Consider the following 288,358-nt stretch of genomic DNA (forward strand, 5'->3'; position numbering starts at 1 on the left):
GTGGTACTGGCATCAAGATAGACAAATGGGTCAGTGAAACAACATAGTACAAAATTTGACCCACACATATATGACCTATATATATATATATAAAAAAACGTACAAAGGCAATTTGGTGCAGAAAGTATAGTTTTTCAACAAATGGTGTTTAAACCATTGGATAAATGTCCAAAAAAAAAAAAAAAAAAAGAACTTTGGAACTTTGATCAATACCTTGTATCACATATAAAAATCAACTCAAAATGAGCCATAGTCCAAAATGTAAAACCTAAAACTAAAACTTACAGAGAAAACAAATTAGAAGATATTTATAACCTTGGGTTATACAAAGATTTCACAGATACACCACCTAGAGCACAATTCATAAGAAAAACATGATAAATTTGAATTCATCAAAGTTAAAAACTGCTCTTTGAATGAGAATGAAATGACAAGTCCAATAATGGAATTGTGTCTAGACTATCTAGAGAACTCTCAAAAATAAAATAAAATAAAATAACTCTCAAAGCTCAGTAAGAAAAACCAAATAAAAGCAGGGAAAAGCTTTTAGTAGGTACAAATGGCAAATAATAAGCACATGAAAAGATGCTCCACATCATTAGCCATTATAGAAATACAAATCAGAACCACAAGAGATACACACCTATTAGAATGGCTAAAATTAAAAATACAGGCAATGCCAAGTGTTCCCAAAGATGCGAAGTAACTGAACTCTCATACGTTGCTGGTGGGAATTTAAAACAATACAACCACTTAGGCAGTTTCTTAGAGTTAAACATTTTTACCATATAATTCTGCTATCCTTCCCACTCCTAGCTATTTACTCACGGGAAGCATATGTTTACACAAAGACTTTTATATGCATGTTCATAGCAACTTCATTTGTATTAGCTCCAAACTGGAAATAGCCCAAATATCTACCAGCAGTGAATGTATAAACCATATGTGGTAAATCCACACAACAGAGTAACACTCAGCTATAAAAAGGAATGAGCCATTGATATATGCAACATGGACCTCAAAATAATTACGCTGAGTGAAAGAAGTCCAACAAGAATACTTATTAGATGAATCCTTTTACATACAACACTGGAAAATGCAAATTAAGTGACAAAGATCACTGGTTGCTGGGAAACATGTGGGATGGATGGGTGAGAGGGATTACCAAGGGGCATGACAAAATTTTGGAGGGTGAATGACAGTAGGTTCATTATCTTGATGTGGTGACAGTTTTATATATACATATATACTTATTAAATTGTCTACTTTAGATGTTTATTATATGTTGATTATATCTGTATAAAACTGTTTTTAAAAACGTAACCAGCGAGGGGAGGGTATAGCTCAGTGGTAGAGTGTGTGCTTAGCATGCACAATGTCCTGGGTTCAATCCCTAGTACCTCCACTAGAAAAATAAATCAAATTACCTTCCCCTCCAAAAAAAAATCCCCCCTGCAAAAGTTTAAAAAACTTACTTAAAAAAAAAAGTAACTAGCTATATTTTTCAAATTTGACTAGCAAGCAAGGCTTCACTTGTAATTATTATTCTTATATAAGCAAAATCCAAACTATAACAGTAAGAAATAGACTCTGTATGACATTATAAAATACATAATAGTATTATCTTATTTTGATCAGTTTAATTTAGCTGATAAGTATCTTCCATTTATTTATCTGTTCTACAGCATAAGAATTGTAGATATTGATCAAATTTTACATATTACTAGAATGACCAATTTACAGTATGTGTAAACGTATGGTTTATTGTACTGAAACAAAATTGCAGCTATCAAATTTTCAAATATGTATATATTTTCTATTTTTCATAGATTTCAATAAGTATAATGTAACTATAATTAGAGAAAGATAATAGGAGAAAAAAGGTTTCCTCTAATTTCCAAATACAATGAAGACACAAAACTATCATTGTCTGCAGATGATATAATTATCCACATAAAAAGTAGGGGAATCTACAAATTTTAAAATTACCAAGAGATTTAAGATTGCCTTGTATAAAATCAATAATAAAATTCAGCAGAAGTCCTGTACACCAACAATAAAAGTTACAATTTAGAATATAACGTAAGTGTTGTTATATACAATAGTAACAAAGGCTACAAGACACAAATGTAACTCTAAATCTTTACACAGAAAATTACAACCTTATTGGATATAAAAGACATACATGCATAGATATATTCTTCATAAATACAAAGCCTCAGTATTATAAATACGACAACTCCCAAATTGATCTATAAATTCAATGGAATTTTCAACTGAAACCCCACGTTTTTAGGAACTTGACTAGCAGATCCTAAAATGTATACACAAGGGTACAGGGCTCAAGAAGACAAGATAACTGTGAATAACAGTAATGATGGTGCTCCAGCCATTATCCTCTCAGATGGTAATTCTGACTGTAAAGGTACATATAATTAAAGGGTGACAAGGCTAGATATGGTATGGTATAGAACATAAGAAATAGCCACAAGTAGTATGGAAACAATATATGACAGAGGGGACTAAAAGATGAACTTTTAAATAAAGGGTACTATGAAAATTAGGAACATTTCAATGAGTATTGAAAATTATAAAAATTAAGATCCCTACCTCAAACTATATGTATAAATATACTGCCAGTGGCTTCAAGATCTAGAAATGAAAAACAAAACATATTCAGAAGAAAATGGGGGTGAATATCTTTATGATGTTGAGGACTTCTGAAGACACAAAAGGCACAGAGAGTTAAATCATAGTATTAAGATAAACTTTTGTATGACAAAATCACAAAGTGAAAATACAAGCCATGGTCAGGAATAAGACATCTGCAATCTATGTGAATGTCAAAGGATTAGTATCCAGAATAAAGAGCACCTCCGATCAATAGGAAAAAGATAAACAGCAGAAAAACTGGCAAAGGATATGAATGGGCAACCTAAGTGGCCAATAAACACAGAAAAAGATCACCAACCTCAACAGCAATCTGAGAAATACAAAGTTAAAAACTTCAAAGACACTACCTCAAACCCATTAGATTGGCAACAGTCCAGTAACATCAAGTATTGGCTAGAATACAGGGCAACAGGGACTCTTACATATAGTGGGTGGGAGACTAAACTGATACAAGCACCTTAGTGAAGAATTCTGTAAGACCTAAGTTACAACTGAAAATGTGAATCTCTCACATTCCAACAGTTCTACTTCTAGTGATATGTCCTAGAGAAACCTTCACACGTTTCACAAAAATACTTGTTTCAGTGCTAACTGTAATAGTGAAAAGTGAGAAAAAATCTACTTCAGTAAGGAAAAGGTTGTATTTGTAATGTTTTATTTCCTTAAAAAGACAAAACAAAATCTGACCCAAATATAACAAAATGTTAATATCTGTTCTTTAGTGGTGGAAACTTGGTTATATGTTATCTCTTATACGTATCTATCTTAAATACTACATAATTAAAATTTTAAAATTAAGTGTGAAAAAAGTACATAACAAGCAATATTGCCCTTAACATTCACAGCAGGTTAAAAATTAAGTATCTTTATCCAAGTGACTCCAATTCACAAAAACATCAGTAATAATACCACTTATGTAAAATTTTTTTCCAACCTATCACCTAACAAGTTAAAGCTTTCATGCTTCTGTCCTGGAAATTATCCTATAAATTGCTTACTACTGAAATGTTGACTCAAAATCAGAGAGCGAAAAGGCAACAGAATGCACCCCTTCCTAGATCTACCGTAATCTCAAATGAACTTTTAATGTCAATAATTTTACATACATTTAACACCAACAGAAAAATAAATACCAAAACATCCAGGACTCTGAGGAATATAAAGGGAGACCCATGTAATCCTGAAGCTTATCCTGCCTCTGCCCAAGACCACCACCCTTCCCCCTCCAGCCCCATGGACTCAGGTTAAGAATCTCTGTTAGACGCTATCAGAAGATAGTACTCATACGCAACATTTATAAAGTACCTACTATACGTTAAACAGTGTTCTAAGGATTTTACATTTATTACCTCACTTCATCGTCATAAATTCTTTGAGGTCAGCATTCTTATTCTCATTTTTCAGATAAGCAAACTGAGGCATACAGAGGGTAAGCAATTTGCCTGAAGTTAACTAGCTAGTAAGTGGTGAAACTAAAATTCAAATTCAGGCAGTTGGCTCCAGAGCATGCACTTTTCCCCCCCTAAACAGAGATACTGGGGATTGAACCCAGGACCTCACACATGCTAAGCACATACTTTACCACTGAGCTATACCCACCTCCCTGAACATACACTCTTAATAAAGAATCTTTGCTGCTAATTGGGCAGTCAATTAAAAAAGATTTAAGTAAAACTTAACCTGAAAGTTACAAATAATCATTTTAAAAAATGAGATTGAAAGAAAAAAGGATAGAACCAGAGTCTCCAAAGCACTTTTTCTCTTTTATTCCTTACCAAACATAAAAAAACAAAAACAAAAAAAATTGTGATATTCTATTTTCTGCTTTGGGAATCAATTCTACTTTCATTGAGCATGCCATTAAGATTAAGGTTTCTTTGTAATATAATAATCAGTGCACTCTTTCTTTTAACTTCTTTATTAAGGTGGTTGCATAAAAGATATACATTCTCATATTAACAAATCTTGTCATGAACAAAAGCAACAAAAATAAGGCAATAGTAAGATGTGCTTCACATATAAACAATCATGTGGTAATAGGAAATCAGCCCTGCACAACAAAAAGATTAGGAAGCAAAATGTGAATAAGCCCTACATTCAGAATATACCCTATTGTGTGTGCAAAGACAGTGCATGCATAATATAGCTCACTTAGGTTCCTTGTTTATGACGCATAATTCCTTATTTATCCATTTGTGAAATAAGAAAAAACATTAAGAAACATGAAATAATCGCATTCATTTTCACAATATCAATGCCAAACTCAAAATAGCAACTTCATTGAATCTAAATGTTAAATGTTTCCAAAGTAAAAGGCAATCTTAATTTTTTTTAACCCTATGAATGGAGACTCCAAAAAAAAAGGTAGATTATTTTACTCTACTCGCCAGGAGCTAGATCTCAGCCTGTACTGAAGTAGTGTGAGCAACAAAGGACAGCAAACAAATCTCACCAAGAGTAATGCCCGTACATATCAAAATATCTAGCTGAACCATGTTCTACTTATATGGCAAATCTATTAAATAACCAGCATAATGGAAGCTTACACCTAATGCAAGAGAATTACTAAATTAACTATACATCTATTAGAAATTTCTAAACTCCACTCCCAAAACAATTTTAGTACACCTATCAAGTACTGTAGCTCATTCAGAAAAACAAATAAAACATACATGCAGTCTTTGTAATTAAAAATTTTTCATAACATATAAACAATGTTCAGATATAAACTGTGAACTAAATGTTTTTTCTAAATATGATTTATGTAATCAAGGCTTTCTTAAACAAAAAGAGGTCTTAGGAATATGATCTGTACAAACTTACAGTAGTGTATATTCCAATAGAGATTTTCTTCCTATTATGATATGACAATATAACTCTTTTCTGAGTGAAGATATATGTTAAGGCTTAAGGTGTAAACACTTTGGAAGGCAAACAACTTATTGAAGAAATCACTATTCATTAAGAAATGTGTGTATCATCTCATAATAGGCCCTGAATTTTCAAATTCACATGTGAGAACACATTTACATCTTAAATTTTTAGGAAAGACACAGGCTTTATGTAAAAAAGCAGCAAAATTTTAAACCCATCAATTTATTGAAAAAAGCCATTACTTTTATTAGAAATGAAAAATGCTTCTCAAGATGTTGGCAACAGGTCATAGTATAGATATCTATTTTATACAGTGTACTTCTCCCTTCAATTACATTACAGATGGAGGAGAAACAACTCCTTGGCTATGGGAAGTAGAAGTATTTGATGGACTGTGTAAGCTGGTCTCCTTGTATACAAACCATGCATTTCCTCCCCAAAGTATCATGTTCAGAAAGCCAAAGATCTAAGAAAGAGAAAAATAAATAAGAAAATCTAGTATCTTTTTAAAATTTCATACCTACCTTAGTTTTCCTATAAATAGTTAATATTTCCAGGCAATATACCCATTGTTTCATATAAAGTTTAAACTGTATATAAAGTGGAATAAAAAAGGGAAGACTTCACATTTCAATGCCAGATTTGGATATATAATGACTTATTCCCAATGGAAACTAAATCTGTACCATATAAAATCATGACTAATAAATCTTATTTTTGCACGCTCATTACTACCAAAAAAATGGCATTAAATTTGAGGAAAGTAACTAAAACCTTCCTTTTATTACTTTGTACTTAGACTTCAGTGCTTCCAGGTGAAGAGGAACATCAGGAGTCCACGATTCCTTCTTTGGGGAGGGCTTTCACTTTTCTCCCACTCAAATGGTTATAAATGTCCTCTGTGTATCTTCTCCCGTTTCCCCACTTTATCCCCCAACTACCATCTCCCTTCCTCCCACAGCTGCAACCAGAGGAGAAAAGGAGCCACAGAAGAACTTTACCTCACATCCTGCATTAGTCAACCTAAAAAAAATTAGTCTTCCTAGGTATAAATCTGACAAGATGAAAAGCCTCAGAGATGAATAAACTGAAGCTACCGTATTTTCACAGTTTTTTTTAATAAATATAAGAATAACAGTGACTTATGAGGTAAGAATGAGATTAAAAAGCTTGAGAGTACTATCACATTACTGATGACCAACAGCTTTCTTTTTGTACATTTGGCTATAAAAACAACATTTCTGAAACTGTCCATCTCAGATCACTGTCAATATATATGCATAAAAACACTTAAATTACAAAGTTATAAAACAGAAGTTTGGCCAAATTGCTTTATAGGGTAAGACTAAATTTATCCATTGGAAAAACATTTTCTTTTAAAGACATGAGACCCCCTGAAACATAATACCCTCAGTATATTAATAATATATTCAATAATACATATATTAGTATATAATATAATAGTACTTTAGAAAAAAATCAGACAAAATACTACTTAAATTTATATAGACAAAATTTTTAAGATTATTTAAGAAACTATAAAAGTATTACTTCCACAGAGCCAGAATGAGTCAGATTAGAGGAGGGGCTCCAATGTCAGATGTGGTTCAAACCCTGGCTTTGCCAATTCACTAGCTGTGTCATCTTGGACGATTTAACATATGAGCTACACTTTTTCCCAGTTGTAAAATGAAGATAGTAATACCACTTCCCACATTCCTCTTAGGATTATTGGATAACTTAAACAAGCTATGAGTGTAATGACCTTAGCACAAGTCTTAATAAATATTAGTGACTATCGGTAGTGCCTTTCAGGTCAGTCTTGCCTAGTCAATGTTAATGAAAAGAAAAGACTCAACCATGATCTTGTTCAAACCTATCCACAAGTAAAAATTTTCATCACAAAATTTTCTTTGCTGTTATAAAGGTAAAGACTATAATACAACTGGGATTCTGATAAGCTTGATAAAAATAAAACCAATATACTCATCCAGAGATTTATTAAAAACCATTGTTTTCTTAAACTACCAGTAAGGATTTTCTAGTAAGTAAAATAAAGTATTTTATAAACACTGCATATGGGGCGGGGAAGGTGTAGCTCAGTGGTAAAATAAAACCAATATACTCATCCAGAGATTTATTAAAAACCATTGTTTTCTTAAACTACCAGTAAGGATTTTCTAGTAAGTAAAATAAAGTATTTTATAAACACTGCATATGGGGCGGGGAAGGTGTAGCTCAGTGGTAGGTGTAGCTAAGTCCTGGGTTCAATCCCCAGGACCTTCATTTAAATACATAAAAACCTAATTACCTCCCCTTCCCCATCCCCAAAAACCAAAAAACACAGCATACATACCACAGATACATTTAGGGATCCCATACTAGTCACAGAGCCAAAATGACACGTCACTCCATTATTACAAGGCCCAAGTTCCTGGACAATATTGTGACCGGTAGCTATTTTAATATCTGTAAGAGCTTTAGCCCAGGCCGAAGTGCTCACCAACCACAAAAAAGTGGCAATAAGAGTAACAACAAAGTCCTAAAGCAAAAATAAGTATGAGTTAATAATGAACAGTTAAAGATACTATATTTTAAATCCATGTTGAAGGAACCGAGGTCACACTGAAACACATGGCACGAAGAAATGGACTTCATGACATTCTATAAAAAACAGCCACAGTCAACATCGTAAACACTGTTGTTTGCTATTACTAGCCCAGTGCTGAACTGTAATAGTAAACAAGACTGTCATCGCCTTAGGAATCTAAGATTTTCACATGAGAAATCCAAGTTTTACACAGCCCACACCACAATGTTACCTGGGCCACCCCCTCCCAGGATCATATATTAGACTGTTACCACCAATAACTGTATCCCTCCATAATCTGTTTTAATCACACCCTCCCCAATGGCACCTCTTTTTCTAGCTCACTCCTTTTGGTACCCCAGCCTCAAAAATCCCTTTGACCCCACTGAGACCTACAATCTGATCTTCATTTCCTTCTATAGTCTAAGGTCCTTCATTATAATCCCTTGCGTACACTCCCAGCCCCCTTACCCTTCTCCTACTTTTCCATACTGCTCTGGCAAAACTCTAACTTTAGTTAAATCTAATTCTCTGTGATATGAATAGTGAAAAGCACACATCAAGGATGACTTGTCTCTTTTTAAACTTATGACCACAAAATTTTAAGAATGTTCATTATATTAAGAAAAGAATAAAACAAAAAAACTTTCTCAAGACACCCTGTTACGACCAGTTTTCTACTAAAGTCTTTGTTACTTACTACATTTCCTAGAAGAGAACTGAAGTTTTTAATATTATGGATCGTTTCTTATTGAACATTAGATGAAGAAAGAAAAAAATTATTCACCTTAAATCTATTCTTCTGGGGAACTGTCTTTTCTGCTGGTAGAATTTTGTCAACTAGTATTGGCTACAAAGATCTAAATAACACTTTTTTAAAGTATGCGTTTGTATAATATAAAGTATAAGCCCCACTTTGTTTGGTCTTCCTTTAATTAACAACCAAAGTGGAAATATGTAAAATTTTTATCTCTTACTGTTACGTATTCTATGTTCAAGACTGAGTTCTTACATATCTGCAGCAAAAAAATCTCTCCAAGCTCAGAAATGGGTTTTGGAGGTTATCACAGAAGTGTTTTGTTTTTAAAATAAATCCGGTTAGTTTTTAATCACGTTTGCCAATAAGCTTTTAATCATTTACATCAACTAAACACCAGCGACCACTTACGAGATACAGGAACTGTGCTTATATATATCTTGTCCACCTGGTCAAGATGGCATTGTATAAATGACTTGTGTTAGAGAACCAAAACAATGACTAATTTTACAAATATGTTAATACAGTGTATTTACACTTTGCATTTGACCTCTCCACCGCTACTGGTCCTTTAAAAGAAAAAAAAAGGAGATCAAAGAGAAAAGAACAGACATTACAGTTTAATTTTTTTGCCCTGTGGGAATACTCCCTTTTTTGCTGCTGAACTCTGCTGTACTTTATGCTACATTTTCTAAACACTTGTTAGAAATATAGTGCCTTTTGGAGAACTGATAATTAGTATGAAATTATCACAAGCTAAACAAGTTCTCTCTGGGCAAAGTTCATAGCTTTGACCTGCAGATGTCAAATCCTCTCAATTTTCAGGTTTTTTCTTTCTAAATTTCTAATTAAAAAACACACTTTTTTCCCTGATTATGCTCTTTAAGTCCATTTTGTTGATAGCTTTAAGGCATGACATTCTTTTATTTCAAAAGAAGGCACTCTTCTGAAAATGATGCATGATGTAATCTTATGGTGAGGGGAGATGGGAGAAATGTGAGCCTCTGAAGACTCTCTGACTCAGGACTCTAGTTCTATGCGAACGGTACCACGTGGAGTTCTGCAATGCACAAACTGCAGCTGCCTATGGCAGCTCTAGTCCTACCAATAAGTTAGGATGTGATTCATAACAGATCTTTAGGATTTTGGGTACCCTATCTTTGTTCGGTTTTGTTTTATGATAGTGCTGATTTTCCATATGGCCTAGAATCACCTACTACTTAATACAAAAAAATGATACATTTACTTAAAAAGGGAACTAAAATTGATTTTAAAATGTCACAATTAAAAATGCTCCTAGAATTATCTAAGAGAATTGTTAACACTGCTAAAAGAGCATATCCCCATTAACAAATAGCATTAAAAAATTAATGTCATATTTGGCTATAGCTGATATTTAGGTATCCCCAAAACTTTTTTATATTTATATGATTAAATTAAAAATAGATTTCAAAATTTAATTTAAAGGCTGGACTTTGGCAGGCAAAAAGCATCCATTATATATTATACCAACAACAAAAAAAAACACTTAAGGAACTCATTCTAGATTATTTCTCTATATGACTACTAATTGATCACTTTGAGGTGGAAAATTACTTTTGATTTTCTGAATGATACAACTAAATCAGTTTTATAGTTTTATTAGACAGAAAAACCCTCTACAAAAATAGATTTGAATGCTGCTTTAAAAAGTACGCTTTAAAAATATTAGAATTAAAAGGCTCATTGCTAGATTTAACCTAAAAATTTGTTGGGATAATGACAAGATGGCAAGAAATGTCTTCATTTAGAATATAAACTATAAAGAATTTTAATAAAATATAAATATATTATCTATATAATCACCACAGTTCCTTTTTAAAGAAGGCTTGAAAAGTCTACAGAAGTTATAGATTCCTAATACATAATTTCTACTGATTAATCACTGCAAATTAAAATAGTCAATGTCTATCTTTCTGAAAGGCATGTTAACAACCAAGACATATTTTATGAAAATGTCAGGCTTGAGAATTTCTTAATACATGAAATGAAATATATTAGAATGATAAAAGATTGTTTTATTACTTACTTACCATATGCATTCTTACAATCCAGGCAGCAAAAATTAAAGATAAATAAGGAAATAAATAAAACCTGTTATCTTATTCAATAATTTGGCCTTCCCTTTAAAGCAACTTCACAAATAGTAAGCAGACACCAGTGGTCAGTGTTTTCTCAAGATATAAATGATCAGTATCAGGAAAACACCTCTATTGTCCCTTCAAATCAGCAACACTAATACTGGCTTTGTAGTTATTCTTTTGTTGTAAAGGTCCAATTTAAAATCACAGTTTATCTCTCAATTTGCCACTTATAATTCAGGGCAGAGTTTACTAACTAAATCTCAGAGATTATTTTCATTTCTAGCTCAGTAGACTCTGAAGCCAAGAAAGGACTTCAATTCAGATCCTTTGTTGCCATCTCAAAGATTCAAAATTAGCTCAAGAATATCACCAATGCTGAATTCTATAATTTTTTAAAGAATTACCTGAGTCAGATTTTAAACTAAAGCATTTAAGAATATAGACCAGGAGTCAGCAAATTTTTCCTGAAAGGGCCTGAAACATTATTTTTGATCTTTGTCACAACTACTTAACTCTGTCACTACAGCATGAAAGCAACCATAAACAGCATGTAAATAATCAGGTATGGCTCTGTTCCAAAAAAAAAACCTTTATTTAAACAAAACAGAACAAAACCATGAGCCAGATTTGGCCTGTTGGCCCTAGTTTGCTGATTCCTGATTAAGACGACCTTGCAAAGGCATAAAGGGGGTCTTCTCTGAGAAAAGAGAAAAAAGGTAAGAAATAAGAACATAGTTACGAGACGACTAACATGGCCAGCAATTCTCAAATTAAAGGCATTAATTTCTACTTAATTTCTCTGCTACTTGCAATCTAATATGCTCTATCACATGTCTGAGTTCTTTCTAGGTTAAAACAGTTAGAAACAAACAAACCTCTGTAACTCCAGGGAGTACAGACAAAGTGCTGCAAACAGGATAAAAGAATTGGGCTAAACAGGACAAGGACAAGCTCAACTTCATGGAATACACAGGTCAAAATATGCTGAAACTGGTTTATGCCAAAAATCTTTTTCTGGTGTAAGAAAATTCATACTTAAATGCAAATACAACGTATACTTATCTTACATGAATTATTTTTGTAGAAAAAGAATGTGATTACTTACAGCCATGGGAAGTTTTCGACTATCACGATATAGATTCATGTAACCAACATAGAGCAGAAGAGCAGCAATGCAGTACAGGAAGACAAAGACGGCAAAAGTAACGTAGAATTGTGCAGAAGAAGAGTAATCTCCGATAAGGACATGCCTTTTCCAGTCTATCTGACACACATTTACACCTTGAGGTGTCTGAAATGATGCTTCATTCAACCTATTTAAAAAAAAGACTTAAATAAATGTATGAATTACTTGGATTCTCCCAACAGAGACAGAAATACACAGGTAAAATGACATTTCAAAAAAATAGTCCCCAGATACACTAAAAACATTTTCCTTTTGGGAAAAAAAGGAAAATTCAAATATTTGTCAATTAAAATTATCATAAGAAAGATACATAAATTAGAAATTATACCTGCTAATTGGTTTATGACAGATTGAATACAGACAGAATTATATACTTTCACACACACATACTATCTTCCTGTAATAAAAACTTAGTAGATTAAGAGTGCTGGTACAAAATGGTTTACAATTTGAGACATGATATTCCATTCTAGGAGCCAGAGTCTGTGGGAGTAACACCAGAAGAGTCAATTAAAATGATTCATTTTAACTCTGGATTAATTAACTGCTAACCATACAACGTCTTTAATTTTCCCTATCCATAAATCACAAAGGCACTTACCACTAAAAATGCTGTAACAGTTCCTTATACAGGAACTTCGTAAGAGAAGGATCAGGAGATGGAGAGACAATGGTTGATTACAAAGCACTTACTATGTGACATACCTTTAATGTAAGATTTTATTTAATCATCAAAAGAACCTTAAAAGGTTTAAATTTACTGGACAGAAAAATTGAGTGCTAGAGAGGTCAGGTAAGCAGTTGTAAGCAGAAGAAGATTCACCCCCCTCCCCGGCTTCCATACAGGACATATTCAATAAACTTTTCAATGAATACTTAAGTCAAACAGAAGAACTCACAAAGAAAATATTCATTTTAGTTTGAGAGTAAGAAAATAAAGTTTTATGCTAGCGAAAGAAACATAGGAACTCTTCACTTTATATAAATACATGTCTTAAAGCTTATAATGCACATCACATTATTTAGTAATTGCAAACATGGGAAATGTGGATTTTTTGTAAGTTGTATTTGCTCCTGCAACATGACTTCTCAAACTAAGGTAATAGAGCAGTCTTTGTTTTATTTTGAAATATCCAATCCACTGTGAGATGACAAAATAGACGTGTCAAGGCAATGCCGTATAAAAGTTCCTAAATAGTTACTGTTATTTTCTGTATTTATTTCATCACAGACCAGGAAAATAGTTTGCAGACAGGCACTAGTCCACGTACCACACTTTCAGTAGCAAAGATCACTAACTACAAATGAGCATGCAATTAAAAACTTTTTCCCCACCAAGATCAGTAAGTTGTTGGAAGTTAAAAGAGTTGTTAAACCATAAGAACAAACAAATAACTCACCTGAATGGATAACCAAAAGTAGCTGTAACTGTTTTATTGTCAGTACTTGAAGGACAAGTCACCTGAATTTCTGTTTTGCCCTTAAAACCTCCACAGGTGGCAAAAGAAAAGATAGAAGCAATCTTTAAAAAAAAAAAAAAAGAGAGAGAGAGAAAAAAAAGGAAGCATTACTGTACCCAAAACGTAGGTCACTAAAATCTTATATATACTGATTATTAAAAATTGGCTCACTAACATTCTGAAAATTCTTAATTACAAGTTAAGACGGTGAAAAACATTTAAAAACTTATTTGCAACTCTTGACAAATGTGATTTTATTCTCCCTTGAGTATAACATAGAAATTAGTATACCAGCCCATGTAACAATTCATTTGCTCATACTCCAGGAACTAAATACTAGTGAAATTCAGAGGAAGTCTTATTTACTAGTATCAAAATGAAAACAGGGGGAATTGGAGGTATTTTATTTGGAACCAGAGGGTAAATAAAGCCAAGAGATTGCAAGCAATGAGTTATTATTTCATGAGTTTATAAGGTCTCATGTGTGAGTATTTCATGAGTGAGTAGATCTCAAAAAGTAGTTGGAAACTTGTTTTTCTAATCATACATATGCTTAAAAAACATAATGACGCTTTCTCAAATGCTACTCATACAGGAAAAAAAAACTGAAAGCATCCTAAATATTGACAGGGAATCAAATAAACTGTAATTCATTCACACAAGAGATCATTATACAGTCATTAAAATGTTGGGGGAAATCTAATGATAGAGAAAAAGGTTCTTTACATATAGTTTGTTTAAACAATGTATTGTTCATGAGTCTACATCTACGCATACACACACAACAAAAACCAGAAAGGTTATGCATCAAAATTCTAACAGTGGTCATGTCACCTCTGAAGAGATGATAAAAGGTAATTCCTTTTTCTATGTTTATCTTCTAAATTTCTACAAAACAAACAAAAAACAGATACAGTGTAGTGACCAAGAGCTCAATCCTTCAGCAAATGCTGATGGCTCTATTTAAAAAATACATTTGGAATGTGATCACTTTTTATCACCACCATCACAACACCCAGATCTAAACTACCATTTGCTCTTGCCTGAATTACATGCTAACAGCCTTCTAAACTGATCCTCCTGCTTCTGTCCCTACTCCTGCTTCAGTCTACTATCCACACATCAGTCAGGGTCATCTTTTAAAAATATAAGGCAGAAAACTTTATTCTCTGCTCAAAACTGTCTAATGGCTTCTGAGTTTTCTCCAAATAAAAACCAACGACCTTATTAGAGGCTAGGCCTTTCCCTAACTACACTAAGTTAAATTAACAGTGCCCCACCCCCTACACTACCTATTCTCTTTATTTATACTACTCTATTTCTCCTCCATTGTAAGTATCAGTGCCTGACAGTACTTAATTATTTGTCCACTGTTCCCTAGAATGTAAACTCAAAGGGCTCAGGGTCTTTGTTTTGCTCAAGGTCACATACGTCTAGCAAGTAGGTAAAATCCAGTGTGGGTCTAAAAATCATAGCCTCTACTGTTGAATTCTGATATAATGCGTCCCATGGATTAATGCCGGGCTTTGAATCGGGCCATAATCAGGATCACAGCTACCCAGGGATTTTTTTTTTTCCATGAAGAAGAGATATACAAAAAGTAATCTGGTTATAGATATGAAGAGTCTGATACAATGTCACACATAGTTTGGAATCTTCAATTAAGAGTTCATAAAGAAAGAGGAATGGTTACTCTCCCAGCATAAAAGTGCATGAATGCAGAGTGAAAGCAGAAGGCTAGGAAAGGAGTCTTGGACATACACTCACATTTAGGATTAGAAAAACGAAACAGGATACACAAATTGAACCAATGAAACACATTAAAGAGGCCAGAAAGAGACTTGTGGGTAAAGACAAATTATACCTAACAGAGCTGGCATTGTAGGTCACTAAGGAAAGGAGAGTGGTGGTTTTTAAAGATGTCCACAAACTCTTTGATACTCCTCCTCTTATGGGTTAAGATTAATTTTTCTCCCCTTAAGTGTGGACTGGACATAGTGACTTGATCCTAGTGCAGAGAATATATGGAAGGAATGGGATGTCCTTTCTGGGATTAGGTAATAAAGAGACTACAACTTCTTTCTTCCTTTCTCACTCTCTTGAATCACCAGCTCTGAGGGAAGCCATCTGCCATCTTCGGAGGATACTAAGGCAACTTACAGGCTCATGTGGTGAGGAAACAAGGACTGACTAGCAGCAACCCTGTGAGGGACCTTGAAAGTGTATCACCTGAGGCTTGCCAACAGCCATGTTAGTGAACTGGAGAGGGGCTTGAGATGACTGCAACCCAAGCCAATAGCTTGAATGCAACCTCACAGGAGACGCTGAGCTGAACTACTCAGCTAAGCCACTCCCAGATTCCTGACCCACAGAAACTGAGATAATGAAATGTCTGTAGCTTTAAGTGCTAAGCTTAGGGTAATTTGTTATATTGAAATCGATAACTAATACAAGGAAGGATTGTTCAATAAACGGTCCAGATGGACTAAAGACTTAAATGTGAAAAGTGAGTCTTTAAAAAACTTTAAAGACAATATAGAACAAGATTTGTGATCATAGAGAAGGGAAGAATTTCTTATAAGTAAAAAACAGAAACAAAAACAAAAAACCCCGCTTAACCATAAAAGATTACTAAATTCAACTATAGAAAAAGTTTTTTTTAATCAAAAATCAACTTTTGAATGTAAAAGAAGCTATAAACTAGGAGAAAGTATTTGCAATAATGTCACAAAGGACTACTATCTACTAGTATATAGACCTAAGAGAGACTCTTGCTCATTTACACTATAAGACATGCACAAGAAAGTTCATAGAGACATTGTTTATGATACCAAAATATGTGGAGGGGAGAAGCAACAGGAAAATGGATAAAATACAGCAGTATACAATACTTACAATGGGAAGTTAAATAGCAATAAAGATGTACAAACTATAGCTACCCATGTCAACATGGATGAATTGTAGAAACCAATGCTGAGTGAAAATAAAGTTGTGTAAGACTGCACAGGGTATGACGCCATTCTTTTAAAAGCTGTTTACTTGTCTACATCACTCCTGCCACTACCTTTGTTCAGGTCCTCACCATTTTTCCCTGGGACTAAACCAACAGATTCTTCCTTTTCACTTCTGAACTCATTCCCAAGACCATTTTTCTTTTATACTGTGAGCTCTGGAGCTGCAGTGACCAGTAAGGTGCCACAAGCCACACATGGCACTTTAAAAATGGCTAGTCTCAACTGAGATGGCTGTAAGTGTAAAATATACAGTGGATTATGAACATTTAGTATGAAAAAAATGCAAAATAGCTCATCAATAATATGTTACTGTTGGCTTGCATTTGTAGTTTGCACTGTGTTTCTATTAGAGCGATTTAGGTCATATCACACTGATCTGAAATAAAAATCTGGTCATGTCACTCCTCTGTTTGAAGGGATTTCCCCAATGGCTTTCCAGATCTAAATTTAAGAAAACAAATTTTTTTCTAAGCCCAAACTTCTTAATTTGGCACAAGTGGCAGGGCTGAGGTAGCCTCAACTTTATCTTTCTAGATTTATGTACCCTATACTCCCTGCCAGGTCTTGCATGATTGTTACATGTGCTATTTACTGTTCCTGAAAACATACCATGTATTTATGTCTTAGATGTATATTTTTACTCTGCCAGGATTTTCCCCTTCTGCCCCCAACCCAGTTCTCTAACAAGCTCATCCTTTAAGGCCCTGCCCAATTCCCTGCAGTAGAACTATTGTGTCCTGGGCTGCCATAGACTTGGGTTCATTACCTCTATTATAGGTATTTTTCTTATGTATCTTGCCTTACTAAAAAAATCCAAAAAAACAAAAACAATAAAAACCAGTTTCCCACTTCATACAAAAACTAGTAAATAAACAGCATACTGTACTACAGCTTACCGCTTTTAAGACTACTGCCTTTGCCTCTCCCTTGGCAGACTGCTGTATCTTTGCATTTGCTCTTATTCAGTATTTTCAGTGCATACCCAGCAAAAGGCCTGACACACACCAAATGCTCACTAAATAACTGCTTAATTAAAGGAAAAAATTAATTTCCAATCATCTACAAATAAAACCATATTTTGAGCCTTATGTAACCATCATTTCAAGCTTGTCTTTTTGTTATGGGGATAAATAAACATCATGTTTGCCATTCTGGTCTTTATCTTATAGGGAAAAAGCGACAAGGTATAGACTTTTTACTTAATGAAGTACAAACAGTCTGAGGTTAAACTATCCAACCATCTCACCTCTCACTATATTCTACTGGTATTTTGATTTAGATTAGAAGTTATATACCGGCAGCCCCTGGTGAAACTCGGCCTACAGATGTATTTGTGTTCTTCCCAGTATTCATGAAAAATGTGCATTTGTTGTCAAAATTTTGGTATCAGTATGCTGCACAAAAAATTTGGATTTCCTGCTTTTCCTGCGTGTGTGTGGGGAAACTAAAGATATGGCAACATCACACTCCTATTCCCATAAAGCAACAATCACATGGAATTAAGTGACAGATGCCACTTTTACGGTATGTGTTTTCCAGACTACTGCTGCTCTATTGTCTCAACAACCCTCAAGATGCGTGTTCGTTACCAGTAATCAATGAATTTATGCTACTGTTTTTCTCCCCAACAGCTTGTTTCATTCATTTAATTTATGAGGGGTTCCTATGAGCACTTCAGTTTGTACTCCTAGTCTAAAATGAGGTGTACTGGTATGCCGATTTATATTTCCTTGCCACTTGTGAAATGCACCCCCCCCACCTCTAACCCATAAAGAATGACTCAAACTGCTAACATGAACTTCCATTCGTACAGTAACTACTGAGAATCCAGGGACAGGATGACAACAAACTTCTCTTCAGGTCAAAAGGGTTCCATTTTCAATATGGGAGCCTCAAGTTCCACTTACCTCTCTGCCCAGTGGGCCCATAATAGAGACACAAAAGATCTGTCACTAAGTTAGAGATTTGTAATTCTGAACTTAATATTATAGCCTGGTTCTCTAAAACAGTACTTTCTAAAATAGACTTAAGTACTCAATTAACTGGTGTACAAAAAGAAAACACATCATATCTACTTTTAGACTTAAAAACTTTATTAAAATTAATATACCACTGAAACCCATACAGGTGTATGTCAGTCACATGTTGGTACGGTACGTTGTGTATCCTGAAGGTAAGGGAGTCAAGTAACGTGGAAGGACAGACAGTGATACCTTCAGCTATTCTTTCACTTTTAGAGTTCATATATTACAATGTGAGTGTGCCTCGCTAAGTGAGTTTATGGAATTAATTATCTAGTTTTAACCAAATCAACCTTCACAAAATGAACCAGTGGCTTAAAAATGTATTCACAGAAACTGAATGATAATATAAAAACTCATGTCCAAAGGAGAAAACAGAAGCATTAACACCCTATAGGAATTATATTCATTGGCCACATTACAGGCTGAAAAAGGATTCTACTTAATCAGATCATAAGAAGATAGCAAAAAAAAAAAAAAAAAAAAAGTATTAGACAAATATCTGAAATAATGATTTAAAAAATTTGAAATATGAATGAAATTTACCTTGAGTGTATATAATATGCCTTAAAATACTGACATAGTAAAATATGCAACTAAGTTATAATAGATGCACACTGGGGCTTTGTGCATAAAATCTCACACTAATAGAATCAGCCAGAGTACCAGTCCTAGCTCCTCTTCCCACACCTGCTCAGCTCACAGAGGTTCCACTGGGGAACATTGGTACTCATCTAATTTACATGTTTCTAGTTGTACGGTCCTCACTGCTATTTGATTTCATGATTAATCTGATGTCATCTACTTAAATTAATTTCTGTCCCAGGCTTAGCTGAGGAAATGAGATAACTGAAACCTTGCAGAAATAGATCTAAAAGTACAGTGTGTATGAGTGCTTATGTGCAAAATCAAATGCATGCTAAATCAAATGATCATTCAGTACTTAAAATGAACTATCATAGCATGTTTGCCTTTACAATCAGTCAGATTAGATGCCTAAAGCCAAGGTATTTGATTTTTGAGTCAGTCTGATGCATTTATTAAAGATATTCATTTAAAAAAACATTGTTATTGATATTGATATTTCAGTTTATTCCCACTGTGCACTGAGCAGTGAAGTCAAAGTGCTTCAATTTTAGTCTATTATCTCCCTCTGCTTGTAAAGTACAATTGTAGAAAGTTCCAAATAGCCTGCTAGTACAGTTCAATAACCTTCAAGAATTTGGATCATGAAAAGTAAACTTGAGTTCCTTCTCCTAGCTGGAAGTTTTTTTGCTAACTCTTAATTTTTGTATGTTGAAAATATCTTTATCACCTTTATTCTTTTTTTTTTAATAATTTTTTTTAGAATTCTTTTTTTTTTTTTTTTTTTTTTGGTGAAGGAAGGTAATTTTATGGTTGTTTCTATGGGTCCCTCTTAAACCTCTATCCACAAACACCATATTGTACAAGGGGACCCCCGAACTACCAACATAGGAGAGTATTCAAGTTATCACAAATCTAGGCCTTAAGCAAGCAGGCTGATTGATTAAGGTCTTAGTAAGGGGTGTATTTCTCCCCCTCTACATCTTTAAGTACTCTGCTCCATAGAAGCCATAAATCTAGACAACAGGTTGAAGCTTTTGCCCAGATTTATTTCTCACATCCAGGAATAGTCCTCCCACCCATATTTTTGTTCCATTATGGATCCCCAATGATATTTATCCTGTATTAGAAAAGTAATTCTCAATGTGTGGTCTGTGGACCCCTGGGAGCACTCAAGACTCTTTCAGTGAGTCCATGAGGTCAAAAATATTTTCACAATATTATTAAAACATTATTTGCTTTTTACACTGTGCTGACATTTGCACTGATCTGAACAAAAGCACTGGTGGGTAAGAATCAGCAAAAGCATCAAACTGTTATTTTATTGCCATGAATCTGCAGTTCAAAAAAAAAGAAAAGCCCGTTTTACCTAAGAATGTCTTTGATGAAGAAGAAAAATTATTATTTTTATTAAATCCTGACCCTTGAGTCTTTTTAATATTGTGTATGTGATGAAACAGGATGTGGAAATACTTTTACTGTATACCAAAATACAATGGTTGCCTCCAGGGAAAGCATTTAAACAACTGAGTTGTATGCTAAAATAGTCATTTCTTTTGTTGAACACCATTTTTGCTTGAAAGAATAAGTAATAGACAAAATATAGTTACCCAAACTTGGATATTCATCAGATCTTTTTCTTAAAAACAAATAAAATGAGTCTTTTACTTCAAGGAAAACAGCAGCGTTTGCTGCCATTGATGCAATCAAGGTTTCAAGTGATTAACAATTGTTATGTTTAAATAAATGTTTTAAAATGTCTCAGCTTAAATTTTTAGCATGGTAAATATCAGAAAGTACAACCCATGCAAACAAAATCTCTTTGAGGTGCTCAATATTTAGGAGTATAAATGGGTTCTGAGACCAAAGTGTTTGAGAAACATTGCATTAGAGAATTGTTCTGTTATTTTTGTGTTTAACATTTTATCAGAGATTGTTATTTGTACATGTGAGGTGAGTGTGTATGTAATATGTGTTTGTGCCTTCTAAAAGCATGGACAACATATATATGTTATCTATGAAAAAACCACCTAGTCTACCCCAAAGAATGCCTAAGGTAAATACTGAGAAAAGAAACAGAGAGCAAAGGCACAGGGGTGAGTCAATAAGACTATTACAAGCTTTACAAATATAGGAGGTCCCAGGAGGCACAAAATGTCACTTGATATCCTTTTTCCCTTTCCATAATAGGGGGGAAAAGTGAACACAAATGGCAGCGTTAAGAGAAAGGTTAAGTTTTCTAAAAAGTAGTCTGTGTGACAGACTGATAACCTAAAAATGCAAAAATTAAGCAAATGGATGAAACAAACATCAGTCTACGTATACCCCATTCCCCACACTCAAACAACAATTTGTATTTTCTGGGGTGCTCCTCTGTGTTATATTATAAACCACAAAATTAGAATAAAATATGGTACCTGTTTGCAAAAATCTTACAATCCACTTGGGATGACTAAACCTTAAGTATTTTATCTAAACTAGTACATATTTCTTTAAGTTTGTTATTTAAACAAATTGATAGATCTAATGCTCAAATGGTTATGGGTTTGCTTATTCATTGTTTTTCACATCAATTTTCCTGGATACAAATTCACCCCAAAGTGACGTTTTTAAAGGTTCTTTTGAATTTGCTTGTTAGTTATAAGAATGAAATCAGAAAAAAAATTCAAATTTGATAAATGAATCAAGAAAACCCTACTTGTTTTTTAACTCCTAAGATCTTATTATAAATATGCATCTAACAATCAAGAAAAATACTTCGGTTACCTTATGTTTTTGTTTCTTAAGCTTGAAATTTTGGGTAATCTTTTCATTAATTTATTAAAAGACCAATTAGAAATACAAAGGTAAGTTACTGAAAAGACTAAGAACAGACTGCTTGTGTAGTAATCTAGATGTAGTAACCATAATCATGGGATACTGGGTAAAACAATTTCTCTAAGCCTTAGAAACATGGAGATAATAACAGTAACATGTAAAAAGTAGATAACAACCCTCAGAAAATTAAATGAGAAAATACAGGTAAAGCCCTAGCACATATATTGCACTCAATAAATATCTCCTGTAATAATGAGACCAAGTTTGACCAGCACAGACAAAAAATTCAGATGGTTATTAATTCTAAAATTTAATCTAATTAGTCCTTATATACTCCCAAACAGTACCTCTTCCACAATTTTATGTGTGTGTAATTAGAAAAGCATATTACTTAGATTCTTTAAAGGCTAAACATTTGACCACTGCCCACCCTAAGTAGCAACAAAGTCCAAAACACAGAGTTCAATATTAAAACAAGATGATTTTAATGAAAAACTCTGACCTAAATAGTAGTAATTACTGACTACAAAATAAGAACCAAATTAAAGTTTACCAGAGAAATATGAAATTGAAAAAGCAACTTTGATAAAACTGATCCTTGCCCTTACTTCTGTGTTCAATTACTACACACAGGGCATCTATTCTTATGTACACTTTATCCTGTTACCTTGACAGGCTGCTAAAGGCAGGAAAACAGGCAGACAAACGAAAAGCCTACAATATATCATTTCTAAGGTTTAAAATACATAACAGAGAACTCAGTGATCTTGAAGGATTAGGAGATATGTATGTCAGCCACATCGGACTCAAATTTTATCCACTGTCTGGTTCTAGTCTCCCTAGAAACACAGCATTTCAATCCTGAAGAACCTACTAAGAATTGTTCAAGTACATTATCATCATTCAGATATTTACACACTAACTCAATCATCCCAACAGCCTTGTAAAGTATTGCTATTCCCAAATAAGTACAACGAAAATTCAACCTTTACCGAGTACTTATCACACAAAGAGAAGTAAGGCAATGTCACTGCCAGGCACTGTGACTAAGGGCCAGAAGTAGACTAAAAAATTTTTTTAAAATACACACACACACAAATATACATGTGCATGTCTATGCAAAATAAAAAACATGGTGGCTGCAGTTTAGAAGCAAAGTAGAAATGCTGCTGCTTCAATGACTATTTTTATTCTGTCAAAAATAGTTACTGGGCACTTGCCTTCATGTCTATGAGGCCTTCAGATTCATAACGCCTTGAAAGTTACATATTATCAGGTGATGTCTCAATCTAACATCTTCTAGAACCTTACTAAAGATAAGCTGATTTGGGGAATTATTCTTTTAGTTATATGGATAGTAAGCAGTCTTTATCTAGATTTAAGACTTGTTGGTAAACTTATTTATTGACTATTTTTAGAGGTAACCCCATACATCTGAATCAATACCTTACGAAACTTGAACAATTCATTCAAAACACATTTTAAAATTCCTACTATGGGCCTTTCTCCTCTGAACTTTATCATTCATCCACCTTCCACCTGTTTTTAACCTCCAACAATTCTATTCACAAGCCTCTTCTCTATGGTCCACACACATAGTCCTTCCCGTTTTTAAAATGAGTTATCACCCAGTCTCTCCTACCTTCACAGTCAAAAAGTGGTTTCTCTCATTGCCTTCACTTACTTACCATACAGCCTACTACCATCTGGTTTCTAATTTTACTGAAACTTCTCTTAATAAAGCCACCAATAGCCTCTTGATTACCAAAACCAAGAGATGAATTTGACTCCTTATTTTACTTAATCTATCGCACCTGATATTGCTAAGTACTCTTTCCGTGAAATATCTCTAATAGTGATGTCAAGAAGTTATTTCTCTCCATCTTCCTAATCATTCCTTTTTTCCTCTGTTGGCAGGTATCTGCTACATCTCCAGCCCATACTTACTTTTTAAAGTCTAGAACCATATATCTGTCTACAGGATACCTCCACTTACATGGTCTAAAGAGACCACAAACGTAATACATCCAAAACCTTACTGACCTTCCACCAAAAGTTGCTTCTCCGTAGTGATCTGTCTTGGACAGAGGTGCCACTACCGATCCAAGTCAGAAATATGGCAGTCATCTCAGAGCCCTCCCTTTTCTTTGTCCTCCAAATATAGTCTAATTTCTAAACCTCTCTTTTCTAGTCCCATTGCAATTAATTTTAGGCCCTCATAATTTCTCAAGTGACACATCTCTCTTCCTTCAATTATGACCTTTCTTTTCCAATCCATTTCCTACTGCTGACAAAATAAAAATTTCTAAAAGGCAAATCTAATTATATTATTCACTTGTTTATTCTGTACCCACATACACGCATTTTCCTAAGGAAAAGGCCCAAATTATCAAAGGTTAACCCCAAAAGGTTAAGAACTATTGGCCCACAGGATAAACTCCAAACTATTCTGCAAGCCCTTTGAAACCTTTCAGAATCATCTCAAACCACACCCTCCCTCCTAGATATGTTCCAGTCAACCCCAGTTACTTTAAGTTCTCAAATAGGGCTATGCTGCTTCACCCTGTCACACTACTGAACGTAAGATTCTCTTTGCCTCGAAAGCCACTCCCCGGCGATTCCCCAAGTGACCGAGTACTTATCCTTCAAGCGTTCTTTCATCTATGAAACCCTCTGTAGCACCTCCAGGCAACTGATTTCTCCTTCCTTTAACCTACCACACTTTGCCTGTATCTTTATTACAGTATTTGCAATACAGCATATTCATATTTGTTTCCATGTCTTTCTTTCTTAACAGGTCATAAGGAAAAGACCAAGTTTTATTCACATTTGTGTACTAGTGCTTAGCACAGCACTGGTATATAATATATAATCAAAGATTTGTTAAATATTCTCTACACCATTAACAATGAATAGTCTTTTCATAAAAGGTTCTCCCCTGTGTAGTAAGTTGTTCAAGAGGGAAGCAGTATTTCCTTAAGAAGCTTAAAAAGGATATTTTTCAAAATACATCAGATTTATGGTCAGTAATGAACTTATTAATGTTTTAAAATATTAAGGAAAAAAGTCAAGTCTACTTTTTTAAAAACTGACAAATAATAAGCACAAATATAAACTGCCTCTTCATTTAAATGTAATTTTAAATTAATTATAAACTATAATCCTCAATGAGATTAAACTAAAAGATTTAATCTTAAACTTTGTATTTCATTAGCCCAGTTAAATGTGACTTTCCTCGTGCAACTTAAAATTTTATATACTCAAATAATAATTTTCTTTATATTTAAATATGGACCTAGCTTTACAGAACCCTAAATATATACATTTATGTCTTTAAAGTAAATATTTGTGTGAAATTAGCACTATTTCAGTTTTCAGAAAATACCAAGTAAAACTTTGAGGGAAGGTAGGAAACTCTGGGTGAAGGTAGGACGTCACATTGACTATCCATTAGAGAATTTTAGGTTTTGTTTAAAAAACATCCTCAGCAAGTTACTAAAAACAGAAAATCGTTAAGTTCTTACTCTTCGCCAATTTATCACTAAAATACGGGGGGTTGAGAGTTAAGGATGTAAATGTTGCTAGCTATAAAACAACATGCCTGCACCCTGGACCGACGCCAGGCTCATATTAATACGGGCCTGAAAACCAGCACTGGAATACGTACTAGGTAGGCCACGAAGTCTGAAGGCAGTATGCAGTGACGGGTGTATTCACTAACTCCTCTAAAGTGACTGATCATTACCAAGGTGAAGTAATAAATCTCCTTTGATGTTAATGATTGAGAGTGTTCCCAGGAAAAGACTAAAAGCTGACTGCAGGTTGTTGCTGCTAAGTATCTAAAACAAATTTGATGGCGATTCCGAACTTGGGTTTAAGTGGACCGGACTAACAAAGCGTTTTGTTAAAAGCCCTTCTCCGCTACTCTCCCCATCCGCGCCCGCTTCCCTGACCCACAGTTTATCTTCATCCATTTTTAACTTAGAAGCAAATTAAGAACCGAGAGCTCGTCAAATCACTTCGAGAAGGCACACCAGATTTCGACGGCTCGAGCGCGGCCTCAAGTCAGCACCTCTGTGCACCGGGTGGCCCTTTCTACCCGAAGCGCAGAGGCAGCCCCGGCCGGGGCGCGACTCTAGCCCGACGGGTTTCGGTTAGACCGCAACAGGAAGTTTTCTCTTCCCTTGCGGAAAGCAGTAAAGCCAAAGAGAAATTCGAACTCCCACTCCCCGGGGGACACCCGGAGGTGAGCTTCGGTGTTGGGGGGGGGGGCGGCTCCGCCCGGGACCGAGGCAGCCGAGGGACTCGTGATTCGACGCGGACCGCGGCGTCCCCGCCCCGCGCGGGCCCAGGCCGCGGCCTCCCGTTCCCTCCCCGCGCGTCCAGTCCAGTCCCGTCCCGGGGGCGAAGGCGGCTTCTGGGCCCCCCTGCCTCCCAGCCGAGGGCGCCGGCGGGGCTGGAGTGGGAGCTGGAGCCGGAGCGGGAACGGGAGCGTGCGCGGGGGCGCGATTCCCGGCCTCGCGGTGCGGGCTGCACTCACCCACTCGAGGACCTTGATGAAGCCGAGCGGCTCCTTGAGCGGATTCAGGTTGAGCTGGAAGGAGGACATCCTCTGAGGGAAGGAGGGAAAGAGAGTCAGGACGGCGGGGCGGAGGAGGAGGGGGACCGACGAGAACAAGCAGCACGGCCGCGCAGAAGGGCAGGCGGGGCGAGCTCCTGAGGGCGGGCCTGGGAGGCCGCGGGGCGGGGCGGGGTGGGGCGGTGGCGGTTGAGCCGCTCGCCGAGGCGCTGGGGCGGAGACAGAGAGGGGCGGCCGCGGGAGGAGAGGGCGGGCAGGGGCAGGGGCAGGGAAGGGGAGGTGCCTTTCCGGGCCGCACCTGGCCGAGCCGACTGATCCGCTGACGAACCAAGTAGATGTTGGACGCCATGCTGCGTGCGCCGCGCCCCCTTCCCTTCAGTACAGCCCCCGGCGCTCGGGTGCCTCCTGCGCATGCGCGCGCGTCCACCCTCGCGCCTGCGTGGTGGTGGTGGTGGGTCTCTGCCCCGCGCCGAACTCTAGGTTTGTGGTTGGTTTCCTCACACCTTCCGGGACTACAACTCTGTTCCACCGGCCTCCCTTCACAGTTCCCAACTTTTAGACAAATTTTAAAAATATTGACACAGTTGAAGCCGTTTTTCAAGTCTGTTGTTAGGGGCCTTTTATTAAAATGGTGGAAAGTTACTGCAGAACAACGGACTTTGGGCGACCATGCCGTAGGGTATCTCTCTCAGGTGCGTGATTTACCAAACATTCTTACGGAAGTTACATTTATTGTCAAAGTTATCATTGGAGCCAGGGTTGAAGGATGTAGGAGAAAAGTTATACCTAACACAAAAAGGCTTGGCCGGACTAGCTCCTGACCCACTTACCCACCTCTCCGGCCCTGTCAGGTTCTCTACGGGAGGCTCTCTTCATGTCTTGCTACCAGACACTCATTCCTGCTCTCTCTTCAAGTTTCGGCTTCAAGATTCGGCTTAGGCGACACTTCCCTTCTGGCACCCAGTTATCGGAGCCCCGAAGTAGTGATCTTACTGGCTTCCCCAACATCTTCAAAGTTCTTGGAGAGCTGAAATGCTGGCCTATTGGCGTGTATGGTAAGGTGGCTAATACCAGGTTACAGTAAATAAGGAAGAAAGGAATTTAGTGCAAAAGAATCTTCATATACCTACTTCCAAATCCTTGCCTCTACAGACTGATTTTCCAGGCACTTACTTGTGAATTAGCAGGTTCCTTGCCATTGAAGTTACTCAACTGTTATTGGACGTCTTTCTTGGAAGTGAACCCTTTTTCACTGGAGACCTATTTATCTCCTAATTTGCTTCCCAGAGGGTGCAAAGAACTATTTCGGTTTCCTGGTCCACAGAGACAATCTTATTCTTTCTCTCCTGACTTCCATTCCTCAATCCCCAGCACAGTGCCTTATGTTCAGTGGGCACCTAGTGAATGATTGCAGATTCCCCTTACTAAATAAGAAGGCATCAAAGATGCCTCTCGGGGCAGAATCAGTGAAAGGTGATCGTGCTTTGGTACGCAGTGCACCTGAGACCACTGTACTCCAGGTCTTCCTCCCCACTCCCCTCTTCCTTCTTTGTTTCTGCACCTTTTCTCCTGGCACCTAGTTATGAGATCCCCAAGATAGTGATCTCCTAACTGGCTTCCTTGCTCCTCTTTTTGTATTCTCTTTAGTCCAGTGTTCTAAACTTGTACTCCCATTCTGTTGAGGCTTTTGGGTTGACACCTGGGGTGGGTTGTGGATAGTAGTGCTATTTGGCTTAGGCTTTGTATTCACAAAGATTCAAATTAGATTCTCTTGTTATTTCCAAATTAGATGTACAGACACATCAGAACGATGTTCACTTTGCAACTTTATTTAAAATTTTTTGTGGGGGAGGTAATTAGGTTTATTTATTTTTATTTTATTTATTTTTAAAATGGAGGTACTGGGGATTGAATGCAGGACCTCCTGCATGCTAAGCACGCACTCTTATTACTGAGCTATACCCTCCCCCCTAATTTGCAACTTTATTTTTTAACTTAATTGAAAATGTACTGTAATGTAATAACCCAGTTTTGGCATTTCTCCATTCCCCCTCCCCCCCATTTTTTGGAAGGTCTCAGTAACCGGAATTGGCCAGGCACTTTCTCAATTTCTGAGCAGCTTAATTTTCTGTTTCCTTTCTTCTACCTCTTTTGGCTTTCTCTCCTATTTCTGGTTCACATCCACCAGTAGAAGGCATGAATGTTTCTCTTCAGGAAACCATCAGTGCTAGATTATGCCTTGAACGTGAGGAAGTTTTCTCTCTTGGCCATGTGCCACTAGTTTTTCAAAGATAGAGACCACTGAAGGTAGCAGGAGAATAGTATCTAGTCACTTGTCAGAATTCATTTACAGGCTCTGACTGGGCAAAACAAAGGAGGAGTGAGTTACTGCTGTTACCCTCAGTTGTGTATAGCCCTGTGCTTCTGCCAGTCAGCTGAGCTCAGAGGAGCTCCTGCTTTCCTGAGAAGGAGCTGGTAGTGGCTGGCAGAGCAAGTGAGATGTGATTAGGCAACCAGATAGTTGTGAATTTTTTTAATGCTGGAAAAACAAGAGTGTTTAAACAATAGCATCTCACTGAAGGCACAACTGTTCAAAATCTGGGAAGGATATTCAGATGACAGTATCACACTGACTACAGCACTGGTCATTTTCTGATTTGTTCTTCAAATCTGAGGAACAAGCCAGAAGCTTTGGGCACAACGTGTTTCTACCAGGATCGTTATGGAAAATAATACTTGTAATGCAAAATTGCCCTATCTGAGGTAGTATTAGTGAGCCCTATATATGGTAGTATAATTATGGCTAAGTTACTTTCATAGTTTGTTAGTCTCTTTGCTGTTTATAAAACATATGCCAGGTTATGATATTTGGAATTTGAGGATGTGCAGGAAGTCAGGAGGAAGCTGTGTTTAGGCAGATCACATCGTTGGCTAACGATAATATTCTTTTGTGTTTCTCAATGGCAATACAAAGTTCTGGTCATTTTATTGGGAGGATGAGACTTTGTAACCCATTCTCAACCAATAATTGTCTTTTTTTCTGAAAAGATAGTGTATAATGCCAATGAGTTCAAAATTTGAGTTTTGCCCAAAAATCGTATTCTTTTCTTTGCACCAATGAACTCAACAATCATTTACAAAAATCCAAAAATTGCTCTAAATGCATTTAGATTGTACAAAAGACTGACTCCATGGACCCTGTAAGTTAATCTCAAAATAATTAAACTGAGTTCTTTTTAATTTTAAATATAATTTTAGATTTACAGAAAAGTTACAAAATACAAAGAGTTCCTATATATACTTCAGCCAGTTTCCCCTAATGCTAACATCTTCTATAACCACCCATTGCACTAAGTCTAAGTTTCTGGAGAGCAAGGGAACCCTCTCGTTGCTCTGCAGTCCCTTGGAGCTGTGGTACAATTCAGTGGTTAGCAGCAGGACTGTTCTCAGATTCCTGGCCTTAAACCTTGCCACTACTTTGTGGCCTTCAGCAAGGAGTTTAACTTACTTGAGTTTCCACTTCCTCATTCTTTTTTTTTTCTTTTGTATGTTTTTCATTCTTTTTTTGCAGAGAGAAAATGAAACTTGTAGTGAGGTTTAAATTTTAGAATCTTCAGAGGTGGTCTAGAGGAGTGCCTGGTACAAAGTAAGCACTTAGTAAACGTTATCTGTTACAGAAATAGTGGATCTTGGGTGGTTAAGAAACAACAAAGACTCAATGCTAGAGCAAAAGTCATTTAAGGAAATCAAACTTTATTTATTGGCTAGAAGAGAATTAGAATTCTAAGGAAGACTACTCCATTGATGACAGAAATGTGAAACTTGGGAATAGAATTCTACAAAGCAAAGAAAATGCAGTTTTTATCTACTGAAAATCATGTGGGACAAAGGTCATACTAATCCTCTGTATGGGTTCAATTTTAATCTATTTGTAGTTGAAGTGAGCACAGTTCTCATCACCATTTTAAGTTTAGCTCACATTTAAGCAATGAATAAAGAGGAAAAATATTCTACTTTGTAAAAGTTGATTTCATAATAATCATCATAAGCACTGTAATTAGGTTTCTAAAATAAAAGGCTTACTGTATAATAACTTTCATAACCTGTTCTTCATTTTTCAGAGACCATTCCTAGTCATTTTTTCATGTGATCCTTGAGTTAAGAAAGGGTTATAGGAATTAAATCCACATTTTGCTGAGAGGGACCCTCAGAGGGAAGAAAACATATCAGGAAAGGCCTCACAGAGGAAGTAATGTTATCCCTGAAGCTTGAGAGATGTGAAGGGGGTTCCCCAGGTAGATGCAGGAGTTCCCTGAAGAGGTGCAGCCGAGTGTAGGGCATGGTGACAGAGGAAAGGGGAGTTCTCTTGGGGTACCAAATACCTCAGTATGTCTGATACTTTGAGTAAGGGGAGCAGCTTGGAGGCAAGGCTTTATATGCCAGACTAGGAGTTTGGACTTTATTCTCTGGCAGAGAATTGCTTTGTGGCAAATGAGAGAAAAATGATCAGATTTCAGTTTAGGAAGATCACTATGGCAATAGTATAGAAGTTGAACTTGAAAGACCTTTAGCAAGTAGATTCAAGAGAACTGATGTTTTCTAAACCTGTTGGTCTTCAGATCTCAGGTCCCAGATGTAGTGACAATGAGCAAGAGTAGACAGCAGCTTGACACTAGCAACACAATGTTGTCTGCAACAAAAGCACAAGATTTAGGTGCAGAAACCACTGGTCCCTGCCCTGGGTTTGTCAATCTGTAAATTTCCTGGAATGTTACCATTTGATTTCCTTTGGCTAATTTCTGTGTAATGGGACTTTTGCACGGCACCAACTTTACATATGTTGAGCAACATCGATGGAGTACTTCCAGCAACAAATCAGGACTTGGGAATGAAGACAAACGTGAAGATGTCGTAGGCTAGTCCCAGAATCACATCCAGGGGTGGAGGGGTCAGCAGGCTGCCTAAACTATGCAGCACGGTAGATATGGAGATTTCAGAGTCCAATTCTGAGCCATATTTATCATAATTAGTTATTTTTAAAATGTCCATGTTTTATTGTCTCCCAGGAAAGCAGCCCAAAGATTTTTACAGAGATTTCAAGTTCAGTATGGTATTTTACCCAGGGTTCTCTCTTGAAATCAGATGGGAAACAAAAACCAAAATGTCCACTGGTTCTGTGTTTATTCTATTTGCAAGTGCAGAGAACTGACTTCCTGTCAGGGAGAGAACAGGGCGTGATAGGTGTGGAAATGTAAACTGAGCAGATGGGGGGCTTTGTTTTTAGTATGTTGGACAGTCTCGCCTCAGGATTTGAACTTCCTGTCCCTAAAATAGGAAACCTAAAGAAATGCACAGGAGCCCTTCCCTCCTGATTCTGACCCTGTGATTTTGTGTCAGACCACCGTGATCTTCTGAGTGACATCATAGTATTTGTTTAGAGAGAACAGTATCAGTAAAATGACCACTGCCAATATTGACCAGTCACATGCCCAGGAAGTCTGTCATCTGTCATCTTATCAACAACAAAAAACAAAAGGGGAAATAAAGGTCTGAGGAAGGGCTGGCCAGGAAAATTCTGATAATAAGGGCAATGCAAGTTTGTTTATAATTTCTCTAGGAGGCAGAAGAAAGTATTTTATACAGTAGTTTCCTTTCTGGAAAATTAACTGTAAATGTAGTTTTTGCTAATGGAGTTTTACTTTAAATACACTTTAGGAGTTGGCATTTAAAGGATTCTTCTGGGGAACCTCCTTGTGATCATTCTTTATGTTTCATAGAGTTGTATTTTTTAATGCTCTCCACCCATCTCAATTTTTAAAAATCAACAATTACATGTAATTTTCTTACAAGCTAAATAAATTGGTCTTTGCTTTCTGAAACAATTTCTTTGATTGTTGTTATTTTCCTTGAGGGAAAAGCAAGTTTTGTTTGTTTGTTTGTTTTTAGTTGAACTCCTCTGCTTTCTTCTTTGTCTTCATTGTTTTCTTTCTTTCTTTCTTTTTTTCACTTCCTAGAATGACCAAATGATGAAAAGCCTAGGAATTTATTGACTTTAACTTTGTTATCAAGGTATAATTCTGAGAGAATGAGGAAGACCCCACCAACCCACCCTGGAGAATATTGCATTAAATGGTCTCTTTGAACATAACACTTTAATGGAAAATGTCTAACTATTTTTCTCCCAACAGTGAGAAAAATGGGAGTTGTAATGGGAGTGTAGGAAAGGAGGGGTAATCTTGGAATCTGGGGCACCATCCCCGGGGGACAGTCTTAACTAAAGGAAAACTTTCCAGGTTGCCAAGAAGCTGCAAAGGGGATTCTGAATGCCTGGGAAGCGTGGTGGAGAAGCTGCTCAGTGTTGAAGAAAAGGAAAATGGGAAAGCAGAAATAAAGCAAACTTGGATTCCTGCACAATTTAGTTTTGGGAAGACTGAATTTTCTTAGCATATTTAATTTCAGTGGTTGCCAATCATGAGGAGAAAGAGAGGCCTGAATAGAGACCCATTCCATGCAATATTTATTCATCACCTGTACAAACCAGGCACTTTGCTAAGTGCCAGTCATACAAAGCAGAACAAGATATTCTTGTCCTCAAAGAGTTTATGTGCTAAAGGAAAGATAGACCGAAAGAAAACAAATGATAAATGAAAATATATTTTCAAGTTGTGGTATGTGCAGTGAAAACACAAAACCTACACTTTTTATATTTTTTTGTTTTCTGTTCTACAGCTTGACTGCTCTGCAAAATCTGTGGTAAAACAGAGATAAGTCAGCAATGACTGCCATCTTCCTAATTTACATAACCAACTGCTGTTGGCTTAGGTCCTGCGTAAGGTAGGTCTTGTGTAAGAAATCCTGTGTATGGTGTCTAGGGATAACCTGTGACACTCTCAGAACCCTTTGCAATTCTGAAGACTCAACATTCTAAACCGCGAGGGTCTCCTCAGAGCCAAGTCTAATAATTAAGTAGGTGAGGTTGACTGCTGTCTGTAAGGTTTGATTTTAAGACCTGCTTTCTGTATGCCACTCTGAACACTGTGCCCGTCCTTGGCTACATTTCCAGAAATTGCAGGGTTGAGAATTCTAATCGACTAGCCTAAGGAGAGGAAAACAGAGAGAGGTGATTAGTCATAGAACTGCGGGGGACAAGAAAGACAGGAATAGGGAATAGACCCAGAGTCCCAGAGTAAAGCAAACAAGAAAGCTGACTGAAGCTGTTCCGTGTAGGAGAGTGAACTCACAACAGTTCCAGAGCAGTAACTAGGTAAAGAGAAGAGGCAGAGTGGGGAACAGAATTCCTGCTAAACTGAAAGGTAGAGTGGGAAGCCAGTTGAGGTCCCTGTACTATGGCAGGCTGCGGGCACCATCCTAAACTTTCTTTTATGCATGTGATTACTAAAGTCATTAGAAGTAAGAAGTCAGGTAGGTGACTTTTTTTTTTTATATATATACAAAGATAATTGTGCTATAGTTGATAGAATGTTGAGGGGCAATGTAAAATCTCTTAATGCCTTGTTCTCACATACCTACTAGTGAAAGAAGTAATAAGAGTAAATGTACTAGAGCAGTCAAGTGAAATAACTCTCTTCTTGAGCCTTTTAGTAGGCATGCATTTTTACGTCTGTCCACTAGCCTTTTGAAGGAACTCATCCTCCACCCTCGTTCCAGAGTATTCCTGGTCGGGTGTTTTGACCCAGGGATGGGTATGTGAGCCAGGCTCTGTCAGTCAGAGTATTTTATCTTCCTAGTCACCGTGATTGGCTCATGAAAGAGTGCGTAATATAAGTTGTACCCATCAGGAGTCTCTCTGGGTGTTTTACCAGCTATCCAGAAAAATACCCTTTGTTTAGAATCACAGGTTCTAAGAATTCTAGAGGTCTGGGACAGACAGAGTTCTTCTTGCTGCCACATGGAGTCAACTTGAAGGTGAAGCCAAGCACAGGCAAACAATGGATAGGAAATGGGGGAAGAGAGGGCCTAACTGAACTATATCCATTCTGAGAGATCCTTGTGTGAATGAAGCTGAGTAGAAGGGCAGGTTTCTACCAGTCTCTGAGGATGGGGCACTCAGGGCTGTGACTCACTATGGAACCAGTTGTCCTTGTCGGAAGGAGCTAAGCTCTCCCAGGAAATTAATATTGTAAGGGGACTGGTGATAGCAAACAACCAGGATGGGACTGTTTGAAGCTATTTGCCTTTGGGTAACTTCAAGGTTAGTATATACCTGCCTACTGTCCTTGAAGCTTTCCTGTGTCCCCAACTGCCTTATGTCAACCTGAATTACCCTATTTGCCTGGGAAAACTTGTGAAGAAGAAATAAGAAGACCAAGATAGCATCCAAATTCAATATAGTTAGCCTTCTTGTCTTTGTCATGCATCAGAGCTTTAGGATGTTTGAAGACAGGTCCTGTATCTCCCACTAGTGGAACTTCAGGCCTAACACAGCCCCAGAACTCAAGCATTTCAATGAAGCATTGAATGAGTGAGTCTGCTATAGCATATAGAGACGGAGACCCTGAAATATTCATCCTGAGAAATTCATTGCTTTGCATTAAAGCACTGCCTCTCCAAGCTTCCTCTTAAAAATGCAAATGGCCAGAGGAGACATGAGGTATTTCTCTGTCAACCAGCAATTCTTATTTTTGGCAGCTGTAAGAACAAGGGGAACTATAAAAATTGGATTTTAGAGGACACTCCTAGTGTCATAGAAAGGGCACAAATTTATGTAACTCATTTGGAAAATAATTTGGCACTATCTCCTAAAATTGAACATTTACATACTTAGGACCCGACAATTAATTCACCCTGGGGGATGGACCCAAGGGAAACTCAAGCAGATATAAGGCAGGAGACATGCAAAAGAATATTCATAGCTGCACTGATCACAGTGCAGAAACCTGGAAACAACTCAGATGCCCATCAGGAGAGTGGACGGATGAATTGTGATAATAGTTGTACAACTGAATCTTATATGGCAATAAAAACAAATGAACTACACTGATTCATAACAATGTCCATAAACGCTAGCAATATAACAAAACTTTGAAGAAAGTAAATACTCAAAATGTACACAAAACAATATGATATAATTTTATAGAGTTGAGAATAACTAACATAAGAATATACTTTAGAGAAATACCTATCGATTTTAGTAAGTGAAGGATTTCTGGATCATGGCTATATCGTGCGGGGAAAGATGGGGAATGGGATGGGGAACCACATAGTTAGAAGAAGGTGGTGTCAAGGTTGTAGCATTTGTTTTGAACAGTAAGCTTGTAGCTACTTATCACATTATTAAGAATAACAAAATAAATACACAGCTAAATGAAAATAAAACCAGAAAGCCTGGGTTCTATGGGAAACAGCCTGAGGCTGTTTTGTTTGGAAAGTGCAATCTCGAAGCAAGGATGGTGAGAGAAAAGTGAAAGGAAGCAGGGAAGGATGCAAAGCAATGCCAGGGATGCCTCAGCGTTGCTTCACAAACCGCTCTGGAGGCCAGGGCCGGTGAGTTTGCAGGTGTGTCTGTTTAGCTACACGGGAAATCTTCAGATATTCGTTCAGAGAGACTGTGGTTTGGAGCCATCCTTGGGAGGGAGGAGGGAGAGGAAAATTGTCAGACTGGATCTCTCCAATGGGAAGGTAACTTCCCCTGGGCATCCCTCTGGGTTGCTTCTCTGGCCCCTTTTGGTGGGAGGTAGGGAAACCAGATTTCACAGCCTGCATTTTAGTTAAGTCCAGAAGTGGTGGGAGAAGCCAAAATCTCAGGCCATGTGGCTTCTTGGCACAGCTGCCCAACAGCAACATAGGAAAGATCTTGACCCTCTAGGCAAGACTGTGGTTGGTCCAGGTGGAGTAAGTTCCTAGGCTGTGGAGGCAACTAAGCCAGAGTCGGTGGCCAAGGGTCCAGGCCAGAAGGGCACGCAGGGAATCTAAAAGGTGCATGAGACCTGTCTCACGTGGGCAGGGGCTTAAGGGTCAGACTCAGGTTTGAATCCCTGTGTGAATTTGGATACATTCCTTAACTTCCCTTGAACCTCATAGGGAACATGGGAATAGTGAAAACTAACTCCAAGGGTTGTTGTGAGAATGCGAAAGAAACAACGTGTATATGCAACCAGCAGAATCTTTGACACCTAAAAAGTCCTGAAAAGATGGTGTTTGCCTTGGTCCTTGCTCATGCCATGGGGGAGCAGGTCTCGCTTCATTCCTCTTCTCTTCTCCTCATCCCACCCCACCCTCTCCTGACTCTGGGCAGCCCCAGGGCTCTGGGCACCTGTGTTATAGGATGATGGAGAAAAAACAGTTTTTACCCCCTTCCCAATGTCGATAGTCCTGGTGCTGTACTTCTCTGCGCTCTTGGTTTGAAAAGCTGTTGGGTATAAAGAAGCATCCCAAATAATGATGGGTCCTTCAAGCAGGCAAATAATTTGCCACTCCCTTGAAATGATATTTTTCAAATATTTGTCCAGTGTTTACTTTGGTTGGGGGCAGAGCTGGCCCCTGCAGGATAGAGGCGTGCTTCACCATCAGGAGGGAGTGGGCAGGAGTCGAGCATGGGGACCAGTGGCAGATTTCCAGTTCATTTCCAGGATGAATGTCTTTATGACTTGCTACCCTGTCTACCTGTCCACCTGGTCATTCCTTTACGTGTCTAGAACCCCTCAAAGGGTGACTAGGTCAGCCCAATCTCTCAGTAGCGGATCACTTGAATTTAGGGTCCCCTTTGTTTCTGGTCATTTAATATCCATTTCCTGACTTTCCTGTCTTATACAGTGAATTGCGGTGCCTTTCATAACACCTCCATAGGTCCTTGTGTTTGAATACTTGTTAACGACTAAAATAAGCATACAGTGCTCTTTTGCTGGTGAAATGTAGTATTGTGGAAGTGGAGGTTTTAATTTTGTAGGCTTAGATGAGTGACTTAAAATTTTCCTTTCTCTTTCTTGGTTTCCTTTCTAATTTGTGGGTAAAATGAAGTTATGTGGGGGCTGAAAGAAGCTCTCAAAAGGGGCTCTCCTTACCATTAAGGCATATTTTACAGGTGCTCCAACTCTGAGACACTCCTCCTCAGAGCATTTTCGAGGACAGAGAACATTCCTAATAGTTAAGTTGCCTCTCTTTTCTTGGAGTTAACCCTGTGACCTCCACATACATGTAAAAAATTCTGGCGGAATGGCACTCCTGAATGCTCATTGCAAATTTCCTTTGGCCTCTCCCTCCTGGCTCGTGTCCTACGTCCACAAATCCAGTTGACCCCAATTCTGTCTAGTGGGCAGTGGAGATGAGGGTAGGAAGTCATGTAAAGACCTCACACCACTGATCCCAGAATTACTGGAGGGATTATCTTCCGCCTCTTCCTGTAATACCTCCTGGGCCCTCAAGACTGAAGCTTGGAGCTCTGCTATTGGAACTTCTTTCCTCTGGCTGAATTTTGATTATTCCTAGACCAGTGCACTGGTGAACTGCTTTAATAGCAGCCATCAGTGCCTGTTACAGGTGGCAAGATACATTTGGACCTTGAATCCCCCTCTCTTGCTGGCATAGCTGCTCCCTGACTTTAACTTTCAAATTAGAAATGTTTATTTATAGGAGTCATGGAAAATACTGTAGGTTAGCAAAGTCAGCAGAGGTGGGGGGGGAATCAATAAAAAAAAAAATACCAGAAAGTGTCATGCAAAACAAAATATTTTAAAAAAAAGTTAAACATAAAAAACCTGAGAGCCAGGAAAAAAGGCTCCTCAAGAGAAGAAACATACATTATGATATTTTCTGCTCTTTTTTTTTTTTGCCCCATGGTATTAGGCCCTCTTTTATGAAGGTCATTTTTTATGAAAATCAATAACTTTAATGTTAGGATGTCTCCTGAGGCAATGCGAGAGAATATGGAAGGTAAACATTCAGCAGTTGCTGAATCCAAGGAAGAGCTCATTCAGGAATGAAATGAGCCCAGCACAGGGGCCCCTTTTAATCAGTTTCCTCACTCTCTGTGTAGCTCACCCTTTGGCCTGGACTTTATTAAGGTGTGAGAGTTGAGCCTCATTTTCTTCTATTTCTAATCTTAGACAATCCATTTATTCCTTTTGTCAATTGTCAGGAGTAGTCCCAGAAAATGTTAAGAATTGGGTGTGGATAATAATTACTTATATTATATGGTTCCTTATAGTTTGCAAAGCACATTTATATGCATTATTGCATTTAGTCCTTCCAATTACCCTGTGAAGTAGGCATCATTATAATGTTATTATTATGATCACAATTTTGCAGCTGGGAAAACTGAAGCTTAAAGAAGTGATGTGACTTGTCTAAAATCGTAGAGAAAGGAAACGACTCTAAACTCAGGTTTCCTCACCCCGAGTCCTATTGCTCTACAATTCACATTGATTCTGAGGAGATGCTACTTGTCCACCATGCACCCCTCACTCTTACTTTATTAATGATAACAATGGTAAGGGTGGCTGAAATTTGGGGTAGTCACATGATGCCAGGTACATCTCTTTTCATTCTTGTACAATCCCATGATACAGACTTTAAACTCACTTTACAGTGGAGTAAACTGAGCCTCAGAGAGGTTAGTTAGGTATGTTATCCCAGGAAGCAGAGCTAGTTAAGTGATGGAGATAGGCTTTAAACCCAGGCTTGTTTGATTCCCCAGCTCTTAACCACTCCACTCTATGACCCTGCTGTGTCATTTAGTTTCTCTTTCAAGGTCTCCAGCTCCTTCCAAATGTTGGATTCAACAGAGCAGAAGCACACAGGGTGCTTTCAAGGGCAAAGAACTGAAGTCCAGGCTGTGGGAGGATACGGAATGAACAGCCGGTCCTCCAGGGCTTGTTCTGGTGGGAAACATAACTGACCTGTAGAGTGGAGCTACATGTGAATGTGTTAGTCAGAAGAGGCATGGGGCCTGGTGCGGGGACAGGAAAAATGGGGCTGATCAACCCACATGGGATATTGAGTTCCCTACTAAGGGATTTGTTATGGAACAGACTCTACCCTGAGTCATTTGCATTTAACAGGAGGATGGGATGCTTAACACCAAGGCATCCCTCACTAATGACCTATGGCACAGCAGAGGTGCGCCCTCGCCAGCTGGGTGTGAAGGCAGCAGCCCCTTCTGAACAAGTCAGAAACAATTTGTCCAACCTCATGAAAGGAAACCCTTTGCAGATCTGGAGGATGTGGGAACACGCACGTGTCTGTCTTCTTCCACCATTTCCTGGGGGAGCAGTTTTTCCCCGTCATGGCTTGTGGTTCTCAGCCCCAGCTGAACATTGAGATCACCTGAGGAAGGGGGGCTTTTTAACACGACCTGTGCCTGGGACCCACCACCCAGGAATCTCTGGTATTGTAATCCCAGGTATTTGTAATTCTTATAAGCTCCCAGGTGATTGTGAAGCACAGAGGGTATTACTGCTCTAGAATTTGACAATCAGAAACAGAGAACGGACACAAGCGTCCAATTAAACTTTACACCATTGTGGTGAGTTTGAAAGGGAAAGAGGTATTGTAGACCGATTTTTAAGAGGGGAAGAGAGGCACAGAGAAGAGAAGCACTTTGCCAAGGCCAGAGGGCTGGTGAGGGCAGGGATGGGGTAGGAGGCAGCGTCCTTTCCTTTTGGTTCTCCCACATCCTTTTTTATGGCATTGTATTATGGAATCAGGTGTTCTGATGGCTTAGCTTTCTCCATATGTAGACATGAGATTTCCTCTCCTTTACTGGGACAACCTTTCCAATTAGACCTATACTCCTATTTTCATGTGTTTCCTGGTATGGAAACCCAGATCTTTCTTTTGTAATTCTTAGCTCTTTGCCAGCCTGAGAAGTGGGTCATGAGACCCCCGCATCTGCTTAGAAGGATCCAGGGACCACATTTGGTGAATTCTGAATAGAGCAGAACATATGTATGCAATGTGAAAACGCACCAGTGAGGGTGGAATTCAAACCTCACTTGGTCTCGGCTTTCAAGCCTGCTGTAAACCCAGCAGGCCTGCTGCTGGATCTACAGCAGTTAATTCTCTTAGAACACAGAGCTAAAGCCCCGAGGAGGCCTGGCCTGGCCTGGAGAGGCCACCTGAGTTGCTGCCTGCTTAAAGGTGCACTCATGTTTCTTGATTTAACTGGGGCAGTACAGCTGTTTATTTTTGCCTTTTGACTTCAGGGCAGGGCTGGTTTCCGTGTGTTGGCAATTCCCAGTGAGGGCAGGCTCTGAGTGACTGGAGCAGGTGTTCAGGAACCCCAGTGACTGTCATTTCATTTTGTTCCTCCCCCAGCCTCACAGATTATGGATAAGTTGTTATGTGACCAAGTTCTATTTTTAACTGCAAACATGGTTTTTTCTACTGGAATCATATTCTTTAGAAACTGCATTATGCAGACTGGCTCCAAAGTTTGTCAAGAGTGCTAAACTCAACTGTGACAATTCCCAGCCATAGTCACCAAACCCACAACTGTGAAGCAAACAGCATGCTTACTTGCTGCAAGATTAGAGTTGCAGTTGTGTTTAATGACTGTTGCTGCCTGAGGAGGAAGCTATGTCTGGCCACTTGATCAGCTTCTCTCATCTTGTCTCCTGACTAATCCCAGAATAAATCCTGTGGGCCTTGGGGGAGGGCATTAAAAAGGCTTCTGGTGAAGATTACACTTGAAACAAGTTGTAATGAGGCGCAAGCAACGTAATTCATTGTGATGTATCTTCTCAGGCTGTGAGTAGGAGAGAAGATAGCTTTGATGGAGGGCATTCAGTTGAGCAGTTGCTGTAATGTTGTGTTCCTGCTGAGCCATTCACTGTCCTGAAGTGAGCACCTTAGACAAGTCCGCTGGTGGGTTCTCAGGTTTGTCTTTGGGGTGATCACAGAGAAATGTCTTTCAAGAATTGTACAGAGCCAGGATCTTTTCCTCTGACTTCTTCTGGACTTCTACCCAGAGGAGCAGAGCTAGCATTCTCTGAAGGGAGACTGTTAGTATCACTTAGGATTCTTTGGTGGCAAGCAACTGAAACCAAGGCTTTAATAAGCGTTCACCTACTTAAGAAAAAAAGGCCTTGTTAGAAAATTAGTTTCATGAGAGCAGGGGCGAGCTTGTTCACTGCTGTTTCCCCAGTAGGACAGTACCTTAAATATACAGTAGGCATAGAATAGTGAATATAGTAGGTGAGTGTTTGTGGACTAAAATAAGATATAGGGTGGATCAAAGAATTGTTAGGAAGTTTGAGAACCAGTTTCAGAAAAGGATAAGAAAGAGAGCATCTCTGGAGGGATTTAGGCAGCAGGAACTAGGTCCCTGACTGTCCCACCAGGACATCACTGCTGGAAAGAATGCTTTCCAACTATTCTTATGTTTTTGAGTGTCTATACTCATGCATCAGAATCCAGAGAGTGTATTAGCCAGAGTTTTCTAGAGGAAAACAGAACCAATAGGATCTATCTATCTATCTATCTACTTATCCAGTGAGAGAGAGAGATTGGTTTATCATAAGGAATTGGCTCACACGATTATGGAGGCTGGCAACCCCAGTCTGCAGGGTGGAATGGCAGGTTGGAGTTGGAGACCTAGAGAGAGCCAATGTTCCTGCTCAAGGGCTTTGAGGCAAAAGAGCAATGTTGCTGATGAAGCCCAAAGGCAGTCTGCTGGAGAATTTTCTCTTACTTGGGGAGGGTTGGTCTTTTTGTTCTGCTCTATTCTATTCCAGAGGAAGCTTACCCACATACGAAGAGTGATCTGCTTTACTCCAATTGCAATGTTAATGTCACTGAAAAAGACCCTTGCAGAAACACCCAGAATAATCTTTGGCCAAATATCTGGGCACCCCATGGCTCAGTCAAGTTGAAACATAACATTACCTGCCCCAAAGAGGGCCAGGGAGAGCACAACTGGCCCAGCTGGAGTCATGTGACCATTCCTCCATCCAGTACAAGGCAGGGTGTTTTGTTTGGCAATTCCAGAGACTTCTCACAAGGGGCAGAACTTATTTCCCAAAAGGGCGGTGGGAGGTGTTATCAGGAGAAAGGGGAATGGATACTGGGAGCCACAAGACAGCAGCTGGCTCTTCTGTCAGGAGAGTCTTACTTTGTTACCTCCTTCTGTGGGGGTTAACATCAAGGCTCAGCTCTCTGCTTTGACTGCCCCTTCCAAATCCTCTTCTCTGTGTGGAAGGAGAGCAGCCAGGATGAGGAAAGAAATAATTGTGTGCCTTTGGCCCCTCACCTCCAGTCATGAGTAGAGGTGACTGAGGGTGGACCATCGATTCTGCACCTTTACCCTTCGAGGCTTGTGCTCATGATTCAGAACCCAAAAGCTGGCTCACTCTGAAAAGCACCCCCACACTGTAAAGGGTGTTACCAAGATACCTCTGCTTCAGAAAAAATTGAATCTATTGTACTCTGTGTATTTTTCTTCTCCATTCCTTAACCACTAGAGGTGTCATTCACCTGTTGTGGCTGCTGCAGTGCCTTTGTATCATTAAAAAGGCACCTTTCCTCAAGATGCTTTACATCATTGGTCAGAAATTGTCATGATGTACTGACATTGTTAAAACAAGATGCTGCTGTAGACCAGGAAATTGACATAATAAATATGTCTACAATGTTTACAATGTGAATGATGCCTCCTTAGATGCAGCCTCCTTGTGCAGTGTACAATCTGTCCACCTGTACATGGCAGGCCTGACTACCAAGAAAGAAGGGGGCCACCAGAGGCCAGGGAAGCACAACTTGTTCAGTGCTCTTATGAATGGGGTGTGTGTGTGGGTGGGGCAAGGCAGGGATGGCAATGGGTTCCCTTTTTTGGTAATCTGATCAGTAGCTGAGCTGCTGATCAGATTCAAAACAGAACTGTTGAGTCTGAGATTCCTGTAGTATGGCAAGTGCACCATACTCCCCAAAGAAACTGCCTGCAAGGAGTTAGGAACCACAGCTCTCCTCTTGGGTGAATTCCTGGGAGATATGCATAGCTCAGACCAGAGCCGATGGGCTGGTCCTGCCACTCGAGGGCACACTTACTGTGACGTCATCTTCAGAGATTTGTAAGCCTGACTTCTAATTAGCACATTATATAGAAGGACTGACTCACTGCAAATTCCATGGATCCATGATGAAGTAGACAAGATCAATAGTCTATCATGAAAACAGATAAAATAAAAATAAATAGAAACTCTAATGTTTTTTCATATAGCTCAGGGGATCATGTTGTACCCCTCCTGGGGTGGGCACAGTGGATCACTGGTGTAGAGCCAGTTACTCCCCTTTCAGCACCCATACAGACAAGGCTAATTGATTACAACCCTCCTCCTGAACTTAGAGACATCTTTGTACTCCGTACACTGTTGTAACAACACAGTGGTCAGGGGTTGCTAGGTGGAGGCTGGTTGGTATACTATGGCCCCAAGGCCGTATTCTGCCCACTGCCGGTTTTTATGAATAAAGTTTTATTGGGACACAGCCACACTCAATTATGTATTGTCTGTGGCTGCTTTTGTACTCCAACGGCAGATCTGAGTAACTGCCACAGGGACCGTACTGTCCAAAAGCCTGGAATACTTATTACCTGACTCTTTACAGAAATGCAGGAAAGCCAATTCTTGCTAGAGCAAAAATTGATGACTGTGTGTAGCTAATGAAACGTGGACCTTGTGTGTGCTGTCCGTGCTCTGGAGTTAACCTAGAGTTTGGAGAATGGCTCATTGTGCCAATGAGGCCAGGCTTTGCTCTCTTCTGTGGGAACTTTATCTTTGCTATCTTAGAAATCTAACCCCTTGGTCACAAGGACACAGAGAAGCGAGTGAGGAAGCAGCTGGTCACCTAAAGCCCATCTACTACACAGTACGGTCAGCTGGGACTTCTCCACCCTCAGCCCCTCTGCTACTTGCCTCCAAGCCGATGTGCCGATGTGTGTGCCCTTCAGCATCGGTAACACCCACAGCCCCCAGTCCTCCACCGATGCAAAGATTCTGCATGGCACCTAGGGGCCGTGGGAATCTGTGCCGAAGGGTCTGAATTTCTCAAGAGGAAATGTTTTTAAATTCTAGATTTGAGGTGGCAGTTGAGAAAGGAACTGAAATAGTTTCCCCCTCGTCCTGACAGTTTCCAGCTCTCAAAACACTCCCTCACCGCTTCCTCTTTGGCTTCAGCCATTGAAAGTAGGAAAGAGAAAAGGAAGAGAATCAGTAAGAACTGATAATGGAGGTGAAAAGGCAGGCAGAATAAGAGGGATAACTATGTTCTGTAATATTAAAACTGTTTATGTATACTGACATGGTTGAATTTGAACGTAAATAAAGTCCACCCCTGTCAAGTTTGAGCAATTCTCACAAACTATTAGGTACCAGCCTAAGACCTTACACAGAGGCTAAGAAATATGCTGGGAGAGAAACTTCCTTAGGGAAGAGTGCAGCAAATGAGCTCGGCCAGGTGCGACCGCTCAGTCAACGCCGATGGTGGGCCGCTTGGAGCTGAGCAGCAGAGGACTCCGGCCCCAACCCGCCCCTCGGCCCCGCCGCGCCCCTCGGCCCCGCCCCGCCCCTCGGCCCCGCCGAGCTCCTCGGCCCCCCTCCCCTAGGTCCCTCCCTCCACTAGCCCCTCCCTTCCTCAGCCCCGCCCCTCCCCTCGGCCTCGTTTACCCCGCCCCGCCGGCCCCGCCACGCAACCTGCCCGCCTTCAATTTGGAGAGGGCAGAAGGCCAGAGAGCTGGAAGTGGTAAAAATCCGCTCCTTGAAAGCCGCTTGACTCTGGATAGTAAGACTGCTGTTTTTGTCACGTCTAATGGACTGGAACGCACAAAAAAAGGCCGATGACCCTCTTCCCTGGGTGGACACCTGTGGCTTCAGAAGTCACATTCTCAGGAGACTCGGAACCTCAGAGACTTCCCGGGCAGCCGCTCCTCTCTGGCCCCAGGAAGCAGCAGCAAGGCCTTTTCCACAGCTTAGCAGGAGCAAAGGGCTTGGCAGAGGGTTTCCTGAAAAGAGAACCAGGGCAAGAAAAAAGAGCGCTGGACACGCTGTCTCCTGACCGGACTTGATGTGTGCTCACAAGAGTACACTGGTTAGGGTAAGACCCCACTTGCGCTATTTTCAGGCTGGGCCATACAGCTTTTTGTTGCTGTGTTTTCGTACTTGTTTCTCCCTGCACCCCTTCTTGGAAATTGCCACTTTCCTGTTCCACGAGGTTCCAGTGGGCTGTTAATCAGGTGGCTCTGGCTTTCCAGCCACTGGTAGTCTTATAAGATACTGTCTCCTCCTGGGCAAAGAGCAGGCTTTCTTGCTAAAAAGCAGTGGGTTCCCCAAGCTCAGTGTTCCTGGACTGTTGTGCACACAACTGAATGCCTGGTGTCCGCCTGGGTTATGCTATCTGGCTGCTCCGTATGGCTATGGGAGGCCCAGTGCAGAGACGCTAATGTTCACGCTGCCCTCGTGCTGCGTGCTGTGCTGTAATGAAATCCCTTCTCTGATTCATCCCCGTCGTCTTGCAGCACGCAAGAATCAGCAACGCGCTTAGCTTAAAAGTGGGGTAAAATCTAATCATGGAGAGGGTGGACGTTTGGTTTCCAGAACAAAACAGGGCTTCTCTAAAGTCCTTTTTAGGGATTGATGTGGATTTAGGAGAGAAAATATTGTGCACCTCCTCAAGTTTGCCAATTATGTAGACGACGGTCTGGCAGCTATAAATGTCGGGGTTTGATTCATACTTCATAAATGTAGCTGCTGCGCCTGTTACTCAGACCCCTTCCCGCTAGGGCTTTGGCTTTGGTGTGCTGTAAGCTGTAGGTAGGAACGCTGATTCAAATGCATACCGGCTGCGTACTCTCCCTTCCCCACCCATCCCCATCCCCATCTGTACGCAGTGAAAACCACTCCCCTCCTGATTTTTTTCCTGACAAGGGAAACGTGTGTGAATACAGGTGAATTTCCCCTCCTCCGTCTGAAAACAAGCTGACCAAAGTGTTAAAGTGGCTACCTCTATAGAGCTAACGTTTTTGTAACCTGGGGTCTGCATAGCCTGGGGTACAGGTCCACAAGAACTGAAACTGTCATGGCATTGGACTTGTGTCTGGATAGCTCAGCATCTGCCTCTGTGGGGACATTTGCCACATGCCCCTTCTCCCCACACACCCAACTTGGGGGTGAACCCTCTGAGCCCATCTGATGCACTGCCTGGGTTTTGCTAGTAAATGGACCTCTATTTGATTTCCAGCAATCAGTGTGGGCTTGGGGGTGGTAGTCATTTTTACTTCTGAACTCAGGTCCCAGGCTTCATGTAATTCAGATTTCAGTACTGTGTGAAAAACTCCTGAGAGTCATTGGAGATGTGGATGTCCTGACTCCTTTGGTGAGTATGGTAGAGACAGCTATAAAACCAGATTTTGTTGGTGGGGTGTCCATCAGTATATTGTTCACCCAGGGATGGGGTGAGTCCTGCCAAACATCATCTGTTCAGAAGGGCGCCTCTTTTACTTCGCACGAAGACTCCGTGTGTCCTAATGATGGCCCTAAATTGGGGCCACGAGGAAAAGGCAGAGAGAATAGGAGTGGTATCCTGCCCCTCCCCTGCCCCTCACTGAACCTACACCAGTCACCACTTACCCAGGTATTCATGGTTTGATGAAAGAAAGTGAAAACCTCAGCTGGTTCCCTTGGTTTCTATTATTCACAGCTGAATGAAGTTTCATACTGATGAATGGAAACATTAAGGAAAATCTCCAAGTGAACAGAAACAGGAGAGAAGCCTTCCTTCTAGGAGCATGGATGATGCGTCTGGCCTGGGTTTGAGGATCAGATGTTACCTTGCTCTGTGCCCCCGAGCCTGTCACACTACCTTCAGCGCCTGATGTCCAGGTAGGACCACTTTGCTCTGAGGACCCCACCCCCGCCGCAGTGTGGAGATGTCCTCTGTGTTCTGTCTTGGGCTCCAGGCTTTACAGGATGGAGGAATGAGAATTATCTCTCTGGTAGGATGCGAACAATTCCAAAAGAAATGATTTAGTTCATTTCCTGGACGCCAAAGTTCAAAGTTTGGTAACAACTGACCAGTCCCTCTGTACTGAGGCCAGTGGAAATCCAGAAAGTCTTCCTGGGAAGAGCCCTAGAAATCTGTGGTTTCATTTCAAGAGCCATCTCGCCCCAGGCAAGTGTGGTGGAAAGGAGTCCGGCTCGATAACACTGAGGGATTTTAGGCCAGATTTTAATTTTTTCTCCCTTATACATCCCCCTTTGAAAGGTAATCACTGTCCCTCCTTTTCTGGCCATTCTCTTGTTTGCTGTTCTTTCAAATTTGACTGTGTAAATAGACATCTATTGACACTATTTTATTTTTATATCAAGCTATTTAAGTATATAGAAGTGGATCCATTCAGTATGTGTTCTTTGTATCTGGCTTCTTTTACCAACACAGTGTTCTTGAGGGTCCTGCATGTCATTGCACACAGCTGTAGTTAATTCATGGTCCCTCCAGGAGAGTATTCAGTTGTCTGAGTAATCAACAGGTATTTATAAATCCACTTGGTTGTAGATGTTTGCTTGTTACCAACTTGGGGATTTTATGAACACATCGGCTCTGAGCATGCTTGTCCACGTCTCCCTGTACTCAAGTACACACATTAACGTGGGATAGATACCTTGGAGTAGAATTGCCGGGTCATGGGATATATTCCTTCAACTTTACCAGATGATGACAAAGTACTTCCATCAAATTACGCTCCCATCAGCTGTGTGTGGGAGGTCTCAGCGCTCCACATGCTCACTGACACTTGGTAATGCTAGTCTTTGCAAGTTTAGCTTTTCTGTTTGTGTGCATCGGTATATAAGTGTGTGTACATGAGTTTTTTTAACTTATTTTTTTAAAAAAATTTTTGTATATATATTTTATTGAGGTATAATCAGTTTACAATGTGTCAGTTTCTGGTGTACAGCATAATGCTTCAGTCATACATGAACATACATATATTCCTCTCCATATTCTTTTTCACCATAAGTTACTACAAGATACACAATATAGTTCTCTGTGCTGTACAGTATGAACTGGTGTGTGTGTATATATATATATATATATGTATCTGCAAATCTCGAACTCCCAGTTTATCCCTTCACACCCCCTTCCCCCTCTGGTAACCATAAGTTTATTCTCTATGCCTGAGAGTCGGTTTCTATTTTGTAAATAAGTTCATTTGTCTTTTTTTTTTTAGATTCCACATGTAAGTGATATATGGTATTTTTCTTCCTCTTTCTGGCTTGCTTCAGTTAGAATGACAATCTCCATGTCCATCCATGTTGCTGCAAATGGCATTATTTTATTCTTCTTATGGCTGAGTAGTAGTCCATTGTATAAATATACCACAACTTCTTTATCCAGTCATCTGTCGATGGACATTTAGGTTGTTTCCTTGTCTTGGCTGTTGTAAATAGTGCTGCTGTGAACTTTGGGGTGCTTGTATAACCTAATTTTTATGAAAAATTTCAAACGTGCAAAGTACAGTATAGAAAACATCCATATACCTGCCTCTAAGCAAATAATGACATATTTTGGCTTAATAAATAATTTAAATGGTTTGCTCTTTTAGCTATCTATTTTTTGTGGAAGTGAATCATATGAAGACAGTCATGATAACACTCACCCTTAAATACTTCAACATGACCCTCTTAAGAAGAGGAATAGCTTACTGTTTAAATACAATAATGCAGAGAATTAACAATAATTACTCAATATCATACAGTATTTAGTCCCTATTCAGACTTCCCCAATTGATCTGAAAATGTTTTTTTTTATAGCTAGTTTTAAAAAATCAGGATCCAGTAACAGTTCACACTTTGCATTTGCTTATTGCGTCTTTAATCTCTTGTTTTGATAACACTGACTTATAAAAAAAAGACCAGGCCAGTTGTCTTGAAGAAGCATCATATTCTGCATTTGTCTCGTTTCCTCATGGTGTCTTGCCTATTCTTCTCTGGTATTTTCTGTAAAGTGGAAGTTAGGTGTAAGGGCTTGATCAGGCTAGACCCATTGTGGTTTTAATTCATATCTGTTAGATTTCTAATGAAACTGAATACCTTTTCATATATCTGTTGGCCTGTTGGATTTCTTCTCTTGTGGTGAACCTTTTCAAGCCTCTTGCCTATTTTTCTCCTCTGTTGTTTCTCTTTCTTATCGATTTGTAGGGGCTCTTTATTCTAGACATACGTTGTGTTGACTGAAAAAAAAATGCATAACCTAAAAGTTGAGAATTATATTTTATGTGGCAGACATATTATAGACTTCAGCCCAGCAGAACGCCTCTCAGATTGCTCTGAGGGACTGTTCCGAAGAGGTAAGGGAGGAGCCAGAATATGTAGGAGTTTTTGCAACAAAAACCAGAACATCAAAAAAATTACTGTTAATTAAAGAAAAACCAGACATCTCAAGTTAATGAATTTAGCACTTTTCTACATATGGGACGATACAAGAGTCTAGGCTCATTGAAATCATTCCTTTGATATACACCTTAACTGTCTAGGGCCATTATCTGTTTTTTTTCCCCATCCTGAACCCCTTCAGAGTGCACAGTTGGGGGCGGGCTGCAGCGACTGATGGCTTGATGGCCACAGCATCCTTTGTTTACTGATATGACAGGCAACATTTTTTGTCCACAGTTGAAAATATCTTCTCCCATTTCGTGGTTTGCCTTTTTTTTTTTTTTACTTTCGTAGGGACAACTTTTAATGAGCTTAAGTTCTTAACTTTAATGTCCAATTTATCAATATATCTGTGACCTTTTTAAAGAAGTTTCCCTAACCTGGGGTCAAAAGGATATTCTTAAAAGATTTTCTCCTCAATTGCGCTTCATCATTGGATCTAAAGTCCTGCGGGAAGTGTTTTTGCTTGCGGGGTGAGGTCCAGGACAGGTCTCATTTCCTCCCCCGACACTGGGTTTATGAAAAAGATGGTCCTTTCTCAAGTTCTCTACGGAGCTACCTCTGTCATGAGCCAAGAGTCCCTCTGTGTGTGGGCTGGGAGAGCTCCCTTCTGTCCCTTGGTCTATTTTTCTATCCTTGCGCCAACACATTGTCTTAGTTCCTGTAGCTTTATACCAACACTTGATATCCAGCTGTTCCACTTCTCCCTCTATTACTTCAAGAATGACTTGGCTAAGATGTTGACATTTTACACAGAACTGTCTCAAATCTGAACTTTCCCTTTTGGAATAAGGATGATAGGGTTATTAGTTTTTCTGGGCTTTGTTCTCGGAAGTCACTTTCGTAAATTCCCACTTGGTCCTTTCCAGGGACTTTGCCATGCGTGGCTTAAATAAAGATCTGGTTTGAGCCACGCAAGTCCAATGTTTGGAATCCCTGTATTTGTTCTACTACTTGGAACAGAATGAAGTATAGAAATTGAATCTGAAATAGCTGGTGAACTTTTTTAGGACAAATCACCTGGTTTTTTGGAAATGGGTGGTTCCCTCCTCTGGGAGCTGCACCCTGGAGAGAGAATAAGGTCTGGAGTCAGGTTTTTAGGTTCAAATCCCAGGTATACCAACTAGTTGTGTGACCTTGGGTAAGTTAGTTAACTTCCCCAGACTCAATTTCCTCATCAGTAAAATGGGATAGTAATAGTATCTACATCATGGGTATTTGTGAGGATTAAATGAGATAATATATGAAAAGTTCCTGGCATAGGGTAAGTGCTTGGGAAACGTTAGCCATTATTGTTCTTGAGAAGAACTCCTCTTGCCTCCCAGGACTTTGAGACTCACCTAGGAGAATGGCAGATCTACGTTCCTCTTGCATTTCTAGATGGAGAGGCTTTACTTGCCACACACTCTGCAAAGGCATTGGCAGGGTAGTCCTAACTTTATCATCTGCCCCTCACAGTACGGAGGGGAAACAGTTGGTTTGTATCCTTGGCTGAAAAGTACCTAATACACTCAACTCTTTCAATTCTTTCACCTTAATGTTTCTGAGATCATAGAAATTACAAGTGGAGAGAGTCAGGGTCACACCCCAGGGTCCTGTTCAACGGCAGTTTTGGATCAGCCTTTCCTTACTTATTAGTGTAGTGGGATATCTATTGCGTTGGGGAGCTCTCCAGGTCAGGGGTGTGTGCAGGCCCTCAAGGAGGGTCAGGGTTGTTAGGGCTGCTATATGTGACAGGGAGAAACATATTGCTTATGTTTGGTTTATTGGGGAACCAGGATGAAAGAGCCCCGTGGAGTGGAGCAATGGGATTATACCTCTAACAGACTGCAGAGCAACTAGAGAGAAAGGACTCCTGAGCACACTGGAGAGGGTGAGGGCCTGCAGGAGTGGAGGGATGTGATCCTGCAGGAGCTGAGGGACCAGGGTGGGGGAATTGCACGGGTGGTCAGGTGGTTGGTGTCAACCTGAAGAGCCGGCCTGCCCCTCCCCCAAACCACGCCAGTTGCTAACAGTGCAGAGAAGTGGCTTTGGCTGTTTTGGCTTCAGGGGCATCCTCTGAAAGGCAGACTACCTCAGAAGCCCTTCTGGAAACAGGGGGAGGTAGTGGTATGGGAGGGACAGTCCTGGGTCCAATTCCTGGGTGGAGCTGGCCAGGGAAGGCTGTCCTTGTTGGTTTGAAATGGAAAGATGTTTGCGGTACACTGAACAGGGGTTGCAGTTACACACTCACACAGTCACGGTGGCACGATTGTTCCTATGGTGTGATCCTATCTAACAATAACTGCATGAGGGGGTACGATATAGCTCAAGTGGTATGGCACATGCTTAGCATACACAAGATCCTGGGTTCAATCCCCAGTACCTCCTCTAAAAATAAATAAGTAAACCTAGTTACCCACCTTTCCCCAAAATGCGGAGGAGGGTAGAGTTCAAGTGGTAGAGCACATGCTTAGCATGCACAAGGTTCTGGGTTCTATCCCCAGTGCCTCCTCTAAAAATAAATAAATAACTAAGCCTAATTACCCCCTTCAAAAAAAAAAAAAAAAAAAGCATGGATGTGTATCTGTCTTAGAAGATCTGAGTGGTTATTTCCATGGCATTAATAAGCTGGGTGGAGTTATTGGTGCTTTTCATGTCCCTCTGTTTCCCGTATTTATATTATGTACCTGCAGATTTTTCTAGTTAAGTGAGTTTTTGTATTACTTTTGTAGTTAGAATAAAAAAAGAAGTTCCTTATTATGTTTAACTTAACTAGTCAGGGATGGGGAGGGAGGTGAATTCGTGAATTCCCACTGGAAGCAGCATGTGTGAGCGAGCCCCACGCGTATTATACATGTGATAAGTATCATACCCTTACACACCCACAACAGGTTCTCCTCCACATGCTGACCACTTGCCAGCTGCTAAAATGTGAGATTCTCTCCAGTTTTAGTGTGAGGGCCAGAAGATCCCCCTGAACCCCACCCCCTTCTACACACACACAAAGGGTCTGGTTAAAGTTGTTTCCATGGCAATGTAGAAAAAAAAATCAGAAGATTATGTCTGTCTGGATTGGGAAAAGATGAGGGCGCATCTTTCTTTTGTCTAATTTTCTTCAGTGTCTGACAGTGATGTTCGTGTAACATTGGCTAGGGTTGCCTTCTGCAGTTTACAGTGGGGGTTGTCAGTGACCCAAGAAAGTTAAATGTTAATTGTCTCAAGTAACAGGAGGAGGGAAGAGCCCGGGGCTGATATGGTGGGTCCAAAGGTCATCAGTGCCCAGTCTCTGTTTCTGCCCTACCACTGAGCTCACAAGGCCATGGCTGGACCTTCAGCCATTGTGTCCCTGTTTCAGCTGGGGTTGGATAGGGGAAGGGGCAGATGCATCTTCCAAGAAACCTCACACCAGCGTTTGCTGGGGACAGCCAATCTGTACAAGAGGCTTGAGCAGTGAGACCCAGGGACCTCCCAATGGGCAGGAATGAGCTTCTTGTAAAAAGCCCATCTTGTAGGACAAATGCTTAGAGTAGAACTGTCATGGAATTTCTCATTTAAACATGGACTCCTTAAAGCATGGAATAAAATCCGTGCTAATATACATTATCCAGGCCTGAAAATAATGATAGTCTCCTTCAAAACCCGGGGGGGGGGGGGGGGGACAGCCTTTAGCTGGGAAGAACCTGCTGACCAGCATTAGGGGAGGCGCGGTGCGGGTGGGGGGCAGTCCACGGAAGGACACACAAGGCTGCTTCAAGAACTGGCCCCACTCTCAGAGATCACAGGGGAAGCTGCCCCTGGGAGGAATTCCCAGGGAGAGTTGGTGTTCATTGGGAAGGTGATTTTCCAGGAGGCTGGTTTGGGTTTTGAGTCAGGAGGAAGAGGAAACGGAGCCCTCTACGCCACCCCACCCCCATCTTATCCCCCGCAATCTAAACTTTGAATTAAGTACATATCACATCAGAGCTGTGATCGCTTTGAGATCAAAGAGGCTCGTGGAGCATTCTAGCTTTGCTTATTCTCTAAACTTCTGCTTTGAAATGAGAGATTCTTCTGGGTGCATCTCTCGCTCTCAAGTCCATCCAGGCCCTGCAGCAGGCTACTGCCCTTCCCTCGGCCCTCTGCTGCCCTCTGCTGGACTGTTGCTGCCGGCACCACTAGAGTATACCCTTAAAGCTTTCTAGGGCTTTTGGCCAATTCTTGATTTTTCATTTTGGTCTAAAGTAGAGAGGCTGACAGGCAAGTCACAGACTTCTGGACTTATAACTGGATACTAAGTAAAATCAATGCTATACTATAGCAACATCACTGTTAACAAGCAACTGATGAAGACAGTTTTTTAACTGAAGACAGCTTTCTAACTGAATTATCAACCAAGAAAGAAAAGACAGTAAATTTCTTGTACTTAAAAAAAAAAAAAAAGCTTACCAATGAATATATTGTACCAGCTTTTGTGCTCATCCCTAAAGGGACACACAGAATGAGTTATGCAGTTTGCACTGAGGTTATAATTGCATAATCCAGGAGGAGGGGAGGTATTTATAAAACGAGACAGATCAAGGATAAATCCCACAGGAGAGTACCAGGTCGTGATGGGGCTCAGATGAGGGAGCACTCAGATTCAGTTAGTAGGGGGGGGTCTTGGGCTGGCAGGAAACTCAGCTAGGCTGTGAGGCGGTGTGAGTGTTCCAGTGATAATGAAAAACAGGAACAAAGTCTCAGTGGAGGGGAGAACAGGAGAATGGGCTGTGTTTGGAATTGGGGAGTAGTTAAGCATGTCCTGAGAACAGAGTGCGTGTAGGGTGGCAGCGGGAAGCTGGGGAAGGCAGGTAGGAATGTAGTTGTTTTTTCCGCCTTTACTACATATTCTGGTACTGTTTGAAGTTCATGGTTAATAAATTGAATTTACTTACTGTCACTCTAACTCTATGTACATACATATACACACACATATGCACAAATCTGAAAGACTTATATATATCTGTACCCATATGTTTGTAAAAGAGTGGATTGAGGTTTTCCTGGGTTTCTTAAGAGACTAATCCTGAGATCTATCAAATAGTTCATCTGGGATTGGATCAGTAAAGACAATGCAGTGAGATAATATGCCCTACTTTTATCTTTTTATTGTGAAATGAAACCAGGTTCAGAAAACTACAAAAGTATAACTTAATTATTACAAGATAAATATCCACCTTGTGTGAACAAAGATCGAAACACAACTGCTTCCCTCCCCCCTGAAAGTAACAGTTGTTCTTTTACTGTGATTTCTTCCTTGTGTTTCTTTCATTTTTTTTCTAGTTTGTTATCCAGGTGTGTAATTCTAGACACTATAGTTTAGTAGTATCTCACCTTTGAAAATTTATTTGGTCTGTCCTTCAAGTCACTTTTAATCGACAACTTCCCCCTCCATCCCTTTCTTTCTTTCTTTTGGTATATATATACTTTTATTGAAGTATAGTCAGTTTACAATGTTGTGTCAGTTTCTGGTGTACAGCATAATGCTTCAGTCATACATGTACATGCATATATTCCTCTTCATATTCCTTTTCACTTTAAGTTACTATAAGATATTGAATATAGTTCCCTGTGCTATACAGTATGAACTTGTTGTTTATCTATTCTATACATAATAGCTAGTATCTGCAAGTCTCAAACTCCCAATTTATCCCTCCCCACCCCCTACCTGCCCATAACCTTAAGTTTGTTTTCTATGTTTGTGAGTCTGTTTCTGTTTTGTAAATAAGTTAGTTGTCTTATTTAAAATTTAGATTCCACAAATAAATGATATCATGGTATTTTTCTTTCTCTTTGTGGCTAACTTCACTTAGAATGACAATCTCCAGGTGCATCCATGTTACTGCAAATGACATTATTTTATTTTTATGGCTGAGTAGTATTCCATTGTCTAAATATACCACAACTTCTTTATCCAGTCACCTGTCAATGGACATTTAGGTTGCTTCCATGTCTTAGCTATTGTACATAGTGCTGCTGTGAACATTGGGGTGCATGTATCTTTTTGATTAAGGTTCCCTCTGGATATGTGCCCAGGAGTGGGATTGCTGAATCATATGGTAAGTCTAGTTTTAGTCTTTTGAGGAATCTCCATACTATTTTCTATAATGGCTGCACCAAACTACATTCCCACCAGCAGTGTAGGAGGGTTCCCTTTTCTCCACACCCTGTCCAGCATTTATCATTTGTGGACTTTTGAACGATGGCCATTCTAACTGGTGTGAGGTCATACCCCATTGTAGTTTTGATTTGCATTTTTCTGATAAGTAGCGATATTGAGCATTTTTTCATGTGCCTATTGACCGTTTGTCTTCATTGGAGAATTGCTTGTTTAGGTCTTCTGCCCATTTTTGGATTGGATTGTTTTTTTATTAAGTTGTATGAACTGTTTATATGTTCTGGAAATTAAGCCTTTGTCAGTCTCATCTTTTGCAAATATCTTTTTTCCCATTCCATAGGTTGTCTTTTTGTTTTGCTTACAGTTTCCTTTGCTGTGCAAAAGCTTATCACTTTAATTAGGTTCCATTTGTTAATTTTTGGTTTTATTTTTGTTGCCTGGGTAGACTGCCCTAGGAGAACATTGCCTCCATCTCTTTGTTTTCCTTAAAATTTATCGGTTGAAGAGCCTGGGCCCCTTGACATGTAGTTTGGATCCTGTGTGCTCAGGAAGTTGAAACATTCTGTCCTGATATGATTTGGGAGGTTAAGGATATTGATTAACTTTAGTCTTTGTAAAAATATGCATTTAAAACATTTGGCATAATCATTAAAAGAAGACAGAGTGAAAGAAATAAATGGACTGTAATCTAGTTAAAAATACAGAATGTCAGACTGGATTAAAAATAAATAAAAATCGTACTGTTAAATGAGACATAAGAACACAAAAATGTGCAAAGGTGAGTAAAGCTTGTTCCTGTGTAATGATTAAAGATCTACTTCACTGGAAAGTTATCTAAACTTACGTGTTCCTGAGCACACAGCATCGCAATACTTAAAGCAAAATGACACATTTACCAGGAGAAAATGACAAATCCATTATTATAGTGCAAGATTTTAACACATCACTTTCAGTAAGGTTTGGATCAAGCAGTCAAAAATCAGTAAGATATATGAGATTTAACAGCACAATTGGCAAGCATTATATAAAGAACACATTTTTTAAAGAACATATAGAATTTGATAAAATTGCCCACATACTAGATCACAAATCTAGCTTTTACAAATTTCAAAGATTCAGTATCATACAGAATACATTCTCTGACAACAATCCAATTGTGAGCTGGAACGCTAAAAAAAATCTGTATCATTAGGCATTCAGTGATTCGAAAATCTCTATTTCAGACAGAAAAGGAATGAATCCTGGGGATTAGGTGATTACAAAGTTGTCGGGAGGGATGGAGAGGTGAACTTGAGGTGGGACTTCCAGAGAAGATTGCCAGGACAGAAGCCCTGAGCGGATCTGCCTTCACCTCTGTCAAGGCAGTAGGCTGGGAAGCAGCAGCCCATACAGGTGGACCCTGGGTGATGGTACTGGGCTTTTGAGTTGGAGATGGACCCTCCAGGCTGCAAGCCAGGGATCAGAAAGCAGCCACTGCTACTGTCACTACTGTCTCCCCAGGGACTGCACATGAGAACCCTGAGTTCAGTGCTCCCATCTTCAAAATGAACTCTCAACACTCAAAAAGATAGAGACTAGACACTGGAATGCTGCGGAGGAAACACCAAACATTCCGTGAACATGTCAGTAGAATGATGATGTTTACTATTTTTTTTAAATCACCCCCTCAGCTTTAAGATATAATTCACATGTAACAATGTATAAGTTTAAGATGTACAACGTGTGGATTTGTGTCATTTGTGTATTGCAAATGGTTACCACCATAGCTTTAGCTAACACCTGCATCACATCACATAATTACCATTTCTTTTTCATAGTGAGATCATTTAAGATCTACTCTTTTTTAGCAACTTTCCAGTATATAATATTATTAAATATAATCACCATTCTGTACATCATATCCCTAGAAGTTATTCATCTTACAACTGGAAGTTTGTACTCTTTGACCAGCATCTCCCCATTCCCTGCCCCTTACCCAGCCTCTGGGAGCCATCATTCTACTGTTTCTATGAGCTTAGCTTTTTTAGGTTCCACATATAGGTGAGTATTTGTGTTTGCATGACTTCTTTTCACTTAGGATAACACTCTCAAGGTCCATCCATGTTGTTGTAAATGTGGGATTTCTTGCTTTTTTATGGCTGAATAATATTCCATCGTGTCTCTATATACCCACATCTTCTTTATCCATTCAGCCACTGATGGACACTTAGGCTATTTCCATATCTTGGCTATTGTGAATATGACATGATATCAGTTGTAATCATATATAAGTTTAATTTTCTCTTTAATTTATAATTTTGAGCCCCCTCTCTATTTTTCTTGGTTAGTCTAGCTAAACATTTTGTCTGTTTTGTTTATATTTAAAAAACCAAGCTTTTCATTTCACTGATCTTTTCTATTGTCATGTAGTCTCTATTTTGTCTATTTCTGCTTTGATCTTTGCTATTTCCTTTCTTTTACTAACTTTGGGCCTAGTTTGGTTTTTTTCTAGTTTGAGGTGTAAAGTTAGGTTGTTCATCTGAAATACTGCTTGTTTCTTAGTTTAGGTGTTTATCACTATAAACTTCCCTCTTAAAACTGCTTTTGCTGCATCCCATATGTTTTGGTATGTTGTGTTTCCATTTTCATTTGTCTCATGATTTTTTTTGATTTCTTCTTTGACCTGTTGGCTATTCAGGAACATGTTGTTTAATCTCCACCTATTTGTAAATTTTCCGGTTTTCTTCTTCTTAATTGATTTCTAGTTTCATATCTTTGCAGTCAGAAAAAGTGCTTGATATGATTTCAATATCTTCAATTTATTAGGACTTCTTCGAGCCTAACATATTTTCTACCCTGCAGAATATTCCACGTACACTTGACAAGAATATGTATTCTGCTGCTGTTAGAATGGACTATTCTATAAATGTCAAGCACACCTGGTTTAATGTGTTGTTTAAGTCCAGTATTTCCTTACTGAATTTCTGTCTGGATAATCTATTGTTGAAAGTGGGATATTGAGGTCCCCCAGTACTAGTGTACTGATGTCTAGTTCTCCCTTCAGATCTGTAAATATTTGCTTTATACATTCTTTGCTCCTAAATTGGGTGCATAAATATGTATAAATATGATATCCCCTTGATGAATTGAGCCCTTTTATCATTTTGTAATGACCTTCTTTGTCTCTTGTTACAGCTGTTGGGTTAAAGTCTGTTTTGTCTGATACAGGTACTGCTACACTAGGTTTCTTTTGGTTTCCATTTTCAGGAAATATGTTTTACCATCCCTTCACTCTTGGTGGTATGTGTGTTCTTAAAGGTGAAGTGAATCTTTTCTAGGCAGCAGAAATTGGGTCTTTTTTTTTTTTTTTTAAATCCATTCAGCCATTTTATGTCTTTTGATTAGAGAATTCAGTCCGTTTATATTTAAAATAATCATTGATAGTGATGGACTTACTATTGCCATTTTGTTAATTGAATTCTTGTTTTGCAATTCTTCATTTGTTGCACTCTTCTTTTGTTATTTGATGATTTTTCTGTAGTGGTATGCTTAGATTCCTTTCTGTTTATCTCTTGTATGTCTACTATAGGATTTTGCTTTGTAGTTACCATGATGTTTACATAAAATATCTTACATTTATTATAGCCTGTCTTAATCTGATAACAACTTAAGTTTGAAGACGTACAAAAGATCCACATTTTCACTCTCCATCTCCCCTACCTTTTATATTTTTGATGTCATAATTTGCATCTTTTTACTTTGGGTATATTATAATTGTAGTTATTTTTAATACTTTGTCTTCACACTAGAGTTGTAAGTAATTGACTCACCACCACCACTACATTAGAACATTCTGCGTTTAATTATTCATTTACCTTTTCATACTTTGATATGTTTCCCTGTTACCAGTTAGTGTCCTTTGATTTCAGTTTGAAGTCTTCCCTTTAACATTTTTTTTTGTCAGGATAGTCTAGTGGTGATGAACTCCTTCAGCTTTTGCTTGTCTATAAAAATCTTTGTCTCTCCTTCAATTCTGAAGGACAGCTTTGCTGGGCAGAACATTCTTGGTTGGCAGTTTTTTCCTTTCAGCACTTAGAGTGTATCATCCCACTTCCTCTGGCCTGCAACTTTTGTGATGGAAAATCAGCTTATAGTCTTTTGGTGGTTTCCTTGTATGCTACAATTTGTTTTTCTCTTGCTGCTTTTAAGATTCTCTCCTTTAACTTTTGACAATTTAATTATACTGTGTCTCAGGGTGTGTCTCTTTAGATTGATCTTACTGGTACTACTTGGACTTCCTGAATCTGGATGTCTCTTTCTTTCCCTAGGTAAGGCTACTCTTTCAGCCATTATTTCATTGAATAATCTTTCTGCCCCTCTTTCTTTCATTTCTCTTTCTGGGGTCCCTATGATACATATTGATCCTTTTGATGGTGTCCCATAAGCCCCTAAGCTGTCTTCACTCTTTTTCATTTTTTAATTTTGCTCTTATTGGATGGATTCTGCTGCCTTGTCTTTGTTTGCTGACCCTTCTTTCTGTTTAGTCTGTTGTTGAGCCCTTCTGTTAAAATTTTTGGTTCAGTTCTTTTATTCTTTAGCTCTGTGATTTCTGTTTGGTACGTTGAGCATATTTTTTCTTTGTTGAAATTCTCACTTTGTTCATACATTGTTCTGACTTCAGTGAGCATCTTTATGGCTGTTATTTTGAACTCTTTATCAGGTAAATCACTTATCTCCATTTCATTAAGATCGGCTTCAGGACTTTCATCTTGTTCTTTTGTTTGGAACATACTCCTCTGTTTCTTCATTTTCCTGGACTCTTCGTATTGGTTTCTATGTATTAGATGAAATAGCCACCTCTCCCAGTCTTGATAGAGTGGTCTTGTGTAGGAGATAAACCTTGTCAAGCAGCTGGCCTATGCCCCGGTTACCTCTCAGACCTTTGTGATTGTCCGAGTTGCCTTCTTTGTTCCTAGTGGCTCCTGGTAGTTGAGGGTGTGTCAAGACCCATCAGTGTTCTAAAGGGGAGGGTTGCAGCACCTAGATGCTGGCCAGTTGGAAGCTGGACCTTTAGGCAGCAGCTTGGAAAATACGTAGTTTGGCCCCTTGCAGGGAGAAACTGTGAGGCAGGCGTTTTTTGCCAGCTCTCTTTGCTCTGGGCCTGGGTGTACAGCTGTGGGAGGGTGCTTCTGAGCCCATTAAAAATGTCTTGCTTGCTACAGTTCTGAGGGACTCCTGAATTAACCCCCGTTGCTGTCAGAGCCAGGTGATCTAGGGGGCTGTTCCTCAGGCAGCAGCAGTAAAAATTGAGGCAGGTCTGCTAGCTCCTTCCAGAGAGCTACTGGTGACCTGGAGTGGGCTAAAGAGAAAAGGCAGAGGAGATTCCACAGGCATCCCTCATCACTGCAGAGAATCCCAGCCCCCAGATGTGTGCTAAATCAGAAGTCTGACCCTTAGGCAGCAGGTTTTGAAGTATGCACATTAGACCCCTTTCAGGGAAAGACTGGGAGATTGGCATTGCTGCCAGCGTTCTCGGCCCTGAGCCCTGGGGTGATGGCCATGGGGAGTGCTTGTGCCTGTTAATAACTGCTGCTTTGCTTGCTGTAGTCTTGTGGGTCTCATCCATGCAAGCCCTGTTTATATGTGGGTTCCCAACTTGACTCCTCAGGGAGAAGCTGGGAGGGAGTTGGGGGTTCCCGCCAACAGTTATTGCACTGTGCTGGAGCAGGGTTTGCAATGGGAGTGTGTCTCAGCCTTTTGGACCCGTTCTGATGTGGGTATTTTCTTGTTTGCCCAATGTGTAGGAGTTGCTTAGGTAGTATTTGGATTTTTTCAGAGGGAATTGCTTCATGTGTCCCTGGGAGGCAGGGAGGTCAGGGTCTTCCTGTGTCGCCATCTTTAAGGATTGCCCCAATGATGTTTACTTCTTTTCCTTTTTTTTTTCAAATCCTATGTAAGTGCATCCAGGGGAGGAACTTAATTCACATTCAGGGAGTCCAAATATGAAGTCTGGGAGTCTGACATAGGAAGCTTTCTCTTTTCAGGCTCTGAAGGATTGGAAGGCAGTTAGGAGGAGGTTTGGCATGGATGATAAATGCCCGTTTACCAAATCCACTACCACTCATGAGTCAGAGGAAAAAAATCATAATGTAAATTTAAAATGATTCAGAATTGAAGAATAAAACACTGTGTATTCAAACTTGTGAGGGACAGTTTAAATTACACACAGAAATCAATAGCTTAAATGTTTATATCAGAAAAGGATCAACAGTGATGTGCTAAGATTCCGACTTCAAAAATGTAAGAAAAAAACCTCGTATATCATACTCAATGGAAAATAAGTTTAGAAATGATAAGAGCATAATTATTGACACAGCAAATAAAGATACCGTAGAGGAGATATAACCAAGAACTGGTTCACAGCAATAAAATAGACTTCAGGCAAAATGGTCCCATACAAAAAAGATATAAATAATCAATAAGAATGAACAAGGAACTCAAACTGCAAATGTGAAGACATTGTGATAATAGAAGGATATTATGACTTTTTGTCATTACATTTGAAGACCTGGTTTAAAGACCACATTCATAGAAAAATAGAATTTACCTAAACTGACTCACGAATAAATAGAAAAATGAATACTCTTATGATCCTTAAACAAATTAAATAAGTGGTTAATGTCATCCCTCAAAGAAAACACCAAGTTCAGAAGGTTTTATAGGTGCCTTCTGTCAAACTTTCAAAGACTAGATAATTCTGAAGATAAGCAAGCCCTTCCAGGGAACTTACTTCAATAAGAGCTCAATTTTTAATATAACTATCCCTATTTTTAAATGTTGGCAACTACTGAAACATTTTTGTCAGTGCAGGCAAAACAAAATATGTGTGTAGGCTGGTTTCAGCCCATAGTCTGCCAGTTTGCAACCCTTGATCTAAACTTTACAGAGCTGATCCAAGTCATAGTGCAATTAGATCAAACAATTTAGGTCTAACATTAAGGAAACTTGCTGATGGAATTAGGAGACGCTGACAGAATTTTCACTGGTTGTGGTGGAAATAGCCTCCGAAGACTAAAAGGCACAGCTAACTGTAATATTTCTAATAAGACTTGGAGGCAGAGGGATGGACTAGATGGCCTTTCTGGGTTGTCTCATGGGTTTTTTAGCCTTTCTAATAAATTCAGTTTCCTTAATGCTTTCCTTCTGTGTTACTACCTGACCCAGTAATCAACCCAGTGTCAACCCATGTAGACAATCTGGCTTAAGGCAAAAAAGCATTACAATATTTAGGTTTAATTTAGGGCCTAGAATTTTCTACATCATTCAATTATTTGCACTTCTTTTATTAGGGGAGGTAATATAGTGATTAATAGCATGGACTTGAGGGCCATACTATTTTAGTTCAAATTCTCGCTCTACCACTTCATACTGAAGTGACCTCTCTATACCTTGGTTTCCTCACCAGTAAAATGGGAATAAGACAGACAAGCATCCCCATTCTTAGAGCATTCACATTCTAGTTGTGGGAGGCAGTAAAAAAGACTCATTAATCTATGTTTGTATTCCCCATTTCCACATCCTTGAATCTGGACTTGGTCATGTAATTTGACTTGGCTAATGGAATGAGGCAGAAGTGATGGTGCTTCAGTTCCAAGCCTGGGCCTCAAGAGTTTTTGTCTGTTTTCACTAGCCTTCTTGTACTTCTGCTACCTCCATGAAAGAGACATGCCCAGACTGGCTTGCTAATCCCAGGAGGAGGATAAAAAGATAGGGGCATCTGACCTAAATTCAGCCTAAATTATTTAATCCCCAGCTAGCTACAGTGTGTCAGTGAACCCAGCTGAGCCTAGCTGAACTGTCCTGGCAAGCCTGCCCTAAATGAGCCAACTCCCCAGCAGACTGGCAGATAAGTGAGAATTAACAAATTTTTGTTTGTTTGTTTGTTTGTTTTAAGGTACTGTATTTTGGGTGTTTTGTTACATGGCAATAGCTGACAGATAAAAATATTTATCAAGTTCTACTCCAGGGCCTTTTTGTCAAGACTCAATTTAAATGATTTAATTTAAAATGTAATGGAAATTTGATGTAGTGTCATAAATATTAATAAAATCTCATTTTATGTGAAAAATTGGAAGTAAAAATTTCAGTCATCTTTATCTCCTCCACCACGCATCAACCAAATTTTGTTAAGAATTGTGTAACTTCAAGATTGGCTGGTTGAGTGCATTGTAAACTGTGCCAGTTAACCACATCCTTTAAAACCATTGTTCTCAACAAATGTTTCCAGCATACAGAGGGTTAAGCACATTCGATAGATGCAGTAAATCAGGAGACAACAGAAATGCTTGATATTCTTTGGATCAACCTTGAATTATTGAGTCTTCCATAATCTGAGGTCTCTATTGAATCCTCATGCAAAATGGAACTACCCTGGACTATCATTATGTCCATTTAACAAATGAGGAAACTAAGGTGTAGAGAGGCTAAGATCACACAGCGAGGGACTCCTGACTTCTAGGGTGATGAGTAATGCAGGAAGTTAGAGGAATCCTAAGTGCCTAAAATGTTTTTTCTCTACCACAGGACACAGTTGAGGAAAGTAGTCACTACAGGTGGTTGAAGTCAGTTCTTCACTCAGCCTCGGAGGGGCAGCCCGGGTTTACGGGGCATGTGCCCTCTGCTCCCTGTACTCAAAGTTCTGAATTTCTAGTGATTCATGACCTTGGTTTCGCTATTCTCCACTGCCCTAGATATTTTCAACCCTACACTTAACATTTCTAGTAACACGTTGTTCTCTGGTCCCTGCATCCATACCTTTTAAGTGTTTCCTACATTACCAATTTTCTTTGCTGCTTTGGATTAAGCGTTTATAATTCCACAGCTCTGTCTTCATCAGTTCTTCGGAATAAGGCTGTCACCTCTGTTCCTTGGCTCCTATAAACTGGGCCTAAATAGATATTGGGTCATTCCTACCCCCTTCGCTGCTTTCTTGGCTCTGCAATAAATTCCTGGCCCTTTGTTGCCCTCTAGTGGCCTCCTGATTTACTGCATCTATATAATATGCTTAACCCTCTCTGCATGCCATAGCAGTTGTTGAGACCATTGGTTTTAAAGGATGTGGTTAATGATTGCATTTCATCTCTGGCTGGATTCATAATACTAAATTATGTGTTTAAGGAATGCACAGACATTTAAATTAAATATTTGAAGCAAATTAATGAAAATTACTTCAGAGAACCAAAGGAAAGGTCTTCTCTAACGTTTTGACCTCCAGTTGATACCTCTTCTAACAGAGATTTTTCCTCTCAGTGTTGATGAGAAGTCAACGAATAAGTCAGTCAACAAACATTTACTGAACACTTACCAAGTACTGCACACTCTTCTAGAGACTAGGATCTAGCTGGAGGAAAATGTCCTCCACTGTATTTCAAAAACAGTTCTGCTATTATCGTTATTAAAAACAAGACAAACACACCTCCACACAAACAACTCACATGACTTATGTGAGGAGGAAAACTTCGTGTTGCACTTTCTAATCCCTAATGAGTTGATGCTGCCTTTATAAGGCTGGGTTGGTTAATTGTAATTAGATCAAACAAGACTTAGGTAATGGAATAAATAATACAAGACTTCTGGTAAGCCAAATTGTCCATAACAAATGTACAGTGAGTAACTTCAATTTTCTACAGCAAAAAGTAAAACAAGTATCATAGTGGTCTCTAGGTTATAGGTTACATAACAATAAATCATTGCAGATAAAATAGGATTTCATGAAAATGCCTATGGCAAACAACCCAGTTTGATGATTTGGCTTGAAAGTCCTTCCCTCCAGCTTGGCTAAGATTTGTATTTTTTGGTGTCTGCAAGACTAGCTCTGGGCTTGTACCCTCAAAGCATTTGTGATAATAGTATTTTCATCTTCTTTAAGTTCTTTAACCATTTTTGGAACATGGAGCTTCTGATTTCAACTATCATCATAACCAATGTTGAATCAAGGCTCTTAAGTTTATAATTTTCTGTTTTTATGCAAATATTTAACACTGACGGCCAAGGTTGCTGACCTAAAGAAGCTTACGTCCTGGCCTGAAGCTTAAGATTCATTTGATTCATGATCAATACTCCCCTGCCCTTCCCTGTTAAGGAGGAACACTTCCTCAGGCTGGAAAGCTTTTCATCATCTCTTTAATGTGGAAAGCCTTTCTCGCTTCCCTTCTCCTTTAGACCATCTTACATCTGCTCCTTAACTCTGGCAGTGAGCCTCCTCCACCTGTCTACTGACACCACCTTTGCTAAGGCTGACAGCAAACGTGGAATCCCAACAACTCTTTCAGCTCAGTTTCACTGGGCCCCCCAACTGCATTTTTGCATAGTTGTATTTTCCCCCCCAGAAGCAGCTCCTTTGGCCTCTGTGACATAACCTCTGCCCCTCACCATTCTCCAACTGCCTCTCCCACCCCTCTGTCTTCCTCAGTGTGGGCGTTCCTCCAGGTTCCATCCTTTCCCAACTTCTCAGTCTACACACAGCCTGGAGCCATGGCGTCCCCTCCCAACACCTGGCTGAGGCCTACATGCTCAGGCCCCCAAGTCTACACCTTCAGCCTGGACCTTTGTCACCACCCGTTTGTGGCTGATTCACTAGACTGTGGACTTGAGGCAAGGACCATATATTATTCATGTTTGCCTCCCTAGGACCTAGCAGGGGCTTAATATATGTCTGAACAAATGAATAAATTAGTCAGTGCTTACTAATGAGACTGAAGTTACATATTATTAAGTTGGAATGCTCAACCCTGTATGAAGTGCTTTATACAGAGTGGAAAATAAAGCAGTTCCTGCCAAAGTGACTTTCAGTCATCCCATTTAATTATTCATCATAGAAGGGAAGTCCTAAATGTGAGAAAAATGAAGACAAACAAAAAACCCAACAGATCAAAGCTATTTCACATGGAGATCAGAATAAACACTGGAAATTTTCATTAGAAACTCTTTGAAACCACCCTCTGCCATCTTCCATTCTGGGCGATTCTGAAAAAAAATTTTTACTTTAGTGGTTTGATGAATAAAGGCAAAGAAAAGTAGAATTTCTTTAGACGTTTTTTCTGTTCTTTCAGTTAAAGTTGATGACAACTTCAAGTTTTCTTCGACTGACAAATATAAAATTGGATGGCATTTATTTGTTGTGCAACTAATAAACTATTTCATCTGTTTTGAATATATTTTCCCCTTGAAGTCTGAATACATGCCTAGGCTCTGTCTAAACACAAATTGTTTGAACAAAGAGGAAAAAGATCTAATTTAAGAAATCATTGTCTCTGAACGTCACTCAGAGCTAGTTTGTTTGAATTCTTTCTCTTTTTTTTTTTTTTTTTCACTTTTCCCACACAATTGTTTGGTACCATAAAAAACATGGCAACTTAACTGAGTTAATGCAGTATCATTTAGGTAATAAAGTTCTCTTAGGCTGTATAATAAATCAATTAGAATTCTACTCTGCTGCTGCTTTTTTGAGCTTTCTCGGTATTCTAATTCCAATTTTAACTCTTAACTCTTTAAGCAAGAGGTCATGGGGTACTGTAGAAATCCTTCAGTGACTGGAAAATCTGAAATTCTATGAGGAAGTTGGTAGCAGCACGGGCTGCCTTTCTTGGAGGCTAGGGGAAATGTCAGAAGTGAAGAGGGAGGGTGTCAGGTGAACTAGCGATGCCCGAGGGAGAGGAGAAGGCTCTAGAGGCTACAGGAAGGAGCAACGGGCCTGGGAGTTGCTGTGAGAGGAGCAACTTCATTCTGACTTTGAAGCACGGTTCTCAGGCCGTGGGCCCCCCAGCAGCAGTGCCATCTGGAGCTTGCTCCAAATGCATATTCTAGGCCCTTACCGCAGACCAATTTGATCAGAAACCCTGGGGTTGGGGCCCAGCCATCTGGATTTTAACAAGCCACCCAGATGATTCTGAAGCACACTCAGGTTTGACAACCCCCTGATTTAGAGGGAAGTGGAACACCACTGAGCATGTGAAATGTTCCGTTAAAAACATCATGACTGACATTTTTCTTAAAAAAAAAATGTATTTTACACAGATGATATATTTTCTAAAGCAAACCAACTTATCTTTTTTTTCCCATCATGGCTGAGTGTCTGGGAGACAAGTGACATCGTCTACCAGGATTGGGTGCTAAATTGGGTGCTAAGGACGGGGGAGAGGGAAGCTTCTCGTGTCTCAGTATTGTCTACAGCACAGTTGATTAGCCAGGGAAACATGATAGCTTGTCTTTCTGCTGAAATTATGCAAGTCATTATCAAATTTTCACATCACTTGTATATAGATATTATTTTCTTTCAATTGGCACTCAAACAAACAAAAACCCCCAAAGTTTGGGTAGTAATTTTATCGTTTGCCATGAACTGAGCTTAACTTATTTTTATTTTAACTTTCCATTTTTTTCAAGCCTTTCCTTCTGGTTGGAGTGTTAATAGGATGTCAAACTAATTGCACTCCTCATGGTCTAATTCTATTCACTGTCATTTTTGGCAGGGAAGTTCTGAGTTTGGCATGCTCTTGCACTGACACAGGCGTGCTAAATTAGCTGAGCAGAATCTCAGAATGCTAGAATAAATCCAGGCAGAATAAATCCAAAAATATCAAGGAGCATACAGGACATTTAAGGATTCTGGTTGGCTTATGTGTCCACTCCAGGGAAGGCTAGTTTTGTTGATCTCACCCTTGCCACGCTGGTTTTACTGATGATGGTGTTTGCTTTCAGTGTTTTTATTAATGTATTAGTGAAGGACTCCTTGGACTACACATGACATGAGTGAAACCCAACTCAAGCTGATTTCACTAAAGAGAAACTGCATTACCTCTTGTAACTGAAAAGACCAGAAAATATCTGGCTTCAGGCATAGCTGGCTCCAGGGGCTCAAATGGCGTTGTGTCAGGCAGTCTCTAAAGTGGTTCCCAGTGATTCCTGCCTCCTGGTATTTGTGCCCTATGTAATCCCCTTCCCTTGAGTGTAGGTTGGACCTAGAGACTTGCTTCTAACAAATAGAATATGGCAAAGTGATGGGATGACATTTCCAAGATGAGGGCACAGAAGGACTGACTTCTGTCTTGTTTGCCATTGCTCACTTGCGCTTTCCCAGTGCACTCCATCTGGGAGAATCAGGCTGCCATGTTTTGAGTAGCCTCGAGGAGAGGCCCAAGTAGCAAGAAATGGGTGTTTCCAGCCCTCAGCCAGCAAGAACCTGAAGCCGGCCAGTGGCCTTGTGAGTGAGCTTGGAAGCAGGTCCTCTGAGACCTGTGGACAGCCATGTGAGTGTGGCTCTTTCCCCATGGGGCCTGGAGAAGACTGTAGTCCTGGTTAGAGTCTTGACTACAGACCTGTGAGAGGCGCTGAGTTGAAACCAACCAGCTAAATGCCCCTGTGTTCATGACTCACAGCTCCTGTGAGATAATCAAGGTGCATTGGGGTAATTTGTTACACAGCAGTAGGTGACAAGCACAGATATCACTCACTCTGGGATTCCCTTCCAGCCCTCAGCAAGGCTTTCCTCTGTGTGGCCTTTATTACTAGGCAGGCTAGTAGCTCCAGGCTCATAGCCCAGCTCCTCAAGGAGGAAGTGGCTTTCTCCTTTTTAGGGGATAAAGAAAAATTCCTCGGCTTTGGTCTCACGAAACTGATTTGTGTCACTTCTTGCTGGAGTACGAGCATTAATTTTTCTTGTGGGGCTTCCTCTAGTGGTGGAAACATCTGAGTGGTAATTGTAATTGGAGAGTTTAAATCTGCGCTTTGAGCCTCTCTGAGTTCTAGCTTAGGCCAAAGTGATCCTAGAGTTATGTCTGCTTGTTCTTGATCGTAGGCGAACCTTGCCTGAAGTCTAGCTGGTGGGACAGAAAGGGTGCAGATGACTTAGATGAGGCAGTGGTGAGTGTCTGCAAGATGTCAGTTTACTTATTATTTTTTAATGGAGGTACTGATGATTGAACCCAGGACCTCGTGCATGCTTAGCTCTACCTTCCCCCTGGTTTGCGTATTGACTGTGATCTGTGACTAGTCATATGTGACTATTAAAAGGGTCATAGTTTTCATTTTTATTTTCTGTCTTTGTGACCAGCTGTTGATTAGTTTATCGCGGCCTCTTGGGCTGGGTGATTGGTTCAGCACCTGAAATTGTACCATAGAGGCGTGTGCTGCGTGTTGAGCACGTCTGCTGCAGGAGTTATGCTCCCCATGTCCTCACTGCTGGAACGTGTTTCCATATTTATTGACAGTTTGGGCTATGGGTTTCTTTGCCAATCTGTGTTCTTTGATCATTTTTCTGAACTTTGCTTTTTAAAATTTAATAATAAATCTTAGCCCTTTCTATACATGTGTATGTGGAGAGTGTTTGTGATTTGTTTCTTAACAATTGCAGAACGTCCCATTTTATGCATCTAGCATGATTTATTTAACCACATTCTTCTGGTATTTATGTTATTTTCCATTTTTTAATGTCCTAATGTCAACACTGCTTTCCTTGATGTGATTTGGCTAGTATGTTCCGACAAGTCTAGGAGAGAAACTGTGGATAAAAAACGTGTGCATTTTATATTTCAGTGAATATTATTAAACAACTTACCAAAAATGTTGCTCCAGTTTACACTCTTCCCCTAACAAGTCTATCTACCACTGTGCTCAGGAAGATGCCCTCTGTACTCTTTAGCTGACTAGGCCCTTTGTACAACAAGCCAGAGCATTGTCACCACTTCTGTCTCTCCCTTTATCATTACCTGAGTGCTCGCCAGCTGAGATCATCCTTTCATGCCCAGCTTTCCATGTCTAGTTGTTTTTGTTTAGCAAATATTTACTCTCCCTTCATTCCTACCCTCTCCCCACACACACCTTCATGGAAAGAGTGTATTTTCTTATCCCAGTGATGTTGGGTAGGTCATATGACTTGCTTTGGACAATGGAATGTGAGTGAATGAGACATGAACAGAGGTTTTCTTGTTTTCTTTTTCTTTTAGTTTTTTGAAATTGAGTGTAATTGACATACAGCATTGTGTTTAAGGTGTATACATTTATATATTGCAGTATGATTACCAGGTATCTCTAGGTAGCACCTCAATCTCGTGACGTAATTTTCATTTCTTTTTTGTGGTGAGAACAATTAGGATCTAGTCTCTTAGGAGCTCTGAAGTTTATAGTACAGTATTGTTGACTGTAATTCTCGTGCTGTGCATTAGACCTCCAGGACTTATTTAACCTACTAGTTGCAAGTTTGAACCCATAAACAACATCTCTTCTAGTCCCGCCCCCGCCCCCAGCCCCCGGTGACCACCTGTTTTGTGCTGGTCTCAGCCTGTCAGTCATCAAAGGTGTGGCTGGACTTAGCCCCTTGTGGTTCTTATGACTTCAAGATGCCCTTCAGCAATAACCATAAGGAAACAAAACCAAAAAGGTTTTATTACTTACAGGTCCTGGAAATTGCGTACACACCTGGGGCCACAGAGTAGGGTTGTGGGTGGTGAGAGACAGCACACTCACGGGACTGGGGTCCTGCTTTTTTGGAGGTTGAGGGTGGGGACCTAGGGTGTCTCTGGCTCAGTCTTTATTGGTGAATTTAAAATATAAGAATGGCAATTTAGCACGGGGTGAGAAAAAACAAGGGGCCCGAATGGTCAGTTATCAAAATCAACCAAGATCTCTAAACAAAGGAGTCTCAGTGGGAGGAGTGAGGTGGCCAGGCTCTTTCTCTAGTTATGGGGCTAGTAATGTGTTTATTGGAGATAACCCTCTTTGAAGTCCATGTGTCGGCAATCAAAGCTTAAGTCAGGTACTTGCATTACAAAAAAGAAGAAAACACTCTCAGGGCTTATAGCAATCACCACTTTACTCTCTGTTTCTATGAGTTCAGCTTTTTGAGGTTCCACATATAAGTGAGATCATGCAGTATTTGTCTTTGTCTGACTTATTTCACTCAGCTTTCAATGCCCTCCGTCTCTCTCCGTGTTGTTGCAAATGACAGGTTTTCCTTCTTTGTTGTGACTGAATAATATTCCAATATATATGCACACAGATACACACACATATACACACACACACATAACATCTTCTTTGTCCATTTAGCTATTGATGGACCCTTCGGTTGTTTCTCTATCTTGACTATCATGAATAATGTAGTGAACACGGGTGTGCAGCTATCTCTTCAAGACCCTGTTTTCATTTCCTTTGGATAAATACCCACAGTGGGATTTGCTGGATCATATGGTAAGTCTACTTTTAATTTTTTGAGGAACCTCCCTACTGTTTCCCATAGTGGCTGAGCCAATTTACTTTCCCATCAACAGTGTTGCAGGTGTTCCGTTTTCTTCACATCCTTGCTGACATACCTTTATCCCTGGTCTTCTCAGTGACAGCCATGCTAACAGGTGTGAAGTGATGTTTCATTGTGGTTTTGATTTGTCTTTCTCTAATGGTTGGTGCCGTTGAGCACCTTTTCATGGACCTGTTGGCCATTTGTATATATTCTTTGGAAAAATGTCTATTCAATTCCTTTGTCCATTTCTTAATGGGATTGTTTGTTTTTTGTTACTGGCTTATATGAGTTCTTTATATATTTTGAATATTTACCCCTTATATGACATATGATTTCTCCCATTTTGTAGGTTGCATCTTCATTCTGTTGACTGTTTCTTTTGCTGTGCAGAAGCTTTTAATTTGATGTAGTCCTTGTTGGGTTTTCTTGCTTTTATTACTTGTGCTTTTGGTGTCATGTCTAAAAAAATCATTGCCGAGACCAACGTCAAGGAGCCTCTTTCTGATATTTTCTCCTAGGAGTTCTATGCTGTTAGGTCTTATGTTTAAGGCTTTAATCCATTTTGAATAAATTTTTGTGAGTGGTATAAGATAGTGCTCCAATTTAATTTTTCTGCACGTTGTTGTTAAGTTTCTCAAACATCATTTTTTGAAGAGACTGGTAAGCCCCACTGGTTTTCAAACCAGCTAAGGGGATTCATCTTCCTGGTGTGAACCCTAGGGCTGGGGTGCCTAGTACGTTGCTTGAACCACTCACTCCCCCTTCTCTTCTGTGTCCCTTGCTAAGGCTGTGGGTCTTGACCAGATTGCCTCTTACTCTCCTACCAGGCTGTGTGGATCTTTCTTTACAGCCTTGGTTTTTGAAGACCCGTCTTGTTAGTCCCCAGGTCAGTTTCAGCAAGAGTTGCTCTATGTGTCGTTGTAGTTTTGATATGTTTGTAAGGGAAGGTGAGCCCTGTGTCCTCCTCTGCCATCTTGATCTCTCCCTTTAATTCTTCCTTAAATATTTGGTAGACTTTACCAGTGAAGCCATCTGGCCCTGGTTTTTCTGTGTTGGGACATTTTTGATCACTGAATCAATCTCCTTACTCATTATTGGTCTGTTAATATTTTCTAATTCTTCCTGATTCAGTCTAGGAATTTATCCATTTCTTCTAGGTTGTCCAGCTTGTTGGCATATAATTGTGCATGGTCTCTAATGACCTATGTGTTTCTGTTGGATCAGTTGGAATATTTCCTTTTTCATTTCTGATTTTACTTATTTGAGTCTTCTCTCATTTTTTCTTGGTTAGTCTAGCAAAAGGTTTGTCAATTTTATCTTTTCAAAAAACCAGCTCTTAATGGCCATCATTAAAAAGTCTACAAATAACAAATGCCAGATGTGGAGAAAAGGGAACCCGCCTACACTGCTGGTGGGAATGTAAATTGATGCAGCTACTATGGAAAACAGTATGGAGTTTCCTTAAAAAACTAAAAATAGAGTTGCCATGTGATCCAGGAATTTCACTCTTGGGCATATGTCTGGAGGGAACTCTAATTCAAAAAGATACATGCACCCCACTGTGCACAGCAGCACTATCTATGGTAGCCAAGACATGGAAGAAACCTAAATGCCTGTTGACAGTTGATTGGTAAGAAGATGTGGGGTATATATACACAATGAAATACTACTCAGCCCTAAAAAAGAGTGAAATAATGCCATTTCTAGCAACATGGATGGACCTAGAGATTATTATACTAAGTGAAGTAAGTCAAAATGAGAAAGACAAATGCCGTATGGTATTACTTATATGTGGATTGTATAAACTTCCCCATAAAAACTGCTTTTGTGCATTCCATAGGTTTTGGTGTGTTGTGTTTCCATTTTTATTTGTATTTTTTTTTTTTATCTGGTTTGATTTCTTCTTCAATCCATTAGTTGTTCAGGAGATTGTTACTCAGTTCCCACATGCTTGTAGATTTTCTAGCTTTCCTTTTATTGATTTGTAGTTTCATAGCATCATGGTTGGAAAAGAGACTTGGTATTATTTCAGTATTCTTAAGTTTCTTAAGACTTGTTGCCTATCATATGATCTATCCTGGAGAATGTTCTGTATGCACTTGAGAAGAACGTGTATTCTGCTGCTGCTGGATGCAATGTTCTACAAATATCTGTTAGGTCCATTTGGTTTAATGTATGGTTCAAGCCCAGTGTTTCTTTGTTGACTTTCTGTCTCAATGATCTGTCCATTGCTGAAAATGGGGTATTGAAGTCCCCTACTATCGTATTGTAATTGTATTATATCGTATTTCTCCCTGCAGACCTAATAGTATTTGTTTAATGTGGTTATTTCTCGGTATCCATGGTGGGTTGGTTCCAGGAACCCCCATGGATACCAAACTCTGCAGATGCTCAAGTCCCTTAGTCAGCCCTCCATATCCTTGGATTCTACATCCAAGGATTCAACCAACTGTGGATCATAAACATAGTACAAAATCCACAGTTGGTTGAATCTTTAGAGGCAGAACTGTAAAACACAGAGGGTCGACTGTATATTTAGGTGCTCTAATGTTGGGTATGTATGTATTTACAGTTACTATATTTTCTTGGTGAATTGACCCACTTATCATTACATAGTGACCTTCTTTGTTTCTTGTTACCATTTTTTGGCTTAAAGTATACTTTTCTTTATATAAGTTTAGCTACTCCTGCTTTCTTTTGATTTCTATTTGCATGTTTTTCTATGCCTTCACTTTAAGCCTATCTGTTTCCTTAAATCAGAAGTGAGTCTCTTTTTGGCAGCTTATGGTTGGGTCTTGTTTTTCAATTCATCAAGCCACGCTATCTCTTTTGGTTTGTGAATTCAGCCCACTTACATTTTGAGTAAGTGTTGATATATATAGACTTACTAATGCCATCTTAGTAGTTGCTTTTGTAAGTTCTAGTTTTCTTTTTTTCTGTTTCTACCTAGCTTTGTAAACTGGTGATTTTCTGTGATGGTCTTCTGTGTTTCCCCTTTACTTATCTTTTTTGAATCTACTTTAGGTGTTCAATTTGTGTTTACCATGAAGTTTACGAAAGCATCTTATAGATAAAATACTCCATTTTAAGCTTTATTTGCTAACAACTTAACTTCTATTGCATACAAACACTCCTCCCTTTTACTTCCCTCATTTATATTTTCGGTGGCATAATTTGCCTCTTTTTATATTGTGTATTTGTTATCAAATTATAGCAGCTATCATTATTTTTGATACTTTTCCCTTAGCCTTTATACTATAGTTAAGATGGTTAACACACCATCCTACTTAAGAATTAGAGTTTTTAAATCTGACCTTTACCACTGTGTTGTATACTTTCATATGTTTTCATGTCATTATTTAGTGTCTTTTCATTTCAGCTTAAAGAGCTCCTTTTGGTATTTCTTGCAAGGAAAATCTAATGGTGATGAACTCCTTTAGCTTTTGTTTGCCCGTGTAAATCTGTTTCTCCTTCATACCTGAAGGATAACTTCGCTGAATAGAATATTCTTGGCTGGAAATTCTTTTCCTTCAATACACTTAATATATCATTCCACTCTCTCCTGACCTCTAGAGTTTCTGCTGAGAAATCTGCTGATAGCCTAATGGGGGTTCCTTTGTATGTTACAATCTTTTCCTTTGGCTGCTTTCAGGATTCTCTCTTGATCTTTGATTTTGGACAGTTTCATTACAATGTATCTTGGAGATGTCTTTGCATTGAGATGATCGCTTAGCTTCATGAACATGCGTGTCCAAGTGTCTTCTCAGCTTTGGGAAGTTCTCAGCTCTTATTTCTTTAAATAAATTTTCTGCCTCCTATTCCCTCTCTTCTCCTTCTGAGACCTCAGTTATTCTACAATTTCTATGCTTGGTGGAGTCCCATAAGACATGTAGGCTTTTTTCTGTTTGTTTGTTGTTATTTTTCCTTTGTTTTCCTTTAATCGGGTCATTTCAAGGTTCCTATTCTCGAGCTTAATTATCCTATTTCCTTTTTTGTCTGTTCTGCTATAAATGTCCTATGTGGCATTTCTCATTTCATTTATTGAATTCATCAGCTCCAGAATTTATTTTTTTTGATTTCTATTTCTTTGCCAAATTTCTCATTTTGTTCATGTATAGTTTTCCTGATTTTGTTGGAATTGTCTTCCTGTTTTCTTGTAGCTCGTTGAGTTTCCTCAAAACAGCTATTTTGAATTCTTTATCAGTATGATCACAAAATTTCATGGCTTTGAGTTTACTTGTTAGAGGATTATTGGTGTCTTTGGTGATGACACACTTCCTTTATTCTTCATGTTCCTTGCAGTTTTGTGCTGCTGCTTTTGCATTTGAAGTAGCAGACACTTCCTTAAACCTTTGCTGGTTGCCTTCAGGTGGGACATACTATTTGTTGGTACCACTTTATCCGGGGTTTTCTCCTACCTATGGGTACACTTCCTCCACACTTCTTGCTTCCTCTTTTGGCAGAATTCTTAAGTTTACATACCTTCTCTGGGGTTTGGTTTGTTACACAGCATTATTGCAACAATACTTGACTAAACTCTTAACTATTATATTTTAAGAAATTCTGTATACATGAAATTTTACATAAGTGCATAACATAATTATGATATACATTTTTTTACTACTGTCTTTTTTCTTTTCCTTATTAGGTTGGCTACCCCTCTCCCCCCATCCCCCTGAAGCCCCCACTTCCTTCCTAAGTAATTAATATTAACAACCTAGTATGTACCTATCTGTATTTTTCTCCATATTTTTTCTGTACTCAAATGCAATAAATATGACCACATGTATATGAGTGACATTCAAATTATGTACCAATCAGTATGCACAGAATCAGCCACTCAGAATAAACACTAGCTGAAACATCCATGTCAGTGTATGCTGGCCCATTACCAACCCTGCATGCACACACACACAAGATAAGAGTTACTATCATTGTTTATGTTTTACAGAAATGGAACAATATTATAAACATTTTGCCTTTTTACTGTTTCTTATCCAACAACACCTAACCCCTTAAATTCCAGCTATGATATGACTTTTATTCATTCTTAATTGCTATATAAGACATATTAAGTGAGCTGGATGTGTCAACATTCATTCAGCAGCACCCTGTTAGTGGTATTCCCCTTTGTTACCAGTGTTTTTGTTACCATGAGCAGTGCTGCAGTGAACATTCTTGAACACACATCATTATGTACTGGTGATGTTATCTCTAGGGCATCTAGTCCCAGAAATGAAACAGGTGGACTGAATCACGAGTGGTAAACTTTATTAGATGGTTTTAGAGAGCTTTTCAAAGTTCTGTGACAATTTACATTTTTATCAGTAAGATCTGAAGAAATCATTTCTCCTACATCCTACTTAACAATAAGTAAGTGGCTTTTTGATTTTTGCCAAACTCATGAGTTAAAAAGTCTGCATTTCCCAAACCAGCTGCAGTGCGGAAAGTGGACACAGGGGGGCAGTGTGGCCCCATGTGGCTCCAAAGCCTACTCTAATTGAGGCCTGACCGAGGCTGGGAGCCAGGCTCCAGGAAAGCTCTGGCATGTGAAGGGCTGTCCCACTACCCTCCTTCCCTTCCCTTCTTAGTCCCTGTCCTGCAGAACCTGGCTCTCAGATGATTAAAGTTCATACACTGATTGAGCGTGAATTATCTCATGTCGAACAATGTCTGGATTGTTTTATTTAATCTTTATAACAATCCAAGGTAGGCATATTATTTCCATTCTACCAAAGAGGAAGCTGCAGCTTAGGGAAGTTAATTAATTTCCTAGTGGGTGGCAGAGCCAGGATTTAGACTGACGCCTGTCTGACTCCAAGCCAAGTGTTCTTTTCATTCAACAAATGCTAGTTTATACAGGTAACATGTAATGTATTCTGAGCATATTAGTACATGCTAATTCATCAATTGATTTATTCATACATGTTGACTATTTCCTCTTCTTTTCTTCTGTTTTAAACAAAGGGATCAGTAAGAATATCTGAGTTAACTAGGAAATCTTTTAAAGCCCACAGTCTGCATTTTAACAGGAGGCTGAAGAAACAAAGAATGCATGACCTAGTGGTGAACGTTATTTGCTGACATAGTGTTATTTAAAAAGCTAAATTTCAGTTCATCACAGTCCCCATTGTTCCCTTTTCTTTTTCTCTTTTTGTTTTACTCATCCATGCTTCCTGCCTGGCGTCTGCTGATGGCAGCACTGGGCTGATGGCTCCTGGCAGTACCACTGCCTTTTGGCCTTGAACCTCACCCGATTCCATCTCCCTTCTCTTGGTCTGCTTCCCTCAGGTGACATTGTTGTCATCACACTGGCTGTTGTGTGTAGCTGGAGGCTCTCACACCTGTGAAGGCTGCATCCGTGGGTCCACGCTGCTACTTCTAACACCCAGCCCAGCCCGGGGTTTGCCAGGGCTAAATTTAACTGCAGCTGCTTCATCAGGTGCTTGGGTATTTTCAGCTGTAGAGGCATAGGGTGGCCAAGCTGGAAGTCGCTGAGGGCTGCTGGCCAGGGCTCACGCCCCATGTTTGGGATTGAAATTAGCAGCCAGGTTGTTCCAAGGGCTTGGTCCCTCCCCCTTTTTTTCTTAATTGGAGTTGGGGAGAAGGGAGAAGGCAAGGAGCAATAGAAGGTAAGACAGCACAAGGTGGACCCTGGGGACCCTCAGAATTTGCTCCATTTCTCCCTTCTCCATAATCAGTCACCTTTAAGTCACTTGAGTGCTGGCAGATCATGAGCTGGAGACCATGCTCTCCAGCTAAGCCCAGCAAGGGTGACCCACGTGGCCAGTGCCACTCCTGACTGGCGGCTGAGAGGAGGGTATGGTCTGCATTGTGCAAGGAGGGCTGCCTGCTGGCCTGTTCTCTCCTGGCCCGCTGGCCCCTGAGTCACTGTCCAGGGAGCCGCCATCCTTGCTGTAAGCTAAAACGCTCATGTGTCCCCCAGTGTCCTTTCCTGACCTAGGTCTTCGTGGACAGGGCTGTGTTCCCAAAAGCCTTGGCCCGGGGCTGTCTGAAAGTTCCCAGCTGGTGAGAGCTGGGGTTGGTAGTCCCTCTGGCCAAGAGAGCAGGTGTTTGTGCATAATGACAGGTTCTCAGTGGCAGTTACAAATAGAAGAGGGAAATAAAATGGGCCCAGAGACATAGTGGTGGCACCAAAGGGGTGGGGAGGGGAGATGTATAGAGAGGGAGGAGGCAGCCCCTAGGCCCTGTGGGCCCTGATTGGAGGAGGGGCCTGTCTGAACCTCGGAACCACCCCTGGCTCTTCTCAACTGATGCCCTTGGCTGTGAGTGAGAGCTTGTCAAACCTCCTGTGAATCCAAGTGAAACAGAGAGCCTCCTCCCTCTCTCCCCAACTCCCACATGTCCAGGCAGGAGAAATTCTCCTGACTATTCCTGGGTCCACTGTGCCTGGCACTCAGGGTACTCAGTAGGTGCCTACTGGATGCCACCGCCAGCCCACAGCTCTCACACTTGCAGGGACCTTGGGGTTCTCTATTTGGATCTGCTCATGTTCCAGAAGGCAAGCTGCCACTCTGAGGTAGTTAGTTTTATATCTGGGACCCTGACCTCTTCCCTGATGTCCTCAGTACCTTTCTCTTCCTCATGCCAATGTTGACAAAAGTCAGCAATCAGGACTCTGCACTAGGTAAATTTTAAACACTTTGCATGTATTAAGTCATTTAGACCTTATACCGGGCCTGCCTATGAGGTAGGTAGGTAGGCACTGCTATCATCCCCATTTTACAGATAAGGACATGGAGACCCAGAGAGGTTAGGTGACTTGCCCAAGGTCACACAGGATTTGGAGCTGGGTGTTCTGGCCCCAGAGCTCTTAATCACGGGGTAGACTGCCTCTCAAGGTGCTTCATGGGGACTGCCTGTTTCTTGTCCCGCTCCTACACCAGATTGTGAATGACTTGAAAGGGACTGATTGCGTTTTAATCCCCTTTGGACCCCAGGACTTAATCCAGAGCTCAATATAGTAGGAGCTCCAATGTTTGTTGAATGAATGAACGAAAAACCAAAAGCATCACTTAAAGCATTGCTCCTTGCCCTGCATTTCTGAGACCTAATCTGAAGGGTGTGTGAGTACAGGGAGGGAGGGACATTCTGTCCTCTGAGGAACAGGCTGGGAGATCCCAGCCACCCTCACCAGGATAGGAACCCTCCAGGGTTCTCTCCTGTTTCCTACCCAGCCCCACCTCCTCACCCGCCTGCCTGCGTGGTTGTGGACGGCTGGAGCACTGCACGGTCTTTGGGAGACAGGCTGATGAATGCACCAGGCAGCCAGCTCACTCCCCTGGCAGCAGTGGTGGCAGCCTCACCCTTGTGACCAGCCAGAAGCCAGGAAGGCAGTGAAGGCTTCCTTCCTACGTGCCTCGCTGCTGTCTTGGAGGATTATGTGTGTGATCACTATGTTCTTGAGGCCCAGGACGGTGCAGGAGGTCTCTCAGCATCCAGTTTTCGGAGGCTAATTAATGCACGCAGAGATGCCGAACACTCCCCACAGCTGGGGAATGAGGAGCTAGGTCTTAAGGCAGATCTGGGGGAGGCACTGCGGCATGCACTGCCAGACACTTTCACCCCAAAGGTGACAAGAGAAACGGCTAAAGGCTGCAGCTGTAACTGAGAAGGGGAAGTAGGTGAAACAAAGAATGGTCCTCAAAGTGTGGTCTCCCCATCAGCAGCAGCAGCACCTGGGAACTTGTTAGAAACACCCGTTCTCAGCCCCACCCCAGACCTCCCGAGTCAGCCCCTCTGGGGAAGGGGATCAGGAATCCGTTTTAACAAGCCTAGAATGACTCTGGTGCAAGCTGAAGTGTGAGAACCACTGTTCCTTCCAAATGATTGCACTGGCAGGACTGATTAAAGCCTTCAGTGAGTATTTACTGAGTTCTGGTCCTTTGTAGAGGGTCAGTCAAGGCACATCATAGACTGGACACAGTCCTTGTTTCCCTCTTCCCCACCCCGATGGAAACTCTGGACCAAGTTTGAGAACATTAATAAACAACAAAATACAGAGCCAGTCATGACATTGGCCAGAAATACCATTTCCACCAGAAAGGAGAATCAGGAGATATGTTTCTTATCCAAGATTTGTCACATCCATTGGCCACCAATGATCAGCAGATGAATAATACGTTAAACTAGTATCCTCCAGGCTTTTTCCAAATGATAAAATGCTAGTAACTCATTAGTTAAATTGCAAATCATAATTTGCCCCCCATCTCTACCCCAAAGACTCTCAGTACATATAGTTACTTAGAAGTAACAGCTTAGAAACCTCGGGAATGAAAGATTAAAGACCAGTGCAATGTATCATTTAACTGGGTCCTCAAAGCAAGTAGTGTTATTCCAGGAACCTCCAATCAGGACAACATACTTGTGAAAAATTGTTCATTTAGACTGTTAGATTGTTAATTTAAAAATCAACACTGGCCCCTCTCTTGGATCATCATTTATGTAAAATCATGTTAGTAAATATCCCAAATTTTAACTCTTATTTATTCAAGACGAATCATTACTTTGCTAACATTTTAATTATTCTAGGTCAGGGAAGTTTGCACCCAGTAGATTACTTCTGCTTCTTATATACAATATAGAGCTTGATTTGTTTTGAAGCCAGCCTGACAGTCTCTGTCTTTTAGTGGGTTAATTCAGTATTTCCATTTAATGACAATTGATAATGCTTATTTTATTCTGCCAGCTTACATTATGTTTATTGTTTATTTTACTTTTCTGGTTTCTCTTTTCCCTTGTCTTACTTTCACTAGTTTGATCAGGTTAGCATATATTATTTGTTAATTCTTACCAATTCCTTTGAGGTATAATTGACATAAAATAAAAGGCACATTTTAAGGTATACAATTTGATGTGTTGACCTATGTCTATGTCCATGAAACTATCACCAGAAGCAAGATAAGGAACATAACCATCACCCCCCATGGTAATTTCCTAGTCCCCTTGGTAATTTCTTCATCTTCCCCCAACCCCCCATGTTAATTCCCAGGCAACCACTGACCAACTTTCTGTCACTGTGGATTAGTTTGAAGATTAAATTTGAAGAATTTTACAGGAATGGAATCATACAGTTTGTATGTGTTTTTGTTTGATTTCTTTTAGCCAGCATTATTATTTTGAGATTCATCAGTGTTGTGTGTATCAATAGCTCGTTCCTTTTTCTTGCTGTGTAGTATTCCGTTGTATAGATATCTCACAGTTGGTTTATCCGTTTACCTGTTGATGAGCATTTGGGTTATTCCTAGTTTTTGGCTATTACAAACCAAATTGCTGTGAATGTATGTTCAGGTCTTTGTGTGGATGTTTGCCCTCATATCTTGGCTAAATACCTAGCAGTGGAATATGGTCTGGATATGGTCAGAGTATGTATTACATTTTGAGAAACTTTAGTACTGTCTCCTGAAATAGTTGCTTCATTTTATATTCCCACTATCAGTGTATGAGAGTTCCAGTTCCTTCATACCTCTGCAACCTTGCCATGTTTAGTTCTCACACTTTTAGCCTTTTGAACAGGTGTATAATGATATCTCATTGTGACTTATTTTGCATGTCCCTAATGCCTAATGATGTTGAGCATCTTTTAAAAATTGTGCTTATTTGTTGTCTTCATCTTCTTTGGTGAAGTGTTTGTTCAAATTTTTTTTGCCATTTCTATCCTGATTGTTTTCTTGTTACTGAGTTTTGAGAATTCATTATACTCTGGATATAAGTCCTTTATTGGATATATGACTTTTAAATCTGTGGCTTGTCTTTTCAACTCTTTTAAGAGTATCTTTAAAAGGGCAGGAGTTTATTTTTGATGAAGTTGGTTTTATCTGTTTTTTCCATTTATTAGAATTGTATACTTAGTATCATAGCTAAGAAATCTTCGCCTAACACAAGATTTTCACCTAGGTTTCCTTCTACAAGTTTTACAGTTTTAGGTTTACACTTAGGTATATGATCAGTTTTGAGGTTTTTTGTTGTTGTTGTTATCACATTTAAATAATCTGTCTTTTGTGTCTTTTTTTTTTTTTTTTTGGTAGGGAGAGGTAATCAAGTTAGTTAGTTAGTTTGTTTGTTTGTTTAATGGCAGTACTGGGGATTGAACCCAGGACCTCTTGTATGCTAGGCACGTACTCTACCACTAATCTATATACCCTCCCACCTTGGGTTAATTCTTAAATATGATGTGATGTATGGATCAGTCTACTTTTTTGGCATATGGATATAATTGTTTCAGCACCATTTATTGAGAGCATGATCCTTTCTCTTCTGAACTGCTTTTGCACCTTTGTTGACAATCAGTTGTCCATATGTGTGGGTCTATTTTTGGACTCTCTTTGCTGTTCCATTGATCTGTTTGTCTGTCTTTACACTAATACCACTAATGTTGGTATCTGTAGCTTTATAGTAAACACTGAAATCGTTCAACTTTCATTTTCAAAGTTGTCTGCCTATACTGTGTCCTTTGGATTTCCCTATGAGTGCAGTCTTTCTCTGTTAGGTAGGATGTTAGTGATAGGTTTTTCATAGATGCCCTTTACCTGATTTAGAAAGTTCCTTTCTGTTTTGAGTTTGCTCAGTTTTTGTCAGAAAGATGTTGAATCGTGTTAAACATTTTTTTCTGCATCTATCGAGATAATCATGTGGTTTTTCACTTAGTGTGTTAATATGGTGAATTATATTTATAAAACATTGATAGATTCTTGAATGTTGAATCCTTGCATTCTTGAGATTAAACTCCTGTTGGTCATGATGTATTGTTCATTTTAAACAGGCAGTTGTCTTTTAAACAGTTAAATAATGTGAAAAGAAAATGAGACCTAATAGTTATGATTTCCAGTGGCCGTCAGTCTTTGGAGTGGATCCACATTTCCATGCCTTTTCTTCCTCATTCCTCCCTTTCTGAAGGACTTTACTATTTTTTGTAGCATGGAGCTGCTGATGAGATGTTCTTGTCACTTTTTTGTGCCTCAGTGTCTTTATTTCACTTACATTTTTTGAAAGATATTGTCATAGAGTATAGACAATTTTTTTTTCCTTTCAGTACTTTAAAGATGTTGCTTCATTGTTGGCTAACTTACATTATTTCTAACAAAAATCTGCTGTCATGCTTATCTTTGTTCCTCTGCATGTAAAGTCTTTTTTCTCTGTCTTGTTTTAAGAGTTTCTCTTTAACACTGGTTTTCAGAAATTTGATATATCATGTGCCTTGGTATAGTTGTATTCACGTTTCTTGTGCTTGTGCAAGGAGTTTGTTGAACTTCTTGGATCTATTTATAATTTTTATCAAATTTTGAAAAATTACAGCTGTAATTTATTCACATATTTTTCTGTTTTTCTCTCTTTTCTCTTCTTTGAAGACTTCATTTATACATATATTAGGCTGCTTGATGTTTTCCCACAGTTCAGTGATGCTCCATATTTGAGTCTGTCTTCTCCCTGTGTTTTATTCTGGATAACTTCTACTGTCGTCTTTAAATTCACTAATATTTTCCCTGTAATGCTTTTAATCCCATTTAGTTTAATTTTCCTTCACAAATATTGTAATTTTCATTTTTGGAAGTTGGGTCTTTTAAAAAATATCTCCCATACCTCTACGTAACATTTTTAATATTTCCTCCAGCTTTCTGAACATGAGGAATATAATTATAATAACTATTTTAATGTCCTTTTATGCTAATTCTAGCACCTGTATCCATTTTTATTTGGTTTCAATCGATTGGTTTTTCTCCTTAAAATAGATTGTAGTTTTCTGCTTCTTTGCATGGCTAGTGATCTTTGATTGGATGCTAGATATTGTAAACTCTACCCTGTTGGGTACTGGCTATATTAATACTTTTATAAATATTCTTGATCTTTGTTATGGGATACAGTTAATTTAATCTGTTCAGGGCTTGCTTTTACGATTTGTCAGACAGAGCCATACTGTCTTTTTATTTTAGAGCTAATTATTCCTCACTACCGATGCATGACACTTTTGAGTATCTACCACATATTCCATAAATGATAATGTTTTCTAGTCTGGTTGGCAGGAACAGGCACTAATTCTGGGTCTGCATGTGGTCTAGATACTCTTTCCTTTAACCCTGTCAGGTAGTTCCCCTGCACACATACTCTGATCAGTGCTCTGCTGGTTACTCAAGGGGAACACTGCAGATCTCTAGAGCACACGCTCCCTCCCTACACCCTCTCTGTCCTCCCCTCCCTTCTAAACTGTAGCTTCATCTATTTTTTCTGATTTTTTTTTTTAAAGTTGTTTCAGCAGTGCAAGTAAATGCAGTCCCTATTACTTCATCTTGGTATCAGGGAAAATTACTCCTCACATCCAACCTCACGTGGAGGGTCTTCTTGCCATCTTCCCTCCCCTTCTGGCTGAGTGGGGGGTGTAGGGCTTTGGCTCAGGCTGGGGTCTTGGGAGCTGGGCTTGGGATGAGGGGTTGGAGAGCCCAGCCCTTCCTGTGGGGGGTGGAGAAGGGAAATTGCTATCTATATTACAGATAAGAGAGTATCAGAAGGCTCTGATACAGATTTTGTTCTGTAAAAAAATTATTTTTCTGCATTTTCTTGTTAAATCCCAGATCTCTTTAGTCCTTGGCTTTTTTATTCAGTTCTCGCCAGTGAAATCCTGCTTCTCAAATAGGAGGTCCAGTCTGGAAGGAACTCTGGATAGTTTAGAGGATTTGATGATGCAGTGTGGAATTAACAGCATGCTAAACATTAAAGCTAATTGGGGAAAACTTTTTAGATAAACTTGGAAATTGAAAACACTTATCAGGATGAAGTCCTAGGCCTGTGTTTTGAAATTATAGTACATCTTTGTGAGGTAAAGAATCTAATTGGCTCAAAAGAGTTTAAGCACTTATCTCCTGTTTAATATAGCCTTTAAAAGCCTCTGAAGACCTTTTATGCTAACTTGTCTCCAGGGTAGTGGTATTCAAATTGAGAACTGTTACTTTAAAAGTTATACAGATTGTCAGTTTTTCTTTGTCAGACAGAAAATCCTTATACTCCTTGTTTCTGTCTTCCCCCTTTACGCCTCAAGGCAAATACATCAATAAATATGATAAATTCTTTACCTTCCAGAATTTTGCTAGAGATTTACTGTTGACAAGAACAAAAATTGATCTGAAGAATCAAATTTTGGGGTATGAGTTTACACACAGAACAAACAGAATACAGCAAGTGGATTTGGGTGGTGGAACCTAGAGAAGTTTGCTGGTTTCTGGAACTGGAAGGATATGTACTCCTTTTTTTTTTTTTTTTTTTTTTTTTGATTTGGCAAATGCATTTATTTTAATCAAAGTATAGTTGATTTACAATATTAAATTAGTTTCAGGTGTACAACAGTGATTCAATATTTTTATAGATTATACTCCATTTAAAGTTACAAGATTATGGCTATAATTCCCTGTGCTGTACAATATATCCTTGTGGCTTATCTATGTTATATGTAATAGTTTGTATCTCTTCATCCCCTACCTCCATCTTTTTTTTCTTTTGAGGGTTTTTTTTTTTTTTTTTTTTTTCAAATTGAAGTACAGTCAGTTATAATGTGTCAATTTCTGGTATACAGCACAGTGTCCCAGTCATGCATATATACATATATTTGTTTTCATATTCTTTTTCATTCAAGGTTATTACAAGATATTGAATATAGTTCCCTTGTACTTCTTGAATTTACATATCGGGGCATCAGAGGAGCTGGAAGCCACAATATACTCTGGAACATCAATTTTACATATTGATGAAAATTTATAACATTGTAAAGTAAACAGATATAAAATGCAGATTTTGCTGGATTTTAAGATAAAAATCAGACTTAGAAAAAAGTACTGAGCCTTGGGTTACTTTAGGCCATACCCTCAGAATCTGGGAGGTGGAGGACGTGCTGATCATTATCCTGCATTTCAATGGAAAAGTTGAGGAGCCTTACTCTAGAGCTACAGTGCCCTTACAAAGAGGAGAGAGGAGCTTCTTATGGGAGGCCTGCAACTGTGCAGAGGGGGTGGAGAGAGATGTTGATGGGCCGAGCCCATGCAGACACCCTTAAGAGCTATCGAAATGTGGACAAGATCATTCCATTCACTCTTTAACTCATTCCTCCCTCCCTCCCTGCCTCCATCCAAGTATTCAACCCTCTGTCCATCCCTCCCTCTCCCTGCGTCTGTCCGTCCATCCATCCATCCATCCATCCATCCATCTTATAAGCCTTTATTAAATGCCTGCTATGTATCTAGGATTCTAGTAGGTGATGAAAGACAAAATTGATAAGAAATACTCTCATCCCAAGGAATTTAATGTCTAGTGCAGGATTTCTCAAAGTTCTTCCTGCCACAACATACATAATTATGAAAACATTTGCTAAATCTATTGAGCAGTGCCTGACACTGTTCAAGGTGATTTACATGAAATAACTTGTTTAATATTTACAGTAACTCTTTGGTGTAGGTACTTTTATTGTTTCCATTACACAGCAGAGGAGCAGGTGGACTGTGTTCTCCAGGCTGAGAGTTATTGTCTAGAGGGACAAGCATGTTTATAAATAATTATAATACTGTTAAGTGTAATTGGAACACAAGAATTGTGAGGCTAATTATTTCTAAGGAAGTGGAGATCCCTGATTCCAGATGGGAGACCAACTGAGCATGGAAACCCCAACATGGAGATTCCTTTTCTTTCCTGCTAATTATCTCAGAATCACAGAATCTTGGGCCTGCTGCAGGCACACCTTGTTTTATTGAGCTTTGCAGATACTGTGTTTTTTTGTTGTTGTTGTTTTGTTTTGTTTTGTTTTAACAAATTGGTTTGTGGCGGGCTTGCTTCAAGCAAGTCTATCGATACCATTTTTCCAACAGCATCTACTCACTTTGTGTCTGTGTGTCATATTTTGGTAATTCTTGTCATACTTCAGACGCTTTCATTATTATTTTATTTGTTATGGTGCTCTGTGATCTTTGATGTTACTATTGCAAAAGATTACAACTTGCTGAAGGCCCAGATGATGGTTAGCATTTGTTAACAATAAAGTATTTTTTAAGGTATGTACGTTGTTTTTTTTAAGACATAATGCTACTGCACACTTAATAGACTATCGTATAGTATAAACATAACTTATATGCACTGGGAAACAAAAAATTTCTTGTGACCTGCTTTATCGCAATATTCGCTTTACTGTGATGGTCTGGAACCAAACTCACAATATTTCTGAGGTTTGCTTGTATATAACTTTTCATAGCATCTGCCCTGTTTTGAATAACTTAAGTGGCAAAGCATTCCTGACCTCATAAGTTAGCCCATTCTGTCTTTGGCCAGCCTGAATGGTGGGAAGTATTATATATTGTAGCAAAATACACCTCTACATAATTTCTCAAACCCAGCCCTAGTTCTGTTTCTTAGGGCAGCGTTTCCTAATGCTCTGTGTTTGGGATGTTAATAGGCATTATATGGGGATATAAGAGAGTTGTGTACACAATAAGTGATAAATTCTACCGCAGGTTTCTTTATTAGAAGATTTTCTCAGAACCTTTTGTATGCTAATGTGCCTTGTGAATCTGAGGCGGATTGCCTTTGTAGCATTTTCCAAATTCTTTCACCCACCCAACTCTTTTCTTGAGAGCCACGTATTAACATCCCATTGGAAAGGGAAGTGTCCCTAAGTTAGAATAAGCATGTTCCTCCTTTCCTGGGCCAGCTTTTCAAATGCTTGGGCACGTGCTCCATGTATAGTCTTCTCCAAACTAAACATCTCTGCATCTTTTAGCCTTCTTCATGGTTAGGTTTTTAGACCTTTCTCCTTCTAGTCGCATTCCTCTGGGCAGCTCCAGCCTGTCAATGTCCCTCCTAAAGTGTAGAGTTCACAACTGAGTTTAGCAGCCCTACACTGTTCTTTGGGTTGGTTCCATTGGGCCCAGTTAGAACCCTTGGAACACTGTCATTTTGCCCTTTTATTTCCAACCTGACAGGATGGCTTAGCTGACTCTCAGCAGAGAAATGATGAATGCCAGAGCAAGAGATGCATGTGGCATTTGGAACAGTTCAAGGAACAAATGGAATGGTTTTGGGGGAGGGGTTTATAGCTCAGTGGTAGAGCACATGCTTAGTATGCCCGAAGTCCTGGGTTCAATCCCCAGGACCTCTATTACAAATAAACAAACGAACCTGATTACTTCACCACCACCCTCCCCCAAACTGAATGATTTTTATTTTGGAAGGCTTGAAATGTCTTAAATAAGCAACCATTTGAGAGCCTACTATGTGTAAGGCACTATGGAAGTAGAAGACATGTAAGCCATTAGTCTTTGATGCCAAAAGCTGATTGTTGAACAAGGTAGATGGTTAACAGAAAGGGCCAGAAATACAAGATAACGTCAACAATTGACAAATTTTGCAGATTAACTAGGGTGGTAGGGTTTCAGGGAAGATTCCCTGCTAGCTGGGTTTTTGTTTTTTTTTAATTGAAGTACCATCAGTTACAATGTGTCAATTTCTGGTGTACAGCACAGTGCCCCAGTCATGCATATACATACATATATTCATTTTTATTAAAGATTATTATAAGATATTGAATATAGTTCCCTGTGCTATGCAATAGAAACTTTTTTTAACCTATTTTTATATATAGTGGCTAACATTTGTAAAGCTCAAACTCTCAACTTTATCCCTTCCTATCCCTTTTCCCTGGTAATCATAAGATTGTTTACTATGTCTGCGAGTCTGTTTCTGTTTTGTAGATGGGTTCATAGTGTCTTTTTTTTTCTTTTTTTTAGATTCCACCCACGAGTGTTATCATGGTATTTTTCTTTCTCCTTCTGGCTTTCTTCACTTAGAATGATGATCTCTAGGTCCATCCATGTTGCTGCAAATGGCATTAGTTTATTCTTTTTTATGGCTGAGTAGTATTCCATTGTATAAATGTATCACAACTTCTTTATCTGGTCATCCGTTAGTGGACATTTTGGTTGTTTCCATGTTTTGGCTATTGTATATAGTGCCTGCTGGCTGTTTTTTATTTCCTCTGCAATGTCCCATATATCCACTGAGGATGAATAAACATCGCTGATGGGCTGAAAAGAGGTGTGCCTTGCTTCGAAGGGTCTGTAGTTTGGTGGTGAAGTGAACTTTTGGTCACTGAATACTTTTTTCCCCAAAGACACTTTATAGTATTAAAACTGTGTTTTCTGGAAGAAAGTAATGTTTACTCCAAGTCAAAAATCATGCCCTGAACTGGAGTCAATTTCTAAAAAAGTACTATGGTATAAATGCCAAAACAGAGAGGAAGTTTTTCAGAGTACAAAGTATTACTCAGAATAAGCTAAGAAACACAAATACTTTCTTCCCAAGGCAACTCCCACACTCAGGGCAGGGCAGTGTGGTGGTTCGGAACATAGACTTTGGAGCCAGACCGCCTGGTTTCCATCTCTGCTCTGTTCTACTTCGTAAGTGAGTGGCCCTGCCTTGTACTTGACTTCTCAGTGCCTCCTTTGTTTTCTTTCTTTTTTTCTTTTTTGCACTATGGGGCTACTAAAAAGTGCTTACCTCATCGTATTGGTATGAGTGTGAATGAGTTTCTATATGTGAAGCTGTGAGAACACTCAGTCTATCCCTTTTTATTTACTTGTTGCTATATAACAAATCACCTCAACACTTAGCTTAAAACAAGAGTCATCATTAACTTTTGTTCAGTTTCTGTGGATCTGGAATTCAGGAGCAACTTAGCTGGGGTGATTGTGGCTCGAGATTTCTCATGAAGTTGCAGACAGATGTCTGCTGGGGCTGAGGTCCTCTGAAGGCCCATGGGAACTGGAGGATCTGCTTCCACCTGCAGGGCTGGCAAAGTGGTGTGGGCTACTGGAGGGAGGTCTCCGTTTACCTTCATGCGGGCCTCTCTGCAGGATCGATCGCTGGAGTGTCCTCACAGTGTGGCTGCCAGCTTCCCCTAGACTGAGAGATCTAGGGGACCGAGGTGGAACCGCAGTGCCTTTTATGACCTAGCTTTGGAAGTCACACACTGTCACTTCTCCTTTATTCTACTCTTCAATGGGGAGGGGACTACACAGTGGCGTGATTACTAGGAGGTGACCATCGGTGGGGGCCACACCCTCTGAGGAAGCACTGTGTTCTATTGTGTGACTGATATTAGGTATAGGATACTTAAATTCAGAATATTTTAGAACCACGTAGTCCACATAGACAGTCAGCATTGTTTTGTCAGAGGAGAGTTTTGTTAACATGACTGTTGCTACAACTCAGGTATCAGTGTTTTGGTTTGCATTCCCCTGAAAGTAGAGCCTGAGGCAAGGACTGGTGTAGAGGAAGTTTATGTGGGAGATGATTCCAGGAAGCAGGAGGGAGGGAGTGGGGAAAGTGAGGCAGGGAAGAAGGGAAAGCCAATATAAGGGTGCGCTATGGAAGGCTGCCTGCTATGGCCACTGTGCACTTGATTCCTCCGGGACCTGCTGAGAAGGGCAGAGAATTCCTCCCAACATTACCCTCCTGAAGGGAGGGAGGCTGCGAAATTGCTGCAGTAGCTTCCAGCTCCCACTGACTGAGGGTCCCCCTGGGAGGCAAACATCGCTGCATGTCAGATCTGTACTTGCAGTCAGGCTAAGAGGCCCCTATGGTGTTGGTAAGGCTCTGACGTTAAGTGGAAACCTTGGCTCATGCTGGAGGGGGATGCTGTCAGCACAAGGGGTGAGCTCACATGTGGGCTAAGGCCAGTGCTGTGGACACCAGAGGCATTTGCAGGACCTGGGGATGAAGTGCATGTGTTAGTTCAGCTCGTCCAAGAAGCAGACATCAAGAGAAGATTAGATGTACAAGGAACTTAATGGGGAATATGCCTTGAAGAAAATGGGGAGGGAGCTGGAAGAGGCTGGGGGAGCTATCAGGGAAGCAAGTCTGAGCTCTGGGGAAGAGAAGGACAGGAAGACAAGTTGGGTACAAAGAGTCCTTAGATTGTGGGGTGGGTCTAAGGAAAGTTCATCCAGGCTGACGGGGAGGTGTCAAGCCAAAATCTCCCATTGAAAGCATCCTGGTTTCACAGGAATGCCTGCCCTGGCGTCCAGCCCATGTGCAGCGTGGCCTCGGTGCGAATGCGGGGGTGAGTTCACCTCAGCTTGGCCATTGGGCAGGTACCCTCCCTCAGTCATAGTGCTCAGAGGCACAGTCTCCTGGCAGCACCATTAGTTGTGTGCATGGACAGGACAGGTAGTTATAACAGGTCTTGTATTTGGGGGAACCAGAGGTCACCCACCCCAAGATACTAAGATCTTTCCTTCCTTCTTTTGTCTGCCACATTGTCTGAAATTTCACCATAAGAAAGTAATCCCTTTGTTGAATGGTTGCCCTTTCCGCCAGCTAAACTCTGACAGAAGTAACATATTGAGTCACTAACATTTTAGTATGGAAAAATTATCCAAATTATTTGATTCTATGACAAACAGAAGGAATCTGCGACAACATGAAGGCACGTGGGATTTGGGTGAATAACACTTAAGGAAAGGGACACAAATGAGAAGGGTAGGGGACCACCCTGGGGCTACTTTCCTCCTGAGCTCCTGGCTTGCCCCTGCTGGAAATGGGGGGGGGGGGGGAGAGGAATCCAACATTCAGACTCTCTGTGGTGAAATAGCAAGTGAAACATGCTTTCAACGAGTGTCATCACTCTTTGCCCAGACCCACATTCCCCCACCTCCTGAGTATTTTGAAGGAGGGTGTATTTTCCTGGGTTGTTGGAGAAATTAAGTAAATGTTGTCCAAGTGGCTGGAATATTTGAGTTGGGAAGGAGGGAAGGGACCCCAAGATTTTTCATAGGTTGATCCATGGGTCAGCTTAGTCAGATTCTCTAGAGCTCAGAAATGCAAATTTCTCTTCCTCTCCACTCGTCCCCCAACCCCAGAGTAATTGATTTAGACTCTCTGGGGTTGAAGCCCAGGAATCAGTATTTTGTAAGCATTCCTGGTGATTTTTGTGAACACCAAAAATTGAGAACCACAGTTTCAAGACTCATTATGGTAGGACAATGTAAAGCCAGAGCTAGGGGACTGTAGCTTTTAACACATAATCAAGGTCAACCCAAAGCTTCTCTCCTGGATTCCAGACACCAGCTGCCTCTGACATCCGACTGTGTCCCTGATATCCTTTCTTGGATGTGTACAGGGCTTCTCCAACTCAACACATCCATAGCCAAATGCCCAGTCACCCTCCTAAAAGTCTTCTCCAACAGCCTCCTCCAGCACAGTGGATGGCAACTCCATCCTTTCGGTCTGCTGAGACCAGATGCATCCTGCCTCCTCTGTTTCTCTCACTTTTCATACACTTGCCTGGCTTTATATAATAGCCTGCTAGCAGGTCTTCCTGTACTATGTGTTAGGAACTATGCTAAGCATTTTTACCAGATTATCTCCTTAAATCATTGAAAACTGAGGCCCAGAGAAGTTAAGGGACTTGTCCAAGGTCACACAGCTATCAAATGGCAGGACCAGAATTTGAACTCAAGCTGTGTGACTTCAGAGGCTTTGTGTTAGGCAGTACACTGCTGCTTCATGGTGCAGACGTTCCTAATGATTCTTCACTTCTGTCTGTGCCCCTTTAAGAATCAGTTTACAAGTTTAAATCTGTGGCTCACAGACTGTTTTTAAAAAGGTTTATTTTGATTCTGCTAATGTTACGTCACTATTTATTTAGCTAAGAGTTTCTGTTGGCACTTGTAGGAGCCTGTGCCCTTTATCCATGGGCATTTCAGAGATTTTATAATCTGTATATCTGTAAGCTTTGCCAGCTCTTACTTTTAAGATTCTTTCCCCTCTCCTTTTGCTCTTTAGGGGTCCCTCTGAAGATGGTCAGCACAGGCTGCCTTATAGTCTATTTAATTCAAACCCACAGATTTCCTTTTTTTTAAATCATATTTTACAGTTTACTAAGTATTTATATATTATCTCATTAAAATTTTTGAACTTCATTACCAACCTTATACAATAATTAGGTCTTTTCTTCATAGGTGATCTAACACGTCACAGTAAGTGCAAATCTGGGACTTGAACTGGTATAGCCTGTGTAACCTTACCCACAGTTCTGATCATTGGAAAGTTCTAAAAGCCGACTTTAAAAAAATTAACACCGAATTCATTTGGTACCAAAACGTGACCTAAAATAATGTCAGGTTATTTATAGTCTTTATCCCATATAGTGTATTTATTTCTGAGCATAAATATTAATGTGTTTGAATACACGCCGTTGCTCTGGAGTTCCAAATGGAACATATTACGTAACACATGTGTATGCTCTGCATTACTGCCTAAAATCTGAAAAATCCTGGATTCTGAAACATCTAGAGACTTCAAGCTTTTTTTTTTTTAATCACATTTAATTTGTTCACTTTATGTTATTCGCCAGGTCTCCTCAAGCCCACAGATTTCTTGAATATTTCTGCCCTTGACTTTGAGGGCACAGAGGAGAAAGACATGGTGGGTCCTCCTTGCCTCTTCAGGGTCTTGGTTGGAGCCCGGGAGAGAGATGGAAAACAAGACACAGTAGTAGAGATGGCATCTCCTGGGCAGGTGGGCCCCAGCAGAGCCGGGCTGCAGCGGGAGGCAGGCGGGACGAGTTGCGGAGCGTGAGGGGAAAAGGGAAGACTCCCCGGCGAAGCGAAGTGCAGGGTTTAGCGGCGGGAGGGGAAAGGCGGTTCTGGCCGCGAGGAAGAGCGCCCGAGCTGGGGCCGGCACAGTCGCACCACGCGGTTTACTTGGGGGGATGCTGGAGAAGTCGGTGTGGGCGGTGCGTGCTGGGGAGAGGGTGGAAGTGCAGTGATTGACTCCAACTGAGAAGAGCTGGGGATGAAGTGGGGAGGGCTCCACATCCCTTATGGACGGTTTTGAAGGAGGGAATGGATTACATACAATTTCTCTCTCTCTCTCTCTCTTTTTTTTTTTTTTTTTTTGAGCAAACCCTGGTATAGGAGTCAGGAAATATAAAGGTATTGGACATGACTCTGTCAGGTGCTAGCCAAACGATCTCAAGAAATAACGGAAGCTCGAGTTTCTTAACTGTAAAATCAGATAGAAATGTCTTCCCTTATAGACACTGCTTCAGATTGTGGTCTGCTGGTGTGTGTGGGGTGGGAGGTGCAGGAATCATGGCCCATTGTTCCCTCTCACCAGCTTTTCTTTTTTTTTTTTTTTAAATCCGCTTTTGTAGAAGGAAATCTTTGCGACAGAGCAGACCATTTCTCACTTATTCTTCTGTGTCTAGTAGGCCTCTGCGTAGAGTTGAATAATCAGTAAATACACACTGAAAAAATGTATGTTTACACACACACGCCCCAATTTATATTTCTCTAACTTTTTTTCTTCTAAGTCGGGCAATTAGGGATAGCGTTCACACACCAGGAGGAAGTTCTCGGACCTCGCACTGCCTGCAGGTTGGCATGTAGTTGGGGCGATAGGCTTCAGGTTCTTTGCACGTTGATGTGCTCATTGTAAGATGAAAGCATTTCCTCCTCTTCCTTTTTCATGGGTTTCATTAAAATTTTGACTGCTCCGAGCGTCTTCCTGGTCAGAACAAATGCATTTGGCATGGAGCTAATGGATAGAAATTTGAGGGGTGGATTAACATGGGCAATCCCAGTGCCTAGATATTTGGGATACTAGTGCTACTGCCTGCATAGAGGTAAAGGGGGAAGTGGTAAAACGGATACATTTTCTTGCATCCCAGATCTAATTTTCTCAGCCATAAATCAATTCATAAATTCAAATAGAAAATATTCTTTAAGGAAAAATAGGGGAAAAAAACAAGAAAAATACCCACCAACTATAATTTTGAGGAATGGAAATATTATGGGTTTTTTTTTTTTGCTTGAATTAATTAATATTCATTTTTAGTAAAAAGTGTGAAGACTTTCTGTTGATGCTTGTGGATTTATTTTTAGAGAGAGGGAGAGAAAGAGAGGAAGAGTGAGAGACCTTCAGACATTTAGCTGCTTGTCTACATTAGAGAGTTTGAGACGTTAACTAAAGATGAGCAAGAAGCAAGTATTATCCATAAAATGCCAAAGCATAGTCCGTGGCCGAAAGACTTGGCCTGGCACCTAGAAGTAAAGTTTAGCCCCTTTCTCTATGTGAAGAAGGCTCATTTATTTCCTGTTCTTTTGGTATCATTTTCCCAAAGTGCACACTCTGATGAACTGGTGGTTGTCATGGGATTCTGTCCTAATCAGCTTTAACTGAGAGATTCTTACCCATGTAAAACTTATTCAGAAATAAAGATCCATTCAAGTCAATGGAGAAACCACTTTATAGGTCTACATTATGCTCCATTTATATTTATTAAGTCCTCATCTGTCCTGAGAAAATGATGAAGTCTTACATTTTTGTATTGTTTTATTGTTTACAAAGTATGTTTCATTCATTATCCTGTGGAAATCTTACTACTCTGTAAGGGAAGACATTTTTATCTGATCTAACAGATAAGAAACCCAAACTTCTGATATTTCGTGATCACTTGGCTAGCACTTGACAGAGTCATGTCCAATACCTTTATTTTCTGACTCCTATACCAGGGTTTGCTCAAAAAAAAAAAAAAAAAAAAAAGAAGAAGAAGAAGAAGAAGACTGACTGTAAAACTGTAATGAATCTGAAAATCTTAGTAGGGAAATCAGCTGCATTCTAATTCTTAAGTACTTGATTCAAGCAGAAATTGAAATAAAAAGTATAAAAATTTAAATAAGCCATTAACATTCATTGAATACTTACTATGTGATAGGCATTGAAAAGCACATGGGTTATTTCATTTCATTCTGGTAACTCTAAGAAGTGGAGAAATATAGTCACTTCTGATTTTATAGATGAAGAAAGGGCTTATAAAGGTTGAGAAAGAAAGTCAAAGATCCCATAGCTAGTGAATGGCAGAACTGTATTTGAAGCCCAGTCTGTGAGGTACCAGTGCTAAGGGCTTAACACTCTTCCAGCTGGCAGGCCAAGTCCATCAAAGGTTGTTTTTACACAACACAGAGAAATAACTACAAATTATGTTTATTGAGTGTTTCCTCTGTGCAGTCATAGGGCTGTATGTTTTACTTACAATTTTTCATTTGCTTCTTAAACCTGTAAAGGAGGAACTCATTTTAGAAATAGTGCAACCAAGGCACAGGGAAGTGAAGTACCTTGCCCAGGTTCACATAGCTAGTAAGTGGCAAAGCTGGGATCTGAACCCAAATACTATTCTGTCCAGAATCTGGCACTTTGCTCCTAGCTAATGCTTCAACTCAGTCTTGACTCATTCTCTTTTGTTCAAAGGTTGGGAAGATGTGCAGTTGTTCAGGGTGCTCAGGGCTCCTGGGCATGTCAAGAGAGCAACATCGTACCTTCTTGGACAAGCTGGTAATGAGCAAACTTTTCCTACAAGGAAAAGAACTTTCTGTAAGGACTTTGATGTGGGGAGAGTCAGTCTGGAAATACCACATTACTGAGTGGGCTTGAGCAGTAAATATGCTTCAAAGATTTTCACTGCAAGGCAGAGGTTTGGACAAGTTACAAGTGTGTTTACTCCCATGAATCTGAAGAGAGAACAAAATTAGGTTAAGTAGCTATTAATAACAGTTGATGATAAGAAAAAAACAACCCTGGAACTGTGGTTGTCACAGTCTCTTAAATAGATTATCAAGTTAATACTTACTACTTGTTTATTTTGTTACTGTTATTAGTTTCAGGTGCACAGAATTGGATTACTCATAATCCTGCCTTATAACACTACATTGGTCCTTGTGACTTGTTTATACTGATTATTATTCTAAATAATTCTATTTTAAGGAGTGGCTAAGTGGGAACATATTCTAATATATGCTTCTGGGCACTCTGGATTCAGAGCTGCAGCTCTGGCATGTGGTTTGTTGTGGAATCCTTCCCCATATCCTGGACATAAAACCTAGGAGGAAATGGCTTTGGAGAGTCAGCCCTGAAACCCAGAAGGTGGTGGCAGTGACCCTGACACTGCTAAGAAGCTTCTCTCCTTTCCACTAGGGGGTTAAGGTTTCAGGGCAGAGTCAGCCAGGGTCTTGGTGAAAACCTAGCTAGTATTCGTGACATCCTCTCCAAATTCCAAGGAGATGAAACAAACAAGGGGTCATTTTCCAGGAAAACTGAGGCCATGTTTTCAGTGCCCTGAGAATCCTCATACTCACCGTTCCTCTGCCAATTAAAAAAGTTGCTCACACCCCGAACCCTTTCTCTTGGGAGGGCCAGCTGGGGTGAGGCCAGCAGAGCTGCTGCTCATGGAAAATTGGGCAGCTGCATGTGGCCCATGGACGGTCAGAAGTCCTCTAGCCAGACATTTACGGGGAGAAGTTGAGGTTGCCTTGGGGAGAGATCTCTTCCCATCCAGAAAGACTTTGATACTTGTCGCTTTCTTTCTCACAACTTCTTTCTGTTTGTATGGAAAATATATTTGTTCCAATTTTCCTATCCTCACAGCGGTTTTAAATTGTAATACCAGAGTGATGTTGTCAAAAGATCAGCCCCCATCCCTGACGAGCCAAATAATGCAGAGACAGGGTCTTGGAGCTTAGAAGAAAGGAGGCAAAGGGGGCTCACAGCAGGCTGGTGCCTTCAACTCTGTGAACCCATCCTGGGGCTGGGGCGGGGTGATGATACAGCCATAGCTCAAACAATAAAGCATCGATAACAATCAACAGAATTATTTTCTTCTCATAAGACTCAGAGTGGTGTCATGGTGTATCTAGGTGATCAATTCTATAGAGGCTAGTGGTTGTTGCTCTTTCGATCTCTTTATCTTATAAGCATCTAAGGCGTGGTCTTCTTGGTAATTCAGATTGTTTTGTAAGGTTACAGTCCTGTAACCTTCTCCCTGGAGAACGACTCAGAGACCAAGCATGATTATTACTTTTGATTACTTATTACTTTTTGGAATAAAGTAGAAACAGTAAAATTAGCAGCTTTATTTTAACAATGGGCCTGGAGCTGTGAGTAGCAACCAGTTTGTCAAGTTAGTTGACCGTTTTAAGGGCAAGCGTAAGAATAAGCAATCTGTTAGCCTAAGTGCAGCCATTTTATTAATTCTTCTTCAGTGGGGCTGGGCATTTTGTGTTTGTAGTGGTTGAACTCATCCTAAAGACTATTCCTCTATCTAGGGCATCAGTGTTCATGATTGTTTTTGGTTATTTGTCTCTAGTTTGGAAGCACATCGTGGTGGCCAAGAGCGTGAACTCTGCAGTCATATTGACTGGTTTCAAATTCCAACTCCAACACGTACTAGCACGTTTTTAAAAAACCTTCAGCAGTATGTTCAACTTTGCTAAATTTTACTCTTTTTTATGAGATAATGGTAACTTCCTCATAAACTTCTCCTGTGGATTAATTCAGACATCTTTGTAATTCACTTAGCACAGCTCCTGGCAAGTAGTAAGTCCTTAGTAAATGTTATTTGCTGATACTATTATGAAACATAGTCTTAATATACTTGTACTTTTATTTTTCCTCGGTGGATGCCCCAAAGAAGGATTTTGGGTTTTAAGAGTGTGTGTTATACATTTTAAAACATGGTGCCCGATTTCTACTATCTAAAAAGTTTGCAGCAATGTATAGTCACTATTATTAGTGAACAGAAGTGGCCTTCTTCCCCAAACTTACCAACATGGGAGATTAGGAATCATTTCAAATTTGGCTAATATGATGGGTAGAAATGATTTCTCCTTATTTTAATTTGCATTTTCCTGATTCCATTTTTCTCTTTAGAGAGACAAAGCATCTATACCTAGATTTAGTAGTCATTTTCAGAGTATCTTCTAAGTCTGAACAGTCTATGCCTGTTTATAGCCTTTATCTGTGGGATTTTACAGATACTGCTATTTTGAATAAATATTACTAGTTTATAAGGACTCTCCATGAATTAATGGCATTGTCTATGTTAAAAATATTTCTCTCATTCTGTTCTGTGTCTTCCTTTTTTTGTGATCTTTTGCTATATGCCATTTACATGTTTATATGGAATGATGTGATCATTTTTCTTTTGTCTTCTGGGTGTTCTCTTGTTTATCAAACACTTGAGTGCCATGTGTATGGTAGAATCATATTCTTGTTCTCAGTTCATTACAGCAATGGCTCTCAGTTTTCTGTGGGCATCAGAATCATTTATGAAGTGTTTTAAAACTGTGTTTTTTTGGGCTTGATCGCAAGATTTCCAGACATGGGGCCTAGACATATGCTCATGAGACAGGAGAATCTCATTTTGAAAAACGAGTCCTGCTTAAAAGTAGCCTCTTAAAATGGCAAAGTGTTCATATAGGTGTTGAAGTTGGGGCCCAGTAGGTGGTCCTAAAATGTGCCTCAGTGGCATATTGATAATTTTGAATTAAAGTTATTTAAAGGGGGGAGGGTATAGCTCAGTGGTAGAGTGCATGCCTAGCATGCATGAGGTCCTGGGTTCAATCCCGAGTGCCTCTATTTAAAAAAGTAAGTATATAAACCTAATTACCTCCCCTCACAATAAATAAATAAATAAAGTTAAATAAATAAATAGAAAGAAGAGGCAGGAAAAATCTAACTTTAAAAAAAAGTTATTTAAGAAATGGCCAATGCAAGAGGGATATTCTGACCCTCCTGTCTCCCCCAAAGCAGGAGATAAGTTGCTCATGTGAAAGGCGTACTCCCTGCATCTGGAGATAGAAGGACACCTTTACTGTCACAGAGAGGGAGGCAAGAAGCCTGTATAAACAAACCTTGTTACTTCTTTAATTTACCACTCCAAGCCCAGACTCTGTTTAGATTCTTCACTAATTGAGCACCCCAAACCTAAGTTTCTTTGCCTTGTCAGTTCCTCTCAGATTAATTATTTCTTTGTCTAAAAAGTATGAAAGCTGCCTACTTTGGCCTAGGTCCTGTTTCTATGAGACTTCTGTGCACATGATTAAAATTAGTTTCTTTTCTCCTAATCTGTCTTGTGTCAGTTTTATTAGCCCAGCCTCAAGAACTCGAGAGGTAGAGGAGGAAATTTCCTCCTCCTGACACCCCAGGTTCATATGTTGAAATCTTAACCCTCAATGTGAAGGTTTTAGGAGATGGGGGCCTTTGGGAGGTGATTAGGTCATGAGGATGGAGCCCTCCTAAGTGGGATTAGTGCCCTGACAAAAGAGACCCCACAGAACTCCCTTGCCTCTTCCCCACATAAGGTTACAGCAAGAGGATGGCAGTCTGTGAACCAGGAAGAGGGATCCCACCAGAACCCAGCCATTCTTGCACCCCAGTCTTGACCTCCAGCTTCCAGAACTGTGATAAATATATTTCTGTGGTCTGTAAGCACCCCCTCCCCGTGTATGGTATTCTTAGCCCAAATGGGCTAAGACACTAAGTGATGGGCACATGTGGATTCATTATCTGTTTTCCTTACTTTTTGAATATGTTTGAAAATTTCCGTAAATAGTATCCTTAAAAGAAAAAGTTCTAATAACATGGGAAGCTCATCAAAGTTGCTGTCCTAATCAGGGCTGGCTGAGCATCAGAGATATTTGATTGACTTGGAAGGTCAACTAGGAAGGGACGGCCTGTCACGATGGTGTTGAGCAATAGGGCAGACTGCCCATGGGGGCTGAGCCAGAGCCTGAGCAAGCTGCCAGGACGGTGCTGGGTCCTTGCGCCGTGAACAGCAGGGCCTCGTCTCTTCCTGTTTGCTCCATGGCTTCTCTCCCAGTTCTGCAGGACCCCATGGAGAGGCAGGAGTGGATATTTCTGTTTCTTGGGGAAGCAAGTAAAAAAAAATGGAAGTCAGTTTTCAAGTCTCTCTCTGGGAAGCCAGTAGCAGGTGGCAGGAGTGGTAATGTTCCCATTCCCCATCAGACTGGCCTCTCTCTCCCTCCATGAAAAATCTTTGTTGGTCATCTTACACTCACTCTAAACCTTCCAGTTTCATCTCTCTTTTTTGTGCTGCCAGCATGGCACTGTTTTCCTAGTCATGTTAACTTCTTTGTCTTGACTGTGATTTGCTTACTTCTGCCCCCAATGATAAAGACAAAACACTACAGTCAACCTGGGATGCCTCACCCAGATTTTCCCAATCCCTAGTCCTCCCCTCTTCTAAAATACTGCTCAAAATACAGCTTAGGGGAAGCCCAGGATGAACTGGCCCTCCATTGGTCAGCATGTAAGGACAGAGCTAACCAGGTAATTAAAGAGAACCATCCATGCAGAGGAGGAGTTGAACCATGAACAAGCAAAGCAACCTTCCCCTGGAGGGAAAACGGAGATTAATACTGGGGAGAAAGAACTTTTGAGATGGTCTCAGTAGAGATTGGAGATATTCGGGGAGGACATGATATCCAGAATTGAAAGCAAGTTGCCATTGAAAGGAGTCATCAGAAAACTAGAATTCTTGAAAATGAAATCTTGAAAATATGATTATTAAAGTTACACAGAACTCGCTTTCCATGCTACCCAGAGAGGGGTCCATATGGCGTTGTTCTGGGTTCCCATCATAACTTAAAGGGAAACTTGCACAATATCCAGAGCCCTTGATGTCCTGCAAATGAAGGGGGAGGATATCCTCAAATTCCTTGCAGCAGGAACCCGTTGAGGTGGCACCAACCTTGACTTCCAAATGGAGCAGTGCATCTACAAAAGGAAAAGTGATGGCATCTACATCATCAATCTGAAGAGAACCCGGGAGAAGCTTCTGCCGGCAGCTCACGTCATTGTTGCCATTGAAAACCCAGCTGATGTCAGTGTCATATCCTCCAGGCATACTGGCCAGTTAGCTGTGCTGAAGTTTGCTGCTGCCACTGGAGCCACGTCTTTTGCTGGCCGCTTCATGCCTGGAACTTCACTAAGCAGATCCAGGCAGCTTTCCGGGAGCCGAGACTTCTGGTGATTACCAATCCCAGGGCTGACCACCAGCCTCTCACCAAGGCATCTTACATTAACCTGCCTACCATCGCCCTGGGTAACATGGACTCCCCTCTGTGCCATCCCTTGCGACAACAAGGGAGCTCAGTCAGTGGGACTGATGTGGTGGCTGCTCGCCCAGGAGGTTCTGCGCACGTGTAGCACCATCTCCCGGGAACACACATGGGAGGTCGTGCCTGGTCTCTACTTCTACAGAGATCCTGAAGAGATTGAAAAGGAAGAGTAGGCTGCAGCTGAGAAGGCTGTGACCGAGGAGGAATTTCAGGGTGAACAGATGGCTCCCGCTCCTGAGTTCACTGCTACTCAGCCTGAGATGGCGGACTGGGCCGAAGGCGTGCAGGTGCCCTCTGTGCCTGTCCGGCAGCTCCCCGCTGAGGCCTGGATTGCTCAGCCCACCACTGAAGAGTGGTCTGCAGCCCCCACTGCTCAGGCCACCGAAACGGGTTGCACCAACTACGGAGTGGTCGTAAGCTGCTCTTTACACAAACTCTTAAATGGAAATAGGTTGACGGAAAATAAACAGTTTCTAATGAAAAATGATTACACAAAACTCTAAAAACTAAAACAGACGCAGCCAAGGACTGAATTAGTGATCTGGAAGATCAAGTTAGAAAAAGAAGACTTCCAAAACCCAGAGACATGATGTAAAAAGTGGTGGAAAAGGCTGGGAAAAGATCTCAGAAGCTCACCCTCTACCCCCTCCAACAGGAGTCTCAGAAGACGATGAGAACATGGGGGAAAGGATATGACTTTTCTCAAAATAGAGAAATGACCTGGTCTTCAGATTGCAGGGTCCCATCTAGATATGTATTAGTGAAAACTTTTGCCCTGCAATGATAAAAAGAATATCCTTAAAGTTTTCAGTAACAAAACATCAGATGGTCTGACTCAAGTCGCACTGGATCAGAAGACTCTAATCAGCAGCACTGGATGTTCAAAAACAAGGGAACACCAAGTTCCAGATTCTGAGGGAAATTATTTGAACATACAAACATACGCCAGCTAGGCTAAGTATAAAAATATCTTCAAACATGGGCAAGGATTCTGAAAGATTGTCTTCTGTATACTTTTTCTACAAGAGTTACTCAGAGCTGTAGTGGAGCCAAGCAGAAACGGAACCCAAGAAAGAGAAGTACATGAGATCCAAGAAACCAATCTAGGAAGACAATGGGAAGACATCCTGGGACGTTGACAGCTGCTCCTCATGCCTAGACAGCAGTGAGCCCAACTTAGAACAGGAAGTCAGAGGGCTGCATGGAAGCGTCTTCAGGAAGAAAGTGGTGACATCACACATGTCATGTGATTAGGATCTAGACATGTCACTGCAGCCTGCTATCCATGAGATGGTGGTGCAAGTCTTTTTTTTTTTTTTTTTTTTTTTCCCCCCAACAAGGGAAAGAGGGGCCACTAGATATTCTGGGAAATAAAAGGAATTACTCTAAAAGACAGTTATGGTCTGAATGTGAAGCAAGTCAGATTTTGAGCAGTACGTGCTGTATGAGAAATGGTGATGGACTGTCTGAATTAAATACAGTCTGTTTGAACTTGGGTACTTGGTATAAGCACTTCCCTATGTTGAGTGTGTTTTTTTTAATTCCTGAAAGTGGTTTGCCATTTTTATAGCATATTTTTCATTACAGATCAGCTTTACCCTAATAATTTTTTTGAAGAATCACCTGGAGAGTAAACTTAGGCATAAATTTTGTTTCATTTTTTTTTCTCAAAAAAAAAAAAAGGAAATATGATTTGTGGTTTTTAACATAGTAATGGTGACTTTGGATTTTGATTAGACTGTCATTTAAGCTCAGTATCTGGAAACTTAGGGCCATTAAGAAGCATAAGTTTAAAAAAAAATACCCATTAACCCTAATGTCAAAGCCTCATATTTTTGTAATATTTTTTGAAGAGTTCCTTAGTAACTAATAGCACTTGTTTTGAAGATATATAAATATATATAAAAGTCAGCCACTCCTCTAGTTTCACTTCACTTTTTTTCTGCTAAATCCAAGTGAAATTAAATGAGATAATTTTTTAAGCAATTTTATTTTTTATTGAAATATAATTGACATGCAACATTCCATTAGTATCAGGTATACAACATAATGATTCAACATTAAAGAAGTATTTACAGCAGTTATCTCTGGGTTGTGGGATGGGAATGATGTGTGTGTGTATGATTTTCCTAATTTTTCTACCAAGAGTGTGTGTTGTTTTTACACTGAGAAAATAAACCCCATAACATTTAAAAAGGAAAATGATGTCTACTGAAACTGCCTTCTTAGGAAGTCCTTTTTGGTGGGGAAGGGGGGTAATTAGGTTTATTTATTTATTTTTTAATTAGTTTTTTTTTAGTGCAGGTACTGGGGATTGAACTCATGTGCCAAGCACATGCTCTAGACCACTGAGCTATACCCTCCCCCTCTTAGGAAGTCCTTTTTGATGCCCCACTTTCCACTAATCATTGCTCTCACAGTAACCAACTTATTTTTTTTTTAAAGGAGTTCACCTATTTACTGATAGCAGGTATAGCTCTGCATGTTGAATGCTCCTGCCTACAAGATTTTAGTTTCTCAAGGACCGGGCCTGGGCATCTACACCATTCCTGTTCCCCTGGCCTGGCTCAGCCAACCTCAGTCTGCCCCACCAGGTCCTGGAGAGCATCCTGGGCAGATGGAGAGCCTCTTGGCCCCATGCCCCTCCCTCCCCGCACTCTCACAGGCACCCCACCTGGGATGAGGGAGAAGGGAAGGCAGCAGGTCCAGGCTCGGGTAAGCATGGTCACAGGAACCCATGTTGCGAGGGCTTCAAGTGCTCTACACCAATTATTAGACTCTCAAAGTTGTATAAAGTTTAAATCAGAAGCCCAGATGCTTATGTGTCTAATCAGCAAGCACAATAAACAAAATAATCAAATGACAGGAACAGACTAAACTCAGAGCCTCTTCCCATGAATGGTGTTTATCAGGACAGCATTTTTGGTGAAGTGAATCAGCTCATTTATTTGTAAAGATTCAAGGCATTGTCTTGGGAGTCTGAAAGGATAATGAACATAGGAAACTCTCAAATGTTGGTGTCATCATGAAAAAGCCTTTCATGGACAGGAGAGAGAATAGCACAAAATTTTTTTCCTCCCCTTAAGCCATAGACCCTTCTCCCTGCCATGCTTTCCTGCAGATAAGGTAAGCCTCTAGAAAAGAGAATGAGAATAGAAAGAGTAAAGGAGAAATTGGAGAGTGGTTCTGGGAGCTTGAGAAGAGGGTGAAACCCCAAGGGACAGTGAGCACTTCGAACTTGACAATGAGTCATAGAGTGACACATGGGTCTGTGTGTCAGTTTCCTTTCTTTGCCCCCAGTTCTTGGCATAATCTTGACTTTCATCTCCACATTCTGCTTGTAACATCTATATTCCAAAGAGGTATGACCACTTTTAAAATCTTTAGAACCCCTAGCATGCTTACTTTTGGAAAGCAAACTCATTAGAATGTATCTACATCCTAAATTAAATATAATTTTTTTGTAAATATTTTTGACAGGATATTATGTTGAACCATACAGAATTGCCATTTTTTTGTTTTCATATTCTTTTTCATTAATGGTTATTATAAGATATTGAATATATTTCCTGTGCTATCCAGAAGAAATTTGTTTTTTAAATCTATTTTTATACATAGTGGCTAACACTTGCAAATCTCAAACTACCAAATTTATCCCTTCCCATCCCCTTTCCCCTGTAACCATAAGAATGTTTACTATGTCTGTGAGTCTGTTTCTGTTTTGTAGATGAGTTCTTTAGTGTCCTCTTTTCTTCTTCTTTTTTTTAGATTCCACATATAAGTGATATTATATGGTATTTTTCTTTCTCTTTCTGGCTTATTTCACTTAGAATGACATTCTCCAGGGCCATCCATGTTGCTGCAAATGGCATTATTTAACTATTTTTATGGGTGAGTAGTATTCCATTGTATAAACATACCACAACTTCTTTATCCAGTCGTCTGTTGACGGACATTTAGGTTGTTTCCGTGTCTTGGCTATTGTAAATAGTGCTGCTGTGAACACTGGGGTGCAGATATCTTTTCAAATTAGTTCCCTCTGGATATATGCCCAGGAGTGGGATTGCTGTATCATATGGCAAGTCTGTTTTTAGTTTCTTGAGGAATCTCCAAACTATTTCCCATATTGGCTGCACCAAATTACATTCCCACCAATAGTGTAGGAAGATTCCCTTTTCTCCACAGCCTCTCCAGCATTTATTGTTTGTGGACTTTTGAATGATGGCCATTCTGACTGGTGTGAGGTGATACCTCATTGTAGTTTTGATTTGCATTTCTCTGATAATTAGCAACGGTAAGCATTTTTTCACGTGCCTATTTGCCATTTGTATGTCTTCATTGGAGAATTTCTTGTTTAGGTCTTCTGCCCATTTTTGGATTGGGTTGTTTGTTTTCTTGTTATTAAATTGTATGAGCTGTATATATATTCTGAAATTAAACCTTTGTCAGTTGCATCATTTGCAAATATTTTCTCCCATTCTGTAGGTTGTCTTTTTGTTTTGCTTATGGTTTCCTTTGCTGCACAAAAGCTTGTAAGTTTGGTTAGGTCCCATTTGTTAATTTTTGCTTTTATTTTTGTTGACTGGGTAGACTGACCTAGGAGAACATTGCTAAGATTTATGTCAGAGAATGTTTTCCCTATGTTTTTTTCTAGGAGGTTTATCATGTCTTGTCTTATATTTAAGTCTTTAAGCCATTCTGAGATTGTTTGTGTATGGTGTGAAGGAGTGTTCTAACTTGATGGATTTACATGCTGCTACAATTTTCCCAACACCACTTGTTGAACAGACTGTCTTTTATCCACTGTATATTCTTGCTTCCTTTGTTGAAGATTAATTGACTGTAGGTCTGTGGGTTTATTTCTGGGCTCCCTATTCTATTGCATTGATCCATGTGTCTGTTTTTATGCCAATACCATGCTGTTTTGACGACTGTAGCTCTGTAGTATTGGTTGAGGTCTGGGAGGGTTATTCCTCCACCTTTGTTCTTTTTCTTCAGTATTGCTTTGGCAACAGAATTGCCATTTTTAAAGACCAAAAAATGTTTACATATTAGCAGTTTCATCCTGTTCAGTCTAATAATTTTGTCTTTGAAATTATTTGGCTGCCAGTGCTGCATTTAATTTAGCATTAGCTACGATTTACCTGCAGTTACTACATATAGGCTGGGAATTTACGTGAAATGAGAACTTTTAACCTACAGATTATTATTAGGGGTGATGACACTTTAAATGTTCATGAATATGAAAGGGAATAATTGGTAGAGATGACTTAAGTTGGCATCTGTAGACTGCCCATTAAACATTTATTAACCAAGAGTTGCTCACTGTTTCTATTTTGGAGCTGTCACATGTTGGCTCCAGGTGGCAGGCTTTGATGGGCGATTAGTGTGTAAGAGGAGTATTAGAGGAGCTACTGGTTTAGCGCCCATGAGAAGGGGAAAGAGCCACACTGGACGAGGCAGAGACGCTGGGCTACAGAGCCGTCATAACTGGCTTCAGCAGCCCCATGGAGAGCTTGGAGCAACTGTTGCCAGAACATGGCCTTTGTACCCCGCTTACTGAATTGAGACTTGAGGATAGAGTTTTGGATGAAGTAGAAAAGGTAGCTTTGTGGTAGAGTATAGCTCAAGTGGCAGAGCATGCGTTTTGCATGCATGATGTCCTGGGTTCAATCCCCAGGAACTCCATTAAAAAAATAATTAAATAAGTAAACCTAATTACCCACCCCTCAAAAAGAAAAGGCAGCTCATTTCTTTGCCAGGCAGAGGAAGTCACAGTGAGCTAATGCCTGCAAGACAGTGAGCCTGCTGGGAAGAGAAGGTAGGGGGTTTTATAGTAAAAGTTCAAGGGGTGGAGCTAGTTTCTTTAAAGATCACATACAGGGTAACAGATTGTTGTAAAGTTGTTCTTGTTTTAGCAGATTTTTTTTGCAGGTTTTGCAGTGGTCCCCTTCCCTCTGCTGGGTATGAAGTTCATTTCTGGCTTTGGGACTCTCTTAATGTTCTTGCACCTAGAATAAAAGATGCAAAGAAAGGGTTCTATAGAAAAGAGCTCTAGAGAAAAATTTTGCAGTTTAAAGTCAAGTTGATAAACGCTTTTAGCCTTTTAAGCAGGCTGACACCTGGGACCTCCTTGAGCAACAAGATACAAGGAAACCATAAGTGGTCAAGAAGAGGGCACTGGGGTCCGGAGCAAGGCACTGAGCATAATACCTGCACGCAGCACCAGCATCACGAGGGGGTTGGGCAGACCACCCAAGCCCCCCTCCTCTCCAGCCCAACCCTGGTCAGCTAGAGCATGAGAACAACCCTTTAAACCATTATACAGTTAAGCAGTTGCAAACACCATTGCAGATATCAGATGGTCACTGATGACAGGAGGGTCCTGCTCAGTTACACAAGGACAGCCCCGTCCGGTTCAGGGCACCAGTTGCTGGACGCAGGCTGCCCTGAGAAGGAGCAGTCCAGAGAGGGCTGGCAGCTGAGGGCTTTAGCTAACAGCATTCCCAGTGGTTAGGGGAACAAATCCTGTGTTCATGATTTGGGGATCTGAGTGGCAAACCACAGCATCCATGACAGTGCCAATTTTTTTAACGTCTTCCAGTAGCACGCTAGCCCTGGGCCTGGGAGATAGAGGGATCAGCCTGAGGCTTTAAATAGACTTTTAAAAGGCTTTTAGGGAGTCTTTTAAATAGACGTAAGAGGGAAAAAGAGAGTATTGGACGAGACTTGCCAGCAGAGGTCAAGGTAGAGAGACCTCTGGACAGGGTCAGGAGTCCTGCCTGGTTGAAGCCTGTGTGGTCTGACCCATGAACCGAGGGGGTGGTTCTGATGACCCCCATCTCTTCTTGCAGCCTAGCACTGGGTGGTGCTCTGAGTCTCACCCCAATGACCCCAAAGTGGAGCCAGTCAGAGTCACTAACTGATCCAGATTCGAATTAGGCAGTTTGTACATCTCCCGGTTCCTTGCTCAGACTCCTGGGGATCGATGGGGCAGAGACGAAGATGAGACCCAAGCCAGGCCATCTTGTAAAGAATCACGTTTATTTCTCCTTCCTCTCGCTCATGTCTCTGAACAGGCGCATCTATGAATAGGACACTGTGATTCATTACTAAGCAGCAGGCAGCAGGTCACAGAGGGAAAAAAGAAAAGCAAGAGAGGAGCCAGGAATTAGAAAACCAGTGACTTAACCACACCCCCAGCTGTGTTCACTCGGGCAGCACGTGTACTCACATTGGACAGCACAGAGAAGGTTAGCACGGTCCCTGTGCAAGGATGACACACAAACTCGTGAAGCATCCCATATTTTTTCAGGGATGATGAAAAGGTTCTGGAGGTGGATAGTGGTGAATGGTTGTATGAGAGTGGAAATACACTTAATGCCACAGAGCTGTGCACTTACAATGGTTAAATGGTAAGTTTTAGGTTAGGAATATTTTGTCACAATTTATAAAAAACAAACAAACATGGCCCTAAGAGATGGAGGGTTGTAAAAAGTCGTCATAAAGTAGATGTCCTACAGTTACAGAGATGAGATCACTTATAGCCAAAAGGAAAACAAATCTCAAAACCCAAATGCAGGCCACAATGTGCACACCATGGTGCAAGTACCAAGTAGTGGAAAGAGGCAACCTCGATATCACTTGGGTTCAAAGCCTAATTCTGCCACTTCCTAGCTGTGTGACCTTGGATAAGAGCCTAACCTCTCTAAGCCTGTTTCTCATTTATTAAAAAAATGACAACACTGGACTCGTGTCTGTTGGGAGAATTGGACAAGATATTACAGGCAAGGCAATCAGCACAGTAACTGGCTCCTAGCAGGCATTCACTAAAGTGTTTCCTTTCTGCAAGTGAAAAGTTGCAAATGTAATATATTGTGGGACACGGAAACTAACTTGTTTCCTGGCAGAGGCAGATCAGGTGTAGGAAGAACATGCTAAATTGCTGAAAAAGACTTAAAACTTATTATTCAGGGTGCTGGTCCAGATGTTGTAACTAAGAAACCCCCCCAACAAAATGGTTTAAACAAGATGGAAGCTCATCTTTCTCAAACTAATAGTCCAGGAGTGAGCTGTCTATGGCAAGGTACTTCTGTTTCTCAGCACAAGATTTCTATCTTTGGGTCCAAAATGTTTACTTTAGATGCTGACATCACCTAGGCAGTGGAAAGGGGGAAGAGGCCAGGGGCGGCACCCACGTTTCTTTTAAGGGCATGACTCAAATGGCACAGCTCATTTTTCCACGCAGGCCCCATTGACCAAACCCATGCTAGAAAGGATGTTGGGAGAAGTAACCTCCAGCTGGAGTTCTGTTAAAGAAAGGAAGAGTGGATCTTGCTGAACTCCTAGTCATCTCAACCACACAACTTTTATTTTCTCTAGTTTATAATCACATGCTTTCAAAAACAAAAACAAAGCTAACACATTCCCCAAAATAGAAGCACAGTTTCTTATTAATTCAATCAGTATTTATATTTATTGCTATGTGCTAGGCGCTACTCAAAACATTGCATCCTGACCTCATGAAGCTTGAGTTTAGTAGCGGGAAAGAGTAAACAACAAAAATCAGAAAAACATTAGTACCAATAAGGGCAAAGATGAAAATTAAGGTGATGTGGGGAAAGGGGACTAGGTGGCCACTCAGATGGCGTGGTTAGGGGCTTCCTCACTGAGGAGGTGATGTATAAGCTGAACCATTTGAAGAGCAAGAAGGAGAAAATGCCAGGAATGAGGAACTGTAGGTGCAAAGGTCCTGACAGGGGGCAGATCTTGGAGGTGTGTGGTACAGAAGGGCCACTGTGGCTGGATTTAGCAGGAGAGGGCAAGAGGGTATAAGACCGGAAAGGCAGACAGAAGCAGTTTGCTCTCCAGCATTTCCCAGCACTAAGCACAGTGTACACGGGGTGGGCACCCCATGAGGGTTTGATGAAAGAATGAGTGAAAGATAGAGATCTGAGGCTGTTGACAGCCAGCCTCTAATGCAGAGCTCTCCTCTGCTTTCCTTAGGCAAAGACTAGATTGCCCTCTGCTCATCCTATGCACACTTCTTGGCTCCTGTCTCTCGATTACAGAGCCTCTTTCTCCCTGCTGTTGCTCCCAGAGTCCTTGTAGCCTGATGACCTCTTATAAAAAATGGAGTTAGGGAAGGAATTTGGGAAGGAGACAGATACCTGAAGAAAATGGTCATGTCTTTTCTTTGGCTTTCTCTACTCTTTGCTAAACAGCTCTAGTTCTCTTAGTTTTTCTCCATGTGGTTTTCTGGACCTGGAATCAATCTGATCCCCTCCTACATTGTGCAGTTTGGGGAAGCATTATAGAAGCAAGTACCAGGGTTAAGGCTGTAGCTTTTGGAGCCAGAGTGCCTGAGCTTGAACCCTCATTTGGCCCCCTGTTACCTGGGCCACCCTGAGTAAAGTACTCAACCTCTCTGATCATCAGTCTACCTACCCATTAAATGGGGGTTAATAATAGTCCATGACCACAATACTGAAAGCTCTGAAACTAAGGTTTTTAGTAACTCGCCTGAAGCTAAAACCTGGCCTGATCTGATCTGAACCTGTTTGGCAGGAAAATGTGACATGAAACTATTATCTTGATTTAACCCACTTAAAAAAATATTTGTGCAATTTTGCTAGAGAAATGTTAATGTGTTTGATTAGAGGACAGCCCTAGACCCTGCTGGGGGAGTTGTATAATTTATAATATATGGGCATACTTTTTTTTTTTACTTGTATTTTTTTTTAAATTTTTATTGAAGTATAGTCAGTTTACAATGTTTTGTCAATTTCTGGTGTACAGCACAATACTTCAGTCATACATGAATATACATATATTCATCTTCGTATTCTTTTTCATGATAAACCACTGCAAGATATTGAATATCTTTCCCTGTGCTCTACAGTATAAACTTGTTTATGTATTTTATATATGCCAGTCAGTATCTGCAAATCTTGAACTTCCAATTTATCCCTTCCCATCCCCTTCCCCCTGGTAACCATAAATTTGTTTTCTGTGTCTGTGAGTCTGTTTCTGTTTAGTAATAAGTTCATTAGTCTTTCTTTTTTCTTTAGATTTCACATATGAGTGACATCATATTTTTCTTTCTCTTTCTGGCTTATTTCACTTAGAATGACATTCTCCAGGGCCATCCATGTTGCTGCAAATGGCATTTTGTTATTTTTATGGCTGAGTAGTATTCCATTGTATAAATATACCACATCTTCTTTATCCAGTCATCAGTCGATGGACATTTAGGTTGTTTCCATGTCTTGATTATTGTAAATAGTGCTGTTATGAACATTGGGGTGCATGTATCTTTTTGAATTAGAGTTCCCTCTAGATGCATACCCAGGAGTGGGATTGTTGGATTGTATGATAAGTCAATTTTTATTTTTATTTTTTAAGGAACCTTCATACTGTTTTCCACCAAATTACATTCCCACCAACAGTGTAGGAGGGTTCCCTTTTCTCCACACCTACTTCAGCATTTATCATTTGTGGACTTTTGAATGATGGCCATTCTGACTGGTGTGAGGTGATACCTCATTGTAGTTTTGATTTACATTTGTCTGATAATTAGCGACACTGAGCCTTTTTTCATGTGTCTATTGGCCATTTGTGGGCCATACTTTTTAAAACCTGAAAAATTCAGAATTTCAAAAACACTGGGCCCCAAGAATTTCAGATAATGGACTGTTACCTATTTACTCTCCTTCTTAAAGTATGACAAATAGAATGAATGCAAGACTTTGGTTGTGGCCAATGTACCAGCTGAAAATATAATAGGGAGTGATGATGTCAGGAGTGTCTTGATACCATCAGGTCAGCCCCACAACTCAAATTTCACCCTCCTATGTGAGGTGGCAAAATGTGGCTGGAAAGATACAGCTAGGCAGATTTGCAAGGCCCCCTGAGAGGTGCTTTCAGGGGAGTCCCACAATGCTCTGGCCTTGGCCATTCCCCAGCTAATGGTTTCAGAGATGACTTCTGATAAGCGAGGACTCCTGGCTGTAAGCACCAGAAACCTACATGAGCTAGCCCAAGCCAAAGGGTTCTCAAGGAACACAAGGCCAAGAGGCAACTGGACCTTAGGGATGTTCTGGAATCAGGGATAAAAGCCCCGTGGACACTTAAGGGTTCCCTCACTCCTTGTCTCTTTTTCCTGCTTCTCTGCAAGTCTACTTTATCCATCTAATTGGCTTTTTCTACTTTCTAACCTGCTTGGTACAGATGGCCATTACCAGCAGCTCCTGCACCGTATTTCCTCCAATTATGAGCACAGCCTGACTGGAGTTGAACTTCTAAGTCCAGATTCCCCAAGAGGGAGATATTGCCTTGTCCAGTGGGCTAGGAAGGTGTGTTGAAGAGAGACAGCCCCTCAGTGCCCACGCTGTGCCTGGCTTCCCTCCACAGGCCTGCGTCTGATCATCCAAACAAGGACTCCCCCTGGTGCCCTTTTGTACGGGTGATCCTGCACCCTTTCTTGAGCATCCACTCCTGAGCTGCTTTCACTGCAGCTCTGCCTCGTTCCTCCTGCTGAGAGACAAAAGCAGGAGAAGCCCAGTCCCAGGGAGACCATAGGCGGGAGAGCCCTTCTCCTTCACTCTGACTTGGCAGACAAATCCATGCCTTACTCACCAGGGTTCCATTTAACTGCTGCCCCTTTAAATATGGAATTATCTAGTACTTGCCATGTTTACTGGGTGGGACAGAAATCAGAGGTCTGCTTGAGCCCTCTTGGTGGAGTTATTTTCTTCTTTACTTTTGGAGGACTTTTGGGGAGGGGACCAACCCAAATGCCTTCTGACTTGGGAGGACAAGCCACTTAAAAACTCTGGGCTCCTGTTCTCAGTGTGTGAGACTGAAGGTAAGTAGCCCAGTGCTGTCTTTTCATACAAATGTAGAGGAGAAGGAAGAGATGCCTCCATCCTTGAGCATTTACCTGGGGATGTGGAAGTTTATTCTGAGCTGAACTCCCTGAGATCTTGTGCAGATATATGTTGCAGTCACTGGTTCCTTCTTGGCATTTGAGCTAATGTAGAATCCTTTCCTCTCCAGCCCTCCCAGTCCTATGGCCTGACCAACTGGGGAAAGATCAGCAATGCAATGTGTCTGCAGACAGCAGATGTGTCTAGTCCTCCTAGGTGTGGCCTCCCTGATGTACCTTTGGTCTGATTCCCCAGGGAGTTCCCCCTCCACCCCAACACACTCCCTCAATTGCCATGCCAGCAAAACACAGCTAACTCCAGTCTAAGGTATCACACTTAAGATGCATGCAGTCAGCATGCAGTTATTTAATGGCTGTCTTTGCCATTTTGGTACAACAAGTTTCTTGGTGGAAAGAGGTGTGGTCTTGAAATCAGGAAGCCTGGGTTTTAGTTCATGGTTCTGCCTCTGTGAAAATTTGAGCAAGTCACTCACTCTTCCTGGATTTTGATTTTCTTGTTGTGCAATGAGTTGTACTCAGTGACCTCTGTGATAAGTTCCTGCTCTGACTAGCTTTTGAGCTTCACAATTTCAGAACGCTCCAGACCTTTACCGGAAAGTGTGTGTCCAGGAAAGGTGCAACTCAGAAGAGCCAGTTCTGTTAGCTTGCTAGGGTGACCATGACAAAGTACCAGGAACTGGGTGGCTTAAACAACGGATATTTATTGTGTCGTAGTTCTAGAGGCTAGAAGTCCAAGATCAAGGTGTCTGCAGGGTTGGCTCCTCCTGAGGGCTTTGAAGGAGGATCTGTTCCATAGCCGCCTCCTGGCTGCTGGTGGCTACTAGCAGTCCTAGGTGTCTTGTCTTCTCTGCCTTCATCTTCACTGGCATTCTCCCTGTGTGTCTGTCTGTCTGTCTGTCTCTGTCCAGATTTCCCTTTTTATCAAGACACTAGTCATACTGGATTACGCCCACCCTAATGACCTCATTTTAACCTGATTACCCCCGTAAAGACCCTGTTTCCAAGTAAAGTCACATTCTCAGGTACTAGGAGTTGGGACTTCAATGTAACTATCTTATCAGGGGACACAATTCAGCCGGCTCATAGCAGCAGTCATAATGCTTGGTTAGATATTTCTGCATGGGCGGAGTGAAGAAATGAACTTAAAATGGATTTTTGAATTTTTTCAATTAGGTAATACCTTCCTCTTATTTTAATGGAATACTTGGGGTTGAGTTTATCAAGTATTATCAGGTTTGAGGTGTGGTGTGCCTCCAGATGGTTCTCTCTAAGGAAATGTTACATGTTTCTTTTTTCCTCCTCCCAACTTATTCCCCTCTCATTCTTCTGTGTCTCCAGCTCCAGGTATATTCTTATTCCATTCTCCTTCATCTCCCTACCTGGATCTCAGAAAATAAAGGAGTATATGTTCTTTATTCTCTGGTTCACTATCCAGAGTAAAAATGCAGCCATCGTCCTCGCTGAATCATTATTTCTGCTTTGAGGGCCTCTCCCACCCCTTCCCCACCTCCTCCCACTTCTCCCAGGATTTATGGAAACCTTGGGCCTGGAAGGGACCTGAGATGTATTCTGAGCCCACAAGTGGCTTGGGACTCCTTGCACGGCCTACGTGTTTAGGCCATCTCTGCACGACCATCTCTCCACTTGTGAGGTATCTGATTGAGGTATCTGACTGATGCCTGTGAGCATTAGATATCTCTTTCTTATGTCAGGTTGAAATCCACATGTCCCTTCTGTCACCAATGAGCTCTCTTGAGCATGAAAGCCAAGCCATTCCAACTCCCATGGGAAGCCTTTGGAAGCAACACCAACTACCCAGGTTCAGACTCCTTAACATTTTTGTTCTTGTTTTGTTTGTGGGGGAAGGTAATTAGGTTTATCTTATTATTATTTTAATGGAGGCGCTGGGATTGAACCCAGGACCACATGCTTGTTTAGCATGCACACTACCACCGAGCCATTCCCTCTCACCCCCAGGCTCCTTTACATTTGAGAGGCAGATTTCTCTGGTTCCGTTAGTTGTTTAACAGTCAGCTTCAGGGTCTGCAACTGATTAGTTGAGATAACTTGGGCAGGTGAAATAATCTCTTTGAATATCACGGTCCGTATCCTTGAACTGAGTTACAGCTGGAAGACTTGAATTTCAAGGGCCTGCTCTCTCCTTGTCCAGCTTCACTCTTCTGAACCTCAGTCTGTTAATCCACAGAATGGAGACCATTCTACTAGCCTTCCCCCGCAGGACTGCTGTGAAATCAGATGCGATAGTGTTTGTCAAATTTGTTTGTTGCCAGTTACAACTGCTGCCGCTACTGTTGCTAAGTTCCTGGCAGGAGGCCCTCTTTCTAGACTGGATCAACACCGGAAGTAAATAAAAAACTTTTGTTGCAAGTCATCCTGAGCTTCTAGGAAGTGGCTGGGGACAGGACGTGTGGGAAAGCCAGGAGGGCTATTCGCAGAATTATTTCCAACCCGTAACCCCCCGTAAGTTCTGATGGTTATCCAGCTTCTAGAGGGCCGGGGAAAGGCCAAGTTCAGTTCTTAGAAGATCACATCAGGGAGACGCGCAGTCACTGTTTTGGAACAAATTAACCTCAACTGCATTTTTGCTACTTTGTTTTCATGATATCTTGTCCATTCTAGATACAGTATTGAAGTATATGCAATATACTTCAGAAATAATGCAAAATAATCTCCCTGTTGCTCAAGTACACCGATAATCCCTCAATTTAGAATATCTGCCTAAATGTACGTATCTTTCCTATGTCTTTCCACTTCAATAGATTTTACCTTCCCTTCCAAGTTAACTAAAAAGATGATTTATGTTCATTTATTCTATGTTCCGAAGCGTCAAATGAATACAAGTTTAAATATTTTTTCCTGAAAAAAAAGTTAAGCAAAGCACAGGATGATGGGCATGCTTTTGAGCCCCTTCCTCCTCCGTATGGAGAACTAGGTCCTTTTGACTTAAGTGACTTCAGTTTAAAAGATGCAGAAAAAGAGTTCTTTTGGAATCACGAAAGAAAACGATAGGATTTTGTTTCTTCCTGGCTGTCGTCTTTTCTCACACATCTCTCCTGGCATAAAGCAGAACTACAGAACTGTGTGTGGACAGATGACACTTACAACGAGAACTGAATGAGCCCTCCTCACGGAGGGGGCCCAGAGGCTCCCACTGGTGGCACTGACGGCCAGTGGGGTCCTTTCCACAGAATGTTGTTTCATCCTCGGGGTTTGTGGGGTGACTTTGCAGCCATCCTGGGCCTCTGGTTGCCCTGCTCACGTCTAAGAGAGCATTTGGTGCCTCTTTCAGCCACTCTAATGCAAAGAGGAGAGAAGTTGCTCTCAGGAGCCTGAGGACTTGACATCTGTCATGCTTACGCACGAATGATTTTAGTCTCCAGAGAATCACATCAGGAGCTAATTAAAGACAACCCTAAATTATTTGTCTGGGTCAGAGTCTTGTTCACTCTTATTCAAGATAAAGAGACTTGTTTTGATAGTATCATAGAAGCTCCTGATGAATCTTGGATGTTTGCTCTCTGCCTTTCTGATGCCCTAGTGATTGTTAATTTTTGTTTTGGCCCTGACTTTGGTATGAAAACATCTACAAAATTTGCTCAAATCCTTTCTACTACTCGGTGTAATCAACTGAAAACTTACATAACGTCAGTGAAACCAGCTGGTGGTGGTAGGAATGTATATTTAGAGATGACAGAAATAAAGACTTTGAATCTTTATCATTAAAACAAACCCAAAAGTAAGCAAAATATGCAACACATATAATTTTTAAAAGGTTAAGATACCCATATTAGAGCAACGGTTCTTAAATTTTTCTATTTATCAGGGTCACCACAGTAATTTTGCTGAAGCCTTTCAAAATCTGTTTTCTTTTTCTTTTTTTTAAAGCTCCACTGGTGATTCTGATAGATGCCATTCCACAAAACAGTCCTTTATATTTTTTAATTCAAACTCTATCAGCGCTGGCCCTTGTGATGTTAGCTGTTCTCATTAACCCAATTACTCCCCTTCATTTTACTTATAAAATCATAAGCTGAACTTAGTTAGTGCATACTTAAAAAAATTGGGCTAATTTATAAAATCTTAGGGAATTCTGTTGTTCACAAAGTAATTTCTCTTTTATCCCCTTTTAAGCTTTCATTTCTTTTATTAGTCTTTAATCCTCTTCTAGCTAAAAACAAGACAAACAAAACAACCCAGGAAAAACAAAGCAGGGAATAATTAGAGAAAAAACCCTTTCAATGGCCATGTACATGTGTTTTCATGTATACAAGTGTGTTAGTATGGGTTTTTTTGTTGTTGTTGGCTTTTTTTTTTTTTTTTTTTTAGGTTGTAGTATCAATCTACCTCAAATGAGCTCAAGCAGAAAAGTGACTGTATTGGCTCAAAGAACTGGAAGGTACAGGGAAGCATCTGCTTCAGCTCGATTTAGAGAATTCATTAATCACCCCAACTTCCTTCCCAACCTTGAGCCTCCCTTTCTTTCATTGGAAATAGGCTTCCTCCACGCGGCTGAGAGCAGTGGCCACGAGCCCCAGAGATTCACAGACCCATGGCCAACTAAGTACCCGAATAGAGAGACCTCTCTTCTAATGTCTGCAAATCAGCTCCAGGAAAGGCTCCATTTCCTTCCTCCTGCTTGGGTCCCACATCTTTGCTTTGATGGTGCAGTGATTGGCAGCACCACCTAGAGCACGTGGAAAGTGAAGGAGCCGCCCCAGAAAAGAGTTGCTTTTGTATATTATTTTGTAAAGGGCCAGATAGTAAATATATTAGGCTTTATGGGCTATATAGAAGCCCATATTCTTTTTCCTCTCCTACTAAGCTTTCTTAGTACCACACCGAGGAAACAGTACTGGGAGTAGAAACAAAATTGAGCAGGAAAGGAAAATGGGGCCAAAGGTAAGAGGGAATGCGGAAAAAATGGGTGAGGGTAAATGAGAGCATACTTTAGAAAGTATTAAGGCCATATTTGTTATTGAAAAGAACAAAACGAAGGCGATCTCGAGTTGTAAAGCTAGGAACATGATGATTGGTTATCCATCCCTTGCAAAAAAAAGTAAAAGGAACATTTATTTTGCTTAAATATGAGCAACAGGGAAAGACCATGGTTAATGTCCACACAAAGTTTGTATAAGAAAAAGTACAAGGAGCAGAGTAACAGTTCCTTCAGGCGATGGAAGCACATAACAAGAACATGCTCACAAAAGAGAGGAAAACCATAACCTAAATTTAAAACAAGCCAAGATGAAATAAGAAGCTATGGAGAACAACGTAAGTTAAAGGTAGAGAAACTCACAAATGTAGTTTTTGGAAAATAGGAATATTTGAAAATAAAGGTGAATGATGGAACTACCTCAGACACGTATTGGAAACTTAAAAAATCATTTCAGAAATAAAGATTAAACTACATTGAATACAAGAGCAATAAGTACATATAACTCATTTGTTTTTGCTATTTTTAAAGTATAGTGATTAACATTATTACATTAGTTTTATTTGTACAACATAGTGATTTTATTTTTATAGTTTATACTCCATTTGAAGTTACTATACAATATTGGCTACATTCCCTGTGTTGTACAATATATCCTTGTAGATTATTTATTTCATACATAGTAGTTTGTGCCTCTTAATCTTCTACCCCTATCTTGCCCCTCACCCTTCGCTTTCCCCACTGGTAACCACTAGTTTGTTCTCTATATCTGGGCCTGTTTCTGTTTTGCTGTGTTTGTTTATTGTTTTGATTCCACATATAAGTAATAACATACAGTATTGTATTTCTCCATCTGACTTGCTTCACTTATCATGATACCCTCTAGGTCCATCCATGTTGTTCCTAATGGCCAATTTTCAATATTTTTAGTGGCTGTGTAATATTCCTGTGTGTGGGAGGTGGAGAGGGATACATCACATCTTCTTTGTCCGGTCATCTGTTGATGGACATTTAGTTTGCTTCCATACCTTGGCTATTGTGAATAATGTTGCTGTGAACATTGGGATGAACATATCTTTTCAAAGTACTGTTTTTGTTTTCACTGGATATATATTCTGAGGTGGAACTGCTGGATCATATGGTAGTTCTATTTTGAATTTTTTGAGGAACCTCCATATTGTTTTCCACAGCGGCACAAGTTTCCATTTCTACCAGCAGTGCAGCAGGGTTCCCGTCTCTGCATTCTTACCAACATTTGTTATTTCTTGTCTTTTTGATAATAGCCTTTCTAATAGGTGTGAGGTGATAGCTCATTGTTGTTTTGATTTGCATTCCCTGATAATTAGTAATGTTGAGAATCTTTTCATATACTTGTTGGTCATCTGTATGTATTCTTTGGAAAAATGTCTATTCAGATACTCTGCCAATTTTTTAATCAGATTGTTTTCATTTGTGTGCTGTTGAGTTGTATGAGTTCTTTATATATTTTGAGTATTAACCTCTTATCCAATATATGATTTGAAAATATTTTCTCCCATTCTTTAGGTTGACTTTTCATTTTGTTGATGGTTTCCTTTGATGTGCAGAAACTTTTTAGTTTGATATAGTCCCATTTGTTTATTTTTGCTTTTGTTGTGTTTTCACTTTTTGTTGCCTTTGCTTTTGGTGTCAAATCCAAAAAATCATTTCTAAGACCATCATTAGGGAGCTTATATTTTCTTCTAGGAGTTTTATGATTTCAGGCTTTATGTTCAAGTCTTTTATCTATTTTAGTTGATTTTGTATATGGTGAAAGATAGTGGCCCAGTTTCATTCTTTTGCACATGTATGTCCAGTTTTCTCAACACCACTTATTGAAGAGAATATCCTTTCCTCAATGAGTTTCTTGGCTCCCTTGTAATAAATTAATTGACCATATATGCATAGGTTTATATTTGGGCTCTCTATTCTGTTCCACTGACCTATGCATCTTTTTTTATGCTAATACCATCCCGTTTTGATTACTGAAGTTTTATAATATAGTTTTGAACCAGGAAGTGTGATGCCGCTGGCTTTATTATTACTTCTCAGTATTTCTTTGGCTATTGAGAGTCTTGTGATTCCATCCAAATTTTAGGATTATTTGTCTATTTCTATGAAAAGTGTCATTGGAATTTTGATAGAGATTGTGTTGAATCTATGGATCACTTTGTGTAGTATGGTAATTTTAACAATATTAATTCTTCCAGTCCATGAGCACAGATGTTCTTTCCATGTATTTGTGTCTTCTTCAATCTCATTGATGTCTAATAGTTTTTAGGGGATAAGTCTTTCACCTCCTTGGTTAAACTTATTGCTAGATATTTTATTCTTTGTGATGCAATTGAAAATAGGATTCTTTTCTTATTTCTCCTTTCTGATAGCTTATAATGTATAGAAACACAACTGATTTTTGTATATAGATTTTTGTATCCTGCAACTTTAATGAGTTTATTATTTCTAACAGTTTTTTTTTTTTTAATGGAGTCTTTAGGGTTTTCTATAGAAAATATCATGTCATCTGTAAAGAGTAACAGTTTTATTTCTTCCTTTCTGATTTAGATGCCTTTTATCTCATACCTAATTGCTCTGGCTAGGATTTCCAGTACCATGCTGAGTAAAAGTGGTGAGAGTAGGCATCTTCTTCTTAAGTTTTTTTTTTTTTTCCACTATTGAGTATGATGTTAACCATGGGTTTGTCATATATGGCCTTTATTATGTTGAGATATATTCCCTCTATACCTACTTTGATGAGAGTTTTTATCATGAAAGGATGTTGTCAAATGCTTTTTCTCCACTTACTGAGATGATTTTATGATTTTTATCCTTCATTTCATTAATGTAGTGCATCACATTGATAAATTTGTAGATGTTGAACCATCCTTGCGTCCTTGTAATAAATCTCACTTGATCATGATGTATTATCTTTTTAATGTATTAAACTGTTGGATTCAGTTTACTGATATTTTGTTGATGATTTTTGCATCTATGTTCATCAGGGATTATTGGCCTATACTTTACTTTTCTTGTAGTATCCATGGCTAGTTTTGATATCAGGGTAATGCTGGCCTCATAAAATGAATTTGGAATTGTCCCCTTCCCTTCTATTTTTTGGGAGAGTTTGAGAAGGATTGGTATTAATTTTTCTTTAAATGTTTGGCAGAATTCACCAGTGAAGCCATCTGGTCCTGGACTTTTTTTTTGTTGGGAGATTTTTGATCACCAATTCAATCTTTATATTAGTAATTGATTGATTGATTCAGAGTTTCTATTTCCTTCTGATTCAGTCTTGGTAATTTGTATTTTTGTAGGAATTTATCTATTTCTTCTAAGTTCTCCAATTTGTTGCCATATAATTGTTCATAGTAGTTTCTTATGATCCTTTGTATTTCTGTGGTTATCATTTGTACCAGCCCTTAGTTTCATTGATCTTTTCTATTGTGGTTTTAGTCTCTTTCATTTATTTCTGCTCTGATCTTTGTCATTCCTTCCTTCTAATAACTTTGGGCTTAGTTTGCTCTTCTTTTTCTAGTTCCTTGAAGTGTAAAGTTTGGTTGTTTATTTGAAATCTTTCTTCTTTATATAAGCACTTATCACTATGAACTTCCTTCTTAGAATGGCTTTTGCTGCCTCCTATAAGTTTTGATATGTTGTATTTCAATGTTCATTTGTCTCACAATATTTTGTTGATTTTTCTTTTGATTTCTTCCTTGACCTACTGGTTGTTTAACAACATGTTTAATCTCCATATATTTGTGAATTTTCCAGTTTTCTTCTTGTAACTGACTTCTAGTTTCATACCATTGTGGTCAGAAAAGATGCTCAAAAAGTGATTTCAGTCTTCTTAAATTTATCAAGACTAATTCTGTGGCCGAGAATATGGTCTATCCTGGAGGATATTCTGTGTGTGCTTTGAATAGACTTTCAAGAATTACAAGATAATTGAGGAAATTTGCACAGTGACTAGATATTTGATGATATTAAACATTGTTATTTTTAGGTGTAATAAAAGATATGAACAGTGAAATTTGGCTTTCATTCAGAATTCTGTGAAAACAAATTGCTTCTCATTTCTGATATTCTATCATAGGAATCAGCTCATTGGAATACCAAGAATTTGTTTGGAATAGATGCTACTACCCCTCATGAAGAAATGTGCTCATAGATAGATGGGTTATTGGAATGTCGAAAACTTTTGAAAAGGAACTACCTCTGAACACAGACATATAAATCTTCAGATCTGTCATAAGCTGTGAAAACAAAAAAGGAATCATTGTCTATACTGCAGAATCCTGTTATCTTTCTCATAGTACTCTGAAAAACAGAGAAAGGCTGAGAAACTAATTCCTTTTAGTCTAGTTAAATTAAGATAAATATACCAGTTCAAGTAATCTGAAAAGGTCTGATTTGTTCTTTTGGGCTAGGGCTTCAGTGAGCAGATGTGTAAATTCATACAGGTAGAAGAACTGAAATGCAGTGTTTCTTTAAAGTACTAATTATCATTCCTAATCTGGGGCTCTTAGAGTGAAAGTGTCAGATCACCCTCTCTTTGAATATTCTACATATTCACATGCATGTATTCCACATATCTCTCTGTGTCTATGTGTCTATCTCTATGTGTCTACTGTCTCCGCATATTCTCAAACCAGTGGATGTAGAAACGTTTTTAAAAGTGAAAATGGATCAGTATATATGCTGAATTGGCACCCAGGCAGTTAGATGGATTTGAATATTCAGTCTGAAGAAGGACACATTCCAATCAAAGGAGTTTGCCTCGTGTCTAGTAGTCTGAGGCCCCACCACAGGGGTGTGGGTACAAGATGCTTCTCCAAGTGCAGGTCTAGGCAGGTTGCTCCCAGTTTCCCTCGGTACCAAAGATACCAGGAAACCTTTGAGGAAATCTCAAGGAGGCAGTCAGGGAGGGAAGCCCCCCTCTGGTCCTTTTCATGGTTTTGCTCTTAGGGATTGGTTGGTTGTAGATTTGTTGGGGTGCCCTCATCTACTTTATGTTCTTTGTTCTCTGTTCTCCCACACCCCTGGCTGGCTGAGTGGTAGTCTGGATTGCCGGTGGGCTCTGTGGATTGCCTGCTCTTTCCTTCCCCACTTGGAAAGCTCTGCACGTATGATTTCTTATTTTTACCCCTTGTCCCAAAGCTGCAGGCAGTCAGCTGCCTGCGAGGTTGTTTTGATGATGGTGATGCAGCCCTTCCCAGCATCTTCCAGCTCCTCAGTGAACAGCCTAGGTCAGCGTCACAAGGAACTAAAAATAGCTGGAAACGCGCTAGCTAGTCATTCTCAAGTAGCCGGGTCAGATGAGGCACCAGAGCAAAGAGTCTCGGAGCCTGGCGTACAGCTCTAAGAACTGCAGGCGTCTATTTACGGAAAGCCGGTGTGTGATTTTGGCAGCAGGAGAGTGACAGACACAGTCACACACACCCGTGCTGCATACACAATGAACCTCGGGGAAAAGTAAAGTGCCAGCCGTATATCTAGAGGTGAACAAACAGTGGCTCCTGGAGGGGTCTCCCTGGAGGAAGTGAGATACGGCCAGGTCTGGAGTGAGGTGCTGCCTGTGGACAGCCAGCAGGGGTAAGAGCAGGAAGGAAGGACTCCTTGTCGTGGCTGATGCCGTACAGTCAAGAAGATGAATGTGGTGGCCCGAGGAGCCTCACAGCTCCGGCTGGACGTCTCCCTTTGCTCCTTACTAGCTTGTTACTTTCTATTCGTTTTCATCAGTTGTCTCGCTTCTAAAGTGAGGCTGATGCCTACCATGGAGAGCTGTCGAGGGGACTAAGGAAGGCCTTCCGTGCACGTTTCCTCGCATGCCCAGTGCAGAGGTGGCAAGCATAATTGTTAACGTCTTTCTTCACATAGAAATCAGCACAGTGACAAGGCCGGTTTACTCACTGCCTTCCTGAAGCCCATCTGGTTTTACTGGGAGCCCCTAAGTTTGGCTTAGTTGCCCACATGACGTGGGGGCTTCTTGAGGGGCTGTGATCTGGTGAATGTAAGACCAGGGTGGATGATGCTGTCCTGGGTCAGTTTAGGCCAGTGTTTTTCAACTTTAGGTCATGACCATTAGTGGTTCAAGACATCAATTTTGTGGTCTAAATCCAGCCTTGACAAACACAGCAGAGCAGAACAGAACCAAACAGAAGAGATGCGGCAGTATTGGGGGGGGCCTGCACTCAGTGAAGGTTTCAGTCACACAGATACATGTGTGCCTGGGTTGTAGTGTGAAATGGGTTTCTGGTTGTGGTCAAAAAGTAAAAAACAAACAAGCAAAAATTGTGGTCTGGAGGATCAGAGATTTGGTTTAGGGAGTTCTGACTACTCTGGGAGTTCAGGCTTCTGATCAGTGAATTCCTAAGGAGATCTTTATACCACTTGTAGTTGGGGGGGTCTGTTGGGGAATCATCTGATTTGATTTTTTTTTTTTTTTTGCATAAAGCAGATGGAAATTCTAGTCTAGAATTCCCCACAATGTGCAGGTGAATGAGGGCTACTCGAATGGTGGACCAGTTCCCACTGATCATCTTCTGCCTTAAAATGCCCCAGTATTGGGCTCCAGGTGATGCCGACATGGAGGGTATGTGGAGTCAGAGAGGCAGGTGGAGAACGAGGTGTGGCTGGATGGCCGCCTGGCGGAGGGATGGCAGTGGGAGATAGAAGTGAGAGCTGGAGGACTAGGAAGCGCCTTTGCTCACCGGTTACTTGCCGAACGTCTACACAGGACAGGCCCGAGCTGAGGCCTGAGGGCCGTGTGTGGGGCTGAAAGGCCAGGTGCCGCTCCTGCCCTCACAGAGCACAGTGTCTAGTTGGGGGAGATGAGGGACCTGCCAAAGAAACAGTTTAATCCAATGAGTACAGTTTCTTCCTGTTAAGACTTCCCATGTCCTTGGGCATCATATGGGGTTAAAACAGCTTTTTTAAAAAAAATTTTGTTTTTTTACTTAAGAACATAACTTCTCATGTAATTTTAAATGTTATTCAAAGAAGGTACAGCTTTTTTTTTGGGGGGGGGGATGCAGGATACACCCTCCCTAGAGTGTAAGCATCGACATCATCATCGTTGGCTTAATAGCAGCTGCCGATTAAGAAAGTGTTCAGCGTCAAGAACGCACACATCTCAACCCCAATGGTCAATGAACCGACTCCTAATTTAATACTACATTAATCTATAAATTAATAGAAGCAATACTATTCACGTGGGTCACAAGTAATATTTCTCCTTGCATAAGCTCATATCACAATAGATAACCTACTGATAGTTAACAGGAAAATAAACCTGAATTAATACCTAATTATTTATGAAAGCAATTGTTAACCCAAGACAGGTGAGCACTTGAGAAAGGATTTTTTTTCTTCCAAATTCCTTGGAAGACAAAGTATCAAAGCACATGCAAAAAGAAATATGAAATAGCTTTTTAAATATTTGTGGCACATGCATTTGTTCTCTTTTCCTAGTTTCCTCATTCCTAGCTAGGAGGGAGAGGAATGAGGTACTCTCCCTCTCTGTGTACACACACACACACACACACACACACACACACACACACACTGCTAAATTGAGCTGCTTTTTAAGTTACGGGAGCCTCAGTTTTTTTCCGGTGGGCTAGTGGCCCACAAAAGCGGAAAGCTCTCCTCACCCACATCCAGCAGCTGGAAAAGCTCATTTCCAGAGGAGTCCTGGGCGCCTCATTGTCCTGGCTGATGAAGCCAGAACTTGTCTTTCTGTTTATCAAGAATACTTGGTGTCATTTTTTGATAGTAACAGTAACACTTGCCCCTTGTGAAGAACATGGATAACACAAAGTACACACCTAGGTTTTATACCTGGAAATTGTTGCCAGAAGCCTCCTTAGAGGTTTATTTTTCCCAGGTTATCGTATGTGAAGAGGAAAGGGTGTGTTTTGACATGTTACTAGGTTTGCCAAGTCTAGAAATGATTTGAAATGCGTCCTTTCCCAGAGCTAAGTCATTCTCCTCTTGGCTTCCCGTAGAAAAATACCGTGACCTTTTCTTCTTCGGGCAGGATAGGGTGGTGACAGTTGTATTAACCGCGCAGAACCATTCCTGGCCATCTCTCACGGTGCCTTGTTGTCTTAGCAGGAAGGAGGACACTGCTGGTGAAGGTTTAGGATGGAGGCACCAGGGTTGCAAAGCACTTAGGGGTCAAGGCCGGCATCGCCATTTGGGTAGTGGTTTGTACAGAGCAGTGATTCTCAACCAGGGGTGATGGGTAAATTTATGACTCCTCTGGTGGGCTTTCCAAACTACACAGGCCCTCCTCTGCTGTCATATCCAGGCACATATCAGATGTTCAGGAGTAAATGTAGGTGGTTCAGAAAGCCCTGCAGGTAATTCTCATCCCACCCCTCTCCTGCTCCACCTACTGGTACGAAGGGGAAGGCACATAAACCCTGCTCAAATACAGAGAATGGAGGTGAAAAATATAAACGTTGGCAGCTAAAGGGTTCAGTCAAAAAATGAACAGCAGGCATTGTTTCTCAGAGGCATCTTTTCCTGCACAGAAGTGTCCCCTGATGTTCCCAAATGTGGCTTCCCGGGCATCACCACAATCTGAGAGAAGACAGAGCTCTTTGCCAGGGGCTCATACTGTCCCCCAAGCTTGGTAAATAAAGCTCCAAGCCCGGAGCTGGAAGGCTCTGTTCCCTGTGAGAGCCACACTTTGTTGGCACTGCTCTGGAGCCCAGTGATGCAATGTGCAGTTTCAGCCTGCCTTGGTCAGAAACCCCAAGCAAACGAGTCCTCTGATTTAAAGGAAAATAGCAGCAAGTATTTTTAGTAAAGTGTTACTTTTAAAAATATTTTCAACTTTTGGCAGCTTATAATTTAGACGTGTCTCTTGTAAGTAGTAAACAGTTGGCTTAAAAAAATCATTCTGTCTTTTGATTCTGCGTGTAGAGGATATATTTATGTATTATTCATATATGTCATATATACTGAATGTCACGCATGTTATTATTTTGCTGTTTGTCCCACTTGTTTTTGTTTCCTTTTCTCTCATTTTTGGCCACCTTTTGAAAAATTTTAACCTTTTCTTGTTAGTTTGAAAGTAACATACTTTGTTCCTATTCCTGTTAATTCAACAAACATACTTAAACCAAAGTCTAAAATTGCTCAGTAAGTTTAACCTCCTCCTGACAATTCAAGTGCCTTAGAACACTTTGACATCCATGCACCTTGCTCCTGACTTACGTCATACCTGGAGGTTTTAAATATTGTTTAATTTAAACCTACAGGACATCATCATAGCTGTTTCATGGAGTCAGTTTCCCCTGATGTATTTACGACTTCTGTTCTCTTCATGTTTCATTTCTTAGAATTTTCTCTAGTGGAGGTAGGCTAGTGGCAAACGTACAGTGTTTGGTGATCGGAAAATATCTTTATTTTCCTTCTTGAAAAATATTTTTTGTGGGAATAGGGTTCTTTGTTGGCAGTTGCTTCCCTTTAGGATGTTGTGTTGTCTCCTGGCTTCTGTTGCTAAGTTCAGCTGTCAGTCTCTTTCCTTAGAATGCAGTCTTTTTCTCTGGCTGCTTTTAAGACACTTTCTGTGTTGTGGTTGATTTGCGGTTTCACCGTATCATGTCTGGGTGTGGATTTAAAAAAAAATTATCTTGCTTGAGAGTCACTGAGCTTCTTTACTTGTCCACTTGTTGCTTCTTACCAGTTCAGGTATATTGTGAGCCCTTATCTTTTGAAATCCAGCCTCTTCCCTATTTTTGTTCCTCTTCTTCTATAGCTCTGAGGCCCATCCCCCCTTCCATGTTGCTTCACTTCTTTTTGATTTTGTCCCTTTGCTTTGTGCTGCGTCCTGAATGAGTCCTCCCCACCCGCCTTCCCTTTGGTTCCCTCTGTGTCTCATCTGATTGTTAACCTCAGTTTCTGTACTTTTTGTTTTCACAAATTCTACTAATCCCTTTTTCAAATCTCTTAGGTCATTAAAGCGTTTCCTCTTCCCTACAGATATTTTCAACTTGTTTTACTTTAAAAAGACATATTGAGCATGTTCTAGAATGTCCCAGAATTTAAATATCTGAAACTTTTATGGACTCTTTTTTTTCCTGCCACTCTTATTCATGGTGCCCTGTTTCCTTGTATGATTACTTTGTGAGTTGCTCATTTTCCTAAGAACATTATTTTGGGAATTCTTTGAGGTTTAGGATGAAACAGTATCCTTTCACAGAGGATCTGCATTCTGTCAGGCATTTAGGGAACTCTGCCAGTCCAGTTTTATAATCTAAATTTGTATCTTGAGGAGTTTGCAACATGTAGAGGGTGTGGGTTTGGACTGCAGTGAGGTGCATGGGCTAGCTTGCAGTGACAGCTTTTTAGAGAGTTTTCTTGAGCTGGTCTGCCCGGAGCTAAAGCATCTTTTCTCACAGCGCCCTGGTGGAGCAGGGGTTGGTCTACCACTGGGTCCTCCTCATCCTTAAGTCCAAAGCCTTAACCTCTCAACCATTCTGGAACCTCTCTGGTTCCTCCTCAACCTGAAGTAGCCTTTGCAGGGCCTGCTTTATGGAGGGTCTTGGATTTCTATTCACATGTCCTGTCAGGACCTGAAAAGTGAAGCTCATACTCCCCAGGTTTGGTAAATACCCCAGAACAAAAGTACCTTCAGTGCTTGGTTCTCAACCCTGGGTCCCATTTTCACTTGGATTTTGACCTAGTAATTTCTTACTGTCCTGTTAGTGCAATACTTTAAAAAAAAAAAAGTTAACCATTAGTTTTTGTTGTTTTCAGTGGGAAGGTGGTCAGAATTACCTAGTCTGTTTACATTTCTGGAAATAGAGTTGTCTAATTATAGAAACAAAGAAAGCTTTTGTCAAAAGTTTAGTGTTGCTGGTTTACATAGAAGATTCTGTTACTCCATCTGTAAAAAAGGCATTTAAATAGCCATCAGTTTTGGAATCTGCATCAGTAAAGTCTGTAGAAACCCTTGCGGGCTGAATTAAAATGATACTTATTTATTTTGCCTTGTTCCAGAAACAATTTAAGGTGATTAAAATCTTAAAATTTCTAAGATCACCACTTAGAAAGTAAAGAGGGAAGGGCATTTGGTGGCGCACGCCCTGAATGCTAATCTCTGCTCTGTAATGACATGCGAACCTCATTTTACTGCACTTTGCTTTGTTGAGCTTTGTAGATATTTTGTTTGTATAAAGTGAAGGTTTGTAGCAACTCTGCATTGTCAGATGATGGTTAGCAGTAAAGTTTTTTTTTTAAATTAAGGTACATACATTTTTTAAAAAGACAATGCTATTTATTGCATTCTTAATTGACTACAGGATAGTGTGAACATAACTTTTGTTGTAGGCACTGGGAAAGCAAAGAATTCATGCGACTCGCTCTGTTGAGAAGGTCACTTTATTGAGGAGGTCTGGAACTGAACCTCAGTACATCTCCCAGGTCAGCCAGTAACTAGAGGAGTTCTTTCTCAGAGTTGATTCTCTGACAACTCCCTTAAGTTATATGCAAATGGTTTTACTTGCAAATGAGAGTTTTTCTGTAACATGGTCCATAGCTTGAAGCAAATTCTCAGGAGGTTTAAGACCCAAGGAAGGTTATGAACTACTGAAGTCTGTACAAGGACATCTTAGGTAAATAATTTATCCCCTGTATGTTAGTTTTCTAATCTGTATTTTGATGAAACACCATACTTCATGGATTTACTGTAAGGATTTTTCAAAAAGGCAGTAATATGTGAACATGTCTTGAAAAATTTATCCATCTTTTAGAAAAAACTTAGTAAAATGTTCTAGCTTTTTGTTAACACTGATTAAACTGTTCAGGCTATTAGTATGACAGAGGGTACCAAAACACTGTAGAAAAGTGTTTATCTTAATGACATTTATTCAACAAACAGTCGAATGCCTACTATGTGCCAAGTGCAGGAGGTCCAGTGAATAAAACACTGTCCTGTACTGCCTCGTACAGGACACAGGTCCAGGTATTCTCTGTGCTGTTTTCAAAATGCACTCGGTGCCTGTGGAGGCCAGAGGAAGGGCACGAGGGTGGGAGGCAGGTGAGCGAGCTGTTCCGTGACTCTTGGAGGTGTTACCACCGAACACCAAAGTCAGCCAAAGGCAGCCTAAGCAGCAGTGATGGGGAAACAGTGTGATGTGTGTACTGCACGGGTGTGTAAAGGCAGAGCAAGTCGGTGATGCTGGCACAGAGAACAAAGGGCAGGGCCTAAGGCTATCTGTGTGGCAGGGGCCAGATCAGGGAGGGTTTTGTGGGTTGGGCTGGATTCTGGGCATTATCAGCTAAAGAGGACATCAGATGCTTTAAGCAGAGGATCGAAACTATTAGATTTCGTTAGAACACTTTGGTAGCAGACTGGGAGCGGGAGAGGGCTGAGAGGATAGGAAATCTGGTTAGGTATTTTTTGGTATTGTTTCAAAAGAGATTTGTGTGCCTGAAATGGGAGTTGGAGAAAAGATAGATTATAACATTGCTTAGTAGGTAAATCAACATGATTGTCAAGTTGAGTACATGGGTAGGGTGATGGAGAGGGAAGTCTCACTTGGGTGGTGGGCTGAACCCCCAAATGACATACAAAACCAGGAGGAATATGACGAGTTTGGGCTTGTTGCAACTGAGTGGATATCTGGGTGGAAATGCGTCATAGGTAGAAAGGTCTGGGCTAGAGATTAAATGCATGGAGGCTCTGGTAAATAGATGATTGCTGAGACCATGTGAGTGGCTGAGATCAGCCAAGACAAATATGGAGATGAGTAGGGCATGTCAGCATTTGAAAGGTAAGTGTGTGAAGAGCCCCAGAGAGAGAAGGCACCCACGATGTTACAACACAGGAGATGAAGTAGTTTCAAGGAATCAATTATTAACCCTGGCAAATACAGAGAGATCCTCTGATAAGATAAGACCTAAACATATTTGTTGGACAATCAGGAGGCCTCTTTTTTATTTAATGAGGGATGGGAACCAGATGGGAGATGAACAGGAAGGGAGGCAGTAAATGGAGAGGAAGTGCACACAGCTTGAGAAGTCTGGGTACGAAGGGGAGAAGGGAGATAGGGCTGGTATTAATTATCAAGGGAGTTACTATTTTTTCAAAAGGACAGGAGAAAAAGGAACGTTTGTTTATAGGCTGAGGAGGAAGGAATAGAAAGGGAGAGGTTGAAGATCAGAGTTGTTTTTTTTCCCAGGATCAGAAATCTGGTAGAAATCTTTAGGCTGTTCAGGAAGACCTAATGAGAATTTAACTTGTAGCCAGTTCCTCAAGAGAGCTCTACACAATCGCTGATCCATCAATAAAAACTAGAGGACTTCCCTAGAGAAGTCAAAGAAGTAACAGCTCAGTAGGCAATTACAGAATTATTTAAAAAAATAAAGCAGGTCAGGATAATTGTATTGTTAATTGTAGTTTGTTGCCAACCGAAGAAGCTTCTTTTCTCTGGGATGAACATAAATCAATGTAATCCAAAATTGTATTTTTCTGCAGAGATTATGTTACAAACTGGTAGGAAAGTCAACTGGTGGTTTACTCTACTCACCACAAGAGCAGCATGAGCTCCGGAAAGTGGTGAAAGCTTTCGGTCCCTTGTGCATATGCCAGTCAAGTCACCAAGAGTCCTGTGTACCAGTAAGGCCAGGGGTCAGCCAGCCCACGTGACGGCAAGCAGGCAAATTCCTGATTACCAAGGACCTATTTTTATATTCGTTAAAAAAAACTTTGGTTAAGTTGATAATTTGAATGATTCTAAAATTCCGTTCAAGAATATATATATACATATATATATATATATATATATGTGTATATATATATATATGCAATTTTTTTTTTTTGCAAGGGGTAGGTAAATAGGTTTATTTATTTATTTGATTTTTCAGAGGAGGCACTGGGGATTGAACCCAGGACCTCACGCATGCTAGGCATGTGCTATACCACTGAGCCATAACCTCCCCCCTAAAAACGTATTTATTTCTCCTTGCTGGAATAACTTAAATTTTAATAAGTAAGTTTTAATGCAGTGAAGAACTGTGAATCAAATAAAGACAGAGTCATCTCTGGGGAAACGTAATAATTAGAGAAACTTTTGAATAAAATAATAATTTAAGGTAGGGTAGGAAGAACCTGAATACCCGAATAAGAGGTGACTACTTTTAAATGGCTGCAGAATGCTCTGGCTGGTTTCTTTAAAAAATAAAGTGTAAATCTTAAAACATTAAAAACAAAACAAAAATTCAAAAATGTATTTAAAGGCTTGAACCCTTGGGACTTTGTCAGTGAAAGCGATATCTGTAGCAAGCTAATAAAGCCAAGAAAATTTAAATCTAGATTATTCCTTCATTCCATCCATTCACTAAGTCAACAAACGCTGCTTGAGCACCTGGTAAAAGATCTCAAACCTGGCAACACACAGAGCACTTTTTAATCGGTTGCTTGTCCACTCATGCTTGGACTCTTCCAAGAGGCTGTGCTCCTCCTGCCACAGGCTCGCCTGGGCAGTGGTCCTCACCGCCTCATCCCTCTTAGGCTTGTGTTACCCTCCCCTGTTGCTGCCTCTGGCTGACCTCCTGGTCCCTTTCCTTCATTCACCGACCGCTTTGGCACCTTAGTTTTCCTCTCCGCTACAACTCTGGATGATTTTAATGTCCGCCTGTCCAACTCAACTTGTCTCTTCAGGTTTCTTGATCGTTTGGTTGCCAATGACATTCTTTACTTCTCTTAGCAAGGTCACGCCTTGGGTCATCCTACACCATCGCTCTTCTGAGATCACTGATCCAAGCATCCTGGTCTCAGGCGAGCACTTCTGTCCTTCCAAACCTGCTTGTTCAACAACTCCCAGCAGATCAGAGCTGTTGTCGGACAGTCCATCGGGCTCTCTGCTGTCTTCTCAACACTTTGTGTTGCCTTCATGTCCTTACCTATTCGGTTTAGATACTGCAGGACCACTTTCCAGTAACTCAATTTCAAAAATTATTCAATTATTGTCCTTTGTTCTATCAGACTTATCTGGCCAAACCCCAAGTATCTCCATTTCTCCATGTCTGTACCTAGGCACCAGTGTTAGGAGAGGGGAACAAAAATAAAACCACAGAGGGAGACACACTATTGCCTCATTCCCTTTTCCACAGCCAACAGTTGTGTCAGGTAGCTTCTGACATCTTCCTCCTCTACTACCTGGAAGGGAACGCCTCCAAGCAGTCAGTTACTCCCCGGAGGTCGGATCCCATCCGTGCCTTTGTGTCCCTGGCTCTACTGGATCTCTCAGCGGCGTTCAGCACCTGTGCAAAAGAATGCCCTTCCCTGGGCTTTCGTGACTTTCCTCCTGGTCTTCCTTTCGTTTCTTTAGCTACTGCTTGTCAGTCTCCTTTGCCTGCTCATCTTCTGCCACTTGACTTTTGAGAGCCCCCATGGCCTTGCCTTAGGCCATCTTTTCTTTATAGTAGAGATCGGCACTTTTCTTCTTCTTTAAAGGGCCATGTAGTAAATTATTTTAGGCCTTGTAGGCCCTAAGGCCCATCACACCTGCGCAACTCTGCCACTGCAGCACGAAAGCAGCCATGGACGATAATGAATGAGCTGCGTTCCAATAAAACTTTATTTACAAAAACAGTGGGCTGGATTGGGACTATGGTATGCCACACTCTGTACTCTCCCTAGAGAAGTATCCTCTCTTGTGTCTCCAATGACCATCTACACACCAAATTCACACACAAATCTGTATATCCAACTACCTAAAGTTCACATTTATATGTCTGAAAGACATCTCAAATCTTAACTGAGGAATTGAACTCTTTGTCCCCAAATCTGGTCTCCCGCCAGTGTTCTCTCTTGGTAAGAGGCACCACCATTCACACAGTTGCACAAGGCGGAGAGGAAGAGCCATCCTTGATGTTTCTCCCTCTCTCATTCTTTAATTCTTCGAACTGGAAGAATACCTAAAAAAGGTAACTCTGGAAATGCCATTATTTGAAGCACACAGTCAAATTTAACATTTCACTAATAGAGCTAAACTTTATTTCCATGTTTATTACATGTGTATCTTTGATGTTGAATACATATTAGAATTGATTTAACATACAGCTTGGGAGAAAAGCTGACATTCTCCACTGAACGGGTTAAAAAGGAATGTAAAACTATAAAATACTTAGTTTAAGTGTTGAATTCTAAATTATGGCAAACAGAACAATAATTACCTTGCCATTTTTTTCTTTCTAGTTTTCCAAGATGGATTTCATTATAAAATATTTTCATAACAATTTATCTCAAGAAAGGAAATAAGGGATAATCGTTAAAATCATTTTAAGTATAGAGTACAAATAAAGAGTCTTAACACAAAAATCTTATCTCCTATTTAAAATACAAATACTTCATGATATTATGAACTGAGGGGGATTAACTGATGTCAACTGCAAATCTAATGAGTTAATAAGCCATTTGCTTTCGTCTGGAAGAGTCAGGCTGGCTGAAAGGAGACAGCAGAGTTCTATTTGTTATCTGTGTTAACCAGCTGCTGCTCAGAATGGGGATGGCCACATACTAAGTGCTTAAGTGATGGAAATTCAGGATTAATCAGTTCCAAATGGCTAAGAACTAACAGAATTAGTCATTCCATTCCCCCAATCTATGGCCATGTACAAATGTACAGATTTCAGCATTCACTGAAAGTTTTAAAATAAAACTGCTAGATACTCTGAAGCTGCTGAAATTCACAGTGCACAAAGAATATTGTCTGTAGTATAATTCCAATGTTTAAACAAAATCATTTGAGTGGTTATCAAAGTTATTACTGGTAATAGTCTCTTTTACTTCTCTATAAGCCCCTTAGCACATTTTGTGAAGAAAGGTGTGTAATAACTATTCTTTACTTAGATACATTAACAAAAATCAGCTTAAAATTATTTTCTACCAGAGACTGCAGGGTGAAAACTTCTCCAACTATGAATGATGCTTCTTGTTCTCATTAAACAAGTACTCAGAATCATCTGCAAAAACCTATATTCTTTTTAATGATGCTCACAAAAGATGTTTAATAAAGATAACTCACCTCTAACTAGGTTACTCTAGTGACAAAATTCTTTTTTATTTAACTGTTTAGGACAGATGATTTATGGCTTTTCAATTTTTAAAATTTCACATGTAATGTCACATTGTTTAAGCTTTTAAGTCTTCCAATGTCAGATTCTTAAGAGAATCTTAACGAGAAAAGAAAGGACAAAAGTGAGACAAACTCTGTATGAAGGCACACTCCTTTTCCTACAACAGGGGTCAACAAACCTTCCTGTAAAGGGTCAGATAGCAAACACGTCAGGCCCCGTGGGCCGTATGGACACTTCTGCAGCAACTCAATTTCTGCTGTTGTGAGAAAGCAGCCATAGACAGTATGTATTTACAAAAAAAGAGTATTTGGAATTTGGCCTGCAGGCCATCGCTGGCCAATCCTTGCCTTAGGACAGACTGAAATATAAAAGATCATCTTAAAAACAAAAACCAAAACCTGGTCTCTAGTTGGATGTGATGACTGACTCAGGATGTAGCAGTGTAATCAATCTAGAACATGTTGATGCTGAACACTCTGAATTTAGCCAAATTCCTGCTTTTGGTTAAGATTCTTCTATTCAAACTCATTCCATCATGCTTTTCATTGGGCATAATTTATCTTCATTTAAGAACTTGAGTATTATTCATTGAGGGATTCAGTTTAAAATTAATAATGATGTCCATACAATTTAATATCCAATTTAATATTTGAAAAACTTAATGAAAAATATAACAGAATCAAAACATTTAAAATTAGTACACTCACTACCCATTCCAGTAATTCATTTAAGTCATATCAACTATAGAATAGGAAAAATAAATTCAGAAGTGTAATTACTTTAAAATACACTACTTCCATTTCTGTCAATATTTTACATTTATGTATATATTCTATAGTGTAAGCAGAAGTCCTTTCTAAAAATCTTAAAACCTTGAGGTGTGTATTAGAGCCACAGGCAATATCTGATATATAAAATTGCAGTACAGGCCTTTCAAATTTGGCATTTCACTGGTACATACAATGACCAACATACATAATCACTGTACAGTCCTAGACATTCCAGTAAGAACCATTATTTCCTTTAATGTAGAATGATTAATACATGGTCTACAAGGGGCAGTGAGGTTTAGTAATTCTATTGGGTATGTCCTGACATAATTTTCAAATTGTACAATAACACAAACATCTTTGTTAAGGCCATGTTTTATTTGCTGATTAATGGACAAAAGGCAATGTAATTTATTTTCAAGTATTTTCTTGAAGTCTGTGCTCATAAAAATCATGAAAAGTTGGAAAGACTGTTAAATCACTGAAACTTTAAATATATCTTACACAATCTTGTTTGTACAAAAATACAAGTTAAATATAAACACAAAGCAATCATGATAATTTTATGCAAATCTGTTTTATGTGATCTTCAGTTATATATAAAAGTTTCTCAGTTCTGTTTGTGAAAAGATCAATACCAGATTGAATTACTATCTATTGGCAAAGGGCCCTAAAAAGCTTACTTTAGCAATTATCTTTTACATGGTTAAGTGCATTTCCTAATTTGAGATCACCTAAACACTGCAAAAAGAAAAAATGAAAGGGCAGTATGTCCATAAACCAACAAATAATTTGGCTGTAATGTATCATAAAACACAAAGAAACCCCACACATCTGTACAATAAACATTATGCGTTACATTCTCACACACACAGCATGTGCACACATGTGTGTGCACGCACGTAAACACACACGCGCGCGCACACACAGGCACACATACATCCAGTCATAAAATAAAGCCTAATGAGGTGCTGTTTCCAGTTCGATATTCAGCTGTGCATTTTTTCTTACTTCATCAAATGAATAGCTTTTTGTCACTTTCCCATTCTTGAAGACAGTATGGAGAAGATCCTGCACAAATATACCAATAATAAAATTTAACGATTATATTAGACTATCAAAGCAACATTCTTAAGTAATGCTTCGATGAACTATGTTGACTAGTCAAATCCACAGAGATGGTGATAGTGTTCAAATTCTGAGATGATTTTACGTAGAACACTGGTGCAGCAGGCAGAGAATGAGGCACAATCTAAATCTGGGATGTAGAGATATTTAACTTCTTTTTTTTAAAGGAATGATCTAAATATTACACTCTTGAAACAGTTCTCCTTAAAGGAAAAACTGACCCATCTCTGACCCATCATCAGACCAACAAGGAAAGCCTGGCCAGACCTTCCCTTGGTCCCAGCCAAAAGACTCAACACTGATCAAACTTATAAATCTGGAACTTAATAAACTTGCTAATCATGAGTTCTGGCCTTAAAACAAACCAACCAGTCAACTCTGAAAACTAGAAACTAAATCCAAAACAGAAACATAAACAGATAATTGATTTCTTGACTAATGCATAGTCACTAATTTAAAGATTGAAAGTGTGTATTCCAGAAGTCACTGATACATGTAATCCATTTGATCCATGTAAGAATAACAAAGATAAATGAAGAGAATTAGGCCTGAAGTCCCTTTTGGGTCAGGTACAGCCTTTCCTCTCTCACTAAGGAATTATCTGCCTCTAGTTTCTCTTGAAAAATCCACAGAAGTGATCTACTGTGCCTAAGTTTTCCATCTCATCTGAAAGTAAGGCGCATATAACATTATCTAATTTTTTTCATTATATTGTTCCCTTTTTCCCCTACATTAAAAAAAAATTGAGGTATAGTTGATTTACAGAATTAGTTTCAAGTACACAACACAATGACTTAGTATTTTGTACATTATGTTCCATTTAAAGTTATTATAAAAAACTGCCTACATTCCCCGTGCTGCAGGTTATTTTCTACACAGCAGTTTGCACCTCTTACCCCCTGCCCCTTGCCATCTTGTTTCTCCCCACTTTGGTGACCACCAATTTGTTGTCTGTATCTGTAAGTCTGTTTTGTTATATTCACATTTGTTTTATTTTTTTGATTCCACATATAAGTTATAACATACAGTATTTGTCTTTCTCTGACTTATTTCACATAGCACAACCCTCCACGGTCCACCCATGTTTTGCAAATGGCAAATTTCCATTATTATTTTAAGGCTAATAGTCGTGTGTGTGTGTGTGTGTGTGTGTGTGTGTGTGTGTGTGTGTGCGCGCGCGTGTGTGTGTGTGTGTGTGTGTGTGTGTGTGCGCGCGCGCGTACATACTTTTTTACACCCCCCCCCCATATTTATCCACTCATCTGTTGATGGACACTTGGGTTGTTTCCCTATTTCTGCATCTTGGCTACTGTAAATCATGCTGTTATGGACACTCGAGTGCGTATGTTTCAAATTAGTGTATTTATTTTCTTCGGATATATACCCAGCAGTGGGACTGCTGGATAAATAGGGTAACTCTATTTTTAGTTTTTTGAGGGCCCTCCATACTGCTCTCCACAGTGGCTGCATCAATTTACATTTCCACCAACAGTGTTACAAGGATTCCCTTTTCTCCACATCTTCGTAAATATTTGGTATCTGTGGTCTTTTTGATGACAGCCATTCTGACAGGTGTGAAGTGATATTCATTGTCATTGTGATTGGCATTTATTTCTCTGATGATTAACGATGCTGAGCATCTTTTTGTGTGCCTGTTGGTCATCTGTATGTCTTCTTTGGAAAAATGTCTACTCAGGTCTTCTGCCCTTTTTTTAATCAGGCTTTTGGGTTTCTTTTTGATATCTACTTGTATGAGCTGTTTATATATTTTGGATATTAACCTCTTCTCTGTCATATCATTTACAAATATTTTCTCACATTCAGTAGTCTGTCTTTTTGTTTTGTTGATAGTTGTGCAAAAGCTTTAAGTTTAATTAGGTCCCACTTGTTTACATTTTTGCTTTTGTTTCCTTTCCTTAGGAGACAGATGCAAAAAAAAAAAAAAAACATTGCTATGACTTATCTCAAGAGCCTGTTTTTGGTTTTTGGTTTTACATTTATGTCAACCCATTTTGAGTTCATTTTTGTAAAAGGTTTAGAAAATGTTCTAATTTCATTCTTTTACATGTAGCTCTTCAGTTTTCCCAGCACCACTTATTGGAGACTGTCTTTACCTTTTGTATATTCTTGCCTCCTTTTTCATAGATTAATGGATTATAAGTGCATGGGTTTATCTCTGTTCTAATGATCTATGTGTCTGTTTCTGTGCCAGTTTTAAGTACTGTAGCTTTGTAGTATAGTCTGAAGTCAAGGAGTGTGGTAAACACTTGATTTGTTCCTCTTAAGACTGTTTTCACTATTTGCAGTCTTTTGTGTTTCCAGACAAATTTTAAAATTATTCTAGTTCTCTGAAAAATGCCATTGGTGTTTTGATAGGGATTGCACTGAATGTGTAGATTGCCTTGGGGAGTATGGTCATTTTAGCATTTATTCTTTCAATCTATGAACACAGTATATCTTTCTACCTGTTTGTGTCATCTTCAGTTTATTACATCAATGTCTTATTGTTTCCAAGTACAGGTCTTTTCCCTCCTTAATTAGATTTATTCCTAGGTAATTTTAATCTTTGTGATGCAGTTGTAAATGGGATTGTTTCCTTACTTTCTCTTTGTGACTGTGCTGTTGGTGTACAGAAATGCAACCAATCTCTGTATATCAATTTTGTTTTCTGCACCTTTACCAACTTCATTGATGAGATCTAGTTTTTGGTGGTATATTTAGGATTTTCTATGGGATTGTATGTCACCTGCAAACAGTGACAATTTTACTTCTTTTTCAATCTGGATTTCTTTTCTTTTGTCTTACTGCTCTAAGACTTCCAATACAATGTTGAATGAAAGTGGTGAGAGTGGGCATTGTCTTGTTTCTGATCTTAGAAGTGCTTTTAGCATTTTGGCACCGAGTTTGATGTTAGCTGTAGGCTTACCAGATATGGCTATTTTTATGTTGAGGTATCCACTTTGTTAACAGTTTCTATCATAAATGAATGTTGAATTCTGCCAAAAGCTTTTTCTGCATCTATTAAGATAATCATATGATTTTTAGTCTTCGTTTTGTTATCATGGTGTATTACACTGATTGATTCGCAGGTATTGAATTATCCTTGCATCCTTGGGATATCTCTCGCTAAGTCACGGTGTATGATCCTTTTAATGTATTTTTGGATTTAGCTTGTTGTTGAGTGTTTTTGCATCTAATGTTCAGCAGCGATACTGGCCTGTACCTTTTTGTGTGTGATATCCTTGTGTTTGGCATCAGGGTGAGGTGGGTCCCAGTAGTTGTTGCTTATCTGTTTTATATATAGTAGTTTGTTAATCCCATATCCCTAACTTTCCACCCCCATTCCCACCTTTGGTAACCAGTTTGTTTTCTATTTCTGTGAGTCTATTCCCATTTTGTATATAGATTCTTTTAATTATTTTTAAGATTCCACATATCTTTCTGATTCATTTCCCATAGCATAATATTCTCGAGGTTCCTCCATGTTGCTGCAAATGGCAATACTTCTTTTTTATGGCTGAGTAACACTCCATTGTGTATGTATCTATCTACACACCGCATCTCCTAAGGTCATCTGTCCATGGGCACTTGGGTTGCTTCCATGTCTTGGCTACTGTAAACGGTGCTGCTGTGAACACTGTCATACATGGATCTCTTTAAATTAGTGTTTTCGTTTTCTCTGGATATAGCCTCAGGAGTGGGACTGCAGGATCCTATGGTAGCTCTACTTTCAGTTTTTAAAGTAATCGCCATACTGTTTTCCATAGTGGCTGCACCAATTTACATTCCCACCAACAGTGTAGGAGGGCCCACTGTTCTCCACACCCTCTCTAGCATTTAACATTTGTACTTTTTGATGATGGCCATTCTGACTGGTGTGAGGTGGTATCTCATTGTGGTTTCGATTTGCATCTCTCTAATAATTAGCAATGTTGAGCACTTTTTCATGGCTAAATGTCTATTCAGGTTTTCTGCCCATTTTTTGATTGGATTTTTTTTTTGATGTTGAGTTATATGAGCTGTTTGTATAGTTTGGATATTAACCCCTTGTTGGTCACATACTTGCAAATACTTTCTCCCATTCTGTAAGCTGCCTTTTTGTTTTGTGGATGGTTTCCTTTGCTGTGCAAAACCTTTAAAGTTTAATTACATCCCATTTGTTTATTTTTGCTTTTTATTTTTTTTGCCTTGGGAGAGTGAGCTAAGAAAGTATTGCTACAATTTATGTCAAAGAGTGTTTCATCTATGTTCCAAGAGTTTTATGGTATGTCTTACATTTAGCTCATTACTGTTTTTGACATATTTTGTATCTTTTTGTTTTGTACATCTGCTTATTGTGGATATAGGTAATTTTACTACTTGTCTTTTAAAATTTCTACTAACTTAGTATGTGGTTGATTTACTACCTTTACTGTATGTTTGCCTTTACCGATGAGGTTTTCCTTTTATAATTATTATATTTCTAGTTATGGCCTTTTCCCCCGTTTAGATTACTCCCATTAACATTTCTTGTAAAGCTGGTTTGATGGTGCTGAACTCTTTGTTTTTCCTTGTCTGGAAAACTTTTGATCTCTCCATCAAATCTGAATGGAAGCCAGGTAGAGTATTCTTGGTTGTAGGTGTTACTCTTTTATCACTTTAAATATATTATGCCATCCCTCTGGCCACCAAGTTCTGCTGACAATCAAATTACAGCCTTATGGCTGGGGGTCCCTTGTACAGGACTTGCTGCTTTTCCCTGGCTGCTTTTGTTACTCTCTTTATCTTTAATTTCTGCCGTTCCAATTACAATGTGTCTTGGTGTGGTCCTCTGTGGGTTGATGATCATTTTGGGATTCTCTGTGCTCCGTGGACCTGGATATTTGTTTCCTTTCCCAGTTTAAGGAAGTTTTCAGTTACTGTGGTTTCTAATATGTTCTCTGCTCCTTTCTCTTCATCTTTTCCTTCTGGGTCCCCTAGAATGCAAATGTTAGTATGCATGATGTACTAGAGGTGTCTTAAACGTCTCATTTCTTTTTATGCTTTTCAGCCTCACTGATTTCCATTACTCTGCCTTCCACTGATCCATTCCTTTGTATCATTCAATCTTTTGATTCCTCCTAGTGTATTTTTAGTTTCAGGCATTGTATTCTTCATCTCTGGTTCTTTATATTTTTCTAACTCTTTGCTAAAAACTTCTAACTTCTTATTGTCTGTGTCAAGATCATTATCTTGAACTCATAGATAGTCTATCTCCACTTCACTTAGTTCTTCTGAGGTTTTATCTTATTCCTTTGTTTGGAACATGTTCCTCTGTTGCCTCATTTTGCCTAATTTGCTGCTTTTATTTCTATGTATCTTATCTGGTAGGTTGGTTATGTCTTCTGATTTTGGAAAGGTGGCCTTTTATTGGAGACATCCCATGCAGCCCAACAGCACATCCCCTCCGGTCACCAGAGCTATGCGCTCTTGGGCTCCCCTACGTGGGTCCTCCTGCTGTGGCTGACTGACTACTGTTGGTGGTCTGGAAGACATGGCTGGCCCCCAGTCCGGTTGTCTCCTGTCACTAATTCGCAGGGCTGAGTCACGAGGCTGCTGGCTGCAGCATTCAGGATTCCTGGGGCTAGTGACAGCCCACTGGTAGGCAGAACCACGTCCTGGGGTCTCAGGACTCAAGCGTCCCAGAGCTGATAACAGACCACAGGTAGGTGGGGCCAGTCCCTAGCTGGCTGTGGGGTCCAGCATGTCCTCAAGCTTGTGTTGGCTTGCTGTTGAGTGAGGCTGGATCCCACGGCAGTAGGCTGAGAGGCCAAAGGTGTCTCCAAGGTCAATGAGTGGGTCTGATCCAGGCTCCTTTGAAATTAATTACTGCTTCGGCCCTGGGTCCAAAGCATGCGTTGGTGTGTGCCCTTTAAGAGTAGGGTCTCCTACAGCCCTCTGCGTCTCCTGAAAGTAAGCTCTGCTGGTCTTCAGAGCCAAGCATTCTGGGGGCTCATCTTCCTGGTGCAGGACCCCTGGGCTGGAGAGCCCAAGACAGAGCTCAGACTGCTTGCTTCTGTGGGAGAACTGCTGTCACTGTAATTACTCTCCTGCTTGTGGGCTGCCAACTGGGTCTGGGTCTTGACTATACCTGTGACTGTGCCCCTGCCACCCATCTCATCATGGTTCCTTCTTTTTATCTTCAGTTGCAGAAGATCTCTTCTAGTAGATTTTGGTCTTTCTCATCAATACTTGTTCTGTAAAAGGCTGTAATTCTGGTATGCCCATGAAAGGAGGTGAGCTTAGGGTCTTCCTATTCCGCCATCTGGAAACAATCTTCTCTGTCATTGTGTTGTTTCAAATCACCCTGCTCTTGCTGTGGCATTTTCTTTTATGAATTCAGCTTTATGAAAATGTAAACATAATCTATTGAGGAATGGTGGTTCCTCTTCTTAAATCAAAATGTCTAGATGATCATACATTGATTACTGACTCAAATGTTCTAGGATGTTCATATACTCTTAAAATCAATGCTGTTTTGAAGTCTTAGTTATGACCATGTCTAAAGTGACTTCAGTCCATTCGGCTTAAACCAATTCAGCAGGTCTAGGTAGCTACAAGAGTTAAGCAAAGGCTACTCAAAGAATGGCGTAACAGGCTATGTAAAGGGATCTAATTCTTAATGTTTAGGAACTTACGTATATTTTTCATTAAAGACAATACAATAAGGTTAATTCTGGCTCAAAGTATAAAAGTAAAATAAGCAGAATATTTGATGTGTTATTAAGAATTTAAAGTTAAATACACCACTTTATTACTTTATATTTTTTATGTTTAGTATAAACTTTGCTAAGAGTATGAATATTCATGAGTAATTTCCCTCTAAAAATGAACCTGTATATTTTTTTCAACTCAATAGCTTAAAAAACAAATTTTGTAACTTTTGAGTTCAGGAATATAAGTGTACTTTTGTATGTTAATGACCATTCAGACTACTTGCACATACTATAAATGTTTCCAGTTTGGTTGACTTACAGCATGAATCAAGTCACATTTTTTTCTCCAAATCTTATACTAAGATAATTTACCTTTTTTAGCCCGTAGAGTTGCTGCAAGAATCAAATGAGACTAAAGAAAACCACCTGAACTGGATTCTATTAAGTTTTGAAAAATGGAATTAACAATATTTTAGAATTTAGATAGCCCTTCTTTTATCTGTGAAAATTACCAAAGTTTTACTATAAATAGCTCTAAGAAGCCTAAGAATAGCATCCTTTCAGTATTCTTAACTATTCCTGGTCAGAAACGTACCATTGCTAATAGGAGTAAGATCAAAAATACACGAGCTTGTTAAAGTTCATCGGTCACCACCCTGCTGGTCACTAAATGGGAAACTTTTTTTTTTTTTTGGAATGTTGCAAAATATTTCACCCCATGTACACATCTCCCATTTATTATCAAGCCACTTCTTGTTTTTCATCTTATTTTGGTAGGTAAGGGTCAGCAATTGTAAACATTGTACAATAAAACTTTGTCCTCCAAGAAAAAATTTTTTCTGAAAATAGTTGAAGAATATAATACCCCATAAAGCCTCGTTCCTTAATTTGAAGAGCCAACCTACTGCTGTTTAAAAAACCAAACATACAAACAACAACAAAAAACAGTCAGCATAGATATACATACCTGACCATATTCCTCAAGGTCTCCTTTTCCTTCCTCGAGTGTAACAAAATTCCCTGCTGGTGTCCTATGTAAAGATAATCGGCCCTTTTTGGACCTTTTGTTGGGATCAGCAACTGGGTCCTTGAAGACATTAACCTGGAATCCAAATTAAGAAAGTTAGAGAAATAGAAGACTGTCAGAACTGTTCACTCAACTGGTAAGGTATCTCCTTTTCTTGTTTAGTTTAAAGGCCATTGCCTTTAAACATATCTAGGTAGAGCACATGCCTGTTATTGAAAAATAAATCTATGTCAACTCTGATATATAATCTGTGGCAAGGGACCTAGGATTTACTAAGGTAAAGGCTTTCCTACTTCATAACTTTTCCATTTTGTGACTTTTTACTCTATTACCTTGTTACTGCCATAAGCAAAAAAGACCCAGAAAACCTGAAAAGAGCAGAATGTTTCAGGATCAGAAAGGAAGGAGGCAAACAGTGATGACGGTAATAGGAAAAGCAGATGTGTCAGTACCAGAGCTCACCCAGGAAAGATGGAGATGAAGTAAGGGAGGGAAGCAGTGCAGGTGTTCCCAGGATCCCCTACGCCCACCCTTTGATACAGACTCTCACGAGCCTATGAAGAGCTAGGGGGATTGTCAGTCAGCTGCCTACCAGCTTAGGGTCCCCTGCTTTAAGGTTACCAGAACATGATTCTAGTATCACAACTTCAACCTCATAGTCCACCTTCCTAAAACATGTTTGACAGTGTTTATTTATATACTTGCTTACTTTCAGACATGTTGGCTAGGTTAGCTGACATTCCTGCTCAAATATGGTCAACTTTTTGATTCAAGAGTATATACTGAAGTAGTGAGAAATGAATTGACTTGCATTGTGTCTTAAATAATCCCTCATCTTATTTTTTCCTCCTTTTCCCAAGTCTCCCTTTTTCTCCAATCAAGTTATTTGTCACCTCCTGTCTTTTCTTTCCTTGTTTCTGAGTCAGGGTCTCTGGTACCTGACAACAGAGTAACATTCAGGACCATATTATCCTTTGACTATTACTTTCAGTAACTTCACTCCACCTAGATACATAAAGAAGGTAGTAACAACACAGGAGTAAAAGCTGAAGCACCTACCCCAAGGCCATTGGTTACAACATAACTACATTTAAATGAACAGTTCAAGAGATCTCTCGTTAACTTCTGCAGCAAAGCTCCACCAGAACCGAAGGAAACATTTTCAATACTCCACTTTTTTTGCTTCATGCCTTCTACAATCTAGATTAAAAATAAAAAGAAAATAAACTAATAGTTTGGAAGAGGAAGGAGGTAACTTTCCATGGGCCATATGATAAGTAAACCATCCAAAGCTGTTTTAGAACATAGTAAATAATGAGGTAAGAATAATGTCTATTACTATTTCATTCTCTCACAATTCTGTTTAAAGTTTCACCAATGCCAGAGACTGTCTGACCACTGAACTTCTTGTTCATGGCGTTAAAAAACAGATTTGTTTTGAACTGATTCTCAACTTTGAAAATGCACAAGTTCTCAAAGTTTATTTAAAAAAATAAATAAATAAAAGAAAAAGGAAAGCCAAATAGCTTCAGTTTTTAAAGGGAAGTTCAAATACCTGATTGAACAACCCAACTTAGAGCTGCCCACGGGACCAAGGAAGGGCAGGTACAAGCAAGGGGAAGAGCACTGGGCTAATGTGCATCCTGAAATCGGCACTGTGCCCACCCATGTTTCTTCATCTGAAAGGGGTGTGTGGGTATGGGTACTAGTTCTTAACTGATACCAGGTCAAACCTTCAACGCAGCTGAGCTAAAAGACAACAGCAATTAAATATGCCAGCTGAGATTCCTATGCCTAGATCCTCCTCACTGCAGACTTTCCTTCTATTTCTTCCTTTTCACATCAAAGCCCCTAATGTCCCAACACCAAGTATCTTGGAAGAGCTGGGAAAGCTTCCACTTTTCTTAGGCAAGGCAGTTTGGGAGAGTAGGGGGAAGAAACATCATTTCTGTTATTGCAAGAGGTCTATTCTAGACAACTGATTTTGGAACTCTACCTGCATTATCACCACAGAAGTACTGTTAGTTATATGCAGTAGTTCTTCTTAAGTAAATCTTCAGAAAACAAATTAGTAATTTGAGTACAGACCTTACTCTAACCACACCAAACTCTTTCAAATAGAAAATTATTTTGGTTACTAGGTTACAAGTGGATACCATCTGAAACTAGTACACATTAAAATATCAGTAATTTATAAATAGTAGACAGTCTACATCATGATATTGGTGATGGCTTTAATTTTTATGATTTTAGATATTAAAATTGTAGCTCCTTAGAAGCTTATATGGGAAATGAAGAGGCAAAAGCTTTAAGATAATACCAAACATGCTATTTGGCTGAATCTAATAGTAAGAGTGATGAATCAATGCTTAATTTAAAACAGGTAACAAAACCATTCTATAATTTTTTGATAAAGCAAAGATTAATACCATTTGAGCTTCATATTCTTAGAGTATGTGCAAGCTCCATTCTGTTAAAATTGAGACCTATTTGTGCAGTGTCAAGACTTTGTTTTATACCCAAAGAATATTCCTTGACTGGCATTTTCTTGTTTCACAGTGATGCTTCTTTGGGTTCATCATCCAGAGTGGCCCATGAGGACTGGGAGCAGTAAGTGTGGTTTAGGTGGTACTTCTATATCTTAAGTTGCTAATATTTATAAATTTTAAGCAATTAAAAGAAAAGACACATACCATCTTAAACACTTATGAAAAGAATCACGACTGTACTTAAGTTATTAATGTAGTAAGAAGGAGCTTAATTATAAGGATTGCCTTATTAGAACTTTAAATATAAAACACATACCTCTTGTAAGGTATTAATATCTACTCCATCCCCCTGAATAACTCTAAGATAAGGTGGCAGCAACTTGTAGCCCTTTGAGTTCTCAGTAACCGGGAACTTCTTACCTAAGATATCCAAAACCTGTATGGAAAAATACACACCCAAGACAAAATAACTAAAACTGAAAAGAAGTGTAAAAAAGTTTTCCAAAGTTAATCAAATTACTTAAATTTTAGAATACCACGTGTAAGCCTTCTAAAATTCAGTCTCAAGTGCTTTTGATTCTGTTAGAAACAGGCACATAATTTTCTGTCAAGTCAATTTATAATGTAAAGTGGCTCAAGACACAAGTTTACTTTCCCTCACATCTTTCAAATTCAATTCAGGAAAAAACCTTTAACATTAGGAGCTTACAAAGGTAAATACAGTATTTTTAATGTATATAAAACATCATGTAACAAATTCAAGATTATGCTTTTGATTTTTTTCTGCTCACGCATAACAGTTTTGTTTGGCTTAACTTGTCTGGTATAACTTAAATATGAATCCACTTGAATTACAAAGTTCAGAGAAATTATGATATGCAGATGAAGCTGGAAATGAAGCATATAGAGCCCATAGTTTCTCTGATCCCTGAGGTTCTTCTCACTTAAAGATGACACCCATTTTTTTAAGCCAAATTGCTTAATATGCAAGTTGTCCCACTCGTTCATTAACTACTAAAAAGTTTTGTAGCAGTGGAAATATCTAAACATTAATTCAAAATTTCTCAGAGAGGTTGGTCAGAGATTCAGAAGATCTACCAGACATATTCCCCACCCAGCACTCACTCTCTTTTCTTATAACAACGAGAAAATTCCATATTGATGACTCAGTTTATTCTTAAAGCTAGGTTTGTATACTTTTTAAGTTAGGTAACATGAAAAATATGAAACTTACTAAGTTTGCTAAAACCAAATCTGTTGATATTTCAGACGAAGATAAGGCCTTCAGATTAGCCTATTGCTTAATAGGACAGAAAAAGACCTTGGTTCTACATCCCCCTTTAGGGGTAACTCATTATCCAGTCATCAGCTGGGAAACAGTGTGGTAAAGAGGGAAGGTGATACCCAGAAAGATCTACACTGGACACTGGCTTATGTTACGTGCTGTGTGACCTTGAGCAAGTTTCCTTTAACCTCTCTAAGCTGGCTTCTTGTCTGTACATCATAAGGTTTTCATAGAGATTAAATAACAGCTGCTAAAGCACAGCACAGAGCACAATATTTTTCTAGTAATAAGCACCAAATAACTTGCTCGGATTAGTAATTTTCTAAGAAGGCAAACCAAATCCTAAACACTAAAAAAAATGCAACAAGGCTACACTGAGAATCAATAGTATCTCTAAAGAATCACTACTTGAAAAATCTTCAAATTATTTTTATTCCCCATTACCTTGCACTTATTTCTTTTGCACTAAAAAATTCAAAGGTACGGCAATGACTTGTGATAAAGGAAAAGAAACAAACCACAGACTTGGTACCAAATCACAGGACTGGTTAAAACAGTAATGCTATTAAATAATTTCAAAAGCAAGTAGAAAGGAAAGTATCCTATTCCACAGTTCTCAACTGTCCACTTGACAGTATATACACAACCCCTGACTTGCGGTGTCCTTTCTGTTATTCATGTGTGACCTTGGGCAAATCTATTACTCTCTCTGGGCTGCAACTCTAAAACAAGGGGACTGATCCAGGCAGCTCTGAAATGGAGTGCGCACATAGTAATTTAAAATGGCATTGATGCAGCTGGTCTATAGGCATTTTAATAATCAAGTTACATATTAAAATTTACCTTTAATACAGTGTCAAGAGGATTTCCAGAATCAGGTCTGATTATTAGTGGTGCCTCTGTACTTCTTGATACTATTAAATGTCTTAGATCTTCACCCCATATTTTCTCACACGCATTATAAATGTCATAGCTATCGCTGACCACAGATACAGGCACTGATGAAAACTGTGTTACTATATGTTCAAAAGCATCTTTTTCATGGTCCTTCCCCCAAGCTGTTATGGTACTAGAAAACAAAATGAAAATACAGATTTACTCAGGCAGACACATTATCTATTCCTGAATCACATCCATGTTCACTATACTACACCGTCAACACTGCAGAAGTTTAATGGCCATCAAAAGGTTAGTTAAATATTTGAGCCAAACCGCTCCTTGGCCCATTTTTAAGACTAAGTAATCTCATCCCTCTCCAATAGGTATTTTCTCTTAAGTCACATTCAACCAATTATAAGCTACGTTATTATGTCTGGCATTCCTGAGTCCACTCATTCAAAACGAGTGAGGTGAAAAGCACCTGCTGAGCACACTCTGTACACTATGCGAGACGTGAGAAAGAGTAAACACACTATTTTGCAGGGCACTGCAAGCACTTGGCTCCCTTCTGTGAATTTTCGAAACCATGTACCAATAATAGCAGGAACATACACTGTGTCTTTTTTACCTTTCAGAATCTTACAGTTAGAGGCAATTATTTATACTATGACATGCATATGTATAGTCAACTAACTCTTTACCTGTTGTATCTTCCACTGGCCGGTAACAGGTAGTCATTTGTTTCACTTATAAATCATCCACTATTAATTAATACATACCCAGGGATTAAGAACTGTAATATTTAGTTTGAGCAACTCATAATTAAGATGGGAAATCAAGTGTGAGATATGTAATGTAATAATATGTAACCTAAGTACTTGGTGGTTAACTAATACAAAGAATTTTAAAAATTCTTAAATAGAATTTAAGAACGAACTTTAGAATTGTCACCATTTTCTTGTGCCAAGCAATTTTTCTTTCTAACTTGCTAGTCTTCGCCTCTACCCCGTTTTCCCAAATAATGGAAAGTAAAACCCATTTATTTATTATGTAACCCCATGCAGATATAAGTTCATCTCATAAATGTCTGAAGAGCCATTCTAATTAACAGTTGTTTTATTCTTAGAAAAAAAATAAGAGAATGGAGTAAACAACTTTGGTCATGCTGTCAATGGTCATGCTAGCAGTCATGCTAGCAGAGCATGTACGCTTCAGAGACATAAAGACTTAGCTACCCAGACTACTCCTGTCTGAAATGGAGAGGTAGCATATTTATATAAATACTTATTTATACTGAATATCCTTTCTAACAACTGCAGGGGCTGCTGGTAGCTATGATGCCAATGCTTCACTTCATGCAAGCCTCTGCAGGTGAAAGGAAAAATTAAAAGACGTGGACAAAGAGAAGCACCTTCATCCCAAGAACTGCTACCGTCCTCTTTATAAGGGAGAGAATTAAGCTCAAAGAGTACCGACACGGGAGAGCTGTGCAATGTAAGCAAACTCTTAAAGGTCATTGTTTATGCAGCTGTTTTTCACTAGCATTGTATCAGTACAGTCACCTAACTCTGCTATTTGTATCATGTCTAGCAAATATGATTGTTCATTTTCAGTCTTTCTCTTGCTTGCTTTCTCTATGCCATCTGAACTTCTCTGAAGCTTCCTTTCCCATGACGTCAGTGACATCTCCCACACCCTGACTTTTCCCCCTACCTCTATGGCTTCTCTTCAGGCTCCCCCCGATGCTGGGCCTGCCTTCTTCAATCTGACCTGCGCACTTGTCTCTCTCTGTACGTCTATGTGAAAAACACTCAAAGTTTTTAAAAACTACCCAGGTTTTTTCCTGGACTCCAGATCCATTGTTATGGAGGAAAATGAACACCTTCATCTCAGCATCTCACGGACATTTCTCGTAGCCCCCTCCACACAATCCAGCCCTAACACCTATGCTTCCAGTGCAGTACTTGATATACAGAGACCATAAATACTTGTTCAATGAATTCTACTTAAGCTATTATTTAAATTTCCAGCATCATATTAAATTTGATATCCTTTCCAAAGTCGGAGGGAAAAGTTATGTAATTGACTATTTCTAAGTCCAAATTCATACATTAAGAAAATACGACAATGGCAGTGTTCTAAATTTTAGAGTTTTCTTATTTTAAAGCTATTTTAGCTGTGAGCTCATTTTCACTCAATGACCTTCTGATATTAAAGACGTGAAATTTTAGCTCCTCCTTTTGTTGGGTTGAAGAGCAGAGCTGGAGAGCAGAGAGATAAATGACTTGCCCAAGGCCACCCAGTGTGTCGGCTGTAAGGTCACTTAGATTTTTCCCAACTTTCAGTCTACAGCTCTTTACACTATGTTATTGCTTAAGAGTCGTCTACTTAAGAACATCTGATATATTAACGGAGTCAAATTGCAAAAGCAGTAAATATTACAAGACTATAAAAATACAACAGACTTTCAACCTGTTTTATCATGAAAGTCCTAACGATATTATCCTTGTTCTCAGATTTACAGTATCATACTCATGTTATTACTTTGAAACAAAACCATCAATGAAGAATCTAATATATGAATACTACAGTAAATTTTTAAAAGATGTAAATACATCTAAGTCCAAAATAAAAATACTGCAATGCAAAAATCTTGATCTGTTAGCGACACTTATTTTCCCAGTTTCACTAGTCTTGAAACTTTTTTGTAAAAGTATTCAACACAGCCCTATTAATGAAGCACCGCTAATAAATGTTAGTTGAATCTACTCTCTACTGAGCCCCAATTCGAAACATCAAGTACAAGCTATTTCATCTCCCAAGCTACTGCTCATGTTTACCCACTTCCTTCCACTCATTCAGCCACTTGGTTCCGAACCTTGTCATCTCTCAAAATTACTGCAATAGCTTACAGCCTCCAAACTTCTCGTTTCTCTATTTTTCAATTCATAAGATGGCTCACTATCAAAATAACCTTTCTACAGTATTTCTGATGACATAGCTTCTTTGTTCAAAAACTTCTAATTCCATTTTCAAACAGGAGTGGGCATTGAATAACCTAGCATGATGGGCACACAGTTAATATTCAACGTCAAAATAAATCTGAGGGCCTTTACTTTGTCTTCACAGACTAGCCTACGCTCCCTACAACATACCTTTCAGCCCTTATTCCTAAACATATCCACACTCTCCTCTTTCACTCTTGCTCTTTCAGGACAATGCTGGATGCAATAAATACCTGCTCAAGAGAATTAATAATCCCCCGATGACTGCCATTAAATTATACCATTCCTTCAAGAAGTCAAGATTTAGGTAACATCTCTATAAAACCTTTCTTGATCCTACCAGTAGAGTATGACCCACCTCTCCTTCTCTTGAACCCCCTAAAGCACTTTAATTGTGCCTCTTTAAAAATACTTAACAGAGCAGAATGTTGCTACTGGACTATTTTTATCCAGAAGATAGGATTAATTACACACACACACATACATACATATATATATATATCTATGTATATATATGTCTTTTTATCCCTTGTAGTACCCAATAGATTGCCTGAGATCAAAGCTCAGCTTTATGCTAAACTCACTGCTGGTTTTAGCACCCTGCAATATTCAAGTATGAGCAGAATTTAAGAAACCTCTCCAAACTGATTGCAGTAAATAATTTTCATTATAAGATCCAGAAATAAGTTTTGGTACATTTTAAAAACTCCACTGACATTCAATAAAATTAACTCTCAGACAGAGCAGCTGCAGCCTAGACAATAAGAGTCTTCTAGTTTAACTCAAGATGGTTTAGTACAATCAGATAAGGGAGTGCAAGAGGAATCTGAACACCCTTCCTTTCATCAGAAGGGCTAACTTGCTCATCTACAGTTGAGAGTACTGGGGTTCACAAGGCAAGTTCCAGGGCAAAGAAAGTGAAGTCTTGTAGAAGAGCAGGGAAAGGGACAACGGTGACCAGTTTTACAGTGAGTGCTTCTAGACTTAATGAATACAACTTATCTGCATATGGCAATAGAGCAGCTGGAAAAAAATCCTTAAGATAAAACCCATAGAGCAATGTAAGACTTGAAGAAAAGCTCTTAAGTTGTTTCTATTAAGATGAGTAAAAGTTCTCTACCTCCCTGATACCAAGCTTTATACAGAGTATAAACACTGAACTTGTATTGCTTAAATTCATGAAGATTTACTATGATATCTGGCTCTGGAGTTAAACAAAACATCACTGAATTGCAAATATAAGAATGAAAAAACTTAGTTATAGGAAACAAATGTTGGATAATGGGAGGATAAAAACAGAATTTTACCTGTGTTCTGCTGCTGGAACAGAATAGCCTGGAACAGGATCTTTTGTTCCATAGTATTTTTTAATTAAAGCAATTCCTGCTACTGTATCTGTTCCTTTGAAGTTAACCAAATGAGCAGACGCTCCTATGCCAGCAGTCTGGAAAATAAACCATAAACCAAAATCCAAAAAAGAAAAAGACAGACCCATACTTGAGGTATAGAGCACAGTTCCCAAAGGACTACTGTCTTCAGCTACCCTTGAAGTTATTTAACTATTATCAGAGATAACAGATTCTTATGGCAAAGATCCAGTTTTTCCTAAATATTTAAGGATTTAACTGTTACTCTTCAAAGAGATCTATTTAATAGTGATCCACCCCAGCGTTACATCACCCTCCTTCCCCTTACTCTGCCTTGTGCATTACCTGCTATTTGCTATATTTATTTTGTCTGTCTATCCATCTGTCCATCCACTCAGCAAATATTTAAAGAACAGGGACATTTACTGAAGGCTGTATTTCATGTATTTGGAACAGAAGCTGACACACGTTAGGTACGTAATATGTATCTTTGAATCTCTGAAATTTCAAAATGCGGCCTTCTTAGAACCAAGATAAATCCCAATTACTTCCCAAAAAGTTTATAGTAGTAATCTACCTGACAATCCACATTTTATTAATTGAGGTTCATTTCAGTTTCTTACCTCTTGGGAAGAGACTCCTCTGTAGCCAAAATCATGTAACTTGTATTCCAGACCATCTAAGTTACCAGCTGTTTCTAGCAAATATTTGGCCAATATTTTCTTCTGCTCTCTAGAATTTGTGGCCACTGTGATTGGATACCAGGACTGAACAAGAATAGTCTGTAGTAATAAAATTAACCACAAATATTAATACATAAAAAATTGGGTTCTTTCTGAGGAAAATCCTAGCCTTCTCTGGAGGTATGTCCTGGACTTCCATACTACTAGAAATACCAACTGGACATTTCAACTATACAGCAGGATGCCTACCACATGCATTCCAGATACAGTGCAGAGCTCAGCTCTCAAATCCGCAACACACAGGATAAGCACGCCCAGCCCTTAAGAGCAGAGGATGTCAAAGTCAAACCACTTATTTTCTATCCAAAGCTCCAAAGAAGCAAATAATGCTTAGAAAGATTATTTGTGATGAAGAACCAGTGTATTTTTCATTTTCAATCTATCATGGACCAATAGTTTTATACTCACTCTTGGATGCTGAGGCAATTATCATAAAAGTTTCTAAATGCTTATGCTTGATTTTCTGTATTTAATGTGGACCTGCATCAAAAGTTCATGGACCAACACTGGTCCATGGACTATACCTTGAACAGTATACATCTAAAGAAGTTAGCTCTAGGTAGTACTGGATCTAACTGTCCCTTGGATCTAGTATGACTACTGGTAAGTTATACACTTGAGATACTTTTGCTTATCACTAAGGCAGCTCTATTCATTGAGTTATGCTTTATGTCCTTGGCTTTTACCAAAAGTCATCACAAAAAAGCCACATGAAACATTTCTGTATATGCTGGAAAATTATGAGGTCACTGTCTATTTTGTAACTCAGTTCCTATTACATAAGTTACCAAATGAGGAAATGAAAGAATTGCTAGGTTCCTACCTTCCGATAAGACTGTCCCTTGGTTCCCCCTTTTTCCCTGGCTGCCAGGTAACTCCAAAAAGTTTGATGCTTAATTAGAGCAACTAATTAATTATTAAGAGCAACTACATTAATTATTATGGCTTAGGAATTCACTCCTTCATTGTAGAATCACAATTTTCTATTTTTATTTTGTAAAGCAGAAAGCCTGCTATTACAAGCAGCTTCAAATTTATTTTAGAAAGAGCTGCTAAGATGATAATGTCTGAGCTCACTCAAAGAACTATTTACTTTCTCAATTTTACAAAACAAGCTTTTACTGAATACCAGCTAAGTGATCAATAAATAAGTAAAAACAAACAAAAAGATTATTTAACCTTGGACTTCCCAGCGCAATTACCTAAAAAGAAAAAAACTGCAGCATTACACTCCTGTGATTGATTAACTAGGGCTCCAAATTCTCTGCAGCTCCTCCCATCAAGAGATGGAATCGATCTCTTCATCCTTTGATTCTGAGCTGTACTTATGATTTGCTATTGACCAACAGAATGTGGCGGAAGCCATATTTATGACTTAACAAGCTTCTGTTTTAAGAGGTTTTGCAGCTTCTACTCTTTTTTCTAGAACCTCGAGACTGCTGTGTTGTGAAGAAGCCTAAGACATGAAAAGAGGTCCAGCAGTTCCAGTTGCCCGAGCTGAGGCCCAGACATCGGAGTGAGGCCCTTTTAGACTGTTTGATCCTAGCTGAACCCAGACTCAGTAAGTCCAAGCAAGACCAAGTGGAGCACCATCCAGGCGACCACAGAATCATGAAAAATAACTGCTGTTTTCCTTTGGGGTGGTTTGTTATACAACAAGGGAAAACTGATAGAACTCCTCACTTGAACTCTACGACCTCTAACCGTTCTGCTTCTAAAATGATTCTTTTCTAAGTTCCGGTGATTCCATTGCCAGTGCCTGTGATTACCCTGCTTCTAGTTTTTGGCTGTTCTGACTTAGTCTTCACACTGCCACCAGTTATCATTCTAAAGCAAGTTTTATTCAGGTTGCCTCATTCCTTAAAATCCTTTAATGGCTGTCTGTTGTCCACAGGGGAAGGCGGCCAGTTCATGTTGACATTTGAGGCCTCCTATAATCTTGCCTTGTTGCCTTGTTTACCATCTAAGGGTCTCTCCCCTACGGTATTTTCCATTTTTATGCTGCAGTCCCCCTTGGGCTACTTGCCATTCTAAGAATACCTCAGCTCTTCCTGTCCCTTATTAAAAAGCTTATTTAGTTTTCATTTCATGATTTCTTAGACAGAATTACCTAAAAAAAAAAATTTTGCTACCGATTCAGCATTCTTACTTATATTATTGGTTAGTTAAGAATCAACTGCTCCTCTTCAAAAGGCCCTTAAATAATAAGACATATCTTACTCTAATTTCTGGGCCCAGTATTTTTTTGTACATAGCCAGTACTCAAATGATATTCATTTGTTGAATTTAATTTGATCAACTGTCACATTTTTTGTTTAACTTAGAGTGATATTATCTAGGAGTATGAGATAGAGAACAATGCAAAAAACTCTAGTTGAGTTATAAAGGTAGAAGATTGACCTTACCCCTCGAAAAATGCCAGGGAAGGAGATAAATAACTATGAGACACAGTGATCCTTCACATCACCATTTCCTTTCCATAGTCCAACAAAATCAGCTTAAATTATACTCTTAATAAAATCACTCCCCTTTAAAAAAGATCACTGTAGGTGTAAGCAAGGGAAAAAAAGGCAAGTTAGTTTGGGTTAATCCAAGGTCTAATAAAGTAGGCCTTGTTGGAAACTTCCAAAACAGCAATTTGCCCACATAAAGCAAGATAAAATTTTTAGCTGAAAACTAAGACTAGAGTAAATCAACCTGCAAAATTCATTTAAGAAGTATTCATTATAATGTTACTGTGAAGGATAAGGAATTTAAAGATTAAGAAATGGTGTGGTATAGTAGAAAGGGGACTGGACCTAGTCTTACTAGTCCATTCACCTGTCAAGGCTCAATTTCCTCATCTGTGAAATGAGGGCATTTGATCAATGTAATAGTTTTTAAAGTCACCTTTTCTTTTCAACAGCAAAAAAAATTTGTTTCATTTTTTTGGTAGGAAGAGATGGTTAAGTTTAGCCCAGTATGCTCACTCCTCAGCCTCTCCTAAGTCGGACACCTCTGCAGAACCCTTAGGCCCGTTTACGCAAGTTCTGAAACCTGGGATTAAGGCTTCTTCTAGCATCTATATTGAAACTGATAAAGTAATTCAATAATTTTAGTGGATTTTAAAATTCGTGCATGGTGAATAACAATCAAAGAATGTAACTAACAACTCTAAACATACAGTGAGAGAAGGAATTGGAAGGAATACTATTTAGTACTATTATTTAAAAATTTTTAAATCAAAGATTTCCTGAAGAAAATCTTCAACATTTAAAAAAACAAGCTTGGTGTATTTGGTAACAGATCCTAGTTACAAAGTGGTAAACCTGAGTTGGAGATGGATATGAGTAATATGAACCTCCTCTAACCCCACACAAGCCCACCAAAGAGGCAAAGTGACTGAAAGAAGTGTCTTCTGCAGACCTGGTATTTAAAGTAAACACAATTTTTTATACAAGATCTATCTGAAAGGAGTTGTTTCAGAACATACGTTTTTATGCCTTACATAAAAATTCCTACCTAGGACTGAAATTATTTATTATAATACATATTATAACAGAAGGTAATTTCAATAAGCAAATGAAAAATAAGGAACTATGTACTTTTTCTTTAAAATCTGTCTCATATTGGATTTTTTATGCTTAATAATTTTTAAATTAAAAAATTTGATAACTGCTAAGATGTCCATGTATAAATTTCTTTTACTTTATGATTTTTTTAGTGAAATACACCAAAATAATGATTATTAAAATAGATACTTAAAAGAAATTTTTTTACAGCTAGTGTTTTTTACTTTCTGAAGATAAAAACATACATAAAAAGCAAGGTAGATCTGGAACTAGTTCTCTATGTCCACAAATATCTTTTTTATGAAAGTTCAATTCAACACAAGGGAAGAGTACTTACTGGCTAAATTCCTCAAACAGAAAATTAAAAAGAAAAATGTAACATAAGGTTATTTATAGATGATGATTTTCAAAATTAAGATTTATCTGTTTGTGATCTTTTGGCCCTGGAGGTAAAGGATACATTAGATGATGTGGTTAAGAACTCTTCTACTCTTTTCATAATATCATCCTCTCAAAATAAAATATTTGCCAGTAAAATGCTATGATGATTGTTAATATGTTTTCTTTTACTTTGAGTTCACAGTTAATTCAAAGTTTTAAGACATAGCAATAAACTATTTACAATCTTTATTTTGGGTAACTACATTTTCTTCAGAGCCTGTCAGGCTATTAGTTGATGGCTCATCAAAAGTCTAAAAAGAAAGTTTTAAATTTCCAATAGACTTAGCAAAAATGTATTTCATTTTCTTGACCTCTTACTTTTTCTAAACATTTTCCAGTCTTTATAAATGAACCTCTAATGTATTATTTTATAATACAACAACAAATTAGTTTAACCAACAAACTAATAAGATAAAGAGTACTAATCACAGAGTAGACACCTGTCAGATGGGGGTGACATTTCTATAGCCACTTACTAGAATATTTCTCCTTAAGGATAAAAATCTAATTAAACTGTTGATAAGCTAAATAAACTATTAATATCAAAACTATGAGGATGTGAAAACATGACTGGTTAAGTATAGATACAAGGAAAACAAACAAAAGCCTTGCAATATAAACTCAGAGCTATAAGGTACCTTCCTTTTAGGCTTAGACATTAAACAAAATGATCAATGAATCAATGCTGAATGTATTAAGATAAGAAATACCAGGTGGTAGAGTCTAGGCCATAAACTGATTAGATAAGAATGAAGAAAATAGTTATTAAAAATTTGAACAAACTTCCTTTAGTCTAAATGGAATAGAATATCCATAAAATGTTTTAAAGTTATTACAAATGTACCTGTGCTGTTTTATAATGTTTCTCTATGACAGTATTTAGGATTGCAACAAGTAAGATGGAGGCCAACTGAGCTTTCACAGTAATAATTTTTAATAATTTGATTTAAAAATCTCAGAAGATTAGATTTTACTGGAAGAAAATTTAAAGATTACGTAGTCCAACTGTCATTTTATAGGTGAGGAAATTGAGGCCTGGAAAGGTTTCGTGAATTGTAGATTGTTAGTATTAATTTTTAAAATAAAATCCTAGTTGAATGGTTTTAACATCTACAATTAGTGTTAAATAAGAAGTAAAAGCAAAAGAAAGCAATTCACCTCAATCCAATTTGTAAGCCAGTAACACTCTGGATCTGTGTTTTCCACTGTGAAGAGAACATTTCCTCTGGGAATGACAGAGCCCTCAGGAACAGCTTTTACTTCTATTGGAAGATGCCCATCATATTTCTGGTAAGAAACAATAAGGAAATTATTCATTCAACAGATGGTATGCCATTACCTGTTTAAATAAGGTTCTTTGTATTTTACAGAAGCTAAACTTACTGTCACAGAAATGTCAATTGTAGATCTTATTACATTGCTAGTAATCTGGTCAGAATATCCTTATCCTCCTGAAATAAAATTAGCTAAAATGATTAATAGTTTAGTACCGGTATTAATTTTTAAATTTTATGCTATCAAAGTACTTCTGCTAAAAACATTTATCACTAGAAGATACAGATAATTTCAAGCTGATCAAAACAAAAAGTTATTTTCCTATTCTTTCAAAGAAAAAGTTTATTCCAACATATTTCAAGTGCACTATCTTTTTTTTAAATAGGTCATTTTCATAAAAGAAGGGCTAAAGACTGAGAAGTAAAATAAGGGACTGCTATAAGACAGCAAAGTAAAACAAACCATAAAGAAAAGAGAGAGAAGAATCTTAAATAGGTTTTCTCTCTATACTGGTAGTAGAACTGAAGTCCATTTTGGTAGTGAGATAGACCAATCATAAGTGCACCTTCTAGAGCTCTGGCAATCAGTACCTACGTGCAACAATTCTCTCCGAAATTAGGCTGACGATATAGTGACTACACGGTACGTTACTAGAAATTTAATTATGCCTCCCCTCTTTTAAAGTTAAAAGCTGTGGCTGACTTTTGGCTGGAAAGGTAGCTTTTTTCAGAAATCCTAAGAGTTTACTTGTATGACTTGGGAAAAGGTAATCAGATAAAAGAAAATCCATGATACAAATCCATGATACAGCACAAATTATACTGCCTTAAAATCCTAACTTGGATGCAAAAACAGGTAGTGGACTGTTGGCAAGTCATTTTGAATCTCTAGGTCTCAGACTCTATGTCTGTAAAATGGAGTTATACAAGATTATCTCTAGAGAATCTATGAATCTCTAAGATTCTCTGAATATAAAATGAAAAGATTTACCACCCTTACCACTGAGAATTGTATTAATGAGAAAGGATCTAACTTATCTTTACCTATTACCCTCATAGCAAACCAAACGGATTAAGTGCAGGAGTTAGCTAACAGATTTTAGTGACCTTACTTAAAGATGAGGGAAAAATACAGCAGAGTACTTACTCAACTTCGTCAAAGACTCATAATTACCAAATAATAAAATTCAATAATACAATATAGGCATGAAAGTTAAAGTATTTCTAATTATTTTGTGTTTGATAGTCTACAATGAAAAAGACATTCATTTTTAAGACATAAATTAATTAACACTTAACATGCCAAGATGCTAATAGATCCCATTTCCAACTCATCTTTATAATAAAGAAAACCACGATGGGACATTCAACTCTTATAACTCAACTCCCATGTCTTTGGATGCCCCAATCTTGAGTAATGAATCCGAACATGTCACACAGGAATATTACAGTACAATAAAGAATGAAAATGAACTTCATGGATCTGCACCAAACCATTCTAACGATTCACTAAGGGAAATTTCCTGCAATTACTGTCTAGTGATAGACTCACAACATCTATTTTCTTACATAATCTACAGTCAAGAAAACAGACTTAAATTTTGAAACTGCCAAATAACCATCCTTTCTTAATTACATTTTCAAAGAAAGGATTAAATCACCTTTCTGAAAAATGCTAGTTATTCAATTATACATATACATATATGTTGTATATACATATACAACAAATTACTTAGACATGATATATACAGACTCTGGATACCAGAAATGATTTGTCACCAGAAAAAAAAAATTAAACATAACTTTCATGAGAATGTCTCAACAGCCATTATACTTGGGTCACAGACAGAAAAAAGTTGTAATTACAGCTGACCCTTGGACAATGCAGGGGTGAGGGGCGCCCACCCTGCACGCAGTCGAAAATCCACGTATAAGCCACAGTCAGCCCTCTGGAACTGCGGCTCCTCTGTGCCAGTGTTTCGGCAGCTGCGGATTCCACCAGCTGCAGAGCACGGAGCAGCAGTATTTACTACTGAAAAAACCCGTATGTAAGTGGACCTGCACAGTTCAAATCTGTGCTGTTCAAGGATCAACTGTACAGTCCACTCTTCTAGTCAAATTCCATTGCAAGAAGTTTTGAACTAAGTATGTAGATCAAAACATGAAACCATTTTTTTTACCTCAAGAATGTAGTTCCACCCCTTTTCATTAAAGACATCATCTTGGAAATGCTCTCTGTACACCTCTTTGGCTTCTTGGATCTTCTCTTTGGTCACTACTTTACCTAAAAGGATAAACATCTCCTGTTTACATTTCTAAAGGCATTCTGTGAACTGTTGTCCTAGGACTAACGTTTCTAGCTATTTCACTCATTCTATGGTTTAAAAACAAGAACTGAGAGGTTAAATGATTTCACCCAGAGTCAACAGCAGAGCCATAAAAGGAATCTGCACTTACAACCACTCACACAAACGTAAATTTCTTATTTGAAAAGCAGATGTGCAATAGAAATTATTACATGTACAGTATTTTTAAGAAATCATAGTGATAAGTTAACTTCTAGGAAGATTTTTTTTTAATCTCTATTAATTTATATAGTCTTCAGATTTGAAAAAGTAAGCCTTTGATAGGCGATTTTCCAGGTGGACCTCTCACTTTAATCATAAAGGATGTCTTCAGGGATGATAATCCATACTTTTCCTAAGTTTTTGCCCCCCCAAATACACTTTAAGTTATCTTAATATGTAAAATGAGGCTAAGTAGAGTGCCTATTTACAGAGTGGTTGTGAGAACTAAATGATTAAGACAAGTGGACTGAAGCACTTAGAATAATGCCGGCCTATAACAACCAATATATTTTAGTTATAATTAATAACAAATAACACTGTATAAAATTTTTAAGCTGTAGGAAACTGAAAAGTGAAACCAGTCTTGGGTAACTTTCTCTACATAAGATCTCTAGTAAACTCCCTTAAATATCTTAGGTAATCTTGTTGCAAAGAAGCACTTTTGATATTCAAGTAGGTTTTCAATAGTATAATGTATCTGAACTATCTGATCTTAAAATTGCCAAGGTTATAAAAAAAGGTTATTATCTGCATAAAATTCAACTTATCTGTTTTCAATTCTGAGATTATGTTTATTTGAAAAGGTTAGAAGTGAAATTTTCCAAAATGTATAAAAACCTTGGGAACTCTTTTTTTTCCCAAAAATGCCATTATAAAATAGACTAGAAATGGACTTTCAAATAAGCATAGAAATTATTTTGGGGATTTTTTTCTTCTTTAAAATTCATTTGAGGGTAAGTCCACAGTAACAGGTAGTTTAGAAAAATAGGCCTTTAAGGTAAAACCGACTAGCATAAGCATAATTCTAAATATAATTGCTACCATAATTCAAAATGAGTTCCCAGGTCAATAAAAAATCCTTTATTTTGAATTAGTCACTATAGTCTACTAACAAACCAGATTAGTCTCAGAATATGATTCACTTTTCTAAATTGATTCCAAACTTACTTGTTTTAGAAAATCTTTCTCATGTCAAACACCAACCACATATAACAAATTGTAAGATTTAATGCTTTCAAATCAACAGATTTCTAAAAATTCAAATTTTAGAACCCCTCAAGTAATTAAAATAATTAAATATATATCAGAATTAGACTATTCAAAAAGTTACTTCAAATAATAGAACACAGTAATATAAGAGAAAAACTATGACAAGCACAAACTATTTAAAAGCACTGTTAAATGTATCAGTAAAAGTAATACCTTTTAAGTACTTATTAAGAATGTACTGCAACCCATAAAATACTGTTTCCTCATATTTCACCTTCCTTATTTTGGAGTTTTCTGTCTTCTTCTCCCGACATTCAAAGTAGGAATAAACTTTGCTTGTGTTGGGTGGGTATTGTTTATAGTGAGTAACCTACATAAAAGAAACACTTGAGTTGGAAAATACCAGGACATAATGTAAATTACAATAAAAATTATTTAAAACCAGAAATTATTTAAAACCAAAGAAACTATACTTATTTGCTATTGATCAGCTTCTTTTCCTGGCTATAACAAATAAAAAATAAGTATCATACTTTTTTAAGATAAATTTTAATAGTTCAGTATCTTAAGTTCAAAACTGCAGTAGTATTAAATTTTATAAACAAACAGACTGAACTTAAGGAAGTACAAGGCCTCTAAACTGGACACTTGGACTAAAAATACAAAGAAAGGATCTCAATTTGCTCTTGGGGAACAGTGTTCATTCGGGGGAGAGAGAAGCAGCTGCCTGGGAAGCAGCGCACACATGATACAAAAGAATGAACTGAAAGCAGAAACTGTTACTATCTAAAAACAGAACGTTGGACAAGCCAATAGGCAATGACTTCCCATGACTCCCTTCATCTGTACAATGAGGTACTGCAATGCCCCCTCTAGTCTTCACAGTGACTCTGGGAAAACCTGGATGAAAGCAACAGCAGAAGCAGCAGCAGTGAGAAAAAAAATCCTATTTTGTAATCTTTCTTTTTCTCAATTTACCTCTGAATTGGGAATAAATGCCTATACAATGCAACATCAAATCCTAATGAATTTAAAAATATGATGAGGTATTATTACAAATTTCTTTTCAAGAATTTGGGTAAGAGCCACTGTTGAAAATTTATCTGTTTTTGTTTTAAGAAAAAAATGTTCATTATAATTTGAATTTTATTATATTTAAATATGGTTACAACATTTTACCAATAAAAAATAACTGGAAGAATAATGTGTATTTGCCCACTTGAAAGAACATAACTAATAATGCCTTAAAGCTTAAGAATAGGGTGGTGAATCAGGGTAATGGAGAAATAAATCTTTACAGACCAAGTTTCATGGATGACCACTGTGAACATAGCCATTTTTCATGTTTAGCTCTGTTCTCTAGTTTAGGAATACCAATGTTTTCCCTCTTTGGCTGCATAATCTCAATTCCAGTAAAACCTGGCTTTAACCTAAAGAATCTCTGTGGCTTAGCACAAACATTCTAAAATGAATACAGAGCAAAAAAAAAAATTACAAATATTTAAAATATGTTTCCCTTCCAATAGAAGCAACTTGCAATTCTATAAAAAATAGTACCCTTATGCTACTTAATCTTGGAGGTGAATCTTTTTGTTAATATGTGGTCTGATTATGTAAGTCAGGTAAGAGCCTGAACTTCGTTTTGCTCAGCTACAACAGGTATGTATACTACAAGGTATACGGAGGCCTCATCAAAACCTAGAGGCATATGTCAGTTTTTTTTAAGTTGGAACCCAGGGTCTGATACCACTGCAAGTTTAAGAAGATTTAAGAAGTAGCTAAGTGAAATAGCTAATACAGATTCCAGAGTAATTAAATCTATTAGCCAATTCACTAAAATGCAAAAACAATGTAAATATATACGAATGATTCTATAGTAATAAATGATTACTACCTTAACTACTTAAGAAATAGATTAGAAAAAGGTATCACTACCTAGAAATGTACCCAAGATGTACAGAAAAATGAAAATGTCTAGTTTATAATCTAAATAACTCTACCTCCTTTAGTGGAAATAAGCACTGATGTGGAAGAAAAGTCAATTAAGATGAAGTAAAATTTGAATAAAGAAATTCAGATTCATAGTTGTGACTCTCAATATTTCGTCTGACCTTCTTCACAGTCCAAGTACTTAATGGTGCATCTTTATAAATTTACTTTTTCTATATCAGATTTAAAAGTATTAGACAGCAAATAAAGTCTTTTCATGTTCTAAGTAGACCAGGCAGTCAAAGCTGAATGGAAATATCCCTAAGCTAATTAACTCCATCTTGGTGTAAAAGTGTACTAAAAATTTTCCCTCATATAAATACAGTTCCAGTTCTGGACAATAATTAAATGTTTATAATTTTAAAGCTTTACTTCACCTATGTTCTTTAATTATGGTACTTAAAACCTTTGCTTAAATATTCAGGATGCTTCCTCTGAACACAAATGTCATTAAAAACACAAAATTGTCTAGGCTTAATTAGAAATGAAGTATGAATCTTCTTTACAGAAATGTAAGAGAATTGCTTTAGAATGTAATTACAGAATCTAAGTCATCTAAGACAAACTCTCAGGCAACTAACCATGAAACGTAACTTACTATTAACCACCTACTAACACCCAATATGTTTATAGAAGAAAAAAATAATATATTCAGATCTATCTATGTTGGTATATACACATTGTTTCAATGGGAAAAAAAAGTTTAAACAAAACTTCTTAGTAAATCTTATGCTAAGAACATAGCCAATAGATAATTCTAGTTTTGCTAGGTTTACTGTCCCTTCATTTTACTTTCTGCTAAACTGGTCACTCTGAACCCCTTCAAACTTTCACCAGAAAATGAGAGGATATAGCAGAAATTCAAATCAATAAATTGCTATTTTATAAACAGCTCATTCATTCACAAATATATATACTCTGTACCTACTGTGTATCAGGCACTGTTTCAGACGGTGAGGATGAGAAAGCAAATAGGCTGACATGGTCCCTATTCTCATAGGGCTAATGAGGGCTGAAAGGTCAGAGAGAAACAATACATAAACAAAATAATTTCAGATCCAGAAGGATGCTGTGAAAATTTAAAAGACGATGGACTAGACGAAGCCTGGGAGGCTACTTTAAATAGGAGGCCAGGAAAGCTTCTCTGAGATAGTGACGGGTGAGCAAGATCTAAAGGACAAGGAGACAGGAAATTTCTAGACTTTAGCGACAGAACAGAATGAAGGCCAGTGTGGCTGGTACTCAGAGAACGGGGAGGAGGAGGTACACTGTAAAGTCAGAGGCAGATGCAAGGACAAGATCATGCGAGGCTCACAGGCTACCCAGAAGCCTGAATCTTATGTCAAGTGCAATGCGAAGCTGTTAGTATGTTTTAAGCTGGAGCAAACATGATCTGACTCACATCTTACACGGATCACCCTGGCAGTGAGGTGGGAAACAGATTACGGGGTGACCAGAGTGGAAGCAGAAGCCTTAGTTAGGAGGCTACTGCCAAAGACTAGGTTAGGTGAGAGACTGGCTCAGTATCTGTGGACAGCTAGGCTGACAGATTAGATCTGAGGGATAAAGAGGGGAGGAATTAAGGATGTCTCCCAGATTTCTGGCTGGGGCAACTGGGTGAATAATGGTGCCATTTATTGAGATGGGGAAGGCCACTGAAGGAATGAGTAGAGAAATGAAGAACTTAAACATGTTAAGTAATACAAAAAGTCTCAGAACATTCAAAATTAAAATGAACTACAGCAAAGGAGCTCTTAAATCATGGTAACTGTTTTTCAGCACTGCTTTGACTTCATCACTAGAGAAAATGGTTGTACAATAAATTTAAAATTATTCATAAGATGAAGAGAAAATAACAGATTTTTCATAACATACTCAGCAAACATTATCCCTAAAAATGTTTCCTAAACTGGTGTAGCCTTCCTGCAACTGACAGAGCACCGCCAGTGCATAAATATGTGTGTACTAAAGAACAGAGGCACCAGGGAAAATGTAGTTCTTCTAATATAACTTAATTTCACAGTTATGCGATTGATTTACTTCATGAAAAAAATAAAGATCTAAACACTGTAATCCCAAGGTTAAATATCCTTGCATAACAGTTAAAGAGAAGTATGAGAAGTACTTAAGTTGCATAGAATCTCTCTGTGAGAGCAAAGTCTAATTTTCCCCTGAGCTACTCTAGATTTCCCATAAGGTTGACTTGGTGCTTTTCCAAGAGCTTTCCTCCCACAATGGGATCACATGACCAAAGGCAACTACTACTAACCTACTTTTTACACTTATAATCTTATTTTCACCTGCTAAGAAATAATCACAAGCCAACATCTTACCACCACCACATGTATGTAACAGCACATAGAGTAACAGACTGAAGGTCACAGACTAAGCAATTTCCCTATATTATACCTAACAGCACTCAGAAGAGGGTCCATTCAGCCTTACATTGACTGAGACCCTCTGCCTTTTCAAAGACAATGTGCTAGAAACAGCACAAATCGTAACTGATTTCTTCTACCTTGCGGTATTAAGATTTCTCAAGCCCTGGACTTCTGTTGCCCCAGAAAATAGTCCATTGCTATTTAGCTTTTGAAGCAATAGTAACGTCAAAATATAACTTAAAGATATTTGGATTATATTACTTTGGAGAAGAGGAGAAATCGTAAAACTAGCCATAATCATTATGCCGCCTTTCCTTAAACCTCCTGGTAAAGAGTTCCTGACAACTTGTACTTTTTAGCCACACCTTTAAAAGACATTTCATCAACTGATAAAAAGATACCAGCTTGTTTTGCAAGATACAATGTATTACTGACCTAAATAAATCTTCCTATGAGGTATATTCATAATTTATATATAGGATTTTACTTCTCTTGCTTGAGTTTTTCCTGTAATTTATAATATAAAACTTACTGGAAGAATTGCATCATAAGAATGCACAGGTGCTCTCTGACACACACAGTGCAGCTGTATCACACGTCTCACAAGGCTCAGGCTGCCATGGGAGCCACTGTGACCATACCTAAGTGTCCATGAAGAAGCAGTGAAAGAGAGGCAACTATGAAAAACAGAAACAGCTCAGAGAAGACACTGGGTAGCTAAAGACTCAGGCAGGACTAACTTGCCCATGATTCTCATCTCTCCCCAAATCTTTCCCTCCAAAAAGCCCAAACTTATGATTTGTTATTCTGCCATTAATGAGGAAGCAAACTTTTTTTTTTAAAGCTGCTTTTGGTGCTTAATCCCCATACATAAATTACACAGCCTTTTGTAACTTCTCTAAAATCAACTTTTACCCATCCTAGATTGTAAGGGACATCTTTTATCTTTTACAATACCTAATAGGCCTCCAAAATTTATTAAATTAATGGGCGAAAATGTGCTGAGTTCTATACAACCAGTTTACAAATGACTTTGTGAGAAGCAACCCACACTGGACAGCACATTTCATAATTAACGTGTGATGTGGATTAAACTGTAAATTACTTAGGGATTACTTTTGTATGTGATATGTTGTATTTTCCAACTAGGGCTCAATTGACAACATCTTCCATTTTAATCTGCTAATAGGTAAAATGTTCAGAAATGTTAAAACTGTTCTGTTACAGTTTGTTACAAATATTATCTATATACAAGGGGAAGGAAGAATGGAACAGAGATGAATCTTCCAATGATCCAGTTATTTGGAAACTGATCAATGGCTATCTCAGAGATAAGAGGGAAAAAAATGACAAAAAATGTTTCAAATGCTTTTTAAGCACTGCAACAGCTAAGGCCAGCCCAAATGCACCTTTCCCTAGCTGGTTTGGCACTATGTAAATATAACCCAATATATTATTTTGCTTTAAGCCATTTTGAAAATACAAATGATTAACACTTAAGATTAAGTGTCCTTTTTATTTGTAACAAGAACCCAGGATGAAAATAGAAGAAACTACCACACTTCCCTATTTTTTTAGGTCATCTTTATGCATAAAAAAAAAATGAGATTACAGAAATGAACATTTATTTTAAACACCCCTCCTTTAGTCCAAACTGTCCTGAAACCCCTGGAGAGGATACAAGTAAAAACAAAATTCCCACGTATGTTGTCATGTACTTGGACACTACCCCATCTACTTGCAAAACATCTTTCTGTAGTGCCTAAACAGCCAATTGCCCTTTCTTCAGTTCTAGAAAAAAGAAACAAACAATATTCTGCTCTCTTCCAGTAACATATCTAAAGCTACACACTCCCTGCTTTAACTGGCAAATAGTATGTAAGTACTGATAAGGATATAGGTATGTAACATTCTCAAGTAACTTCTAGACGTAAGATTACCATTTGTCTCTTTTTCACTGAAGAAGACAAAAAGGCAAAAATGGAGCTGTAAGGACCACTAAAAATGTAAGGAAAATGAAACTTACAGACTAAATTGTGAGTGTGGAACACAAAACCTATTCTACTCTACTGCTGTAAATCACTGACATAAAATCCTCCTGAGGGGATTTGGGGTGGGGTAGGAAGTGAGAAATCTTACTAAGATGAAAATCTTCTAAAAAGGTTTTATATTAGAAAGGAAATAAAATATATCAGTCTGACTTGAAAAAGGACAAGAAAGAATAAACTTTATTAAATAGAAGCAAATCCTAATAGTGCAGTTAACTTTCAGGTAATCACTCTAATTAAAAAGCATCCCAGAAAACTGATGTTGAAGCAATTTTACATTCCTTACATATTATGGCTAGAGGAACTACAAACTAAAAGAGCCTTCATGTCATTTTAAAAAGTTGGACAAATCAACCTCCGTTTACATTCCCCAATTTCAATAAAATCGTAAGTTACTACATTAGAAAATTTTAAGTTATTTTAAAGATTTAGTTAAGAAAAAATTCTTACGAATATGAATAAGACTATGAATAAGACCACTCTTGAATCACTATTAAAAATACTCAAAACACTATGACTGAACTAAGGGACCACAGGAGGAGAATAAGTAAATCACCCCTGGTAGTACTATGATCTCCTTGCAATCGTGTAGATCTCCACTTTAAAATTCCATTTAAAAGACCACTTGTTAAAGAAACTTGATTCTACTTTAAATAACAACCCATCTACATTAACATAAGTAGACTCTTAAAACAGCTGGGAAGAAAAGGACAACATAGAACTTAAGTAAAATGGGATTCTCTGAAATACTTTTATGGAATATTTTTTAAAAACCAAAAAAAAAAAAACACCAAAAAAAAAAAAAACCAAAAAGCCCCCCAAAACCCCACAACAAAAATAAAAAACTTAAAACATTATGCTTTATCATTATATTGCAAACCATCATGCAGCTCAAGTGAAAACTAAAATTTATTTTGCCTAAGTGGTGTTTCTGGTCTGACATGTCATCTTTTAGGTGTTTTGGCTAACAAAGCTTATTAGCAAAGTACAGTCCAGTTTACTTCAAATATTCTGGAAACTAGGGGAAGGAACATTTGCCAGATTTTTCTCTAATCACTCTTTACTACTGTGTGTGAGTTTCAAATAAAATGAACGGGGCAGCTACACATGCAAATGTCTAATAAGCGTATTAACACAATATTGTGCCACTTCTCTCTCAACAAATTCTCCAAGATTAACTACAGTTCATTTAACTCCTCGTGTTTCACTTTCTCTTTCACAGAAATCCTGTACTAGTCGTAACGGAGTTAAGGGCAGATTGGCCTTTGCAACTAGGGATGAGGAGTAAGAGAGAGTACCAGGAGCAAAGGAGTTTGAAAAGGGGCCCAAAGGAGTGGGACGGGAGAATCCAGCAGGGCTACCAGGGGCAGACAGCTAAGTGTCCTCCGAGCCACAGGCAGAGAGGAACGTGGCTGGCCCCTCCGGCACCCCTGCTAGACCTTGCCCACTCCTTCCTGGGGAAGGGGCGTACCTGCCCAGTAAGGGGTGAGCGCACCCGACTCAGCCCAGCGGGGAAACCCGACTTCTCAAACCCCGCTCCCTCTATCCACCGCGGAACCCCAGGGGCCGTTACTTAACTGACCCATTCCTCTGACGAGCCCTCACTCAGGCCCGCCCTGCGCAACCCGGCCCCGGGCCAAAAGGCCGCGCTCCTGGCGAAGGCGTGCGCTCGGCCAGTGACGCCCCAGCCACCCGGCCGCGGGCCCGCTGAGCCGCCCCGAGCCCGGAGCCCCGGGCGGCCGCAGCACCCGAGGGCAGGAGGCATCGCCTCGGGCCCGCCTCAGCTCCACGCCGCGCCCCCCAACCACGCGCCCCCAGGCCCCGCCTCCTGCCGTCCATCCCTCCATCCCTCCTCCATCCACCTCTTCCCCACTGCGGCGCCAGCCTCACCTGCCCCACGCCGCCGCCGCCGCCGCCGCCGCCCGCGCCTTCCCTCGGGGCCGCCTCGCGCCACGACCCCGACCAGCCGCCCCCCGCCCCGCAGCCTCGCGCTCGTGCCCGACGCGCCCTCTTTTCCTCCGTCACCTGCCCCCGCCCCGAGCCTCTACCTTGTACGAGTCGGTGGCCAGGAGGATGTTGAACTCGGCTTCTGCCGCAGCATTCATCTCGAGCCGGAGCGTGGGGGCCGCGCGCCGCGGGCTGCCCGGCGCGGCTGCGAGGACGAGAAAAATGGGCTTCACCGCGCTCCGTTGCTTAAGTCACCGCTCGGTCGGAGGGGGAGGGGGAAAGGAGGGGGAAACGGAGAGGGGAGGAGTGGCCAAAGAAGGGCGGGCCCGGGAGCCGTGACGCGGCGGGGGTGGTGGCAGTGGTGGAGCGGCGGCGGCGGCGGCGGCGGCTCGCGCGCTCGCAGTCTAGGGACTCCAGCGGCCTCCTCACCCCAGCTCCCCGCCCCCGGCCCATCACCCCGGTGGGGACGCGAGGGGCGGGGCGCGGCCGCGCGTGCGCAGAGCGCAGGGGGCGGGGCTGGGCGGGGAGGACGTGAGGCACGCGCTATTTCGCAGAGACGCCCACCCCGGGAAGCCAGAGGCTGCTGGGCCACCCCGGCCCGTGACCCCGGCGCCCGCTTGGCTTTCGTTTCCCGGCCCGGCGCAGCGGGGCGTGGCCGGGAGGGGGCGTTCCCAGCCTTGCCACTCCTGCGATTTGCCGGTTCGCCCGCCCCGCTGGCACCTTCCTATCCTACCCAGTCCTGGCCCGTTTTCTGAGTCCTCCAGAAGTCACGCCACTCGGCTGGGGGCCGAGGAGCCTCCCTCTGCCCGTCTTCCTGGCCCCCTCGCGCAGCTACTCACCTTTGTCTCCGGCTTGGATTAAGGATCGAGCCTTTCGCCTCCATCTGTGGTGTCCCTCCTGGTCCTCCTAACCCTCTTTAAAATCTGAAGAGCTGCGGTTAGGAATAAGGTCGGAGGGTCCCCTTTAATCTGACGCATCGACTCCGCTTTCCTCGGGCTCTGTAGCTGAGCTCTTTGCTCCTTTGAGGGATGTTTTGGCTTCCCCCGAGAAAAGAGCCTGCGCCCAAAGTCGGGGGTTGAGTTAGTTCAGTCCTCACAATTAATGAGAGAACAAGACCTAGTTGAGTCTAAAAATTGCTGAGAAGTAAATGACAACGGGCCAGGTCTTTGACAGAGTGCGATACTGATTCATATCACTGTGTTAATCAATCAGTCTTTGGGAAACGGGTTGGCAATCTGGAAAGAAAAAAACAAGTGAAACGACGTCACATGACTTCACCGAAATGCAGATCATCCATTTGCGCAGCTCTCCTACGAGGTTGTATTTTTGCATAATACTAACATTCCCTTTGTCCCCATGGTCAATAGCTTTTTTTTTTTTAATTTTAAGATTTAGGTTTTAGAAGATACAAGCAGCTGGGAAAAGGCGGTTTAATTAACTGGTACAGGAACTTTATAAATTGCGCTTCAAGTAAGCGGAAGTTTCATTTTATGGGGGTGGGAGGCAGGAATTAAGAGACATCACAAGAAAACTGAGACCTTTTCAACTATAAGCCACTTTAGTTCAATTTCTTGGAGTCAGTACAGATGCTTGACAATCGCCTCCGTCCATAGATAGATTCAGAGCAGGCAAGCATTAAAGAAGCGGCACTCACCAAGGTAGTAAATAATACTATTTCTAGAATTATTTTCAGCAACAAGGTTTAAGACAAACGGGGCTTTTTTGGTTGACCTTACCTGGGTTTCCTGGGTAAAATTACTTTTAAAATATTTAAATAATTAAAATATTTTTAAAAATTTATTGGGAGCGATTTTATTAGTTCAAGCAGTACAATTCAAAGAAAAAAAATTGACCCTTTTTGTCTCCTAATTTGGTGCTTTTTGTCTTCATATAAATTTTCATAACCTACTTTACTTAAATGGCAAATGCTTTTTGCTTAGCTTCCTGGAATCCATGTATGCATAACTGACATTGTTCTATGCTGCTTTATGCAGGGAAAAAAATAGGATTCTGATAACAAAGTGGGCTTTGTTTATGGTAGCATTTTTTTAAGCAGAATAAAATTGAACTTGCCATCTTTGAGTTGAATTTACAATTTTAAGGTGAAAAGGCTTAATATCAGTGCAAATAAAATTTTTAATACTACACTGACATTGCCTGTTAAAGGCAGAGATAGTCATAAAGGCCTGCACTCACATTAGCAACTTAAACCCTCACAGCAGTCTCCAGAGGACAAGAGGGAAATGAAGTCGTGTTACCAATAGAAAAATCACTATTTGCCTAAGATAGAATCAGGCCCACACTGTATGCAACTACATGGTTTAGCAGGACCAATTTTGAATTAATCAGGTTTTTGAACTATGAAATTGTCACCAGAGAGTCAAGATTTCATTTTGAAATGGCCTCCCTTGAAAGACAATTTAACAGCTACCACTGAGTATGTTTATCTGCAGCATGTAAAAAAAAGATCTGAGAAACTGTCTCATAGGTCCCCACAACATGACAAATAATGACTAACACAAAGACTCAATGGGCCCCCCACTTTATCCAAAGCCCTGGATTAATCTGCCATGCCCACCACATAGCCAGTCAGGCAGGGTGACTTTGGCATCCAGCTCCTTGTTGATTTCCCTCAGAGCGCTATGAAAGGTCTGAGACGTGTATGTTTGATCAAAGTGGGTGTTACTCCACCACTCCTATTTCCACACATCCTTCCAGACAGCCTTCGGTACACTTTTGTATTTCAAAGTTGCCTCAGATATTCCAATCAGACCTGAGTTCACCGCAGTAAAAACACTAGAGAAGAAGGTGTGGGACTCACCCACCTGAAACTCCTAACAGCGGCTCTGTCTGTCACCCTTCCTAACTTTCTCTAGTCTTAGCAAGCAGCAACAGTTGCCACAAAGACAAATACAAAAAAAAAAAACCTTTTCAATTAAACCTTTTTCCTATTCAAACTTCCACGGCACTTTGGGGACTCCCCAGACTTCTAATTTCCCAAGGACAAAGCCTCATCTACAGAAAGACATGGATCTTCAGGAATCTGATTATCAGGGCTGCCAACCCCTAAGCACTCTTTAATGACTCAATTTGCTGGGTCCTCTAAATACACAGACGCAGGGAAAGCTACTGAGTCTTAGTTTGAAAGTACACAAGTGATAGAATAAGTGTAACCCACATACAGGAATAATGAGCACACACGCATGGGCTGCTCATAGACGTCCCGTTACAAAATGTTCTTGCACACATTCTGTGGTGTCCTTGTGGTCTGTGCTACACCCTCCTAACCAACTATTTGTCTGGGCAAAGTAAGGTTAATGTGTGCATGTCATGATGCTGTGTGTGGGGATTTGGGTGTCATTATTATAAATTTTGCTGATGGTCACTTTGACTCAAGGGCCAACATTAGTGACTGAGAGAATGAGATTGTTAGAATAATAAAAGATTGTCCAGATCTTTTCATGTGGTGTTTTCCTAAGAGAGGTTTGCTTATCACTACTGGTAATATGGGATATATATCAGTGGTACTCAGATAAACATTTTTAACTTCAATTATTACTTTTAATGAGTTTTAGAAAAATATAAGTAGCACATAAAACATTTATTTTCTTGGGAATTTTTACTTAGAATGAAGTTGCTCAGATGGGCACTTAGACTGGTGAACCTTATTATTTCCCTTGCTTTTCCTAACCTATAAGCTTCTTTCACACCCTCAACACAAGACTGGTTTTTTGCAGGGGGCGGGGGGTGTGTTTTAACGGAGGTACTAGGACCCAGGACTTCGTGCTTGCTAAGCATGTGCTCTACCACTGAGCTATACCCAATCCCAAAGACTCGTTTTCTTGAAGAAGCTAAGCATGACAGACTACATACTGTATGATTTCATTTATGTGAAATTCCAGAAAGGCAAAACTATACGGAAAGAAAACAGATCCATGATCGTCAGAGGCTGGAATTTAGGGAGGCAGATTGACTGCAAGGGGGAATGAGGAAACTTTTGGGGGTAAAGGAAATAATATATGTAGTAGTGATTATACAACTAAATACATATGCTAGAATTACTTGAATTCTATACTTAAAATTGCTGCATTTTATTGTGTATAGATTATATCTCAATAAAACTAAAGACTGGTTTTCTTGAAATCATTTGACATATTTCTTCCCTCTCTTCCCATTCTGTTTTCTTATGTTTCCATTTCTTATTGTTCTCCTCTTGAAATGATTTGGAGATAAGCACCATTTTGCTCTCCTCAGAAAAAGGATAGCTGTTGAAGTTGCTGAGCATTTTAAGAAACCCAATGTCAACAGGAGTTTCCTGCTACGGAGGAGGAAGCAGGAAAAGGAATCAATCCTAATATGATTCAGTTTAATAGGAATGTATAAACACCTAGTATAGACATAGTCATGTACAAAGAAGCATTGGAGACTTCAAAAAGAAATGTCATATTTATCCTCCATCCTTCCAAAGCAGCTGTGAAGTGACTGGGATCTGAAGCGGGGGGAACCAAAGCATTATAGGTAGTTAATTCATTACCCCTGGTATATTCAGTGTTGGATTGTGAAATCAAGATCAGATTGCGTGTGGATATGACCTTTAAGTGCAAGAACAACTGAGGAACAATCAAGGACTGAATAAAGATCAGCCCCCACCCAGTGTCCACACCCTGGCCTTTTTCTGTACCAAGAACTGCTCCACCTGTGAAATCTTAAAATTGCAGCCTTGCATTCTCTGGTCATTATATCCTGCCTTTCTAGTTCATTCAGTCTCCTCACAACCTCAGCTCTCAAGACCTTTTTCTGCAGCCCAGCAATTGCCCACGTGACTTTACTTTCCTCCTCATCTGGTCCTAGCCTCCTTCCTTCCTATTGTCCACATCAGCGCTGGCTCCCTTATCTCCTAGCTGGTCCTCAGACCTCATCTTTTTTGCTCTTAGAGTGGCCAGGCTGCTGAGCACTGATCGGAGACATCACACAGCCAGGAATCTGCCATCCAGAGCGGGACGATGTGGTGCTGCCTGGCAATTCTTTTATTTCCCCATTCAGCATTCTTTCCCATTTTGCTCAGCAGTTTTTTGAAATGTTTACCTCCTCAAACTCCTTACCCCCAGAGACTCCCTCCCTCTTAGCAGATGCCAGAGTCCTCCATGTCAGTAAGAAAAACCAAGGCCATCAGTTGGAACTCCTTAAACTACATCGGCTGTGAAAGCAGAGGTCTGTCTTATTTAGAGGCCTAGTCTCAGAGCCAAGTGTCATGCCAGGCAAATAGCAGCGGCTTAGGAAATACTAACTGAATGAATGGAGCTATTTCTATCACCAACAAAAGCGGGATGGGCCTTGCAGTAGACTGTATCGCTTGCCCATATTCAGAGCCTCTCTATTGTACTGTTCACACGTATTCATAGCCCCTCTTCCAGGTCCCTGTTCTGTCGAACTCAGGGGTGACCACGGGAGTTGCCTTAGCCACGCCACGTGGACTGCACTGATGTGCATCACTTCCTGCACGAGCTTTAAGGACTCAGGCACGGTCGCCATTCTCTCTTTTCTGCCACCAAGACTGCAGTGTTTCAAATGTGAGTTGAACCCTGAGCCTAAACCCTGAAATATAGGTGACACAAAACTGATCAGAGCTGACTGACACTGGACATGTAGTGTGAGTGAGAAATCAACCTTTCTTGCTGTAAACTGTAATGATTTTGGAGGTTGTTACCACAGCATAACCAGGTCTATCCTGAGAGATAAAGTCCTCCATGCGCAGGGAAAGAGATGCCTCTCCTGCAGCCCCAGGTAAATCTCTCACCTGTGCTCTGGATCCCCTCCATCTCCTTGGGTCCCGTTCCATTAGTCATCATCCCTTCTCTCTTCTGAACCTTCAAAGCCCCCTTTCTGCTGACTTCTCCTTGGCATACAAACATAATTCAATCCCTCCCATCTTCAAACAAGACCAAAAAAAGACAAATGTCCTTTTTCCAGTGGTCACAATATCCTTCTGGAAAAATGCCTGCACCTCCCATCTCTACTGTCTTTCCTCAGTCTGTGTGGCAGTGACACTTTGGCCATGGAAGCTGGAAGACCCAGAGGTTATATTTCACAGATACTGCTTAGTAACACCAGTGAGAACAAAAAAGTTTTCCTCTCTTCATGTAATCACTATGCCTCCTGTTTTTCCCTCTGACACCAAAGTGAGAGCATTTTCTCCGAAGGAAGTCTGCATCTGTTATTTCAAAGTTCCATCTGCCATGGAACAGGAAGAAACTACCTGTTATCTTAAAATTTATCCGAACCTGGGCTAGTTACCTCTTTTTTCCCCCAGCAGTGAATTTCCCATTCACTTACAGTTGTTAATCAGAGGCTGGGGAACATTTGAATCCTATCTTTGTCCAGGGGTGCTAATCAGTTAATCATACTATCCTGGGGCCAGCTATCAGTCCCAAAGAGCTTTTCTTAATTTTTCATTGTGGCCTGCTCTGAAATTCAGAATTCTGGAGTTTGCACATGGACTGAATTCCCCACAAATATTTCACACTATAAGGTGCATATAAGGAAATTGATCTGCTCTTCAAATTCAAATTCATCCAGGCTCAGTAAGAGTGAACAGGAGTTACTACCCTGAAATCTGAGCAGCATATCTCTTTATACTATTTAATTAAAATAACCCAATTTCATTAAAGCCTATGGCTCTTGCCAAGGCTTTTTAAACGTTCTATTCTGTTGAACCACACCTACAATATAATAGACACTCGTATAGTAAGTCATCGTTCTAGATTTCCTTTTGTTTCTCCAGGTCACACCAGCATTATGGGAAACAAAAAAAATGGTTTAGCATTTACAGTCTTCTCTTCCGCTTCCAAATTATCCCAGCTCCTCCCTTCCCAAGGTTTCTAAGAGACTCATTTCAATGCACTGATCACACTTGGATTTTGGAGGCATTCTCTCCGCTCTGGGCTCTGAAGCATGGTAGCCTCTTCTAGCCTAATTGTCATCCTCCTGCAGCCACATGTCCTGCAGTTGTTCTCAAATGGTAGCTTTGACCTTCTGTAAAACTGTAGTGCTGAGCAAGGTGATTGGCCCACCGGTGATTACAGCTCATAATACTCCTTTAAAATGAATTCTGGCTTTCACAGTCCTCTCATTTCAGATGCTTAGAACAACTTTTCAAGGGCTTATCCAGGGGATGCTGAAATAGTAACGCTGTTTTAATAAAAAGATCTCCCCTCACTTTTGTCAGATAGGACACTTTTTGTTGCACATGATACAGCTGCCGTTCAAGGTGGCTTAAGGAATAGCAGTTTAATTTCAGCTACAACAGTCAGTCTTGGGGTAGGTTTTTCTAGGGTGGGTTCAGTGATTCAAAAACATCAGGATTTTTGGCTCTTTTCTTTCTTCCCCCCCCCGTTATCCTCAACGTATTGAAGAAATGTCTTTGTCACCCAAGTCACCAGATGACTGCCACAGTTCTAAGTATCCTGACCTCACACAAAAACATGCAGAAGTAAGAAGAGAAAGTGGGGTTTTGTTTTGCTTGCGTCTATTTTTATTAGATGGGAAAACCTTTCTCAGAAGCCTCCAGCAGACTTCCCTTGGGCCCTACTGGCCAGAGGTGTGTGTATGCCATGCCCTAGCTGCAACGGAGAATAAAAAGGTGAGAATGGGGGCCTATTCAGTTTCTAGAATGGGAGGAAATTTGCACCATCAAAGAAAGTATTAGAAAGGGCTGTTGCATGGATAACAATAATCACCATATCACTACCAGCTAGGAGCCCAGGTGCCTCAGGGGTCTCCTGTCTCAGAGTGAATTCATTCTGTCTGCATGAAGCAATCTGCACCTAGACTTGGCCTCTTCTGTCTCTTCCTTTATTAGGGGGTAACACTCACCATTCCAAGTAGTTCCATCATCCCTAAGGTTCTCTTCATAATTTCTTCCAACAGCCCAAGGCAGTTTTAATGTAAATAGAACTCCTTGTGGCCCTCCTGGTACTCCAGAATCAACCTGAGCAAGATAGGGAGGTTAAAGTTCTATCTATGCCACCTACGTCCCTATCCTCACCCACCTCCGGCCCACTCCCCTTTGCTACTTTAAAGCAATAGGAAGCAGTGTTTACTCCCTACACAAGCTCAGAAAAATGTATGCGGGCTCACAAAAAATTTTTTTCTTTTAATCTTTTGTTTTTCCTTTACGGGGAGGTAATTAGGTTTTTATTTATTTATTTTAATGGAGGTACTGGGGATTGAACCCAGGACCCCGTGCATGCTAGGCATTCACTCTACCGCTGAGTTATATCTTCCCCCTCAAATTGGATATTTATTATCGATATTTTCTTATTTTGAGAATAAATATCTACTGCCAATGAAGACAGAAGCAAAGGAGAAGCCACTATATTCTTAATGTAAAAAATAGCTTAAGGGTATCTCCACGGTGCTAGAGCAGGTCCACAAATAGTTCCATCAGGCCACTTACAGCTGATCAATCCATAGAGGGTTGTCAAACACTAATCAAACTGAGAAACAACAGATTGGTCTCTTAAGGGAAAATTTAATACATTGCAACGTGAAATAAACCTGACTTGACAATGGAATCCTGTTACCTGTACACCAGATTCCCTGTGAAAACCAGTTTACCTATCAGTAATTTGCGTGGCAGATACAGAATAGGACATAAAGTGTTAGATGCTCTCAGGAGATATCTCCATTAAGTCATCTAAGTCCAGGAAATCAGCTTTCTTTATTCTGGGGATATTTTTATTCAGATTAGGGCTGTTGGTCTTCAACAATCAAAGCACCTTCCTCTTGGAGAGTATCAGAAAGCAGTGACAAGTTCCACAGGTACCATTTCAATGTGCCAGGTAAGTTACAATGCAGTTGGAGAGAAGGAACACTTTCATTTTATAATAGCGGCATTTGAGCCGTGTCTTCCTGACACGGGGATTGGTCACTTTCCAACTCTACCAACAACACATTGGTAAGCTGTCTCTTCAGTGACTGGTGTGCTGATTACAGTCCATTTTCACTTTCAGAGGATGACTTTTTCCTCATTCTATTCCCACATTCTGGATGCTCTAGAGTAGCCCTTCTTGTGCCAGCAATATCCGAGTTTTAAGAATGGCTGTAAAGCTGTGTGCCAGAACCATTACATTTACTAAGAATTCACAAAGCTTCTTCCCAATGAAATTATTCAAACTAATTATTGATGTGTGTTAATCTACTGAAACATGTTGAGTTACATAATTTGGGAGGGCATACATGCCCCACAGGCCCTGAATCCCAATTAGTATATGGATATGTGTTAAAAATCAAAGAGGAAATACATTTATACAGATCATATTTATTGTAGTCATTTTTGCCCATTTAGAATAAGTTTGTACTATTTTTGATCTTGTGACGAAGGCTGTGCTGCTAGGGATATAGCAGCGGAGAGCTGGAAAATGAGGCCATAAATTTGATCCTACAACTTGTTGATCTTTTGTGCATGACTTACTCTTTTTAAACTAAATGAGTATTGAACACATAAATATCTTAAACATTTATAGAATTCAGAAGTATCGGGGGGAGGTGGGTGGGAAGGGACAGACTGGGAGTTCGAGATTGGTAGATACTGACAGGTACATATAGAATAGATAAACAAGTTTATACTGTATAGCACAGGGAAATATATTCAAGATCTTGTGGTAGCTCATGGGGAAAATGAATATGAAAATGAATATATGTATGTTCATGTATGACTGAAAAATTGTGCTATATGCCAGAAATTGACACAGCATTGTAAACTGAGTATAACTCAATTGAAAAAAAAAGGAAGTATATAGCGTAAGAAGTGTAAGTTGATTATTATGTTCTGGTTTGCTATAAATTTCTGTTTTTCAAACACAAATGAGCACTGACTTTTCCAAAATACTATTTTCTCCTTTAACCTTTCAATGCAGTAAATTACAAAGAGTGATTTCCCAATCTTAAACCAACCGTGTTTACCTAGAGTAAACCCTTCCTTATTCATGTTGTATTATCCTTTAATATACTGCTATACTCAATTTATTACTATTATACTTAGGATTTTCACAGTGTGTTCAAGAATGATATTCACCTAGAGTTTTCTTTTCTTTTTTAATACTATGTCCTTGTCTGCTTTAATATTAGTTATACTAGTCTCCAAGGATGAGTTGAGAAGCTTTGCCTCTTTCCCTATGTTCTAGAAAATTTATGCAGTTTCTTGTCAGAATTCTTCCATAAAAGGACTTGGCCTGGTGCATTTTTGTCGTCTGTTTCTTTTTTTAATAGCTTTTTTATTATTGAGAATTTCAAATATATACCAAGGTAGAGAGGATGACATAATAAAACTTGATGTACTCATTACACAGCTTCAACAATTGTCAACTCAGGGTCAGTCTTGTTAAATCTAGTACAGGCATAAGTTACGGATACTGTGGGTTCAGTTCCAGACCACTGCAATAAAGTAAGTCACGTGAATTTACCTGGTTTTCCAGTGCATATAAAAGTTATGTTTTTACTATACAGTAGTTCCTGAAGTAGGCAATAGCATTATATCTAAAAAACAATGTACATGCCTTAATTTAAAAATATTTAATTGCTAAAAAATGCTAACCTTTATTTGACAACACGGGGCTGTCATGAACCTTTGATTTGTAAAAAAAAATGCAGTATCTGCAAAGAGCAATAAAGCAAAGCACAAAAAAATGAGGTGTGCTTGAATTTTAAAATTTCAAAGCAAATCCTAGACACCACATGATTTCATGTGTAGATATTCCAATATGGACCTCTAAGAAATAAAAGAACTTTATTAAAACATATCACTGTATCTTTATCAAACAAAATATAACAATAATTTCTTGAATATATTCCCTGAATATTATTCCTCGAATATTGCAAGGAATATTATTCTTTGAATAACAATAATTCCTTGACTATTTGAATATACTCCTGAATATAATCAACTCAGTGCTCAAATTTCCAGTTGTCTCATAAATCATATTCACAAATAAAGTCCACGTATTGCAACTGTCTGATATATTTTTGAAGTCTGTTTTAATCTCGTTTTTTTTTAATGTCTATTTTTCCTTGCAATTTACTTGTTGAGGAAATCAAGTTGTCATGTAGTTTCCTGTGATGTGAATCAGTGTGATCTAGTAGAGATAAAACCAGAGCCACATGTGTGACTTTCAAATTTCCAGTACCCACAATAAGAAATGGAAAGAGACAGGTAAAATGTATATAAATAACAAATTATCCAAATTATCATTTCATCTTATAATCAATATAAAAATTATTAATGAGATATTTTACATTCTTTTTTGGGACACAAACCCAATGTGTATTTTACACTTACATCACTTCTTAATTCTAAACAGTCATATTTCAGGGGCTCAACCACCACAGGTGACTTGTGACAATAGCATTAGACACCACAGGTCTGGATTTTGCTGAATGCATCCCTATGTTGTAGGTACACATCTTCCTCTAGACTCCGCAGTTCCTGTAACTTGGTGGCTCCTTTAAATCTAGAGGCTTGATCCTTAGATGTTTTATTTAGTGTCTTGGCAAGGCTACCGCATAGGTGGTATGTTCTTCCATCAGGAGGGACATATGTCCTGTCCTCAATCCTTTGGTGATGTTGGCAGCGATTGATGCATAATGTTTACATCTATTAATTCACTTGGGGCTCATACAATGCTGATGTTTTATCACTCTTTTCCATCTATTAGCAGAACTATGTCTATAAAGGGAAACTTTTTCTCCCATATTTGGGTATCTGGCTATATTGTTCATATCAGAAAAGCAGAACACATGTTTGATTCTTTTTTATTTACTAGTTTTCCAAATAATGAATTGATATTCTAATCCCTCCAACTTAGATCAATGTTTGATTATTATTGTCTTCTGAATAAATTATTATTAAATTCATTGCTGTATTTTAAAAATCACTCTTGAGCTTTAAAAATGTTCTCTCTTTCACTTTCTGTAGGTCAGTAATTCAGGAAGGACTTAGTTCTGAGTTCTTGGCCGAGGGTCTCAGATGGAGGCTGGAGTGGAATCAGTGGAAGGGAGCAGTGCTACTGAGGGTTGGCTGGGCACTTCCTGCTCTTCTGTATCTCAGGGCCTTTTCATGTGGTTACTCTACATGAGCTAATTTGAGCAACACACAACGTGTCCACCTTAAGGCAGCCAGACTGCCTAGATTGTGGCTTCCAGAGCGAGTATTTCAGTGAGCAAGGTGAAAAGCTACATTGTTTTTTACGATCCAGACTTCGAAGTCAATGTCATCACTTCCACCATCCTTTCCCTCAGGACAGCCACATTAGTCTTCTGGTCATGTATGATTTATCTATTGCATAATGATATTACCACACGTTTACCAGCTGAAAACAACATGTATCTATTAGCTCACAATTTTTGTGGGTCAGAATTCTGGACGTGGCTTAGCCAGATCCTCAGCCTCGTGGTCTCATGATGCTGTGATTAAGGAATTGGCCAGGGTTTCAGTCTCATACGAGGCTCGGTTGAGGAAGGACCCAATTTCAAGCTCATGTGGCTGTTAGCAGCACTCAATTTTCATGGACTGACTATTGAACTGATTGATGATTTCAGTTTCTTTTTTTCCCCTCCAGTTAGGACAATTTTTAAATCAAAATTATTTATTCATGTAGAAAAATCTTCTACATACTTTTTTTTTTTGCATGTGAGTTCTTCAGTGAGCACCTTTCTTCCCCCATGTAGATTCTGCAGTATCAGTTGTTAAGTAAACAACTGGTGAAATTAGGTCCAAACAACAGAAATTTAATGAGTAATTTTACAATTACAGAGTATACATGTCATACAATTAGAAAATTCTTTTGGAGGAAAACAATTTGTTTTGAGACCTGGATTAGTAACTTAAGCTGTCTACACTGATCAAATCAATCTGGTCGTGTTCTTTTTTTTTAATTCAAGTATAGTCAGTTTACAATGTTGTGTCAATTTAAAAAAAATACATAAATGAACTTATTTACAAAACAGAAACAGACTCACACACATAGAAAACAAACTTATGGTTACCAGGGGGAAAAGGGGCAGGAAGGGATAAATTGGGTTGTGTTAATTTTAATTCTCCTCTTCACCTTATACTGTGCAGAGAGAGAAAAAAAGCTGATAAACTAAAGCAGTGAGTTTAATTAAACTATAAAGACTCATATTTTTAATGCCAAGTTTTTTTTTAATTGAAGTGTAATTGACTTATAGTATTTTGTTACTTTCAGGTGTACAACATGATTCAGTATTTTTATACATTATCACCATGATAAGCCTAGTTATCATCTGTCACCACACAAAGTTATTACAATATCGTTGACTATATTCCCTATGCTGTACATTATATTTCCACAACTTACTTTATAACTGGAAGTTTGTACCTCTTAATCGTCTTCCCTTATTCCATCCTCTCACCCCTCCCCTGTGGTGACCTCCACTTTGTTCTCTAGGATTCCAGTTTCTTGCTGGCTATTGGCTGGGAGCTACCCTTACTCTTGGTCACATGGGCCTCCCCACTATGGCTACTTGGCTTCCTCAAAGCCAGCAGGGAGAGAGTCTCCTAACAAGATGGGTTGCAGTCTTCTGGAATGGAGTCACGTCCGTCTTTGTCACCTTTGCCATATTGTATTAGTTGGAAGCAAGCCCAGTTCCCACCCACGTTCAGGGGATGGGGATCACACAGGGCATTTTGGCTTTCTTTCAATTCCCAGTATATGGCATGATCTGTCTGTCTCAGGGCATTTGCATAAATTATCCCTCTTCCCCAGTTGCCCTGTTCTTCTCCCCAAGTTTACCTAGTTAACTCCTCCTCCTCCAGCAGATGTCAAGTCTATCCTAGTTGCTATCTCTGATTCATGGGAGGGATTAAGGGAGATTTAAAACTAGGCGGCCACTGTCATCTTCCGCCAGAGCATTTTTTTTAAATAGATTTTTTTGATACCTTTTAACTTTTTTCTGTGTTTTTTCATCTATGCTCTTTCTGTCTCTGTCTCTCTTTAAAAGTTTTGTTATGTATATTTTCCAACAGATCATTCACTTCATAGAGTGATCTTCACTTAGTAATCTTCAAAAGTTAAACACATCTCCTCCATCTCTCTAGTTGTCTTCCTTCCTGATGTGGTTTATTTGGTGTTTTGCTTTTACCATCATCACATTTGCCGAAGATCTATTTCATTGCTCTTTCAAGGAAATAACTTGTAATCTTACTGAACAAGTTACATTATCTATTTAACAAGTTTTTGATAGTAGTGTTTTATTAATTGCTTGCTTTTTGCTTTTACTTTGAGTTTTTTTTTTTAATTTTTGTTTTTGGGAGGGAGGTAATTAGGTTTATTTCTTTTTTCCTAGAGGAGGTAGTGGGGATTGAACCTAGGACCTTGTGTATCCTAAGCATGTGCTCTACCACTTGAGCTATACCCTCCCCTCTGAGTTATTTTGTTTTTCTTTTTCTAGTTTCTTTTTTTTTTTTTTCTTGCTGTGGATTAGGTTTAATCAAAAGTATTGACTATACTTCAGTAAAAAAAAGAGTATTTTCTCTATCGAAGTAGATATTATTAAGTTTTTAAACCAGACGAAAGTACCAGTGATCATACCATACTGTAGTAGCTTCTCCTAATAAATTTTCCATATAAAACTATTTGTTGAAATCATCAAAAGGATGTTGTTAATCCTACTTTGATATTGCTGCAAATTTTTTTCTTTTTTTTTTTTAATTGAGTAAGTCAGTTTACAATGTGTGTCAGTTTCTGGTCTACAGCATAAAGTTTCAGTCATACATGTACATATGTATATTCATTTTCATATTCTTTTTCATTATAGTTTACTACAAGATACTGAATATAGCTCCCTGTGCTATACAGTATAAACTTGTTGTTTACCTATTTTATATATAGTAGTTAGTATCTGCAAATCTTGAACTCCCAATTTATCCCTTCTCACGCCCTTCCCCCAGGTAAGGGGAAGTCTGTTTGTCTGTGAGTCTGTTTCTGTTTTGTAAGTAAGTTCATTTGTGTCTATTTTTTTAGATTCCACATAAGTGATATCATATGGTATTTTTCTTTCTTCTGGCTTACTTCACTTAGAATGACGATCTCTAGGTCCATCCATGTTGCAGTAAATGGCATTATTTTATTCTTTTTTATAGATGAGTAGTATTCCGTTGTGTAAATATACCACAACTTTTTTAACCAGTCATCTGTTGATGGACATTTAGGTTGTTTCCATATTTTGACTATTGTATATAGTGCTGCTATGAACATTGGGGTGCACGTACATTTTCAAATTAGAGTTCCTGCCATATATATGCCCAGGAGTGGGACTGTCAGATCATATAGTAAGTCTGTTTTTAGTTTTTTAAGGAATCTCCATACTGTTTTCCATAATGGCTGCACCAGTTCACATTCTCACCAACAGTGTAGGAGGGTTCCCTTTTCTCTGCACCCTCTCCAAAATTGATCATTTGTGGACTTTTGAATGATGGCCATTCTGACTGGTATGAGGTGATACCTCATTGTAGTATTGATTTGTATTTCTCTGATAAAGATATTGAACATTTTTTCATTTGCCTATTAGCCATTTGTATGTCTTCATTGGAGAATTACTTGTTTAGGTTTTCTGCTCATTTTTGAATTGGGTTGTTTGTTTTTTGTTATTAAGTTGTATGAGCTGTTTATATATTTTGAAGATAAGCCCTTTCAGTTGCATTGTTTGTAAATGTTCTTTCCCATTCTGCAGGTTGTCTTTTTGTTTATAGTTTCCTTTGCTGTGCAAAAGCTTGTAAGTTTAATTAGGCCCCATTTGTTTGTTTTTGTTTTTATTTCTATTGCCTGGGTTCTTTTTCTAGTTTATTGAGTTAATTTACTTTTAACTGTTCTTGACTTTTTTAATGTATAATTTAAGTTGATACACTATCCCCTAAGTATTACTTTGGATATATTACTTATTTTTATATAATTTTTTCTCATTTTCAGTTTATTTAAAAACAGTTTGTAATTTTAGTTTTAATTTCCTCTTTAAGAGTTAGAAACATTTTCAAGCATATTTATTTTTTTAATTTCTAATTTTATTTAATTGATATCAGAGAATCCAGATTATAATTTCTGTTTTCAAGAGTTTCTTAGAATTTGAGATATTTCTCTTTAACTTGGTTTATGTTCAATTTTTATAGCTATTCTATTGGTGTTTGAAAACAATGTGCATGCTCTTTTTTTGTTTTTAGGGGAGTTAAACAGATTTTTGATCAACTTTGTTAATTATATTATTACAATTCTTTACATTCTTTAAGTTCTGTCTACCCGATCTACCAATTTCTGATATATATGAGCCTCCCACTGTTTTGGGCATTTGTCAATTTCTTTTTGTATTAATATTTTTATTTTATATTTTAGAAGTTATGTCACATAAAAGTTCTGACTGTTCTGTTTTTGTAGCTTGTTCTTTTCATCAATATAAAATAGTCTTCTTCCAAATCAAAGATTTTTCATCTTGAAATTTATTGCGTGTGAAATTAATGTCACCATATTTGCTTTCTTATTATTAGCATTTACCTTGGATACTTTTTTTCAAAAACTATTTCAATTGTTTGGAGTCATTTTGTTTTAGATATGTCTCTTATAAAAAGCATATGACTGGACTTTAAAAAAATTTTTTTTTTCTGTCTATTGATAGAGGAACTTAATCCATTCATATGATTGGATCCTGTCCTGATATTTCCTTTTATGTGTCCTATCCACTATTCTTTCTTGTGGATTTGTCTCTTAGGAGAAAATCCTAAAAGTTCCCAGAGTAAAAAAGAGGGGATACTTACAAAAAATTATGAAGCAGAATGCCCATGGATTTTCTATCATCAATACAAGATAGTAGAAGACAATAGAAAGTGTCTCTGGTTCTGAGAAAAGAGTATTTTTACACCAGAATTCTATAATCAGCCAAATGTGACTGCATTCAAATGTGAGAGAAAACAGAAAAGACATTTTTGAACATGTCATGATTCTACAGGACTCGAGAAATGCTGCTGCTGTGCACTGCTCAGTATGGGTGGGGAAAACCATGCTGAAAGGGAGGATCTCCTCTGGTCCAGCTCTTTTTACTGCAGTCTTCTGTATTCTTGCCCAGTTTTGTTCCTTGTATTTGTGGGTCCTGAGCTTGGGGCAGGGGTCAGCAAACTATGGCCCTCAGGCCAAACCCACCCTGCCAACTGTTCTTGTCAATAAAATTTTATTAGAACACAGCCATGTTCATTCATTCACATATCCATGGCTGCTTCTGCAATGGCAGAGTTGAGAAATCATTACATAGACTGAATGACCTACAAAGCCTAAAATCAGAGCTGGGACTAAGGTGAGGAAAGAAAGGTGCCTAGGGCGCAGGATTAAGTAGGCTCACCTTTTTAAGGCTGACACTGCACCTGATCTTGAGCGTTTTAAGTTTTGCTCAATCACAACTTCTCCAGCCTCACTCTGTTCCCCATCCCACCAAAAACATTTACTATGTGGCCCTTAACAGCAATGGTTCTCCTGGCTTAGAGTATCTCTGAAGTTGCATTTCTGGCATAATCTCCTGTACGTGATATCGATCAAGTTTTTTTAACTTTCTACTCTCTCTGTCAATCATATGATACATGCTTTTTATTTTATGATTCATTATTTTTTTAAATATATTTTTTCTAGGTATTTTAGGTAGTATAGGAGGGGAAGTAGATTTTACAGAGATTTTAATGGCAATTGAGTTGAAACTACAACATTTTAACTGCTATTCTTCTCTTGTTCCTTAAAAATTTTTTTTTTTTTTTTTTAGTTTTCCCATAGAATCTATTATTGGGAAGTTTACCTTTTCAGGTTAAATCTGACAGCGCTGCAGAGGATATGGCATAGAGTTATAGATCCTTTCCCAACCACCTTTTGGTCCAGTTCCTAAAAGGCTCATAAATATGTCACTGGAAATTTTATTCATATTGATTTTTTCCTCCTCTGAGTCCTTTTATATTTATTACATGAGGCACAGAATTAATCCTTCTTTACTTTTCTCACCTACCTTGCACAGCAAAACACCATTACTGACTTGTTTATTCAGCCTCTACTTGTGCCTCCTGCTGTCCTAGGTGCCCGGGTACAGTGCTGATGGAAAAACTGATACTGTTTCTGCTCTCATGGAGTTTACAGTTTAGTTGAGGAGACAGAGATTAATCAAAAATTGAATTAAATATCAAAGTATGCTGTGAAAGAAAGAAACAAGAGGCTGTAATAATGTCTAAGAGATGGTCCTGACCTGGTTTGGTAGTTCTGGGAATGGTTCCCTGAGAAAGTGATGCTTGAGGTGAAAGCTGCAGGAGGAATAGGAATGAACTAGGTAAACTAGGGGAGAAGAAAGGAGTATTTAGGGGAGAAAGAACACTTGATGCAAATGCCTTGAGGCAGGACTGAAGATAGTATGCTCTGGGGATTGGAAGAAGGCCAAAGTGACCAGAGGTCTGACAGTCACACTCATGAAGGAGAGTAATGAAAAATGAGGCTGGAAAAGAGGGCCAGGGGTCACATTATATATATGAGAATTCTGCTCCTAAACTTTAAGCTGGGAAATGACATGATCATATTTAGGTCAAACAATCCGTTTGCCAACAGAACAGAAAACTGGATGGAGGAGATAAGGTGATCAGTTTAGAGGCTGTTATGGTGGTCCAGGTGAGAGTTGGGAGTAGATTGGACTATGGTGGTAAGAGATGAGATAAAAGGAAATTGATTGATTCAAGGGATAGTCAGAAGGTAACATGAATAACTCTGTGATGGTCTGAATGATGGAGGATGACTAAGTGGTGAATGGCAAGGACAGTTCCCAAGCTTCTGGCTTGCTCAGTTGAATGGATTTTGGTGCCATTTACTAAAATAAAAAACATCCTAGATGAACTAAGTTGGAGGGACAGATCACGTGTTTAATTTGGAACTCTCTGAGCTTTCTGGACCTGAGGTGTCTATTTCCTTCCCCAGCTTAGGGAAGTTTTCACTTAATATTTCTTGATAATGTTTTCTTCCCTCTTCTCTCTCTCTTCTCCTTCTGGGACTCCTGTAATGTGAGTTTTAGTCCATTTGTTGTTGCATAAGTCTCTTGAGTTGTTTTCCCTTTGTTTCTTATTTCTTTTTTGCTGCTCTGATTGGGTGAGTTCCTCTGCCCTGTCTTCAAGCTCACTGATCCTTTCTTCACTTCATCTAGTATGCTCTTGAATGCCTCTAGTATATTTTTCAGTTCAGTTATTGTGTTTCTTTAGCCCTGTGACTTCTGTTTGATATTTTTTATCTCTTGAAGTTCTTACTGTGTTCGCCCATTCTTCTCCCGAGTCCAGCAAGGATCTTTATGATCATTACTTGAACTCTAATGTCAGGCAAATTACTTATCTCCATTTCATTAAGATTTTTTTTTCTGACGTTTTATTTTGTTCTTTCATTTGGAACATATTCCTCTGTTTCTTCATTTTGCTTGACTCTCTGTATTGGTTTCTATGCATTATGTGGAACAGCCACCTCTCCCAGTTTTGAAGGGTTGGCCTAGAGTAGGAGATGAACTTTATCATTCAATCCTGCCCTAGCTCTTGGTTGTCTTTCAAACCTTTGTGATTGCTCAAGCAGCGTATTTTATTTTCAATAACTCCCAGTGATGGAAAAACTGGGAGGGTGGGCCAAAACCAGTCAGTGTCTCAAAGGTGATGATCTCATTTAGCACCTAGATTCAGGCTGACTGGTAGCTAGACCCTCAAGCAGTGTCTTTTGAAAAATGCAAATATATACAGTCTAATGGGACCACCAGCACAAGCTCCATTGGGCACTAGAGCCAGGTGATCTGGAGGTGTCCCCAGGCAGCAGTCACAAAAATCAGGGCTCCAGATAAATGTATAAGTTCCTTTCTGGGAGATACTGGTAGGCTGTAGTTAGACAGAGGGAGCACACAAAGATAGGGTCCCCCAGTCTTTGTTCCCTGAGGGCAGCTCCATAGCCCCTAGATGTGTGCTAAACCTGAAGCCTGCCCCTAATGTCAAAGCTCCAGGACAAGCAGTAAGAAAGACTGGATATGTGTCTCAGTTTGCTGTCTGTGCAAAGCCTTGGAAGTGGTCGCCTGCCAAGAACTGTCTCTCCAATTGTGATAGTTCCATGGCACTCAGAAACACAACCCTCCCCCCCGTCCAGCTTTAGAGCCAGGTGATCAAGGAGTGTCCCCTGGGTGGCAGTCACAGAATTGGATCACCAGAAGTTTGTAGATGCTTGCCTCTGGGAGATGCTAGAGCTCTGGGGTGTGGGAGAGGGAAGCACAAAGATGGCTCCCACTGGCTGAAGAGGCAGAGGGGGAGGGCAAAAATGGCACCTGCCAAAAAGAGAAAGAAAAATGAAGAAAGAAAAGAAAAAGAAGAGGAAAGAAACATGGAAAAGAAAAATAATAGGAAAAAAAGTTGCTGCCTACCAGCTTTAGCAAGGCAGAGGGAGAGCAGGAAGATGGTGCCCACCATTCTCCATCCCTGGAGAGTATCCCAGCGGGCACCTGTTCCTCAGACCAGTGCTTTAAAACTAGCAAATGAGTCTGTTTCACATACAGTCTGGACACTTTTCAAAGGGCTGCTTCTGCTCTGGGGCCTGGGAAGGATTAGTCTGTGTGCAAGCCCGTAAGAGCTGTTTCTCAGTTTGCCACAGCCTCAAGTGTCTTGTGGACGTGAGCCTCATTGATCTTCAAAGTCAGATGTTTTGTGGCCTCATCTGTTAGGTGCTGGTCTTAAAAATTAGGGTGCCTGATGTGGGGTCTAAACCCTTCACTTCTCAGGGAAAACTATGTGTTTTGAGTTTCCTCCTGATTGTTGGTCACCATGCTAGGGGTGGGATTTATGGTGAGATTTTGTCTTGGCCTTTCCTGCCCACTTTGATATCATTTCCCTCTTGTTTGCCTAATGTGAAGGGGTTGCTCTGCCAGTTTTTACATTTTTTTAAAGGAAGTTATTTTATATATAGCTGTACATTTAGTGTGTCCATGGGAGGAGCTGACTTCAAGATCTTCCTACATCGCCATCTTGAACTGGAATTCCATGTGTTCGATTTGGGGTGTCTGAGTGAGAAATGCCTCTGAAATATGCAAACAAATATTCCACACAGGCATTTTGGTCCAGAGCTCAAAGGAAAGGTTCAGGATAGATACACATTAAAGGTATCTTCTATTTAAGTGTGGGTATATTTGAGATTGCCTAAAGAGGTAGTACACAGAGGCTAAAACTGAACTTTGAGGAACTTACAGGCAGCATAAAAGAGGATGAGCCAAAAAAGAGGATGAAGAAATAGCAGTCACAAATGAAGGAGAAAAACCAGAAGAGCATGATCTCATGATAAGGCCAAAGGATAAGACTGTATCAAAAAGGGACTGGCCATCAGTGTGGCTACTGAATGAAGATGAGGACTAAAATATTTATTCAATCTGGTGATGAGAAAATTATTAGTGATCTTTATAAAAATGGTTGCATAGTTTGGTAAGGGAAGACTCTAGATGGGAATACATTTGAGAAACTGGTGGCAGGTAAGGAAACAGTGTTGGCAGATGTAAAGGATTTCTTTGATGGTAAAGGGGAGTCTCCGGAAATGGGATAGTTTATTTACCTTTTCCTTTTCTTTCCCTTCCCTGCTTTTATTCTTTATTTTTTATGTGAGAAAATTAAGTATGTTTAAAAGAGACACACTGATTCAGAAGAGACCAATAAGTAAAGATTCTGGTGGAAAACAAATAATGAAAAACATAAGGTTCCTTCTTAATTCAAAAAGATACATGCACCCCAATGTTCATAGCAGCACTACATACAATAGCCAAGACATGGAAACAACCTAAATGTCCATCGACAGACGACAGGATAAAGAAGTTATGGTATATTAATACAATGGAATACCACTCAGCCATAAAAAGAATAAAGTAATGCCATTTGCAGCAACATGGATGGACCTGGAGAATGTCATTCTAAGTGAAGTAAGCCAGAAAGAGAAAGAAAAATACCTTATGATATCACTTACGTGGAATCTAAAAAAATGAACTTATTTACAAAACAGAAACAGACTCACAGACATAGAAAACAAACTTACGGTTACCCAGGGGGCTGGGGGAAGGAGGATAAATTGGGTTAGAGATTTACAGATACTAACTACTATATATAAAAATAGATGAACAACAAGTTCATATTGCATAGGACAGGGAACTATATTCAATATCTTGTAGTAACTTATGGTGAAAAAGAATATGAAAGCGAATATATGTATGCACATGTATGACTGAAGTATTGTGCTGCACATCAGAAATGACACAACATTATAAGCTGACTACAATTCAATTAAAAAATATATGTATATAAACCAAAAGAAACCCCCAAAAACCAAAAAAAGTAAGGTTTCTAAAACAGATAGAAGAGTGTGGAATCCAGAACACAGTGCACCTTGGAGGCCCTGGAAAGTCATTGACCTCTCAGTCTCAAATCTTCTCATGCTTAGGGTGGTTACATCTTCTGAAGTACTGCTCAGGTGGATGGATGTGGATTGTTTTCTGTTTATTGTGTTTGGCTCAGTGAATGACGATGAAATGGAACAGGACCATTTAGGTCATTCTCTCTTGACATCATTATTCTAACATGTATACAACCCTTCTCTTTTAAAAATGCATTTGTGGCATGTGCTTTCTTAGATGAGGTCCTTCTTATCAAGGACTCCTTGCCAAAATTGTTGGTATCACATGGAAACATCTGGCAAGTCCCTTACTCATAACCCAACATGGGAAGGCCAGATTGATTGGGAAGGTTAAGCTGTGGTTTGGAGGCCATTTAAGGTTCAGACCCACATCCATCAGGGCACCCTTTCCCTCACTTGCCCAGTGCCAGTGCCCTTCCATGTCTGCTTCTCTCCGTTGCCCAGAGGCAACCACACTGTTTCTCCCACTCTGTTCCCAAACGCCCATGGGAATGGTGATTCAGTTGTGAAATCAACAAGGTGGCCTGGGACTCCTCCCATGCTGGGTTCCTTTCTCCTTCCTTAGTGCCCCCTTCTTCCATCTCAAGGTTCCAAGATCTTTTGGCTGGAGGCAAAATCACTCACCCCAAAGGATTTTTTTCCGATTATTTATATTTGATCTTAATCTCTGTTCTAATAATGACAAATTTTTGCATAAAGTACTCAGGGCTTGCTTTGTGGTACTTTGATGTGGTAATCGTGGTATCATATGTTTATTATTTTTAACCAGTGTGGGTGTGGCCAGACTCCACTGCTGGGTGTTGACAGAGCATGATCACCTTTCCCAATTTAGAGCAATGCAAAGGCCCATTTCTACCCAGCATTAACCTGGTGCGTGTTGTTATGTACATGGATGGATCATACGCCAGGCATCGCGTAGGGTACTTTGTATGTGCTGTTGCATTTAACGTTCACAGCCACTTTGGTGTCTTTATTACCCCCGCTTTAAAATAAGAGACTAAGCCAGTTCTTTCCTCTGGGGCTACTAAGTGTTCATTTCCTTCCTCCTCTTTTGAACATGGGTTTTCCGTTTATCTGTTTTTAAGACAAGGATTGTTCCCAACAACAAGAACTATAATGGCTATTTACTGAGCACTTACTACATACATGGCATTCTAGCAAATATTCTATAGAAATTACCTAATGTACTCTTTATACCAATCCTTTGAGGTGGGGATTGCCTTAAAACAGAAAGATGAGAGATTTTGCCCTGAATTACACATCTAGCAAGTGATAGAGTAAGGTTTGAACCTAGAGCCATCTCACTCCAGCTCCTCCACATCACACTCTCCCTAGTTTCTATGTGGACCAATGAATACAATGAGGAATGAATTCACTGAACCTTCAATTTAAAAAAATAACGTAGAAAATAAAGCATGCCATGAAAATCACTTCATGTTGGCTAACTGCATAACAGAACATCTGAGGAACTGGAAAAGAACAATTTAAAGTATTGCAGACAGTACCTAGTAAGAAAATTGCAAACAGCACTGATGATTTTATCTGAATTGAAAACACACACAAAAATCCAGCAGTGTCTTGGGTCTGGTTGCATCCCTTCCTGACTGGTCACTTCCCTCAGGGAAATATTAACAAAGTCTCCTACAGTATCTCCTTAAAAAGTGGTTTATCCAGTTGATTCTTGAAATTCTACATAAGAACACTGAAGGCTAATTAACTGGCTGCTTGCCTTATTCGACTCTTTTCCTCCCTGCCAGGCACAACTCTGATGTTTATAAATCTAACTTTGTGCAACCTCCACCAGAGATAGGTGGCCTCATATACTTGGGAAATAGGACGTCTTAAATTGAATGGGCCTCTTGTTCTGTATGTTTTATGCTTTTCTTTTCTTTCGGTTTCTCTTTCTCCAAAGTTTCTTTTCTCTTCTTCAATAGTTCCTTAAATTTGTTACTCAATTCTTCTTTTCTGCTTCTTCTCAAATCGTTGTTCACTTCCTCAAAAATAAAATTAGAGCCATTCCCCAAGTGTTCTTCCTTGGTTCTGTGTCGGTAATTCCATTTTAAGTCAGTGGTCTCTTGAGTAAATTCCCAGATCCTGACTCTGACTCCCTAGAACAAGATCTTCACTCTTTTTTCTCTCTCTGTCTCCCTTTTTTCTTATTTTTCATGTCATCAGTTCTTTCTGTACATGTTCATTTGTATTTTTCAACTTTTTTACTCCACTCTTACGATACTTTCATTGCTTCTGCCCTTTTGGTTGGCAAGACTCAGTAGCTCAACTATCACATGACCCAGCAATTCCTCTCCTGGATATATGTCCAAAAAACCCAAAACACTAATTGAAAAAGATACACACACTCCAATGTTCATGCCAGCATTATTTACAATTGCCAAGATGTGGAAACAACCTAAATGCCCATCAACAGGTGAATAGATAAGGAAGACGGTGTGTGTGTCTTTGTATGTATGTGTATGTATACACACACACACACACACACACACACACACACACACACACACACACACAAAATGGAATACTATTCAGCCATAAAAAAGAACAAAATTTTGCCATTTGCAGCAACATGGATGGACTTGGAGGTCATTATGCTAAGTAAAATAAGTCAGATCCAGGGAAAGACAAATACTGTATGATAGCACTTATATGTGGAATCTAAAAAATACAACTAGTGAATATGACAAAAAAGCAGCAGACACCAATACAGAGAACAAATAAATGGTTACCAGTGGGTGAGGGGAGGGCAATACAAGGGCAGAGGAGTGGGAGGTACAAACTGTTGTGTATAAGATAGGCAAGAAAGGTGTATTGTACAACATGGAGAATATAGCCAATATTTTATAAGAACTGTAAATGGAGTGTAACATTTAAAAATTGTATGCAAAATAAAGAAGCTCTTAACAAGAGGAGCAAATAGGCCATTTCTGCTTCTTATTTTCCGTCTGACCTGAAAAAAGAAAGTATTGATTATAAGCTCAGTCCCCTTTCCTTCTCTCTCTTCTTCCCCCAAGGTTGGAGCTTGGCTCCTGTTGGCTTATGAAACCTTTGTTTCTTCCTGCATGACTGTAGAATAGAGGTTATCAGACTGACCCAGGAAATTTTCACAGATAAATATATCTGACTCTTCCCATTTTTTTTTACCCTTATCCTGATATTCCAGGAGGTGGGTAGCAGGGGAAATAGAGAGCCAACACACGTTTGGACAATGCTCTACATGTGGTTTTCTTGCTGTGATCGTCTACTCTTCTGTCCTGCTGCTGATTGAGAGCCTCCATTCTAGAAGGTTCCACTTCCTGGGTCAGAAATAGAGACATTTCTTTCAGGCAGTATCCTGTCAGTTGACGAATCATTTTAGTAAGCAGTGAGTGGAGTGCTTCTAGGGGCAAGATGTGAGTGGCATGGAAAGGATCAAAAGCTTCTTTTGATCTGCTGCAGAGTAATTCTACGTGCTGCAAGAAACCTACTTGTATCTTGATTGAAGACTTAAAATAAATTTCTGTTTTGAGTTCATATCAGACCAGGTCTCTGATTCACATATAGTGTTTGCCCTAAATTTTCCAAGAATTGGAAGTCTACTGAGTTCAAAGAAGAATACTGAAACAAAGAATCTTTAAGCAATGTCTAGAGGTTATTTACTGGTTAGGACTCAAAGCCATGGGTAGAAGTGAAAAAAGGGACCTTGTCCATCCCCAGTGAAATTGAAGGAATCAGTGTCTGTACCTGATGAGGCATCAAATCAACTGTGTCCTCCAGAAGAACAAGAATAACATTTGGTTTTTTAGTTGAAGAGATGCAACAAATAGAAAGATGAAAAAACACACTTACTGCAACTTACAGACTGGGAGAAAACACTTGTAAATGATGCAACTGACAAGAGCTTAATTCCCAGAGTATATAAACAGCTCCTGCAAAGCAATAATAATAATAATAATAATAATAATAATAATAATAATAATAATAAAAAAAAACCAATAGAAAGTTGGCAGAAGACCTAAACAGAGGTTTCTCCAGTGAAGACATACAGATGACCAACAGGGACATGAAAGATGCTCAAAATCACTAATTATCAGAGAAAAGCAAATTGAAACTACACTAAGGTATCACCTCACACTGCTCAGAATCACCATCATCAAAAAGTCTACAAATAACAAATATAGAGAGGGTGTGGAGAAAAGGGAACCCTCCTACACTGTTGGCGGGAATGTAATTTGGTACACAGCCACTGTGGAAAACAGTATGAAGGTTCCTTAAATAATAAAAATAAAAATTGACTTATCATACAATCCAACAATCCCACTCCTGGGTATGCATCTGGAGGGAACTCTAATTCAAAAAGATACATGCACCCCAATGATCATAACAGCACTATTTACAATAGCCAAGACATGGAAACAACCTAAATGTCCATCAACAGATGACTGGATAAAGAAGTTGTGGTATATATGTACAATGGAATATTACTCAGCCATAAAAAGAATGAAATAATGCCATTTGCAGCAACATGGATGGACCTGGAGATTGTCATACTAAGTGAAGTAAGTCAGACAGAGAAAGACATATATCATATGATACCACTTATATGTGGAATCTAAAATAAATGACACAAATGAACTTATTTATAAAACAGAAAGAGACTTACAGGCATAGAAAACAAACTTATGGTTACCAAAGGGGAAAGTGGGTAGGGGAGGGATAAATTAGGAATTTGAGATTAGCAGATACAAACTACTATATATGAAATAGATAAACAACAAAGTCTTCCTGTATAGCACAGGGAAGTATATTCAGTATCTTGTAATAACTTACAATGAAAAAGAATATGAAAATGAATAAATATATATATAAACATATATATATATACATAAACATATAAACTGAATCACTATGCTGTACACCAGAAGTTAACACAACATTGTAAGCCAACTATATTTCAACTAAAAAACCCCCACACATTTACTGATTGGTCTGATAATGATTCAAATTGTAAAACTGATGACCAAAATTTAAATAAGATTTTGATTATGAGTGAGACACCACTTTTCCTGAGAAAACATCCTGGATGAGATCAAACAGGCAACCACAAATCTTGGGCAAAAATTCATCTGAACTTGCTAAAGTTATCATTGATGGTCTGTATTATAATTAATAGGATTTATGCATGGAAATAGATGGAAACAAACACACAGCCATAAAAAAATTGATAAGATGATCTGAAGTTCATAGGAAATTCAAGAAACTCAGAATACCCAAAATAATCTTGGAAAAGAAGAATAAATTTGAAGGATTCACATTTCCTCATTTTAAAACTTACCACAAAACTACAGTAATCAAGACAGTGGTACTGGCATAAGAAGAGACATTTAGATCAATGGAATAGAATTATAAGTCCAGAAATAAATCATGTGCTAAGTTGACTTTCGAAAAGGGTGCCAAGACCATTCAATGGGAAAGTAGTCTTTTCGACAAATAATTATAAGAAAACTGGATAGCCATGAGCAAAAGAATGAAGTTGAACCATTATCTTACACCGTACACAAAAATTAACTCAAAATGGATTGAACTCTGCGATATTATGATTCATAATAAGAAATATATATTAGCCTTCACCTCATATTCTGGCACAGAGCTCTAAAACCCTTGAAATTTCCTAAGTGATTAAAACAATCAAGGCATTTTTTGTTACGTGAATGAGGTGAATTTCTGACCTCATCTAAGGGTGGGACCTGTTTGCCATGGAGACCAACCATGTGATTAGAGGGCTGAAACTTTTAGTCCCACTCTCTGACCTCTGGGGAGGGGACAGAGCCTGGATGGTGAATCAATCACCACTGGTCAGTGATTTAATCAATCCGAATATGTAATGAGCCTCTGTAGAAATCCAAACAGGACAGGGTTTGGGGAGCCTCCTTGTTGGTGAATACATGGAGGTGCTTGGAGAGGGCATGGAAATGCTGAGCCTCTTCCTGCATGCTTTGCCCTAAGCATCTTTTCCATCTGGCTGTTCCTGAGATATGTATTTTTATAATAAACCAGTCATCTAGTAAGTTATAACGTTTCTCTGAGTTTTGTGAGCCCTTCTAGCATATTAATCAAACCTGACGAGGAGGAGGCTGTGGGAACCTCTAATTTATAGCTAGCCAGTCAGAAGTACAGGTAATAATTATCTAGGCTTGAGACTGGCATCTGAAGTGGGGGGCTGGGCAGTCTTCAGCCCTCAACCTGTGGGATATGATGCTGTCTCTGGATAGAGAGTGTCAGAATTGAGCTCAATTCAGTTGAATTTTTGGACACCTTGCCGGTTACAACATAAAAACATGCTAAGTGAATGAAGCCAGTCACAAGGATTACATTATTGTATGAAACCACTTGTATGAAATGTCCAGAATAAGGAAAGCTGTAAAGACAGAGGACTGGTGAGATAGGGGAGGGGATGGTAAGTAGCTCCTAACTGGTACCAGGATTCATCTTATGGTGATGAAATATTCTAAAATTGATGGTGGTGATGGTTGCATAGCTCTGTCTGTCTATCAAAAACCATTGAATTGTACACTTTAAATGGGTGAATTGTACACAAATGAATTATACTTTGATAAAGCTGTTATAAAAAAGAAAAAATAGTATTCTGTTTGTATAGAATAAATTCCTTAAAAAGGGAACTGTGTTCAATACCAGTATCTTGTAGTAACCTTTAATTAAAAAAATATTTGAAAATGAACATATGTCTGTATATGCCTGACTGGGACATTGTGCTGTACACCAGAAATTGACACATTGTAATTGACTGTACTTCAAATAAAATTAAAAAATCAAGTTCTGAAGACATTTTTCTGCATAGAATCTCAAGTCAATGCTCATGACAGGAGGCTGACAGTGAAATACTGGGGGTGTTACACTAGAAAGATGGTGGAAGTTTAAGGAAAAGGGTAAACAGAGTATAATTGAAAACGACCTCTCTCTGATGTCACAAGAAGTTTCTATTCTCAACAGCAAGATTTCCTTTCTCAATTTTCTTACTTATGCTTCATGAAGTATAAGAAATCAGAAGAATAGAGAGGAGAGTAGAAGAGCTATTCCATCATAGTTTGGGGCAAAGAAACTTTTGCATCAGACATACCTGTGTTCAAATCCAAACTCAGCTCACTGTGGGGCAACAAATGACAAAGTTATTCATCTAATTGTAGGGCTATAGCTGAGGAACACTGGTGAAATCTGTTTTCTCCTACATAGTCAGGGAATAACTGGGTATTTGTGTTTTAGCTAGCTAGTATTCATTGACCTTTCTTTTGACACCAGGATCCAGAAATTTCTTTGGGGGAAATAGTCTCCTCAATTCCTGTACTTTTGGTGTATTTGAACAAATTTCTGGTTTTCCATCTATGTTCCTCTAGTCTGGCTGATCAGCACGTTTCATGGGTCAGGGATGGGGACAAATCAAATTCAGCCACTGGGATTAAGCTTATGACCTTTGTCTGAATTGTTGAAGTGGAGTTCCCTTCACTGCTGCTGAACTGAATCTGACAGTGTAAATATCTGGAGCTGCCCGAACTTTTTGCACATTCATAGCCTGAAAGAGTGGGCAGCATGGAGACAAGCGGGTGGAGAGAGGCAGAGGGTCTGGGCCTTGGGGAGATCATACATGGCCCTTGTTAAAAGCATATGAACATCAGCCCTGGGCTTTTCAGTTGTATAAGCTGATACATTTGTCTTTAAGTTTAACCAAGTATAAATTAACTTTTCAATTACCCAAATGAATCCTAGAAGTAGCATTATCTGTTGTCTAGTTACTACAGCTGTGTAACAAGTGACCCCCAAATTTCATGGTTTAAAAGAAGAAAACGTTTATTTTGCAGAGTCTGGGCAAGGATTGGAGGGGGTAGTTTATTTCTTCTCTATTCAGCATCAGCTGTGGTGATTTGAAAACTGAAGGCTGGGATCATTTAAAGGCTTGTTCACTTGCATGTCTGGTGCCTGAGCTGGGAAGACTCAAACAGTTGGGACTGGAGAAGCAGGGGATACTTTCTCTTTCTCTCTCTCTAATTCTCCCTCCCTCTCTCTCCTCTCTCTATGTGATCTCTACAGCATGGCAATGTCAGGAGAGATGAAGTTCTTACATGTCAGCCTCAGAAGTCATGCAGAGTCACATCCACCAGAGACCAAGGCCCACTCAGATGCAAGAGGAGCAAACACAGGAGGACTGTCAACATTGTACTGTAAGAAGAACATACAAGGTGGATATATTGGTGTGGCCAACTTTGAAAATATCATTGGCCACACTTTGTGGGATATTTGTAAGGATTAAATGAGAAATTTTCGAAAGGCTACATTACAAAGATGTAATATAGAACTGAAGACCTGAATGGACTGAGGGACCCTAAGGAGACAGGTGTCAACTGGACATAATTCTCTGGCCAAGCCAGGAAAAGGCTAGTGAGAAGAGATCAAAGAGGAAGACGAGTGGAGAAAAGAATGACCCGAGTTTTACCATGTTGAGCTTTCAGGGCAATACCCAGAGATATGCGATAAAGGAAATGTGAAAATAATATTTATGTCATACATCTGTTGTTGTTCCTACATATGCTGTTTTTTTTTTTTTACATATGATAGATTTTTTACTAAAAATTGTTTATTTACTTATTTTGCAGTCATGCTTGAGTCATGAGAGAGGGTGGGAAATTGGGCAGCTTCTTCTCTTGGTTCAATATTCCTGTGACTGAAATTTTACTCCACTAATCCCATGGCTGGAGCCAACCACTGACATCAATGTTCCTAAAATGTATCTTCAATGCTTTTTTGAGAAGTCATGTAAGTATTCTGGAAATCAAAAATACATAAAATTAAAGTTACAAAGTGTGAGCCAATGTTATATGAAATATGAATCAGACTGTTGTTCATTCTGTTGTTAGAACAGAATGATAAAATGGATAAGACCACAGCAAACATAAAATTCACTGATGAGGCACCTGTAATTAAACTGACTGACTAAGCTATAGTAATAGAAAAAAACCTACTTTTAGGTATGAAGTCTAAAATATTCCAAAGGAATTAGCTCTCCAAGTTTGTAAAAGCCATTTTGCCTCCTTTAAATTTCAGTTTCTTCATGGACAAAATGAGAGGGTTGGATGAGAGGTTCCTGACTCTTGAGGGGAGGCTTTCAGACTTCTTTCATAATCAGACAAAAGTTCTAACCTTCTTCCCAGAGAAAATGCAGACACAGACATTTTCCATATGATCTCAGGGGTATGGCCTCTGAGTCCAGGTTTTAGAACCCCTGGACTCCTCATATTCTTTGTCTTCTTTTAAATTCTGTGATTGAGGATAGTCGATTCTGGCACAACTTTCATACCTTCCCAGCTTTGGAAGGACTCTAAGGCCTTCGTTGAGCTTGTCAATTCTGTGACCCAGGGCCACCTCCGTGAGCTGTTACCTGTGCAGTTGCATATGGCCCCAGAAGAGCCTCACGCTTAGTTTAATGCTCTACTGTTGCCATCTTGACATCCTTTTACTTTTTTGATGAGACCCCATATTTTCATTTAGCACTGGGTGCCACCAATGATGGAATGGTCCTGCTCTGGTCACCCTCTGAGTCTTAACCCTCCCTCTTCATATTCCTGAGATGTGGTCATCCAGTCTCTCTGTGGACTCGTAGACCAAGGAGGAACTCCACATTTTTCAAGGCAGCCTGTGTCAGTCCTAGGCAAACCAAAGGGTTAGACATTTGTGTCCACGTTGTGCTGACATCTGCCTCTCCATAGCTGTGTCCGCTGACTGCAGTCTTCCGTGTCTTGTGTGATAAGTTTGTTTCAACATAAAAATGCTTTACATCTTTTAAGACAGCCACCATTCCCTCTACCTTAGAAGGAATCTAATACATTAATGAATCTTTCCTGGTTTGAATGATCTGTGGAAAAAGAAAGGCTGCAGAAATCTCACATGAGATGGAAGAGCATCCAAAAGGGCCAAACACTAAAAGGAAGTAAAACGAGTAGGACTGACGCTTTAGGATGAAAAAGCACCCTAAGAAAATTAAAGAGGAACAGCAGGGTTTGTGCTTCTGAAAAGGAAACGAGTCTTAGGTTTTTTGTTTTTGTTTTTTGCATCATAAAATAATCCCCAAAGAATGAACTATGCTAATGCAATTTGCTCTCATTTTGAAATTGCTAGTGTTAAGGAACAGATCTCTCTCTGTGTCTTTTTGTTTTTTTTTGTAAGGAGATGACTGAGCTTCAGTTTTTCGTAAGACTTTTCTTTTTAAGTAAGTACCTTGAACAAGCAAATAATATGAATAAATAGGTTTTTAGCATCACTGTGCCAAAATATGGGTATTTATTATGTGCCTTGGCAGAGTATGACCTTCTTAGGGGGAGACATATGTTATTCACTTGTGTTTTGTTCATCTGTGTGCTCTGGTATATAGGATCATGCCTGGCCCACAGAAGGCTGTCAGTAAATCTTTGATTCTGTGGTGTATGTTTCTGTGTCTGTGGTATGGGTGGGAAAAATGATTCTCCTTTTTGAGGGGATAGAGAGGACTGTCCTGACGACCACACACCTAATGGCCCCCTTTCCCTGGGCATCAGTTCTGACCACATGCGAGGCAGGAAGGGTGCAGAAGCTGGAAGGCATTAGAGATGACGTTTTCCTTTTGACATGGTCCTCATTACAAAGAGAAAGGCAGAACCTACTTTTTTTTTTCCCGTATAAGGGCATGGCTTTATCACCACAGACACAAAGGCGATCTGCAAACAGCTAAAATCGGAAATTTGGCATCCAAAGGACAGTTAGCAGCAACTCTGCAAAGCCCAATGGATTGGCCTATATAACACCATCCAACAAGCCAATTCACTTGGTTGTCAGGGAGGACAATGTGCAGCTCACCTTTTCTGGGGCCCCAACCAGAGGACCAGCTTGCACAAAACCACACATTTGGCAGAAGTTGTGTTCTTTTGTGGTACCGGCGACTGGCAACACCTGCCCTGGAATGGTCCAGGTCAAAATCATTCCACAGGAGTCTTTCTCAAATGTCAGTAAGGCACTTGTCCAGGCCTAGAGACAGTGAGCCAGTCAGCATGTGAGAAATGCAGTCTTGGGTACGAGTCAGCTGTTGCTAAGTTGTGGTACCAGGCAGCCCCCAGCAGCTCAGGGACTTTCAACAGCACAGCTTTCCTTCTTGCTTGTCCTCTGAGGGTCCACTGCTCCTCTGATCCTCATTTGATTCATTCCAGGCCCCAGGGTGAAGATGTGGACCCTCTCTGGACATAATGATCTTATTGCAGAAGTAAAAGAACAGCGGCTGAACCTTGCAGTGCTCTTTACAGGCTCTGCTGGATACAGATACAGCATTTCTGCTCATATTCCAGTGTCTGTGACACAGAACCGACTGCTAACATGCCTCCTGAAAGTGTTTCTGGGAACATAAATCTGGACTATTATTTAATTAATTAATTTTAATTAATTAAAAAATTTTAGTTTATATATTTTTGTTCTTGCTTTTTTTGTTTGTTTGGGTTTGGGGGCGGGTAATTAGATTTACTTATTTATTTATTTTTTTAATGCAGATACTGAGGATCGAACCCAGGACCTTGTGCATGCTAGGTGCGCGCTCTACCACTGAGCTATACCCTCCACCCTGGACTATTATTTTAAATTGCACCATCCTCATATCCAAAGTCTGCATTTTCAAAATAACCTCTTTAATTATAAAACTTATACATAAAATCTGACCAGAAATTTGTTCCCTGTTCTTTTTTTACCCAGCTATCTATGAATGATTTTACTATTAAAAAAATTTAATTAATTAATTATTTGTTTATTTTTGCAGGGGGACGGTAATTAGGTTTATTTATTTAGTTGGTTCTTCAGTGGAGACACTGGGGATTGAACCCAGGACCTTGTGCATGCTAAGCGTGCGCTCTGCCACTTGAGCTAAACCCTCCCCTTGATTTTACCATTTTAAATGTTTTAATGAATTTGAGTTTTTATTAGGTGTAATATGGGCCAAAATTTTAAAAATGTAAGAATATACAGTAAAAAGTCTCCTCCTCCCCACTGCCCCCTGGTCATCCAATTTCCCCCACAGGCAACCAGTGTGGGAGCCCATGATTGGGTTAACAAATTGTAACAATCCCAGCCACTTATCTCCGTAAAGAAGATGTGCTTAGTAACTGCCTTGAAGTTTTAGCAATGACCCAGGCCCCCCGGCTATAAACACTGGGCGTGCCTGCTGTTAGTCTTCTAACCCCAAAACAGCCTTGGGCTGGAATGGTAAAAAGCTGCAGACTCAGAGGTGAGAAGGCTGGTTAGCCAATGAGGGGGCAGCCTAAGACAGGCACAGTGGCCTGAGTCCAGGAAAATCTTGTCAAGCAGCTGATTCTCATACGTTTCGCCCTGATAAGCTGAAAGGCTCAACACGATTATGATTTACCAAAAAGGGTCTTCTGACCTTGAGCCGAACACCAACGATAAACAAAGCCTTTGTACTCATTGTGATCCCACCCTGTCCTTCCCTAAATTCCTGCTTCAACTGTACTCAATAAATATGAGAGATTTGAGAGGCTCGTGGAGTTGGCTCCTGACTCCCTCTCGCTCTCCTGACTTTTCCCCAGAGTCTTGAGTAATTCATTCCGTCTCGGTGGGACTTCTGCTGGCCAGAACCCACAACTGGTGACGAACCCACAAACCAGCATGCTTAGTTTCTCCTCTATCTTGTCTTAATCTTTTGTGTGAGCATGAACAATTAAATCTCAACTCATTTTCATTTTACTAAGAAGGTGGTGATGATCAACATGGTTGTGTGTGTGTGTGTGTGTGTAGGGGGGCGGAACTTAGCCTTGTCTTCCTTTTTGTGATTTTCTGCTTCGATCTCCCATCCTCAGACTTGCACAGCCAGTCCTAAGCAGCCAGTGGTCCATCGCCACTGCGTTCTTTATCCCTCTGTCCCAAGAGAGCGTAGCTCACCATGCAACTAAGTCTTTTCATGAAGCCACAATAAAACAAATATTACTGTACTGGGGCAGGACCTCTCCAAGTTATTTTCCATCCCTTTCTCAAATACTATTAATCTTCAAAGTCACCATGGCAAGAATTCTTTCTGGCAAGATATCAAGAATTGAAAATTGTAGCTTGTCCCTTACTCAAATTAGTGGGATCTGTCTCTTTCTTGTTTCCCTCTCTTCTCTGTAATGGGAGAGAATGTTGCTTTTTAAAAAGTTCACTACCAAACAATGATTCAGATCTTCTCAACTTTCTTGTGAAGAGCGTTTTCTATTTTTCATGTCTCCCCACACTTGTCCTCACCAGGGATGGAAGAAAGTCCTTGAGTGGATTTGAGGGCGGGTTGGACTTCGAGAAGGATTTTACCACTGGGTTGCTGACTGGATTCTACTATTTTGCAGGCCCAGAACTCATCCACCTCCTTTTCTGTGTATTGCCTTTTCCTTCTAGAAACTATCCCTGCTTCCCGCTTATTCACATGGTTGATTTTGGAGTGGCCATGTTAGTTCAAATGTAGTTTAGACCCTGGCCACAACTGACTGGTGCAGAGGTGGACACCAGACCCAGCCTGGACCAACAGAGTTTCTTCCCCAGGGAATTTAGACTTTGGTTTGAGACTCACATCTGTCTCTTTCCAGATCGCTGAGCCTACCAGTGACATGTAAAATTCAGGATCTTTGGGTTATTTTTACTGTCGTGAGGATGGAAGAAATAAAGGTAGATGGTCTAAAAAGAGGGAGAAAAGATAGAAGCAGAGATGAGATGGAGAGCTACCGACAGCCTTCCTGTCCCTAGCTCCAGCTGTTTCTGTCCTTGTTTTCCAGGAGACAACTTAGTCTTCTTTTGGGATAAGCTATTTCAGCTTGGTTTTCTGTTACGTGTAACCAGAGTCTAACAAATACAGAGGGGTACAGCAACAACCAGCCCTACTTTCTACTGGGTAAGGCGTTGACATGGACCACCATTCCCTCCAGCATTTTATCCCCTCTGCCAGTTAAAAGTTTATACGCTTTTGAAAGCTTACCTCAGATCATGTTTCTAATGGAAATATTTCGCTGAAATAAATTTTTTTTCATAAATGTTAAATTTCAGTAGACTATCACTGATGTGTTGTCTCTGTGGCAGGAAAAGTGTTTTTTGGGACTTTTTTTCTTTTTTTTTAAAATCTAAGTATTTCTCCTTTTCCTACTCAAGCAAAACCTCAGTAACATAAAGACAAAAGCTACACTCAGACAAATGAGTCTTACATATGCAAAAACCTGAGCCCCATAAAGGAAGTGGTAGTGAGAACTTTTGGGGAAATTTATTGACGCTAAGTAGGCATGTTCAACCCTACTGCAAGGGATCCACAAACGGGAAACTTTATCAGGCAGAGCCCCTGGGAGATGGTAAGACCCCAGGAGAAACATGCCCAGAATGGTCTGGCTGGGAAGACAGGCAGCTATGACATCTTTGCTAAGATTTGCATGCCCCAGAGAGGCAAGGAAATAACAAAAGATGCCCACACCCCAACTCATGTCAGGAAGTAGAAAAGAGGGCTGGATATAAAGGGGCTATGAGGACAGGAATGGGGCATCTCACCCCCGATCTGTGAAGGCTATGCCCAAGACCACAACTCTGTGGACATGTGTGGAGACAGAGGGCAAGATGCCACCACCTCCACCAGCCCACCCAATGCCTTAGCTCCACTGAAGGCTCCTGGAATTTAGGACAAACCTAGGGAAAAATGGAGACTCTGATAAGAAAACTTCCACCACCCTAGGAGAAGGTAAGCCAGAAAGAGAAATTAAATGGAATGATAGAAAAATAAAAGTATGTTTTGTGCTCACTTGAGTTTCTGGACTGAGATTCGCTCATGGCTACCTGTTATTACATTGCTTTACTTTATATTTAGGGCAAACAATGTATTCCCAAACAACTATATTCAGTTAAAATCCGCAATGAAAATCTAAGAAACTGCTGTTAGTTCTTTTCATAGTAAATCTTGAGCACTTCCACTGTGTCAAGCATTGCATTAAGGACTTTAAATGCATCACTATATTCAACATTTATAATAATTTTAAAGGGTAGAAGTTCTTTGTTAGTATTTCATAGATGAGAAAAGTGAGTCCTTGAGAGGATAAAAACCTTGCTCATTCAGGACTTATAAAGGATTCCATCCCATTTGTAGTGATGACTTCTTTCAAGAGACTATTTAGATGGGATATCTATGCCAGAATCAGAGTTCTGCAGGGGTTCCAAAGTAACTACACAGTACATGAAGCCAAGATCACCATTAAGTAGCTTTTGTAAATTGCTCATGAGCAGAGAGAGGCATTTGGAGAGGGCCGATCTGAACTAGAAGTTGTGCCAGGAACTTGAGTTAACCATGGCATCTTTTCCTTCAGACAAACCTGGCCGGGGTGAAGTCGTTAAAAGGCTTGTCAGGAGACAATCTACATTTAATTTCTTGAGCATACTAGCCATTAAGTCAGAAAAACATAGTTTTCAGAACTTAAAAGGACCAGCAAAAATCACTTCAGCAAGTCAGTCTCAGACGAGCAAGGTACCACGGTAATATTTCTGCTGGTGGCACCGTCAAGGCCCTGAGTGATTAAGGGGCACAAGGGTGCTGAGTATCTTGTCTTTTAAGATGGTCCTCGTTCCGCCTGCCACATGGTTCCCCATTTCCTCCAGGAGAGAATTAATTCTTTCACAAAAACTTTTGGGAGGGTTCAGATTACATGAGAAAACAAAAAGCAGAGAATGGATTTATACTACTCTATAAAGGTATTGGGTTCAATCACAAGACAATGCCAGTGTATTAGGGTTCTTCAGAGAAACAGATACAATAGGAATGTGTATATGGAAATAAACACACACACACACACACATATATATAGAGAGAGAGAGGGACAGAGAGAGAAGGAGAGAGAAACTAATTGATTGATGGGTTGATTTTAAGGAATCAGTGCACATAATTGTAGGAGATGGCAAGCCTGAAATCCATAGAGCAGGATGGCAGCCTGGAAATTCAGGTAGGAGCTGATACAATTTCAAATACAAAAGACACAGAGAAGGCCACTGAGGCTGGAAACTCAGACAAGGCTTCTATTGGCAGCCTTGAGGCTAAATCCCTTCTGGAAACCTCAGCCTTTCTTTTATACCCTTCAACTGATTGGATGAGGCTCACCCACACTGTGGGAAGGTAGTCTGCTGTACTCAAAGTCTACTGGTTTAAATGTTAATCACATCTGAAAAATAACTTCACAGTAACATCAAGACTGATGTTTGACCAGGCCAACTACAATTACAGGCCCATAAAACAGAAAAGCTACAGGTTCCGTCAAAGACAGACTATATGGAATTTTTAGTAACTATTCCAACCCCAAAGTTACCATGCTCAGCATTTCTTGTTTTAAACAACGTTGAACACTTTTATTTATTGATGAAAGTCTTTATTATGCTTAATATACTAGGAATCCCCCAAGTAGGGGCTATAGTTTGCAGTAATCACTGGTTTATATAATTATATAATCTTTTCTTGTATGTGGAAGTCATATCTAAACCAGTGTTTCTTTTTTTTTAATTGAAGTATAATTGACTTATAATATTGTATTAATTTCAGGTGTAAAACTGATTTGACATTTTAAGATATTCTGAAATGATCACCAAGATGTATCTAGATACTGTCAACATATAAAGTTATTAAAATATTAGTAAATATATTCCCTATGCTATGCATTATGTCCTTATGACACTTATTTTATAACTGGAAGTTTATATCTCTTAATCTTTCACTTATCTCACCCATCCCTCCCTGCTTCTCCTGGTGACCACCAGTTTGTTCTCTGTATCTGTGAGGCTGTTCTGTTTTTGCTATGTTTATTTGTTTTGTTATTTTAGGTTCTGTTTTTAAGAGAAATCATATGATATTTGTCTTTCTCTGTCCGATTTATTTTACTTAGCACAATACCTTCTAGGTCTATCCATGTCGTCAAAAATGGCAAGATTGCATACTTTTTAAAATATTCTTTTGTGTATGTACGCACACACAAAATACCTATATATTATTTTGTGTGTGTGTGTATACATATATACATATGGCATCTTCTTTATCCATTCATCTATCAGTGAGCACTTAGGTTGCTTCCATATCTTAGTTATTGTAAATAAAGCTGCAGTGAATCTAGGGGTGCATATATCTTTTCCAACTAGTATTTCGTCTTTTTGGAAAAATAAGAAGTGGAATTGCTAGACTGTAAGTTTTATTTTTAATTTTTTGAGGGAACTCCATACTGTTTTCCACAGTGGCTGCACCAATGTACATTTTGACCAACAATGCATGAGGGTTCCCTTTTCTTCACATTTTCACCAACATTTGCTATTTCTTTTTTTTTTTTTAAATAATTGCCATTCTAACAGCATGAGATGATACTGTAGTTTTGATTTGCATTTCCCTGATGTCGAGTAATGTTGAGCATCTTTTTATATGCCTGTTGGCCACGTCTTCTTTGGGAAAATGTCTATTCAGCTCCCCTGCCCATGTTTTAATGGGTTGTTTGACATCTGTAGATTGCTTGGGAGAGCATGGCTATTGTAACAATTCTTCCAACCCATTAGCACGGTTTATCTTTACATTTATTTGTATCATCTTCCATTTCTTTCATCAATATTTTACAGTTTTCAGAGTACAGTCTTTTTTCTTCTTGGTTGAATTTATTCCTAGGTATTTTATTCTAGGTATTGGATGCAATTGTAAATGGTACTATTTTTATTAATTTCTCTTTTTGATAGGGTGTTAGTAGTGTATAGAAATGCAAAATATTTCTGCATATTAATTTTGTATCCTGTGATTTTACTGAGTTCATTTATTAGTTCTAACAGGGTTTTGGTGGTGTCTTGGTGTAGATCTCTTTGGGTTCATCTTGTCTGGGACTCTCTGTAATTCCTGGATCTGGGTATCTGTTTCCATATCCAGGTTAGGGAATTTTTCAGCCATTATTTCTTCAAGTAACTTTTCTTCCCCTTTGTCTCTTTCTTCACCTTCTGGGACTGCTATAATGCAAATGTTAATATGCTTGATGTTGTCTCAGTGGTCCCTTAAACTATTCTCACTTTTAAAAACTCTTTTCTTATTTGTTTATCTGATTGTATGATTTCCACTATTCTGTCTTCCATATTGTTGATTCATTTTCTGTATTATCTAATCTGCTGTTGATTCCCTTAGTGTACTTTTTATTTCATTTATTGTATTCTTTATCTTTGCTACATTGTCTTCTTTTTCTAAGTCTTTGTTGAAACTTTCATTGTATTCCTCCATTCTTCTCCTGAGTTCAGTGACCATTACTTTGAACTTTGTATCAGGTAAATTATTTATGTTTCATTAGTGTTTTTTTCCCTCCTGGGGTTCTATCTTGTTCTTTTGTTTAGAATATATTCTTCCATATGAAAATGAATATATGTATGTATACGTATGACTAAAATATAATGCTGTATACCAGAAATTGACACAACATTGTAAACTGAGTATACTTCAATTAAAAAAATCCAAAAAAAAAAGAATATATTCTTCTGTCTCCTCATTCTGTTTTACATTCTGTGTTTGTTTCTATAAATTAGGTGGAAAAGTTACCTCTCCCAATCTTAAAGCCATGGCTTTGTGTTGGAGTGTCCCCTGTCTAGACTGTGCATGCTGGGCAGCTTTGGTAGGCTCGCTGGAGCAGGAGTAGGCTTGGGCTGCGGGGATCCTGGGGCATGCCATATTTGGGCCACCATGGCAAGATGGTATGTTACTCAAAGAGGAGGCTATCAAAGTTAAAAATTAATAGAGAAATATCTCCCAAAGCTCTTTCCCAAGAGAGTAAACCCTTCTTCTATTCTTTTCCCCTGGCTATTGGCTTGGGCAGAGGATTTAAAAGCTATGATTTCAGATTTGATATATTCTCCTCCAGGAATAGACATCCTCCCAATGTGTGAATTTCTTAGATTCACTTTAATCTTTACATTATAGCTTCCTGGGAACACTTTGGTGATCCCATGTCAGATAACATTATCTAATAACCCTGTTTATATTGTCTTTTATGATAGAATCATTGAACATAGGTGTCAGCATCTATTTGATTATATAGTGTGCCTCAATGATCTAAAAAACTGTGATAGGACTGAACCATATACTAAAACCATAAAATTACCCCTTAGGGCCAGACTAGGAATACAAACAGATCAACATTTTGCTTGAAAGTGGTTTGTGGTAGTCTTTCAGAAACTAATCTTTAAAGTTAGGAGATAATCACTGTTGTACCCCGTTTCTCTTTATAACTATTATGGACTTGCTCCCAAATCCTCCTACGTCTCTTAAATTTATCTCTTAGGGTTAAGAGAATCTACATATTTAATATGCACAGTATAAATCCATTCTTGGTGGGGTTCTTCCTCCTGCTTTCTACCTAAGGCCATCATGGTTTCTGAAAAATGCAGCACAATAGATGCTACAGCCATATGCGCGTTCTTTAACCTGGTGTCGCAGGTTGGGTTTCCTCCCAGCAGAGCCTGCAGCAGTGGTTCTTGCACAAGTGATTTATTGAGGAAGTGATCTCTGGTGAAACTTGTATGGGAGTGAGGGCGGCAGAATAGCACACAGAGGGATGCTTAGTAAGGTGTAGTTTCAGCTGAAGTCTAGCTTCAGTCTGATCTGATGGGGAGGTCTAAAGCAAGAACTGTCAAACATTGAGGCTGGGGGGCTTTTGCATCCCTCTGTCTTTCAGGTAATGGCTGCAGATCACCCTGAGGGAACAAGTAAACTCTCAGTCAGTGCTGGATAGGGAGGTACCACAGCAGTTCTCTGAAGAAGGATGCAGCAGCTGGAGGAATTCTGTACTGGTCCAGTAAGCTGGATCTAAGTAGGTTACCAAGAACAGCTATCATTTCTAAGCAGACTTACTGTCCTGAATCTCTGCTTCTGTTCTTATTCTGCTGGCCTTAGCTTAACAACCCAGAATGAACATTCAAGACATCATATGCTGAAAAAGCCAGTTCTTGGCAGTCAGCTCCCTCCTGCACCTTGAACCATGTAACCCAAATATCAACTGGATTTCCTAACTCTGAATCCCAAAATTTACCCTCATATCTTCAAGACTTGAAACCCTTTGATATTCTCAATTTTATCAACTCTTTACTCAACAGACAGAAGTTGAGTTTCTACTCACTACCCAGACTTGTTCCTGGTAGGGAAGTGTATCTGTTATCTATTACTGTGCAACAAATTACCCTAAAACTTAGTGGTTTAAAACAGCAATAGACATTTATTGTCTTATAGTTTCAGTGGGCTTGGCAAAGTGTTTTTTGGTTTTTTTTTTTTTTTGGCTTAAGATTTTGTTTTGTTTTGTTTTGTTTTTATTTTGATGAGTTTTATGTAGATGTTGACTGGGGCTGCAAGCTTGACTGGGGATGGAGAATGTCTTCAAAGGTAGCCTAGTCACATGGCTAGCAAGTTGGTGCTGGCTGTTGGTGAGAGGCCTCTATTTCTCCCATGTGGTCCTCTTCACAGAGCTGCTTGAGTGTCCTCATGGCATGACCACTAACTTGATCCAAGAGAACAAGGCAAATGCCCCAATGACTTTTATGACCTACCCTAAGAAGTTGCATATAGTCATTTTCATCAGTTGGCCATACAATCCAGCTCTGATTCAGTGTGGCAGGAGACTGCACCAGGTGTCCACAGAAGAAGCAGGGATCACTGAGGGTCATCCTGGAGGCTGGCTCCACGGGGTAGTATATTCCTATATTCCTTCTCAGTATGATCCTGCCTTCCCACTCTGCCTGCTTGGCAAGGACATGTTGACTCCTTACCTTTCTATCCATAGTTTCTTTATTTCATATCCTTGATATTTCTCAAGACTCCTACTTTAATCGGGTCATGTAGAATGTGATACCAAAAGCCTATTTATATTAATATATTTGCAGCAGTTTCTAAGCTTTCAGAGATGTCTACTAGCATTTCAGGAGTTGGTGGCCAAGCCCATGCTCTCCTCATTTCTAATCATCATGATTATATAGTCTTCAATTATGCCTACTACCTGGCTTCACCTTTCCCTGCAGTGCCCTCTTTTATAAAACCTATTGTCCTCCTATAGCTACACTCTGTTCTCTCCCTGGCTCTTCAGCCATTTGTTCTGGTGCTTTATCTGCTCAACTACAAAGATTCCAAAAGGAAATTTCCTTCCCTCAAGGTGGCAACCCTGAGGCATGGTTATTTAACCTGAGTTGGAATTGCAAAATTAAACAGCTTGACAGAGGAAAGCTAGAACCAGACACCAGAGGGGCCCAATCTCTAAAGAAACCAAAGCCTTTTGACTAAATACTACCTTTTGTGATGTCAGATGTCAAGGATTTTTGCTTACATATCATAGAGTTTTTCCATTCGTACAGAAACACCACACAAAGGTTACACAAAGCTCTCTGCTTCTCCATATGGGGTTTGAGATGTTAATGAAAATTTGGCTAAGCCTGACCACTCTGCCATCTGTGGGCCCCATTTCTTCTTCACTTCTGTTATGCTCTTCATTTGTTCGGAGACAGAAAAGCTCTGTTCCACTGATACAGAAAATACTCTGACCTTGCCAGCTGTCTTTAAAAATCATTGGTCATTAGAGTAAATGAAGGAAGCATATATACTTCTACTACAGTTCAAAACAAATCTCAACTAGAGATAGTAAATATTTCAGGTTTTGCAGGCCACACATGACCTCTGTCACATACTCTTCTTTGTTTCTGTTGATTTGTTTACAACTCTTTAAAATCTTAGCTCTGAGGACCGTACAAACACAAGCCTCTGGTGAGATCTGGCCCATGGACTGTTGTTTGCCAACTACATCCAACAACTTAAAAATACAGAAGCAGCACCAACAAAATTGAAAAAAAATTTAAAAAGCACTTAAATACAAGTCACAGCCATCTGAGAAGCAAAGGTGCTGATTAAACAGTTATTAGAGTCTCAAAATAAACATTAAATGTCTTGCTAAATAAAAGTAGGCACATTCAATGAAAAGGACCAGAGATGAGTTATTTAGTAGCAGAACCTACCGCCCCAAACAGGAAGCCACAAGACTGGTAGGATCCTAGTAATGTGATCAGGTACAATTATTGTAAGTAAAATGCTAGGACAAGATGCAGCACAAGAAACTGAAAAGTTTCTACGTTCTCAAACAGTGTTGAAGTACAGTCATCCCTTGGTATCCAGAGGGGACTGGTTCCAGGACCACCTGCCCACCTCCTGTGGATACCAAAATCCACAGATGCTCAAGTCCCTTACATAAAATGATGTAATATTTGCATACAGCCTAGGCACACCCTTCCATATACTTTATATCATCTCTTGATTACTTATATTACCAATATAATATAAATGCTATGTTAATAGTTATAAATACAATGTAGATACTATGTAAATAGCTGCTGGCATGTGGCAGAGTCAAGTTTTGCTTTTTGGAACTGTCTGGAATTTTTTCCAAATATTTTTTATGTGTGCTTGGTTGAATCCACGGATGTGGAACCCACAGATGTGCAAGGCTGACTGTATTGATGACATGTTACATGAACCTGAAGAGGTTTTGTGAAACAAACTGAAAGACCACACAGCTTCTTTATCTAGATTGAGTCAGCAGATTTCACCAGTAAACATGACGCTGCAACACTGGTGAGACTTTCAAGTGACTGTGAAATCAAGAACACAAAGAACTGCCCACAACAAGCAAAGGCCAAAACATAATTAATGTTTGGCCTTCATACCTATGAACAAAAGGTGTGTCTTGGAAGAACTGTGTTCATTTCCAAACTCCTAGTACCTTGGCAATAGTTGGTTTTATGAGAGCTTTGGTATCTTGTTAAAATTAAAACTTCCTCACACATTGTCACAACACTGCCTTCTTCATACAGAAGTGCTGTTGTCAAACACACCTAGAGATAAAATGAGAGAAAGTTTCGCGTGATGCTACAAGATGGCCAACTCTGATATACAAAGACTAATTAACTTTAGAAAATTTAAAACTGTAAGAAAACCTGGACAAAGACTACATAAATATTCTGCTATACACAGAAATTCCATGGCTTACCAGAAGAGCTTTCAGCAGAGATTTTGAGCATAAAGGGGAAATTTAGAAGAACTTGCAAGATAAATTGGCCAGAGTTTGCTAAGTGTTTTGAAGATGAACAATGGCTGCAGAAAGTAGCCTTCTCAGCAGATACTTTTCATCAGGGGAACTAGTTCAACAAGTTTCTGCAAGGCCCTAGAGAGTGTTTTGACTTCAAATGACAAGATGCGTGAATTTAAAAGATAACAGGAGAATTTCTGATTCAAGTGATGATGGATTAAGTCCCTCCTGGAAAACTCCCGTGTGGTGAGCAACTATAAAACCTGAACATAAACCAAAAAGCATTGACCTGAAGGCACTGGAGAGAGAAGAGAAGCAGACAGACACTGGTGAGAAGTAAATACTTGGAGGAGGGGAGCTGTATGAAGTAAGCTCCTGTGTCTGGGACTTTTAGCCTGGGTGCATGACCAGTGCATGGTGCTGAAGGTGTCAGGAGAAAATCTGTGGTCTCTCTGGTTAGGGGATCCACAGGTAATGGCAAGAGCTGGAGATTCCCAGAAGAGAAAGAGATAGAGAGGACTTTCTCAAATTCTGCTACCAGTTTCTCTGACTAATTCCTGAACCATACATGCGTGAAACAGACTCAGGGCATCATAGTTAAAGACACATGATCCAAATTGAGACTGGAGTTGCCATGCAAGAAACAGGGTTGCATAAGCAAAAGAAAACCATGAGTTAGAGAAAAACAACAAAATCAAGAATTTATACAACTTGTCATTCACAAAGCCCAGGATAGAACCAAAATTTCCCAACAATAAAGAACCAAGAAAATGGAACATGTCCTCAAGAGAAAAGAAAATCAAATGAGCCAGAACTTTAGAGGAACTAGATATTAGTGTGAGCAGACAAGGACTATTAAACAGCTATTATAATGATTCTCAATGAGATTAAATAAACGATGAGCACAATGAATGAAAAAATGGAAAACTTCAAAAGCAAAATAAAAACAAACAAAAAACAAAGCCAAATGGACAATATTTGAATAAAAATTATAATATCTGAATTAAAATTTTACTGAATGGTCTTAAGGGTTGAATGGTTGAATGGAAATGATCGAGTAAATGAACTCGAAGAACAACAGTAATCATCCAATGTAGAGAATGAGAGAAAAAAAGGTTGGGGGGAAAAAAAGAACAGAACGTTTTACATAAATATTACATATTCCAACACATGTGCAATAGAAACCCCAGAAGAGAGGAAAAAAAAAATTTTAACAAAAAAAGTCTCCAAATTTGAAAAAAGATGGAAATTTACAGATAAAACATGCTCAAAGGACATCAAATAGAATAAATATAAACAATCCTACATCAAGGCACGTGACAGTCAAACTGTTGAAAACCAAAGACAGCAGAGCAAGTTCTCAAAGCATCCAGGGAAAAACAGCACCACAGTCTTTATAAGGGGACAATAATTCAATTAATGGTTAAGTTTTAATCAGAAACCCTGGAGAATGGAAGAGTAGAACAATATTTCTCAAGTGCTGAAAGAAGTACAGCTCAGATTCTGTATCCAGAGAAAATATCCTTCAAGAATGAAAATAAAATGAAGATATTTACAGATGCAGTAAGACTAAAAGTATCATCACCAGCAGACCTCAACATGCTAAAGGAAGTTCTCCAGGCTGAGGGTAAATAATTCTATACGGATATTTGTGTCTCCACAAAAGAATAAAAAACATAAAAAGTATAAATGCAAAAGAGCCATTTTTTTCTTTGCTTTTTTCCCATTAATTGCTTTATAGGAATCACACAACTATTTAAAGAAAAAATACAATGGTGTCTTGTGTAATACATAACAAATTGAGGTGTATTATGTATAATAGTTATAATTCACAGAGGGCATATGGAACAAATGGCTCCAAGGTTTCTATATTTTATTTGAGTGGTACAATATTAAATGTAAGTGAGCTATGAGAAGTTAAGGATGTATACTGCAATCCTAAAGCAGTTACTACAATAATATTACAATGCCTGAAAGAAGTAAAAAGCCAAAAATATATATATATAAATGTCATGACACTGGGTATCAAAAAATAAAAGACAGTGATCTCTAAGAGATGGGAAACAAATGAAATAAGTCCTACAATTACCCTGGCTAACTGTCAGAGAGTTTCAGGTAATGATGCAGTGAAGGGGAAGCCAGGAAGAACCGAGCTGCTCCCTGAGTTGAGGACTTGGAGCTGGAGAGTGGAGAGATTAAGGCAGCTAGAGTTTGCAGGGCTGGGTACCAGAGAGGAAAGAGTGAGAGGTTGCGGGAGAGAGAGAGGGAGGGAGGGAGAAAGAGGGAAAGAGAGAGCTCTCTCTCTCTTTTTTTTTTTTTTTTCCATCTATCTATTTATTTATTTCTTATTTATATGGTAGTATAGTTGGTTTACAAGAGCTCTTTAGATAAGCAGAGGGTACCCTTGAGTCAACAGCTGAGTACTAGATCAGCGAATGCATATATCTGAAAAACTAGCCAAATCATTAAATAAAACCACCTAAAAGAATTAGCGAGAACAATACCTGGAGTCAACACAGGGCCCAGAAAATTTCCTGTTCCCAATAGCCAGAGTGGAAAATCTCATTATGGAAAAGTAAGATGTTTGCCTCAGAAGTCAGGAAAAAATTAGTCCTGGATTAAACACTGCTCTGGTTCTACCTAAGAAATCTTAAAACAACCCCTGAAAGCATCAAATTGTTGTCAAGTAACCAAACTGTGTCTAAGGACAAAGATCAAGAATATCTATAGGAATACAGATTAAACAAGTTAAAATGAACAATACCTGGCATACAGTAAAATATTACGAGGTGTATTAATTTTCTATAATTGCATAGCAAATTACTGCAAACTTCCTGGCTTAAGACAACACCCATTCATCATCTCACAGAAATGTGGGTCAGAAGTCTGGGCAGGGCTCAACTGGGTTCTTCTCTCATAATCTTACAAGTTTGCAATCAAGATGTTGGTCATGGCTGTGATTTCATGTGGGGCTCAGGGTCTTCTTTCACATCCATTTGACTACTGGCAGAATTAATTTCCTTGCAGCTGTAAAATTCATGGAAACTGCATCATCTTCAAGGCCATAAGAAACACATTTATCTGACTACCTCTGTCTCTGCCTTCTAGATTCCTCTGTAAGAGCTGACCTAAGTAGGTTAGGCTCACAAAACCCAACTTATCTCTTGATTAATTCAATTGATTTGGGACTTAAATTTTATCTCTTTAGATATATAATGTAATGTAATTATGGGAGTGATATCTTCTCATTAGCTAGGGGGTTATAAAAGAGCACTGGTCATTGGAGTCATCTTACAATGTGCCAGCTACACTAGGCATGAAAAGATACAGAAAAATATGACCCATAATGATGAGAAAATTCACTGGATTGAAAGCAACTCAAGAATGATACGGATGACAGAACTGGTAGAGGGGGATATTTAAAGAGTTATGACAGCTATATCTGGTAAGTTCAGGAATCTAAAGGAAAGATTGAACATGTTAAATAGGACACAAAAATATTAATTTAGCTTCAAGGCATGAAAATTACAACAATTGAGATAAAAAGTACACAGGATAGAATTAACAGCAGATCAGACTTTGCAGAAGAAAAGACTAGTAAGTTGAAAAACAAACCTTTATAAATAATCCAAAATAAAACACACAGAGAAATAAAGAATAAACAGAGAAATAGGAAAACTTTAATAGACTTAATATCAGTGTAAATGGAGTCCCCAGATTTAGGAGGGGAAGCAGAAAACTTGAGGAAACCATACCTGATGAATATGGCTAAACATTTTCAAAATTTGATAAATACTGCAAATTCATGGATCCAAGAAGCTCCACGATCCTCAAGAGTAAGAAACATGAAGAAAATTACACTAAGGCACTTTAAAATTAGGTCATTAAATCCAGTGATAAAGAGACAATCTTAAAACCACCCAGAGCTAAAGACACGTATAGAGGAACAAGGGTAAAAATGACAGCAGACATCTTGGAAATAATGCATGGGAGTAGACAACAGAGCAATATCTTTACTGAAAGAGAAAACCTAACAAGCTAGACTTCTATACCCAGCAAAATATCTTTCAAAAACTAAAAAGGCAAAATAATGCCTTTGCTTCAGATATGCAAAAGTGAAAGAAGTCATCTCTAGCACCACTTAAGATATTTTAAAGGAAGTCCTTCAGGCAGAAAGACAAGAATGCCAAATGGAAATTGGGATCTACACCAAGAAATCATTACCAGTGGTAACTAGGTAAATAAATATAAAAGAATGTTCACTATTTAAATTTGTTTAGAAGACCAGACTGCTTAAAACAAAAATAAAAATAGATCATAGGGTTTATAAAATACAGAAGTAAATGTATGGTGATAACAAAAAGGCCAAGAGAGAAGAAAAGGAAGCTCTTGTAAGGTTCTTATTCTTATACTATGTGTGAAGTGGTACAATATCACTGAAGGTAGACTGTGGAAGGAAGTTAGAAATAGAGATACTATAGACCCTTAAACAACAACAATAATAAAAAATCAATTTAAGTGATTATAGATAGTAAGCCAGCAACAGAGATAAATGGATTCATAAAAATACTCAATCCAAAAGAATACAGAAAAATTGGGAAAGGGACAAAGAACAGATGGGGAAAATAAAAAGTAAATAGCTAGATGATAGATTTAAACCCAATCATATCAATAACCAAATTAAACGTAAATGATCTAAACACTGTAATTAAAAGGCTGAGATTATCAGATTGCATATAAAAGCAAGCTTCATCTCTATGCTGCCTGGAGGAAACCCATGTTAAGCATAAAAATGTAAGTGGGTTATAAGTATAAGGTTAGAAGTATATGGCTAGAATTAGATATACCATACTAACATTTCAAGCTAGAGTGGCTATACTAACACCAAAGTAGATTTTAAAGGAAAAGAACCGTACTAGAGAGAAAGAGGGTCATTTCATAACGATAAAAGGGCCATCAAGGGGATAGAACAGTTGTAAATATTTACACACCCTAACATGGAGTTTGAGAAATGCATGAAGCAAAAAGTGACAGAACTGAAAGGAGCAACAGACTAATTTACAATACAGTAAGAGATTTCAAAATCCCCTGCAAAAAACTGATAGAACACTAAAACCCAACTGACCTCATGGACCTTTATATAAAGTGTCACCCAATAACAATGGATTACACATTCCTTTCAAGTATACAAAAATCACTGCTCAAGGTAGGACATATTCTAGGTCATAAAAAAGTCTTCTTAAGTTCAAAATGATCCAAATTGTACTAAATATATAGTCTGACCACACTGGAATTAAATTAGAAATCAGTAGTAATCTATGCGGGAAAGACCTAAATATTTAAAAACTAACACACTACTACATAACTCATGGGACAAAGGAGAAATCAAGAGCAAAATTACCAAGTATTTTGAACTGAACTACAAATGAAAATACAACGTATCAAAATTTGTGGGATACATCTGGACAGAACTTAATGTGAAAGTTATAGGAATAGACACCTGTATTAGAAAAGAAGAAAGGAATCTTAAGAAGTTAGAAGAGGAGCAAATTAAGCCTGCAAGTAAGCAGAAGAGAGGAAATAAAAAGGATTAGAACATTAACCAATGACTTAGCAAACAAAGAAACAGCAGGTACAATCAATGAAACCAAAAGCAAGTTCTTAGAGAAGATCAATAAAATTGATAAAATTCTAGACAGATTGACCAGAAAAAAAGAGAAGACACTAATTACGGATATCAGGAATGAAAGTGGTAACATAACTACAAAACCTAGTTATTACAAAGATACAAAGGGAATATTATCCATTCTCTAAATACATTTAACAACTTAGATGAAATAGACAAGTTCTCTGATAGACACAAACTACTGAAGTTCACTTAAGAAATTAAAAACTTGAATACCCACACATATGTGTTAAAAAACTGACTCTATAGTTAAAATATTCCAACAAAGAAGAACCCAGCACCAGATGGCTTCACTGGTAAATTCTATAAAATATTTAATGAAGATATAATATTAATTGCACAAAAGCTCTTCCAGAAAAGTTAAGAGGAAATCAATTCCATCTCATTCTGTGCTCTAATGAAACATCTTATACACAAATATTTTATAGTTTTGTGCATATTTCTGTAGGATAAATTTTATAAGAGGAATTGCTAATTCAATTATAAACAACATGAGGGTAAAATTTTTAAGCAAAAGGCAGACAGTCCCTAAGTTCTTTTTGCCATCCTGTTCTTTCCAGCAGCACAACAAAGGAAATAATTACTCACAGGATTTAATGTGCCCGTAAGGGGAGACCCTCAAAGGAAAAGCTATCTTTGGGGAAATCAGTGGAATGAGCACCAAAAAGAAGCAGAGCTCAGTCAGTTCAGGTGAGTCGACCAGTTATAAAGAGAGAGGACCTGACTCCCTTCCTATTTTGCAGGAACAATGGTTGTAGTTTTCTGAAAAGAGCTCAGGCTGGGGGCTGAAGTGTGGGAGGTCTCTGCCATTCCCCCAGCCTGAGAGCACACACCCTGTTGAAAACTTGAGGATCACATAGCTCTCCCATGTATACAGGAGGTGTTAGCAGTGTGGAGGTGTGAGAACAAGATTCAAGGTAGTCAAACCCTTTCCTCAGTATCAAAAATCAGAACAGTAAGTTCTGACCAGGAGATATGATGCTACATATTTTCATAAATTATAATATTTAACTCTCGCCATACTTCCAGCAGGAGGCATCATTATGTCCATTTTATAGACGAGGCACCAGAGGAAGAGAAAAGTGAAGTAACTTGTTCATAGCCACACAGCTAGAAAATAGGCAATTTAGGACTTAAATCCAGACCTGGCACAGAAAGCACCTACTAAGTGTGCTCTCAATGAGATGGTGAGACTTGCAGATGAGGACGGGCCAGGGATTTTGACAGTGTGAGGGGTTTGGAGTAATGCTACAGCAACCTGGTAGGGGCAGAGAGTCAGATCCTCACCAGCACTCAGTGTAAGAACAAGCGTCCATAGTGTGCCTGTCCAGATACTCGATAAACTCTTAACACGTCAGGAGCCAGGAACTGAGGGTCCAGCGAAGAGATCAGGCTCATTTTACATCAATGAACAGAAAGAGAGGGTTGGCCCTTTGATTTGCCTTCCTTCTGCTGCTTTGCCCATCTAGATGGTAGAGGACATAGATTCTGAAGGGTTCATGACTAGACTACCCACTCTGGGGATTACTAAGCCATCCTCTGTGTGTGGCCACAGAAAGACCCCATTGTCTTTTGAAATACTGCAGCCTCCACTGTTCATTTTTTTTTTTTTTTAATGGAGGTACTAGGAATTGAACCCAGGACGCTGTGCATACTGAGCAAGTGCTCTACCACTGAGCTATACCCTCCTTCTGTCCTTGTTCATTTCTTAAAAGTCATGGCTATGCCACATCATTCTGAGAGTTTACTACATGCTTACAGTTCCCAAAGAGGAGACAATCGCTGGATGGAGCTCTGCTTTCAGGCTACAATAAAATGCACATTCTGATTTTTTTTTTTTTCTGTTTTGAAGATAACTTTGATGGGACTAGAAGAGTCACTAATTTTTAATGCCACTGAAGGCAAAATATACAGTGCGTGAATTTAAGTCTTTGCATCATTACCGCTTTGCTAGTTATTTTACTTTTAATTTGATAATTTATTAATTCCTTTCACAAGAATTTACTGGGTGAGGGCCAGGCTCTTTGCTGAGTGTTGCAGATACAGAAATGAGACTCAAAGCCCAAAATTTCACACAAAAGATCTAGCAAGGCTATGAATTCAACAGGCAAGGTAATTCTGCAATCTGGAGGACCAAGTTATGCTTCTAGTTCTCAGCTCCCTCTGCTCTAGAGTTGCAAGGGATAAGAATTTCGTTTTGCATTGTCATAGAAAAAGTCCCTAGTTTCAGTCCAAGTCATGAGCCTACAGTTTAGTCATTTAAGTCTGTCATTCCCTTTCTTTAAGCTGCTTAGTCCTTAAAGAATTTCATCATTCTCAAATTTCTCACGTCCTTTAAACCATTTGTTGGTGGCAGCAACTTAGTTTCCCCAAAGCCATGCCTTCAATGCATATTTGATTCCTGGTGAGCACAGATACTAATTCAGTTAGCAACTCCTCTCCCACACACCACAGGGTGCCAGTTAACCCTTCTCTGACTAGTGATGGGGTCTGGAGCTGTCTCAACAACCAAGACAACCAGCCTCACATTCCATGTGTTTGTTGTTTGCAATCCACTCTGAGAACCAAGTCTTATTTTGTCTTTTCTTTCTTTCTTTCTTTCTTTCTTTCTTTCTTTCTTTCTTTCTTTCTTTCTTTCTTTCTTTCTTTCTTTCTTCCTTCCTTCCTTCCTTCCTTCCTTCCTTCCTTCCTTCCTCTCTCTCTCTTTCTTTCTCCCTCCCTTCCTTCCTTCCTTTTTTTTAGCATTTGAAGAAACTAACTTTATTTACTTCTTTTTGATTTACTAGAACCAAGTTCTTTCAACAGGGTTCTTGGTTGCAAAAAACAGAAACAAACTCTGGTTAATTTAAAAAGAACAATGCTATCGTAGTTGAATATTTGGTAGCTCCTAGAGTTCCTGAGAAGACCAGAGAGCTGGGTTTAGAAAATGGATAGGAATGGAGGCTGGGCTGCTTAGGTAGGAGAATCTGTTTATAAAGTTAACTCAGAGACGATCACCACCTATCCTGGGTCCTGGCTGCCACTTCTACCACAGGTACAAACCCTAAATATTCACCTCTTCTTTGTCTCTTTTGAACTCAGTTTCAGGCAGGAGCATCGGAAAAAGGCTCTTGGTCCAAAAGTCGCACGATGTGCATCATAAAGCAGAGGCAGTAATAATATCTGTCTCAAGAGTGGTTGCCAGGCTGAATGAGTCTGAAAATATACAAAGCACTTAGAATAGTGCCTGACACTATTCCGTGCTCAACAAATGTTAGTTACTATTATTAGCTATTATCCATCCAGTGCTCAGTTCAATTATTTCCATGAGTTTGGGGGGTTCACTATATCCCAATGAAAAGTTTGATCTGACAAAAAACAAAACAAAACAGAGCTGTCTTTGGCAGTTAGGGTCTACTGGTCATACTGTCCACCATGGAGAAACGTAAACCAGCCTGAGGACAGCCACTTAGAGGTGCTCATACAGGTGAGACAGAGCACCGCTGAGCTGAAGGCAGCATTCTAAAACATACCGACCGAGAAAATGACCTCTGTAGATCTGATTGAGACCATAGTCTATAGTCTGATTTCACTTTGAGAAACTGCTAAATTCTAAGTCACTTATAGCAGGGGAATGACACAGCATTCTGAAACCTCTGCTCTAGCATGAGCGAGTCAAACAGGTTTCTTACATAACAGGAACTCTGGCATCTCACCAAGGGCTTGGCTCTTTGCCAGCTCCTCCATCCCCTAGAAAAAGGTAGGAAGGTACACAGACAGCCGGGTCTGAACCTAGCTCAGGGCACAGGGCAGTGTGCAGGCCAAGGCAGGCGGAGGCCAGTTCTACTCTGGCTTAGAGAGACTCTGGAATACACAAGGTTGGATCCAAGAGGGAGGCAAATGCTTAGAAGACCCCTGGTGTTCCCCTATCCATCAGGGTATGCCTGGGGGAGTTCTGGGTTTTGACTTTTTTGGATCCAATGGAACCTTCAGAACTCACAAATCTCCTAGGGTCTCCTGAAGGGTCTTCAGTTCTTTATCAGCTCGTAAAGGTTAGAAATACTACCAAGAGCCTTTTTCTGATGCTCAGAACCAAGAGAAGCCGTGTGTTACATGTCCCCACATTGCACAACAGGTCTAACTTTCTTAAAGGAAGGAAGAACTCAGGGCCAAGAACGATAAAGATCAGCTTTCAAGTTGGGAAAGAAATATCCTTTTCTACAGACTAACACAAACACAAACTAAAAATTTACCAAAACTTTCAAAACAAACATTCCCTTCATCTTTCACCCTGAACTGCTCGGATAACCCTGGGACACTCACATTGTGCTCAAGGTCTGACTGGAGAGAGCTGGCCAATTCTATCAAATATATAATCTCTCTACTTTTCTGAGTTCTCTTGCTCAGACAAAATTGGCTATGAGACCGGATGGATCCTTGCTTCTGGGGTATGATCTAAAATTTTGGGTGTTTTTATCTTAGGAAATTAATTTATCAGCATAATGCTAATTTTGATATTGCCTTGAAAAAGGGGGACAAAATTTAAGCTTCATATCAAGAGGACAAATCCTCCATTTTATAATAATTTTTTTCTTGTAGTTTTAGTGGTAGGAGTCTTATTGAGCAGGCAGGATATTTCTACCTTAATTATGAGGATTGCTACTACTCATTATCAGGGACTGTCCATGGCACTTTGCACACGTTGTCTCCAATTCTCATCATAAACCTGAAAGGTAGGTATTATTGCTCAATTACAGAGATGGGGAAACTTGGGTTCTGAGAGGTTACTTTGGCTAGTAAGGGGAAGGCTTGTTATTTACTGCAAAGAACCAACTCTTTTCACTGTCCTGTGATCCCTCTCCCTAAAGAAAGGAAATTGTCTTAGAGTGAAAATGCCTCCTGGTCTAGGTGATTCACAACAGACCCAAATCTCCAATAGAAACTTGATTTAACCTTTTGCCAAATGGTAGGTACTTTAGGTATTTTTCCTTGAAAGGTCAAGATTTTGTGTTTTTGTTTTTGTTTTTGTTTTTGTTTTGCTTCAGTGCAATCAGTCGGAGCAGGTCGGCATGGATCTGTGAGCAGCTCCTGGACAAACGCACTGCAGCAGTACCCGGTCCACACAGACCTCATCCTGGAGGCTCTTTCTGAGAAAAGCTCCATGAGAACTTGCGGGAACCTTTGGGGAGTTCCTGCAATTAACTACACAGTCTTTCTCTCTCACTTTGTGCAAAGAGACCAACCCATCCACCAACCAGCCCCCACCCCCTTCCCACATGGGGCCTATCAACAGATAGTTCTGGAGGACAGACTTTATGTGATTTATCTTGGTACCTCCCAAACAACACTGACTAAAGGACTTATGGCAGCCAAGGCTCTGTGATGTCTGTTGAGCTGACAGGTGGATGTGAAACAAGATGCTCCAAGCCACAAGGAGATGAGGGCACCAGAAAATTCATGCTTCCCTGTTCTCAAGAAACTGATATCCTAATGGGGTGACATGAAACCATCAGAAAAAATACCCAGCTAGTATTTGAACTGGGGACCTAAGTGACTTATATGGTAAAGATGACAAATGCAGCAGAGAGCACTGTGGACTAGAGTCCTCAGGGATACTTCAAGCAAGAAGAGAAAGCTGGAGGATGGAGAGGATTTGGGTAGGTGAAGAGGCAAGGTGGACAAGGAAAGCAAACACAAGGTGTAGGGGACATGAGAGAGAAAAATCATGTTAGGTGGAGGAAACAGCATCTGTCAGTGCTCCTGCTGCCTTCTTCCTCCCAGTATTCCTCGGGGCATCCATCCAAGTTGGACCTCTCCCCATGCTTTCCCTGTTACTACTCGGGAGCCCCAGTGATGTGGTGAGATGTGGGGGGTGGGCAGCAGGCTGCAGTCCTAGGATTAGGACTCAGTCTTTGCCTGAGGCTGTGCCCCTAGGCTGTGACCCTCACAAGTGCTTCTCAGGCTTTTCCCCCTTGGAGGAGACAGGATGACTAGAGTGGGCAGAGCTGGGTACTTCCCTTCCTCTAGGTTGCTTAGGCTCTTGTAAAACCCCAGTGGACTGGATTCTAGACAATAGTTTCCCTTGAGGGAGAGCCTTATTAAAAACAGAGTGCTCTGGTATATTTCAATATGGCTACTTTTCCTTCTCCCTGACGAGAAACTGGAAGTCAGGGGGGATTTTTCTCCCATTTTCACTGTGAGAACCTGGTAGGGCTCCTGGAGGTAAAACTTACAAAAGTGTGGGAGACCCCTTAAAGGTTAAAACCTCCCCCTGGAGTTTTTTTCTTTCCAGCTTGTCTGCACGGAGCCTCCAGCAATGCATCCATTACAGTTCAGATTTTCCCACAGCATTGGTTTCCAAAGAGGTTTCTGCTCTGACAATCTGTGATTCTCTGTATCCACCTATGTGCCTTCCTCCAATGTTGGGGGCACCAGTTTACCTCGTGATCTCATTCTCTGATGGATTATAGTTTTTTAGTTTGTTCAGCTTTTTGGTTGTCTTGAGTATCAGAGACATGACTTCCAAGCTCCTTAGGTGTGAGACACAACTACATGTTTCTAAAGTAGTGTTTTCCCACAGTGTATTCTGCAAAACTGAATTTGACAGAGTTCTACAGAATGTTAATGATGTTTAAACATAGAAGGCACCTGTGTTCAAGCAGTGTTGAGAAATATGGAGTTTCTTTATAGCAAGTCTTTTCTGTGCCTTTATTATACAGTTCCTATATATAAATTTTTTATTGATCTATTTTATGGGACTATAGATTGTATTGTTTCCTAAATTTATCTGACCATGACATCCTTTTGGGAAAAAGTATTTCATAAGACTATGTTCTTCAGAACTCAGGAAATGCTTTCAGATATTTAGTCTTTCAGATATTTCAAATATTTCTCCTTACTTACAGTTGCCCCTCCTTTGTAGGTACAGTTGCCATAATCAGCCCATTTTATGTCCATTCATCCCACAGATATCAATTCTCTGATGTGTGAAAGGCAAAATGGTAGCTCTGGTGGGTGGGTACTAATTGTTTGGGACATGGTGCCTTTTAGAGTTTAGAGTTTGGCATGGAAGGTGAGAAAGACATGCACAGAAATAACTAATTCTAGAGACTTCAAAGAAAGAAAAGCCCCTCACCCCCAACATTTATTTCTGCTATTTACAAAATATGAATCAAATTAAGCCTAGAAAGTCAAAACTGAAAGCAAACTTCTTCTGATAAAAGCTGTTCACTTCTCACATTTCACTGAGGTGCTATGTTGGCTTCAAGAATGAAAAAACCATGAGTCCTGTTTCTGGGCAGGTCTTCAGAATGTCAGTCTGCACAAAGCTGCTCTTGGCCTGCCATCTTGTTTGCTGATCAGCACTCACTGTCACATCTCCTTACTATGTTCTAGGGGTCGCTGTGGGCAGAATCTGCAGGCAGGGAACTATTTGGGTCGACACGTTGCAAATAATTATACTTCAGAGGAATTAAAGGTGGAAATTGTGGCACCATTAACCAATCAATCTCTTGCCTGACCTTTGAACGCAACTTTCTCTGGCTAAAGGACTCATCTTCCAGAGCATCCCCCCAGCTCCTTGTTATTGACAATGCAAGAAAACAAAAGAGAGGGCTGCTTTTGCACAAGCATCAAGAGAAAAAACAAAAATTGGCAGCAAGTAACCAGCGTATCAATAAAGCATATTGTAAAGAGAAGTGATCTTATATTCATTCAGAAAGGCAATTCAGTGCAACCTGAGGCATGAGAAGATGCTGTCCAAGGTTTTTCCCTTACCTGGCTCCTTCACTCAGATGTAGCTATGTCCGGATTCCACCCTTATGCAGCTTTCTTTGGCTTAAGCAGTTCTCTGGAAATCACCTCTTCAGAAGGCACATACCTAAGGAGAGAAGCATATGACTTTATTTTACAGCCTTTGCATGGATATTGGCAAAAGACAACTTCTTGGGATAAAAGGAATCAAAGGCAAATAACTTCATCTCTTGTTTCTCAGTTTCCTTGTCTATAAAATGATAAGGTGTGAATTGAGAAAGTTTTGTTATGTTTCCACTTTATGACTCATTAGGACTCCCAGAACTGAGATAGCATGAAAGCACTGGTAACTCGGGGAAAAGGGATGTCACAGACATGAAATCCAGTTAGTAGACTGTAGTCTGCATTTACTTTCTGCTGCTAATGGAAGAGAATAGAGAATACCAGATTATATTACATGTAAAAAAGTATTATTTTGTAAATTCTATACACACACACACACACACACACACACACACACACACACACACACACACACTATTCATTGGCGTTCTCCAGAGAAATAGAACCAACAGAGAGAGAGAAAGAAAGAGAAACTGATTGATTTTAAGGAACTAGCCCACACAACTGCAGAGGCTAGCCAGTCCAAAGCCCCACCAGGAGCTGCACAAACAGGTTCTTTGCAGAAGGGGAGATCTGTAGGCCCATCCTGAGCTCCCTAGGGCTGCTGGGACAAACACTAACTCAGCACGTCAAGGAGTGGGAACAGTGAGATCCATTCCTCCCAACTCCCAGGCACATTCAGCTCCATGCTACCTGAACAAGCAGGTGATGTTTAAATGCCCCTAACGCTGACATATTCCTTGGGTATTCCAGGAAGCCCTCAGTTCCCTCGATGTAGTCAAAATCAGAATGGGAGTGCAGTTTTCAGCCTAGGAAGGTGCCTCTCCTTGGTGCCTAGATGACCTGTCACAGCACTTTTATTGTCGACTCATCACTTTCTCAAGGACTAGACCAGGAGCTCTTTAAGAGCAAAATATTTTACTGACATCTGTCTTCCCAGCGCCTAGTACAGGGTCTGCAACATAGGAGTCACTTAGGAACTTCTTTCTGAATGATAAAATCTGTAGGATTTCCCCCTGATCTTATATCTTATCACCATCACCAAAAGACCTTGCTAGAGAGAAGAGCATCCGATAAGGAGGCAGGAGGCTTGTGGTTATCTCCTAGCTCTGGGATCAACCAGTTATGTAACCTTGGCAACATCGGTTTATTCCTGGACCTCAATTTATTTATCTGAATGGACCACAAGTTTGGATTCAAGAAACTCTAAGGTCCTGTCTGGTTTAGCATCCTAGGCTTCTGCAGGTGAAATGCTCTGCACAGAGAGGGGTGAGAGGAATGTGGCTCCTGCCAGATCTGATTTTGTAGCCTAAGAGTAAGAACTTGGACACAGATATACCGACAGGTCCCCTGTCCCCTCAGCTCTGGAGTTAATATCTATGGGAAATGGCTGGAAAGGGGGTGGGATTGGGGGCAACAGCTTTCCAGAGCCCTCGGGGAGGTGGCACTGGAATCTGGGCCCTGCACCGTGGTCGTGGCACCTGCTGACAGGATGCCCGCATTAGATACCTTGCCCTGAGCTCCCCACGCCTTCCCCGCCACTAGTCTCTGCAACCCTGCTGTCAGAAGATGACGCAGACTCCTCCCCTTGGGCCATACGCTTGGGAAACACATCCTTCTTAGAGAGACTCCCGGGGGAAAGGAACATAACTCTTTGATCTTGATCCCTAACAAAGAATTTGTCTCGGGATCTTTGAAATCTTGGGAGAAAAAAAAAATACACTGGTACTTTCAAAGCTTTCCTGGTTTGATGTATTGTAAAACAGGGGGACAAATATTCCCCTCTGGGGTAAATATTCCTTTGTTCTTGGAAGACACCACAATGCATATTTGGATATTAAAAGGAAAAGTGAGTATTCCAGAATGCAGAAATTCAGACCCTGCCTTTCCAAGGGGCTCACAATATTGTGTGCCATCAACAATAATGTAAGAAATTGTTTTCATCAAGGGTGGAATTGCAGCTCTGCCAATGGTTTCCTATGGGAAAATGTTTCTTCTTTAAAGAAGGTTTAATGTTCAGAGTCTCTGAAAATTATTCCCTGTCCTTGGAAAATCTGTGGCTGTTCTTACTGGAGTAGCGGCTGGAAGCTAGGACGGGGCGGGAGCCTTGGAAACCCCTCCTCACTCAGGCTCATGGAGGGGTCACCAGGAGGGCCAGCCTGGGCATCTCAAGGCGCATCTGCTGGTTTTGGTTTGTCAGAAGCCATACCCTTCGCCATGTTCTAGATGCTGAACTCTGCCTTTGGGAAAGGACAATGTTTAATTTGCTGCCTTCTGGTTCACTGTCTCGTGAGGGGCCCTAAAGTCCTGCATCTGAGCAGCTACTACCACACTTGGAGTCAAGGTCCTTTCCTGGTTCAAGGGCTGTGCTTCCTCTTGCCCTAACGTGAAAGGGAGAAGTCTGTAGACCTTTGCACTCAGAGTGCCCTGATCTTCAACAAGGGAGCCCATGCACACAGCCTGGTGGATGCCTTTCCTAACTTATGGAGGTTGTGCTGAACAAAATGGGTAAGAACTCCCAATCGTTTTAGCATCACGCCCCCCCCCAAAAGCCCCTGAAATTCATAAAGTTGGACATCAGATATCATCAGAAACAAGCTGAAATCCTCTCTAGTCCTACATAGTCAAAGATTCAAAAGCAATTTCCTTCAAAGAATGATGAGATCACCCACTTATCAGTTCTACTTTGGTATCTTGTTTGGGGATGCTTATTCCATTATCTTGGGGAGGGAAGAGGCAGCAATAGGAATGACTGAAAGTAGAGGGCAAAATTCCATACTAGGCTCACCCCTAATGGAAAAGTCAGTGCCTTATCAAATGAATTGTCTAGTGAGAGTTTATTAAGAATGCCTTTGGTTAAACAAACAAAGATGTACACATCAAAATGCTTGAGATTGTATTAAAAAGGAAAAATAAATGCTAGAAAAATCAGGAGCACAGCCCAGACATTCAAATCTGCAAAACTGCACCACCGGGCACCGTGCCCACGAAATCCCAGCTGCCCCACAAAGAGCCACCTTACCACAGCAGTGGCAGAAGGGTCAGTAGCAGGAAGGATGTTTAGGTCAGCAAGAGCCTGAGTCGGGGTGCAGTGAAACAGCTTCTACTGACTTAGAAGTTCTTTTTCCAAAGAACACTCATAGAATACAAAGACAAATCTCATTCCTCCGATCTGCTCGTTCTGCAAACTTCCACCTCCCACAGCTCAGATTAAACCAACAATAAAGGAATCATATGATTGCACAAATATGCAATGTCTGCAGATGAACAGGCAATGTTTCATGGCCTGTTCAGCAGATCCCATGTATTTTTCAGCTTTGTAATCCTCATACCAACCCTGAGGGGTGATGTAGCGAGCAAAACCATGTCATTTAAAAGTTGGCTCAGAGAACTTATATTCTAGTTGGGTGACAGACTGTATACCAACCAGCCAACCAATAAACAATATTTCAGGTAGGATTGGTGTTATGAAGAAAAATAAAGCAAGGTTAGGGGGTTAGGGAGGAAGACAGGCACTCTTTTTTGGAAGGTTGGAAAACCCTCTCTGACAGTGGTGGTTGGGATTAAAGTGGGAGCAGTGAATGTCATGAGAGACTCTACATTTTTAAAATGTAGAGCCTGTACCTTTGTGGAGGAAGGGAGGAGGGCTGCGACAAAGGTGACTCTTAGACTGAGGCAAGAAGGTGTGAATGTAGAGGATTTTGCTAATGACAGGCCTTGACCAGAAGACAAAGGTCTGGGGGATTGGGGTTAGCTGTGACATTGGGTGAGACTGGGAAATGTATAGGGCCATCTGATGATGACAACTGGGATGATGGTGATGGCCTGGGACTCCCGGGCTGCTGGTGGCAACTGATGTAATCAGGGACATAGACCATGACAGATTTGTTCCTGGTGGTATCCAGAGCAGGTTTTGATAACAAAGTTGTTAAGTGATGGTAGAAGTAGAGGGAAAAACTCCCAGAGACACAGGGCTCTGTGGGACCCCACCTCAGTTGCACCAACGTGGTGTCCATTTTGGTGGAAGGGTGATGGTGCTGGAGCAAGCCAAGCTCTGTGGGTAATTTTTGCACCAGAGCTACCCTTAGGATATGTGGGCACTGAGGCAAATATGTTTTTGTTGGGCCTCTTTCTATATAAACAGCTTGATTTAAAAACGTTTCACAAAATTCATGGGTCCACGGGACTGTGGGAGTAGCGATCTATTCATGAAGATTTAGAATAGTGGGCAGGGATGTGGTACTAAAGTATTTTTAAATCTTCCAATCAGAACATGTGATGGTTCTTCATAGTGTTCAGGAACCATCTCTTCCTCAGGTCCATCCATGTTCTACATCTTTTTTGTGAAATGTGCTTTTCCTGGCTAATTTCATATTTCCCACCACAAGGAAAAGGAGCAACACAGTAATTACTCATGATGCCACAGCCCTTTGGATCTCTGAGATACTGTGAATCTTCTTGGCTCTGCTGATCTCTCATACCATCTACTTAACACTGGTTCCGCCGTAACTCATGGTGTGGCATCTTCTTTCATGTCACCCATCAACACTGGCTTGTCTGACTCTCACTATGCGTCTTTGATGATGACCACAAGTGCAAGCCTTGCCCAGAATGTGGAGAAAATGATAATTTTCTTTTCGGTCATGTTGAATTTTTTTTTTTCAATTTGTAATGTTAACATAGAAAAACACACCTCGCAGAAATTCTCTTGAACTCTTAAGGCCACAGTCACCGAATTCCTAGAATATCATCTCTTTCAACATTGGTTCAGCTGACTTTCGTGTGGCAATCAGTGAGGAGGGCAGGACAGTGGCCCATGGGCAGAGCAATGAGAGTGGTTCCACTAGCCAATGCATGGAATCTCCTATCCTTTTCCCTCGGGGGTTAGGACAGACCTGAGACATCGTGAGGTCATGATGCCATTCAGATACAAGAGAGGACTGCAATTAGAAGAGATCGCTGGCATTGCTGAGCAACGGTTTCAAAAGCCCTCAGGGAGGTAGGCGTGAGCACCCACAGAGCTGTGCTGCCAGCCATGGTGGTAGAGCCTGCGAGACTGTGGGGTGATCCTTGGTTCTTGTGACAGAGGGGACACTGGGTAAAGAATGCCTGCTGCCATTCATGCCATCTTCAGGGACTGTTGCAAGCAGCACTGTGGTCAGAGCATAAAAAGGCAAGATCTGACCAATGGCCTCACATGAGTGGCTCAAGCCTGTGGGTCCAGAGCCCTGGAATTGTCCTCTAACGTGAATGAAAACCACCCCAAATCAGCGTGTCAGTCTGGTGGTCCCATCTCCAAAGGCAGGCTCTCTGGTCAGCAGGAGTGATCAGCCGACCTGGCTACCCACCTGGGACACACCCAGGTAATGGGACCCCATTTAACCCCATAGGTGCAGGTCCTGGTGCTTCTGCAGGCATCTGATCGACCTCAAACAGGAGGCACTTTAGAGAGATGCAAGACAACTGAAGAGGAGAAGCAAAAAACACACCTGTGCCACATGGTTCCCTGCTGAAGCTCAGGTCCCCTGCCTGGATGGCAGCCACATGGGGAGGACATGGACTCCAAAGTGGGCCCCCTCTTTTCTCCCTCCTCTGTGCTGGCCCAGGTCTAAGGATGGTACTGTCTGGCATCACAGCTCAGAAACTAGCGAGCTCAAATTTAATTTTACTTTAGACTTTTGCCTCCATCTTATTAGCAAATCAGACCTGTGTTTAGTCCCTGGATTATAAACATTAGGGAATCTTTCCATATTCTTATCAGCACAAAGAAGGCATTTACAGCAAAGTACCTGGCTAAACAAGGTGCTTTTTAAATCCAAGTGATTTACTTCTCAATTTCCTTTTAATTAGAGTCGACTCCCTTTTTGAAGAGAGATTTCAATTTTGATATCATATTTTCCTTTTCCCAAGGAAGGAGACTGACTTACACTATTCTTGTCCTGAGCTAGAATGCAGATCTCCAGTACTAAGACAAAGGTCGCCTAGGACACACAAAACACACCTGTGTGCTCTTGTAAGTACTAGAAGCCATGCGCATCAAGGTAGGAGTGAACTCAAGCCCCACTTCGCCTCTGCCACACCCAAATCTAAAGCCTCAGAGGGTTCTCCCTGGCCATCCTCTCTGTCTACGGCTGAGCACTTTGCTGGGAGTCCTGCCCAAGTTTAGAATTTTTGGTCTACGTCACAGCTTTGTATTTTGCTCCTCTCCCACCTCTACTTGTTCCAAGTGCCCTTGTTACCTGAGCAGAGTCCAAGTGTACACTTTTAGGGAAAGAAAGAATATTCACAAAGTTTTGTAAAAAATTAATTTTCTAAACTTAAGTATTAACTAAGGCTACAATGTCCGCAATGTTTTATCTTTTGAGTTAATCTTGACATCAGCAGCGACTGTTCCTCAAAGAGATGTGGGCGGTCCTTGCCTTTCGCACAACTTTTACATGGCCTCCCCACTCTCCCCTGTGGGGTCTCCAGAACACTGCTCATCAGGGCTTTTATACCCACGCTGACAAACCCGTGTTAAGCCTTTGTGTGCTGGTTCTGTCTGCCTCCCAACGCTCTATTTTTGGCAATTGCTGTTTGTGGGTGTTTATCCAATTCTTTCAACATCAATGACATTTTGCTTTTGTTATCTTATAAAAATGAATGGACGGTGACTAAACGAAGGTGCCAACACCAGTGATAACGCAGTTCGGGGTGCTGAGGGCTGGTCAACTGAACCTTCAGTCAGATGCTCTGGGGACATTAATTGGTTGTCTCTGGGTGTAGCTGCAGAGGAAAAGAACCAGCTGAGACTACAGAGGACATGCTGAAATACCGTCCAAGGCAAAGGGTGTTGATGGAGGAACTGGGGTGCCTGTTAAGTATGGACTGAGAATGAGCAGTGACCCAAATGCAGCTTTCTTGCTGACTTCTCAGAGAAGATGGCTAGAGTTCCATTTTCTCTTGAAAACCATTTTAAGAAAACTTATCTGACACAATTCAGCAGGATTTCTATCAGCAACCCCTTCCTCCAGCTTTGCATAAGTTTCTTCTCCTAAGAAATTATTTCAAAACACATATTCTTATTATCTATAATGTTTATCATTTTAACATATTAAATACTATGTCCACATTTCATATTCAGGCAAAACATGATGGCTTTAACCACAGTTATGAATTTTATACTGTCCTGGGCTCTCGAGAAGCAGAAACTTCTCTGTGCCTACTGTTGAACTCTCAGACACTTGACTTTCAAATACATTTTCAGGAATTCATTATATACAAACGTAAGGGACTTCAGTTATATAGGATTTATTGGGAGATGGTCTGTCTCTTTTGTTCAGAACACTATGGTGTTCTTTTGAAAAAGGATGTTCTCTCTTATAATGCACATGTTGAATCTGTTTTCTGTATGTTTCCATAAATAAATGAGGCAGACGTGCCCTTCAGAATCAGGTTGGTCACTTGCTCACTGGCTTTGAGGATGGCGACTGCTGTCTGGAGACATTTAAAAGGCAACAAGCATGTAATACTCCCAGGCCACTGATGGTTATAGGTCTGACCACGTGCTAGGGATACTGTCACCATGACTCAGGGAGAACTGACCATTTTAAGCTGAAGAAACTAAGACTAAGAATCAAGAGGATGCTGCTTCATCTTCACAGGAAAAGTGGAGGCAGGTCCTATGCCCATCCCCACGGTGTGCCTTTCCCTGGAGTCTTAGGTTTGAACAAAATCAAAACGTAAAAAAATGCTCAATTCTAAGTGGATCAAATATGGATTCCTTTCCCAACAGAACTGGTTTAACTTTTCTCAAATATTTTACAGTGGAGTGCCTCACAGCATCACGCTCAGAAGAGTCCAGAGCTTATAGTGACCTCTTTTTTTAAACTGCTCAAAAAAAATCGATTTCTAAATATATATTTTCTTATAAAGTTTATATTTTGAAATTACAATCCCCAAATGTTTAGATATACCAAAGTTAAAACACTTCTGTATAAAGCTATATCTTATTTGGATTTGGAAGAAAATTAAAGCATCAGTTTTAAAATCTAGACATTTAACAATGGCGTCCACTTGATTTTCTGAGTGAGGTTGTGTTTGAAAGTATTTGGTGCTTCTTGGACCAGATTCCTAGTGGACAATGGAGACAATGCAATTAAACATTACTAAAGATGGTGACAGGTGGAGATTTATATAAAGGATCAGAAATGTGGGAAGGTGAAATAGCCTATAATGCATGAAACCAATTTTGAAAATACACTTCTATAAATGCACAGGAAAGAAATGTCTGGAAGGATATACACTTAACTGTCAACAGTGTTATACCTGGTTGATGGGGATTATGGGTTTTATTTCATTTTCTGTCTTTCCCCAAATTTCTAGACTAAAAATGGATTTGAACATAGTAAAAATACTTTTCAAACATGGAAAGGAAAAATGTTGGAGTGAGGAGGTGGTGCTGTGATGGCCTTTCTATTCTTCTGGTTCTCAGTAGCTCCTGAATTGAAATAGGCCTCTTCGAGAGAACAATGGATTTTAAACTTTGCATTATTCCATCCACAATGTAAGAATCTCACTTTGCATTTCATCTGTGAAGCTTTAATGCTTTCTTTACACCTAATCACAGGGCTTAAAGTCACTGAATTGCTCAAGCCCCAAACCTCGAATAACACCTTTTTACACCTGAAAGTTTAAAAATTTATTTGAAAACTCAGAGCCAACACTAAGGTGGAGGTGCTCATGCTTAGGCATAATTAGATATTTGTAGACATTTACTGTAAATAAAATACACACTGAAGCCAAAGAGCCTATCTTAAAAGATTAATGAATTGATGAATTGAATAATTAATTGTGAATAAATAGTTGGCTGTGATTGAAGACAGAATTTTTTACAGCACTTGAGTGAGTGAGGAGATATGAATTGGTGTTCTCAACAATGTTTTTCACTCTCTGTGAATGCAGGCAAGTAATTTTTTAACCAGGTTTTTTCATTTTGATTTTTCTGGAAAGCAAAGTTGCTTTTCTGGTGCAGGGCCATGGATAAAAGCTTGCCAGTGAGTGCAAGCTCCCCTTGTATCTGGGACTACCTGGATTCTTTTAAACTGTTATGCTAGCCCACGATGGGCCTTTAAGAATTTAGCAAATTTTTAGCTGATTTCTTACTTGTTTCTATGCTGGCCACCTCACCCCACCCTGCTCTGCCAACGGTGAAGCAGTTTACGTGTCCTCTCTGTCTTAGGAGAGCTGTCACTCAACAAGTCAGTTCCCTTGGCTATCTTGTGATCTGTTTTTGATAGATTCAAGAAAATTTATAATTTTCTGATAGTGTTAAAATGACAATAATACCCAAGGCAATCTACAGATTCAATGCAAATCCTATAAAACTACCAATGGCATTTTTCACAGAACAAGAACAAAAAACTTTAAAATTTCTATGGAAACACAAAAGATCCTAGATAGCCAAAGCAATCTTGAGAAAGAAGAACATAGCTGGAGGAATTGGGCTCCCAAACTTCAGACTATACTACAAAGCTACAGTAATCAAAACAGCATGGTACTGGCACAAAAACAGACATATATGTCAATGGAATAGGTGAGAAATCCTAGAAATAAATCCACTCATTTATGATCAATTAATCAATGACAAAGGAGGCAAGACTATATAATGGAGGAAAGACAGTCTTTTCAATAAGTGGTGCTGGGAAAGCTGAACAGCCACATGTAAAAGAATGAAATTAGAACATTCTCTAACACTGTATATAAAAATAAAATGGATTAAAGACCTAAGTGTTAGACCAGATACTCCAAAACTTCTAGAGGAAAATATAGGCAGACCATTCTTTGACATAAATCACAATATTTATTTAGATTCATCTCTGTTTCAAAATAAAAACAAACAAATGGGACCTAATTAAACTTAAAAGCTTTTTCACAGCAAAGGAAACCATAAACAAAACAAAAAGACAACCTACAGAATGGGAGAAAATATTTGCAAACAATGAGACCAACAGGGATCAATTTCCAAAATACACAACCAACTCATACAGTTCAACACCAAAAAAGAAACAACCCAATCAAAAAATGGGCAGAAGATCTAGACAGACATTTCTCCAAAGAAGATATACAGATGGCCAACAGGCACATGAAAAGATGCTCAATGTCACTAAACATTAGAGAAATGCAAATCAGAACTCCAATGAGGTATCACCTTACACCAGTCAGAATGGCCATTATCAAAAAGTCTACAAATAATAAATGCTGGAGAGGGTTTGGAGAAAAGGGAACTGTCCTATACTGTTGGTGGGAATATAGTTTGGTGCAGCCATTATGGAAAACAGTATGGAGAGTTCTCAAAAGACAAAAAATAGACTTACCATGTGATCTAGGAATTCCACTCCTGAGCATATATCCAGAGGGAACCTTAATCCAAAAAGATACATGCACCCCAATGTTCACAGCAGCACTATTTATAATAGCCAAGACATGGAAGCAACATAAGTGTCCATCAACAGATGACTGGGTAAAGAAGATGTGGTATACATACATACATACATACATACATATATATATATAATGGAATATTACTCAGCCATAAAAAAGAATGAAATAATGCCATTTGCAGCAACATGGATGGACTTAGAGACTATCATACTAAGTGAAGTAAGTCAGACAGAGAAAGACAAATAATCATATGATACAACTGGAATGTACAAAAATGATACAAATGAACTTATTTACAAAATGGAAACAGACTCACTGACATAGAAAATAAGCTTATGGTTACCAAAGGGGAAAAGGTGGGGGGAGGGATAAATTTGGAGTTTGGGATTAGCAGGTACAAATTACTATATATAAAATAGATAAACAACAAGGTCCTACTGTATAGCACAGAAAACTCTACTCAATATCTTGTAATACCTACAATGAAGAAGAATCTGAAAAAGAATATGTATATGTAAAAATGAATCACTTTGCTGTACACCTGAGACTAACACAACATTGTACATCAACTATACTTCAATTTTTCAAAAAAGCTGAAAAAATAAATAAAAATAAAGTACCTCTAAAAAAAGAAAATTTATGATTCTGTCAATTGCCTTTTATTTCTCATTAGTGTGGGAGCAAAATTCCCTTGAAGCCTTCTACATCCTAAAGCCTAAGTGGAAGCGACTGAAAATCTTTTCCATCCTGTCTCTTCCATTTGGGGTCTAGAAAAAAACTGGCTTTTCTAATTCTACCAGATTCTGGACATTTGAAGACTCTATTCACTTCCATTTTGCTTGTCACTTCTTTCCTGCGCTCATCTCTCTCTTGTAATACCTCCCCAAAGGCAGCCACTATACATGATTTACATTCTGTTTTCTAATCTCTTCCTCCAGAATTGCTGGCATATTATGCTTACACACTCTCTCCCCAAGTTATTGCAGGTGAAAGCTTTAAAAAAATGTTTTGCTGAATATGGATCAATGGCACTTTAATCATCAATATCTGTGTCTTCACTGCCATCCAGTAAAGAAAATGCTTCAGATTTTTGTTCCGCAGTATCCGGGCAGGACCAATTTCTGGTCAGGAAAAGTCAAGCTGTGCTGTGCAGATCTCAGTGGTTTAACACAGGTTTGTCTCTCATCAAGTTCGATGCAGATGGGATTTGCCTTTTCTATCTGATAACCACAGCATAATGGGACACTTGGTCTCAAAAGTGGCCATGTCAAGAAAAAAATGCAAGCAACATACTGACTTTTAACCATATTGCTCTCAAAGTGACCCATGTCACCTCTGCTCACACTCCATGGGCCAGAATTACTCATGGCCCCAACCTAAATGTAGCGATGCTAGGAAATGGGGAGAAAATGGACATCTGGTGAGCATCACCTCTGTTACCTTGTACTGTCATCCCAATATATGATCAAAAATGGAACAAGATGGCCCTTTCTCTTGTTATATTTGAAATCAAATTAATATATATCAGATAGTAGCACTGTCTAGAAATGCACAATGCAGGGGTCACACCATGCAAGACTGTTCAGTATCTTCTGCTCCCCCACCCCCACCAAGTTTCTAATGAGGCTCAGATGGAACTAATACTGAAGGACATTTGACTCATAGGGCACCTCCATACCAGTAAATTACTACGAACCACCTTCAGACCTAGAAGCAGTGATGATCACAGATAACATTAGGCTGGCACACACCAATGTGGTGCACCACTGTGTACAGCTGATAGCCATTCTGGTTGGTTGAGTATTCATTCTAATGGGCTGAGGTCTTGCCTTGCAATTATTCATTATATTGACTATCACCCCTGCTTACTATTCAGATATATCAAATTACCTCCAGATCCTGCTAGGTCCTGCTGGTGCTTAGCATTTTGTTTTTGTTTTTAGGAAACACCAGTCCAAACCAAACAACTTGGAAACTAATGTAAATATTTGTACTAAGTTTCCTTGAAAAGGCAGCTCAGAAAATTTGCTTACCCTTATCCCCTGAACCCTTCTACACATCCTCCTTAAGCATCTTTTCCTCATCTAGAATTTTTCACTCATGGCTATGGCCAAACCTTCCTTTCTCTTTCTCTATCCCCATGCAGTCCTTTTGATGAAGTGGCTTTTTAAGTTCCTATTCTTGTCCTGTCTTGCCCCTTCCTCCCTGTACACCTTACATATGGCCTTCCCTGCTGCACAAAGCCATTTGAAAATGGTTTGCCAGTACCTGGAAATCTGGTGAACATATTCATTACTCACTGTTTCACCTAAGACCATACCAATTCTGCCATCAATGATACTCACGTTTTTGTCACAAGAAAAAAAATGAGCAGATACTACTCTCAAAATACTAACATTCTACCCCCAGCAAAAGCTGAGTGGCTGCCTCACTGCATCACACCAGGCGGGGTGATTCTGTCTCAGTCATCACTGATGAAACCCTCTGTAAGAGAAGAATCTGCCAACTTCATCACAAATGTGTGTGAACAACAGATTTTCCCTGCCTCAGACATTAACGGACTGCAGATGGTAAATAGTTCTTCCCTTTAAAAAGTGGATTTATTTCTCAGTCTGTTAAAATGCAAATGCCCAAAAAAGAACACAGCTCCCTGCTACTGTAGGTTTGCCAAAGTCTTTGTTCTTAAATAATCTTAAATATAACACCCGTTTGAGAAGTTAATTCTCTTGGAGTAGGCAACATATAATGCTTGAGGAATCAGACTGATTTTTTCCATGATGCTGTCATTACAATTTATCCTGATAGCAACTGCCCTTCTCAGATAGGTGGTTTGGAGCTGCAATGTTTTTGTTCTGATAAAAGATAGACATAGGATAGATAAATAAATAGGCAATTATGTAATGGATATAGGGGCTAAATGAAAATGGAGCAGAAACTGACGTCACATAGAGTCATAGTGGGTAGGCACCTGGGGGCCAATGCACCTGTGTGACAAAAAGAATTAACAAAGGGAGAAACAGTACTTAACCTGCTCAGTTAGAAGCACTGGGAAGAATAGCTTGGGGAAGGATAGCCTGCTCACGTGTCTTGGTAAAAGGAAGACTTGAACTGAAGTCTGCAAAGAGAGATAAATCAGCCTTTATGTCTGAGAATTTCAAAGGAAAAGATTTCAGCCTGATTCCACAGATTGAGCCTGGAAAGAATTCTGTTTTCTTGAGGCTTGATTCCTGTGGGAGACTGCTCACCCACAGTCACCTGGCTGCAAAGTGGCAGAGTCAGGAATTGAACTCGGGTCCTTCAGTTTCTGGAGTTGCTGCCTTTCATTATATTGGATGATCCCTTATTAAATCAAGAGGCAACATCATACTGGATGACCCACATATTAAATCAAGAGTCAAGGACTATAAGGAGGAGTAGGAGGAGAGAGAGAGAGAGGAAAAAAGGGAGGAAGGAAGGAAGAGAGGGAGGGAGGGAAGGAAGAAAGAAAGAAGTTAAAATCAATATAAAGGGTGATGGTGGTGATCTTAAAATGTAATACAAACAGAAGCAAATCACCAGCAAGAACTCATGACTTTCAAAGTAGATTTAAGATAGATATAGAAATAGATAATAGATACGTGTTTATAAATACATATATTTAGAATCAACACACTCCAGTATTGATGAGCACATCTTGTGCCCAAATCTTAATTTCTAGATACCATAGCAATGAAGGGAACTGGCACTTTTTAGAAAAATAACTGATTCTGGGCTGAAAGATGAGTCCAGAATATCTCATAGTGCCAGTTAGTAAGAAAATGCAAAAAATAAAAAATAAAAAAGAAGAAAAAAAAGAAGACATATTAGGGAACGCAGGATGCAGCTCAAGTGGGCTTGTATTAGCTAAACTGAGGACAATTTGAGCAAAAATAATAATAATGGTAGTAAGGAATTATAATCAATGACATAAAATAAGAATCCACAAATTTATGCTGATATAAATAAATTCAAATATAAATAAATGGCAGAGATGAGAAAGCTCTTCCTTACGGCAAAATTCCAACTGAAGAAAGGATAGAGTTCAAAAATTACCATTTGACCAAATACCACAATAATAATTATTTTAGGTAAGGATCATTTATGAATTCTAAAATTAGGCGGTGAAAAATGCAGTGAGATATAGGCTATCTAGCAACTCAAAGTGTCTCTCCACAACGTATTTACTTTACTACAAAGGAAAAAATAGTGCTGGAAGACACCACCTTAACAAAGAGACTATAGTTAACATTGGTAATAGTGAGATAAATTCAATTTTGTGCCTTATGATTTGGTCTACTGAGGATACATCATCATGTAAGTGATATTCTTCCCCCAAATCCACCTCCTGAATTTAATCCTGAGGAAACATCAGACCAATCCAAATTGAGAGACATTCTACAAAATAATGGCCAACAGTCTACGAATGGTTCAAGGTCATAAAAGACAAAGAGTGAGGAAGTATTTTATAGGAAAGAAACTGAAGAAACATGAGAACTAAATGCAATGCATAATACTGGATTGGATCCCAGGCCGGAAAAAGGACATGAATGTGGACAAGTAGCAAAACTTGAATACGGTCTGTAGCTTAGTAGCGCTCTATCAATGTTAATTTTTTGATCCAGATCATTGTATTATGGTCAAGTGAGATTTACCATTTGGGAAATCTCAGTGAAGGATATGCAGAAATTTTTCGTACCTATTTTGTATGTCTTTTTCAAAATTAAAAGGCAAACGTTAAAAACAATTATTTTATATATATATATATTTATGTATATATATGTTAGTATCTGCAAATCTCCAACTCCCAATGTATCTCTTCCTCCTTTTTCATTCCTGAAGCCTAAGCCTCACCCCCAGGATTCTGATTTGATTGAAGAAATGGGGACTCAGAGGCTAGAAGGTGAGGGTGAAAGATGAAATACAGGAAGGCGTTTTAGAGGCATCTTTTTTCATCCCTTCACTTGACAACTATTTTTGAGTACCTTTAATGGCCAGGTACTCTTCAAAACCTTGAGGATACACAATGAGCAAGATAAACTCCTTGCTTTCATGACCTTACCTTCTAGATGGGGAGATAAGAGGTAAATACATAAATAAATACACCACACACGTAATTCTACATTGAGACAAGGACTATAAAGAAAAATAAACCCAGCTAATGGAGTAGAGGATGATGGAGGTAAGGAGCTGGTCACATCTGAATGAAGGGAAGGAGGGGAGAATGTTCCATACAGAAGGCATAGCAACCGAGACAGGGACCATTTGGGGAGATGGGAAGGATGGTGAGAAGGCCAGAGCCACCTGAAGGGGAGAGATAAGGAAGCAGTGAGTGATAGAAAATTTTGCAGAGGTAACAATGCAGGGCTTTGTGGGCTAAGATGAGGATTTTGATTTTGATTACAAGCGCAATGGGAAACTATAGAAGGTTTTGAATGCGGAAATTAAATCATTTGATACACAGTTAAAGACTGCTCTGAAGCTGGGTGGAAAATTGACTGTGGGAAGACCAGGCAGGGGTTGGGATGCCAGGTAGCGTTGTGGTGTCGGTGAGAGGCGATGGTGGAGATGGGAGGAGTCATTTAGATTTGGGATATATTTTGAAGGTACAGCTGGTAGAAACTGCTGATACATTGGATTCAGCATACAAAAGAAAGAGGAAAGTCATGTGCAGTTCCTAGGTTTGCCTTTGACTTGGGCAACAGGGTGCAGGGTGGTACCAGTGTCTAAGACAAGATCCTAATGTTCCTCTGGAAGAGCTCATTTGTCTGTGGTGGGAAATCAAAATGAAAACAAATTGCTGCTCTGGAGCCCCTCCCAGCTGAATTTTACTATTCCATTCTAATGAAATCCTCACGTCCTTTTGACCCGATGAGATGCTAGCCCCTTACCCTTTTCTACAGTAAGAAAGAGTCTGGACTGAGCTGGCTAGATCTCGGTGAAGAGCAGGCATCTACGAGTAGGAGAGGAATGGGTCAGATAACTCAGTGCAATGATTGACTGACATTTCCTTTTTTCCAAGACACTGCAAGCAACAAGAGGTGAAGAATGAGCACATGTGAACTGAGACTAATCCAGTGATCAATGACACTTCCAAAAACACTGAGCCAGATTTTGCGCTATGCATAATTATTGTGCAACATGGTAGAAGGGCATGCATGTCATAAATCTCTGTGGTTAGGATTTCGTACAGCCAGGCTGACCAATTACAGAATCAGTTCTGACCTGAGGTCTGAAATGCCCAGGAAAACCTCTGAGTCTTAGGAGAAGTTCCCTCCTGTAGGCAAGTGGACAAGAGGAACGCCAAAGAGCATAATACTCTTTTTTTCTTTCTTATTTTTCTTTTGGGGGTAGGGAGTATTTAAAGCAGGGATAATTTCAGACAAGCAGTGTGCTCTAGAGAGAAGAACGATAAGCAGAATAGACTAATGATAAAGGTGTTACTACTTCTTAAGTATCCCCTAAGTACTAGGCACTAAATTAGTTGCTTTGTATATATTTTGTTTAGTAATTACAACAATCAAGGAGGACAGTACCATCCCATTTTATGTAAAAGGAAACTGAGTCTTAGACAAAACCAGTATTATTTTCTGAAGGCATTTAAGCCAGAGATAAAGTACTCACGACCTCCACCAGGCAACTGTGAGCCACCCTGTACAGGCTAGAGTTCAGTGGAATTGGAACGACTTTGAAGAGGGAGCATGACAGATGGGTTTCTCGTACTTGAAGGTGTACACAGACAACCAATCAGGTAGCACTTTCCTGCTGGGCATCCTGGGCATGCAGAACCTGCTAATCTCATCTCCAAACTCTCCTGCTTCTGGAGACAGGAATATATACCAGGAATTTCCCCGCTTCCATGGGGTCTGTGATCTGCTGAGTCTGCTTGTTCAAAACTTCTCCACCCCTTAAGTTTCTGGTTCAAAAGTCTGGCAAGACTATCTACACTGAGAAAACCCAGGTGTACTGATCTTTAAAGAGAGAAAGAAAAAGTATTTAGGAGTCAGCAGGGGTGGCCACGCCATCAGAGCATTTGAAGAATTTCCATGATGTCGAGTACCAGGTGGCTCCAGGGATGGGAGGCCATGGCTGAGCCCCAGAAAAGGACACTGGAAAATCTCTCTGACAAGCCTTTAGTGTTGACAAACCAAGAACAAAGCTGGGAGTTTTGAGCATTGAACTTCACAGTGAGTGTCTGTGTAAAGGGGACATGATGGAGGCGCAGTTTCTACCAGACATGAAGGAGATCCATCATGAAGAGGATCCAAGGAATTAACGGAGATGTTCTGGGGGATGAGACTAAGGTAGAAGGAATTTTGCACGCTCATCCCCTAGAGATAGGTGGTGCCAGATGACAGAAACCCAAGTACAAACCTCAGGCTAGTTGAGGGGAAGTCCAAGAACATCTGGGCTTGTGCTCCAATTCTGTCCTCCAGAAAAATAGCTTGATGTCCTAACCCCTGGATTCTGTGAATGTGATCTTATCTGGAAATAGGGTCTGTGCAGATACCATCAAGTCAAAATGAGTTCATACTGAATTAGGGCAGGCCCTAATCCAATGACTGACGTCCTTAGAAGAGGAGATATTTGGACACAGAGACACACATTGAGAACACCAAGTGATGATGGAGGCAGGTACAGATACAAGCCAAAGAATGCCATGGGTTCCTGGCAACCACCAGAAGCTAGGAGAGTGACGTGGAACAGATTCTGTCTTAGAACCTCCAGAAGGAACCAACCTTGCCAACACCTTGATTTAGGACTTCTGTCTTCTAAAGTGGTGAAAGAATAATTTCTATTTTAAGCCACACAGTTTGTAGTGATTTGTCACAGAAGCCCTAGGGAACTAATTCACCCCTGCTATATCCAACATGAGACAGTCGTGGGAGAAGACCACTGGTGGAGAAAAGTGTCTGCACTAGATAGATGGGCCAGTGGGTAGGATGGAAAAGACAGTGAGGTTCCTGTGTGAGCTTGTGAGGAATGTAGCAAGTAATGAGGGAATCTTACAGGTGGAGAGCCTTGGAGGTTAGTAGGGTCTCTAAGAGCTGATGCGTTTGCAAATATTTTATTCCATTCCATAGGTTGCCTTTTCACTCTGTTGTTTCCTTTGCTGTGCAGTAGTTTTTAAATTTGATGTAGTCCCACTTGTCTATTTTTGCCTTTGTGCCTCTGCTTTCGGTGTCATATCTAAGAATCACCAAGACCAGTGTCATGAAGCTTCTCCCTTATGTTTTCTTCCAGGAGTTTTACAGTTTCAGGTTTTACATTTAAGTCTTTCTTTAATCCATTTTGAGTTAATTTTTGGATAAGGGTCCAATTATACTTTTACACGTGCATATCAGTGTTCTCAATGCCATTCTACATTATCTATTCAAAAGAACTGAAATGAGGATGTTGAAGAGATACGTACACTCCCATGTTCACTGCAGCATTATTCTCAATAGCCAAAATGGAGAAACAACCTAAATGGCTACCAACACGTGGATTAAAAAAATGGTATATGCATATAATGGAATATTATTCAGGATTAAAATAGAAGGAAATCCTGCCCTATGTGACAACACTATGAGCCTTGAGGACACTATGTTGGGTGAAATAAACCAGTCATGGAAGGACAAGTACTGCATGGTATCACTAATATGAGGTGTATAAAAGAGTCAAATACAAAGAAGCAGAGAGTAGAATTGTCATTTCCAGGGGCTGGGTGGGAGGAGGTGGGAATGGAGAGCTGCTGTTCAGTAGGTATAAAGCTTCAGTTATGCAGGAGGATTAAGGTCTAGAGACCTTCCGTACAGCACTGGGCCTACATTTAACATTACTGTATTGTACACTAAACATTTTAAGAGGGTAGATCCCACATGAAGGGTTCTTAGCCCAATAAAAATAACCAAAGACAGAAAATTTCTAAAAATGAGCAGATGCGGGGTGCCCAGTCAGTAGGAGGAGAGCTGCGTTCCTGAAGAGCAACCACTATTTACTGCTAATGCCAAAACAGTAAACCAAAAATTGGACCAGCTGCTGACACTTCAGCAGAGGGTGCAGGGAGGACAGAGACTGATGTCCAAATACTAGGAGAGATGAGCAGCATTTCAATGAGTTCTCACTGGTCCACAGAAGGACCAAAAAAAAAAAAAAAAAAAAGAGACAGAAGCAGCAGACCTTCACCCCGTCACCTCGAATGCCCATAAGCTCCTTCTGTGCCCCATGCCATCTGGGGAGAAGGCAGAAGCCCTGAAAGACAGACCGATCATCCAGATGAGATGACAATGACCTGAAATAGACTCGAATACAGGAAAAACTGAGCTATCCTGAATGGGCGAGCTTTAATCACCCCACAACCACTGCCTCCAGCGCTGGGAAGGGGGCTCCAGAGCAAGATGAGGTACACACGTTCTGTGAACTCACATGTGTTGACTGGCTACTAGGAGTCTGCAGACTTCTAGATCCATTAGAGAAAATAAAGTACATTATTTTTTGCATCTGAATTGTAGTGCATACATTTCGACCCTGCTATACCTACTAAGCCAATCCAGCACTGCTTCCCTCTCATCTTTGAGGGAAGGACTGGCCTGGGGTGGTGCTTAGGGGATACCAAGTGAGGGAGGGGCCTTCTGGTGCCCCCCCTGTGCAAGGCACCACGGAAGGAGAATGCAGAGGAAGAAGCAGCAACATGGGAAAGAGTGAGGCACGACCATATGAGAAGAAGTACCCCTACCTTTTGTGAAAAGCCCTCATGAATACCTATCATAAATCTCAAGTGAGTGTCAGGAGAAGGGAAGAGGTAGACTGAAAGCCTAGGACCAGTCTCTTGACAGCCTTGAAGAAAAGACACAAACTCAGTCAGGCTCAGGGGTCCCTCCATGCCTCCCTCTGAAGTCCTCTGGATCTTGAGCGGACTTTAGGGTAAGCTACCCAGGAGAGAGGAAAGGACAAAGTTTATTCTAAAACACAATAGAATGAAAGAAACAATTCTTGCCCAACCCTTCCCCAGAAGTATGTTAACAAGCCTGAAACTGTCTTCAAGTTGGCAACAAGGCAAGACAGCCTGGCTGAGGGCAGGTAGGCTATTAGATGTTTGTATAGCTGAGAGAAATAAGCCGCAGGTGACAAAACATCTCGGAATGAGCCAAGGTTCACCCAACTCACAATCAAGAAAAATGGCTTGGGACAAGGACCAAAGAATCATCGTAAATGAATATTTAGCACACTAATGTTAACCAGATGACATTCTTTCATAAAGCACCATTTTATTCAAATTTTTGATTGAAGACTTTGCCTCTTAAAGGGAAATGTGCACTTCGTTGTAAGGGTAGAACCCAGTATTTTGGCTTGTTTGGAAAAATATGTTCTTCAGCATATACGATAAATTACAGACTGTGGCAAGTCTATTTTAGGGAAGGCAAACATAAGCATTTTATATATTAAGCAAAAGCATGAGATATGCCACCTTTCTGACTATACTGATGGCTACATTGTGGAAATAATCTGAGATAATATTTCAAAACTCTGGTTCATCAAGCACAAATCTGATAGGATTAAAATAAGTGAAATGAGAATAAGTAGTGATGACATTAAATGTCACAGGGAAGAAATGGCTTGGCCGTGACTGGCCGTTTCTTGAATTCCTACTTTGGCTAACAATCATATAACCCAAGGAGAACTTTGACCTTTGTTTCCACAGAAATTGTAACAAAAGGAAAAAGGAGATTTATTTCAATAATCTCATTTCAAATGGAGAACTTTATAATAAGCAAAAATGACCACATTGTTAAGAAATTTGTTAATGATGAAAAGAAAGCTGCCCCTTTAAATTCTTTTGGCCAGTACTCAGATAAAAATAAGCTCTTTTGGAGGCCTAGTCATATTCTACATAAGTACAGTTTTTCTCAGATTAACTAGATTTTGTGTGCGTGTGAAACATGGGCTCTGATCATTAGTAAGAGGGATTAAGTTTATTCAGCGTGGCATTGAGGTCAGAATAGGATCCAAGATTTCAGTAACAAAAGAATTGAGCCAATTAGGCTGCCTCACAATGCAGTAGATGGCTTTTTAATACCAGATACTTAAAGGGTAAAATGTATAAGTCATCTTATGGTCATGTGAATCTGTGGCAAAGCTTTGATTATTTCTCAGAAGTAGAATCTTCCCTCCAGAAGACCGTGTGATCATCAGTGTGAAGTAGGCTGTCAAAGTGACATGATGTTACTGACAAGTAACTGATGCTGCACAGAATCTGATCATGTAAACGTGTCAGGTTTTGCCCGTCCTCTCTGGTATGTCAAGAGCTCCTATCACAGCGGTGGGATTGTGACCCCGCCCTTTTTCTTCCCTGCATGATACTTTTTCCTGGTTTTGAACTCTCCAGCTAATGACCAGGTGAGAGGACAATGTTAGTGTCTATGTCAAGTCTTATTCCATGATTAAAGGACTCTGTAAGGTCACTGCTTCCCAGGGAAAAACTACAAGACGAGCCATCAGAGAGAACACGAGATGCATGTTGTCAATCTGAACTCTGTCCTTCATTGAATTCAGACCCTCTCTTTCTCATCTCAGCTCCCAGGGCTCACTCCCAGAAGATACAAGAATTTGTGGGTGGACCCATGGGAGGTCAGTCCTGGCATCAAGAGGAAAGAAGGGCATCTTCTGGCTTTTAGAAAAACTAGGGGCAATAGAGAAGAGGCTTCTATCATCAGAGTCAGGGGTGCTTTAAAGATGTGACCCAAAGCAATCCACAGAATGATTCTTGCAGTATGTCTTTTACTTAAACAAAAACAGCACTAATGATACATTCACAATGCTATATTTGTAGTAAGTGCAAAGAAACATTTTGGAAGTATTTATATTACAGGATGCTAGATTACTCACAGTGGCTACATTTGGGAAGAGACTGAGATTGGAGAGATGGTCAAAAGGGACCTAAGCCTAGCCTGCCTTGTAATTTGTACAAGAAAACAGTGTTCATGTATTGCTTGTGTAGTTAAAAATCAATGTAAAGAATACACATGTATACCTGTATGCATATATCATATACTTTTATATGCACAGAATATCTCCAAAAGGAAATTCAGTAAGTTGATGAGAGTTTTTGACTCTGGGGAGGAAAACCCAGTGGCTAGGAGGTGGGTCTGGAAAGGAGACCTACTTTTGACTGTAAGCTCTTTCGTACTTTGTGAATTTTACATGGATTGCATAAAACAAAGCAATAAATAATGCAAAATAAGTCAGTAATTTGAAAAGTTAATTTTAAATATTAACAATAATGAACTCTGAAATGAGCTAAATTTCTGTTTCAAAGGTTTGGCATATAGCTTAGGACAACTGTTGAAGGGCTGAATTTCACAGGAGAGTAGAACTTGGTTAGAGAGGAGGGAGGTCTACTTTCAGGTGCCTGGGACGAGGATAGGTCAGGGCCTAATGGCTACCAAAGGTCCTTGAAGCTCGGTGCAAAAAATACTTGGTAACTACTCCAACCTCCCAGTGTCTTAGGTTAGGAATCAGAATGCAGTTGTCTAAGATTAAATCAGACAGAGTTGAAGAAGGAAGAGGAAGGGAAAGGAAGGGTAAGGGAGGGAAGGAGAGGGGAGGAAGGGAAAGGTAGGGGGAGGGAAGGAAGGAGGGAGGGAGGGAGAGAGAGAGAGAGAGAGAGAGAGAGGGAGAGAATATGAATGATTGAATGAATATGACTTTGGCTTTTCTATTAGAATAAGAAATCCATTTAAGATAAAAAAGTCCTGGAGATTTAATGTAATGGTGACTGTAGTTAACAATACTGTATGGTATGTTTGAATGTTACTAAGAGGGCGGATCTTAAGTAGATCTTAAGATCTACTACATCACAAGAAAAAGAAATTTCCAACTGTGTGTGGTGATGAATGTTAACTGAAGTTATTGTGGTTATCAGTTCTCAGTATATACATATATCAAATCATTACGCTGTACATCTAAAACTAACACAGTGTTATCTAACAATTATATCTCAATTGAAAATAAAAAAAAGGAAACCCATGATGATAAAAACTGTTTTTTTGCTTCTATGTTTTCTAATTTTAATTTTTTATTACCTCTCAATCTTAAGGGATCATTAGCACCTAAATTATAATAGCCAGAGGCTCATACACCAAGAGACCCCTGGTTTGACAGTTGCGAGTGTATGTGCTGGGAAAAGCTGGTGGACCTCAGATAAGAAAGTGAAATAAAAAATAAAACTCTTAATAATAGAGATGGGATGATAAAAGGTGGCTACAACTGGAATTCTGCATCAGACTTGAATCCTAAATCCTAATCACCTCTATTAAATTGCCTGGGTAGCAGACAATTTTACTCCAAGGCTGGATAGAAGCAAACAAAGGATGAAGGCAAAGGGATTTGGCTTTTCCAAGTAGTGACTTTAGTGCCTTTTCCTTTTAACATCATCCTTTTAAACTTGACAACGAAAGTAAAGGGGTAGGATAGGTACAGTTAACCACAGATTTCACTCACTTAGGGGTCCACTTAGCATCGGGAATGGAAGTGAACCATACCATCTACATACTGTAGGACTTTTCAGTAGAGGTCAGGGTTCTCAGAAACATGGCAACTCCTCAGGGATCGTCAGATTGAAAACCCAGTAGGCTGTGCCTTGGGATGGCTCGCTAGAGACCTCGGTCCAGTCACTTGGGTTTAATTGTGGCATGATAACTATGTGACAGCTATAAGCCTGCACTGTCTGACGTCAACTGGGCTGGAATACGGGGGTAGAAAGAGGGTTTCTACCTATTCTATATGCTGAAGGGCACACCCTATCTTCTCTGCGCTCTCTTGTTTTGAAACCTGGTCTTTGTTTAGTATCACAGAGAATTTTCCTCTGGCTATCTTCTTAGCCCCAACCTTGTATTTAACATTTAAAGCTACCTCCTTATCTGCAATCAACTTAGATGGTTTCCAGAGAATTTATTACATGTTACTTATATATAGATTAATGTAAGTCACTTTCTGCTTTTTAACAATCCGACATGACATTCATACTCCAGTTCAGCCCAGAGTCACAGTACATAACCCAGGCTCCAAAGCCTGTAGTCTGAACCAGACTAGGGGGCTTTTCAAGCTGCATTACACCCAAGAGGAACTTTGCAGTATAATTTTTCAGACACTTAATAGCCCAAAGCACCTTTGCATGTTGGAACAGGACACATTCCTTTCCAAAACCTATTAGAGAAGACCAAAGACAAATATAGTTGAACCCTAAACACTGTTTTTTCAGGACATGGGGAGGGACAAGTTTAAAAGGGCAGAACCACAGTCTGTTTTGTTTCCTTCATTTTATTTCTGTCTTGTTTTTTCAGAAGTTAATCTCCTCTTGTTTACACATACCACTTAGACCTGTGGGTTTGCTACCTCTTTTCCTTTTCATCTGGGCATAGAGTCGAGAGAGCTTCTAGAAAGAGAGCTTAGCCCCTTGCAGTTTTATTCTTGATATAATTAGAGGCTTAATTCCAGCCCCAGGTCTGCCATGCACAATACCAGCTTTCCCATACACCTGGGAATAAAAGCCTGCCATCAAAGCAACCACTCCTCTCTCATCTCAGTTCCAAAAGAGTCATTCAGGGAACATACATCCCGAAGCTAGAAAAGGATGTTCTTTCTTTCTTTTTCCCAGGGGGCAGAGATTATTAATTCAAGGTCAAGTTGTAGACATTTGGGTTTAATAAGTCTCTTATTTCTAAATAACCCTTTCTTGACCAGAGCTGTCAAGGGAAAAGAACTAAAAAATTCTCGTCCCATCTCTGCCAATTCTTTGGGAAGAGAAAGTTGGTCAAGTCAATTAGTTTTCCTGTAAAAGGAGAGAAAAACAACTAGTTTTTATAGAAGAAATCATGTAGTTGAGAGTATTTCAAAGCTGATATTCAGGAGAAATTACCAAGACCAGAAGAAAGTAAAATATATTTAAAGGCCTGGGTGGGGGGAATAAAAACGAAGCAATTACAAGGAAAAAAAAAAAAAAGCCTTGAAAACCCAGAATTCTACATTCAGTGAAAATAGTCTAATAGTGGAAGTGTAGTAAAGAAATGTTCACATAAAACAAAAACATGAGACTCTTGTTGCAAGTAGACCTGCATTAGAAGAAATGCTAAAGAAAGTACTTCAGGCTGGAGGAAAATGATGTCATATAAAATCTCAGATCCTAAGAAAAGAATGAAGAGTATCAGAAAGAGTACCTATCTGGATAAATGCTAAACTATTTGGTATTACTTCCTTCAGTTTTTTTTACTGTACATGTAACTGTTTAAAACAAAAAAAGTTGCAGTTTAAAGTATGTAGATGTAATGCATATGATAGCTATAGCATAAGGAACTGGGGTGGGACTAGATGGACCTTTATGATTGTAAGATTTGTATATTTATTACACGCAGTGGTTGAATATTAACTATTAGTAGACTGAAAAACTAAAAGATCAAAAATGTATATTGTAATTTCTAGAGCAATCATTAAATATGCATAATGTAGAGAAGTATGGTAAAAAGCCATAGGAATATTAAAATGGAATTCTAAAATTATTCTAATAATCCAAAAAAGACAGAAAAGCAAGAACAGAAGAATAGAAAACAGAGGAAATGAAGAGAAAACAAATAGTAAAACAAAAGATCCAAACTCAACCATATCAGTAATTATGTTAAATGATAATTTAAAATCTCCAGTTATAAGGTAGAAATTATCATAATGGATAAAAATGCATTTGCTATCTATAAGAGATACACTTTAAATATAAAGACCCAGACAGGCTGAAACTAAATGAATGGGAAAAGAGAAACCATGCACAGTAGGCATAAAAAGGGACTTGGTTATACTAATATCAGAGTAGGTTTCTATATTGTAAGTACCAGATAGACAGCGAAAAAAAATGTGACAATGAATATATGCATGTTCATGTATAACTGAAAAATTGTGCTCTACACTGGAATTTGACACATTGTAAAATGACTATAACCCAATAAAAAATGTTAAAAAAAAAACAACAACAAGATTACCAGATAGAAGAGGAATATTTCGTTACATGAAAATGTCAGATCAATAGGAAGAAAAAACAATCAAGTGTGTGTATTTCTAAGACAAGAGCTTCAAAAAAAATGAAACAAAGTGATAAAATTAAAAGGCTTAGATATATTTCATAATCATAGCTGCAGACCTTATACTCCTCTCGTAACAAATATCTGACCAATACTATTAACCACCTTGACGTAACTGATATTTATTGAGTGGTACACAAAACAATGGAAAATATACATTTCTCAAGTTCACATAGTACGCTTACCAAAATAGAACATATGCTGGGTAATAAAATAAGTCTTAATATACTCATTTATGAAAACAGTTGTCATCTATCTTGAAATAAAAGAAAATTTTCTCAACCTGATTAAGGGTAGCTAGAAAAACAAAACCAAAACACTTACAGCTAAATTCATACACAGCATTGAATGTCTCATGGCCTTCTACTTAAAATCAGTAGTGAAGCACGTATGTCCATTCTCACCACTTCTATTCAACAATGTATTGGAGGTACTAGTCATTGCAGCAAGAAAAAGAAATACGTAAAGATCAGAGAGAAAAAAATGAAAGTTTCTGTTTGCAGGAAACATGATAATGTATGTCAAAAATTCCAAGGAATCTATTAAAAAGCTCCTAGAACTAATCAGTAAATTCAAGGTAAATATATAGGAATCAACTATACTTCTATATATTAACAATGAACAATTAAAAAATGAGTTTTCAAAATTCCATTTACAATAGCATCCAAAAAAATTACTTAGGAATAACATTATCAAAAGATGTGTGAGGTATGGACACTGAAAATTATAAAACATTGCAAAGGGTAATCAAGGAAGACAAATAAATGGAGAGATGTATTGTGTTCATGGTTTGGAAGACTTGATATTAAGATAATTTTCCCCAAATCGATCTATAGATTTCATGTAATCTGAATAAAAATATAAGCAAATAAAGAGAATAAATTGACAAACAGATGCTAAAAATTTATTTGCAAAGGCAAAGAACGTAGATTAGCCAAAATAATTTTGAAGAAGAAGATAGAATTAATACTACCAGGATTCAAGAGTTATGGTAAAGCTACAGTAATCTGGACAGTGTGGTATTGGTGTAAAGGTAAACATAGAGATCAACGGAACATGATAGAAAAGCCAGAAAGACTCACATTTGTACGATCATTTGATTTTCAACAAAGATGCCAAAATAATTCAATGACAACTGGATATCTGCATGGGGGAAAAAAGAATCTTGTCCTTTAACCCTTACTATGCATAAAAATTCAGTCAAAGTAGATCACAGACCTAAATGTAAGAGGTAAGCCAATTAAGCTGAGAAAAGAAAACGTAGGTGAAAATCTTTGTGACATGGATTTAGGCAAAAGCTCTTAAACAAAACACAAAAGGTACAAATATGAAAGAAAATTAATAAAATGAATTTTATTAAAATGAAAAGCCTCTGCTTTCCAAAAGACAGGGTTAAGAAAATATAAAAACAAGCCACAGACAGGGAAAAAATGTTTGTACAACATATATCTGACAAGGGCTTATATCTGGAATCTATTAAAAAAAAACTCTAACCAAAAAAAGGGTACAAGATTCGGACAGACATTCACAAAAAGATATGCAAATTGACAACAATTACGCTAAAAGAGCCTCATCATCACTAGTGATGAAGGAATTGTAAATTAAAACCATAATGAGATATTATGAGACAACCTCTAGAATAGTTACTATTTTAAAAGACTAAAATATCGAGTATCAGTGAGGATGTGAAGCAACTGTAATTTTCACAGACTGCTTATGAGAATGTAAAATAGTATAGTCCCTTTGGACAACGGTGTGGTTAACTTAAGAAGTTAATATAATTATGATATGATCTAGCATTCTCATAGATATGTATCCAAGTGGAGCAGAAATATGTATTCACATAAAAACTTGTATGCAAATGTTTATAGCAGTATTATTCATTGCAGCCCTAAACTGGAAACAACTGGTAAGTGGGTTAAAAAAAAAAAAAAAGTGATACAATGAAACAGTACTCAGCAATAAAAAGGAATGAAATACCAATACACACAACAATATGATGAATCTAAAATACATCATGCTGAGTGAAAGAAGTCACACACAAAAGGACATTATGGTATGATTCCATTTATATGAAGTTCTAGGATAGACAAAATTATACTGACAGAAAGCAGAGCAGAGGTTGCTTGGAGCTGTGGGTTGGGGATGGGAATCTGTGAGAGAACTTTCTGGGTCAATGGAAATGCTGTGTGTGTGGATTAGAGCGGTGGTGGTTACAAGGCTGCATACGTTTGCCAAAGTCATCAAACTTTACACTTATGAAGGGCAAACTTTATTGCAGGTGTGTTATACCTCAATAAAAATGAAAGAAAAAAAATCACCCCTGGCTTTAGATAGACAAATTGGGAAAAAAAAAAAAAAAAAGAAAAAGAATAGAAATGAGGTATTACATTTCAAAACCAGTTAGTCCTGGTCCTCTAAGAAATAGATGCTACAGTGAGATTAAACACACAAAGATTTTATTAGGGAAAATGCTTACGTGCAAGGAAAGAAGGAAGAAGCCAGGGGAGGCTGGGAGAGCCGTCAGACCAAGATGCAAGGCATGGTTAGATACCCGACAAATATTTATTGAAGATATTAGGAGCTTCTTCAAGAACTTTGAAGTCAGGGGTCAAAACGATAGAGTTATATTCACATAACTTCTTATAGATAATAACATTAAAGAATTTTAGTGCAGAAAACGATCTTAGATATAATCCTGGATCTTGGCTGTGAGAGGCGAGGGTGACACAGGGATGTGGGCTTCACTCTGTGCTCGGACCAGCCACTGGACTGGACTGGAGCAGGCAGCTAATTTATCTGGGCGGCCAGAAGCAGGCAAATGCAAAGAGGGTGCATGGGAGGAGGTGGGATGAAGAGAAAAGCCAAGTCAACATGGGGTCGATGTATCTAGTCTGAGGAGTTATAAATAGATGAGTCAAGTAATCAGAAAATCAGGAGAAAAAAAGTATAAGGTGGATTGAAACAAGACAATGTAATCTCAGGTGGCGAATAAGGCAAGGGTCTTTTAAGACGATTTTATGGCAAAAGAATAGGCCGGCTGGCTCCATATTACCAATGAAGACTAGAAAGATCAAAAAGATGCTTAATTCCACACAGACAGACACCCTTCGTTCGGATAGCAGCAGCCTCCATGACAGTTTTATTAAAGCCTGGCCAGCAGGAACTGCAATCAAGTCTATGAAGTGTGTTTAGATTAATGTGTGCCGTATGCCATATGTTCAAAGATTTTCAAGGACTGATCTTAGTAATGTATATCAGTGTTACTGAACAGGTTAAGATGGAAGAAAAGAAGGCAGTAACCTTTACCGGCTGGCAGAAAAAACACAAGGAGATTAAAAATTACGCCCTGAAACCATCTTTATAATATTGATTTGGTGTGTTGGAGAGTAGAGCATTAATTGTAACTCAATAATTAAGGATAATTGCATCCATCAACTTAAGAATTTAGATATGTTCTGGCCATGTTTTCTCATTATTTGAGGTTTTTCTGAAAACATAACATATTCCTTCTCTGAAGAATTTCCTTCTACTATTGATCAGATTTTTAAAAAAGATGATTCTGTCTGAAATATAGAGAATGGATTGGAGCAGAAGAAAACTGGAGGTGGAGGGAAATCAAGTAGGAGTTGTCAGTTAAATTCCTACCAGAGATTATAGAGGTCCCAAAAGGAGACATTCAAAAGCGTCAGTGGGATGAAAAAGAATGGGTTCTTGAAAAAACGCCAGTGGAAGAATGATCAGGACCTGGTGGTGGCTTAGGTGAGAGGAGAAAGGGTCAAGGAGTTAACACCTGTGCACAGGTAAGAGGTTTGGGTGGCCCTGTGGGTGGCAGGCTTCTAGGGCGTCTGTGTGGAGACACCAGCAGGCAGCTGACTACAAGGGTCTGCAGCTTCTTCTTTCCTACGGAAATATGCACATTTACTCCTTTTGTCTGAACTCTTTTCCCCAGACTTACCTCACTGGGAACCACCTTAACATGTTCCACTATCTCTCTGGATGCTCTATCTTCACACCCTGTTCAGTTCTTTTCCGATCATTCTGAAGCACCAATGGCCCATACTCATCTCCAGAGTCCTCACAAAATCATCCCTTTCAGCTTTTCTGCTTTCTCCTCATTTTCAACAGGCCAACTAAAATGAGCCATCTACAAACGTCACCCTGCACAGAACCAAGCCATACAGCAGACACAGCCCTGTTTCCATTCATTTCACCCTGGGAGCATTTTTCTTGTTCCTTTTCCAACCCTACCATCACCTAAACCACAATAACAACAACTCCAAACCAAAAGCATGCAACAAAATTCATCCCCAAACTAGAACGTTTCACAATTTTCATGCAATCGGGCAGAGTGTGTGTCTTTTTTTTTTCTCTAACTTTTGTGCACCTTAAAGATGCTTTTAGGTGATCTTTCTATAAAACAAAATAACAGTTTTCCACAAAAGTGAATCCCAAAACTCCGTCTTGAAAAAGGAATATTGCTTGCAACTGGAAAAACCTGGGTAAACTTGGAATAGGCACCCGAAGATGGGTCAGCTCACTAGGTTAACCCCTGCTCCAAAGTGGCATGAAGAGCAGGCACGTTGCTCTCTCCTTTAAAGACCCCAGAGTTTTCTAAACTTTCTCCCACACGCAGGAAACTCCGTTTTTTCTGCCCAGCACCAGGCAGCAAGATGTAAACTCACCTCCCCATCTCCTACTTTTTTTCTTCCAGTCCAAAAAGTGACAGGAGGAAGAAAAAAGCAATGAAACATTGGAAGAGCCACAAACCTGTGTCTCTGATTTTCAGTTTTATCCTGACTAGACTCCAGGTAAGAGCAATTGGTAAGGAGAAATTTAGAAAACAGAGATTAGCAGATTGAAATTCCATTCAGGTATTCTTAACCAGGTGTGCTCATGGATAACAGCTCAGAGGCCTGTACGCAGTTGCAAAGATGGAGGGGTGGGGGGTTGCTGAGCTATTCAGTTTTGCCAGGGTCTCCCCAATGGATCTTTCTTAGCTGAGTCACAACCTGACCAACACAAAGTATCTGCCAGTCCCCTCAGCACCTTGACCAAACAGCATTTCATATGTACCACATGCACTTCGGCCTCTCCTGAGGACACTTTGGAGGAGGTCAAGTTCACAGTGGCCCTGAGAATCTGTGGCATGAAATCTCTAGAGCGTCCTATGTCTGGGGTGTGAACCAGCTCATGAGTGGGGAAGGGAGAAGGGTCTGGACATTCTGGGGCTTAATCTCGTTCCCATGCAGTAGTTGTTTGGTTTATTCCCTGGGTGTGATTAATTGGAATTCTCCTGATCTAGCTTTCTTTCCTTGGAGGCTGAGTCTGAACCTCAACTGTATCACTGACACCTTGCAATGATTGTGCACTCAAAAAATGATCTATTTAAGTTATTCGGGCTGCTGAGGTTGTTTGGAAACTTAGAAAAAACCCAACAGAAAGAGAATTTATCTTTTTGAAAATGAAGTAACAAACGATTAGTTGCTTTATTTCACACTTTTGATTAAACATTTACATTAGCGCTATTTTTTTGCAGTGATATTACTGAGAAAGAGTTCTAATACAGCTTACTTTGTTAGTGAACTTATGTGCGCATGTTATTTCACTGATATTAGTATTTTGTGCCTTACATTTGTTTTCTAAATATGCATTTGCTTCAGAGATATTCGAAGATAATTAAGTGACCCCCCAAAATTGGTCTAACTAGTTGGTTCACACAATAAATACTGAATGAACTATTTGCCTGAATCTTCCCACTGGTGACTTTTGCATCACAGTATTTACAAAGCTTCAGCCTACTGATTTATCAACTAATGGCATTCATTCAATAAACAGGCCCTGGGATGTTGTTTTGAACATAAAGTCCCTGCTCTCAGGGATGTATGACCAATAACAGATGAGTAAACAAGCAAATTAAAAAAGAAAAATTCAAAGAATGATAAATGCTTCAGGGAAAATGAGGTCATGTGATACAGTCGAGGGTTCCTGGTAGGCCAACTCAGGAATTCAGCCATGAGAAGACCTGCGGGAGCAGCATTCCAGGTGAGTGAACAGGTTGAGCAATGTTCCTGAGGCAGGAATGCAGAACGCTGAACTAAGCCTCCAGTGGAGGGCTAGTGGCTTCATTCATTCTTTCATTAACGCACTCATTCATTCAACCAAAGAGAGCAACCAGAGGCCCCCGCCCCTGTCCTGGAGGCTGACTTATCTCTGTGAAAACTTCGGGGAGTCACTCTTTTATAACACTCAGTCTTTAGCTATAAAATGCCTGGGGTCACACCCACTTCTCCATCTGTGGTTCTTCTAGCTTCTCGAAGGAAAATCTCTACATACTTAGGCTTGCTTCGCTCGGCTGCTAAGCATCTCTCTCCTCACTTTCCAAGAAGGTCTCTGCTTATACACTTCAACATCTGGCACCAGGTGGTTGTCAGGTTCACTCACTGGACACTCAGCCAAGCTCTTCATTTAGCTTTCTTACTCTCTCCCCATAAATCAATTTCTGCCACTTTTATTTTCTTTGCCACGGATTACAGTAAAATGCTGGGAATAGAAGGGATTAAAAGCACAGACCCTCAGATTCGAGGGAAGAGTTGGCACCATCCTTCATGAGACATGTGGCCTCTGTGGTCGATCAAGGCCCTGTGGCTATGCTCTATGGGTACTGGACAGGGAATGATCTGGAAGGTGCTGAGACTCAGAACTCCCAGTCTGATTCCTTTCCAAGTATTTCTAGCCACTCAATAGTCTTCAGTTGCTCACCACCTAGATTGTATTTCTGAAAAGTCTACAAATAAAGCACCAATCCCTTTCAGATAACTCCTGGGGAACTTCAAGGTTTGTTCTTTGGCCTGCAGGGAATCTTAGATTTCTTCTTTTGCCTTGACTTTGTGGCTTTTGAATGTTTCTTCTCTGGAAAACTTGATTACAAGACATGCATTTATTTGCCAGGGTCCCCTTAAATGCAAGCAGACACTTGCCTTTCAAATATGTTTGGATTCCATCACCACCACCTGAGTCTACCATCTCCTCTCACCAGGACCACCACACAAGACTCAGAACTCATCTCCCTTCATTTAATTCATTCTCCACTCAGCAGCCAAAGCACTCTTCAAAATGCAAGTCTGAATTTCCCTACCCATGCTTAACATCTACAACAGCGTTCCTTTGCTCTGTGAGAAAAGATAAAACGGATAAGCTCCTCCGTGCTCTGGCCCTCCCCACCTCTCTGGACACCCTTCCAGACTTTTTCCTTCCTGTGCCATCCTAGACAATTTACTCAATGTCTCTAGGCCATAGTTTCTTCATTTATAAAATAGGGAGAAGAGATCCTGTCAGCAAAGGAGGTTAATGTGTTCAAAAGCTCAGGACGTGTGTGGGAGGCACCGGGCAAAGGGGAACACCGAGGATGGGGCCGTCATAACAGCTCACACAGCCGCCTCCTCCGGCTCCCTGCGCTTCCTCATCTCAGCACAGACGCTGAGCTAAGCAGCCATCCTTCCTGCAGCGAGGACCCAGCTCCTGGGGGCCAGCTCCGCCCATACATTCTGACCCCACCAGGTGGATCCCCAGAGCCTTGGGTTTCTGAAACGGAGGAGGTGGCCCAGGCTGGAGAGAGGCTGGAGCAGTGGGTGCGGGGCTGTGCTCTATCAGCCGGCTGCTGTCGGCCTCACTCCCCTGGGCTCCTGCCTCCAGGGTGCCAGGAGGGCCTCTCCAGCACTGTCCTTGGCCTTGAGGCTGAGTAGTCATGTTGGTACCACAGAGACATTCATTATTCCTGCCACATCAAACAGCCCTGCAATGTTGCTGAATTGCCAGGCAGCCAAGACTCTGTTTCAAGGATGGCGGCGTCTGAGCCTTGCTTCAGGATACGCTCTCTGGTCCTGGGTGGACATGTTCCCTCTGGCAACCTGCAGCCTCCTAGTTACTCTTTGTTTCTGCTTTTAGCTTATTTCTTAGGTTAGAGGCAATTCACCTCTCTAGCTTAAAAGAGCAGTGGCCAGCCAGTGACCCTGTGAAGCCTGACCTGCCTGAGGACAGCTGGTAGGGACCCTGTGGGAGATGGAAGTCACGGCCACATCACGGTGCAGATGCTGACCTGGATGCGTGGGACCCAGCTGCGGAATTTCCCCAGGACCCCTCTCGGCCCTGCACATTATGTGTACAGCTTCTCTGCTTGCCTCTAAAAGAACTCCGGCACTTTCTACTTGCCAGACTCTATGCCAAGCCCTTTATGCATAACAACTCCATTAATCTTTACCCCAGATCTGAAGTAGAAACCGTGATGATTCTCACTTTACAGATGAGGAAGGAGTCACTGGGAGATTAAAGGATTTACCCAAGGCCATTAAACTGGTCAGCGGCAGGTCCCGACTCTGGAGCCCACACCGACCATTTAGCCGTGGTCTTCACAGGGCTTCGGTATCTACCCTCCCCGACCACACGAACTGGACCAGGTAATCCATTTAAAGCACTCAAAAAAGTTCCAGCAGGGATTGGCCTAAAGTAAGTGCTCAGTAAACACACTTCCCATGGGGGCACCACAGAGCAATTATGAGAAGAGCCCTCTTCACTGGGCCCCTGGCTCTGCCACTACATGGGGGTGGGGGTCCCCTGCAGGCTGCCTCACCTCTTTCCTGCAATTTCTTCATCTGAGAACTAGGAATAACAATGACACTTATGTCCTAGGGCTGTTGTGAGTACTTGAGGAGTTAATATCTGTCAATTAGGACAGAGCCTAGAACTTAGTATATGTTGCTTTTGCTAAAATACGTATAGGTGCACATGCGTGTGTATGGCCCGGACTTCATGTCCTTAAAGACCTGGATTTTTTTCTTTTTACTGAAATGTAGTTGATTTACAATGTTGTGTTAGTTTCTGGTGTACAGCATAGTGATTCAGTCATACATATACATATATATTCTATTTAATATTCTTTTTCACTATAGGTTATTGAATAGAGTTCCCTGTGCTATACAGTTGGACCTTGCTGTTTATCTGTTTTATATATAGTAGTTTGAATCTGCTAATCCCAAACTCCTAATTTATCCCTGCCCTGCTCTTTCCCCTTAGTGACCGTAAGTTTGTTTACTATGTGAGATTTACTGGATTTCGAGTCCTGGTTCTTTTCTACTGTCTGGGTCACCCATCTAAGCCTTAGTTTCCTTATCTGTGAAACAGAACCCAAACCCCTCTCTCTAGGGCTACCTGAGGATGAAATGAGGTGCCGTCTACACAAAAGACCGAATTAGGCACCAATTAGGTGCTTAGCGGATGCTTTTTTTCTCTTCCCGCAGGCAGGTCTCTGTAGTCTCACACATACATCAGCTAATCTCTGCCCCCAAATCTGTCTCCTGTGTCACCCACACCGCACTATTGTTTCCTGTCCCCCTTCTCGCTCTCTGTTCTGTCACCTTGGGAACGCTTTAAGCTCTAACTTTCTATAACACTCTGAGGACCTTGGAAATTTTTGGAAATGTCTAATTACAGCAGTGTTGAATTTCTAATGGGCCAAAGGGGACTGCAGGTCAGCTGGCAATTTCCCAGGACTTCCCATGCAGAGAAGAGGACAGGATGGCATGTGTGTGCGTGTGTGTGTCCCTCCAGGAAGGTGTGGGCCCTGTTCTGCTCTGCTCACTCTGGACATTTGAATTCTGACTGCAGTTGTCAGTGGGATGGACCCACATGGACCACCCAGTGCCAGGCTCTCCCTCGGTACTGCCTGTAGGAATGGCTTTGCTTTGGGGACATCAAAACATCCACAGGGATAAAGTCAGAAGAACCACTGTTTCCGTGCTGCCCGCCCCGATCTGCCATCATGCTGTGCACCCCTTGTTTGGGGAACACGTTTTCTTTCCTCTAAATGCTAATCACATTTAGCAATTAGATGCCTGTATTTACCAACTCTGTTTAACCTGAGGTGACTCACCCATTGAGTCCTCAGGCTGAGACAGACAGTTTAGGGGAGTAAGGCTCCCAAAACTAGATGAGCATCAGAATCTCCTGGAATGCTTCTAGAAAAAAATATCAGGGTGAGTTACCATTCCCTCCTAGAGCCCGGCAGGGCCTATGCAGCTCGGATGGAGATTGCAGAGCCATGTTCAAATGCCAGCCCTGCACCTGTGTGGCCTTGGGTAGGTCACGGCCCTCTCTGCCTCGTGGTTTCCTCATCTGTACGGGGAGATCATTGTACCGGCCTTCTGTCTCCCAATATCATCGTGAGGATGAGGGAGCCTGGAAGGTACAGGAGCAAGTCATAAATACGATGCATTTCCAGCTCCCTTGGCCACTGTGTGACCCCACAGCCTGGCACTCAGCCGGCTGCATTTTCAGGTTGTTTGTGGTACTGGGCAGAGAACTGGTAATCAGAATTTTCCAACCATCTATTCAAACTAAGTTCAGTGACTCCAGGTCACTCTCTAACCACAAACTATAGAACCATCCTGTTTGGACACAGTAATACATTTTGGGGAAAAAGGTACCTCTGCCTGAAAACTGAATTTCATCTTTATTCAGATCGTGGCTAAGCACAGAGTTTGCATTCTCAGGAATTAAGCCCCCAAGAGACAGTGGTTTCAAGTCAAGCGGGAACTTACGTGTGACTAGGTTTTCTAGTGCAACACCTCTCTCCTTCCCTTCCTTCTGGGCTTTATATCTCGACTATGGTTCTTCTACTTTCTTTTTAAACGTTTGGCCCTTTTATATCCCAGGCTTTTGTGTAAAGCTCATCCTGTTTGGAACTAAATCGGATTTAAGGAATGTGTAGCCATCGTGTCCCCCAAACTCAGATGCTTGGAGTGATACAGGATCTCAATTAATAAGAGACACAAAACAGCGTTCAGTGGATTTACCCAAATGCACTCCATGGCTCTTCCAACCACCCATCCTCACATCAAGTTTATCCCTCAAAGCATGGAATTCTTCAGCTATTATTTTGCAGATACGGAGCACGAGAGCCCTGCTACTACACGTGGCAACTGCCAGTTTCTTCCTCACGTGCTTGTGCTGACTGGGCTGATACACCATTGCTACTGACACTCAGAGTGGCCTTTAAAGGCATCCCCTCCACACCAGTGCCCACTTCTGTCCATGCCAAAGCGGCACCTGCCCAGGCTAAGGATGCTGACAGTGTCTGGCCCTGGGATGTCGCTGCTACTGCTTTCTGTAACCTCAGGATGTTTGAGTGAAGGGGTGTTTGCCCCGTTATTCCAACAGCCTAACCCAGGACTCAGGGACAAGTCCCTGAGTGCTGGGTCAGAAGACAACTCAATGACAGGCACCATGCTTCTTCCAAAATCCCACCAGGGCCACCCCAAACCCTACCCCAATCCTGGTCCATTGCAATTCAATCCACCACTTTCTCTTCCTGTGGAGTCTTTCCTAGGAAGTTCCTGTCCTTCAGATACACAGACTCAGGTAGGCCCACCCCACAGATCAACCAGGCATTTCCAGACTGAAATCTAAATCCTAATGTAGGACAGGAGTTGGATAGCTTAAGTTCAGACTCCAGATACAAAGCAATGAACAAATAATTGATCAAATAATGAATTAAAGGGGGGGGGGTACAGAAGGAAAAGAAAAATAGAAGGAAAGAGTAAAAACAAAAAAATAGAAGATTTTGGATAGTAGATTTTAATCTAAATTCTAAACTCTCATTCAACAGTGGTGCAGTGGGGAAGGCGGAGGAGGAGGTTAGGGGAGAGCCCACCACTTCAGTACAAATGTCAGAAGCTACCTGTAGAAAAAAAACGTAAGCAAATCAGAGGGCTAAAGCTCTCTGAGGCTGAGTAAGGTGCTTTGCTGGCCCCTGGCTCTCAGGAAATTAGAGAACATCAAGGTGCATTTTTTAAAGCTTAATTTCGTATGTGCTGCTCAGAAGATGTATAACTTCCTGGAATAAGAACTCCAGCTAGTTAGGCAATGCACCTGAGATGCCAAAGCCTCTTTCACACTGCCCTGTAACTCAGGAACCCGAAATTAGCACAGTGCCCCACCTTCAAAGCCAGGAAAGGGTCTGAGGAAGAATGTGAACCAACAGGTCCCTCTTTCTCAGTTTTGAGGATGAGACCAGTCATCTCCCAGTTCCTGAGTACAGAAGGGACTGGGAACAAGCCCACAGGTTCCCTCGCTTTGACCTGTTGCTTCACATTTGCAATCTCTAAAGCTTCCAGAGACGCAACTGGGTAAAGTATCGCACAACACGCAGCCGTCCAGTACAGCCCGCTCAGTGCACATGGTGCTGTCAGTGTAGGAGCACAAATGGAATGTGAAGGTGGAGAGAGACCCTGAGCCTGCCCAGGGGCGGCTGAAGTCTCTGGACTCTGCCTGGCTGCAGTCGGGGGAGGTGTCAGCTCGGGGCTCTACTCGCCTACCCCCATCTCACTTTACTTGATCTGGCTTTATGTTCGCCCACCTTGCTGTGGCCCCTAGCACGCTTCATCCCTCTTCCTTTAGGAACAGGTGAGGCTCTACCTGAGAACAGATACAGGAATCTAGTCCTAGGTGATACGTGATTATTGTTTGATGAATGAATAAATGAGTGAAGGATCAAAAAATTGGGTCTCAAAGGACACTTTTTAAATATAATTTCTCTACCCCTCGAGCACGGGGCAGGGAAGACCAACAGCTTTTACAGGATCTTGTTAAACTGGAGAGTTGAAGGAAGATAATATCGTGTACTTGATTCTTGCACTAAATTATAGAAAATTTGGGAAAGTTTTATTTGGACAGAGTGGGTAAAGGGGATGGTTGGAAAGGGGAGGGACTCAGAGGAGGAGAGAAGTCCATCTTGGTCAAGCGGGGGCTGGCATCTGCCATTCTAACCCCACCCAAACGATTCCCAGGTGGCCACTCCAATTGCCGAGGAAGGCTTGCTGGATAGATGTTGCTACCTGACGCTGACAACCCACAGTGCTTTTCCCCAGGGTCTGCTGTCTCCTCTGAGCATTTCCCTCTTCCCTACTGCTATTCTCTGCATGTTTGTGCCCCCCACCCCAAGTTTATATGTTGAAATCCTAAACCCCAAAGATGACAGTATCAAGAGATGGGGACTTTTGAGCTGTGCTTAGGTCACGAGGGCAGAGCGCTCATGAATGGGATTACTCTCCTTGTAAAAGAGGCCCCGGGGAAACCCCAGGCCCCTTCCATCGCATGAAGACACAGCAAGAAGGTGCCAGCTAGGAGCCAGGGAGGGGGCCCAACCACAGCCCAACCACACGGGTGCCTTGATTCTGGATTTCCAGCCTCCAGAACTGTGAGAAATAAATTCCTATAGCTTGTAAGCCACCCTGTCTCTGGTCCTTTGTTACAGCCTGAGCAGACTCCGACAACGACTATCCTGACCCTTTCATGCCAACTCAGACTTTGGGGCCGACTGAAAAGCTGGCCTGGTACCACTTTCCAGATGAATTAAGGCTGCCTGAGTTTTAGAACCAATAGGGTCCCCTTGCTAATGCAGCACCTTTGTAAGAGTGAGAAACAGGGGTCCCTACAACTGTCACAGCACCAAGGGTGCATGGTTAAGTGAATGAAGACGTTGGTCTGTGTCAATTAGAAAAATATTCTGACTCTGTCCCAGTTCCGGGAAAAGACAGATGACAAACCTCAAACGGATAACTGAGGAGAGTATATGGGAGGCACCATTTGCAAAGGTGCGGGCAGGATGTAGGGAGACCCGAAAGGAACGGCACAGCACCCCGGGGCCAGCAGTGGTAGGGAGTCATTACCACCCCAGCCCTGGGGAGCAAGAGGAGAGAATCCTGAACTCAAAACCCAACAGGGACTGTAGCTGTGAGAGCCGTGACCCTCAGTAAAGGGAGAGAGACAGCCTGATGGCTACCCAGCAGGGAGGGAGCAGAGACCCCCTCCCCCTCTCTCTGACCTCCAGCCAGAGCCTCCCATCGGTAGAACCCAGTCAGAAGCAGGGGTGTGAGGAATGCAGTCCACACAGACCAGCCATCAGCACACACTGGAGGGTGAAGGGGGGACTGGATCTAGAGAAGCAAATGGAAGTATCCAGCATGGTGCCCCTCCTTGCAGGCAGATGCAGCCCTGGCCAAGGACACTAAAGGAGCGAGCATAGATTGCATTTCAGCCCCACTCACTCTTCTTGGCCAGATGCCCTTTGGCAGGGTGTGGGAGCCCTCAGACCCTTTGAGGACTACACCTCTTTTCTTGGGCAAAAATATTATAAAAGGATCCTGTGTCCCAAAGGTAAACAGAAAAAAAGAAAACATGTTCCCAGTAGAGGTTTCTCCTCCTCCAATTCTGGTCTACTCTCTCCAGGAAACTGTTTCTTCTCTCCACCAAATGGCTCAACCATCCACCAGGTCACCTGAGGGAGAAATCTGGGATTCATTTTGACCATCTCCTCCCCTGTCTTCCATGTCCATACAAGCAGTCACCAGCATGTTGGCTCCATCACCGCCTAACTGTCCCTACTCCACTGCCGCAGGTCATTCTCATCTCTCCCCCAACTGACCACAACAGTCACTTCCCAACCGAGCTCCCTGCTCCCACACGTATCCAACCCCATTCCATCCCCTGCTCCCTCACTGCACGACCAGAGGTACCCTATGGAGCACTGGTGGGATCACGTCATCCCACTGCTCAAAATGCCTCTGTGGTTTGCTTCTTCCCTTAGGCAAGTTCAAACGCATCAGTCTGACATAGAAGCCTCCTTATGACCCTGCCCCGGCTAGGTCCTGCAGCTGCAGCCTCACCTCCCAGCACATCCCCGCAAGTCCCCCTAACACAGACCCTCTTGCGATTCCTCCAACGTACCAGGTTCCCTCCCTCCTCCAGGACTTCACCCAGGTGATTCTCTCTGCCTGACATGCCCTCCTCCCTTCACATCTTTCCAACTAATGTCTACTTCTCCATCCAGCCTTAGGGGAATATCTCTTCTTTTTGGAAAACTGTCTTGGTCCTTCCTCTCCTCCCCAACAAGCTGAGTTAGGTGTCTTTGTTAACGCCTCTGCGCACCTCTCCTGATAGCATTTACGCCACTTGGTCTTACTGTTCATTTTCTTGTCTGTTACTCTCATCCCCCCTGCAGCCTCGTGGCCCAGCACAGCACGGGCTCTGCCTATCAGAGGATCTCAAGTGCTCAATGCAATGAAGCAAGTTGTAAGGAAATGAAACCTTGCCAGGTTAGCACTGCCTGACTTCAATCCACTGAATCCATCATCACGTGTGATTACTGACTATGTCTACATGCTACGTCTGCTCTACTGCTTATTGAACATCCTTTGTCTTCTGCTTTCCCTGCAGTTTACATGCTTTTAAGACAGAGAGAACCCTATCTTCCAGTTTCCAGTGATTTTTGCACCCAAACTCTGTTGAGTATTTTGTCAGACGCTGGACAAAGCCAAAGGAAATTAAGGTCATGTTTCATAGGCAAATAAGCCCTTGTCCCAGCTCTCTCCTCCCAAGAGCATGGCCCCAAAGCATTTTTCAGGTAAGCCATTTAAAACAATATTTCTTCATTCAAATCTAATTGAATGTGGAGGGAAACTTGGACTGAGTGAAATATACTTGTTCATCTTACATTGGCAAGAAGCTCGGATAAAGACCTGGGACACCTCTCTTTATGCTCCCTCACTCCCCTTACTTCCTTGTTCACCTGACTCACACTTGTTTTTTGTCTAATTGTGTGCTGGGCGCTTTCCTGGGGTTGTACGTCCAAGTTCCCGGCGGTGGCTGTAATGGCCTGTATTGACACAGCGTTTGTGGGTTACAGACCACTTCCACGCGGAACATCTCATTCAACGTTCACACGCCTGAGAGGCAGGCATTATTATCACTGCGTCTGTTTCACACGTGAGGGTATCAGACGCCTCGACTTTGAGCCCTCTCATCGCACCTCCTGTTCTAGTCACTGCCTCGTCAGGCAGCTCCACATGGACTGCCCAGCTTCACTCAGCTCCAACTGGGCAGCATCTGACCTTGGACCTGGACTCCCGCTTCCTGCCCTGGGCTGGCTCTGACACCTCAGATGGGGGGCCTGCTGTCTACGGGAAGCTTGTATACTGTGAAACTCAGGAACGGAGAGGGGTCTGTCCTCATGGGGGCTCCCTTCCTCAGCGGAGGATGGGCCAACAGATAAATGCTGGCCTCAGTCCCCTGAGACCCATTTCCTAGGGCTCTGCCCAGGGCCCACAGGGTGGCCTGGCGAGGTGCCAACACAACAACACACCCTTCTGCTGGCTCTCTCCCTCTTCCCATTTCGCTTTCCATCCTTCACGTCTACTCCTTGGGGTTTCTTCCCAAGTAAGCTACTTGCATGTGAGCCTTCATACCTCCAGCTCTGCTTACAAGGAACCTGGACTGAAATCATGAAATTAGGTGACTTGCCAAGTATCCCAGAGTTCATGTGGAAGGCTGTAATTTATGATCAGGTCTTCTGATTCCCAAATTCCATGTGCTTTCCCCTCCCTCTGCCTTGCACTGAGAGAGCTAATACAGAAACAGGGGCTTGGATAGAGAAAAAAATCAACTACAGAAGAAAGATGTCAAGTCAAAAGTAGAAGCAAATGACTGGAGCAGAGAAGAGTGACTGTGTAAGTGGGGTAGGCATGTGGGTTGGTGAGGAAATGTTTCACGGGTTAAGCACCCTCACCGTGCTGTCTCTAGTCAGTGCCATCTGGTGTTTTCTCTGCCAGCATGTTCATTTCTTCTCAGCACTTACTGCAGCGTGTAGGTAAATATTTATTTCTGTTTGTTTATTGCTTCTCTCTCCCAAGGGGGCAGGGACCATGTCTATTTTGTTTATCACAATATCCTCAGCACCTAGGACAGTGACTGGGATGTAAATGGCTGTCAGTAAACTGGGAAGTCAACAAATCAACCACAGTTGGTGAACAAATCAATTAATTAGTTCCTGAATGAACAAATGAATGAATACATGAATGGCATTCTGGCCAAAGTGACCAGCATACAGAAAGGCACAGAAGAGGATGTGGATACAACCTGCCAGAGGATGTCTGTGGTTGGCTGGACAGGATGTATTTGTGTGGAAGAGTGGGGAGGCCAGTAGCGGTGGGGGAAATATTTCTTACAGTGATACTGATGCCATAGAAATATCCTGGCCACATTCTTCGTGCTGGGAGATGACACTGCCTCTGCCTAACTGGTTCTGTAACCTGGGTTCTCTAGTGTCTGCCATCACCTGCAGTAAGTGTGATTTCTCCTCTATCAGGTGGTGGGATCGGGGTTGGCAGGGCCTGACTGTGTTGCAGGTGTGGGCCCTTGCATTCCAGGTGTGCCTCAGATTATCTGCTGCTACTGTCACCTGTTGTACTTTGTGCAGCTGGGATGGGCAGATCCTGTCCTATGTCTCACCCACTGGCTCTATGTCTAGCTCTGCCTACCTCAGAGCATTTGGTTTTGGGTCTTGCTGCCCTTCAGTCTCTGCCTTGCCTTTCCCATCTGAACTCTTACAGCCTTTAACACCAGCCGTCAGATCCTTAATAATCATACAAGGTGGTATAGGATACCTTTTTATTCATTTCTTCAAACACATATTAACGGCACACTAGTGGGACAGACCCAACGCCAGGCACACGTTTCTCCCAATTGATTCATGATTCTACAGACTCTGTGCTGTTCAATTGCCCTGTTCCTCATCTGATGATTAGATTCATCCCTGTATTCTCTCAGCCCTGGTTTGCAGTGGTGGGCTCACCACACCTCAAATCCTTTCCTGTGGACTGCATGTGCTTAAGGACCTTGCCACAAAAGTATCAGACCATGGAAGAACGATTTCCCTGCTGTCCCACCCTCCACACAACGTAAGGAAAAAAATCACGATGTTCCAGCTATTCAGCAACCCTCAGTTTCTCTTCTCATTTGCAAAAGATCAGTTAAAGCGGACAGCCACCTCTGCCTCCCTGGGTCCTTGAGAGCTATGTTTATCCCCTTGATGTACTGACATTTTGGGAACTCACCTTTACCACTGTTTATTTTTAGTGTCTCTGCAGTTATATTTAGCAGAGAAGCTCTGCCAAGCCTCTAGGAGCAGTGGTCCTGCAATTTTTGCTGGAGCATGTGGGCCACAAGGAAGGAAAGTAAGTCATCCATTTAAGCCTGCATTCACTTCCTGGAACAGGTGACGCTGCCGAGGCACATGTACCGAAACAGACGAGAGTAGTGGACAGGGCTCACCTTTAGTTGCTCATATGTGGCCATTCAGTCTCCCAGGTGGCTGCTTTGCTTGGACGGTTCCTAAGAGAAAGGCAAGATGAACTTGTGAGGACTAAGGTGCTAAGAACTGAAGCAAAATCACTCCCATCCTGCAACTTGCCACATGTTTTTTTTTTCTTCTCCTTTAAGTTACTATGAAACATGTTCCTGTGTACTTTACAAAAATTTTAAGTATTATATGCATGTAGTATAAAGTCCAAAAGGAAAAAATTTGTAACATATGTCTTAGAGCATTAATTGTTCTAATATTTTTTTAAAAAATCTTATACATTGAGGGACAAAGGGCCAAAAACTTGATAGAAAAATGAGCAAAAGACATAAACAAACAATTTATAAAACATATGTATATATCCCTTTAAACATATTAAAAGAGGTCCAAATGCTCATTATTAGAAAAATGTAACATATATTATGGTATATTTCAAAAATGGTGTACAGTTTCTCACCTATCAAACTGATAAAAATTTTAAAAGCCTAAAAACAAAAAGTACACTATGAACTCATCTACAAAACAGAAACAGACTCACAGACTTAGTAAACAATCTAATGGTTACTGGGGAAAGGGGGTGGGAGGGGGTAAATTTGGGAGTTTGAGATTTACAAATGTTAGCCACTATATATAAAAATAGATTTTTAAAAAGTTAATTTTTTATAGCACAGAGAAGTATGTTCAATATTTTGTAATAACCTTTAATGGAAAAAAATATGAAAATGAATATATGTATATACATGCATGACTAGGACATTGTGCTGCACACGAGAGATTGACATTGTAACTGACTATGCTTCAATAAAAAAGATAATTAAAAAAATAAAAAACGTGACAACAAAATCTGTTGGTGAGACTGTTGGAAAAATGGGTTCTTACACCTTGATGGCGGCAAATTGGTGCAACTGGTATGGAAGGAGATTTGGCAAGACAGAACAGAACTACACATGCACTTGCCTTTGATCCCAAAATCCTACTTCTAAGAATTTACCCTGAAGGTACGCTCCCAAGAACAGAAAAATACATATGCACAGGTGTATTCATCTCAGCACTGTTTTTAATTACAAAATACTGGAAACAAGCTAAATGCCCATACGTGGGAGATCAGTGTAACACCTAATGGAGCCCTACACAGCTGTGGAAGGAAGTGAGGGCGATCTCAACGAGCTGACATGGAGCGGGTTCCCAGATACACTGTTAAGTGGAAAAACGAACTTGCAAAACAGTGTCTATACTAATATGCTACCTTTGGTGTCAGAAAGAAGGAGAAATGAGAAAATATACCTGTATGTGCTCACAAAAGCAAAAATAAATAAGGAAGAATAACCCTGAAATCAGAATCAGTTACCCTAGGGAGGGTAACTGGGAACAAAGTAAGCAAAATGCACTTATTGGAATACAACGTAAGGGACAAGGATGTTATACACCTCCAAGTCCAGCTTTCTGTAAAGCTCTGACCTTAAGAATCATCATAATGTTCCACATACCAAAAAAATCAATAAATAATTAAAATAAAAAGAAAATATAATCAGAATATGGTACGAGAAACCCCAATAAAATATTAATAGCAACAAGTGAACCTAACTCTGTTACAAATGAATAACAATTTCCTAGACTGTGGTTGTTTAAGGCAGCTAGAATTCTTTGATTTTTTTTTGCAGCTTTTTTCTAAGTTTGACATTTTTCCCAAAATAAAAAGTTAAAAAGTAAAAACTGAAGGGGCTAGGGGGGAAAGGAACTAACTTAAATAACTCTGTGAAATAGTATTTTGGTTATATTTGTAAGGCTAAAGTAAAAAAGAACTGGTTAGAAACATTCTGTACTCTAGTTTACAATTTTGCTTTTCCCAGAAGTATAGATTAGCAATTCTGAAGCTATTTTGAGTATTCTAGGATTGAGTAAATAAGTCAAATAGTATGAATAGTAAAAGTCAAATTTCTCACTGTAGTAGAAAGACTGTAAATAAGGATAGAGGAAAAATAAATTGTGTTGTGGGATTAGAATTAGAGATACCAATGTGAATTCATGATCAATATGAATCCTATATATACGTATACGAATATGAGTATTTGCAGATAGATGCATACAGAAATAGATGCGTGTATATGTATCTATATTCTTAACTCTCTGCTGCGAGGGAGTAGAAGCAATGACATTCTAGTACTCATGAACACATTTAGTGACCATCTGTTCATAAAAAAAAAAAAATCCTTGGAGAAATGGCTGATTTCAGGTCTGAACGAGGAAAGTGAAAGATAAGCCTAGAACACCTTGTGATGCCAGAAAGTGAGGGAATGTTCAAAATATGACATGGACAGGTCAAAAGGATGCGCTGGCCAAATTCAAGGGGCTCCCAATAATCAGGTCTGGGGTAATTTGGGCAACAAAATAAATGCTGATAGTAACAGATTATAATGCACAGAATAAAATGAATATCCATGAATCCACACTAACATAAATAAGTAAATAACCAAGTAAAGCGGGGAAAGGAATACTCTCACCGTAGAATTCGTTTGTAAGTGTAGAAGGAATGATAAAAACAGAAATTACTAGTTTGCAAACACCACAGTATTAATTGTTGTAGACAAGAATCAACAACAGATGCTAAAGTTACTGAGGTAAATACATTGAAAAAAAAAAACCAAAAACCCTGAAGCCTTAAAGTATTCTCCCAGAAAATAGAGGAAAAGAGTAACTTTGTAGGGCAGAAACCTCACTCAACCATGTGATCAAAGTTCACCAGCACTGAAACCTATTGCCACCGCACGCCTCCTGATACGATGCACTGAGAAGGGCACACGCGGTGGCTGTGATATTCTCCCCCAAATGCATTACCTGCATCTTATCAGGAGGAAACATCAGACAAACTCAAATTGAGTGTGTTCTCCACGATAACTGGACAGAATTCATCAAGGTCACGAAAGACAAAGAAAAACTGAGGAACTATCCTAGATTGGAGGAAACCAAGGCAAAATGAAAACTTGGTCCTGGAACATAAAAAGGCCACTAGAGGGACAAGTGGTGAAATCCAGAAAGGTCTCCAAATAGTTCATCATATAATATTAAGGCTAACTTCCTATCCAGTGGTTATACGAAGTATAACATTTGAAGAATTTTTTGTTTTCTTGCAACTTTTTCCTAAGGCTGAAAACATTTCAAAATGAAAAGTTGAAAGGTAAAAATAAATAAAAACTTTATTTTTATTTATTTCTTTTTGACATTTGAGTGAATATTTTATGGTAAAGAAGCACTTTCATTAGAACTTTGAGCAGATGTCTTTGCTATAAGGTTATCTTTCTACATCTTTGGTACATTTTTAAAAAAAATAAGTAAAAATTTTAAAAGGAAGAAAATAATATACAGTGTTTCTAGCAACTTGATCTCCAGGAATCAATTTTCTTCCCAACAGACAGCTACTATTAACAGCTTCTAGTATATCCTTCCAGGATTTTTCTATACAAATAAATGTATGTATATTCAACATATGTGTTATGCGTGTATGTACCAGGGATCCTTCCATATAAGTATGTCATTCTTTTAAAGGCTGCATAATATTATATAGATAATATACCCTACATATATTTACTCAATTAATGGTCATTATGATGCTTCTAATATTTTGGTATTATAAACAATATATTAATTTAATTAGTAATGGATATTTTTGATATTTGGCATTTTTAAGCAATTCTGCAACAAATGCTTCATTCTCTACACATACTAGTGTTTGTAGTATAAACTTATAGAAGTAGAATTTCTGGTTCAAAGTGTATAAAGATTTTCATTTTTATTGATGTGGTCAAATTGGTCTCCACGTGTGATGTGCCATTTACATTCTTACCATCAGCGCAGGAGAGTGCTTATTCTTCATGATCTAGTCAACGGTGTATAAAATGATCTGTGTCAAGATGACGGATAAAACATACCTTACTGCACTTGGACTGTGCATTTCTCTTATCGTCAGTCAAGACAAGGCTTATTTCATATATGTAACTCCAGTTGTGTCTTCTTTCCCATGAACTGTGTATTCTTTTACTTTGCCTACTGTTGGAAGGGGTTACTCACTGGTCTTCCTTTACAGTATTTCCAAATTTGACAGAACCTTGCAAAATACATATCATCCCCCCGTAGCAGAGAGAGAAATGGAGGCTCGGGATCCAGGCATTTTCCCAAAGTTAGAATGCCACTGGTGTATCTGAGAATCCCAGTTTGCCCAACTTTGATCTCAGCTCTTTTTACAGTCTTTTGCCCAGACTGAAGTGAGAAAGGAAACGTTACCTGCAGAGTGGCAGGTGGACCTTGTCCCCAGATGCTAAATCACCTCCCTTCTTCCTGGTAGAATGACCTCTAGACCTGCTCCCTGGTTCCAACTTCGCTATTCGCATTTGTCTGTTAAAATGTTATTAATTTCATTTCTGGCACTCCTTACTTTATTCTACTTACTTTATATAAACAAGAAATGAGGGGAAAAGTTTAAAAGGAAGACTTGGAAGTATTCAAGTGATGTCTGGAAATCTGGTACAAATTATTAAATATGTTGGAGAACATGGCCGGTGTGGTTTTCAAGCCTCTGGGTACTGTTTTCCCACATGTGGTCAGTGAATATCAGAGCATCAGTCTTTGAGGGTCATGTGAAACATGCATCCCCAGGCTCAACCACATGTCTGTGGTATCCTCATGTATGAGTACAAAGTACCTGCAAGTTCCCAACGCTCCCCAGGGGGTTCTTTTATACACTCAGCTGCTGAAGAACTTCATCCGTCATCCAACATGTGGCCCGCAGACTAGCAGGCAATGACAGCACCTGGGTGTTTATAAGAAATGCAGAATCTCAGGCCGCCTCCTAGACATGGTGGATCGGAATCTGCATTTTAACATCAACCTCAGGGGATTCCTTTGCACATTAAAGTCTGAGAAACAGTGCTCTAGAATGATTTAGTAGCAGGTTTGTGAGGCACAGAATTTTTGATTGGGGTGACATGGACACACAGTACACTGCACATATTTAAACTGTGCAATTAAATAATATTGACTTACGTTTTCAGCCACGGAACTATTACCACAATCAAGATAGTGAACATATGAGTCATCTTCAAGTGTTTGCTCCTTTATAGTGCCTCTCTCCTGTCCCTCCTCCAAACCCCTTCATCCCCAGGCAACCACTGATCAGCCTTCTATCATTACAGGTTAGTTTACATTTTCTAAATTTTGTATAAATGGACACATATGGTATGTATCTTATTTGGCTTCTTTTACTGAGCATAATAATTTAGAGACTCATACATATTGTACACATATTAATACTTCACTGCTTTTTATTGCTGAATAGTATTCCATTCTTTGGATATATCAAATTTGTTTATCAACTGATGCATAGACATTTGGGGTTGTTTTTAGTTTTTTGTTGTTATAAATAAAGACACTATCAACATATGTGCATGTCTTTGTAGGACATGTGATTACATTTCTCTTGGGTAAATACTGGAGTAGAATGGTTGGATCATACGGTAGGTGTATGTTTAACCAAAGTGCCACGTTACATAAGTAACTTTGGAAGTGAGTGGAGTCTGTAAGACTAAAGGCAAAAGGAACTGCACATAAGTTCTAGAAGCAGTTGATACTTCAACTGCATTCTAGTTGACAACGTTGTTTCCTTGGGTTAACAGCTATGATACTACTACACACGTATTCTGGAATTGGAGAATTAAGTAAATGAATGGTGGATGGTAGAAGCCAGGTTTCTCACTGTGGAAGTGGGAATTTACAGATAAGTAAGGGAAGGAGGTGAGAATGACCCTCACAGTGATGGATTAAAGTTGCAAACATCAGTATGAACTCATGGTAAGCTTAACATGGATACAGATGGTTACATACAGAGGAGTTATTTTTATGCATTTATACACAGGTTAGTACATACACATAGATTCCCTTGTTATGTCAGTTGAGAGGGCCTGGAACAATGAGCACTCCTAGAGTCCAAGTTTTGGTTTCGAATACCATTTTCCAATAAGAGAAACCAGGGCTCCTGAGAAAAATGGCTAATCTTAGGACTGGGTAAAAAATGTTAAAATGAACCTGGATTATCCTGTAGACCTAAAAAGTAAGGAAGTACTCAGAAACAAACACACAAACAACCCAACCACAACGATGGGGGTATATAAAGGGGACACAGGAACCAACTGAAAAAGTTTCCAGGGGCCAAAGCTGAAACAATTTGAGCCACAAAATAAAGTGGTAATGGATTATTACCAAAAGAATAAAATAAAATATCCACGAATCTACACTGATCTAAATGAAGGATTGAATAAATAAATAAATGGGGGAGAAGAGATAGATAGATCTTCTATGCCAAAGAGTTCCAAATAATCTATGTCAATACTCCACCCTCAAGGAGAGGGCTCATAATTCTCTACTCCTTAAGTGTGGGTGGTACATAGTGAGTTTCTTCCAAACAGTACAGTATGTGAAAGGTGAAATAAAAGAGTAACCTTATAGTGGATAAACGTGGCAGATACTACCTCCATCAGGTGATCAAGGTCAACATCAAGCATGTTAAGGCAAGTTGATAGTATGCACCCTTAATATGGAGCAATGGGAATTGGACTTCACCTCCATGATATCCCTTCCCCAAAGCCATATCCCTACTATAATCATGAGAAAAACAGACAAATCTTAATTTAGAGACATTTTACAAAATATCTGACCAGTATTCTACAAAACTGTTATGGTCATCAAAAATAAAGAAAGTCTGGGAAATTGTCACAGCCACGAGGAGGTCTAAGGAGACGTGACTGCATGGAACACGATAGCCAGGTGAGATCCTGGAGCAGTAGATAAAAAACTAAGGAAATCTGAATAAAGCCTGCACTTTGGTTAATAATAACATATCTATGTTGGTTCATTCATTATAATAAACGTACATATAATGTATGATGTTAATAATTGGGGAAACGAGATATAGGGTAAATGAGAACTCTCTAAGCCACCTTCTCAACCTTTCTGTAAATCTAAAACTGTTCTAAGAAATAAAATTTATTTGAAGAAAAAGAAATAAAGGGAAAGCCTATAGATTAAAAGAGGCATAAAAGACATAGTAACTACATCAGAAAGTAGAGACCTTGTTCAGATGCCAACTTAAGCAAACTATTTTTAAACACACTGATGCAAACAAAATATACAAAACTGTTAATGACACTTATGAGATAACCAGAAATGTAAATACTAATATTTAATGATAAAGGAATTTGTTGTATTTTTTAGATGTAGTATAGAATTACAGTTATTTTTTAAATAGAATCTCTATGTTTTAGACAGACATGCTTATATAGTTACAGAAGAAATGATATGATGTCTGGAATTTGCTTCCAAATAACCTAAGGTAAGTGGTAGGTGGGGGTTTAGCTGAAACAAGAGCTGGTCATAAATCGATAGTTTTTGAAGCTGGGTGATGGGTACATTGGAATAAGTCAAACTATTCTATCTACTGCTGTAAATGTTTGAAAATGTCCATTGCAAAAAAGTTGAGAGAAATTTTTCAGCAACTAGAGTTCTAAGAGGAACACGCAGTGTCCTCTAAAAGGATATCAAACTTCTATCTCTCCCCTTGATCTGTCTGCTCTTTTTTTCTGATTTTGGCCTCTATTCCCCAGGACTGCAGTTGTATGGTCATATCCTTGATGTCAAGGGCTGCCTTCAATTTCCACATTCTATATAAGTGAGATTGTGGATGCCCAGCCACAGGTTTGCCAGAAGAAACAGGGCAGCCTTCGACAGAATACTTGGCAAGATCTGGGAACCTCCATATGAATTATGGAGCCCCCAGAAACAGATACTTAAGCAGTTAAAGCTCATCCTAGAATTTCCAACGCAAAGTGGACTTGCAGCTCCACAGAATCAAGTTCACAAAGAGCACCTTTGTCAATGGTGGCATAGATCCATCTCCGGAACTACTACCACAATGTATGAAGTCCTATTTTTACTAAAGAAAGAGGGAGAGAAAAGGAGAGGGAAAGAAAAAGAGAAAGAATGAGAGGGACAGAATTTTTCTTTTTTGCATTTTCTCCAGTAGACCAGAAACAGATGAGTATCAGCAAAATAATCATTGGCTAACAGGCACCTCGAACAAGTTCAAAGGGATTTTGAAAGTCAACTAAGGGTTCAAATGCAATGCTCATAGAGTCTTTAAGGTCTTGAAAGTACTAGAAACTTAAAATTTTCTTAAGTTCTTTTTTTTTTAATTTATTGAGGGATAATTTACATAGAGTAAAATCCAACCTTTGACAAATGCATCCAGTTGTAAAACCATTACTACAATCAAGACATAGAACAGTTCCAACACTTTCCCACTCCAAATTCCCCTGGGGGCCACTTTGTAGTTAAACCCTCCGCTAACCAGCTCTGGGTAATCACTGATCTGTTTTTTTTTGTTTTTGCCTTTGCCAGAATGCCATAAAGTCAGTAGACTTTTGAGTCTGGCTTTATTCACTCAACCGTAATGCATCTGAAATCTAGGCCTGTTGTTATAAAGGCATGTCATTCCTTTTCATTGTACAATAGTATTCCACAATTTGGTCATCCATTCAATAGTTGAGGTTTATCTGGGTTGTTTCCAGTTTTTGATGATTATGAATAAAATTGCTGTGAAAACTCATGAATGGGTTTTGTTTTTTTTTTTTTTTTTTTGAACGTAAGTTTTTATTTATCTTGGATAAGTACCTGGGAGTGAGTTTGCTGGGTTTTATAGTAAGTATGTATTTACCTTTTTTAGAAACTGCCAGTTTTCCAATGTGGCTGCACCATGTTGCCTTCCCAAGTGCAACTTGAGAGTCCCAGTTGCTCTGCATCCTCACCAATACTTGGTATTCTCAGTCTTTCCCACATTGTAACAGGTTGACATATCACCGTGAGAATGTTGTATCTCACTGTAGTTTTAATTTGCAGTTCCCTGATGGCTAGTGATAGTAAACTTCTTAATGTGTTTATTTGCTCTCTATAATCCCCCTTTAATGTGCTCAAATCTTCTGCCAATTTTTAATTGGATTGTTTGTTTTCTGTCTTGGAGTTCTTTACATATTCAGAGCACAAGTCCTTTATCAGATATATGTTCTGCAAATATTTTCACTCTGATGTAACTTGTTCTTTCATTTTCTTAATGGCAGCCTGGTGGTCAACTCGACTGGCTATGAGGTACTCAGATTAAACATTATTTCTGGGTGTGCCTGTGAAGATGTTTCCAGATGAGATTAGCATTTGAGTTGCTGGATTCAGTAAAAAATACACTGCCCTCCCCAGTGTAAATGGGCATCCACTGAGGGCCTGAACAGGAGAAAAGGCAAGTGAAGGAGGAATTCTCCCCTTGTGCTTCCTGCCGGATTGCTTGACCTGAGACACTGATCTTCTCCTGCCTTGGTGCTCTTGGTTCCCAGGCCTTCAGATCTGGACTGGAGTGTACACCATCAGCTCCCCTGCCCATCAGATCTTTAGACTCCAAACCCACTGGCTTTCCTGAGTCTCAGCTCACAGACTGGACTTCTCAGCCTCCATAATTACATAAGCCAATTCCTTATAATAAATCTCTTTTTATGTATATATTCTATGGATTTTGTTTCTTTGGAGTAGCTTTCAAATAGAATATTTTAATTTTGATAAAGTTGAATTTAGCATTTTAAAAAATTTTCATGGTTTGTGCTTTTAGTGTCTTCTTTAACAAATGTTTGCCTAGTACAAAATCATAAAGATATTTTTCTATTTTTTTCCTCTAGAAGTTGTATAGTTTTAGGTTACATTTAGGCCTTGATCCAATTTGAGTTAATTTTTTCCTATGGTGTGACGTAAAGACATAGTGACTTTTTATTTTTTCACATGTGGGTATTAATTGTTCCAGCACCATTTGTTGAAAAGACTGGTCCTTTTTCATTTAATTATCATGTCATATTTGTCAAAATCAATTGACTATATATGTGAAGGTCTATTTCTGGACCCTCTATTCTGCTCCATTGAAGAACAAGTCTGTCCTTAGACCAATGCACAGGGTCTTTATTACTGTAGCTTTATAACAAGTCTTCCAATCAGGTAATGTGAGCCTTCCAACTTTGGCCCTTTTCAAAACTGTTTCACTATTTTAGAACTATTGGCTTTCCATGTACATTTTAGAATCAGTTTATCAGTATCTACAGAAAGAAGGCTTGGGTTTGATTGGGATTATAATCTATAAATCAATTTCAGAAAAATTAACATTTTAACAATACTGAGTCTTCTAATCCATGAACACAAGATATCTGTCCACTTATTTAGTTCTTTTTCTCATCAAGTTTTTATAGTTACTAACATATAAGATTTGCATGTATTTTGTTAAGTTTATTGCTAAACATTTTATGTTTTTGATGCTATTACAAATGTTATGTGATTTTTAATTCAATTTTCAATTATTCACTGCTTGTATATAGATATACAATTGATTTTTGTGTATTACTCTTGGATCCTGAGAAATTATTA

At 39.7% G+C, this 288,358-nt stretch overlaps 2 protein-coding genes, 1 long non-coding RNA gene, 1 other non-coding gene and 1 pseudogene across 6 annotated transcripts; 3 read left to right on the plus strand and 2 right to left on the minus strand.

Annotated features, from left to right (window-relative positions):
* Window positions 1–5,768: 5,768 nt before the first annotated feature.
* SYPL1 (synaptophysin like 1) lies at window positions 5,769–26,819 on the minus strand. Its single transcript, XM_031454696.2, has 5 exons — window positions 26,641–26,819; window positions 13,604–13,725; window positions 12,123–12,330; window positions 7,904–8,089; window positions 5,769–6,013 (listed from the first exon to the last, which is right to left on the minus strand). Exons 1-5 carry the CDS (start codon window positions 26,707–26,709, stop codon window positions 5,879–5,881), a joined length of 720 nt encoding a protein of 239 aa, XP_031310556.1. The 5' UTR covers window positions 26,710–26,819; the 3' UTR covers window positions 5,769–5,878.
* An 18,520-nt stretch (window positions 26,820–45,339) lies between these two features.
* Window positions 45,340–160,880, plus strand: LOC116153950 (uncharacterized). 2 transcript variants are annotated; one of them, XR_010381738.1, is made up of 6 exons: window positions 45,340–45,720; window positions 47,323–47,504; window positions 149,579–149,629; window positions 152,992–153,166; window positions 154,887–154,984; window positions 158,214–160,880. It is a non-coding gene; the product is annotated as an uncharacterized LOC116153950 (long non-coding RNA). The 2 variants fall into 2 exon arrangements; XR_010381739.1 differs by lacking the exon at window positions 149,579–149,629.
* Window positions 103,000–103,824, plus strand: LOC105093051 (small ribosomal subunit protein uS2-like; annotated as a pseudogene).
* On the plus strand, window positions 110,613–110,718 carry LOC116154167 (U6 spliceosomal RNA). The gene has a single exon (XR_004138051.1). It is a non-coding gene; the product is annotated as a U6 spliceosomal RNA (small nuclear RNA).
* NAMPT (nicotinamide phosphoribosyltransferase) lies at window positions 136,309–174,476 on the minus strand. 2 transcript variants are annotated; one of them, XM_031454695.2, is made up of 11 exons: window positions 174,077–174,476; window positions 165,824–165,980; window positions 164,234–164,337; window positions 161,938–162,066; window positions 156,668–156,826; window positions 155,985–156,121; window positions 151,637–151,862; window positions 149,825–149,944; window positions 148,079–148,219; window positions 146,960–147,094; window positions 136,309–139,261 (listed from the first exon to the last, which is right to left on the minus strand). In XM_031454695.2, the coding sequence occupies exons 1-11, from the start codon at window positions 174,131–174,133 to the stop codon at window positions 139,151–139,153; spliced, it is 1,476 nt and encodes a 491-aa protein (XP_031310555.1). In that variant the 5' UTR covers window positions 174,134–174,476; the 3' UTR covers window positions 136,309–139,150. The 2 variants fall into 2 exon arrangements, with proteins under 2 accessions (XP_031310555.1, XP_064343758.1); XM_064487688.1 differs by lacking the exon at window positions 149,825–149,944 and having other exon boundaries at window positions 174,077–174,364.
* Between the last annotated feature and the right edge of the window lie 113,882 nt (window positions 174,477–288,358).

The sequence above is a fragment of the Camelus dromedarius genome, chromosome 7 (assembly GCF_036321535.1).
Source record: "Camelus dromedarius isolate mCamDro1 chromosome 7, mCamDro1.pat, whole genome shotgun sequence".
In the NCBI taxonomy this organism is placed as follows: Eukaryota; Metazoa; Chordata; class Mammalia; order Artiodactyla; family Camelidae; genus Camelus; species Camelus dromedarius.

Coding starts and splice junctions, on each gene's coding strand:
- SYPL1 (XM_031454696.2), bottom strand. CDS start 26,709: ATGTCCTCCTTCCAGCTCAACCTGAATCCGCTCAAGGAGCCGCTCGGC. Junction 12,331..13,603: donor ACTTTTGGTTATCCATTCAG/GTGAGTTATTTG, acceptor TTTTTTAAATAG/GTTGAATGAAGCATCATTTC. Junction 8,090..12,122: donor GTCGAAAACTTCCCATGGCT/GTAAGTAATCAC, acceptor TTTTTGCTTTAG/GACTTTGTTGTTACTCTTAT.
- NAMPT (XM_031454695.2), bottom strand. CDS start 174,133: ATGAATGCTGCGGCAGAAGCCGAGTTCAACATCCTCCTGGCCACCGAC. Junction 164,338..165,823: donor TCTTAATAAGTACTTAAAAG/GTATTACTTTTA, acceptor TTATCCTTTTAG/GTAAAGTAGTGACCAAAGAG. Junction 151,863..155,984: donor GTTCCAGCAGCAGAACACAG/GTAAAATTCTGT, acceptor TTTGTTTTCTAG/TACCATAACAGCTTGGGGGA.